The following is a 288358-nucleotide window of genomic DNA, read 5'->3' on the forward strand; positions in this document are numbered from 1 at the left end:
GCAATACTGATATGAATGACAACAAATTCACATTAAATGAAAGAATAAGCTAGATAACAGTTCATATTCCAGCTGAAAATACAGAGACCATTTTAAAGATACTTAGTTTAATTTATGTTTTATATGAACTTTAAAGGAGATTATTTTTAAATGTCTGAATTTGTAAGTCTATTTTCTTTGGAAGCCAGATTTGACTTAAAATTAAATACTATGACCCAAACATTTTGAGAGCAATATTTTATAGCACATTTAGATGAGATCCCTTTCAAACCCAAGATCTGAATAACATTTAATATATATCCATTCCATATTTCCTTATGTAATTGACATTATTTTAATTTGGGTAACCGTCATATTAACATTTATTTGTCAATGACAAGAATTAGGACTGATGCTTATGCATCATTATCAATGAAGTCAGATGTTCACCCCTTCCATGTGAGTACTAAAATGTGAACAGATTTCTTACATAAAGGTGAAGAAAAGTAACTTTTAACCCACACAAAATTTATTCTCTGGAAAATTAAATTGCCATTAAAATCGCATTGGGATAATAATTTTAACATTTTTTTACACTGTTTTCACAGAGGTCAGCAATTTCTGTGTGTAATACAATTATACAAAAGGAAAAAGGCACCGAGACAATCGGTGTATATAGATAGTAGAAAAGTTGATATGAGAATAAAATGCAACACACAGCACATTTTCAATAACATGAAAATGAATAGATATATGCTCACTATATAAAACAGACTGCTTCACACACGCATCTGTTTATATTTTTGACCGAAAATGTAAATAAATGTGACAACAATACCACACTGTTGACAACCACACAGACACTTGTTTATATTAATAAGATCCATTAATGGTTTAGAGTCACTGGCAAATATGCTGGAGACAATTCAAGACCAAGGAAAAGGTTAATCAGCAGTGTATTTCTTCAGTTGTTTGATAAGAGTTTTGCTCATGGAGCATTTAAACTTTATCACACGGTTATATCCATTATTAGAAAAATAAGTAAGAAAGCTCTGTAGAAATTATATTATTAAGGAAGCTTCTTGCCTGAAAAAATAAAAGAAGTAGGAAAGAAGGAGGGAGGCAGGGGAGGTAGAAAGGAAGAAAAGAAAGAAGGAAGAAAGAAGAGAAAGGAAATACTGAATACAAGATTCCACTAATTGAGGTTTTCCATAAAAATTTCATTATTTTGAGAAATAAAATACAATGCAAGAGTATTGATCAGTGAGGAACCTCATGAGTTTTAGAATAGATCCCAACATTTATCAAGATCCTTAAAACTCATGTAACTATTCTTCCTCAGGACTAATTTAACTGAAAACATATTTATATACTTTCTTATTTCAAAATTCTAGTAAAAATCTAGCCAAAGTTTAGCCATCTCTTCCAAACAGCTTTAAAGATTCCTCAAAATTGTTGCCGCTATATTATTTTCACCACAAAAACAAAAGCAATCTCAATAAAATTATGCAGAAACATAAAAAGTTAATTAATTCTGTAATGCAAGCTACTCCTGCAATTTTTCACTTGATAATCTTAAAGTAATATTTATAATATCAAAATGCTGTTAGAAGTCTCACCATTGATTTCTAGCTGTGTTTCAAACAACTGTTGAAATGTGCTTAAATAGTAAGAGTGTCAATTTATGTGCAACAGCTACTCTGGTCTCCCCTCACATAACAAGTGTCACATAATTACAGAATACTATAAATATTCTCAATATTTTCCCAAGAAGACTTCCCAAAACCAAAACAAGCACGATTCCTCCCTTTTCCTCCTCCCCACTCTCTGCACTAAAAAAAAAAAAAAACTCCAAACAAAAAAGTCCCCAAACCTCTTAGACTCTATAGTATTTACTTCAGTTTTCTATTTTTTGAAATTGCCTGGTTAAAGCGACTGTGAAATTTTAAAAACTAGGTCTTTGAAAGAAAGAAGGCTTCTCGCAAATTAAAAATAAAAAGAATGTGCAAGCTAGAGGGAGAAGGGATGAGACTGAAATGGGAGAATACGACATACTGATCTCAGATCCTCACTTGCACAAGTTGGAATTGCAGGGTTCTAGGATACTGATCCTCTATGGGCCTTTTCTCCTACTGGTGCTTACGGATTACTTCCATCCACATTAATGGGGTTATGAACAGGAATCACTAGGAGGATCAACCCCTGAGGTAAACGGTTTGATCATTACTGAAAATTAAACCATCAGGAGGAGGTTAGCACACCTAGAAACTGACAGATGAAGTGACGTTAAGAAGTTCAGAACCATCCACCTTCAACCAGATGTGAATGGCAAAGAGAAGCAGTAAGTCTCAGAGATAAGGAAAAGTTCCTATTTTCTCATTAAACAAAATAGTCATATTTAATATGAACTGCGAGCAATATCTGAATACACAAATTTTGAAAAATTATTTTTTCAGTATATAATAGAGTGTTATATTTTATCTATTAATTCATTTTAAACACATTGTCAGGTAAGAGATCACATGTTAATGTAATAAACAGAAAGATGCTAAGGTTTTTCTTTTTAAAATAGTCTTGAATACTTAAAAGACAAACTCAAATGTCTAACAGTACAAACTGGATTTACTGATAGTCAGAATAATAAAGAAGAGGGTGAAGAAGAATCCTAATAAGACAATTTATAATACAGACTATGACAGTGACACAGAAATAATGTCAAACATCTTGCACAATTATTGCCGCAGCAGTGACTTGGTTCTTATAATTAATTAGAAATTTTCTGTTATAAGCTGTTGAAATTTTATAACAAAATTATGCCAAACTTTTGTTAGATTAATAAGCAGTTTCCTTCCTGCTCCCAGCCCATACAACAGAATTTTAGGGTACTTCACACTATTCAAATACATGACCACCCCCAGCATCACCACCACTGAAACAGCAACAGCAAACATGCTGTGATTAGAGTATTACACTTTGCTCTTTCTGTAGTTCCCAAGAAAGCCTATCTGGTCCTGCCTACTGTCTAGTCCAGGTGGTTAAGAGAAAAAAGTCAGGGTATCACTTTTTGGTAGATATTATTCAGCTTTGGTGCACTAACTCTGGTATCTGGTTTGAGTATATAATAAGAGCAGGAAAAAAGGCAGGGAGGAGGAAAGAGGGAATATTTTTTTAAAGGCACATACTAAACAGGGAGAGAAAAGAGCAATATTTTTACATTCATTTTTTGATAATAAACTACTAATTCCAGTCTATCAAGCTGTATTTCCCTAAGATTATATTAACCAGGGCTCAAGCTATCACCTGATCACATAGTGATTCATCAGCAGTCACAAAACAGCCTAAGTCCATGACAACATTGTTTCACATATTCAAATAAACTCATTTTTCATTGGGTAACTACAGATCTCTGTGGGGGAAAAGAAAACTTCAAAATGTAAAATGTGTTCATACAAAATACGACATCAGAGAAGGAAATATGGCTACATTTGAAATGAGGGGAAATGGAAACTCAGATGTACCTTCTTCACAGCATTTAATCTGAGAGAAAGAGAAGGTCCTGAGGCTGCTGCATTAACTTGCTATTTGAAATAAAGGATCCTAAGAACAAAACGACCAAGGAACTAGTTCAGAGCAGCAGTCACAGAAACACTGCTGTTAGAGAAGAATCCGGGACACACTTCCTCTCACCAGTATGATGACAATGAAGCCATTTAGATGATGATAAAGGGAAGCAAAAAATTTTACTGTATACTACAATGCAAAAACGCCAGCACCTATGGCTGCTACTCTACATTTGCTCAAAGGTCAGTCTTATTTCATTTACGATACCGATAGGGAAATTACTAGATAAATACCTCCCCAGACACTCTGCTTTTTATCTAGCATTCTAAAGGTAACTTAGAATATTTAAACAATGGAATTTTCAGAAATCATAAAATCAACATATTTATTTATTATACCAAGAAACACTTTGAAAATGTATGTTGAATGTGAATGTACAGAAACTCATTAAATATTAATTTCTTTCATTAAATATCTTCCTTTTTACGGAAGCATGAGGAAAAGATCAGCAACATTAATCCTAGTCTTAATCTCTCTCTTACTATCACTGTTACACTTGGAAGGTCTGATCTACAGGCACTGAAACATTTCATGAATAATGCTATGTAATACACTTAATTTCTCTATCAACAGATCTCAGACAGAATTTTCTGGAGAGCTTAATAAAATGTAGAATATTGAGGTCCCTTCCAGACCAAATGAAGTAGAATCTCTGGAGGTAGAGTTTTGGAATACAAGTTAAATTTTCCTCCCTTCCTTCCCTTCTCCTTCTTTCCTTCCTCTCTCCCTCCTTCCTTCCTTCTTTTCTGCAAGGTCTTGCTCTGTCACCCAGGCTGGAGTGCAGTGGCGCTATCTTGGATCAATGCAACCTTGACTTCTCAGGCTCCAGTGATTCTCCTACCTAAGCCTCCCGAGTAGCTGGGACCACCGACACCACCACACTCAGCTTTTTACATTGTTGGTAGAGATGGGGTTATGCTATGTTGCCCAGGCTGGTCTTAAACTCCTGAGCTCAAGTAATCCACCTACCTCAGCCTCCCAAAGTGTTGGGGTTACAGGCGTAAGCTAAAATTTCAAAATAATTCTTAAGGATATTACAGTTTAGAAACCACTATTTTACATTTCGTTCTTGGAAAGAACATGTGTCCTCAAGTTTGATGGGAGTCTAATGTGTATTTGTTCTTTAAGACCTAACTCAGGGGTTATCTTTTCCAGGAAGATTTTTTTTAATCCCACGTTGCATTCTTCTATTAAATCCCACAGTACTCTATGCATGCCTCTATCTTAATGCTTCATTATACTAGGCTTAAATTATCCCATTCTGTGGCCATCTTCCTACCTTAGAATGTAGTCCCATGAGGGCAAAGACTTTGACCAATTTATTATCTCTGCATCTGTAGCACTTGGAACAACACATGGCATATATCTGGTACTCTTAAATATGTATTAACTAAAGGAATAAATAAATCCATGCATAACACAAGATTCATAAAAACTAAGACTCATTAATCATGTGACTGATTTCTTCCATAAGGAATTTAGTTCAATATTTATTGTCTGCCTACTACGAGCAAAGAGGTACAGAAAGATACTAAAAAGGCATTGAGTACTTACCTAGGGGGAAAGAGAGACATATGTAATTAAAAAAAACTAGCTATAATTCCTGACAAACCTTAATGAAATTGAGAATAAAAGAAACATAAATAAATTGCAACGAGAGGTCAGAAGACAAATCTTTTGTCTTACCACTGATAATAGTGAGATATGGGCTAGACACAAGTTATGCCCTTCATAAAGTAGTAAGGGGGTCATGTAATAATTAAAACACCTTGGATTCCCAAAAGTGGTCAAAGAGCAGAACAAACTGATTAATATACTTTCAGGATATAAGTATAGGCTAAACTGGCAGAATAAATCAATTCCAAATATTTAAAAATCAAAGTCATCTACAAAATGACATAAAAGTACCACCATTTGTGTCCTGAGAAGAAAAAAAAATTCTGATCTTCTTTTCTTCTTTGTCTTTTCTCTTTTCCCAGCTGTTTTGCCCCCCTAGTTCTGCCATTTAATCAAGGTGAGTGGGATTATTAATAAATGTAATGTCCTAAGTAGTTTTTTTTTCAAACAGGGAGGCAAATGCAACATGCATAGGTAGCATGGGTTTTAGAATAATTTAGCCCTGAGTTCCAACCCCAGTTCTACTGCTTACTTATTGAATGACCTTGGGAACGTTTGCTTAACCTCTTCACGCTGCAGTTTCTTTATCAATAAAATGTTGATAATATTACTTACCTCGTGATATTGTTTTGAGAATCAAGCAAATAATAAATTATTGTGCTAGATCTTAGTAAATTATAGCTGTTATCATCACTTTGGAGGGCAGAGATGATGTTTTAAAATTAACCTTAGAAAATGCTTTGCAGCATGCTTAAACTTGTATTCAATATTAAGTTTGGTTGGTAATAATACCAACAGCTACCTTCAATGTAGGTCACAGATGAACTGGGGACAGTGAATGGAAAAAAAAATTGGAAAAAAAAACCATCAATGTGAAATAATACAGTGAAAACTAGAACAACTATATACATAATATAGTAAATGTCAATGTGAAAAATCTCTATGAATTGTCTAGTCTATGTAGGCAAATGGTAATTTTATGCAAATGAATTTGTGTTCTTTCTATCCATATCTGGATAGAGATGTTGAAAAATATTTGTTGGTGACTGCTGTTCTTGCTCCATTAAAAATTTACACCTTCAGATGGCCTACTTTTTCTTTCATTGGAAAGACTATGATATCATTCAGTCTCTCCACTCATCTTCATATTGACAAACGCTCTCAATTCTTTCCCCTTTTTCCCCTATTGATACTATCTTACTTTGCAGTTACTGATTATGTTTCTGATTCAGTTGATAAGTGAAATAAAAATGATGAGGGTATCAAGCAAATGATTTAACATACAGCCCTGGGCCTCTTCACAAGGTTGGATGAAACTGCCTTACCAGTCCCTGCATTTAAACCTGTATATTAATCAGGTAGCTTAGATGTTTTCTCATTGGGTTTTCTTTTTTTAAATTGTGGCCCGATTCATTATTCTTGTTAGCAAATACAACATTATTGAGAATTCACTAAATGCACAGTAAGATAATATGCAAATAGATTTCAAACAAAATGTGGATTGTACTGAAGACACAAGAATACAGAAGAAAGCTTCTGAAAGATAAGACAATATTATACTAAACAAATTCTTTACAAATGTATTTGTCATATATTTTTGTTCCTGGGCAGCAATCACTATCTTTTGCAGCTCATTTGGGAGACAAAGCCCATAATTCCAGGTTCAGAGGCTCCCATAAATGCCAGTCAATTGCTATATTTAGACTATATCATTTTATTAGAAAACTTGGGGGATTTTAATGGAACAATATGAAAGTGGGTTGTCTTTTTCAAGTTTCTGAGCCAACATCAGCTCCCTACCAGTGTGTCCCTATTTACTATAATTATTGAGACAGAAGATTTTGCTGTTAAGCTTTCATGCAAATTCAAGCACACAAAAAAGCAGTAGTACTGTCTTGTACATTAGATTCAGTAGAGTGAAGTGGGTCCCCTGAGCCTTAATCCTTTTCTAAAAGAATAGACAACTTTTTGGGAGTAAATACTACAAGTTGTGTCAATCTACAAAAACAAATGTATATTTTGCTGTGTATAAAGGAGAACAGCAGCAGAAAGCACCCCAAACCAAATTTAATATCTGGTAAATACACAGAGGAGAAAATAACCATAAACTTTGAAATGTTTTTCTATTCAGTTATCTGAAAAGCCAGGGCACCTTTACCTTTACAAATGAATATACCTATACATATTTATGTTGCATGTATGTAGGTGCATGTGTGTATACAGATACACACCCATATAGATAATTTATAATCTTTGAGGACTTGGCAGCTTGGGTGGAGGTAGGGTCTCTTCTGAAATATTAAAAAATTCTTGATTAATTTTTAGGCTATGAAGGATTTGATACTTATACCAGATAATTCCCTATGGATATAGCAAATCACACACACCATTCTGGGCATAGTCTGAAAAAGGCAGATTTAACAAATAACGAGTTGGGTCTTTTTCTCACTAAGGGTGAAAGCAACAAGCTGGTCTTCCTGATGTGTTTCACTAAGCTCTGTAACAGTTACAAATAAGACTGATAACTCTTTTTATTAGGCAGATAACAGTTGTTAGCAATGGAGTCAGTTCTTTCAAAGTCAAAAAAGATCACTGTAGCTTCAAATGCCTAAGTCCAATTTCTCAGTAAAATCTTTATCTCCTCTTCAAGTCTTTCCATACTGTTGCTGGAAACACTTAAATGAGATATTCTGCCATTTGATTCAGGTTCTAACTCTTCCTTGTTTATTTAAAAAATCCTGGTAAAAGCTCGTTGATGTAACAACGAAAGATGGATTTTTCCCTTTAATGTAGCCCTGTAACATACATTCTCAAACCTCATGTCATCCAATGTATTTGCATTTTTTCTTATAATTCATGTGTATGAATGCATAGAGTTGCCATTTTTTAAACTAAAAAATATAGGAGTTCACGGTCTTTTTGGATTTCTTTTAAGGCCTTTCAGTACAGCCAAGCTGAGTAATATCTATGCATTGTTTTGTTATTATGGTAATAACAAGTTCTAGTTTACAATAATACATAGTACTTAGTTGGGACTAGGAGCAATGATATACTGCTTTTTAATAACTGGTAAATAGTATATTTGTCTATATTAACTAGAAATGAGAAGAGAAAAAAGAAACTATTTTTAATATATATAAAACATACTCTAATAAAGTATATGCATAAAATGATAGGTAAGAAGCAAATTAAAAAGAAAACAGCTTATAATATTCCTGATTAGAGTTCCTAAATATAAAAACAAATGAAGTGCCTTGCCATTAAAAATATTAGCACATTATACAAGTTTTTCATACTTCAGAGGAAATAAAGATCTTGCAACACTATTCTGAGGAATCTTTACATTTATAAAAATCGAAGGCTTAATTTTGCAAATACAACCTTCAAGCTGTATGAGCAAATTTAACTTACATGAAAGGCACAAGATGACATCACGTTGAAGAACTTTATCTGTAAATTTCATAAAGTCTAGTCACAAGCTATTAGAACTTCATAAGGAATTTCAGAACTGTTTTAACATAATGTTCCGATTCAAACTGAGAACTGGATAGTCTTTACATCACAAATACAAGTTGAAGTAAGAGTGAAGATTTAGAGAAAGAACAGTTTCTTATTTTGGATGCTATCTGCTTTACGCAGTGTTGGTTACTAAATACTCAGAGCAGAAAATTAAGACTGAATTGTTTTCCGTTTTCAACAGCTTACCTATTGTATTTTCAGTTTGTAAAAAAAGTATTTTCACATTACTGCAATTTTGAAGAGTCAATCACTGAAAGATATTTTAAAGTAAAGTCCTGCTCTATTAGCTTCCTACATTGGAATACAAGAATAGAGGAAGTGCTTTCAACAGAAAGTTACGTAGTTCTACAGTACAACCTGTCTAAAAGACTTGCAAGGGACCAGTACAGTGACTTGGTCTCTTTGGATCAGGCAAAAGCAGAGGCAAATGAAAAATGAACTTTTAAAAAAATAATGTATTAAAAAAATTCCTGTATGAAAATGAATACTTGTTTGCACTTAGATTTAGTGCTGAGAGGAACTGAGGCACAATGAAACTAAGTGCACAAAGGGAACATGTCTGAAATAAAGCAATTTTCAATGTGACTGAAACCCTTCACCATTACATATGACGTATGATAGAGTTGGAGAACTACTTTTTCATATTAAGGAACATTACAATCACCAGGGACTGGCCAGTCAAACTATGTTTTATAAATAATATGTAGAATGATATTAAAATCATATTGCAACTAAAATTCTGGTTTTTAAAATCACTTATAATTTTGATTTTTCATAAAATTACTGGCTCTTGCAAAATTAAAATTAACTTCAAATCAAAAACATCTTGTTAAATTTCTGGAGGACTGTTAGTTTAGCAATGATAATGTACATTTCTCAGTTTCCCAAACAAGCTCTACCAGATACACACATTTTCTTCATTTATGTCACTATTAGATATTCTTTCCATAGAACTTAAAGCATTTTGGTAGAAGGTTGAGTAAGATTCTTCAAAGAACAGCTCTTCTAATGGTGACTTGGTAGAAACAGTAATGTTGTAATTGGAAATATGCTGCCTTGGATGGTGACTGCTTGCTTAATTCTATTCATCACGACTCTAGCAATGCATGCCATCTACATACTTGCTGTCCCTTTGACTCTTTCATTTCAGTCCAGTGATTGAGTTCTTCTTCTCCAGAGCTGTTTAGACCTAAAGAAATCCAGCCTATCATCTCTTTTCTTTTCATGCTGCGTTTGTTATACACAGACAGTATGAGTGTCACATCAGAAAGCTGAAATAGGGCCACTTGAAAAACAAAAGTTTCCTTGTATACTGGATTTGGCTGCCCTCTGCGGATGGATGTCTTGCATTTGGACATCTCTTGACCCATGGAATTCAGTAGAGTTAACTTAACATATGTATCTAAAGAAGAAAAAAACAACATATCACAAATATCATTTGAAACAAACTCAAAACAATTTTCTCATAGGCTAAGAAAATTAAGTATTTATACTTTAAAAGGATATGGTGTATACCATGTTTAATGGAAATTCAACCAATTCCATTTTGATGTAGATGCTTATAATATGTGACAAATACGGAAAATGCTAAGTAGGCCAATAGTATTTTGAGAGTGATAATATCTTAACCTTACTATTTCTATGTAATAGTTAGAATTTAAAGGTATACCTCATAATCCTTCCTCTACCCTCCCACCCATTCCTTGACCTCCCACTACCCTCCCCTGCCCATTCCCATTCCCATTTAGCTTCACTAAGCAGAACATCATAGCATTAATAAACACTTAGCAAGCTCAATTAGCCACAACACTGTAAAGCATTCCACTGTTTTCAGAGAATAAGAATAAACAAACAAATAGAAATGAAGGCAAATGGTGAAGAGAAAAAGAGGAAGACAAGAATGCAAAGATGACATCAAAACAGCTTAGGATGAAATGTCAAAAAAAAATCTCTGCATGGATGTGGTTTTTAAATATACGTTTAAAACACTAAAGGGCAAAAATGAAGCCAAATGCATTAAGGGTTCAAAGTTTAGCAAACCAAGTAAAACTTTCTCCTGGTTTCATGCAAGAGTACATTTAATGTGCTTTCAGGATAGTTAAAATACTACAGGATTGTTTTTTGGCACAAATTTAATGTAAAATTTTAAGAATGATATCTTAACTATTTTTATGAATTACAAAAAAATTGATGTGATGTTTAGTGTACAAAGTGAAACATAAATGTTCATTGTCTGATTATTTGGAAGACAAATCCTCTCTTATAAGACTGTGTTTTCAAGTTTTTTAGACTCATGCAAATGATCTTCAGCATGTTGATCCATCATGTGTACTTCATATCAAAAGTTCAATTAATTTTAAAGAAAATTGCAATATTTATCATGAAGTATCTATTTCTATTGTATGAATCAAAGTACAAATGAATGAAAAAATAAAAATTTTTATTTAAAAAAGTTTTGCTTATTTCATATATGCTCTGAATACCATCATCCATAATCAGAGATAAATTCTAAGTTAGTTTTATTTAAAGTACCACAGATAATAAATGTGCATTGTTTTGGAAACCAACATGGTGGACAGCTTCACTGCTGGCAAGTTTTAGGGTATTTTGGTTTTGCATGAAAAGACAACATCCAATTAGCCTCTACAGGAACTCACCTCGGATTATATAAACCTGTCCACCTATCAAGTGTTTTAGACAACAGAACAGTCCATCTGACAACAGGGGGTGGAAAGCAGTAAAAGAAATAATGACCAGATGTCAATCGTTGGGTGAAAGAGGGTCAAAGGTTAGAATTAAAGAGGAAACACTGTTCACTGGAGTGGAAGAACACAAAACTTTAGCATTTTAATTCAGATAGAGGACTGAACAAAAGGAATGTTGGGTAAATTTCATGGGATGAGAATTTTTAAGGTTATTGTGTAATCTTAAACAAAAATTACACTTTTTAAAAGGGGGACATCTTTTTAATGATATTCTCTTGGTCTAAAGCACATTGAACATAGAATCATGCATATTATCAGACTATACAAGACTAAATAAGAGTATTTATAAGAACCATCAGAATTATTATGCTTATTATTGCTAAATTTAAAGCTTATCCATTTAATTTGCAAATGCTTTTATTACTCCCAATATATATAAATTAATTATGCAAAACAAAATAGGGCTAATAAAATTTTTGCTGTTGAATATTGTTCTTTCTCTGGAAAAATGGGGATTATTCAGTCTATAACATAGTTCAAAGCTTAGAACCTAGGTATTTATGAGGGGCTATAATCTTTATATTGTTTTGGACAAACTGATAAAACTTTTAAAATTGTTTTACCTTTTACTTTATGAATATTCCAATTTCATAAAATTACTTTAAATGTTGACTTCTACTTACTTGCTAGTTACCTCCCACCTAACACCAAGAATTATCCTTACACTGAAGATCTAATGGTAAAATAATGGCAATTGCTATAACCTACTCTGTAACCTGAAACATTGACTCCATGTTGTGGATGCTAATCTTTTGTCATCTGTTTATTATCCAACCCTGTACTTGGCCACACCTCCCTTCATTTTAGTTGTGATTCTTGTTGCTCTATCAGAGCAACAGTAAGGATAGAAAAGCAAACACATCACTTCATTATATTTTTTAGCATCTCCAGCTAAATATTTGCCCAAAAAAGTGTAGTAAATTATTAGCTAAAGGACAAGTGGCAAACTGATACACGTGGGGGCTCAATGTGACTCTAAACCATGTTCTATTTATGCAGCGCAGTGCTAACAATCTGAATCTGAATGCCTTATTGGCAGGGTGTGCCCTCTCATGTTTGTCTCAGGCCTCACCATCTCCCCATCTTTGAGTTTTACTCATTTCAGTTACCTCCCAGGCCTTCTAAGTTTGCATTTTAAGTCTATACTAATAAAGATCAAGTCATACTACCAAATCTGTTTACTCTAGAATTGCTTCTTTTCTCCCCTTCAATTTCTCCTTCTGAAATGAGAAGGGGGATAATAATAATAATTCCATCCCTCTTTTATGTACCTTTGTTTGATCTGAGCCTCACAATTACCCTGTGAGAGACATGACCTTAATTTTTATCTATAAAGAAACAGACTTAGGGGAGTGAGGTCATCTGTCCAAGCATAGAAATACTAATTTAAGCCTTCAGATTTTTAATTCAGAGATAGATACCTTCTATGATGTATATATTTCCAAATAATATTGGAAAACTTGTTTCTTACATCTATCATAGAAGGTATCTATATTTTAATAACTTTTTACTTCTTACATATATCATAGAACGCACCTATATTTTAATAACTTTTTACTTCTTTTTTTTTTTTTTTTTTGAGACAGAGTTTTGCTCTTGTTATCCAGGCTGGAGTGCAATGGCACGATCTCGGCTCACTGCAACCTCTGTCTCCTGAGTTCAGGCAATTCTCCTGCCTCAGCCTCCTGAGTAGCTGGGATTTCAGGCACGTGCCACCATGCCCAGCTAATTTTTTGTATTTTTAGTAGAGACGGGGTTTCACCATGTTGACCAGGATGGTCTCGATCTCTTGACCTCGTGATCCACCCGCCTCGGCCTCCCAAAGTGCTGGGATTATAGGCTTGAGCCACCGCGCCTAGCCCAACTTTTTACTTCTTACATATATCACTGAAGGTATCTATATTTTAATAACTTTTTACTTCCATTGAATAAATAATTTTCATGGCAATTAGAAATAAAGTTAATTTATTTTAAGGGTAAAAAAGTTACCCTTCCTTTATTTTTAAGTTTTAATTAATTATTATTATTATTTAAGACAGGGTCTTGCTCTGTCACCCAGGCTGGAGTGCAGTGGTGCAATCTTGGCTCACTGCAGCCTTGACCTCCTGGGCTCAAGCGATCCTTCCACTTCATCCTCCTGAGTAGCTGAGACTACAGGCTCAAGCCACCATGCCTGGCTAATTTTTAATTTTTTTGGAGAGAAAGGGTCTGTTGTCCAGGCTGGTCTCGAAATCCTGGGCTCAAGTGATCCTCTAGCCTCAGCCTCCTAAAGTATTGAAATCACAGGTGTGAGGTACTACTGTGCCTGGCCCCCTCCTATAATAATTACTTGCTGTTTGGAATAAAATACTGCATTAAGCAATCTGTAACAATTCTTTAAGAAAATTTAAGGTAGTGTTATTATTTCAGATTTATTTTCAAATTTTTAGTTTAGGGCAATAACAGCTTTAAATTTTAGATAAGTATAAAGAAGCTGCCACTTTCCCAGTTTACGTCTTACTTTACCAACATTTTAGAGGTATACTGGGTGACAATTTCACTACTCTCCCGTAACCTACCCTGGCCCTGCTGAACTGGGAGAGAGATCTGGAGAGAGAACAGTAACAGGCATAACACGCATACAGTCAGGGCAGAGGTATACCATCTAGCTTTCCCTCCTTAGCATCCCGGGTAAACGGCAAACTGTTCCTTATTCTGTTTGTCCTGGTAAAAGCAAAGCTCGTTCCATCTAAGAAAAGTCTCTGCTGGCAGTACTGTGTTATAATTTTAAGGGAGAAAAAATGTAAAGTAACAGTTTCTTCTTAAATTGTTAAGGGAACATGAGGGGAAAATACAGAAGTAAATAAAATAGTTCATAGTACTGTATGCAGACAGAAAACACATTAAACTTCAGTTAACAACAATAGCAATACAATTCCTGTCCGTATTTGTGAACATTACTCACTTTTGAAGGCCCTCTAACCTTGTCTGGCATTAAAAGATAATGGCTATGATAGAGATAATTTATTCTGCAGACACTATGAAGAATTAAAAGTTCTGTCACCTTACAATCAATACTTTGAATTTCAAATTTTTCTACTTCCCAAATGACTGGAAATAGAAAACATGAAACAGATTAGCTGATGATTACACCATTTCATTTTGATTGGTTAAGACTAAATGATGGGATTGAAGTGCCTAACACTGAGTACCAAAGTGCAGAAAACATTAGAATAAAAAATTTTTATCACTCACTGGGTGGTCTGTTTGCTGCCAAATTTTTGAAGTGGCTGCCTTTTATCACTTCTGCTGATAGTCTTCCAGTTGTGGCATTATAAAGCAGGCCAATGAGAATTTCTGGAACTGAGCCGTGTTCAAGAGACTGACATGAGGATGTGCTTTCACTACACGACATTTCTGATACGCTCATCTGGGAGTCACAGCCCTGTAATCAATGATAAAACTTTTATAGTATTTTGCAAGAGAGATATTGTTGTGCCATGATTATTTGGATTAGGTACATAAATCACAATAAAGATGAGTTGCAAACGAAACCAAACACCAGATTAGAATTATCGTCCTTAGCATATTTCAGTCCCTGGATTTTTTTTCATTATATCAAAGTCAAAGAAGTAATAGGAAATGAGAAGATTTCATAACTCCTTGCATATTTATATATAAATCAGAGAAATAAATTTCTTAAACTTATAGATGTTAATAAACTGTTTTCTGAATATGAAAAATTATTGTTTAAAGACTATCAACCTTAAAAGGCTGACAAAGATTTAGACTCAATACATCAAATGTCCTAACTGTGCCTTTAAATAAACAAAGCTACTTGCTATTTATAAGCCAACATCCAAAACACAGAGATACAGAAAAGTTGAAAAATATGGGAAAAATTAATCATATAAAAATAAACCAGTTGATGTAGTTGCATTAGCATCAGTCGGCTTTAAGGTAATAATCACTACTAGAGATGAAGAAGTATACTAAATAATGATAAAACACCGAAATCACTAAAAAGTAAAATAATCCCAAATTTGCATGCATTTAGTAACATGGACTCAAAATAGAGAAAGCAAAAATGGCCAGCACTAGAAAGAGAAAGAGACATCCATAATCACTGGAGACATAAACACACTTCCCTCAGTAACTAACCACATTCAGTAACTGGCCTAATGGATAGACAAATCAGTACTATAAGGATGTAGAAGACTGAAATATCACAATAAGCAAAATTGACCTAATGATCATTTGCAGAACGTTATACCTAATAACTACAAAATATAATTTTCCCAAGCACACAGAATTTTTTAAAAATTCAGGCAAATTATTTCAAATGATGAAAATTATTATGTTTTTTGATTGATTAGAAATTCAAATTCTGCTCTAGAGGAGAATAAAATATATCTTTTGGAACTTAAAGATATACTTTTAGTAACCCATGGGTAACTAAACAATAAAAATAAGTGATTTAAAAGGACTAATAAAATGAATAAACTTCTGGAGAGTCCAATCAAGAAAAAAAGGCACAAATAACAATTAGGAGGAATGAAAAAAAAGACATTACTACATATTTTACAGACCATGAAAAAATAAGAGGATAGGACAAACACCTTTCTTCTTATAAATTTTAAGTTTGGAAGAAATATACCAGCGCTCTCCAACCTTTTTGGTACCAGCGACCAGTCTCCTGGAAGACAATTTTTCCGTGGACAAGGTGTAGAGGGGACTGTAATGCTGTCACTGATCTGACAGGAGGCGGAGCTCAGGCGGTAAGGTTCACTAGCCCACTGCTGCTTACCTCCTGCTGTGCGGCCCCCATTTCTAACAGCACAGGGACTGGGACTGGTCTGCAGCCTGGGGGTTGGGGACCTCTGAAATAGACGTCTTTCTTGAAAGTTATTGCGAACCAAAAGAGACACTGGAGGACTGTTGAGAAACAGTCTGACCAAAGAAATTGAATTTGTAATTTAAAGCCTTTCCAAATACACATACAAAACAAAAATAAGAAACTCTGGCCCAGATGGCTTCACTAGTGAATTCTGATTAATAATGTTAGTCTTGCACAAACTCTTTCACATAGTAGAGAAAAAGAAACCACTCTTCAACTTCCTTTAAGAATTTAGCAAAACATTAAAACCAAAATTTAACAAGGGCATTATAAAAAAAAAAAATTACAAGATTTTCTCATTCATGAATCTAGATGAAAAAATCCTAAATATACTATTAACAAATAAAATCTAGCAATGTGCAAAATCATAATTAACAGCAAAAAAGTTAATGTTTCCCCTTCAAAATTGCCAACTATTACTACTTTTAGTCAGCAGTGTAGTGGCGATACCAGCTAGTGAAGATCCTAGCCTCACTAAAGACAACAGAATGAAATAAAAAGTATAATGATTTGAAAGTGGACTGGATTTAAAAAAAAGTCCTTATGTTCAGATTACATAATTATGCACACAGGAACAAATCTACAGACGAACTGCAGTTGTATACAGAGGTAAAATTTAGAAATCCGTACATTACTATATATCAGAAGCCAATAGAAAATAAAGTTTATTACAATAGCATTTATTATGGCATTTAAATAGAAAATACCTAGGAATAAATGTAATAAATAATATGCAAGGCCTTTATACAGAAAACTATGAACAGTACTGAGAGAAATCAAAAACTACTATATAAACTGTTACTGTATTAGAAAGCTCAATTTTGTAACATTCTCTCCAAACTGACCAATAGATAAAATTCAATTCTAATAAAAATATCAGCAGGTTTCTTTGAATTGTTTGACTTCATTACTAATCAGAGGAGTGGGAATGAAGACTATGGGGTAATACTACACAACAAACAGATCAGCTAAAAGAATACCAAGAATGGTGAGAACAAAGCACTGGGAACTGCCATAGTTCTCTTGCGGAAATGTGAAGGGACACAATTTTTTTTTCTTTAAATATAGATGGAGTCTTGCTCTGTCTCCCAGGCTGGAGTGCAGTGGCACGATCCAGCTCACTGCAACCTCCACCTGTTGGGTTCAAGCAATTCTCCTACCTCAGCCTCCCAAGTAGTTGGGACTATAGGTGCATGCCAGCACATATGGCTAATTTTTTGTATTTTAGTGGAGATGGGGTTTCACCATGTTGCCCAGGTTGGTATCAAACTCCTGAGTTCAGGCAATCTGCCCCCATCAGCCTCCCAAAGTGCTAAGATTACAGGCTTGAGCCACTGCACCTGGCCCCAATTTTTTTGAATGTTATAAATACACATACCCTATGATCTGGCAATTCCATTTCTACGTATATACCCACCAGAAATATGTGCGATGGGCCAGACGTGGTGGCTCACGCCTGTCATCCCAGCACTTTGGGAGGCCAAGGCGGGTGGATCATGAGGTCAAGATATTGAGACCATCCTCATCAACATGGTGAAACCCCATCTCTACTAAAAAATACAAAAATTAGCTGGGTGTGGTGGCGTAGCCCCACCTACTCAGGAGGCTGCGGCAGAAAAACTGCTTGAATCCAGGAGGTGGAAGCTGCAGTGGGCCCAGATTGTGCCACTGCACTCCAGCCTGATGACAGAGCAAGACTCCGTCTCTAAAAAAGAAGGAAATATGTGCAATGTTTATCAAGGAACATATGAAAGAACGTCCATAGCAGCATTATTCATATTGGATACAAACAATAGAATAAATTAAAAAATTGCACTGAGTTCATACAACAGCATACTATACAACAATGAAACCCAATTATAACTATATTTACAAATATGATTTTGAGTAAAACATATTGGGCCCAAAAGGATACCTAGCTGCATAATTATTCCATTTATGTAAAGTAACAAAAAAAAAATCGAACAACCCCAAAACCAAAACTTCAAACCAGACAGAACTAAACCATTATGTTCCCGATGTATTAATAGGTGGTAAAATTATTAAAAAAAGCAAAAAAAAAAAATTAACATGAAGTAAAAGTTGTGGCTAACTCTGGAGGTGGGAGAGAACAGTGATTGGGAAGGGCAGGATGGGAGTTTCTAGGGTTACTGAGACAATGTTTCATTTCGTGACAAGGATGGTAATTACATGGGTTTTTCTTTATGATAAATGGGTTGTACATTTGCATTTTTTACCCTTTTTTAGTATGTGTTGGGTTTCTCAAGAAAGATTTAAGACAAGAATTGCATGATGCAAAGACACAGTATACACAAACTAATATACAATGATGCACATAAATATCCAGAACTTTCTTTGAAGATTCCCAAAGGGATCCATTCCATGAATTAAAAAGGAAAGAAAGAAAAAAAAAAAAAAAAGACTGTAACACCATTCCCTATAACAGTGTAGTTAAAAATTTTTAAATGTTTTATAAGAATCTTGGAGTTTAAAACCTACTACTGGCTGTAGAATTAGTGAAGGAGAATTAATATATACCTGGGACCTGAACTAACTTGTTGGACTAATATTCAGAAGGCTAAAATCTCACATTTTTAACTCTAGACTACAGAATGGAAGCCAACAGGAATATACATTTTATATTCTTAAATCATGGGTACACAAAACACATAGTTTGGTATGTTTTCATGACAGTTGGAGAAGAAAACAATTTTAGTAAGTTTCAATTAGGATATATCATCACTTATGAAAATAGTGTCAAAAACATGCTTGAGCACATTTGGTGCATTTGTTACATTAGGCTCTTATACTAGCAGCATCTGTTAGAATACTGTGAAATACATTTTTCACAATATAGTATTTTTCACATTAACCTACTGTCAGATAATAAGATGTGAACCTAATAGTTGCTCATCAACACAGAAGTCACACTGCTGCTTTTGAGAAACAAATCAATACCCAAGGAAAGCAATGGAGAGGCCTTTCTCAAACCTAAGGAAAACACTCCCCACATCACTGCTGAGAAAATCATTATCTTCGAGCCCAACAAAAAAGCAAGAGCATTAAGATCCTTGTTGAGCATGCTGTTTTAGCAAGCCCTGCTGAAACATAGTGGTGTTTAAATAACACAGGAAAGTATTCCCTAGAAGAGTTCATTATGAATTTATGCCCTACAAAAAGTGCTTATCTCATGTCCCTTCCACTGACATTAGTATAACTGCCCATTCAACATGGGTAGAGTTGTGGCAATCTGAGGAGATCGCTCATACAAGAAAAGCAGGAAAAAATAGCTATGTAAACAAAATTATTGTAGTTAAAAAAAAAGAAAAATTAGTGGCACGTGCCTGTAATTTCAGCTACCTGGGAGGCTGAGAGGGAAGAATCACTTGATCCCAGGAGTTCTACACCAGCCTGGGCAACATAGCGAGATCCGTCTCAAAAACAAACAACCTCAAATTAAATACCAATACTATCTGCCCAAGTTGCATCTTTCCTCAGACTATTCCTCAGGGCATGCTGCTCCATTCAGTGTATATTCAGGAATCTTCATCTACTCCCTCTCTAGACCTCATCATTAATTTATAACTGGGGCTTGCCTAGGTAGCAGTAGCTGCAGGTGATTAAGGCAAAGTCAAACAAATTCCAATCATAACTAGGTTTACCTAAAGGAACAGTCCCACAGCCTCCCCAAAGTAAAACTTCTTCCCATCTTGCATAATATTTTACTTCTTTTTATGCTTCCCCTCCTTCCCTGAGTCTTCTGCCTAGGGTGAAGGATTACAAATAATTCTGTGCAAGTAAATGTAATTTTTAGAGGAATGAATATACTCTATATGTTTACCATAACCAGAATTAGTGGTTAAGGTAACCATTACATTTCCTTAATAATGTGAATAGGTTAAAATCAGGTGGAAGCGTGTAAATACATAGAGAAAAACCATATGATTAAAAATACAATTTAATTCTTATTAAGTAAGCATACTGGGCTTTGTATTAATATTACATTGCTTCCAGCTTACTTGTAACTACTTATACTTAATATTTTTTAAGGTGAAACCACTGAACTGTAGAACAATAATTACTATAATTGAATTATCTATTGAATAGTGTCTGTGGAACTTAATTCTCACTGTGTCTGGAAGACAGCATTCAGTTTTAAATTGTATTTATATGTGAAATGCTTCCATTATACTTTTCTGAAAATGGGGTGATCACAGAGGGTGCTGAAGTTAAAACAAGGGAAGTCACCTGCTGCAAAGTCAGAGCTGCCACTCATGGTGAGCCTCATTTCCAGCAGCAAGGCTCCCTCCTCAGGGCCTTTTCCTAGCCCCAGGGAACTTGGTAAGGAGGAGATCACCAGAGGCAATTTCAGGAGAGAGGAAGAAAGAGCTCAGTTGCTCCAAATCCCACCTCCTTTCCATCCTCCACACTGTTAAGTCTGGTGTAAAGGAGAGCCAGTACGGATTTTGGTAGGGTTTGTAAAAACACCGAGTGTATCATAGGACAGCCTACTAGAGTGAGCAGTGGCTTTGTACAGTTTGTACACAGGTAGCTTCAGGTATTCATTGAGCCAGGCCTCAACCCATGTCACTAGGAACCAGTTCTCCTTAATTCATTTCTCAGGTTTGTTTCCCAAATTTGGCTTCATTCCCTCCTGGTTGCCAGCAGCTCTTAGTGTCATGGGAAAGAGGAAACAGCATTCGACTTGCTCAAACCCAAACCCTGGAGTTTGCTGCTTTTAGAGCCCATGAGATTTAATTCTAGGTCTTTGGAATAAAGTCTGCTTCAGCAGAATACAGGGGGAGGTTAGTCTCCCAACCAAAATCTGGGTCCTGTGTGCATAAGAAAGTTACAAATGCTAGGCAGAAAAAACAGATGTCAACCACATAACCCATTCAACTGAGTCATCTGTCCCTGCTTTTTCCCCCTGGGTCTTCAGTGAGTACTGTTATCCATGTTACTGGGGAGCAAGCAGGTGATCTTGCTGCTGTTGCTCCAATTCTAAGTGCCCTGCACTCTTGTTGGGTTTGATGTGCAGTTATTAGCCTTGCAGAAGCCAAGGAAGATGAAAAGATGGTTCAATGAAACAGGATTTTACCACACTCATGGAGCACAGCTCTAACACTCAGGTTACATAAGGAGGAGCTACAGTAAAAGCAGGAAATGTTCACTTTTTTTGTCATAAGTCCTATATATTAACACTAAAAATTAACATATCTGATAAGACTTAAGATAGAGGAAAAATGAATCATAGAACATCCATATAAATAACCATAATAACAAAATATGTTATATCATCAGCATTTGACCATAGCATCATGTGGAAATGGTCATAAAAATCCCTGCTATGATCCACCGTGTGCGGTGGCTCACATCTGTCATCCCAGCACTTTGGTAGGCTAAGGCAAGTGGATCACTTGAGGTCAGGCATTCGAGACCAGCCTGGCCAACATGGTGAAACACTGTCTCTATTAAAAATACAAAAATTAGCCAGCCATGGTGGCAGGCACCTGTAATCCCAGCTACTCGGGAGGCTGAGGCAGGAGAACTGCTTGAACCTGGGAGGCGGAGGTTGCAGGGAGCTGGGATCACACCATTGTACTCCAGCCTGGGCAACAGCTCGAGACTCCATCTCAAACAAACAAAAAACAGAAAAACCTTGCTATGATCAAAATATATGTATATGTATATGTATATACACATATGCACTTTTTTGCTGTATGCAATATAAACATATTTAATATTTCTGCCTATATGCTTATAAATGAGATTGTTTATAAAGTTTACAATTTTCTTTCTCATGCTCTCCTGAAATAATATCTATTTGAAGAATATATATGTATAAATATAGGCATATATGTATTTTTTTTGCTGAATTATTTTAAAATGCTTAATTTAGGGTTTCTGCATTTATGTTTATAAATGAGATTGGTTTATAATTTTCTCATGTTATTCTTGTCTAGTTGGTGTCAAAATTATATAAGCCTTGAAAGAGAAGTTGGGTACCTTTCCTTTTCATTTTCTGAAATAGCTTATGTAACACAGAAGTTATTTGTTCACTGAAAGTGGGTAAAACTTGCTTCTGAAACTCGATCATCTTTTTTTCCTCCTCCTTTCTTTTAAGGGGACTCTTCGGCTACTGGTTGAATTTCTTTATGATAATCAGTCTTTCCATGTTTTCTACTATTCCTAAACCACTTTTTAGACATGTGTATGTTTCAAGAAAATTGCTCATTTTATTTGTTTTCAAATTTATTTTCCTAAAATCATTCTCTTATAATTTTGAGATTTCCATTGAATTGGTTGTTATGCCCTCCTTTTAATTTGACATATTTTTCTTTCTTTCTTGTTTAACATCTCCAGGAGTATTGTCTATTTTATCAGTAATTTCAAAGAACAAGATATTATGTTAGACCTCTTTATAATTTCTCTTTAACTTCTATTCTGTTTTCCTTTTCTAACTTTTTGAGTTGAAGAATGCTGACAGCTGATCAATTTGCATCATTCTTATGTTCTCAGAAATATATTTAAGGCTAGATATTTCCTTACAATACTTATAGGGCTGAAACCCACAAATTTAAGTATTTTCATTTGTGTTTGTGGCTAAATATTTCCAATTTTAATTATGCTTTATTCTCTGATGCTGAGTTAGAAAGTTTTCTGTTTGTGTGAATATTGAAAAATATAGATTTTGGGGGGTTGGAGAGGACTGCCTCTTTAACTTTACCTCCTACTACTTTACCCTCAATCATGGAGTTCTAGCTAAGGGCACCTCCTTGCTATCCCTTCAACACAACACACACACTCTGGACTCAGGATGGGTTGCTCCATCCGTTCGGGGTGTTCTTTCTCCGGATCTGTACAGGGTTAACTCCCTCACCTCTTTCACGTCTTTGCTCGTGTGTCACATTCCCAGTGAGTCTTATACTTTGACCCTTATTTAAAATTATACTTCCTTTCTCACTAGCATTCTTAATTCTGCTCACTCCATTTCTCCCCAGACCCCACAGTCCTTATCTCTTTCTTACATACCCCATACTTATAGTATGTACTACGTTTATCTCTTTCTTCTCTACCTAGAATTAAATTTCGTGCAAGCCAAAATTTATTTGTTTTTTTTTATTAATGTATACTGAATACTGAGAACAACGTCTAGCACGTAGTGTGATATACCACTGCACTGCCTTCTGGCCTTTGTTGTAGCTGCTGAGAAGTCTGCTGTTGGTCAAATTGTTGTTCCTTTATATCTTCTCTGGTTGCTTTTATCATTTTGTCTGGTATTTTATCTTTTCACTGCAATTTTTATGGGTGTGGACTCAAGTTTTAATAATCCTATGTAGGACTTCTAATTTCTCAATCTGATGATCTATGTATTTCAAATATTATCTTTCATTTTCTCTAGTCTCAAATTCTGGAATCCGTACTAAAGAATGCACTTAACATTCTTATTTCAACCTCCAAACCTTTTTCATATTTTTATTCACTCATTTTTAACGACTTTTTCATTCTAGAAATTCAATATTGTCATTATTTAAATCAACCTCTTTTCCCACATTGTCTTATTAGTTTTCTGTAATTTCTATTGCTTATTTTATCTCTTTATTCTTCTAAAGAACATTTATTTTATAATCTCTTTGACAGAGCCCTATTAGTTCTACAGCTGCCAATACATCTTCTCTTAGGTCTGCTGTCATTCATGGTGGACCATTTCTTCTTGCCTACACTTTTTAAAATGTGAGTTTATCTTCAATGGAAATTATTTTTTCTTTGGGAAATGTATGGCCTAAGTTTGGCTTCCTGAACAAAATAGGATTTAAGGAAAGAAGTAGTGGAGATAGTAGACTGGCAGAAAACCATCAGTATCCATTATACTCTAGTATCTAATACAATGTTCATATTTTAATAGTTTTTAGAAATACTCATATTCATCTCATAATCCTAATTTATTTTATTTGTAACCCAGCTTCAGGCCAGTTGCAAAAATTATAAATAGATCTCACACTGTTTTTTCTAATTTTTTTTGAGACCAAGTCTCACTCTATTGCCCAGGCTGCAGTGCAGCTCACTGCAACCTTCGCCTTGTGTGTTCAAGTGATTCTTGTGCCTCAGCCTCCAGAGTGTCTGGGACTACAGGCATCAGTCACCTCCCTGGCTAATTTTGGTATTTTTAGTAGAGATGGGGTTTCATCATGTTGTTTGGCCAGGCTGGTCTCAAACTCCTGACCTTCGGTGATCTGCCCACCTCAGCGTCCCAAAGTGCTGGAATTACAGATGTGAGCCACTATGCCCAGCCATACTGTTTTTTATCTTACTGAAGCAAACAGAATACAATAGAAATAAAATTGTTACTTAGAGACTCAGCAGTAGAGAAGTGTGTTGAATGTCTGTTCTGCACAGGCACTGGACAAGGGAATGGATGAACTGATTTCAAGGCAGACTATGATAAACTGCCTTTAGAGATTTCATGGGAGAAAATGTGTGGATGTGTTTAACTCTGGATAACAGAAACAATAATCCTGAGATATCTGAAGTTGGTACTAAAAGGATTTCAGCAGGCATAGGGAAGGGTATTTCATACAAAGAAATTATGAGCTAAGCCCCAAAAGTGGGTATCATGTTTGGTAAATGTAAACTCATCTGGAGTGGCATGTGTATATGGGGAGGAGGTGGAAAATGGAGATGGAAAGAAAGCCAAATTTTGAAGCCAAATTTTCCTAATGCAGCACTGTATGAGTATTTCTATTAGAGACTTTCTGTCCTATAACTGTTGCTTTGTCTTTCTCACTAGACTCCTTGAAGGCAGAACTTTTGTTTTATTCATCTTTGTATGTCCTCAAATTAGTCCAGTCCCTATGACTCAGCAGACAATAAATATTGCTGAATGAAAATAATGAACCATGAAAGACATGAAATTTGGTGGTAAGAAAAGTTGGATCTATTCTACAAGTAGTGGAAGCAAGAGAGGCATTCTGAACTGGGGAGTAACATGCTCAGACATATGTCTTCAAAAAATAATATAAGGCCAAATATGCTGCATGACTGAGTGCTTGGATCACAATGTACTTAGCTGTGCTAGTGAAGTGATAGATAAGTCTTTACTTGAGATAAGACTTGGAGTCTGTCTTTGAGCACATTTTACATCCAGAGCAAAAAATTGCAATTTTTTTTTTACCCTGTAGCAAAACGTAGACTTTTTATCTGTTTTATTATAATCAATCTTAGTGATCTAGACACGTTATAGTTGGAGTAATCATATAAGATTTTTCTAACCTAGCAGCTTTAGCACATATTAAGAACTATACATTTTGTTTCAAAATTAATGTAGCTGACTTCCTTGATTTCTTACTAGTCTATCACATTTCTGAAAATTTCAAAAGCCTTCTTTCTCTGAGATATCTGAGTCACTGCTGACACAAGTGGGCTGCTAAATAGTAAAGACTCTGTATCCCAGAAATGCTCTCACATTTACACCTGGGGGAAGTGTGAGCTTTCAAATTGGTCACTCAGCAGATAGAGCGCTAGAATCAGTTATTCCTATGCAAGTTGACATATCCAATTATGTTAAATGTTCCCTTTAATAAATTTGCCTTAAATGAGATGACTTGAATCTATGTTTTTAATATAAATGTTTTTATTATTGGAAAACTAAATAGAATACCAATTAAAATATTAACATAACATTCCCAAAGGATTTCTAAATGTCTTCTATGTTTTGGATTATAATTATCCATAGACTAGACAAAGTTTTCCAACTTTGGTTAGTGAAATCTATTAAATTTCATTTTTAAAATATAATTTTAGCTATTTAAAAACTAAAATAAAAACAATACGAGTACACAACTGAGTAAGAAAATAGGGGTGATACAGTGAACTTATAAGGAAAGAAAACTTTGGAGCCAGATTTATGGGGCTCTGTCAGTTACAGGACTGTGACTTTAGTAAGGCATTTAGCATCTCCATACTTCAGTTACCTAAGAGGTGGAATAACTATGTCTACTTCCTTAGTAGTTACACCACTTGTTAACAAATTAGAGAACACTGATGCACTTACTTGTATTGCAAATAAATTTAATATATTATTGTTTGTATCTTGTACTAAAGATTTACCTGTCATTTCTGTTTAATTGAGAATGTCAAGTTTACGGAGCAAGCTGTCAAAAAAAGGTTATCATTTGTAACTCCTCATCTATGTGAATCAGAATTTTCTCTAAAATGTATAATTAAAACAAAAGAAATCAGTTGCTCTGGATTTCAGAGCTGCGGCAAAGTGAAAATGTATTAGCAGCAATTGTAGGTGCCTGTGTTTTGGAGTAAGACAGTTGAGTTTATGAATAAGCTCTAACTTTTTGCCATCTCTGTGACCTTGGATGTTTTAAAAGTTCCTTGAGACTCAATGTCCTCATATGTAAAAATAATACAGTAATAGTATCCTCTAGAAAATTTTATTCTCAATTTTTTATTCATCAATACAACCCTATCATTTTCAACTTTAGATGTTACAAGTAAATATTATAAAATAAGATTTCTGTTAGTAAAATATCACTTTTCTTTGCTTATATGAGTTATAAATAATATCTGATTTGAAATAATGGGTTTGAATGCTTGAAAAGATTGAACAGCCTTGAACTACACTATTTTTATATCCTCTTTCTGAATGGTCATTCAAATGACCAAATTTTAAACATTGTTAGATTGTGCTGCCCCCTACCGACCCAGTTTCTCCAAAATACTTTGAGTCTTCAGTTAAGTCAAAACTTACAGTATTATAGTTAAGTAATTCTCTAGTAGGCTGGAGGACAGTAATAATATAGATGATAAAATATTAAATGTTGCTTTCAATAATATATGACATTTATAAAGATATTAAAGTATAAACAATCAATGGTGGGAGCAAATGAACATAATATATTTCTAACTGTGTAGAGATCCAATTCCAAGTAACTACTATAATTGCTATTGTTTACAGCGCTGCTGACACCTGGTGAAAAATTAGCAAAATATATACATTTATGGCTAAAATTAAATGTTCAGTAATTACTTCCTGGATTCTTTCACTGAATTAACGGCAACTTGATCTTTATTTCCCTACATTAGAATGGCATTTGTTTTTTGGCCAGCTGCAATGTTTGAAATTTATACTTTTCATGCATTACCTTTTCCACCTTTTGGGCATCTTCTCTTTTATAATCTCACATGACAAACGAGAAATAATGCTGGTGATTTTTCCTCCAGAGAGCATCTCAAAATAGGCTCTTCCTTACTATTAAAATTACTTTAATAGAGTGCTATTATCTAATAGTGCAAAAAGTACTTGACAAATCAAAAGAGCTAGGAGCAGTTCTACCTGTTGCTAGTCCTAAGGCTTGGAGGTAACTGACCTACTGAAAGTCTCGTTTTTCTCCATTATAAAACAGAAATTCATGTTCATGTCCACTCAAGTGATAAGATTACAAGAGCAAACACATGTTTTAAAAAAAGATCACTATAACTTTATTTCTATAATGCAATTTCATCTTAGTTATTTTTCCACATTCTGATGTTTCTTGTACACCATTATCTGTGTAGGCTGCTGTGGATGCATACAGCGGGAAATGGGGGAAGCAGGGGTGCAGAGAGTGGGCACAGGAGAGGTCTCCTATGCTCAATCAGGTCATCCTCCATGTCAGCTCAAACTGTTACTTACTTTTAAATCTTTGAACTTGTATCTCTCTTCCAATAATCTCAGTTTTCCTTAACTGGATGGCCATTTTGGATCAGCTCACCACACTGCAGTTCACCAATCTCCATGCCAGCATATGGACATCAGACACTGGTAAGCTAGATTTCCATACACCTGGCTTTGGTGGTGACACACCTCTACTCAAAAACACTTAAGGGTAGAATGGTCAAGAAAGAACCTCTGAAAGTCTGCTTTTCTATAAAAGCAACATAAACACTGGCAAACATTGTCAAAATAAACTTTTCAGAACTCTGAACTAACTCAAGGCATGCAACACTCCAAGGAGCGTTTATTCAAGAAAAATCGCTGAATACTGTGAGAATGATAAGGTTTGTAGCATTTTAAATATACCATCTTCCCATTACCCCCTCCCCAGTTTCCTAGTAGTGTTGCAAGCCAACACTTGCAACTATGAAATCTAGCAGCCTCACAGATGCTGGAGGGGGATGAATGGGTTTGGAGTGCCCAGGGGCCCCATCTTCAGAGAAATGACATTACTTGACTTGTCTCACAGTTCTGTGAAAAGTTCCATTCTCAGGCTTTGCCTTGATTTTACTTGGCTCAGAGATTAATCTGTGTGAACGAAACAGCAACAGCTGTATCCTTAGAACATTTGTTGAAACAATTAGTGGCAATTGTTTAACACTGCAGCCACTAAGAAGCAGAACCAGTTCTGGCTAATGAAAAAAATAAGAAGAAAATCTAGGGAATGAGAAGTTCTAACACCTTTCTGGAAATCTAGTGGTCCATGCACATGTGCATGGCTATGTGCATGCCATGAAGAAAACTTGAGAAGGTCCTAGTCTCTTAACTCTAGCTGATCTTGTTGCTCCATGCACGCAGAAAGTGAAAGTTAAGACACAATTGTAAACTGACTCTTGGAGCATTGAAGGCATGGCTCCAAGAACTCTTCAGCAAAGACTTAATGAAATCTCTGTCCAGTTATTAGCTGACCACTAATGTTAACTGAGCTGCACATGACAATAATACAGACTTTACAATATTAATCCAAGAAAGTCATCAAAGAGGAATGACAACAACAAGCAGCAACAACAAACTGTGGGGGCAACAATTCTAGGAGAATGTCTTTGTCAAGGCATTCAGATTGGAAATGAAGAATTAAAGCTACCTCTATTCACAGATGACATGATCTCCTATGTAGGAAACCCTAACATATACACATACACAAAATAACTAGCAGAACTAATGAATATGTTCAGCAAAGCTTTAGGATTTGTGATCAATATATGAAAATCAATTTTATTTATTTACACTAGCAATCAATGATAAGAAGACAAAATTAAGAAAACAATTCCATTCACAATAGCATCAACATGAACAGAATACTTAGGAATATATTTAATGAAAACATAAAACTTGTATTATATTGAAATTTACAAAACATTTTTGAAAGAAATCAAAGACATTCTAAATAAATGAAAAGACATCTCATGCTAATGGACTGGATCCTCTCCTTCTTTCTTACCACTGTAAGAGGAGGCATCCCTTGTATTTCAGACCAATTTCTCCATTTGCTGTCTGGATCCTATTTTCTACAGCCTTCTTGTCTCACATCCTAAATATCATTCTTCAATGAATATGTCTCTGCCATATTTAAATATGCTTAAGTCTCACTCATATTTTAAAAATTCATTTTGAATCCCAAACTACCTATGGCCAAGGAAAGAAGTGCTGGAAAGAATCAGGCAGAACAATCCCCAGAACTCACATAGGCCTGAGAACAATTCACATTCTGAACAAAGAGTAGAAAACATAATATATGGAGCACTGAGTTAAGTACTTATAAGGAAACTGCCTGAGTAGTGAGGCCAAATTAACCCTAGAATAAAGCATGTCTAGTTTTCTGTAACAAAACTTAAAAGCAAGCCTCAAAAGGATCAAACTGCTTTCAAGTAGCCTGATTGCATCCAAGAACAAAGCTCAAAAGTATGAGAAAACAAAATAATTTAGCATCCAACAATGTAAAACCCAAAATATCTGGGATCCATTAAAAATTATCGAGCACAAAGAAGGAAAATAAAACCCACATTAAGGGAAAAAGTCATCAGTAAAAACTGATCCAGAAATAAAAGAGATGATATAGACATGGACCTTAAAACAGCTATTATAAATATGTTCCATGTAGAAGAAAACATGGACTTGGTATGAAGAGACAGAGACTACATAAAATAGACCCAAATTTAACTTATGGAGACTACACTGGACTGGATTATCAACACAGACACTGCACAGAAAAAGATCAATGAATCCAAAGACATAGCAATAGAAGATCCAAAATCAAACCAGAAAGGATGAAAAAAAAAAAAGACAGGGAAACCAGGTTCGGTGGCTCATGCCTGTAATCCCAGTACTTTGGAAGGGTGAGGCCGGTGGACCACTTGAGGCCAGGAGATTGAGACCACCCTGGCCAACATGGCAAAACCCTGTCTCTACTAAAAATACAAAAAATTAGCCAGGTGTGGTGGTACATGCCTGTAATCCTAGATACTTGGGAAGCTGAGGCAGGAGAATCACTCAACCTGGGAGGCGGAGGTTGCAGTGAGCTGAGATTGTGCCACTGTACTCCAGCCTGGGTGACAGAGTGAGACTCTTATTTTGGAAAAAAGAGAAAAGGGTGTGGGGAGTGGGGGAATTAAGAACAGAGCATCAGTGAGTTTTTGGACAACTTCAAAGGGTCTTATATATATGTGTAATTAGAATTTCAGAACGGGGTTATGTGGCCAGAACTGATATTTGAAAAAGTACTGGCAAAAGTTTTCCTTCAATTCAAACTATAAATCCAAACCTCTGAGAAGCTCAGTGAACCCCAATCAGTAAGATGAGATATATATGATGAAATTAGGGCCCCTAGCTTTATCAACTATTTGTACAGTGGTACTGTAAAATGATTTAGGAAATGGAGGAAGAGGAAAAGCATGTTTAGGGGTAGGGGCAGAAAGGAATTCAATATTGTACACACTGAGTTAAGGACTAAAAGTATAAAGCTTTAAAGGTATTCTACATGTGAAAGCACTCTGTAACCAGTTGAAGAATTTTACAAATGATTTAAGTATGTGTTCAACTAAGGCAAGAAACTCAGGGATCTATTTATAATACTAATGATAATGCTAAGCTTAAAACTGTAAAACACAGATACAGATGTTCAAATAAATAGGAATAAGGCATAGTTAAGAGTATGATAATCAAAACGGTACAGGGGCTTACACCTGTAATCCCAGCACTTTGGGAGGCTGAAGCAGGTGGATTGCTTGAGCCCAGGAGCTCAAAATCAGCTCTGGCAACATAGTAAGACTCCTGTCTCTATATAAAAAAAAATTATTAAAAATTAGCTGGGTGTGGCAGCATGCACTTGTGATCTCAGCTACTTGGGAGGCTGAGGTGTGAGAATTGCTTGGGCCTTGGAGGTTGAGGCTGCAATGAGCCGCGACTGTACCACTGTCCTCCAGCCTGGGTGACAGAGTAAGACCTTGTCTCAAAACAAATAAGCAGCAGCAGCAACTACAACAACAAAAACCTAACCAATCAAATTGCTGTAACTGTGTGTCAACCTTGTTTGAATAATGTTGTAACCCAGCCAAAAGCTCCCCTGTCTCTCTCCATAGAAATGAGACCTTAACTTCCCTACTTTGGAATGCCAACTCCATTCGTATGGAGTTGGTGTTTTTGGGTGGTCCAACCTCACACTTCATACTTGAATAAGCTCTCAAAAAAAATGAAGAGTAGGCCGGGCGCGGTGGCTCACGCCTGTAATCCCAGCACTTTGGGAGGCTGAGGCGGGTGGATCACGAGGTCAAGAGATTGAGAACATCCTGGTCAACATGGTGAAACCCTGTCTCTACTAAAAATACAAAAAATTAGCCGGGCATGGTGGTGCGTGCCTGTAATCCCAGCTACTCAGGTGGCTGAGGCAGGAGAATTGCCTGAACCCAGGAGGCGGAGGTTGCGGTGAGCCAAGATCGCGCCATTGCACTCCAGCCTGGGTAACAAGAGTGAAACTCTGTCTCAAAAACAAACAAACAAAAAAACCCAAAACAAACAAACAAAAAAACAAAGAGTAAAGAAGATAATCAGATGAAAGTAAGATATCTTTTGGGCTAGGTTCTCAAAAATAAGCAACCAGACAGTTGCCAAAAAAAGTCAAAATTAACACTCAGCTCTAGGAGTCTTATAAATTTTTATTTGCCTACACCTTGCACAAGAAGCAAAAAGAATACTTCAGAAAATACAGAGGTTTTGATCTGTCAGTTCACTTGGGAATGCATAAGTGAACATATTAATAAAATATGGAAGGCAAGATAAAACACTGACTAATACTCAGATCCACCATTACTGGTACCACTATTGGCTGACTCCAGCTACTCAATCAGATTTATGCATTTATTGGCATACTCAGCTATCAAATGAAATAAAACTACTTGTTATATAATGTCTATTAACTCATTTCTTATTATACTTTCAATAAATATGAAGAGCAAGATATGAATTTGAGGACTTCTCTAGTGAAAACAGCTTCTGGTGTAAATTTGATGTTTATTGTCACAAAAGCTGCACCCATTCTAGGAATAACAAAAGCTGAAGAACCTATATTCCAATGGAACAGAGTAAAAGTAACGAATGTCTCCCAAACTGAGTCTGATTCTCCAGAGAACCTGACCTGAGGGCAACTGCTAAGATGCTTCACTAGAAATATATGTGTACTTTCAGAAAGTTCTCCTCCTAGAAAGAGGTATGACTGCAACATTAGTACTGTAACATACAAGAACTGCATGTCTATTAATTAAGAGAAGGTACCACCTTTTAAAGTTAGTTATCCTCCAGCTGGCTTACAGAAAGGTCCTCTGGCCATTGTGGAGCAAAAAGAGATCAGAATAAGATATAATAAATTCAGAGAATGGTATATAGATTTACAAAATCTCCTAGCCAAAGTATGGGAATGAAGTCACTTTTACAGGGCTTTAGAAAAAAATCTCAGAGACAAGTAAGAGTAAGAGGTATAGGTAGATCTGTAACAGTGGGGAAGATTCACAATGGTCGGATTTAAGGCAGCTACAATAGAATCCAGAAGCCAGGACTTATCAGTACCATGGATAGCTCCCACTCAGTTTTTCTGTCTTTAATACCAGAAGGCCAAAAATTTTATATAGTTGCAATACTCTGTACTTGGAGGCCATTTATAGACATCTTGAAAAGGGAAATATCTGAATTTTCTGAGACACAGACTATGGCCACATCTGATCATTATTATTAGGGGTGTATGTGTGTATTATACATATATAAAATCATCATCATCTTAGACTTAAGTGAGGGACTGTCGAGGGGTCATTAACTTACAAAAACCAATTAAGGGTGATGAAATAATCTGTACAACAAACCCCCATGACACAAGTTTACCTATATAACAAACCTGCACATGTGCCCTAAACTTAAAATAAAAGTTAAAAAAAATCAATTATGTCCAAGCAAGGTGAGGAGGGCATCCTCACAGAAGAGTGGCACACCAGCAGTGTGAAGAGGATGTCCGTGCCAGGGTGGGAAGAAAGATATGAAGTGGTGACCTGGCATGGGGAGAGAGCCCAGATGGGCAGCCTGGTGGTGGCCATCAGATCCTGAGCAGGATAAGGAGAGCATTTCCACAGAGTGGTGGCCTTGCCTGGGGTGTAGAGCCTTGGTGTGGTAAAGAAGACATTTCATTGAAGGCAACATGTAGTGACACAGAATGGGATGTCAGAGCCCTTTGTAGGGTGAGGAGGGCATCCATTCAGAGGCATGGGACAGTGCAGGTGTCAGGTCTCAAGTAGGGTAAGGAGAGTGTTTCCATAGAAGAGTAGTCTAGTGTGGGATGTCAGAGCCCAAGCATGGTAACTAAGGCTGGTGTCCTGCATCGGAGCAGCCTGGTATAAGGCTTCAAATCCTGCGCAGGGTGAAGAGAGCCTTTACCTGATGTCAGAGGCCAAACACAATGAGGACTTCATGCAGGGGAGAAAACAAACACAGGGAGTTAGAACCTGACTTTGGGAATGGGTACATTTATATGGAAGAAGGAATAGCTGCAACAGAACATTGGCTACATTCAATGAGATTGATCAAATGAATTAGTACATTAAGGATAACAGAAGCCATGATTCTCACTATGGAAGAAGGTAGCTACAAATATAAAAAGGGAGAAAATTAGTATGAATCCTGTGGTGCTGAACTGAAATTGGTAGTCTCAATGTGAACGCATGGCTTTCAATATATAGGTATAGAAATAAATATAAATGTATATATGTGTATGCATGTATATATATATATATAGGATAATGATAAAAACCAGAAGAATAATATTCCATAAGTCTTGCCTCTACGAAAAGGCGGCATAAGCCATTAAAGATATTTGGCATGGTATATACCATTCTAGTGTACAATTAAGACCTCAACAATTTATATTTTCCTTCATATTTTATAACAAGTTCTACACATACTAAGACTATCCATAAAAAGGAGAAAACTTTTGAAAATTACTCATGCAAGATGTCCACAGGGACAAAATAGATTATGAAAACAATTAACTGTCAATTCCCACTAAAAGGAAATCAAATTAAATTATCTTTCAAAAAAAGTGGGTAAAAGGTGATAGTCATAGTGGGGATGACAGAAGTAACAGTAGTGATGATGATGATGATCATATTAACACAACTAATATTTGCTGATTATTTACTAAGTCCCCGGAACTGTGCTAACTACTTCATGCGAATTAAAATCTTAAACACACTCTCACTTAGGAGTTAGGACAATGATGATTTCAGTTTAAATTTATGAATACCTTGGGTTTCAAATTTCCTGTCTTAAATTTTAAAATGGTAATAACAACTCTCTTATACCACAAAACAGACTGAATATTAGCTCTGATTCAAATTTCAAATGTTATGAATAAGTTACTGACAAATATAATAGCAAAATGTGATTCATATGTTCATTAAAATAGGAAGACAGAAGGTTATTTCTGAGAGACCGACTTCATCGTGAATTCTCTAGCTACCTGAGTTATTACATATGATGTCATTACTGTTGTTTTTGTATATATCCTCATAGAGCATTAAAAGCATTTCCCAGGAAATGAAGTGATAATAGCTATCGAAAAAGCAATGGTTTTTATTTCACTTTGTCACGATGTGTTATTTTGGAACAAATCTTTTAATGTTATCTTCATTCTTGCTGTCATTTTACACTGTGAATTTCAGTATAGTCCAGGTGGTCCAGGTGGGACTATATATCATAAGAATAGCGTTGTGGATAATTAATGGGCCACTTGGCATATTTTTCTAAATCAGTGTTCCTAAAAGACCAATGAAGCCCAGGAAATGATGAATTTGTTGGTTTCTTAAAAATCTAGTTCTAATGTCTTCAGTGCCACAATAAACTTTGTTTAAATAAACTGAATCCAAAGAAAAATATAATCTATAATATTCTAGGTTACATACAATAAACACCGGTTAAAAAAAAGAATATGTTTTTACTCGTGGTCATGACTTTAATTTCTCTCAAAATATGCTAAGCTTCCAACAAATCAAGGATAAATAATTTTAATATTTTACATTATATATGAAACGTAAAATTTTGAAAGAAGCCAAAGGCAATGAAATGGTTAACATTTAATAGTGTGTATAATTACTTCTTTCCATTCAGACCTATTTCAAACTACTTAATAAAATTCAATTCTACAAATATTTTTCATAAAATTATTCGTATTAAAGGTTTAGCTGGTTGTATGTAGTTTGAGCAGTTTTGGAAAAATCAGTTTTAAAATAGTTTTCTGAATGATGTGGTTTGTTCCATGTTACGTTTTTGGTCAGAACCAACAGATATTTCAGAACTTGACAGTGACTCACTGCAGTCCTGGGGCTATCCAGAAAGTAACAGTGAAGAAGAAGATACGAAAGTAAGATAGATTCTATAGGGCAATGGCAATTGATACTGTAGAGTCTCTTTCAGAGATTTTAAAAGATACATATACTCAGGCCCCACAAATCTAAGTTGGAGCCTGAACATCTTTACTTTCAAGATTCCCCAACTCATTCTAGTGTAATCAAGATTGAGAATCACAGTTTACAAGGCTTACTTAGCTCATAGCCAATTAAGCATAACAGAAAGGCACTGATTATGTGAAACAAAGATCTGAAGTTTTTTAAAGGCAATGTGCAGAAAATTCTACCTAATTCTGATGTAGCATCAAACTGATTAAAATAGGATTTCATCTACATTATATCCAATCACGGAAGCTTTAGTAAACATTATTATCAAGAAATTTAAATAAACATTATATTAGACATTAGCTGATTATCTCCCTAGCATCCATTCATCATTTTCTTTTAGTGGTGGTACCATGAACTAAACTCCTTTCTAACTCTCATCTAGTGTGATTTGGAAGGTGATCTACCACCCAGCTCCAGGGCATAAGCTAATCAGTGCAGCCCATCTCTGTAGCCACTGTGATTGGTTCTGGATTGGGCACATAACTTAGTGAGACACAAGGAGTTTCAAGAGGGCCACTATGAGAAACTTGACTATACAGTGGATGCATGAAAAGTCAGGGTTGGGGAAGAGAGTAGAAAGAGAAGCCAGCACCTTGGTAATATTATTTCAGTCATGCCTGAAGAAAGGCCTGCTCTCCAGATCTTTATTATTGTTTAAGCCATTTTGAGTTGGTGTGCATTCACTTGAAACTGGAAGAATCTTTACTGATGCAAATAATTATTCAATGTAATATCTGGCTCTTTATGATTAAATGATGGTAGGGGGATTTCTAAAAAGAAAACTTTTCTTCATATTTTAACTATAATTGCATTTATACTACTTTATAATTCTACTGCTGAAGCTATTTCTTGGATACCTAATGAAGACACATTGCTAAATATTTGAAAAGGAGACCAAAGGCAGTAAAAGATGGAAAGATCTGATGAAACACACACACACACACAAAAAAAAAAACAGACAAAAATATGTTCTCAGAACTTACTCCAAAATATATACTTCAACTCACTCATATTCACAATGCTCTTTGGGAAAACGATTTATATCAGTGGCTCTGATATTTTACTGTATGCTACCATCACTTGGGCAATTTGTTTAGAACAGGTTCCTAGGCTGCTTTCCAGTGATTCTGATTTAGTGGATCTAGTGTTGAGTCCCTGAAATAGATACTGTTCATATTCCACAAGATTCTGATGCAAATGGTTGGTAGAGCTTACTCAGAAATTCTGCAGGACAGAAGAGGGTAGTGGATCCATTTCAGAACAAACACTTCAGCTTTTAATTTTGCATTTTAAATACTGATTTTAAAGAGTGGCATTTCTAATGTAATATAAAAGTAAAAAATATTTTCCAAAAGTAAACAAGCCCAAGATCTCATTAAAAGAAGATAAAGGGGAGGCTGGGCCTGGTGGCTCACGCCTGTAATCCTAGCACTTTGGGAGGCCAAGATGGCAGATCACAAGGTCAAGACATCCAGACCATCCTGGCCAACAGGGTGGAACTCCAGCTCTACTAAAAATACAAAAATTAGCTGGGTGTGGTGGCGCACACCTGTAGTCCCAGCTACTCGGGAGGCTGAGGCAGCACAATCACTTGAACCCAGGAGGCAGAGGTTGCAGTGAGCTGAGATCACACTTCTGCAGGCCAGCCTGGTGACAGAGGGAGACTCCATCACAAAAAAAAAAAAAAAAAAAAAAGAGATGAAGAGAAAAAAAAATATTGTATATGAGTTGTAAACTCATTTAAAATATAATATATTACATATATATTATATTTTATGTATATTATATATATAGTGAAGAACTACCTATATAAATCTACTTTTATTTTTTGAGACAGGGTCTCACTCTGTCACCCACGCTAGAGTACGGTGGTGCAACCATGGCTCACTGCAGCCTCAATCTCCCAGCTTCAAGCAATCCTCCCACCTCAGCCTCCCTAGTAGCTAGAACCACAGGCATGATGCCCAACTAATTTTTTAAAACATTTTTTGTAGAGACTGGGTCTCCCTGTGTTGCCCGGGTTGGTCTTGAACTTCCAGCCTCAAGTGATCTTCCTGCCTCAGCCTTCTAAAGTACTGAGATTACAGCATGGGCCACCACACCTGGCCTTATAAATCTACCTTGAAAATAATTAATAGTCATACATCTGATCATCTATTTTACTTTATTTTTTTGAGATGGAGTTTCACTCTTTTTGCTCAGGCCGGAGTGCAATGGCGTGCTCTTGGTCACAATCTGTAACCTCTGCCTCCTGGGTTCAAATAATTCTCCCATCTCAGCCTCTCAAGTAGCTAGGATTACAGGCACCTGCCCCCACACCCAGCTAATTTTTGGTATTTTTAGTAGAGATAAGGTTTCACCATGTTGGCCAGGCTGGTCTCGAACTCCTGACCTCAGATGATCCACCCACCTCGGCCTCCCAAAGTGCTGGGATTACAGGAGTGAGCCACTGTGCCCTGTTCTGATCATCCAATTTTAAAAATAAAACATTATGTACTTGGAAAGAGAGGAGAAACTATTCATTTTAGGTACAGTTTTCAAAAGATAGTTTAATATAAAAGCATAAATTTGAAGACTGCTACCAAAATCCCTGGTTGTAAGCCACAGTGAACACTGTTGGTTGCCTGCTCAACAGCCACTGCCAGCCTCTTTATTTCTTGTTGTAAGGGCTCTCCTCCTACTTTAGAGACTAAAAATGCCAGCACTTGAATTTCCAGTCTTTCTGGCAGAGACCACGGGTATGTAACCAAATTCTAACCAATGGACTCTAAGAGGAAGTTTGCTGAGGGCATCTGCTGTAGCCATCACTAACAGCCATACTTAAAATGTCACCTCCCCTGCCAAAGTCCTCGATGGAGGGTCTCCTTATCACCTCCCTGAGGATCTCCACTTCTGCAGTGCTCAAGCCACTGCCCTGGGAGTGATGGTGAGAATGTGAAATATACCTACCTTATTATCCAATGAAAATAAAGTCTAAGTGGTACTTAACTTCTCCTAGACTCTTTAGTGCTTTTACAATACTTAGCCTTAGTTCAAACGTCCAAACACTGGCTACATGCTGACTTGCAAAAGAACTCTGAACTTATGAGTATGGGACCACAACACATTCATTAGGTAGGTTATGACTGGCAGTATAGCATAGCATGGACTGTCTAGATATACATTTATCTGTGAAAGCACATTTTACCATTTTTTCCATTTTAAATATCCAAGCCCCTGCCTACTCAACAGCCACAGAACCCCATCCACTAAGGAACATATCATTATCAACAGCCTCTACTTCTCTATATGTCACTCACACAATTTCGTAAACTGTTAAATTGATCAGAGCCATGAAATTTTAGGATTGTTAATGAGTTAACATATTTCATGATACATTTTAGGGTACAGAATCATAAAAGATTCAGAGGAAAATGGTGAGAAACATCCAAAAGGACCAAAATTTAAAAAGAAATGGCAAGGATCCACAAAGAGAATCCAGCACTTTTTCATAAAATTATTTTGGTCATAATATATTTTCAGCAGCATACCAGTACTGATGATGAAAAGAGCACTTTTAGTTCTCATTTCTGGACCTACTTTACATTATATTTTTGTCCTAAAAATCACAATCTTGACATTTCAGGGATTCTGAAAGATTTTTATATCTAATGAAAAACAAACTACATGGGAATAAAGACATGTTCCTACTTTAAACTTGGTTCTATCAGCAATCTCAGACAAATCTAACCCCCTTTCAGGTCAAATTTAGTGTTATAAAGATATATTCATAAAGTACAGAATAGCTAAAAGAACAGACTGTGGAAACAGATGAATTTAAATCCTCCCTCTGCCTCTTACTAAGCATGTGACTTTGGACAATTCATTTAACCTTTTTATGCCTGTTTTCTTTTTCAGCCATAAATTAAGGATAATAGTACCTATTTTGGGGGTAAATGTGTTAATATACACCATGCTTAAAACTGCACCCAGTACATGGAAGCACTATTCAAGTTGAAGAAAGTAAGTGGATGTTGCCTTTCTTTACCTCTTTCCACTAATGTAAACATTCTTAGACATTTTATGTGAAAAAAACATTTTAACTAAATCAAAACCTGGTTATGACTGGCAGTGTTTTAGTAGAGCATGGACTGCCTAGATATAAGTTTTAAAATCTGAAAACTTCTTATTCTATCATTAATACTAAACTTCTACTCTGAACTACATCAGTCAGGATTCAGTGAAGGAAACAGAAATCACTTTGGGTATTCTAAGAAAGAGATTTAATTCAGCAAATTAGGTGCTTACAAAATTGTTGGAAGAGCTAGGGTAGCAAGGTTTAGGCTAGATCTACAGAAATGACTCCTAGAACACTGAAAAGCTGATCCACTAAAGGAGCTACTATGTAGTGAGAAGGTGGGAAGATATGAGTTAAAAATATATTATCGTAGCTTGATCAAGAGATCAGGAAGTCTCTACAGCCAACGCAATTACCTCTTAGTGTACATGAAGCTGTAAACTAGCTACTATGCACCACGGAATATCATGCAGCCCTAAAATAGAATAAAATATATTATTTGCAGCAACACGGATGCAGCTGGAGGCCATTATCCTAAGTGAATTAGCGCAGAAACAGAAAATCAAACCCACATGTTCTCATTTAGAAATGGGAACTATATAATGGGTACACATAGACATAAAGATGGAAACAATAGATTCTGGGAATTTCAAAAGGCGGGAGGGTGGGATGGGGTAAGGACTGAGAAAGTACTCATTGGGTACTATGCTATTTGGGTGATGTGTTCAATAGAAGCTCAAACTCCAGCATTATGCAATACATCCTTGAAACAAACATGGACACCTATCCCTTGAATCTAAAAAAAAAAAAGAAAAAGAATGTTACTGGAGGAGGAAAAACATCTTTCCTTGAACTTGCCTGACTGAGGCAGTAAGAAAATGGCCTCTGCCCAGGAGAATTGCCTGAACCGAGGAGGCAGAGGTTGCGGTGAGCCAAGATCGCGCCATTGCACTCCAGCCTGGGTAACAAGAGCGAAACTCCGTCTCAAAAAAAAAAAAAGAAAGAAAGAAAATGGCCTCTGACTTCACTTTAACCTTGCAAATCATGCATATACATGTTTAATTTCTGGAACCTGATTAGCACCCAGAACGCTACAGAATCTCAAATATATTCCTCTTGAAGTACAGGAAGAAAAACTAGAAAAGGGCTGCAAATATTTGTATTTTGCCAAGCAGTAAAATGTAACACAGTGACTCTGGGATAATCATGAAAGTACAGTTTTGTAATCTGTAAAATGGGGATTAAATAGTGATGCCCTACCCATAATAATGTTGTGTTTAGGATTTAAAGAGATGATACATAGAAAACACTTAATATAGTGAAAATAACATTTCCTTGCCATTTTGAAGCCTTAGCTTAACTGTCTTGTAGCATGCAGCTTTGCAGCTGAAAAGTTTGATGCCCTTCTAATCTTTCTAATTTTTATGTCACCTGGGAGTCTTTTAGGATTTTCTTTTACTCCTGGTGTTCTAAAATTTCAAAATGATGTGCCTAGGTCTGGACTTTCTCATTTGCTCTTCAGGTCCCTTCGGAGACACGCTCTTCAGCGTTGGCACATTGCCTTGTATTTTTAATACAACCTCCTCCCCTCTGTTTTCTTTCTTTATGAATCACCTATTAGTTATATTTAAATCCTCCTGGATTATCTAAGTCTCTAATCCTTTTTTAAATCTTTCCATCTGTTTCTTTTCTACTCTATTTTCCTTTTTAGTTACTGGAGTGTTTTTTTTTTTTTTTTTTTTTTTTTTTTTAACTTCTGTCTTCTAATTAATGGGTTAGCAAACTTTTTCTGTAAAGGTCCAGATAGTAAGTTTTTTGGCTTCATGAGCACATGATCTCTGTCATAACTACCTACTCTGCTGTTGTAGCATGAAAGCAGCCATAGAAAATGTGTAAACAAATAGGCAGGGCAGGGTATCAGTATAATTTTCTTTACAAAAACAGGTGGAAAGCCATAGTTTGTCAATCTCATTACTGACCCTTCTACTATTTGCTTTGTTTCAGCAATCATACTTGTAATTTACAAGAGCCCCTTTTTTCTATGACTGTTCATTTTTCTCTTAAAAAAAATTTATGTCTTCTCAGATCTTTCTGAAAACACTAATTAAAATTAGTTTTTAGTTTTCTTGTCATCTTTGCATTTTGGACTCTTTCTGTTGCATAATTTTATTTTCTATTTATCCTGGATTTTCTCTTTCCTGGTGGAGGTTTTCCCTTACTGTCTCCTCAGCCATGATTGCCTGTTTATATTTAAGAATACATTCCCAAAAAACTCTACACATCTAAATGCAGTCTGTTCACTGACAGGCATAAGCGCGATTAGACGGAGATAAGGCAATTTCCCTGGGGACTCCTAAATGTCACTATGGGATGATATTTGCTTGGAATCTTGAGTTTTTCCAGAGAAGAAACTTAACAACATTTACTGCCCAAGGGCTAGACACAAGCGTGACACCATTCTTCATGCTGGATGGAGATACAACTATACATCTTACAGGATTTTAGTGATTCTCTTGCTTTTAATCCCCAGACTAATGCTACCTCGTGCTGTACCTGGTAGTATTCACGGTTCTGTGATCAGGTTAGTTCTCTCCTCCTTCTATGTGCACTTTATGCTTGGTTATCTCCATTCTTTCTAAAGAGTCTGTTACCAGCCTCTATCCACAATGTCTTCCTCAAGGTGGTGTCTCTCATCTGCTGATGCCCTCTTTCCAGCTATTTGGACCTTATGGGTATAAACATGAATGTATATCTATATATGTATTTATTTTTGTAAACTATGACACTATAATTTCAGTGGAGATTATAGGAAGAATAAATAATTATATGTGTCTAATCTACTATCTTTCACTATAAGAATAAATAAACCCTTTCTTGCATTTTCTTCTGGCAGTGCCAGTCTAGGCCAACTTGTTTAACACATACTACAATTTGTCAGATATTTAAGTTTTTTAAGTTCAGTAATATTTTTATAAATTAAGCACCTGGATTCAGAAACTGTGGTAACTGGACACAGTTGAGCATTTAGAAAAGGCTTTGTTGTGCAAATCTATTATTTAAGTAAGATGTAAAAGAGAATGTTATCTCAAGAGAGCAAATTCATGTACTATAAAAGCAAAAATTTATTTACAAACTACTGATATGGAAATCATAATGTGAATATACATATTGTATCAATCGTAGAATTCATCATCTGGAATACTGTTTACAGATATTCACGGTCCCTCACTGTTGATACTAGGCTTGGCCATAAGACTTGCTTTTAGATCAGAAGTAAGCAAACTACAGTCTGTAAACCGAAAGTGGCATGTGGTCTGTTTTTTCGTTTTTGTTTTTTGGTACAGCCAGCATGGTAAGAAAGGTTTTACATTTTTAAAAAGAATTGTAAAAAAAAAAAATATGCGACAGAGACCACATGTGAAATTAAAAAAAAAAAAGTGAACTCTCTGGCACTTTACAGGAAAAGTTTGCCAACCCCTGCTTTAATGGAAGCGGCATGTGTCAATTTTGGGCATAAGCTTTAAGAGAAAAGAATTAGCTTGCTATGCTCTCTGCCATGACAACCAACGAAGTTTCAGAAAGAACCTGCCCAATCAGTCTGGATCTTAGAGTGAAGAAAACATAGAACAGAGCCTGACTGACCCATAAGGAACATTTAGCATAACTAAGAAAAAATCCTTTGCTGTGGGCATTTAAAAGTTTCAGGATTTGTTACCTCAGAATAGCCTACTTTAAGCTGCTTGATACACGTCAATGTAATATGAGTTACTACATATGCCTGAAAATAATAAAACTGCATTTACTTACAGAATATTTGTAATTCAGTCTTTTTAATAATCACTCAAAATACATTTCTAAGAAGTTATGTCTCAAAAACATTTGAGGGTTCCACTATATTTGGCTTCTGAAAACAGTTATTACTAGCTACTTCTGTTGTTGCAAGAATAGTACTTTCACTCTCTTCTCTTCCAGCTTGGTATGTTCCTTCTGATTTTGAAACCTGAAAAAATACAGTGCAATAATTTACTTGCAGACTAGTATCTAAGAATACCACAAAATTAGAACATTAAATTTATTCATACATGGATAAGATCAAATAAAAATAGCATTTATCAAGTTCCCACTCTTTGCCAGATGCTGTTCTAAGGACATGACATGGACTGTCTCCTTTAATTCTCACAAAAATTGTACGAGGTAGCTGTTATCATTACGATCTCTTTCTACAGATGAAGAATATGAGGCACAGAGAGGCTGAATATTCACTAAAGGACATACAGTTGGGATGGAGTGGGATGCCCCAACTTTACACCAACCCTCCTAAATGCAAACATAAACTTGGTCTTGAATATCGAACAATTTTGGCATTAAGATGACAGATTCCTATCTAGTAATTCTTTAATATTTTGTGACAAATCACAAATGAGCTGGTATAAAAATTCTTCATAACTTGAACACAGCTTAAGGGACAGTGCTAATTTTCATTTCAGGGAGAAATATATTACTGAAAGTAAATTGACTAATGTGAAAAATGTACTTCTAATATGCCGTTTTCCATGAACTAAATGGAACTAAAATGTATCTTATTCTCTATATATCTATCTATATAAATTTTATTATACAAATTATAGTGATGTGTCACTTAATGACACAGATACATTCTGAGAAATGCACTGTTAGGCAATTTTGTCATTGTGAGAATATCATAGTGTTCTTACACAAACCTAGATGGTAAAGCCTATTGCTCCTAGGCTACAAACCTGTATAGCATGTTACTGTACTGAACATTGTGGGCAACTACAACACAATGGCAAGTATTCGTGTATCCAAGCATATCTAAACATATAAAAGGTATAATAGCTACTTGGGAGGCTGATGAGCCCAGGAGGTCAAGGCTGCATTGAACCTTGATTGTGCCACTGCACTCTGTGCCTAACAGAGTGACCCTATATCAAACAAAACAAAACAAAACAAACAAAAAAAAAACAAAGACCAAAAAATATATAGTAAAAAGACTATTTCATAATCTTCTGGGATCACCATCAATTATGTGATTTGTTGTTGACTGAAATGTTATGTGTGGTGTATGACTGTATATAATTTGATTATAGTATCAGGTAATTCCAAAATATAACAAAGCTATTTGTACCAAACTGAAGTTTTCAGTTTCTATTAGTTCTATCAGTTTTTTATACTAGCAAAAAAAAATGTTATTTAGTACCATTCTAACCATTAGTTACTCCAAAAGTAACTAACTATAGAAAGGACATGGTAAATAGCTAAGGTATAAAAACAATCCTAAGAGATACAGGAAAGAAAATAATATACACCTTTTGTAAGATCAGAGAATATCTTTATAAGAATGGTAGAATTACTCAAATTAAATTAATAACACCTGTTTTATCTCAGTGAAGCAACTAATATTTATAGTTAGTTCAAAGGTTTCCACATACTTTACCTCATTCAATCAGCACAACCTTGTGAAGTACCCAGGTAAGCTGGCACTACTATCTCAATTCTAACATGTGTACTATGGAGAATTAGCCTTTTTATGAGAACATCTTTGCATAATCAACACCTAAAAATGTATATTTTACTCTAACAGGAGCTCCTGGAATATGAACACATGGTACTTGCAGGAGCATGTTCATTTTCAATGACAGAAATTTAAACCTATTTGCTTAAAATAAACATCAGGAAATTTATATACTGGCTTATCATGAACAATAACTTTATGAGCAGAATTATCCTTTTTCCTGCATAAAATTAAATGTAACTTTCAAATAGATATTTTTGTGACTCATTACAAGTCTCTACCAAGTCCATTGCACAAAAATGAAACTGGAAACCTGCTAATAAACAATTTCATTCAATTTAAAATGTTTAAAATTAAGTTCCTGTGTCCCAGGGCTGCATTCAGTATTTCTTAAGTTCTCTTCCATTATAAGAACATAAATACATCACGGATAAAAACTGCCTCTTTTCTAAATTAAATGTCAAGTTTTCTAGAGAGAAAAACACTTTTGCAACCAGTTTTCTTTAAATTCTCACTATCTGCCTAAACTGGCACTACTTTGGAAAAGCAGCATTAAACCCTATCCGGTTTCTACGAGAGGAACCCAGCGGGAGGTAATTTAATCATGGGGCAGTTACCCTCATATTGTTCTCATGATAGTGAGTGAGTTCTCTCAAGATCTGATGGTTTCATAAGGGGCTTTCCCCTCTTTTGCTTGGCACTTCTCCTTGTTGCAGCCATGTGAAGAAGGGCATGTTTGCTTCCCCTTCTGCCATGATTGTACGTTTCCTGAGGCCTCACCAGCCCTGTGGAACTTTGAGTCAATTAAACCTCTTTCCTTTATAAATTACCTAGTCTTGGGAATGTCTTTATTAGCATCTTGAGAACAAACTAATACAAGGGGTAAACAACATCCAATGACTGACTGATGGGGGTATAAAGGTCTGGCCATCTCAGCCAAATGGGGACAACTCTGAAAGAAAATTTTAGTTCTAGAGTTCCCTGGGGCTTAACTAAGACTGTCATTGGGCATGCACTGCAGCTTGACTTCTCTGCCTAATCCTGCTTCCGTCTCCTCTCTTTTACAAGTATCAATCCCAAGAGCACTCCTTAACAAACATTTTGCACACTAAACTCCCTCTGAGAGTCTGCTTCCCAGGTAATCCAATCTATAACACATATGGAGCCGCAGATTCTTTCAGAAGAAGGCAACTTTGTTAGTCAATTCCCTGCTGAGTTAGGCCATTATTATGTTGCTATAAAGACATACCTGGGTACATTATAAAGAAAAGAGGTTTACTTGGCTCACAGTTCTGTAGGCTGCACAAGCATAATGCAGCAATCTGCTCAGCTTCTGGGGAGGCTACTGGGAGCTTTACTCTCAGCAGAAGGCAAAATGGAACCAGGCATGTCACATGAAGAGAGCAAGGGTGAGAGAGGGAGAGGGGGAGATGCCACACACCTTTAAACCATCAGATCACATGATAAATAATTCACTATCATGAGCACAGAAGCAAAAGGATGGTGCTAAACCATTAGTAAGAAACTTGCCCCCAGGATCCAATCACCTCCCACCAGGCCCACCTCCGACAATGGGGATTACATTTCAACATGTTGAATATGAGATCTGGAGGGCACATCTAAGCTATATCACCTGCTTCATCTGATTCTCGACCACAGGGCTTTATACAATCCTTAGTCAGAAGAGCAAACGTTTTTGGATTATACTACAGTAACAAAGAACTCCAAATTCTCAGCAGCTTAATTCAGCAATGGTTTACTTCTTGCTACAACATAATCGATTTTGGATTGGCAACAGAGGCTTCCTTTAAAGCTCAAAGAGGTTCCATTTCCACACAGGCTTCCATGATAGTGAAAGCATTATTCTTATTCTTAAAGGTTATGCACAGAAGATAAAAAGCAAGTCACCTGGCCACACTTAGGTTCAACTGTGTTAATGTATGCTGCTTCTGCAGAGAGGAGCAACAGACCTTACAAAAGCAGGCTGCGTGCCAGAGTTGACTCACAAGTCATAGTTTGCAAACTCTAGTCAAAAGCAGTGATTCACAAACTTATCATATATCAGAATCATTTACAGTGCTTGTTAAAATACAGATTTGCTGGGCCCTACCTTCAGAGTTTTTTAATTCAGAAAGTTTCAGAGAGGGACTGAGAATCTGCACCTCTATAAAGTTCCTATGTGATGTGATGTTGGTGGTCCAGGAATCATACTTTGAGAACCATTTGTCTACAAAAGAAAAACTTAACAGGTATGCCTGCAGCTCATCTGACAATGTAGAGAACCGTATTTCAAGATGAAACACACCACAGCTTTGTCAAGTATCAGTTTTCCTAAACGGCAACTCACCAAAAACCATATAAATTTTTTTAAAGTAAACCAAGGATTTAATAAAGATTGCTCTATTCTGAGAAGTGTCCAGTGTGTGGGTACCCTCACTATTATTATTGCTGGCCATTCTGAGAAGATCAGGCTAATTAAGTACTGTTTGTATAGAAAGGGTTGTGTGGATGCTGTGAGAGAAAGAATAAAGTTTCATTATCAATCAATCAATTTAATAATATTAACAAATCTAATACGCTAAAATTAGAAATAAAACCAGGATGAGGAAAAAGGGAAAGGACATTTATGCAACTGTTACAGAGAGTAACACAGTACAAAAAATGCAAGTGAAGAAAGTGATTGGGGTTATAAACTAGGAAAGAGTGCCATGTAAACAAAGCTGAGTGTATAAGAAAAGTTCAAATTACGACAGGGATATACCATGGTAGGAAGGGTAACTGACATTCTAGCTGTTGTGTTAGTATAAGACAGGACTAGAGCAAATAAACAGTAATAAACCATATGGCTATTTCACGGTTCTTATTTGAAAACACCAGAAACTAACTCTGACTCACAAAGGGAAACAGTAATTTATTAAAGGAATGGGGATGAATAAAGAATCAAGTTAATGGTTAACCTTCTCCAGAATAAAGTCTACAAGCCACACTACAGAATTGGTCAGGTGAGGAAAACCTGCTGCTGTTCTCACTGGATTCTTTTGTGCCAAGGGCTTTTCTCTATTGCAACTGTTAGTGGCCCAGCACCAATACCATCACTGCATCAGCAGAGCAATTTTTCAACAGTTACTATTGCCTCTGAACACCAGACATTTCCACCATCAACTCCATGGAAACATAATCTGAGTGCAGCGCCTGCTTCTTTGTTCAGTCTGTATTGAGGTTTCCTGAAAATGAATATGAGTGGCAGAGTCTACGTCACACAGTTCATGCCATACCTACCAGTGAGACTGGGAAAGTCAATTTTATGGCTTACCTTAGGGAGGTAGACATAGTTATTCTCAGATAGTTACTGAAAAGGTGGAAGAGTGAGAAAACATAATACATATCTGCCACAAATGTTATATCAAGCATACAAAACTCATCTAAATTTCACCAATTTCTGTTCCCACCTAACTCCTTTCCCAATATATACTAACATAATTAGAGAATATCAGAGATGGATACATCTTTCCAGATCTCATTTCACTAATGAGAAACCTGATGCCCAAAATAATCAGATGATTTACTCAGTTTACATGGCTACTTAGTAGAAAGAAATTACGCTTCTTCAACTCTTAGTATATTTTCTATCATGCAATGATCAAGAAGGCACACTTCAAACTGTATCTTAAATGTTAAACTTTACTCTTATTCCCAGGGAAACTACCTGTTTAGTCCTCAGAAAATCATTTTGGTAACACTGGTCTTTTTTTCCTTGCCAAAAGGCTAATATTCTTGCAACAACAAAAATGGCAACAATAATAAGTAATTATTCAAAAGCTATTAGAAGGCCTAGCATGGTGCCTCATTCCTGTAACCCCAGCATTTTGGGAGATTGATGTGTGAGAATTGCTTCACACCAGGAATTCAAGACCAGCCTGGACAAAATAGCAAGACCCCATCTCTTTAAAAAAAAATTAGCCAGGTCTGATGGTGTGCAACTGTAGTCCTAGCTATTGGAGAAGCTGAGATGGGATTGCTTAAGCCAAGGAGTTTCAGGCTGCAGTGAGCCATGATTGCACTACTACAACCTAGCCTGGATGACCCTGACTTTTCCCAGAGTGACACCCAGACTCTGGGAAAGAAAAGCAACTAGAACAAATGTTTCATTATGAATAATCTCTTACAGATATATTATTCCAACTTAAAAAAATTAGAGCCAAACACACCCAAGTAAACTATAATCATAAGATCTCCCCACAAAGTTAATATTAAAACTTAAGCAAAGAGAATATTAATACTATAGTATGGATAGAATATACACTTTCTATTGGCATTATATTTTAATGACCAAAGAACTGATAGCACAGAAGCCAAAAGGAAGTAATGAGATTTTGAGAAGGTGGAGAGAGAAAGAAAGCAAGAAAGAGGAACAATTAAATACAGGGTACTGAATTTGAGAAGCAAATCAACACAGAAAAACATTCTCTAAGAGCAGAAGATGGATAGTTTTATTCAAATATAAATGTTTTATCTGTAGAGGGGAAATAACAGGCACTGGCGCCTATCAGAGAGTGGTGGGTGGGAGAAGACAGAGGATCAGGAAAATTATTATGTACTGGACTTAATACCTGGGTGATAAAATAATCTGTAAAACAAACCCCCATGACACAAGTCTACTTATATAGTAAACCTGCACATGTGTAAACTTGAACTTAAAATGAAAGTTTAAAAAAAAAGTTATGTCTTAAAAGCTATTTATTTAGCATTTTTTCCTTTTTGAAAACACTCCTCAAAAATGTATTGTACTGGTTGGCAGAAAAAGATTACAGAATCAATGACTATAAGCTAACACACATAATGTAGGTCCACTAAAAACTGCTTAGTTTGAGCAGAGATAAAACAGTATTATTTTCTTTGGCTTCATTTTATTTGTGAAATGAATGTAATTAAAACAATTGGGAACAGATAAATTACATACCTCTTGATGACACAGTCTTTCTCTTCTAATTTAAATGAGTTATTTCTATATAAGGGCATATTTTCCACAGAATAACTAGTGATCATTCAGACCAAATAATGAAAAAGTTTAGAAATCATATTAGTAACTGTGGATTATTCAATTTTATGAAAAATTTGTTCTTTTCCCCCCCTGAAATACTACCTGTTCTTTTTTTCTCTCCTCTTATAAGCTGCTATTTTAAAATAATACTTATTTAAAATTATTTAAAACTTATTCTAAATTAATTACCATTTTGGCATTTCTCCAAAATGGTAATTCTGAAAATTTAGAAGGATAACAAGTTATCAATTTTCCCAATAGAGATTAAGTCTTATCCTAGAAACCCATAAGATTATACCATATTTACCATTATTTTGTACTTAAAAACACTGAAATCACCTAGTTAAACTGGTATGGTATGACTGTGTATGAAGGTCCTACAAGATAAAATGTTGCCTGGTGTAAATGCAGTAAGACCTTAAACTACTTGGACTGAAGCTTACACATTTAAAAGCTTTAAACAACCCTAAAATACTATACTTTCATTTTAAAATATAAATCTATTCTAAAATCTGTATATTTTAAAAAGGCTTTTTATTCAATATAACAGCAGAATATAGACCATAATGCACACTTCTAGCATATCACAGATTTTTTTCATAATCTAAATAACTATGTGGCATAATGTATCTCCCTGGTTTAAATAAACAGTGCAGACATTTCTCTCCTGTGGTTTGCAATGCCTTGTGGGAATTTAGTTAAAAATATAAAAAGAGAAAGAGTAATTTATATGATATTATCATCTGGAGGACAAAAAGAGAAAAGAGAGAACCAGCTCAAAGTACTAAGCTTAAGGGTTCTCCCGAAATACTTCAAAATCTTTGTTTAAAAAGGGTGAAAAGCCGGCCGGGCGCAGGGGCTCACGCCTGTAATCTCAGCACTTTGGGAGGCTTAGGTGGGTGGATCACAAGGTCAGGAGTTCAAGACCAGCCTGGCAAACATGGTAAAACCCCATCTCTACTAAAAATACAAAAAATTAGCTGGGTGTGGTGGCATGTGCCTGTAATCCCAGCTTCTTGGGAGGCTGAGGCAGTAGAATCGCTTGAACCCAGGAGGCAGAGGTTGTGTTGAGTGGAGATTGCATCACTGCACTCCAGCTTGAATGACAGAGCAAGATTCTATGCCAAAAAAAAAAAAAAAAAAAGGGTGAACAGTCTAATGAGGCCAGCTTTTTTTGAAACTTTAAAATAATTTCACAAAAGTTCTGGAAATATCTCCAGTCATGACCTAGGTAGCAGTGCATATTCTGTAAGAGCAAATCCTTTCTGCAATACAGCAAATAAAATATGGGACCGATCCTTCTTAATTTATCACCTATTTTTAACCTGGGGAAAAAAACTATAATTGGTTTGGATGACTTCATAATCAAATATTTAATAAATGTTCAACAACAACAAAAAAATGTAAAACCCTGGGCCAAAACTCTGTGAATGATAAAATAAAAGATACAAATCACAAATTATCTTCAAGGGTAACTTTTACAGGTAAGAAAAAGCTTATCTAACTGTCCAGAACTTAGAAACTTTTATAAAGGCATGATTACTAAGTAAAAAAATAGACTGACAAACTTGTTGGGCTGATTAAAGATTTTAAAAATTGTGCATACTATAAACGATGAACATAAATTCTATTCAGGCCATTTGATGAGATACTCACAGAATGATTGTAAGAAGGTTCCAATATCACAGGCAATGACATTTTCCCTTGAAGATTCAATTTTGTTAAATAAAAAATCTTTTCCCCCACAATCTTTTCCTTTTTCATGCGATGTACACCATACAGTCTAAACCGAACTGCATAATTTCCAATCATCTCAGATTCAACATGATTAAATTTAAATGTTTCTGTGAAGACAGGGCATGGTCCTCTCTGGATGCTGGTTTTTGCTCTCTGTTTCTTTATAGGTAGAAGAACAAGGTGTACTTGCCATGAGTTGCCACCTGTCCTGTTATATGTTGGGATGTCTGTGACAGCTGTCACTGTTACCAGAAGCTTCTGTTCTTGTGAGTCATAGTCAAAAGTCACATCCAGTGTGCCATATTTAGCTTCTGGCTCAGGATCAAAAGGTTTAGGAAGCTGTGAAGATGATCCCTGAGCTGACATATCCTAAGAAAAGAAAATTTAAATGTTAGAGTTTTAACTCAATTATTTAACCTAGCATGTAAATAAATACTTGGTATTTCTTTAGGAGGATGATGTGAAAGCAATTCTGCCACTAAGAAAGTAATACGATCATAATTAACAGTCAACTACAACCAAAAGCTATCCTATAGGGCCAGATTAGTATAAGCAGTAAGTTAAATTAAAAACTTATGATAATAAAGACACATTTAGAATTTAATATTCACCATCACAATTTTGAGAATTTGTATGTATGTTTTTATATATGAGAATTTAAAATATATCCTTTAGTGGGTGTAAATGCTCCTTTTGTAGAAAACAACTACATTTTACTTTCAATTTTATAAACAATGCCATTGACAGCGCAGTATCAGGCTGCAGAGAAAGGAAACATAAATAAAAGTATAATGCTATTGAAAAATCTGGTTCCATTTCCAGAGTGTATTCTAAAACACCCCCATCTATAATAAAATATAAAGATATTTAGACTTAAATCAATGGAAATGTGAAATATGAAAGTATAAATAAAAGGCCTCAAAATGTTAGCAAATATTTATTCTACATAACACAGGTTTACTTCAACTTCCAACAAAAATTAAAAACATATTATTTTCTAACATTAATGACTATTGAAAATGGCAGAATACACATTATAATTCAAGAAAGGCTGAAATGGTACATTTAATTATGAAATTAAAAGGAATTATAACCATTTTTCCCATAATTGTCTCAAATTCCTGCCAGTCTATCTATCTAGAATATAATAGGAATTTTAGCTAGTTACTGACAATGTCAAACCTAGGTCTTTGACCTTTCAACTATACCACTTTGCCTCTTTAAGTATTTTAATAAATCTTAAATAATTCTCATTTCAAAATGTGGACAATTTAATAAATTTTTAAAATTTTCTGAACTTCAAGTGGCACGGCATACTACGGAATCTGTCTTCTTCCATTTACTAAAAACAAACAAACAAAAACCTTCCTGAGTGTTAGCTAGAAACACTACCTACAAGATTTAGGAAGCCAAGGCAGGCAGATCACTTGAGGTCAGGAGTTCAAGACCAGCCTGGCCAACATGGTGAAACCCCATCTCTACTAAAAATACAAAAATTAACTGGGCATGTATAGCTGGTGCCTGTAGTCCCAGCTACTCAGGTGGATGAGGCAGGAGAATTGCTTGAGCCAGGGAGGCAGAGGTCTTAGTGAGCCAAGATCATGCCAATGCACTCTGGCCTCAATGACAGTGAGACTCTGCCTAAAAAAAAAAACACTAGCCACAAGAGACTACACTTCAGTACCTCTATTATAGTTCATATGACTACATGGCTCAGCTTCGGCCAATGGGAGGCAAACATAATTCATGTGTGAAACATCTAGATCAGATTTATGTAAGAAATTACTTGCCCTCCACTCTCTGTCTCACTCTTCCACAAGCAGATATACAAACAGGATGTGTGGGTCAGCTCAGACCATGTAGACTAGGACAGTACCCGAGGGGAAGGCAGAGCAACAGAAGAGAAGGATCTGGGTTCCTGAATAATCTCAGAGTAAAGCTCCCTGCTCACCCTGGACTGTTGTTAAACATAAGAGAAATAAGTTTCTGTGTTCTTCAGCCATTGTATTTAGTAGGCGCTGAGGGGTCTTTTTGTTGTGGCAGCTTAATATGTACTGTAACTATTGTACCTACTATGTGCCAGGGCCTATTTTAGGTCAGGAGAGTGCTACTTTCTGCAAAGAGAACCAAAAAGACATGAGTCCCTATTTTTTTTTTTTTTTTTTTCTGACACACGGTCTTGCTTTGTCAACCAGGCTGGAGTACAGTGGCACAATCATGGCACACTGCAGCCTTGACCTCCTGTTCTCAAGTGATCCTCCTGCCTCAGCTTCCCAACGTGCTGGGATTACAGGTGTGAGCCACCATGCCCAGTTAGTCCTTGGTCTTATAAATCTTACATGCTAGTTGGTATAATGTATGGGAGGAAAGAAAAACAACAGAAGAACAATACTTGCAGAGAAGGAGTAAATTCCCAAAGGAGAATTCAGTTTTTAATGTAGTATGAGAAAATCAAAACAAACATATTCTTATTCTGTTAAAAAAAATTTACAGTTTAGAGCAAAATGTTTTAATGTATACTACTTCATAATTGGTAACTGAAGATTATTAGTTATACGGCTTTGGTATTGCAATTAAATATTTTCTAAAATAGTATCATGACAGCTAAGATTTTCAGGCAATAAAAATGTTTATCGGGTCCTAGACAGCTATTTTTGAATTTTGTTTCTCTTGGTGTTTCCCTCATTGTTTTTTCTTTTTTTTTCAAACATTCCAACAATTCTTGTGAAACCCAGTGTTGAAAGGGTAGAACCTTTACAGATAAAAGATATTATTTGCATTCTGAAAATAGGCAATAAGCAGCAGTCCTCCCTTTCAAGGTATCTGGATTAGTTTTAAAAAACCTTTAGATAGCAATAGGTCATCAAGTGTTTATAAACTCCCTCCCATGGAATTCTTCTGAACCTTCTCTCCTCTCTGTTTAATCATGTATGTGGATAGGCTCTAAGATAGCTACAGCCTGGATTAAACCAAGAGAAAAGTGAGAATTCTCTATCTGACATATAATATGTATTACAAGGATGTAAAATAAACTTGAAAAAACACAAAAGTGGATTTTATATTAGCATACACTATAAGCATTCATATCTAAATATTTATGTATTGTGCATTTGCTATACCGTTTGAGTATATTCGGTGCTGTTACAGAAGACATAAAAATAAGCAGGATGGAGGAAATTCCAAAGAAGTAGTTACAGAGAGCAAGTTAGCAGCTTCTGAAATATGAGCAAAACTTACAGTATGTGTTAACTATAGATAGTGAGCAAAGAAGCAGCTTGTGAGACACAGGCAGAATTCATAAGATATTAAATATAAATAGTTAATAACTTACAACATATGCCAAAGATAGATTTAATAGAAAATATGATAAATCAAATGAGTGTTACCTATCGAAAGGGATGAAACACACAAGCCATGATCATGTAGCCTCTGTGCTGACAGCTCTGTCATCCATGTGCTCTACTTAAGAAACGCATATAAAACCTACAACTGCCTAGTAGGCTAACTGACAAGTTTCAGTGGTGGCCAGGTATGTAACTATATCTCTCCCACAAACAAGTGTGTGCTATCGGCTCTTGGTACCCTTGTTCAAATCTCAACTCTGGTCCTTGTTACATCATAAATAGGAATGCTGATGGAAAAGAGACAGTAGACAGGACGTATAAGCACTGCATAAACCAGGACCCAAATGGTGTGGTCCTGCTATCTATACACACTTGCAGCTTACCCCTACGTGTATTAACTGATTTCATCTAGCTCCTCTTACTTCTTGCTTTGTATGTAAAATGCACACACACACACATACTCTCTCACACACACACTCACATACACACTCTCACACACTCACATACACTCTCTCACACACTCTCACATACACACACTCTCTCACACACTCACATACACTCACACACTCACACACATACACACACACACATACTCTCTCACACACATACTCACATACACACTCTCACACACTCACATACACTCTCTCACACACTCTCACACACTCACATACACTCACACACTCACACACATACACACTCACATACACACTCACACACACACTCTCACACACTCACATACACACACACTCTCTCACACACACACATACACACACATAATTTGAACATCTTACTTTGGTGTTTTAGTCCTCTGAGAGAGTTTGCCCGGAGGGTACCACTGAATCATAGTAATTTCTCATACAGTGTTTTAGATCAAAAAAGGCAATATAATATAGTTGTTAAGAGCACTGTTTTGCAGTCAGACAGACCTGGGTCTGAACTATAGTTCCACTATTTAAGAGCTTCTTGTACTTGGTCTAATTGTTTAGCTCTCTGACTTTTAATGTTTTCATTTATAAAATGGAAATAATAACTTACTAAAGATGTGGTTGTTAGAATTAAATGAGCAGACTACATAAAGCTCATAGCAAAACTTCTGATAAAAGTGGTGATAGGTATTATTGTTGTTGTTAATCCCACAGTCCAGGCTTCACTGCTAACTTGTAGGCTATAGAAATAGTTTACAAAGCTACAAAATGGCTGTCTCAAATTTATTTAGGTAATGGAACATAAAGCAACACCCATCATGGAAAATCATAAAATAATGATACATTAAACTTCATCAATGTACAGTTTTCTTCTGGGTCAGATACTGTAATACTAGAAATACTAAAAAAGCAGTAATAAATACAAAGTATTTTTAGCAATTATAGAAGAAACACCTAAAATTAAGGAAATTCTATCCATAGCTTAATTGCTCCAGGTCTTAGGAAACTACATCTATTACTTAATTTTGGCAGCAGATCTGAAAATTCATGTGGTAAGAATACAGACATATTTCAGTATTACTGAATGTTGTCTGGAAAAAAAGCTGTAAGAACTTGCAAGAACTTGCAATCTAAAACTTTTAAGTAGGCTGGGTGCAGAGGCTTATGCCTATAAACCCAGCACTTTGAGAGGCTCAGGCAGGAGGGCTGCTTGAGCCCAGGAATTTGAGACCAGCCTGGGCAACATAGTGAGACTTTGTCTCTACAAAAAAAATTTGTTAAATGTGTGGGTGTGGTGGTGCACACCTGTAGTCTCAGCTACCTGGGAAGCTGAGGTGGGAGGAAGCTGCAGTGAGCTGTGACAGAGCGAGACCCTGTCTCAAAACAAAAACAAAAACTTGAAAGTAAATCAAAAAACAAATACTAATTTAAAAAAACTCTAGATTACCTTTATAGTTTTCATCATGATATAAACATTAAAACAAATTCTTTTTCGAATACGATAATACTTCAAAACTGCCACAAAATTATCTTTGTTGTCATTTCCGTATTTTTGCTCCAAAACAGTAAGTAAACTTAAAAACAACATGAAGCCATGGATTCGAATTTCATTAGTAAAGCTGATCGTCATTTATTCTTTGTATTTTCTATGATATAAAAATACAGTAAGCTTATTTTGAAAGATTTGTGAAACACCGAGTAACTTCTCAATAGCAAAAAAAATCCAAAATAAAATAAAAATAATACAAATAGTAACCTCAAGATGAAATAAGTAGGTAAATTATTCTAGAATGTTTTATATAAAGTGCTTTTTAAAAAAAAAATCTTAAGTACCCATCCTCCTTTGGTGGTGGGGCTTGGAGTTGGGGAGTGGGGGCAGTTGAAGACTAGCTGGGACATTCTCGGTAAGTTTGTTGGATAAAGATTAGATTAAAAATGGATACTGGTACCATAAGTCACAACGGAACAAGATAGTGATAAAATCAATTCTTCTTACCAAGAGGAGAAGCACAGGATTATTATCCTCCAAATAACACTTATTTTCAAACTTCTTTGTACTTTTACTTACTTCAGGGCTCAGGACTGCAGTGCTGTCACTTGGAACATCTTCTTCATATCCTTTATTATGATAACTTTCTATTTCATGACCTGTGCTTCCTTCACTTGGGCACTTGTTATATGAGCATCTTGGACTGTTGCTGCAGTGGGAAAATTCACATTTACTGTCCCCAATTTCTGAGGGTGTACATGACAGATGGGGAGAACCACTGTCATCCTGATATGGTGGTGGCTGCAATTCATCCAGCGGGGGTGTTCTTCTCATTCTCTGAATGCAGTTTCCTGATAATGAGTAAGAATCTGGTCACTGTTTCCAATTAGCCTCAACACACAGTACAGTCTACAATAATTGTAAGTAACTTCTGAAAACTGGATTAAAAAACTGATGGCAACTATTAGATTTACTAATGACTTTTCTTTTTCCCTAGTTCAGAGGCACAAATAAAGTAATCTGGTTTCCCATTCCTCTCCTCCTGCATAGTAAGATTAGGAAAAATAAAAGCCATATGTGAAGAAAGATCCTGTTATATACCATAAAAATGAAGGAGTAATAAGTATTAGTTAAATAGTTTATTTGTCTCTCTCAAAACAATCCTGATGTATACATACTTCATCTATTACCCTGTGATCTGTGGCCACCCTTGGGTCAAAGCAATACAAATATGGTTGGAAAAAACATAAAACCTGTTTCATCTTCACCTATGTTCAACAAGAACTCACAGTTACTGAGATGAACTTAAACTAGCATACAGCTAGCGGTGTCAGAATGTTTTTCTACATTGGTCCTGGATCCAGAATCCTAAAATGAGGTACACTGTGAATCAGACCCAATCCCTGTTTGCTAACATCCATCAACCAGCAAAGATTGGAGGCTGTGTTCTGTCTCATCTCCAATGTAAGGGCACTCTAATCCCATTATACATCTGTGACTGTATTCTTTGTAAAGTATGACTCCATCTTGTTTATAGTAGGCATCTTCACCTCTAGCATTTAATGTGAAACCACACTTTCTTTCACTCTTAAATTATCCTTTTAATTTTTACCTCAGTGATTGAGAATAAACATATCTGTGAAAAAGGACAGAGTTAGGGGCAGGAGGGAAATAACAAAATAGAATCCAGTACATAATTTAAGAACACCTAAGTCTTTGAAGATAAATCCTGAATGCAATACTAAACATTCAATTTAAACACTGCTTATTTTTTTTTTCTTTTAATGAACTGGGCATCTCTTTTCTCAAAAGGGACCCTGGAAACAGTAGTTTGGACTATCATTGTTATGGAGTTCAGTTCAAATATTCAATAGTTCCTCTGTTCTTCCTAAGATAAAAAGGTATATAAGAACTATAAGCCTCATTTAAAAATAACCACAATGTTTAGTTCAAATGAAAAACAATAATTTGCACAAACTTAGCACAAATTTACATATTTGCTCAGAGGCCCTACTTTTGGAAAAAAAGAAAAACAATGTCTTAGTGAGTCTAATGGCCTAACCATGGAGCCATCTCTCAGTATATGTGGGGAACTGGTCCTAACTCCACCATTCCCTCTCAAATAACACAATCCAAAAATGCTCAAGTCCCTATTATAAAACGGTATAGTATTTACATATAACCTAAGTACATCCTCTCACATACTTTAAATCATCTCCATATCACTTATAATATCTAACACAATGTGAACACTATGTAAATGTTGTTAAACTGTACTGTTTGGGGAATAATAAGAAAAAGTCTGTACATGTTGAGTACAGATGCAATCATCCATTTTTTTTTTTTTTTTCAAATATTTTCCATCTGAGGTTGGCTGAATTCACAGATGCAGAACCCACAGACATGGAGGGCCGGCTGTACTAACTTTAGTTTATAACATAAGCAAAAAGTAAAAAAGTGACTGAATTAATATAGTTGAAGTTAAATTCGAGAAGACAGATTAGACATGTTGCAAGTTGTAGCCAGAAAAACCCACAGAATTCCAGAATGGTAAAAAGACAAGTGGTTTTAAGTGGTTAATGAGCTTGATCCGTTTATGTGGGGTAGGTGAGTAATGTGGCTGGCACTGCTGGCAGACTGACTTGACTCCATCCACAACCTCTTTCTCTCCTAAGCAGCATTCCAATTAGGAGTGCCCAATGACATCTACGCAGATTTCAGAGTGGACCTTCCTGGAAAGTTTTGTTTTCCTGATAAAAGCAGTCAGACTCTACCAGCAAGTCCTTTTGTCCCTTTGCCTTTCCCCTGCCTCCTGCTTGGAGGAGTAGCAGCTACCTTGTGACCAGCCAGTGATAAGCCTAATGAAAGCTAGGAAGGCAGAAGCAGGAAAATGAAAAGCCCGGGTACCTGAAACATCACTAAGTAGCTACCTCCAAACTTGATGCCCGAGACAAATCCCTATTTGTTAAAGAAAAAAAAAAAGTTGGATTTTCTGTTTCCAAATATATTCCCAAGGGATATAGTTTGTCAGTTATTCAACTGACATCCTCTACCCCTTTAAAAGTGCACGTTTAATTAGCCATTGAATTAAAGGGTAATACCTAAATACTGTAACGTGAAGTCAAGTAAACATTTTTCAATGTAAGCGGTTTTGGGAGTCAGCACACCACCTACTCCTTTACCTTTTTTTTTGAGATGGAGTCTCACTCTGTCGCCCAAGCTGGAGTGCAGTGGTGCGATCTTGGCTCACTGCAACCTCCACCTCCGGGGTTCAAGCCATTCTCCTGCCTCAGCCTCCTGAGTAGCTGGGATTACAGGCACCCACCACCACGCCTGGCTTATTTTTTGTGTTTTTTAGTAGAGACGGAATTTCACCATGTTGGCCAGGCTGGTCATGATCTCTTGTCCTCCGGTGATCCCCTGCCTCAGCCTCCCAGAGAACTGGGATTACAGGCATGAGCCAACGTGCCCAGCCTACCTTTTTTCTTAGAAGAGAGGTGATCTTTCCTAGAAGTCTTGAGCATAGTGCTTCACAGATCTCACTACACAAAACTGGGTTACATGTCTATTCCTAAACCCATCACTGGTAGAAGAAATGGGATGACCATAATTGGCTGAAATTAACCAGAAGCCATCAAAATTTGAAGCTGGGGAAGGGCCAGCTTCACTGTTCCTATCTATATGGAAAAGAGTAGATGCCTAAACAATGTCAGATCCAGGAGGGAGGATGAAAGAGAAAGAATATTGGTTACAAAATGAACATGATCCAGTCCTTGCCTTCCCCATCCTTTAATTTGGCAATTCCATCTCAGTTTTCTTTTCTTTTCTTTTTGGAGACATGGTGTCACTCTGTTGCCCAGGTTGGAATGTAATGGTGCAATCATGGCTCATTGTAGTCTTGACCTCCCAGGCTCAAGTGATCCTCCCTCCTCAGCCTCCTAAGTAGCTGGAACTATAGGCATGTGCCACCATGCCTGGCTAATTCTAAAAACTGTTTGTAGAGACAGGGTTGCCCAGGCTTGATCCTGAACTCTTGGGTTCAAGCAATCCGCCTGCCTTGGTGCCCCAAGGTGTTGGAATTATAGGCGTAAGGCACTGTGCCAGGCCTGTTTTCTTGAGTATTTTTTTTCTCTCTGTGGTTATTTTTTTCCTCAATATAATAATCCTTTTCTGAGCTTCCTTTTGATACGCCAGCACACTGTAATTTCTGTCTGGTAATTATGTTATGCCTTATTTCCTTTGGCTTGCTTTTTTATATTAGGTCCCTGCCTAGCGGTGGGCCAACTAGTGTATTTTCACAGCTGAACACCAGGCATCTGGTGCTTGTTTAGATTCAGTGTAACTCTTGCTCCAGAGACCAAAGCACAAGTTACACAAAAATGGGCCTGTGATATTTAAAGATGTTAAGTAGGCTCAATGGTAGACTTCACTACTGTTTTCTAGATTTGAGAGAAACAACACTAAAGCTGTGAATACATATAATTTATTTTAGCCACACCATATCCTCCAAGTTTTGAAAATAGTAATGCCACACTTTATCTTTACTTTCCACTTTATTTTTGCATTTTATTTTTTAAAGTGAAGAACACACAAATGTAGGTGGAATAAAAATTTCATTAAAAAATAGTTATGAAGATCCCTCCTTTTTATTTATTTATTTTTTTTTGAGACAGAGTTTCGCCCTTGTTACCCAGGCTGGAGTGCAATGGCGCGATCTCAGCTCACCGCAATCTCCGCCTCCTGGGTTCAGGCAATTCTCTTGCCTCAGCCTCCTGAGTAGCTGGGATTACAGGCACGCGCCACCATGCCCAGCCAATTTTTTGTATTTTTAGTAGAGATGGGGTTTCACCATGTTGACCAGGATGGTCTCGATCTCTCGACCTTGTGATCCACCTGCCTCGGCCTCCCAAAGTGCTGGGATTATAGGCGTGAGCCACCGTGCCCGGCCCGATCCCTCCTTTTTAAATGTTTGCAATCTCTTTTTATTCTACATAGTGTACTAAGAGCTGGCTCAAATATAATTGATATGAAAATTTTTTTAAATAATTGTTTTATAAACTAACAAAATTTATATGATTAAATTACACTGTAAACAACCTTAAGAAGAAATTTCTAGTAGAACTATCAAATACCACATGATGATGCCCTCCCATTACTTTAGTTCTTGCTTTACTACCTAATTTCATACCTCTATTTTTATATAAATCATATATCTATAAAAGGATTTAGGCATGGATATATTTTAAGCATTTTAATTTACCATCTGCATATTGCATAGTACCTACAAAACAAGATGAAGTACTTTCTTACTGTAGAAAAAATAGCATGTGTGCACACACGGAATATGACCTGTGGTTCTTAGCACTCACAACAGTGGTGACAATCACAGCTCTAAAAAAAATGGTGTATATTCAACAACTGCAGAATTCATTTTTTTTCAAGTGCCTGTGGAAATCTACCACAACTGATTATATGCTGGGTAATAAGTTAAGGCTCAATACATTTCACAAATTGGAAGCAGGAAGAGGATGTTTTCTAAATGAGGCAGGAGAGTAAATTCTAAAGGCAGGGAAGCTAAGGCCATGCTGACTTCCTAGAAATGAATCAAAAGGAAAACCCCACCTCTCCACACCCAAGTAACAAAAGGATCAGAGGCTACTCCCTTTGCACTATATGGCAGATGAAAAATGGGAAGTACCTCTGACTGGTTCTCTCCACAATCAGACCGGTGAGGGGCCAAGCCTTCATGTGTAACTCTGTAACTTTACTTCAGCCTCTGATTGGTCACCTTCTCCAATCAATCAGACTGATTACAGGCCACTTCTTCATTTACATAGGATGTAGCCAAGTAACCAATGGAAGACCTCTAGAGGGTATTTAAACCCCAGAAAATTCTGTAGCCAGTGCTCTTGGGGTGCTCTGTGGAGTATACTTTCATTTCAATAAATCCATGTTTTTGTTGCTTAATTATTTTGTTGCTTTGTTTGTGCATTTTGCATAATTCTTTGTTCAAAACACCAAGAATCTGGAGGACTCATAGTCAAGACTATCCACTGGTAGGTAACATGACCACTACAGAATTAAACTAGAAATCTGAAACAAAAATGTAACTAGAAAATACATAGAAATCTAGACAAAAATAACTAGATAAAATATATTTCAAAATAATCAATGGATTGAAGAATAAATCACAATATAAATTAGAAATATCCTGAAGAGAATGATAATGAAAATAATTTACCCAAGTACTTGTAGAATGTGGCTAATCTGTGCTTAGAAGGAAATTTATAGGTTTGAGCATATAGTATTAGGGGGAGTAGGAGGCTGAAAAACAATGGTCTAAGAACCTACTTCAAGAAGTAAACAAAAATAGCAAATTAAATCCAAAGAAAGTAGAAGAAATGAAATAATAAAGAGCAGAAATTAAAAACCAATCATATAACAGAAAACATCAAAATAAAATTCACTGAAAACATGAATATAATTTATAAACTACTAGAAGAGATTAGTCTGGAAAAAAAGAGAGATTACATAAACTATTAATACCAGGAATAAAAAGAGAACAACATTTTAAATCCCACAGACATTAAAAAGACAGCAATTTCCCCTTTCTTCTTCTCTTTCTGAAAATTTCAGCCCTAAAGCCACTGAGTGGGGCAGAGGAAGGCAGAGGGCTGCACTGATGGTGGAAAAGGGAGCCGCAGTGGTCCAGAGCCACATGTCAGAGCCCAAATGGGAAGATATCCGGCCCAGTTTGCTGTCTTGGGGCCTGGGCCCCAGCGAGATGACAGAAGGGTGTCATGTCCACACTAGGGAGTGCAGTCAGTCAAGCATACAGTGTCAGAATCCAAGGGCAGGTGAGAAGGGTCTTCAGTTTAGAAAGTGGCCAGACTGAGATGTAAAGTAGGTTAAAGAGAGTATGCGAACATGGGGGCAGTCCTACAAAGCATGCTGAAGCCCAAACAGGTGAGAAAGGCCCATAGAGGGGAGTCAGAGCCTTGGCAGGATAAGGAAGCTCCCCATGGAAGAGCAGCCTGGGCTGGGGCAACAGAGCCCAAGCAAGATAGAGTGCTTTCACACTGAGGAAGGAGAGCAACTGCATCAGAGCCATAAATCCAGGTGACTGGGGTGAGTTGTGAAAACTCAGGAGGGTGAGGAGGGTGCCACACACAGGGGTAACTGGTGAAGGATATCAGAGATGAGCAGGTAAGGTGTGTATCAGCACAGACAGGTGGCCTATCAGGAAACTACAGCCTAAGCAGGATGGACAGGGTGTCCAGTGTGATAGTGGCCTGGAGTGTGGCAAAGTGGGTTGAAGAAGGCAACTATGTGGAGAAAGGGGGAGTCCTGGACCATGGTGCGAAAACTCAAGCAAAAGGTCAGGGCCTAGATGGGACCATGAGGGCATCCAATATGGGGTAAGTTGACCTCGGGTATCAGAGCCAATGCACGGATGATCATGACACCCACAAATAGGAAAGACAGCATGAGATATCAGAACCTAAACAGAGTGAAGGGGTCATGGGTGCAGAGAGACAGGAGGACATGTGTGCATACTGATCAAATAATAAATATATTAAGGTTAATGGCAGCCAGGTCTCTTACTGATAGAAAAGGGAATTTTACAAATATGGAAAAGGAAAACATTAAAACAAATTCTGTGATGTTGGACTGGGATAGGACAATACATGTGAACTCACAGTTTAAAAATACATAGATAGAAGTAAATATAGTACAAATGTGCATATATTTGCACAAACATCCATACATAAATATCCTAGCTTTGCTGAGGTTTGTGAACACTACCACCTCAATAGCAGTGAGTCCACCGAGTGCCTGGGTTTTGGCTTCTAAATCTATTATCCACTAAAAGGAACTAGGACTCTTTGAAGAAATGGCTAATTCCAGGGTAGGGCCAGGCAAAGAACCTGATGAGCCTAGAAAAATTTGTGTACTGAAAGTGAGGAGATGTTCAAAGACTGATGGGACTATGTCAAAAGGGCAAGGAAGTCAGCTTGACAGTCCTCCCACTGACCACTAATAGTTCGAGCTCAAAATAAGTAATTACAATAACTGATTATTGCTCATTGAAGAAATGAAAACCATGAGGTCATGAAGATACAAATAAGTATATGAATAAATGAAAAATTTTTTGAGGAATAGGATATGTACATAGTTACGCAATATCTCCCACAAAATACTTTTTTAATTATAAGGGTAACTTTACATTGGAGAAGCCTGGTAGATACCACCTTAAACTAGACATTGAAGTGAACATTATGAGGAACGGTGCAAATTAAAATTGTGCCCCACTTGATAAAATGCAATGAAGAATCTCTCTCATAAAACAGGTAACATACCTCTACAAAATAACTCCACAATCTGTCAAAATGTACCCATGAAGAAAAAGAAAATTATATAATCTTTAATCTATTACAGAAATTTAATCCATATTTTAAAACCTACCTAATAAAGAAAATTCCAGGCTCTGAGTGCTTCACTGGTGAATTTATTATTTAAAGAAGGGAATTAAAAAATACCAATTTTACACAATTTTTTTCAGATGATACAAAAAAGAGGGACTACTTCTTATTTTATGAGGCTATAATAACCTTGACATCAGGACCTGAAAAGTATCTTACAAGAAAGAAAAAGTATCAACCAATCTCTCTTGTGAAAACAGATACAAAAAAATCTATGCAAAATACTAGCAAATCTAACCCAGAGTAACACAAACAGGATACCATATCATAATTGACTTGGAATGCAGTTATTCTATACATGCAAATGGATGTAACATTTAAGAATGAATCAATCTAATTTGTTGCACTGAAAGAACAAATATAAAAATACGATAATTGTAAAAGACTTACTAAAAGTACTTGATAAAACTCATTACCCATTCATGATAAAATCTCTGAGCATACAAGGAACAGAAGGCAATTTCCCTTAGGGTATCTACGTAAGCCCTAAAGCAAACATCATGTTTAATAGTGAAATGTTGAAAGTTTTACCTCTGAGTTTGAGAATGACAAGGATCTCTGTTATTACCACTTCTATTCAACAATGTTAAAGGTTCCAGCCAGTGCAATAAAGCAAGAAAAAGAAGATGTAAAATGATAGGAATGAGAAAAATAACTGTCATTACTCTCAGAAAATGAATGTTTTGTATAAAACCCAAAATAATTTAGAGATAATCTATTAAGAGTTAGTAAAATTTAGCAAGGGCACTGGCTATGTGATCAATCTTTTTAAAAAAATGAATTTCTATGCACAATGAACAATTAGCAAAAAATTTTAAAATCTCAGATAATAGCATCAGACAACATCACCTAAGGATAATGCTAAGACATGACCTTGCTATTTTTTTTTCTAGTCCTTGGGTTTATAATTAAAATGTATATTCTTAGCAATTGATGGAATCCAAACTTTGGCATTCTAGGCAGTGCCTATACAGTATAGGAAGGGACAGCTGAAAACCAACTTCCTTTCTCCAGTAACACAGCATCTCAAAAAGAGGAGAGATTAGTCTACCATCAGAGATTAGAGAATTGCAGATTTGATAAATGCTTTCACTAGTTTGGCTACTGCGAAAATTAATAGGCTTGAAAAATGATGGCAGATTATCATAAACTTAATTAGAAAATGACTTCAGCTACAGTTGCCACTCCAGATGGAGTCCCTGTATTGAGCAAATTAAGACAGCCTTGGTATCCGATATGCAGCTTTAACCTACAAATGCTCTTTTCCTTTATATTACTCCAGATAGAACAAAAGTTAACAGGTTGTCTTACCTTGGCAAGGACAGAAATACATCTACTGTCCTGCTTTAGGGAAATAAAGAACTTTTGTTCTATGTCACGATCTGCTCTGCAGAAACCTTGGCTGCCTCAATATTCCATACTACTTTTCCTTAATCCTGCTCTGATGACAGCAAGCTATTATGATTAGGAGAGTAGAAGAGGTGACAGATGAAGTGCCTTGGTAAGATATACATGTGAGACAGAAGCAATAGGTAAATCCTCAAAAATACAGAGGCTTGCCATGTCAATAATGTTCCCCGAGGATTCAGGAATAGAATAATATTCCTCCCAAAGTCAAAGAGAATTTAATATTACTTATCTCTTTCCTACTAAGGAGACAAAAAGCTTTGTTGGCCTCTTTATACTTTGAAAGCAGCACATTCCACATTTTAATATACAGCTCTTATCCATTTATAAGGTAAACTAAAAAGCTAATAACTTTGAGTAGCATTCAGAGCAAGTCTCTCCAGATGATTGAGGATACAGTAGAGAACGCTCTATACCTGACCTTTGAGACCCAGCAAACCAAGTGGCGCTAAAATGTCTGTTGCAGGTAATGAGGCAAAAAGTATCACTGGGAAGCCCTGATGGTAAAACTGCAGTGGAGGCCTATAGATTTTTAAAAATTATCTTCTAGGCCAGGCATGGTGGCTCATGTCTGTAGTCTCTACACTTTAGGAGGCTAAGATGGGAGGACTGCTTGAGACCAGGAGTTCCAGACCAGCCTGGGCAACATAGTGAGATTCTGTCTCTATAAAAAATTAAAAATTTGGCCAGGTGCAGTGGCTCACACTGGTAATTCCAGAACTTTGGAAAGCCAAGGTGGACTGCGAGCTTGAGCCCAGGAGTTTGAGATTAGCCTGGGCAACATGGCGAAAGTTCATCTCTACAAAAAAAATACAAAAATTAGCCAGGTGTGCTGGCATGTGTCTATGGTCCCAGTTATTCAGGAGGCTGAGGTGGGAGAATCACTTGAGCCCAGGAGATCAAGGTAGCAGTGAGCCATGATCACACCATTGCATTCCAGCCTGGGCCCCAGAGTGAGACCCTGTCTCAAGAAAAAATACTTGAAAATTAGCTGAGTGTTGTTGCACACACCTGTAATTGCAGCTACTGAAGAGAGTCATTTGAGCCCAGGAGTTCGAGGCTGCAGTGACCTGTGATTGTGCCACTATACTCCAGCCTGAGCCACAGAGCATGACCCTGTTACAAAATAAATACATAAATAATCTTCTTTTGCACCTTCAGATACATTTTATTAGAAAACAAGGTTCAGATTATTTTTGTGCCATGCCTTGACAGTCTAATCTTTGAATGGTTTATTTTCCTGATGGTTTGAAACAATCCATTATTCAGTTGGGCATGGTGACTCATGCCTGTAATCCTGGCACTTTGGGAGGCCGAGGGGGGTGGATCACTTGAGGTCAGGAGTTTGAGATCAGCCTGGCCAACATGGTGAAGTCCTATCTCAACTAAAAATACAAAAAAAAAAAAGAAAGAAAGAAATTGGCTGGGCATGGTGGTGCATGCCTCCAATCCTAACTACTTGGGAAGCTAAAGTGGGAGGTTTGCTTGAACCCGGGAGGCAGAGGTTCCAGTGAGCCAAGATGATGCCACAGCACTCCAGCCTGGGTAACACAGCAAGAATCTGTCTCAAAAAAAAAAAAAAAAAAAGAAAAAAAAAAAAAGAACCCATTACTCAAACCAGACTGCATGTATAGCTACCAACTTTCTACCAGTACAGTCTTATTCAGTACATCTATTTTTCTAGTGAAAAATCAATTCACTGCCTCTCATTTCTTGACCCTTAGAGCTCTAAAACAGACTATACTCACATCAGCAAGTAAAGTGAAAAGCATTTCTGTTTTGAGAAATGGTTCTTGGTGTACTATTAGAATCAAACAGAGGCTACTGGAAGACCAGGGAATACCAGGTAGCAAAGTGGTCCAACCTGTCCAGTATGAAACAGATAACATGCGATCCTTTAGCTGTAAGTGGAGGATATCCAGCTGCAATTCATCTTTAAGGAAAGATGAATCCCTTTAAGGGACAGGCATATATTAGATGATAATTATCAGACTAAGTAGGCTCCAATGGATACGTAGGTTTTACAGTTATGCCTGTTTTCTCTTGCTTACCTATACTCATAGCCTCACAGGGAATACATTATGACTAGCTAACTGAGTAAAACAAATTATATCTAGTGACATACCAACACCAAAAGATGCACAACGTTCTGGTATTTTATTACCTTTCAGAGGTGGCCATGAAAGATAAAAGAGAAGCAAAACTTCAGTGGACAGAATTCCTAGTAGTTTATTTGGTTTTCAACTTTGTTTAGAATAAGGGTTGGTCTCAATAACTGCCTAGCTGCCAATGAATGGTTTGGCTCAATGTATGGACTTGGGAGGAGAAAGACTAGAAGACTGATGTCACCTAGAATGGCTCTATGGCTTGAAAACATTTACATTCCCGATACAACTTAAAACTCAAATATGCAACAAATATCATGATTTCTAAAATTTAACCCCATATATTCCAAGTTAAATTCTTTCTCAGATCGAAACACGTCTAAATATTCTAACAACTACCTTTACTCAACTGCTTTGCTCTGCTCCTTAAAGTGAATTCCTGCTGCTGTCAAATAGCAACTGGAAATCTTAACATTTAGCACTAACTTTTCTCTCTACAAATAGCATCAAGGAATTTCCACAATTGAGCTCAGCATGACTTTTTTTAACACATGAATCTATACTTCCTATGCTTAATCATATTCATCTTTAATCAAGACTTTCTAGATGTTTCACTATCATATGCTTGCCAGGTTTTAATTCAAACTCCCTACAAACTGTAGTGCTATTATGATCACAGGATTACTATGATACTGTTTATTCTATTTTGTGAAGTGCTCTGGAACTAGGTGTAACTAAGTATAGGTTAATATAGTTAGATAGTCAATGATGCTCATGAGGCTGAGGCCACAGGTTTCTCTCTCCAGTTGTGTTTATTCTATATCATATTAAAAACTACAGACATATCATGTTTTATTGTGCTTTACTTTATTGTGCCTTACGAGTTAAACTGAAGGTCTGTGGCAACCCTACATCGTCAAGTCTACTGGTGTCATTTTCCCAACAGTATGTGCTCATTTTGTTAGCATTTTTAGCAATAAAGTATTCATTAAGGTATGTAAATTGTTTTTGGCATAATGCTATTACACACTTAATATACTACCGTAGTGTGTAAACTAACTTTTACATACACTAGGAAACTAAAAATATCATGTGTCTTACTTTACTGCAATATTTACTTTATTGCAATAGTTTGGAACTAAACCTGCAGTATCTCTGAGGTATGCCTGTACATCCTTAACTATATCCAGAAGCAGACTTAGCCTTGCTCAGGTTCCAGGGATGAAATGTTTTGTTCTTATCATATAGCATTAGAGTTCTTCAGAGCTGGTTCTATACTCTTTAAAGGTCGACATATTACTTTCAAGACAATATCCTAAATGTTTTTTTTAGCATGCACTAAGTCTCAGATATCCAGCTTCTGCTCCAGTTTTATTTCTCAGCCGTCCCCTTCTTAGAATACTTACACCCCTCAATTAAATCACGGGAATATGCTGGCAATTTCCTCAATGCACTTTGGTCTTTTATGCTGGCTTTGGTATATGCCCTTCCCTTGGCCTGTGATATCCTTCACTTCCTCCTCCTTTTTACTTAGGTAAGTTCACATATTGTCCTGCAAGAATCAGCTTGGTTGTTACCTCTTTGAAGAATTTCAAAGATTCACTCCCTCCTATCCTTCCCAGTTGCATCTGTCACACCATCCCCAAACATAACCACCCTCTCCCCAAACACACACACCTATGCATGCATGTTGGGCTAAGTGGTCCTAAGTACTTATTTCTAAAGCACACATTGCTTCCATCATTTACAATGTATTGTGCTATGTTAACATTTAACATCAACTTTTCTATCTATCTGCTTGGATGTTACAAATGTGAGCTCCCTGAAAGACCAGGAACTGTCTCTTTTATCTTTGTACGTGCAGTGCCCAGCAACTTGCTTGAAACGCAGTTGTTAAATCACAATTATTAAACAGCTGGTTGAACAAAGGGCAAAATAATTGTTGCAGAGGTATTCAATGTGACCCAACCACGACTGGCAGGGCAGCAAAACCTCTGGTTTCCCCCCATGTCATGAACTCACACTACATTTTTTGTTGCAACTTTAGGAAATTAAAGAGTACATGATATCAAGAGATGTGACTAACTATTCAAAGTTATAAACTCTTCTAATTGAAACAAGTCACAGAAATATCAGGCTGTTAGAAAAAAAGCCAAGAAAACAATTATTTTTAAAAATTTCCTTCTATTCTGACTACATAATACTATGAATCTTCTAAAAATGACTTAATATTTCTTTTAGGGGACACTGGAGGGTGTTTTATTCACAAAATTGCTAAACAATTAAATGAAATGACATGTGTTCCTCCTAAAAGGCTGGTTTGGTTTAAAATACACAGAGTAGATATTTCAAATTCATTGCATTTGAAATATGCATGCATGTTCTAGCAGATATTTCAAATTCATTGCTTTAAATTCACTGAATTATCCTAAATAATGCAGCAATTTTTGAGGAAAAAATTAAAAAGATGGTATTCCTCAGAAAAACTCATAAGTAGATAAATCTAGAATTAAATTCATCTATATATTTACCAACTTTAAAATAACATGAGGACAACTCAGTATCAACAATGGCCAGAATTTCTTCTTTGTTCAACTACACTGAAACTTTAAGACTCCTGATAAATAATTCCCTATTCAATTTTGAAAGGAAGATTGTCCAAAATTACAATTTTAATTTCAATCAGTATTTTTGGAGACTGCCAGATTGCATTTTGGTTTTCCCTTTTTGCACTGCAGCCTCAAAATTGTCTCTAAGTAACAAGCTGGGGCCTCCATAGGTATTTCCTCATTGGTTTGCTTTCTCTCATGGATCATATCCCTGACCTGCCCACTATCCAATGACTCAAAATAGTTGATTCTTATATTTTTTTCCTAGTGTTCTAATTACTTATGTCAGGAAAGCTGGTCCTTTAGCAGTTACTCCTTCACAGGCTGAGGTAGAGATTCCAACTCTTCCAATTTTAAACAAAATAGGAATAAGCTAGATCAGGCATTCTTAACTTGGGCAATGTCACTCCCAAATGAGCGACAATTGACTCTTGGAGTGATGGCAAAAATATCTTCACTATTATAATGTTTTACGGGTTACCAAAACATAACCCTACCTGACAAAAACGTATTCCTTTGTATGTATCATTTGTCAGATAGAAAATATTTTAAGACTTAGGGGGTACATGTGCAGGTTTGTCACATGGATATATTGTGTGATGCCAGTTTGGGCTTCTGCTGAACCCATCACGCAAACAGTGAACATAGTACCCTATTATGTAGAAATCAAATTCAAATTAATATATTTATTTAAATTAAATTGAAATAATCTCTGTAGGGGAGCAATAATGAAAAAAGGTTGAGAAACACTAATCTAGATAGTTTTACAAGTCATCTACTCAGGCTTAAAAAAACAGAAATTAAAAAAAATTGTTATAATACTATAGCTTTAAAGGACTCATACATGCTGGGCACAGAAGCTCACATCTGTAATACCAGCACTTAGAGGCGAAGGTGGGCTGACTGCTCAACCTCACGAGTTCAAGACTAGCCTGGGAAACACAGCAAAACCCTGTTTCTACAAAAAGATTGAAAAAAAAATAGCCAGGCATGGTGGCACACAATCCTGTAGTCCCAGTTATTGGGGAAGCTAAGGTGGGAGAATCACTTGAGCCTGGGAAGTCGAGGCTACAGTGAGCCATGACAATGTCACTGCACTCCAGCCTAGGTGACAGAGTGAGATCCTGTCTCAAAAAAAAATTCATACATGTATCATATTATTTATAGATGGTCAATGAAAATTTTTTCTGACATGCTATCTAACTGCTTGGTGTTTCTAGAGTACACACTAGGGTAACATGTTTTCACATCTCTTTTGTCCTGCGATTTATACTTCATTGGTTCCATTTATTGGTTCTATTTATTATCATTAAAGATTCAATTAAGCCAAATATCTCAATAAAACTCTCCTACTCGTGTCTGAAATTCTAAGTGGAGAAAATGGCTCTTACTGTTGCCAAAGTCTACAGAGTAAGAGCTCAATGAATAAAGAAGTACCAAATCTGTGTTAGTTGAAGGCAACATAAAACCAGTCAGATAGAATTGTGCCATCAAACAGTTTAAAGTTATTTGCTGAAGGGATAAACCTATGGAAAAGAAAATTATATAAAACATAATACTTAAGATTTAAAAAATACATCCATCATGCAGATACTATTTAACACAAATTTCAGTCTCTTATTAATAGCAAAGATATACATTTGGTAACAGAAAATCTGTTGATATGGAAGGGACAAGGAAGTGCTAGGAAGGGAAGGGTGTGTGTCCCTGGCAAGGGCTCCATCCCCAGGCCTATGCCCACAGACCCAGGTAAGAATGGGCACCCCTGTCTTTGCGCCCAATGTCAATGTTGCATTTCCCAAAACCACCCTAGCCCTCCATGCCTCCATCCTGTGCCTATAAAAACCCTCCAGACCCTAGCAGGCAGGCACACAAGTGGCTGGATGTAGAGAATAACAAGTCAGCAGAAGACACAAATGGCTGGACAGCAAGAGGACACCGAGATGAGCATGCCAGTGGGCAGGACACCTGCAGAAGAGCACATGACAGACACCGGCAGCCAACAGGCCAACAAGGGGCAGGATAAGGTAGAGTTTGACTGGGGCAGTCGAGGAGAGTCTGGCTGCTGAGCGGTCTGACTCCAGGGGAAAACCACCTCCTTTCTGGGTACCCCATCTGCTGAGAGCTACTTCTGCTCAATAATACCTTATACTCACTCTCCAAACCCACATGTGATTCAATTCTTCCAGTATACTAAGGCAAGAACCCTGGGATACAGCAAGCCCTCTGTCCTTGCCATAAGGCAGGGGTCTAATCGAGCTGACTAACACAAGCTGCCTATGGATGGCTAAACTAAAAGAGCACCCTGTGACATATGCCTACTGGGGCTTCAGTTATAAGCACTCATCACTAGACACTGCCATAGGGTGGGAGACCCACAGCCTACCTGTCTGTATGATTCCATAGAGGTTTGATCACATACCCTGCAAGGGGGGACAGGAGAACCTTTCCCACTTCACTATTACAGAAAGTTGGGAAAACATGTATTGCTTTCTAGAGGGCATTTTCTTCTGACAGTAAAGAATTTATAGAATTGGGACCATAGTCACCTGAGAACATCCTAACAAATTTTTTAAAGAGTGAAGTATACCTCTTCCAACATTATTTATAAACAATGTAAATTTTAGGGCAGCAGTTGACTGAAAAAGAGTGCCTATGTTTGTATCAATGCCTTATGCTCATATAGTAATTTGTGATCCATACAGTATTTAACAGGAGCTAAGAATGTGGGCTTTGGTATTAGACTATCTGGTTCTAATTCTGCCTCTTCCATTCACTAGCTGTTTGACTGTGGACAACTTATTTACATCTCTGATGCCTTTATTTGCTCATCTGCAAATCAGGAATTGTAACAGCATCGACCTGATTGTAATTTTTTAAGATTAATTCAGATAATGTTTTAAGTGCTTCACACAGTGCTTCATAGTGTTGGTAAATGTAATTGTTATTATAGTTAACATATTAGCATTAATCAATACAATAACCCCCTGAGGTAGCTGAGGCTCAGAAAGGATAATTAGATCTGTATTTCTCATTTTTAATTTAGTGTTCTTGAGAAAAGGCCACAGAACTTCTACATTTGTTTTCAGATTAATTTTGGACACAGTCTACTCTGTTAAACTGTACAAAAGGCTATGTTTTACATCCAAGTTTATATTAAACTCAATCAATAATCTGAAATAATAAATTTCATCTTTATTTGTTTTCTTGGTATACCAAATTAAAACTGTGACAGTATATGCAAATAACATACTGTAATTGATATCATACCAAAGATTTGATTTTAGATTCAGCTTAAGGCCTGTTGAATGTGTATATACATAGAGAGAGGGTACATTTTTTGCCACGTAAAAATTGGTGATCAGTTTTTATATTTGTCTTATGAAATAGAACAGAACCAATCATTTTAGAAAGACCAAAAAAAAAAAAAAACCCCAAACATAACTCCATTCTGGCCTATAAAACATACATGGGTTTATATTGGGTGATGTTAACAGTATAGTTTGTTGGGGAGTATATATCATTAAAGGCAAGAATGAGAACTAATTAGCTTTTACTTATGACATAAATTGGGGATGTGATATCAATTCTTTGAAGATAAAACAATATGGAAGTTTCATTCCCATTTTGTGTTAAAAGACTTCAGGCATTCTGAAGATGTTTTATTTTTTCATTTTTATAATACCAAGTAACCAGACACTTCAAAAATAGATGGCTGAAATAGTAGCAATTTAGGATTATGAAGCAGTTAAGTGCCTCACAATGTTGATGTAATACAGCAATTATAGACCTTTGTAATTCAGCTAAAATGCTTTGTTTTCTTTTTATTCATATTGAAACCACACAATAAGAATACCTCCTAATTTTCAAAGAAAAGGGCTTAAATTTTTAAAAACCTTTGCATTAATGTTTCGACCACTGTTATGAACTTACCACTGAAATTTATTATTTTGTAACTAAAAATAAAATGAAATACCAAGGGGGAAAAGGTTGTATAATGTTAGAATTCTGATTAGCAATCACAGCTGCACCAGAATTAGTTTCTATAGCAACAGGAAGAAATAATGTGTTGAATTGCAATGCAATACAAGATTTTTTTTTTTACAGATTGCAATTCAAAAGGAAATCTTTAACGAATTGTCTTAAAAGTTATTAATATTTTATCCATCATAATTCTCTAATAGAACATACTTAATTATTCTTGTCTACTTTTCCTGAATCCTGTTTTAGCTAATTTAAATTTAATATGTCCCAAAAAGGCTGAAAATTTAATATACCTGAACAATAAGAATTTTAGCTACTGTATCATTAACATTTTAAAACAAAATGCATGGAATCACATTCTGTATGTTGTATAGATAGAAAGTAAATCTCAGGGGTAGTTTAGAACCTATAAGGAAAAGTCTTAAGAAGTGCTCTTCTGAATAAACTATGTTGTAGAACTAAGATTAAAAATGATAAGCAAATACTATTCCCTTTTGTGAATGTGTACTCCTGTACTCCCATGTCCAAACTGTGATTAAGAAACTGCACTACTATGAGTATTTGGAGTGTACATCTCCCTTACTTTAGTATAAAAAAGGATGCTAGTATGGGCTATTAAATGCTGCCCATACTATTTCTAACAGTGAAAAATATTTCACTGCATCCTCTCCAGTTCTAGCTATTTTTGGCAACTAATTAAAAGCATATGCCTGAACCTTTTACGTATTTTGCCCTTATAATGAGATCTATTACTGTGGCTCACTCTGTGCCTCTGAGTTCCAAAGTATCTTTGGAGTTACCATGGATACCAGTGACAAGTATTCTCCCATAACTGTTCTACGTGTCTCATCAAACACAAGAAAACTGACATGGCAGGAATCAAGCCATCAAGACACTATGAATCTCTAATTGTTTATATCACTGTTCACACTTTTAAAAATAGTATATATAAATCTCTTTAATTAAACAAACCAGCTAACCAGCTAATCATTTAAAAAAATCTGAATAGACATCAAAGTACTGGATAGAAAATGGGTTATTTTTAAAAAGTTATAAACATTAAAATAAGCCAATATGACAATCTATCAGTGATGCAAAATAAAACCTGATACCAAATATAAACTTGAGTTTTGAGTTCTTCCGTAATAAAAACTTCTAATTATATGAAAGACAGTATATCATAGGAACAGTCACATTACATAGCCCAAAATAAAAAATTTCAGAAGAGGTCATTTATGAGAACATGCAGACTGTTCAGGGTTAAGTGCAGACCTGTAACAAAAACATCATTGCAAGATGCAATAGAAGCTCTTTCACAGTAAAAATTATTTGGATTATGTCAAATATCATCTCATTCTACCTATACTTTCTTCTTTCCTAGTGTAGCAATCAAATGTTTCTTCACTATTTGATAACCACTTTTACTACATATGAGATCTTTTTAAAATATCAGGAAATGAATATCAAACTCAGCTTCTACAAAAAATATTTTTCAACAACTCATTTTGTGACTTATCCTTTTAAAAATAGTATAAATATGGATGAAGCAGTTAGGCAGACTTCTTGTCAGAGATATACAATATTATTTTTTAAGACAAATGTACCCATATAAATCGTAAGTTTCAGTCACTTTGCATGACATAACAATTCACAGGTATGATATTATTAAAAGTGGCTAGGCTTGTCCTTTTAGTGAATGTTCAGTTATTTTAAATTTTATGATTATGACATGTATTACAATGTAGAAATACATATTACTCCTTCTTCAAGGCCTTATGACTTAGAGATCATATAGAGTGAATAAACATAAATATTCTTATTATCTAATACATAAATATACTACTTATTAAAAGAAAGCTCTTTACAAACAGCACATATACTGTACAAATTCAGTCTGATGTAGTGAATTTCACACAGAGGTTCCAACTCAACAGTCATAATGCCTCAATTCTTCCATCTGTAGAGGGGGAAGGCATCTTTCGTAGCTTTGGAAAGATTATGAAACGTTTCTAAATAGAAACCATAAACATAGTTTAAAAAATGGGATTACTAGGCTTATGTGAGAATTAGCTAAAGGAAAAATATTATAATACATGTCTGAAATTTTTATGAAGACTCACAGGGAATGTTTAGTATCCCCTTTTCCCCATCACAAAGGAGTGCAGCAAAAGCCTAAACAACAACAACAAAAAAAACCCAAAAACCACAATTATACTCAACTAACTTTGTTGAATTGAGCTGACTAGCAGAGAAAATGTATCCATCTAAATCAGCTTCTCTCATGATTACTACTGGAGACAATATCATGTTCTGTTAAGAGTGGTTTGGAGAAAGCAGACAGACCCCATACTAAAAAGCACTCAGCTGACTTCAGTGTGCCTCTTCTGTGCCCACATCCAACAAAGTGCAAGCCACTTAAAACTCCAAGTGCACCTGTCTTTCCCAGGAAATGGTAAACAACAGGCATTTATTTTAGTACCTATTTTGTGCCAAGCATTACGCAAGTTACTAAACTCCATAGGCCTTCAGAAGTACACCCAATTTGTCAAGTTTTTATAACAGGGAAGAGGAAAATCAATAAAGAACATTGAACAGGGAGAGGAGAAACCTGAGTTTGAACCCATGGTCTGCTATTAAAAAGCAAAGCGAGTATTTAAACTCTCTGGGCTTTTGTCTATAAATTGAAGAGAACGAGCCAGATCACTAAGATCTTTGTAATTTTAACTAAAATGAATCCATAACATTTAACAGCTCCATTTTGAAAGTGGAATAGAATAAGGGATTAATTTTCTAAAAGTGAAAACTGCTATTGCTGCAATGGATTATAAAAGGGAACTAGAGAATCTCCTTTCTTGAAAGTCTAGTTATTCTAACAGAGTTTTACTTTTCATATTTGAGATCCAGGCCTTCTTGCAAGACTGCATAAGCTCTTAAGATCCTTAAGTATATGGTGACAGCACAAAGAAGGAGATGAGAGTGGGACAGAAGAAGTTGTATGTGAAGGTTAAAACATGAAAAGAATGCAACCATTTTTTCCTCCTCAGAATAAAATGTTTATGCTAAGTAATGTTTGATATTTAAGTGACCACTATATTTTGCAGACATTTTACATTAATATGCTAGGATCTCATGAGTAAACTCAACTTTAATGTAAATAATGTTTTGCTCCAATGTTTCTAAATTCCTAAAGCTGTTCATAATGTGATCCTTCCTGAGGATATTTCTAGAGACATGCCATCAAATGCAGAAATTATCAAAAAATTTTGCACACTATATCATGTTCCTAAAAGTCACATCATGACAAAGGCAAAAAAAAAAAAAAAAAGGCACAACAGAGGAAAAAGAAAAGCACAGAAAAGTGGGGGTAAATAGAATTCAAATAAGAGAATAATTATAGTAAGTACAGCAATAAATACATAGAAAGTAAATGTTTATGATATATACTTACAACTAAGAATTAAGACAGGTTGAATATTAAAGCATAAAAAAGATATACTTGACAAATACCAATTTTTAAAAGCTGTATAAATATATTATAGCGAATAAAATAGTTTTTGAGCCCTTTCTGAAAAGACATAACTGTAAATGTATAAAGAAGGTTATTACCACAGAATGATATATGGGACCATTCACCAGAAAGATGAATTTGTAAACATTTAAGTTCCTTATAATATAACGTTAAAATAATTAAAGAAAAACAGAAAGAATTCCAAGGAAAAAACTGACAAAATCTATAATCATAGTGGAAGATATTACTTATCTCTTCAACTGATTAAAAGGCAAAGCAGAAAGAATATTTAGGAAGGATACAGCAGATGAGTTGAACTCAATAAGCTCAATTGAAAGACATTCAACTAAGAATTAGATAATGTGTACTCTTTTGATGGATACAATAGACATTGATCCCCCTGACTCACACACATGAATACAGCAGCTACATAAAGCAAGTCTTAACAAATTGCAAAAGTTGGTATTACATAGATTTTGATAGCTGATCACAACACACTTAACTTAGAACTCAGAAATAAGAGCTTAAATATTTGGAATTTAAAATCCAAACCCAGCAATTGAAAAAAATCATAATAAGAATTAGAAACATTGTAAAAGCAAACAAAAATAAAGACTGTGCTTGTTACAATGTGTTGTATATAATTAAAATGGTATTTGTTAAGGACTGTATAGTGTTAAATCCATGCTAGAAACTAGAAAAGACTGAAAATCAATGAAGTAAGCATCCAGCTCAAGAAGTTAAAGTACAAATCTAAACAAACAGAAACAGAAAAAAATAAAGTAGAATAAAATTTTTAAAAAACCAATTCTATAAAGAGGATTACCAAAACTAAAACATTTCCTTGAAAGAATTGAAGAATTATTTTTTAAAAACTCTGAAGGAATTAAGTAAAGAAAAGAATGCTATTGACAACTTTACAATCATAATTCTGAAAATGTATACAATAAAAAATTTTTGGAAAAATATAATTTACCAAAACTGACTCATGAAGAAATAGAGAATTCAATGACACCTACAACATTTAAGTATTAAATCAGTAAAAATTTATCTACAAAAGAACTCATAAGATACAAGTGATTTCATAGGTTGATTCTACCAGAGAACAGATACTCTTAATCTTATATTACAGTCTAGAGAAATGAAAAAGAGGAAATAATCTAAAACTTGCTTTATAATTTTTGTAAAATCTTAATCCTAAAACTCAAAAATAGCAAGAGAAGAAAGTGTGGGTGTGTATTGTGTGTGTGTGTGTGTAGGACATATAAATGATATATATATATCACACTATTTTTTGGGAAGCTCCTTTAGGAAACCCTAAAGGGAACACGAGAGGTAATCAAAATACAGTGTGACAAATGAGGTTTTATTTCAGAAACACAAGGTTAGTGTAGCAAAGGGGTATCTTTTAATGTAATTCACAACATGAACAGATTAAAAGATAAAAGCCATGTGATTTCCAAAGATTAGAAAGAGAAAATAATAAAATAAAACATCAATTAATGATTATATATAGTTTTAGCAAACTAGGAACAAAAGGGAATTTCCTTAATTCAATAAGTGATCTCTTCCAAGTAACCAGAGAAAACATTATAAAAGGCAAACATTAGAAACATTCTCTTTAAAACAGGAACAAGAGGCACATTCACTGTTATTAAACATTGTATAAGAGTTCCTAGCCAAAGCTAGAGATGAATTATTACAATTTATTAGAAATAATGAACAAGATTGCTGAATAAGATACCTGTCCTAATAATTTGCCTGTAGAATCTCTTTCCTCTTCCAGAGAGACAACCATATCATTTCAAAGCAATGCCTGTTTTATTTCTTCCTTTTCAACCTTTACAACTCACATTTCTATATTATCAGTTTTTCCTTGGAACGCCACAAAAATGTGGGAACCACCTATCAGACTACCAAAAACGAAAAAATCTAGCAAATGTAAGCAATGATGAGAATATAAAAGATCAGTAAGAAAAGGCTGTTTATGGGTGAGTAAATTTTTAAAATATGTATAAGATTCATGCATAAATGCCAAATTCTATAATATGGTGATATATAAACAGAGGCCTTCAAATCTATGTAATGTTATTAGAATATAGTAATATGAAGTTCTAACACATGATACAATATGAATAAAGAAAAGTTATTAGAATATAGTAATATGAAGTTCTAACACGTGATACAATATGAATAACTTATTCAAACACCTAAAAACTGAAAAACTGTTGGAAAAAATTAAAGAAGACAAACAACTGGACAAACATCTCATGTTCATGAATTAGAAGACTTAATATTAAGATGGCAATATTCTCCAAACTAATCTATAGATTCAACACAATCACCGTAAGAATCTCAGAGGAATTCTTTGTAAAAATTGTCAGGTTGATTCCAAAATCCATATGGAATTGCAAGGATATCCAGAATAGCTATAACAATCAAGAAAAAGAAGACTCCAGTAGGAAGACTCACACTTTATGACTTCAAGCTTAGTAAAAACAACTGTAATCAAGAGAGTGTGGTACTGGCAAGAGGACAGACATGTCAATAACTGACATACACTTGACTGTCCAGAAATAAAACCATATGTTTATGGTCAACCGACAAGGGTGCCAAGAGCATTCAATGGGGAAAGAACAGTCTTTAACAAATGGTGCTGAGGTGAGTCGTTATTTACATGCAAAAGAATGAAGTTAGACCCTTATTTTACACTATACACAGAAATTAACTCAAAATTAAATACCTAAATATGAGAGCTTAAACTATAAAACTCTTAAAGGAAAATGGAAAATTCTTTATGACACCAGATTGGGGAATTATTTCTTGGATATGACAAAACACAGGCAACAAAAGGAACAGGAGATAAATCGAAATTCATCAAACACCTTTCATTGAGCATTGTATTAGTCCATTTTATGCTGCTAAATAAAGACATAGCTGAGACTAGGTAATTTACAAAGGAAAGAGATTTAACTAACTCACAGTTCAGCGTGGCTGGGGAGGCCTTGGGAAACTCACAATCGTGGTGGAAGGGGGAAGCAAACATGTTTTTCTTCACATGGCAGCAGCAAGAAGTGCCGAGCAAAAGGGAGAAAAGCTTCTTATAAAACCATCAGCTCTCATGCGAACTCACTATCACAAGAACAGCATGAGGGTAACCGCCCCCATGATTAAATCACCTCCCACTAAGTTCCTCCCATGACAGATGGGGATTACAGAAACTACAATTCAAGATGAGATTTGGGTGGGGACACAGCCAAACCATATCAAGCACTTTTGTGCATCAAAGTACACTACCAAGACAGTGAAAAGATAGCCCACAGAATAGAAGAAAATATCAAACAACTCAAAACAACCCAATTCAAAAATGGGCAAAGGACTTGAAGAATATACACTTCTCAGAATAAGAGAAACAAATGACTAGTAAGCACATGAAAAGACGCCTAACACCATTAGTCATTAAGGAAATAAAAATCAAAACCACGGTGAGATACTAGTTTATACTCACTAGTATGGCTACCATTTAAAACAAAACTAAGAAAAAAATAAATGTTGGCGAGTATGTGGAGGAATTGGAACCCTCATGCATTGCTGGTAGAATATAAAAGGGTTTAGCCACTGTAGAAAACAGTTTGACACTTTGGAAGAAAGTTAAATACAGAATTGGTATGTGACCCAGTGGTTCTATTCCTAGGTATATACCCAAAATAACCAGAAGCAGCAACTCAGACACTTGCACACCAATGTTTATAGCAGTATTATTCACAATAGCCAAAACGTAGAAGCAACTCAAGAATCCATCAGAGGATGTATGGATAGGCAAAATGTGGTAAATACATACAGCAGAATATTATTCAGCCACCAAAAGAAATAAAGTTCTGGTACCTAGTACAATTTGAATGAACCTTGAAGACTTTATGCTAAGCGACATAAACCAAACACAGAAGGACAAATATTGTATGATTCCATTTACATGAGTTATTTATAACATGGTAGAAGGGGGAAGCAAACAGACAATAAAATGGTGGTTACCACGGACTAAGGGGAAGAGGGAATGAGGTGTTATTTTTTAGTTTAGCTTAAGGAACCTACAGTCCTCCGCTCTACCAACTGAGCTATCGAAGGACACATGGAGTTATTTTTTAATAGAGTTTCTATTTGGGGTAATCAAAAAGATCTGGAAATAGATAATGATGATGGTTGCACAACATTGTGAAGGTACTTAGTGTCAAAGACCTACACACTTAAAAATGGTTAAGATGGTAAATTTTATTTTTACACATTTTACCACAATTAAAAGAAACATATCACAGACTTTAAAAGAATGAAATTCTGATACATGCCATAACATGAATGAACTTTGAAAACTTCATGCTAGGTGAAATAAACCAGACACAAAAAGGCATATATGATTTAAGTTATATGAGGTCCCACTTATATGGGATAAATTGTATGCTATGTATATAATTTTACCACAATAAAAAATTAAATAGAAAAATTCACTAGTGTGAGAGAATTAAAAATCAGCTTTCAAGTGATTTGGAAAAATGGATCATGAAAATATGAAAGCACTGTCAACTAGGCTTTTAAAGAGATTTATAAGGAACAGAACTAGGGTGTTATAGTCATTTAAAAGATTAGAAGGCTGTTATATCTCAAGCTGATTTTTAAAAAAATACTAAAAAAAAAAAAATTAAGATTAGAGGGAGGATACTCTTCATATAGGGAGACCCAGGAGTGTTTAAGAATAGAAGGTGAATTATGGAGCAAAAAGAAGTCCGTCACACAATAAAAAAGAATAAGTGACTCACCAATCAAATGGAGAGAAAAAAACAAAACAAAACAGGAGTTGTAACTTTCGTCTCTGACAAAATAGACTTTAATAGTAACAAAGACTAAAAGAAACAAATAAGGACATTACATAATGGTAAAAGGATCAGTGCAACAACAGGAGTCAATGATCATAAATATATATGCATCCAATATAGAAGCACCCAGATACATAAGACAAGTTCTTAATGACTTATAAAGAGACTTAGACTCCCGCACAATAATAGTGGGAGACTTTGACACCACATTGTCCATATTCGATGGATCAACGAGATAGAAAATTAACAGGGACATCTATGATTAGAACTCAGACCTGGAACAAGTAAACTCAGTGAATATTTATAGAATTCTTCACCCCAGGTCCACAGAACATACATTTTTCTCAGTATCATATTATACCTATTTTGAAAGGGACCACATAATTGGAAGTAAATCACTCCTCAGTAATTGCATAGCATTTCACAGACTTAAATGAAATATTGGTTGGCTGTTTGTTTGTTATTTTCTTCCCTTATTCCTTCCTGTCTCTGCTGCTAAGCACAATTATCGACATAAAAGAGGTTTTTAATACCTATTTTTAGATTACATTCCAGCCTGGGCAATAGAGCAAGACTCCTGTTCTCTCTCCCCCTTTCTCTTTTTCTTTCTTTCTTTCTTAAATAAATAAATAAATAAATAAGATGAAGTGAGGTCATGTGGATGGGCCATAATCCAATACAACTAGTGCTCTTACAAGAAGAAGAGACTAAGGCTGGCCACTGCAATCCCAACCCTTTGGGAAGCTGACATGGGAGAATTGCTTGAGGCCAGGAGTTTGAGATCAGTCTGTGAAACACAGGGAGAGATCCTATCTCTACACAAAATAAAAAAAATATTAGCTTAGTGTGAGGTCATGCATCGGTAGTCCCAGCTATTTGGAAGGCTGAGGTAGAATTGCTTCAGCCTGGGATATTGAGGCTGCTATTAAAAAAAAAAGAATAAGCAATTGCTGATAAACAATTCCAACTGTGGACAAATGAAGAAAGCAGTTGAGGCATAAGAGAAGTATCTGACCTCTAGAATACAACAATGAAATAATGAATAAACACAAAAGAATATTTTGAAACAGAAAGGAGGGGCAACCAAAAATTTGACAATGGTAATTAAAATCTGCATTAAAAGTAATCAAGAAACACTCAACATAAATTTAATGTGATCTCATTCAAAATAGGGCCAGAATTATTCTGAAGTTCAGCTGAAAAAAATTATTGTATAAGAATAACCATAAAAGATTTGACAGGGAATATGACGTTCCAGCATTAGACACTATAATACAGAAATTAATTGGAATATAATAAAGTTCAGAAAAAGATCCAAGTCCAAAAAGGAACGTAGGATACAATCAGTATTTTGAATCAGTGATTAAAAAACTAGGTTTTCCAGCAAATAACATAGTGATAAACAGTAGCAATTTGGAAAATAATAATGCTGGATCTCCACTTCAGTTCTTTCAACAAAAATCAAAGCTAGATCAAAGATTTATAGGTAAAAAATGAAGCCATAAAAATACTAGAAGAAAACATGATCGAAATTTTCCAAATCTCAAAACAGGAAAGGTCTTTCTGAACATGACATATAATTCAGAAGCCAGAAATGAAAAAAACAAAAAATCTAAGACAACATATAAATTTTGGGTCAGCAAAATCAACATAAATACAAAAACAAAAAACTCAAAAAAATATTACGTGCAACAAAGGCTATCATTCTTAATATCTGTGAGTTACTATGAATCAAGAAGAAAAACAACATTGACGCAAAAAAAAAGGGGGTTCAAATTTACCAACAGGCACAAATAAATATATAAATGCACACATACATCATATATAATACAAACACACAAACTATAAAAACTAAAACATTTCATATTAAACTTTAGAACTATCAATTATTTACACAATTAAAGAAAAATTACAATGTTAGAAAAATACGTGTAGTTGGAAATGTAAATTAAAATATAAGTGTCAAAGATACAGACTGTAGTTAGAATTAACTGTTTTCTACCAATCTGAAACAGGAGTAAAAGGGTTCAGAATTTCTTGAGAACAGAATGTATAATTTCATTTGTAAACTACAACATTTAGTTATACCCACTGCAATTCTAGAATTCAGAATGAACGTGTTGATGGCAAAGTGGTATAACTAGCATCAAATCTTCCTATTTATTGAAAAAATATGTTAGAAACAGCATGGCTGAGCAATCAACTAATAATCTGTGAAAGTAATCCTTATTCATTTGCACATTATTGTACTTGTTTTCAAAAAGTTCAACAAATTAGAAAAAAAAATCACTGACCTAGTACACTTATCAGACAGTATCTTATATATTTGTGGAATACAAAACAAGTTATTATATTTGCAGTCAAGCATTTACAGAGATCATCCCTGTACAGTTTTACACTGTAAGAATCAAATTTCCAAATAAGCACTTGGTTATTAGTTCTATTTTTAACCTGCCACTCATATACTGTCATGTACTTAAAATTCAGAACATGTTTACATTATCCATCCAGCAGGCTAATGCAACTGCACACCAGACAGTCATGCATAATTCAAATCAATATCCTCAGGCTTGGAACTCTAAGTCAAAGCTGCCTTTAAAAAAGCTAGGGTGTGACTTTAACATGAATAAAGTATATCTAATTTTTCTTTTTATGTGACAAATTGATACTTTCTGCAATGGAATGCCAAAAATGCAAAGCCACTGTATAATAGATCTTTACACTATTGAAAAAAGAGATAATTGAAAAAAATAAGGCAACTATAGTAGTCTTAGAAAATTAACTTTAAATACTGAGACAAAGCTGAGTAAAGTTCAAATGGCAAAGATCACAATGTAACAATAGATATTGACTTTAGCCAATAAATAACATGTACATAAAATTACAAAGTCAAACTCCAAGTTATATTGTTAATTGGGAATTATTTTAATACTTAAATTCAGATTACTATTTTTGTATCAGCAAAGTTAGTTTCATTTAAATTCCTCAAATATAAACTCCACTATTAAATTTCTATAACTAGTAATATGTCTAGAAGTGACCCACATGTGGAAAAGCTCAAGTCTATCAAACCTAAATTGAGGTTTCTTAGTTAAGCATGTCAAGATACAGCATTGCATATCCATTATACCAGACTCTAGTTTCTGTCACCTTTACTGTGGATATTTGCTTTTAAAAGAATACAGAAAAAAAAAGATAACTGAGTCTTAATCTATAAACATCTATTTTTGAGGCTACTAAAAAAATAAACATTTACCAATAACTTGAAATGTAACACATAATTGATTAGCCTCTGGATTAAGGCTCTCATAAGCAAAAATAGATGCATATATTTTGATAATTTTTCTTCCCAGAAGCTTCGAATTTGACTCATCATTTAAAGAAACCCTCCAGATATGAACATCATTGCTCATGCAACCCAACTCAATTATGAAAATTTCATATTAGTCCTATTCACTATTACAGACATACCAAACATAATATCCTCCACAATGACAGACAGTCCATTAATGTCAAGGTGTAGTAATATGAAGGATGAAATTAATGGGATAGAGAAAAAGGATTCAATGGTATCTGAGATAATGAAAAAAAGATTAAATGGCAGGCCTTTGGGAAATACGGTAAAGGCAGGGAGCTCCTTTCAGTGAAGACAGAGAATCTAGTTTAGGTACACAAAAATAGCTTTTCAGTTTTCCTGCAGAGATAAAAAACTTAAATAAATTTTCAGATGACAAAGTGGATAAATCAAAGATGTCTTAATTGATTAAGACCTGAATTTAATTAGGAGTTTATAGATAATATTGTTGACCAAATTTATTTACTAAGTATTCTGTAAGAAAATAGCAGAAAAACATGTTTTATAGCAATTAAACTACCAATTAAAGCTGGAGAAAATGATGCACAGAAATTCAAAATCATAATAGCAACAGCAAATGAAAAATTGCCCTAAAAAAGGGAGTCTGATCTCACTCAGCAATAATAGCAGCATGGCCCATGGAGTGAATACATATCTTTTCCTTTCTATAGAGGGCTGTTTCCCTTTAAATGTCTGTAGTTTTGGCCCACAAGTACGACCAATGAATATTTTAAACCTCTATAAACGTAAAAGTTATTGGCTCAGAGTTTTCTTCGTTTATCTACAAACCTACTTTGGAATATTTGTAATATAGGACCAAAGTTCAAAGCACATAGCATTCTCACATTAATCTTGACATAGAGACAAATGGTAAGTTTTAGAAAAGTAGCTATACAAAATAACTAAAAGGTTACAGAATATAAACTGCATACATACTTTATTTTTTTAAAGTAATTTTACACATTATACTGGAAAGTATAAAGGCAATAAAATGCAATTTTAGTACCTATACTTAGGAACATAGGAACTCAGAATGTGAGAAGTGGAATGAACCCTAGATCATATTGCTTAACCTTAACATACGTGCAAAAGGCAATGAGAGCCTGTGACATGCCTAAAGTGACAGTTTATAGAAAGAGTAAGATTAAAAACCATGTTTGCCATTTATAAGTCTCCTGAGTACAGACCTATACAGCCATACCCACTGGCTCTAACTACTGCTAAGTATGTTTAAGAAAAAAAAAATGATGCTGCATACAATTTCAACAGTGAAACAGATGTAGAAAGGCCCAATGGTAGACTAGAGCTGACATGCAGATACCTCTCATACAACGGAATTAGATGGCATCCATATCCTTCAACTTCCCACCTCCCAGTTCCCACCCCCACTTCCTCATTCCACACCCACTGTAGATATACTTGTATCCACTGATTTATATGGGAGGGTGAGAGGTCTTCAGAGAAAATATCTTAAATTAAGACTATATACAAACATGTCTTGCAAACTCAAGGGTAAAGTGAATGTGACAATCCAAATTTCTGAAAAGTGCAATGAGACTCTTGATACTCACAATCAGAAAAGGAAATATCTTTCACAGAAAGCTATATTAAGTTATTGAGCCTGAGGTCAGAGAAGAGTATGGACTGCTAGTGTAATGTGGTAGCTGGTAAATTATTTTATCCTGCCAATTCTGGTAATGCATTCACACCCTGGGAAGAAAACATGCAGTACATGAACTGAAAGATCAGTCTCTTTACATCCTAGGGCCCACAACTCTGACAGTAATTATTTTAGTTCCCACTATTTTGGAATTAATGTAATCCTATTCACGTCTAATTTTTCTTATTCAGGTTGAGTAAGAGTATTTATCAACTCTTAGCCACCAAATTCATTCCCAAATTTTAGTATGGGAGTTTAGCATGGGAAATTCCCATACTTATTCCCATATTAAATTCCCAAATTATTATATACTATATATATTTATTTGTAATATATATATTGTAAATATACTAAAGCTGAGTCCAATTGATTTAAATTAAGCAGTTTATTAAACAGCCTTAACTCAGCAGAGTATAACAGGAAGCAGACTAATTTTTATTCTAATCCTTATGTTTGAATTGTATGATAGTGAATTTCCCTCATCCTGCCCTTAATTTGATCTTAAGGCAGAGCTCATTCATTACCAGTCACTTTCTGTTAGTAAGGAATTCTCAAGCTAATAGAATTTAAAACTCCATTCCCAGGTCTAACTTAATTTCCTCTCTATACCTAAGTTTCTAACTTGTAAAACAGAGTTAATAATAGTTCATAGCTCACAGTGCTGTCAAAACATTAAATAGGGTAATATAAGTAAAAGGCTTAAAACAGTGCCTGTAACATAGCAAGCACTATATATGTATTTGCTTTTATTACTCCCTCCCTCTGATGCCAGCTAAGCTTCTGTTCATGGAACTTTGAGTGGGTGACAAAGTGAGGTCTGCACTTTTAATCCTCCTTACTCTAGCACCTTGAGTGACTTTGTTCTGGAACATATTTCCCTCTCTTCTACCTCTACTTACTCTGGTGTGTAGAGGTAAGAAACAGGAAGAGCAGAAATTGCTGAGATTGCCTTACTGGCTGCATGCAAGTAGTAGGAAGGTACCCTAAACCTCCCTCTAGTTCTGGTTGGCTGTGGTAGCTTTTGCTGATATGGTGGTTTCTTCATAACCTAAGCACATAATTCATTTGGTTGATATTCAGCTTCATCTCAGCCTCTCCAGTCATGGAGGAACTTCTCAGAGTATGGCAGCCAAACCTTCCCCTGTGGTCAGCAGTCCATGCTCCTAATCCTCTAGTTAGGTAGCACATTCCTGGTTTGCTGGTTGCTGATTAGCCCCAAAACTCTTAACTCCTCCTCTACTTTCCATGCTCCTTCAAAGGAAGCCTCAAAAACATCTCCATGTTCTCCAAAAATCTCAAGTGCCCCCTGAGAAAGGGGATGAGGTAGAAAAGCTGTAACCACAGTACCTCCCAACTTTCAAACTCCAACTCTCTTTCTCCCCCTACCCCAATTCCTGTTTATTTGATATGGGGTGGGAGTGGAAGCACGGCAGCTAGATTGATATTTGGGAGTAATAAAACCAGTTTGGACTACCTCATAATAAAAATATATGGAGAAGTCTCTGATCCAGAATGTCAATGGCTGTTAGCTCAAGGTAACAGATGAGAGAGTGAGGAGATGGAGTTCTATTACCTCCTCATTCCAGCTTTCAGTCCCTAGTCACCCATTTCAGAACAATAAAAGCCTCAAGAAAAGTCCCATTAAACATCCTGATACAAATACAATTAATATAGGGACAATTTTTCTTATATGTCACTATAATCTGTGGTAGGTATAGACCCAAATGCACAACCTAATTAAACGCCTAAGTAAGAACACACAGGGAGAGAACGTTTATGTATTCTATATATTCTGAGGGATGGTCCTGTTTACCCTCAAATAGTCACAAGAAATCTGCTATGGAAGGAGTATTCTGTTATCAGGCTATGGGGAAGTAGTAGCACAGCTAACTGTCAAAGACGAAGGATTTATTATTCCATTTTATGGGCAAATCAAGATGAATGCAAAATGAAAGAGATCATAAAGAATCAAATGAAAGAAGTCCAAATATATAAATCAATAACAAAATCAAAGGCTCATGGTACTAAGGGCAGGAGAGGTTTTAATTAGAAAAATCAAGTTCATAACTTTGTTTCAATTAAATTTAAAAAGTATTGATGTATTAAATTTGTACCCAGCAAGCACTACATGAGATACTGGGAACTCACACCAAAGTGAAGTGAAACAAGTTATTGTACATAACAAAAAAACACCCAAAGCAACTGACATCTATAGAAATTCTGAAAATAGATTAATCTGTGAGAGTGTAGGCAAGAAAACTTAATAGCAGTTGTTGGCTTTAACTTTGGCCTCGAAATGCTGTGCTAAACAGGCTGAAAGAGGGTACAATGTTTCAAACTGGGGTACAATAGCAACAAAGGCACAAAGTCAGGCAGGAGGCATGATGACCAAATTACCTCTGCAGGAAACTGGCCAACTAGAGAGGGTTTTAAACAATGGGAAAACAAGGAAAGGTTAATTTAGATATTTATACTACCTCATGTTTGGGTTTGTCACCAATCTTGTGATTTCAATTATCAACATCAACTGGGGTCGGGCGTGGTGGATCATGCCTGTAATCCCTACACTTTGGGAGACCGAGGAGAGCAGATCACTTGAGGTCAGGAGTTCCAGATCAGCCTGGACAACATGGCAAAACCCCATTTCTACTAAAAGTACAAAAATTAGCCAGGTGTGGTGGTAAGTGCCTGTAACCCCAGCTACTTGGGAAGCTGAGGCAGGAGAACTGCTTGAGCCTGGGAGGTGGAAGTTGCGGTGTGCCAAGATCCCAGCTACTGTACTCCAGCCTGGGTGACAGAGCGAGACTCAGCCTCAAAGTAATAATAATATCAACTGGAGGCTTTCAAAAAAACTTTTTAGTTTTAGAACCTTCGGTTCAAATAAAATCTAATCTATTTAAACCAATAAAAGAAGAAATAAAGAGCTCGAGCTCTGTCTCCTCATTCTTATTCCCTGATCTTCGTTTTTATCTTACTCCTAGAACAAACCCCTACCAAGGATCCACAGAACCCCTTGATGAAAAACAGGCTGCAAACTGTTGTGTAATTTTTTTTTGGTGGGGTGTGAGGTCTCAATTACCTTTTTGTTGGTTCAATTCTCATCTAGTTGCATGCCCTATAGGTCCTTCATCCACAGTTTCATGGAAAGCTCTTGAGAGACAACAGCTCCATAAGGATAAGTGTTGGAAATAATTTAGGTGAGTGCAGCTTTTATAATACAATGTCACTGAATGTATGTTAAAGAACATAAACTTATAAAAGTAAGTTTCATGTTAGGTGCTAATTTATATCAATTTTTAAAGTAAATTTAAAATAAACTAACTTTGCCTCTCACTGTATAATTACAGAGTTTTAAATCTAAAATGAGGATTATTCTTAGGCAAAATAGCAGTTTTTAAAATCAGCATCAAAAATCTTATTTACAAGATGTTTCTATTCTGTAAGAAGTAAAACACTTCCTTAGAAGAGATTTCTAAAGTTAAAGGTAAACGAGACGGTAACTGAGAACTGACTTTGACTTAAATTTTAGTTGATATATAACCAATAACTTTAAGAAATTAACTTTTTATATGAGAGACAATACTTTTCATTATTATTATTTTTTTTAAGAGATAGGGTTAGGTTATGAATTATGCTGCAGCAGACTTAAAAGTGACTGCCCAGCAGCTCTGCATGGAACAACAGAGCTCCCAGCACAGCACTTGAGCTCCTATAAGGGACAGACTGTCTCCTCAAGCAGCTCCCTGACCACCATATACCCAAAGAGACACCTCATAAAGGAGAGCTCAGGCTGACATTTGGCAGGTACCCTTCTGGGACAAAGATAACAGAAGAAGAAACCAACCTCACTGTTCTGCAGCCCCCACAGGTGATCCCCAGGCAAGCAGGGTCTGGAGTGGAACTCCAGGAGTCCTGCAGCAGAGGGGCCTGACTGTTGGAAGGAAAACTAAGAAACAGAAAGAAATAACTTCATCATCAACAAAAAGGACATCCACTCAGAGACCCCAACCGAAAGTCACCAACTACAAAGAATGCCGGTAGATAAAGCCACTAAGATGGGAAGAAACCAGCGCAAAAAGGATAAAACACCAAAAACCAGAATGCCTCTTCTCCAAAGGATCACAGCTCCTCACCAGCTAGGGATCAAAGACGAATGGAGAATGAATCTGATGAATTGACAGAAACAGGCTTCAGAAGGTGGGTAATAACAAACTTATCAGAGCTAAAAGAACATGTGCTAACCCAATGCAAAGAAACTAAGAACCCAGAAAAAAGGTTAGATGAGATGCTAACTAGAAGAATCAGCTTAAGAAGACTATAAACGACCTGATGGAGCTGAAAAACACAACATGAGAACTTCACGAAGCATATACAAGTTTGAATAGCCGAATTGACCAAGCAGAAAAAAGGATATCAGAGACTGAAGATCAATTCAATGAAATAAAACGAGAAGGCAAGAATAGAGAAAACAAAAGTGAAAAGAAATGAACAAAGCCTCCAAGAAATAGGGGATTATGTGAAAAGACATTATCTACATTTAATAGGTTTATCTGAATGTGACAGAGAGAATGAATCCAAGCTGGAAAATACTCTTCAGGATATTATCGAGAACTTCCCCAATCTACACCATTCAAGTCCAGGAAATACAGAGAACACCACAAAGATATTCCTCAAGAAGAGCAACCCCAAGGCACATAATAGTCAGATTCACCAGGGTTGAAATGAAGGAAAAAGTGCTAAGGGCAGCCAGAGAAAGGTAGGGTTACCCACAAAGGGATGCCCATCAGACTCACAGTGGATCTCTCAGCAGAAACTCTACAAGCCAGAAGAGAGTAAGGGCCAATATTCAACACCCTTAAAGAAAAGAACTTACAACCTAGAATTTCATATCTAGCCAAACTAAGCTTCATAAGTAAAGGAGAAAGAAAATCCTTTATGAACAAGCAGTTGCTGAGAGATTTCGTCACCAGCAGGCCTGCCTTACAAGAACTCCTGAAAAAAAGCACTAAACAAGGAAAGGAAGAACCAGTAGCAGCCGCTCCAAAAATGTACCAAATTGTAAAGACCGTTGACACAATGAAAAAATGAGTCAACTAATAGGCAAAATATCCAGCTAGCATCCAAATTGCAGGATCAAATTCATACATAACAATATTAACCTTAAATGTAAATGCACTAAATGTCCCAATCAAAAGACACAGGCTGGCAAACTGGATAAAAAGTCAAGACCCATCAGTGTGCTGTATTCAGGAAACCCATTTCACGTGCAAGGACACACATAAACTCAAAATAAAGGGATGGAGGAAGATTTATCAAGCAAATGGAGAGCAAAAAAAAAAAGCAGGTGTTGCAGTTCTAGTCCCTGATAAAATGGACTTAAAGCCAACAAAGATCAAAAGAGACAAAGATCCTTTTACATAACTGTAAAAGGACCAACCCATCAAGAAGAGCTAACGAACCTAAATATATATGCACCCAATACAGGAGCACCCAGGTACATAAAGCAAGTCCTTAACGACCTACAAAGAGACTTAGACTCCCACACAATAATAGTGGGAGACTTTAACACTCCACTGTCAATATTAGACAGATCAACAAGACAGAAAATTAACAAGGATATCCAGGACTTGAACTCAGATCTGGACCAAGTGGACCTAATAGACATCTACAGAAATCTCCACCCGAAATCCACAGAATATACATTCTTCTCAGCACCACATTGCACCTACTCTAAAACTGACCACATAATTGGAAGTAAATCACTCCTCAGCAAATGCAAAAGAATGGAAATCATAACAAACATTCTCTCAGACCACAGGGCAATCAAATTAGAACCTACAGAATTAAGAAATGCAGAATGGCACAACTACATGGAAACTGAACACCTGGCTCCTGAATGTCGACTGGATAAACAATGAAATGAAGGCAGAAATAAAGATGTTCTTTGAAACCAACAAGAATGAAGACACAACATAGCAGAACCTCTGCGACACATTTACAGCAGTATCTAGAGGGAAATTTATAGCAATAAATACGCACATGAGAAGCGAGGAAAGATCTAAAATTGACATTCTATCATCAAAATTCAAAGAGCTAGAGGAGCAAAAGCAAAAAAAACTCAAAAGCTAGCTGAAGACAAGAAATAACTAAGATCAGAGCAGAATTGAAGGAGACAGAGGCACAAAAAAACTCTTCAAAAAAATCAATAAATTCCAGGAGCTGGTTTTTTGAAAAGATCAACAAAATAGACAGATTGCTAGCCAGTTTAATAAAAAAGAAAAGGGAGAAGAATCAAATAGATGCAATAAAAAAGATAAAGGGCATATCAACACGGATTCCACAGCAATACAAACTACCATCAGAGATTACTACAAACAACCCTATGAACCTAAACCAGTAAACCTGGAAGAAATGGATAAATTCCTGGACACTTGCACCCTCCCAAGCCTAAACTAGGAAGAAGTCGAAACCCTGAATAGACCAGTAACAAGGACTGAAGTTGAGAAAGAAATTAATAGACTACCAACCAAAAAAAGTCCAGGTCCAGATGGGTTCACAGCCAAATTCTACCAGATGTACAAAGAGGAGCTGGTACCATTCCTTCTGAAACTATTCCAACAATACAAAAAGGGAATCCTTCCCAAATCATTTTATGAGACCATCATCATCCTGATACCAAAACCTGTCAGAGACTCAATGAAAAAAGAAAACTTCAGGCCAATATCCATGATGAACATAGATGCAAAAATCTTCAATAAAATACTGCAAACTGATTGCAAGAGCACATCAAAAAGTTTATCCATCACAATCAAGTAAGCTTCATTCCAGGCATGCAAGGCTGGTTCAAAATATGTAAGTCTATAAACATAATCCACCACAAAAACACTACCAAAGACAAAAACCACATGATTATCTCAACAGATGCAGAGAAGGCCTTTGACAAAATTCAACAGCCCTTCAGGCTAAAAACTCTCAATCAACTAGGTATCAAAGGAACACATCTCGAAACAATAAAAGCTATTTATGACAAACCTACAGCCAATATCATACTGAATGGGCAAAAACTGGATTCCCTTTGAAATACCGCACTAGACAAGGATGCCCTCTCTCACCACTCCTATTCAATATAGTATTGGAAGTTCTAGCCAGAGCAATTAGGCAAGAAAAAAAAAATAAAGGGTATTCAATTAGGAAAGGAGGAAGTCAAATTGTCTCTATTTGTAGATAACATGATTTTATATTTAGAAGATCCTACCATCTCAGCCCAGAATCTCCTTAAACTGAGAAGCAAATTCAGCAAAGTCTCAGGATACAAAATCAATGTGCAGAAATCACAAGCATTTCTATACACCAATAACAGACTAACAGAGAGCCAAATCATGAGCAAACTCCCATTCACAATTGCTACAAAGGGAATAAAATACCTAGGAATACAACTAACAAAGAATGTAAAGGACCTCTTCAAGGAGAACTACAAACCGCTACTCAAGGAAATAAGAGAGGACACAAAGAGATGGAGAAACATTTCATGTTCATGGTTAGGAAGAATCAGTATTGTGAAAATGGCCATACTGTCCAAAGTAATTTAGAGATTCAATGCTATCCGCCCCCATCAAGCTACCAATGATCTTCTTCACAGAACTGGAAAAAACACCTTAAAATTCATATGGAACCGAAAGAGAGCCCACATAGCCAAAACAATCCTAAGCAAAAAGAACAAAGCCGGAGGCAACATGCTACCTGATTTCACACCATACTACATGGCTACAGTAATCAAACCAGCATGGTACTGGTACCAAAACAGAGATATAGACCAATGGAACAGAACAGAGGCCTCAGAAGCAACGCCACTCATCTACAACCATCTGATCTTTGACAAACCTGACAAAAACAAGCAATGGGGAAAGGATTCCTTGTTTAATAAATGGTGTTGGGAAAACTGGCTAGCCATGTGCAGAAAGCAGAAACTGAACACCTTCCTGACACCTTACACTAAAATTAACTCCAGATGATTTAAAGACTTACAGGACCTAACACCATAAAAACCCTAGAAGAAAACCTAGACAAAACCATTCAGGACATAGGCATAGGCAAGGACTTCATGACTGAAACACCAATAGCATTGGCAACAAAAGCCAAAATAGACAAATGGGACCTAATCAAATTCCACAGCTTCTGCACAGCAAAACAGTCATTAGTGTGAACCAAGCAACCAACAGAATGGGAAATAATTTTTGCAATCTACCCATCTGACAAAGGGCTAATATCCAGAATCTACAAAGAACTAAAACAGATTTACACGAAAAAAAAAAAAAACAAATAAACCCATCCAAAAGTGGGCAAAGGATATGAAAGACACTTTTCAAAAGAAGACATATCTGAGGCCAAAAAACATATGAAAAAATGCTCATCATCACTGATTATTAGAGAAATGCAAATCAAAACCACATTGAGATACCACCTCATGCCAGTTAGAATAGTGATCAGGAGACAATAGATGCTGGAGAGGATGCAGAGAAACAGGAACACTTTTACACTGTTGGTAGGAGTGTAAACTAGTTTAACCATTGTGGAAGACAGTGTGGTGCTTCCTCAAGGACCTAGAAATCAAAATTCCATTTTACCCAGCAATCCCATTACTGGGTATATATATCCAAAGGATTATAAATCATTCAATTATAAAGACACATGCATAGGTATGTTCACTGCCACACTGTTTACAACAGCAAAGAGCTGGAACCAACCCAAATGCCCATCAAGGAAGGACTGGACAAGGAAAATGTGGCATATATACAACATGGAATACTATGCAGCCATAAAAAATGATGAGTTTGTGTCCTCTGTAGGGACACGGATGAATCTGGAAACTATCATTCTCAGCAAACTGACACAAGAACAGAAAATCAAACACCACATGTTCTCGCTCATAGGCGGGTGTTGAACAATAAGAACACATGGACACAGGGAGGGGAGCATCACACACTGGGGTCTGTTGTGGGGGCCAAGGGAGGGACAGTGGAGTGGGTTGGGGAGAGATAACATGGGGAGAAATGCCAGATGTAGGTGACGGGGGGAGGGAGGCAGCCAGCCACACTGCCGTGTGTACCTATGCAATAATCCTGCATGATCTGCACATGTACCCCAGAACCTAAAGTACAATTAAAAAAAAAAACAAAGACAGGGTTAGAGTTTAGCAGAACAATCACAGCTCACTGCAGCCTTGTGCTCCTAGGCTTAAGTGATCCTCCTGCCTTAGCCTCTTAAATAACTGAGACTACAGGTGCATGCCACCACACCCAGCTAATTTCCTGTATTATTGTTATTTTTGTTTTACAGAGATGGAGTTTCATCACATTGACCAGGCTAGTCTCGAACTCCTGGCTTAAGGAAATCCTCTTGACTTAGCCTCTTGAAGTGTTGGGAATATAGGCATGAGCCCCTGCGTCTGGCCAACAATTCTATTTTTAAGACATTCTAATAGGAAAAAACATATATTTTGCCCTCTCGACCAATAAAATATCAATTAAAAACTAGCTGTTCCCATATTTTAGACAGTTTGAAGCTCATAAACTTTTATTTTTTCAACAAATTAGCAGTGAGTATACCTATTTACATAAAAAGACTTTTCATATATACCAATGTGTTAATAGCTACTATTTATTCAGAACCATTATATCCCAAGACATGTAGTATTTCCAGTCCTCATACTAACTCTTTAGGGCAAGTAGTTTTAGACACTTTAAACTTAAGAAAAGACTCAGAAAGGTTTATTATATCACACAGATAATAATCACTGAAGACAGGATTGGAATTAAGTTTTTCCACAGTTTATTCATCTCCTGAGTCATGTGAAAATCAGAATATGATGAGAAGCCAGTTCACAGAGCTCCAGAAAGGCTCAGGAATTGAAGGGATTAGTACCTTGGAAGGTAGCGGGTGAGAAGTATGCTAAACCAGGAGCAGGCAGCTGAAAGCCTGCATAATAAGCACCCAAGAATCCAATTAAGAAACATCAGGCATAAGAGGAAGCGAGGAGAAGCATTCTGCCTCTGAAAACAGAAAATTAAGTGAAAATCTGAAGAACAGTCAAATGCTCAGCTACCTTTTATTACTTAGTTTCAAGAGTGCTGCAGCCAAGCAGTATACCACACTTCTCACCAAAAGCAGGATAATGAGGATAATGGAGAATTATTCCGAAAAATTAAGGGGCCTAAGAGACTACAGTTATAAAGACTGACATGTGAGAATCTCAAATTAAATGGTCATATTCCTTCCCAATCAACTAACAGTGAAGTTCAAGCACAGCTTCTAATCTGCTTTTCTATGTATCACTGTTAAATATGTCAATCTCTACATAGGTAAGAAAACCTTCAACATGAAAGACAAGAGATTTAAAAAAAGGAAACGTGATATAGAAACAAAAAAGACTTACTATGGAAGAAAAGAATATCCTTAGTGATGAAAAGATACTATGATCCTAAAATAACAATTACTTTAAGTAAGAAGCTATCAGAGACTAACAAACAACTCTTGTTATTTTATTGTATTTTTTTTTTTGAGACGGAGTTTCGCTCTTGTTACCCAGGCTGGAGTGCAATGGCGCGATCTCGGCTCACCGCAATCTCTGCCTCCTGGGCTCAGGCAATTCTCCTGCCTCAGCCTCCTGAGTAGCTGGGATTACAGGCATGCGCCACCATGCCCAGCTAATTTTTTGTATTTTTAGTAGAGACGGGGTTTCACCATGTTGACCAGGATGGTCTTGATCTCTTGACCTTGTGATCCACCCACCTCGGCCTCCCAAAGTGCTGGTATTACAGGCGTGAGCCACCGCGCCCGGCCAACTCTTGATAGTTTAAAATGTGATAGCTGAAAGTTACAGTATGGGAGGAAACTAGGATATTCAATATCAAACTAATAATCTTGCCAGCAACAAAGGAGAAAATGGAAGGAGCTATGAAATAAATGATTCATTTATTTTTCACATCTTAAGAAATGAATATTCAAACTGAAAAGGTCCACCAAGTGCCTGACATCAACAATGAAAGTTGTACCCAAGGCACAATGTTACAAAATTTCCCAATTCAGAGACAAGAATAGTATAATTACAACTTTCAGAGAAAATAAAATATCTAAAAATAAATGAGAACCAAATAGTATAGGTTTCTTGTAGCAAGACTGTTAGTGAGAAGACAATAGAGCAATGACTTCAAAATTCTATAGAAAAATGGTTTCCAAACTGGCATTCTATACCTAGCCAAACCATTAATCAATTACAAGCTAGAATAGAGAGATTTTCAATCAAATGTGCAGCATCTCAAAAAGCTCACGTCCTATATACTATTTCTCTGGAAGCTACTGGAAGATAGGCCTTATACCACAATGAAACAATAAACAAACAATAAAAAAAAGACTGTTGAGTTTTACTTACATACATAAATTATGTATATACTTACATGCATAAATTACTTTAATAGACAATTAAAGGTGCAATGATGATAAGACCAGAGTTAGGAAAACATTTAATGACTCTAGATTCCAATGACATTGGTAGCAGAAGTTGAACATCTAAGCACCCAAACTATAGACGATGATCACAGAATTACCTAATGAATGCTAGGAATTGTTACATTTAGCTATTTGACAAGCTTCCTATTACTGTTTAAACCAAAAAATTTTCCTGTCTCAACAGTTAACTCATCTTACCTCTCATTTCCCACATCTGCAATCCATTCTTCATAGACTTCATAGTGTTATCTTCCTAAAGCAAAAGTCGGGTCATGTAATGATTTTTTTACTTTAAATCTTCTATCATGGCCTTCACTGCCTAAAAACAGTCCTAACTGCTTGGCCCATGAATCAGTTAAGACCCTAGATGATCTATACCAATTTAACTTTTCAGTTTCATGTTTTACCACTACTATTACTTCAGCACACAAACCACCTGTTGCTTCTTAACTTGGCAGAAAGAAGTTAATTTTCTCTTAAACAGCTCTTTTTCTAGAAGTTAACTTTCCCTTAAACAGCTCTTTTTCAATCTCTGTGCATAGCATAGCAGGAATTTTTAAAAAATTACAGTGGCATAAATTAGTGATTCCTTGTAATAAAAAAAAGGAAATTCTACTACAATTCTACCTTCTATGCATGAACAGAAGTTAAAGTTAATCAAAGGTATTTATATTGATATTGTATGGATCAATACAAAATTTCCATGTTCTGGTGTAATCGTCCCTTCTTTGATCTGGGCTTTGTCCTCATGTATAAATAAAGGAAAGAAAATTCGTAGTCATGCACGATATTGTATAAAGTTGCAATACCAGTAGTAGTCATATGAAAATGCAGATATGGCAGAATGACCTTGGCATTTAATATCATATCTTAAACTTAAAGGTAACATTAAAGGTGAATTAAATTTGAATAAAAGAAAAATAAGCTTATACTAGGCATGTGGAACTATTTTTTATTTTAAAAATTTAATGAATACACCTCAATAATTTCCTGTTAGGAACTTATTAAATGGACTCCTAAGCATTTATAATGCTTTCTGCCTGTCAACTCTCTAATATTTAATAAACTGCTTTAGAATGCCATTGTTTCTGTGCTTGGAGAGCTTTTAAAAGCTAAAATTTGTTCCAAACAGTTTGCCATGGGGGAAAAAGCTCAAAGAGCCTGAATATACTAATAATTCTATGATTAGAATCCAAATAAATGGCTTTTAAAGAGTAACTTAACCGAGAGCTTGAAAAGAATTTAACAAGTTATTGTTAACAATCTGTTTGACAACAGAGTGTTCCTGATTGATTTCAGTTCAGGATATAAACCAAGAAATTTGACTATACATATGCAAAAAAGGGTCCAAAAGTTAACATAAATAGCAGACAAGAAATCCAACAATCTTTTAAAAACAACTAAGATTTGATTAGCAGTCTCAATCATATTAAATATAAAGAATGTAACATAGATATGAGGCTAATTACTCTTTGAAATAATCTGATATTAATATTCTATAAAAAGTAGTCTGAAAGGGAGGTAGTTCTCATGTACTTGGGATACTGGTAGAATACAAGCTAGGTACTTACTCAAAAGTATAAACAGCAGATGTAAAAAACAAAAAAGGAAGGAAGGAGATTTCTATGAATTCATATGGAGTGGTTTCCAAAAAGTAACAAATGAAAAATGCAAAAGAAAAAAAATACATATACACACATACACACACATATATAGTATTCTATATGAAGGGAAAATAACAAGCCACACATAATTATTTTTTTCAAAACAAAACTTAGGAAGGAGAAACCAGAAACTAACAAAAGTGGTTACCTACACAAGTGGGAATGAAGCAGAAAAAAGAAATGGGATTTATCTGAGTATATATTTAACTTTTAATTTAGACTAATGTCATATATTCAAAAATAGAATTAAATTGAAAAAGAAAACTCAACATCGAATGAAACAAAAAGTGTGAACTATATATATAGCAAAGAGATAACCACAAAAATAATTAATGCAGATAACTGTTGAACACAGTATATCATACACCCTTATTGAACATATTCTGAGAACAAACATTATACAACAAAAATTCTTGAATTTTATGTAATACATTTAACATTGGTAGTGATATTTAAGTAGCAATAACTAAACCATTTTGTATGTATTGCAGGACTGAGCAACTGAATAAATACAGAAATTTTGCTAGGAACCACAGTTCTATGGGTGAAGAGACATACAAATACAGAAAAGAAAAAGAAGAGGAAGAACTCTGGTACTCGATCAAAGGAGTGGCATCAAAATAAACTATTCACTGAAAGAGCCTAGAAGAAACAATGCCCAGCAGTAACAAGCATGCCTAGATCTTGATTTTGAAATCTCCTTTCTCACAAAAGGATCCAGGCCTCCTTTGTAAAAAAAAATGGCCAAACAGGGAAAATACAAGCTAAGAATGCAACTTTCTCTGCCAAAAAAAAAGACTGAAAGGAAGGTAGGACTCAAGACCTGATGGAGACTAATATGGTTTGTCTGTGTCCCCACCCAAATCTCACCTTGAATAGTTACTCCCACAATTCCCATGTGTCATGCAACGAACCCAGTGGGAGGTGACTAAAATATGGGGGTGGGTCTCTCCCATGCTGTTCTCATGATAGTGAATGAGTCTCACAAGATCTGATGGTTTTAAAAAGGGAAGCTTCCCTGCACAAGCTCTCTTCTCTTATCTGCCACCATGTGAGATGTGCCTTTCATCTTCTGTCATGATTGTGAGGCCTCCCCAACCACATAAAACTGTAAGTCCAATAAACCTCTTTCTTCTGTAAATTGCCCAGTCTTGCGTATGTCTTTATAAGTGGTGTAAAAATGGACCAATACAGTGAATTGCTACCAGCAGAGTGGGACGCTGCTGAAAAGATAACTGAAAATGTGGAATTGACTTTAGAACTGGTAACAGGCAGTTTGGAACAGTTTGGAGGGCTCAAAGAAGACAGGAAAATGTGGGAAAGTTTGGAACTTCCTAGAGACTTGTTGAATGGCTTTGCCCAAAATGCTAATAGTGATATGGACAAAAAGATACAGGCTGAGGTGGTCTCCAGTGGAGATGAGGAACCTGTTGGGGACTGGAGCAAAGGTGACTCGTTATGTTTTAGCAAAGAGACTGGCAGCATTTTGCCTCTGCCCTAGAGATTTGTGGAAATTTGAACTTGAGAGAGATGGTTTAGGGTAGCTGGTGGAAGAAATTTCTAAGCAGAAAAGCATTCAAGAGGCAACCTGGTGCTGTTAAAGGCATTCTGTTTTTATTTTTTTTGTTTTTCTTTGAGACAGAGTCTCGCTCTTTCGCCAGGTGTCAGGCGCCAGGATGGAATGCAGTGGTGCAATCTCGGCTCATTGCAACCTCTGCCTCCCAGCTTCAAGCAATTCTCCTTAATATTGGTAATGGTATTTAAGTAGCAATACCTAAACTATTTCATATGTATTGTAGGACTGAGCAAATGAGTGGCATCAAAATAAACTGTTCACTGAAAGACCCCAGTAGAAATGATGCCCATTTCTGAGGTGAAATTCAAACTGGCTGCAGAAATTTACCCGAGTAACAAGGAGCCAAATGTTAAACCTCAAGACATGGGGAATGGGGAAAATGTCTCCAGGGCATGTCAAAGGTCTTCACCACATCACCTACCATCACAGGTCTGAAAGACAAAAAGGAAAAAGTGATTTCGTGGGCCAGGCCCAGGGTCTCTGTGCTGTGTGCAGTCTAGGGACTCATGCACTGTGTTCCAGCCACTCCAGCCATGGTTGAAAGCGGAAAACACAGGCTCAGGCCGTGGCTTCAGTGGGTGCAAGCCCCAAGCCTTGACAGTGTCCATGTGATGTTGAGCCTGTAAATGCACAAAAGTCAAGAATTGGTGTTTGGGCAGGAACAGAAAACCAAACGCCACATGTTCTCCCTCATAAGTGGGAGTAGATAAATGAGGACACACCGAGGCCTGTCAGTAGGTGGTGGGCAATGGGAGGGATAGCATTAGGAGAAATATCTAATGTAGATGATGAGCTGATGGGTGAAGCAAACCACCATGGCACATGTATACCTATGTAACAAACCTACACTTTTTGTACATGCATCTCAGAACTTAAAGTATAATTAAAAAAAAAAAAGAGAGAAAAAAAATCAGAATCCACCTAAAAGATTAAAAAAAAGAAAAAGAATTGGTATTTGGTAACCTCCACCCAGATTTCCGAAGATGTATGGAAGTGCCTGGATGTCCAGGCAGAAGTCTGCCACAGGGTGGGGCTCTCATGGAGAACCTCTGCTAGGACAGTGCAGAAGGAAAATATGGGTTGAAGCCCACACATAGTCCCTACTGGGGTACCACCTAGTGGAGCTGTGAGAAAAGGGCTACTGTCCCCCACACCCCATAATGGTAGATCCACCAACAGCTTGCACAGTGTGCCTGGAGAAGCCACAGACACTCAACACCAGTCTGTGAAAGAAGCTGGGAAGGAGGCTGCAGAGCCACAGGGGTGGAGCTGCCCAAGACCATGGGAACCCACCACTTACATCAGCATGATCCAGATGTGAGACATAGAGTCAAAGGAGATCATTTTGGAGCTTTAAGATTTGACTGCCTTGCTGGATTACAAACTTGCATGGGGCCTGTAGCCCCTTTGTTTTGGCCAATTTCTTCCATTTGGAAAAGCTGTATTTATCCAATGCCTGTACCCTCACTGTATCTAGGAAGTAACTAACTTGCTTGATTTTACAGGCTCACAGGCAGAAGGAACTTGCCTTGTGTCAGATGAGATGCTTAAATGGACTTTTGAGTTAATGGTGAAATGAGTTAAGACTTTGGGGGACTGTTGGGAAGGCATGATTGGTTTTGAAATGTGAGGACATGAGATTTGGGAGGGGCCAGGGGAGAGATGATATGGTTTGGCTGTGTCCTCACCCAAATCTCATCTTGAATTGTAACTCCCACAATTTCCATATGTTGTGGGAGGAACTTGGTGGGAGGTGATTCAATTATAGGGGTGCATCTTTCCTGCACCATTCTCATGATAGTGAATGAATCTCACTGATGAGATCTGATGGCTTTTAAAAGGGGACTTTCTCTGCACCAGCTCTCTTCTGTTGTCTGCCACCACATAAGATGTGCCTTTTACCTTCTGCCATGATTGTGAGGCCTCCCCAGCCATGTGCAGCTGTAAGTCCAATAAACCTCTTTCTTTTGTAAATTGCGAAGTCTTGGGTATATATTTATCAGAGGTGTGAAAATGGACTAATACAGAAATACATGCAGATCAAAAAGATGTAGGAGTCAATTTGAATAAACAACCGATAGCCCAATTTGAGACAATTTGGGGATCCAAATAAAAAATGACAGGAGTAGGTAACACTGAATAGAAAAAGAATCTATGAGTACTAATACTAAAGAAATTATCAATGAATGTTAAAATCACTAGATACTGGGGAACAGGATATTCACACAGTCTCAAAGTACCAATCCATTAATTATTTACTCCTAAAAAAGTAGAAAAAGGTCTTCCAAAATGGACACCACAACACTTAAATCAAACAAGCAAAGTTAGTAACACCAATAATATCTGAGATTATATGGTCCCTAATGTAACTCTGTGAAGACATTTCACTGATACAGTATGTTCCTGCTAAAAAGCAACCTGATAAAAGTTGACATCTTTTTTCATTCATATTTTGCATAATATGCAACTTGGATTCCCAATTCTTGAACTATAGTCAACCTATGTTTGCCAATTACAGTATCTTAAAACATCTGTAGTAGTCAGTAGCCTCAGGATATTTGATCAGAAATGCATTGAAAATATTATCTACATTAAATTCTTCAAATTAGTAAAGTTACACAGGAAAAGGATAAATAATGAAGAAAAAACTATACCTAAACAACAGAAAAATCCGAATTTTAAAAAATTTTTTTGGCTACATTAATTCAATAAACATTTATTGGCTACCTTTCTATGTGTCATACTATTTGACAGGTGCTAGACAAATAAGGATGAGTAAGGCAAAGTACCTGCCATTTTTATCCTTTTCATTAAAAACTTCTAATCATAAATCTAATGATAAAATAACATTTACCTAAATTCTGGTTTAAAAGGACTATACAGTGGTGTACCTAACTTAATTAGAATAATTATTTAACTATACCAATCAATATGGTAAAGACACAGTAATATAAAATAAATTAATTAATAGAATTAAAAACAGGAAATCTGGAATCAGATTCCTGGGTCCATCACTTAGTAGTCATATGATGTTAATGAATTTTACAGTTTCCTCTTTTGTAGAGTGAGGATGATACTACTACTTAACTCTGGAGATATTGTGAAGACTAAAGGTGTTAATGTACACAAAGATTTTAGAATACTTACAAGCAACCACACAAAGACTTATAAGTGAATGTTCATAGCAGTATTATTCCTAATAGTAAAACACTGGAAGTGCCCTAAATGTTCATCAGTGGATAAATGGGTAGACAATATGTAGTATATTTATAAAATGAAGCACTATTCAGTATTAAGAAGTCCATGCTAGTCAACAGTTGAACTAGAAAAATAGCCTGCTAAGTGAAAGAAGCCAGACACAAGAAACTTCCTATTGAATGATCCCAATTATATAAAATGTCCAGAATAGGAGAATTTATAGAAAGTAGATGAGGGGTTGCCTGATACTGAGGGTGAGAGTAGGGATTAACTGTAAATAGGCATGAGAGATCTGAATGGCTAATGAAAATGTTCTAAAAATAACTTATGGTAATAGTTACACCATTCAGTAAAGTTACTAAAAAATCACTGACTTGTAAACTTGAAATGAGTAATATTTGCTTGCCTGTTTTCTATTTGAGACTGAGACTTACTTTCTCACTCAGGCTGGAGTGCAGTGATGCGATCTTGGCTCACTGCAAGTTCTGCATCCTGGGTTCAACCGATTCTCCTGCCTCAGCCTCCCGAGTAGCTGGGGTTACAGGCGCCCGCCACCACATCCAGTTAATTTTTGTACTTTACTTAGTAGAGACAGGGTCTCACCTAAATGTTGGCCAGGGTGGTCTTGAACTCCTGACCTCAAAAGATCCTCCCGCCTCACCCTCCCAAAGTGCTGGGATTATAGGTGTGAGCAACCGTGTCCAGCTATAAGTAAATTTTAAAGAAAAAAAATGCAATTTTAAAAATACTTAGTGAAAAATGTGTTCAGTGTGTTAGCAATGATTAAGACAAAGTAATTTTCTTTGTACCATGTGATTTATATTATCAAATATAATCAAGATACAAAAATAACATATTTTCCAAGGTCAAACAGAACATACAATAAAATTGTTAAATTTCTGAGAATTAATAAAAATATATGATAACTTCCTGAAGATTTAGAAGTTCTAAAGTGACATAAAATATTATACCTAGAACAGAAATATAAATTTTCCCTAAATATTTAAAAATACTAACATTTTACTCATTTGTTACTAATATGTCATTTGATTTTATACAGTCTACTATTTATTACTGATAAATATCCTCCAAAATGCTACCTCCAAATGTTATTCTAAACGAATGTATAGGAAGATAAGAAGCTGCATTTTCATTTGGTTAAAGTCCTTTTTATTTATTAATGTAACTATACTATGAATTCAGAGATAAGAAATGGCTAGAGGAGGCTTTTTTCAATGCCTTCATCTTATAGGAAAGAGTATTCCTTCAAAACTTCTGGTAGCATTATTCTGTATTTAAAGTTCATTTTATCTGAATGCAAAAACAATAACAAAAAAGAAGATGTCTTCCCTTAAAGTGTACTAAACTTATAATTTTTTTAGTATGTTCATTTGAAACGTAAGCGTCTGAAATAAATGAACTACAAATTAACTACATTCAAAGCATCTCATATATTTTTACAGAAATCTAATTAATTTGGGGAAAGCATTTACTTTGTATTTGGCACTATTTTGAATAAACAGATCTTGGTTTGACAAGGTTTTGAGATGCATTAAGAAAATATTTTGTTGACTAATTTACGCTGATGAATTAACGTCTACATTTTTCTCTAAAACAGAAACTTTCAACCAAACGTGTATAGCACTGAATGAGTCTATTAAGTCTCAATACATGAAAAATTTATAAATATTCTGAAAGCAGATGTATTATTATTATTAAAGAGACTCATGACATGATATGGATGTTTGTCCCCCTCAAATCTCATACTGAAAAGTGATTCCCAGTGTTGGAGGTGGGGCCTGGTGCAAGGTGACTGGATCATGGGGGCAGATCCTTCACGAATGGTTTAGCACCATCCCCCTGATAATAAAAGTCTAGGACGTCCCTGCCAACTCACTATTGCTCCCATTCTCACCATGTGATATGCCTGCCCCCACTTCACGTTCCACCATAAGTAAAAGCTCCCTAAAGCCTCAGCAGAAGCCGAGCAGATGTTGGTGCCATGCTTGCAGCTGTGAGTCATCTGAACTAATTTCTTTAAAAATTACCTCGTCTCAGGCAGTCCTTTATAAGAATATAAAAAGAGTCTAATAGAAATCATTTTCTGGAGAAATCTTTAGAGATACTGTTATCCTTGGAAGAAAAATGTGTAAGGAGCAAGATATCTTTAATATCAAGACTATAAGATCCAGAAAGAACATATCTATCACATTTTCTGGCAGAAGCACCCTTTCGACACTGAAATAAGATTCCTATGGCTTTGATTCATTAAAAGACTGTTTTGAATAAGCTTTCCACAAAAGGAAAGCTGCCAGCAGTGGCTTAAAATGGAGTAAAAAATTGAAGTGAAATTTCTAGAGATCTCAAAACATTATCTAAACTTATTCTCTGGGTAGTAAAATGCAAGGGTCTCCACACTGATTTTTGTATTAGTAAAACTTAATAAAGCAAAACCAACTTGAACTGGAATTTTAAGCCAAAGAAAATAAAAATATGAGAAAAATGGAAGGTATATCACGCAATCCAGGAAATGATTTAAAAACTAGGTCTCAAAAAGGGCTAAAGTGCTTGAACTAAGACTTCTCCAGGGATCCAAAAGCAGATATTTATTATGTACCTTCTATTTACAACACTGGCACCAATCAGCCAACTACAGCTGTGGAGATAAGGTCATGAAATACAGACATAACTGCTGGGGCCCACTGCTAGAATTTAGAAATAGTTCCTAAAGAATGGGGAACTGCTTTAAGTTGAAAAACCATTACAAAAGTATATTTTAAATGATTTTTGAAAAAATACATTTCATGCCCATATTACAGATATTCACTTTCTCAATATTATCCTAATAAAAAATCAGGAATAGTCTGTGAAACAGATTCAACTGCAGTGTAGCATATAATAAAAATAGAGTACCTGGGTTTTTTGTTTTTAGTTTTTTGGTTTTTTTTGAGATGGAGTTTTGCTCTTGTTACCCAGGCTGGAGTGCAATGGTGCAATCTCAGCTCACCGCAACCTCCGTCTCCTGGGTTCAAGCAATTCTCCTAACTCAGCCTCCTGAGTAGCTGGGACTACAGGTGTGCACAACCATGCCCAGCTAATTTTTTTATTTTTAGTAGAGACAGGGTTTTATTAGAGACAGGGGAGTACCTGGTTTTAAATATCATATATGCAGTGATAATTCTCAAACTTGTATCTCCAGACCAGACCTTTCCTCTGAGTAACTAAGCTCACAGTGAACTGGCAACTTCATATCCAACTTCATTTGTGAGAATCTCAAAATCCTAACATGCCCAGAAAATCTTTATTCCTACCCTAGAGTTTCTCATACTACATTTGTTGTTCAAACAAAAACCCAGGAATCTATCCTGGATTTCTCAATTTCTGTCCACCCCCATATTGCATCCAAGTTTGTTAATTCTGGTTCCAAAATATATTTCAAATTCTTACTTCTATCTCCACACTGTTACCACAGCAGTAGAGACAACTATATGTCATTCAGATTACTATAACAACATCTTCCAATTAACCTGACTTCTACTTATTTTTTACAGCCATAAACATGTATTTTACTTTTTAAAATAAAATGAATATTCAAAACATTTTTAGAAAGTTAGAACTAGAGAGTTGGAGTAGAGATATGTCTATCTGGTAGGCTTTCATTAGGAGACTAAGATTTTCTATTAGAAATTGGAATGGACACTAGGCTGTTTATATGGTTACCTACTGAAGCCTTTTTCCTTTAACGGAAAGATATCATTTCTGTACACACCACATGTACCTTCATGCTTTGTATTGGGTTAAATCCTTTGATAGCAAAATAAAAGAAACGAATTGAAAAAGATTCTACAATCTGCCCCTGCAGAGAGCAAAATCATGAGTGAACTCCCATTCACAATTGCTACAAAGAGAATAAAACACCTAGGAATACAACTTACAAGGGATCCGAAGGACCTCTTCAAGGAGAACTATAAACCACTGCTCAAGGAAACAAGAGAGGACACAAACAAATGGAAAAACATTCCACACTCATGGATAGGAAGAATCAATATCATGAAAATGGCTACACTGCCCCAAGTAATTTATAGATTCAATGCTATCCTTATCAAGCTACCACTGGTTTCCTTCTCAGAATTAGAAAAAAATAACTACTTTAGATTTCATATGGAACCAAAAAAGAGTCCATATAGCCAAGACAATCCTAAGAAAAAGAACAAAGCCGGAGGCATCATGCTACCTGACTTCACACTATACTACAAAGTTACAGTAACTAAAACAGCATGGTACTGGTCCCAAAACAGATACGTATACCAATGGAACAGCACAGAAACCTCAGAAATCACACGACACATCTACAACCATCTAATCTTTGACAAAAACAAGCAATGGGGAAAGAACTCTCTATTTAATAAATGGTGCCAAGAAACTGGCTAGCCATATGCATAAAACTGAAACTGGACCACTTCCTTACACCTTATGGAAAAATTATAAAGACACATGCAAACGTATGTTCACTGCTGCACTGTTTAGAATAGCAAAGACCTGAAATCAACCCAAATGCCCATCGATGATAGAATAGATGAGGAAAATGTGGCACATATATACCATGGAATACTATGCAGTCATTAAAAATGATGAGTTTGTGGATTTCCATTCCCTTGCTATATGCAGAAGAATGAAACTGCGCCCCCCTATCTCTCACCATACACAAAAATTATCTCAAGATGGATTACAGACTTACATACAAGTCTGGACACTTTAAAAATCCTATAAGAGAGGAGGAACTCAAGATGGCGCTGTTAGAACAACCCAGGATTGAAGCTCTCGGTTAATCCGCAGAGAGGTGAGTCAGAGCTGCATTTTCAGACTGATCTTTGTTGCCCACAGAACGGGGAAATTCCCAAGTATAAAGGAGACGCGGGACACCAGCCAGAGGCTCTGCCTGGAGAAGCCGGCAGCCGGGGTGGCGGTGGCCGGCCCTACCCAGCGATTCCCACAGGGCGCGCTTGTCCGGGTGCCCTGTTGAAACGGCAACCTGAGACTTGAGAGGACTGAACTTGAGACTGAAAGGGACTTGGGCAGTGGGCCAGCCCAGGGGATTGCAGGGACACAGCGTTTGGGATAGCGCAGTGGGACAGACAAAACGGCGATTCCAAACGCTCGCCGTGGAGACGGTCACTGAGACACAGTGTGGGGGAGGGGCGTCCACGATTACCGAGGCAACCCATCCCGACTGAGACACACGCCCACTGCTGACACAGCCTGCTGTTGCCGAGGCAACCCACTACAACAGAGAGACTACGCTGCAGGGCGTAGCCCGTGGCGGAGACCGCAGCAGAACAGCAAGAGCCTGCAGCAACAGGGCGAACCTCACAAGAGCAGCGCGGAGCCTCGGCAGTCAAATAGTGATTAGACTGCCTCCTAGCTGGGCAGGACACCTCAACAGACATCCAAAAACAAACCCCCAACCCCCCAAGACAGAGCATTTGAGAAAAGAAGGGGTTTTTTAATGAGCTCTGTTGCAGCAGAATCAAACATAGCAGCCTAACAGCCCTGAAGGAACAACAGAGCTCACAGCTCAGCAATTGAGCTCCTATAAAGTACAGACTGTCTCCTCAAGCAGCTCCCTGACCCCTCTATATCCAAAAGACTGACATTTGGCAGGCATCATCCTGAAACAAAGATAGCAGAAAAAGAAACTGGTAGCATTCCTCACTGTTCCGCAGCTGCTATAGGTGCACCCCAGACAAGCAGGGCCTGGAGTGGACCTCAGCAGTCGTACAGCAAAGGGGCTAGACAGGTAGAAGGAAAACCAAGTACCAGAAATACTTCATCACCAACAATCTGGGTGTCCACTAAGAGACCCAATAGAAAAGTCAGCAACTACGCAAACGACAAGTGGATAAATCCACAAAGATGGGAAGAAACCACCACAAAAAGGAGAAAAACACCCGAAACCAGAACACCTCGCCTCCTAGAAAGAACCAAAACTCCTCATCAGCAAGGGAACAAAGCTGGACGGAGAATGACTGTGATGAAATGACGGAATTAGACTTCAGAAGGTGGATAATGAGAAACTTTTGTGAGCTAAAAGAACATGTATTAAATCAATGCAAAGAAACTAAGAACCTTGAAAAAAGATATGAAAAAAGATTTGAGGAAATGATGACAAGAATGGATAACTTAGAGACGAATATGAATGAATTAAAGGAGCTGAAAAACACAATACGAGAACTTCGCGAAGCAAACACAAGTTTCAATAGCCGAATTGACCAAGCAGAAGAAAGAATATCTGAAGTCGAAGACCAACTCAATGAAATAAAACGAGAAACCAAGATTAGAGAAAAAAGCGCAAAAAAGAATGAACAAAGTCTCCAAGAAATGTGGGACTATGTGAAAAGACCTAACCTACGTTTGATAGGTGTACCAGAAGGGGACGAAGAGAATGAATCCAAGCTGGAAAATACTCTTCAGGACATCATCCAGGAAAATTTCCCCCACCTAGCAAGACAGGCCAACACTCAAATACAGGAAATACAGAGAACACCACAAAGATATTCCACAAGAAGAGCAACCCCAAGGCACATAATCGTCAGATTCAACAAGGTTGAAAGGAAGGAGAAAATACTAAGGGCAGCCAGAGAGAAAGGTCGGGTCACCCACAAAGGGAAGCTCATCAGACTAACAGCAGATCTCTCGGCAGAAACACTACAAGCCATAAGAGAGTGGGGGCCAATATTCAACATTCTTAAAGAAAACAACTTTCAACCCAGAATTTCATATCCAGCCAAACTGAGCTTCAGAAGTGAAGGAACAATAAAATCCTTTGCGAACAAGCAAGTACTCAGAGATTTTGTCACCACCAGGCCTGCTTTACAAGAGCTCCTGAAAAAGGCACTACACATAGAAAGGAACACCCAGTACCAGCCATTCCAAAATCATACTGAATGCTAAAGAGCATCAACATAATGAAGAATCTACAACAACTAACGGGCAAAACGGCCACTTAGCATCAAAATGGCAGTATCAAATTCACACATAACAATATTAACCCTAAATGTAAATGGGCTAAATGCACCAATCAAAAGACACACACTGGCAAATTGGATAAAAATCCAAAACCCATCAGTGTGCTGTATTCAGGAAACCCATCTCACATGCAAGGATACACAAAGGCTCAAAATAAAGGGATGGAGGAAGATTTACCAAGCAAATAGAGAGCACAAAAAAGCAGGAGATGCAATTCTCATCTCTGATAAAACAGACTTTAAAGCAACAAAGATCAAAAGAGACAAAGAAGGCCATTACATAATGGTAAAAGGATCAATACAACAAGAAGAGCTAACGATCCTAAACATATATGGACCCAATACAGGAGCACCCAGATACATAAGGCAAGTTCTTAATGACTTACAAAGAGACTTAGACTCCCACACAATAATAGTGGGAGACTTTAACACTCCACTGTCAATATTAGACAGATCAACCAGACAGAAAATCAACAAGGATATCCAGGGCTTGAACTCAGACCTGGAGCAAGCAAACCTGATAGACATTTACAGAACTCTCCACCCCAAATCCAAAGAATATACATTCGTCTCAACACCACATCACACCTACTCTAAAATTGACCACATAATTGGAAGAAAAGCACTGCTCAGCAAATGTAAAACAACTGAAATCATAACAAACAGCCTCTCAGACCATAGTGCAATCAAGTTAGAACTCAGAATTCAGAAACCGACCCAGAACCGCACAGCTTCATGGAAACTGAACAACTGGCTCTTGAATGTTGACTGGATAAACCATGAAATGAAGGCAGAAATAAAGAAGTTCTTCGAAACCAATGAGAACGAAGACACAACATGCCAGAATCTCTGGGACACATTTAAAGCAGTCTCTAGAGGAAAGTATATAGCAATAAGTGCCCATATGAGGAGAATGGAGAGATCCAAAATTGACACACTATCGTCAAAATTGAAAGAGCTAGAGGAGCAAGATCAAAAAAACTCAAAACCCAGCAGAAGACAAGAAATAACTAAGATCAGAGCTGAACTGAAGGAGATTGAGACACGAAAAACCCTTCAAAAAATCAATAAATCCAAGAGCTGGTTTTTGAAAAGATCAACAAAATAGACAGACCACTAGCCAGATTGATTAAAAAGAAAACAGAGCACATCCAAATAGATGCAATAAAAAATGATAAAGGGGAAATCACCACAGACTCCACAGAAATTCAAACCATCATCAGAGAATATTACAAATAACTCTATGCACATAAACTAGTAAACCTGGAAGAAATGGATAAATTCCTGGACTCCTGTGTCCTCCCAAGCCTAACCCAGGAGGAAGCTGAAACTATGAATAGACCAATAACAAGGGCAGAAGTCGAGGCAGCAATTAAGAGCCTCCCACACAAAAAAAGCCCAGGTCCAGACGGGTTCACAGCTGAATTCTACCAGACACACAAAGAGGAGCTGGTACCATTCCTTCTAAAACTATTCCAAATAATCCAAAAAGAAGGAATCCTTCCCAAATCATTTTATGAGACAAACATCATCCTGATACCAAAACCCGGCAGAGACCCAACGAGAAAAGAAAACTTCAGGCCAATATCCATGATGAACATAGATGCAAAAATCTTCAATAAAATATTGGCAAGCCGATTGCAACAGCAAATCAAAAAACTTATTCATCATGATCAAGTAGGATTCATCCTGGGATGCAAGGCTGGTTCAACATATGCAAGTCTATCAACGTAATTCACCACATAAACAGAACCAAAAACAAAAACCACATGATTATCTCAATTGACGCAGAGAAGGCATTTGACAAAATTCAACAGCCCTTTATGCTAAAAACCCTCAATAAACTCGGTATCGATGGAACGTATCTCAAAGTAATAAAAGCTATTTATGACAAACCAACAGCCAATATCATACTGAATGGGCAAAAACTGGAAGCATTCCCTTTCAAATCCGACACAAGACAAGGACACCCTCTTTCACCACTCCTATTCAATATAGTACTGGAAGTTCTAGCCAGAGCAATCAGGCAAGAAAAAGAAATAAAGGGTATTCAAATAGGAAAGGTGGGAGCCAAATTGCCTCTATTTGCAGATGACATGATACTATACCTAGAAGACCCCATCGCCTCAGCCCAAAAACTCCTCAAACTGATAAGCAACTTCAGCAAAGTCTCAGGATATAAAATCAATGTGCAAAAATCACAAGCATTCGTCTACACCAATAACAGACTTAAAGAGAGCCAAATCAAGAACGAACTGCCATTCACAATTGCTACAAAAAGAATAAAATACCTTGGAATACAACTCACAAGGAACGTAAGAGACCTCTTCAAGGAGAACTACAAACCACTGCTCAATGAAATCAGAGAGGACACAAACAGATGGAGAAACATTCCATGTTCATGGTTAGGAAGAATTAATATCGTGAAAATGGCTATACTGCCCAAAGTAATTTACAGAATCAACGCTATCCCCATCAAGCTACCATGGACTTTCTTCACAGAACTGGAAAAAACCACCATGAACTTCATATGGAACCAAAAGAGAGCCCGCATAGCCAAGTCAATTCTAAGCAAAAAGAACACAGCGGGGGGCATCACACTACCGGATTTCAAACTATACTACAAGGCTACAGTAATCAAAACAGCATGGTACTGGTACCAAAACAGAGATATAGACCAATGGAACAAAACAGAGGCACCGGAGGCAACACAACATATCTACAACTATACGATCTTTGATAAACCTGACAAAAACCAGCGATGGGGAAAGGATTCCCTATTTAACAAATGCTGTTGGGAAAACTGGCTAGCCATGTGCAGAAAGCAGAAACTGGACCCCTTCCTGACACCTTACACTAAAATTAACTCCAGATGGATTAAAGACTTAAACATAAGACCTGGCACCATAAAAACCCTAGAAGGAAATCTAGGCAAAACTATCCAGGACATAGGAGTAGGCAAGGACTTCATGAACAAAACACCAAAAGCATTGGCAACAAAAGCCAAAATAGACAAATGGGACCTAATCAAACTCCACAGCTTCTGCATGGCAAAAGAAACAGTCATTAGAGTGTATCGGCAACCAACAGAATGGGAAAAAATTTTTGCAGTTTACCCATCTGACAAAGGGCTGATATCCAGAATTTACAAAGATCTCAAACAGATTTACAGGAAAAAAACAAACAAGCCCATTCAAAAGTGGGCAAAGGATATGAACAGACACTTTACGAAAGAAGACGTATATGAGGCCAACAATCATATGAAAAAATGCTCATCATCACTGGTCATCAGAGAGATGCAAATCAAAACCACATTGAGATACCATCTCACGCCAGTTAGAATGGCGATCATTAAAAAATCTGGAGACAACAGATGCTGGAGAGGATGTGGAGAAAAAGGAACACTTTTACACTGTTGGTGATAGTGTAAATTAGTCCAACCATTGTGGAAGACAGTGTGGCGATTCCTCAAGGCCTTAGAAATAGAAATTCCATTTGACCCAGCAATCCCATTACTGGTATATACCCAAAGGACTATAAATCGTTCTACTATAAGGACACATGCACATGAATGTTTATTGCAGCACTGTTTACAATAGCAAAGACCTGGAATCAACCCAAATGCCCATTGATGATAGACTGGATTGGGAAAATGTGGCACATATACACCATGGAATATTATGCAGCAATCAGAAATGATGAGTTCGTGTCGTTTGTAAGGACATGGATGAATCTGGAGAACATCATCTTCAGCAAACTGACACAAGAACAGAAAATGAAACACCGCATATTCTCACTCATAGGTGGGTGATGAAAAATGAGAACACATGGACACAGAAAGGGGAGTACTAAACACTGGGGTCTATTGGGGGGAAAAGGGGAGGGCCAGTGGGAGGGGACCGTGGGGAGGGATAGCCTGGGGAGAAATGCTAAATGTGGGTGAAGGGGAGAAAGCAAACAAAACACACTGCCATGTGTGTACCTATGCAACTGTATTGCATGCTCTGCACATGTACCCCAAAACCTAAAATGCAATAAAAAAATAAATAAAATAAAAATCCTATAAGAAAATCTAGGAAAAACTCCTCTGGACATTGGGCTAGACAAAGAGTTTGTGACCAAGACATCAAAAGCAAATACAACAGAAACAAAAATAGACAAATGGAACTATATAACCTAAAAGGCATCTGCACAGCAAAAAGAGTCAACACAGTCAACAAACAACTTGAAGAAAGGGAGAAAATATTTGCTAACTGTCCATCTGATAGAGGAATAATAATACCCAGAATCTACGAGGAATGCAAGCAGAACTCCTTAAATAGCCCTATTAAAAAGTGGGCAAAGGAAACGAACAGACATTTTGCAAAAGAAGGCATACATTTGCAAATGGCCAACAAGCATATGACACCAGTCAGAATGGCTATTATTAATAAATCAAAAAATAGCATTTTGCTGAGGATGTGGAGAAAAGGGAATGCTTATATACTGTTGGTGAGGATGTACATTAGCCTCTAAGGAAAACAGTATGAAGATTTCTGAAAGAACTAAAAGTAGGTCTACCATTCAATCCAGCAATCTCAGTACCAGGTATATACCTAAATGAAAAGAAATCATTATATCAAAGAAGATACCTGCATTTATATGTTTATCACAACATTATTCACAGTAGCAAAATATGGAATCAATCTAAGTGTTCATCAACGGAGGACTGAATGAAGAAAATGTGGTTTACAGATACCATAAAAATGAAATCATGTCTTTTTCAACAACATGGATGGAACTGGAGGCCATTAAGTGAAATAACTCAGAAACATAAAGTCTATACCGCATGCTTCCACTTATAAGTGGGAGCTAGGTAATATTTACATGCAGACAGAGAGAGTGGAATATTAGAAACTGAAGATTCAGAAAAGTGGGAGGGAAGATGGGGGGAGTGAGGGATGAGGATTACCTAATGAGTACAATGTACCCTATTCGGGTAATGATTACACTAAAAGCCCAGGCTTCACCACTATGCAATATATCTATGCAACAACACTGTACTTGTGCCCCTTACATGTATCCCTTACATCTATTAAAAAATATATATGTATGTATATATATATATTTATATAAATTTTAACTTCTGATTTTTCTATAAGGAACATCTGTTACTTACACAATAAAAATAAACAGCATTAAAGATTTACTTGGGTGTAACAGTTGTACAAAGATATTTTTCTTACATTATGTTATCTAAGTTATTTCAGTGGAGGAGTTTGGTGCATTAGCATTGAGGGCAGATATTGTGTATTTAAATTTTGGTCCTGCCATACACTTACTATTAACCTTAGACCTAAGTTTCTTAACCTCATTGTGTTTCAGTTTCCTCATCTTCAAAATATGGACCCTAACAGAACTTGTCTCTTACAGTTTTGAAGATTAAATGAGTTCATTTATGTAAAATGTTTACAACAGTGTTTACCATATAACCATTCATAAATTATAGCTATTGTTATTTGCAGAACTATACTTTTTATTAATGTACTAAAAATACAGATTTTTCAGACTTCCAAATATTGTAATCCATCACCTTTAAAAAGCTGTTCACTATGAAATTATAAAAAATATTAGGGGTATATTCTTTGAGAAACAAGTAAAAAAGTTTAAGGGTGTAAATATTTTCCTTATAAAGTTTTATGCTCTATTAAATTTATACTTAATTAAAGAAGCATTTTCAAAGTTACCAATGACCAAAATCCCATGATGTTTTTCAATTACCTACTAAATTCAAAGCACAATGACTAAAAGATTGGTTAAATGATAAAAAGCCAAAACTTTTTTAATACTATCTGGATAGTAAATAACTGTCTTACTAAGACTCAAAATCCATTAAATGATCTTACTTTGGTGGATGGCATTTCAACAACTCAGACTTAAATATAATCTGATTTTCTAGGAAAATCTTTACCCTTATGAGTACATATCAAGCAAAATGAAAGAGATATTCTAAGGCATCAAAACACCTCTTATATTCTCAAGATAAATTGTGACACACATCAGAGATTTCAATGTAATTTATTTTCTCAAATGTAAGAAATCTCAAAAAGAGAGCTCTACATTAAGATTGCTTAGATGAAAGATTTTTCAGAAGTGTACATTAAAATAAATAGAACCTCAATTCCATTTACCCCAAACTAATGATATTCAGTTAATATTTACCTCTTTAAAATGGCTCCATAATTATTTAACATGAATGAAGCCAGAGAAACATACTGCCATAACGTATAATTTATATACTTCTATATTTAACTCTAACAGTCTATCCCCCTTCTCCAATAAAAGTTTGCATTCAGTCAGGTCTCTTTTCTTTTTGCTTCTCAAAACTTAAACCATGATTAATTAATATCTGCCCCAAGAGGGCACAGACAGGACATGTTCTTCTGACATTATCATCTGAACATTTCAATGTATGTTTTCACTATTATAACTGACTTCTACTTTTTTTGTCTCCCTTAATTCTCATTCTAGTTTGTACTACAGCAGTAACTGGAAAGAAAGGATATTTGAACGATCCCATTCCATATTATAACTCAGTTTTAAGGCAAATAAAATTTGAAAATGCAGTAATTTTGGGAGTACTATGAAGAAATTTAAAGAATACATAAATAAATAGTGCAAATGCACAGGCAAGCTTCTATCACAAACAATTAGTAGGATAGAAATCATAAAAGAGCAAACTAGGAGAACTATATATCTGAATTAATCGGTTTCTAATTATTGTCTTCATATTAAGTGTTTAAATAAAAAACCAACAGCACTGATATATTCTTCTGTTCAAGTATTTATTTGTATCTATTAATATTTACACTCTACTTCTTAATGATGGTTTTTTTTTAACTGGGTACTAGAGTCAGAGTCACTTTTATGAAAAACTAAAGTGTGTCTGAGGAGTTAATATCATGAACAAATAAGTATGATTTCTTAAGGTTTCATACTCTAACTCAAGCTAGATTTTCCTCTACTCCCCCTTTTTTACTTCCATTTTTAGAAAGGAAATAAATAACTTAGAAACTTCTAGTGGTAAAGAATCCTTCTACTGGTAAAAGAGGAAAACATAATATTTGAGAATAAGAGACATTTGGTATGGGATAAACCTGATAAAGCACTTAGGGCAATCTAAAGGTAAAAGATGGTGATGAAAAGGTAATACAAGAGATAAAAGTAGTAAGAGCTGGTAGAAAACACTGCTTACTTAACTGTTTCTCCTAAGGCCATGGAAGCAGCTGGTATGCTACTGAAATTCAACTGCATTGATGCCATTCTGTTATGTCGGTACTATACAAAAATATCTGAGTTAGAGGTAAATGATGGCAATGTACTTAAGCTTTCTTAATCTAGCATCTTCAGTTGATTCCAATGACATTCTTCTCTGGGAAAAGGAATGACCACATGAGAAGAGAAAAAAGGAAGATACTTAACTCTGCCATGGTATTTAAATGCTCCACCAGGTATTGCTTTCCTGTTCTACTTCTGGGCATCGTCATTCTCTGCTAGTTGTCCCCTAAATCCTGAAGGTGCTAAAGTGTACAGTAGTCGATAACAAAGGAGAAAGAATAAATTTATCTCCTTTTTGTTACTTTCTTTTAGAAAGAATCCCTGAACAAAAATAGGTGGGCATTACAGGATTGATTAAAACAGCTTTTTCAGGTCTTACAATTACCCCTTGCTCTCCACAGAACTCAGGCATGAATCAGGTAAAAGTTGTAACAGGAAAACAATCTGAGAAACAGATACCAATCTCTGTCAACACTGACCACATTGATATTAAAGGATCCCAAAGGAATATTATGAACAATTCTATGCCCACAAATTTGATAAGCTAGGTGAAATAAACCAATTCCTTAAAACACACAATCTTCTAAAACTCACACAAGAAAAAACAGACAATCTGAATAGGTATATATATCTATTTAAAAATTAAATCAATTATTAATAACTTTCCAAAACAGAAATTTTGGATTCAGTGGTAAATTTTACCAAGTATTTATGGGAGAAATTACACCAGTTCTGTACACTCTCTTTCAGAAGACAGAAGCAGAGTGAATATTTCCTAACTCATCCTATGAGGCCAGCATCACCCTAATACCAAAGACATTACAAGAAAAGAAAACTACAGACCAGTATCTCCCATGAAGAAAGATTCAAAAATCCCAAACAAATGATTAGCAAATCAAGTCCAATAATGAATAAAAACCACAACCAAGTTTCCAGGTATGCCAGGTTAGTTTAACATTTGAAAATTAATGAATGTAATCCAACACATATGAATGAAGAAGAAAAATAATATGATACTATCAACAGATGCAGATAGCAAGCTATATTTAAAACTGCCCCATCCTGGGCAACATGGAAAAACCCCCATCTCTACCAAAAAAAAAAAAAAAAAAAGATAGACAGCATTGTGGTGTATGCCTGTAGTCCTAGTTACTCAGGAGACGGAGGTGGAAGGATCACTTGAGCCTACAAGGTCAAGGCTGCAGTGAGCCATCACTGTGCCACTGCACTCCAGCCTAGGCAAGAGAGTAAGAATCTGTCTTAACAAAGCAAAACAAAACAACACTAAAAACTGCCTTCCCACACTAATTAGAGTTCTATTACTGAGCCAAGTTCACCATGTCTGGTTCCTAAATCTCTCTCAAGAAACTGTTCTTGTGAGTGATCTTCTCTCAGACTCTCCTCCCTGTCCAAAAGTCATGCACAGACATGCCTGAATCCCAACAACAGAGAAAGTTGATGAACTTCCCTAAAACACTCCTCAGCTCATCATACTCAATGATAAAAGACTGAAACCTTACCCTCTAAGATCAAGAAAAAGCCACGCATGCCTACTTTCACCACTTCTACTCAACATAGTACTGAAAGTCTTAGCCAAAGTAATAAGGCAAGAAAACAAAATAAAAGGCATCCAAAGTGAAAAGGAAAAAGTAAAATTATCTCTGCTCACAGGTTTTATAATCTTCTATGTAGAAAATCCTAAAGATTCCACCATAGAAAAAAAACTAAACAAATTAGCTAGAACTAATAAACAAATCATACCAGGTACAGTGGCTCACATCTGTAATCCTAGCACTTTGGGAGGCTGAGGCAGGTGGATCACTTGAGGTCAGGAATTCAAGACCAGACTGGCTAACTAGTAAAAATACAAAGATTAGCTGGATGGACATGGGCATGGTGGCAGGAAACTGTAATCCCAGTTATTGGGAGGCTGAGGCAGGAAAATCACTTGAACCCAGGACGCGGAGGTTGCAGTGAGCTGAGATCACACCACTGCACTCCAGCCTGGTCAACAGAGTGAGACTCCATCAAAAAACAAACAAACCCTAATAACGTAATAAATCCAGCAAAGTAGCAGGATATAAAGTCAACACTAAAAATATCAGCTACATCTCTATACACTAACAATGAACAATCTGAAAAGGAAATTTCTAAGAAACAATCCCATTTGCAATTGCATCAAAAAGAATAAATACTTAGGAATAAACTAAGGAGGTGAAAGACTTGTACAGTGAAAACTGTAAAACATTTCCAAAAGAAATTAAAGATATGAATGAAAAGACACACTATGTTCATGGTTTAGAAAACTTGATATTGTTAAGATGCCAATAATACCCAAAGTGATCTCAGATTAAATGCCATCTCCACAAAATTACAATGACGTTTCTTGCAGAAACAGAAAAACATCCTAAAATTCACATGGAATCTCAAAGAGATCCCAATTCTGAAAAACAGAAACATAGCTGGAGGACTCAAACTTCTTGATTTCAAAATGTACTATAAAGCTACAATAATCAAAACACTGTTGTACTGGCAAAAGACAAACATATTGACCAATAGAATGAAACAGAGAGTCCTGAAATAAACCCTGGCATATATGGTCAAATGATTTTTGACAGGGGGCCAAGACCATGCAATGTAGAAGAACCTTTTCAACAAATGCTCTGAGAAAACGATATCAAAATATAAAAGAATGAAACTGATATCATAAATAAAAATTACTCAAAATGGATCACATCATAACTGTAGGAGTTAAAACTACAGAACTCTTAGAAGAAAACATAGGGAAAGAACTTCACAACATTAGATTTGGCAGATTTCTTGGATATGACACCAAAGGCACAGACAACAACAAAAAACAGACAAGGCGGACTTCATGAAAATTAAAAATTTTGTCTATCAAAAGATAATATCAACAAGTAAAAAATGCCAGCCCAGAATGGGAAAAAATATTTCCAAACTGTATATCTGATAAGAGATTAATATAAGGAATATATAGAGGATTCTTAAAACTCAAAACCAACCAACAAACAACTTGATTCCCAAATTGGCAAAGGAGTTGGACATTTCTCCAAAAAAGATACACAAATAGTCAATAAGTACATGAAAAGATGTTCAGTGTCACTACTAATTAAGGAAATGCAAATCAAAACTACAGTAAGATACCACCTCATACCTATTAGAATGGCTATTATTTTGAAAAAACAGACAATAATAAGTGTTAGTTAGGAGATTAAGAAATTGGAACCTTTGTATGCTACTGGAGGAAATGTAAAATAGTATAGACACTGTGGAAAACAGTACGGCCATTCCTCAAAAAATGAAAAATAGAATTACCATATATCTACCAATTTCATTTCTGGGTCCATTCTCAAAAGACCTGAAAGAAGAGTTTCAAAGAGGTATTTGTACACCCATGTGCATAGCAGCATTATTCACAACAGCTAAAACAGAAGCAACACAAGTGTCTACCAGTGGATGAATGGTTGAGCAAAATATGGCACATGCACAAAACAGTTATTATTCATCTTTAAAAGGATGAATATTCTGATACATGCTGTAACATGGATGAAACTGAGGACATTATGCTAATTGTAATAGGGTATGATTACAAAAGACAAATAGGGTATGGTCACAAAAAGACAAATAGGGTATGATTCCATTTATATGAGGTACTTAGAGTAGTTAAAAATCACAGAGACAAAAAGTAAAATGGTAGCTGCCAGGGTCGGGGGAAGGGGGAATGGAAAGTTGCTTAAATGGGTATGGAGTTCAGCTCTGCAAGAGAAAAAGAGTTCTAGAGATGGATAGTGGTGATGGTGCACAACAATGGGACTGCAAACTATTGAGCTGTACACTTAAAAATGGTTAAGATGAAACATTTTATGTTATGTGTATTTTACCACAATTTTAAAATTGAAGGGAAAGAAGTAAAAAATTCTGATAAATGCTACAACATGGATGAATCTTGATGACATCATACTGACTGAAATAAGTGAGACAAAAAAGGACAAATACTATATGATTCCACTTATATGAGCTACCTAGAGTAGTCAAATCCACAGAGACAGAAAGTAGAGTATTGGTTATCAGAGGCTGGGATGAGAGAATGAAGAGTTATTTTTTAATGGGAATAGAGTTTTCAGTTAGGATGACGAAAAAAATCCTAGAGATGGAACAGTGGTTACGGTTGTACAACAATGTAAACATACTTAATGACACTGAACTGTACATTTAAGCATTGTTAAAATAAGTTTTGTGCCACATATATTGTATCACAATAAGGGAGAAAAAGAGATGTAGATGGAAAAAATAAAATTCTACACTATCAGGAGGAATTAATCCCATCACATAAAAAGATCTCCAAAACACCAAAGATGTAGTAAAATGAGTCAAGATTATTTCCCCTTCAAATTGGCCGTATTTAAAAGTATACATACCATAAAGAATTCCTTAGAGGAGAGATGTTCATAAATAAAAATCTGCAATTAAGAAAAAAGTTAACCAAAAATCTAAATAAACCATGTATGGTTGACCTTTGAACAGGAGTTTGAATTGTTAGAATCTAGTAATAAACAGATTTTCATCTATCTCTGGCACCTGAGACTGCAAGATTAACCCCTCTTCTTCCTCCTTAGCCTACTCAACAGGAAGTCAAGAATGAAGACCTTTTTGATGATCCACGTCCACTTAATGAACAATAAATATATTTTCTTTTCCTTACAGTTTTTTCTTTCTTTTTTTTATTTTAGGAACAGGGTTTCACTCTGTTGCCTAGGCTGGAGTGTAATGACATGATCATAGTTCACTGTAACCTCAAACTACTGGGCTTAAGTGGCCTCCTGACATGGCCTCCCAGGTAATTAAGATTACAGGCATGGGCCATCATGCTCGGCTAGTTTTTAAAAATTTTTTGTAGAGATATTAAAGGCATGAGCTACTGAGTGCAGTCCCCTTATAATTTTCTTAATAACATTTTCTTTTTTCTAGCTTACTTTACTGTAATAATACAGCATACAACACAAATAACAATAAAAACACGCATTATTTAACTATATTAAGGCCGGGCGCGGTGGCTCAAGCCTGTAATCCCAGCACTTTGGGAGGCCGAAGCGGGTGGATCACGAGGTCAAGAGATCGAGAGCATCCTGGTCTACATGGCGAAACCCTGTCTCTACTAAAAATACAAAAAATTAGCTGGGCATGCTGGCATGTGCCTGTAATCCCAGCTACTCAGGAGGTTGAGGCAGGAGAAATGCCTGAACCCAGGAGGTGGAGGTTGCAGTGAGCTGAGATTGCACCACTGCACTCCAGCCTGGGTAACAAGAGCGAAACTCTGTCTCAAAAACAAAAACAAACAAACAAAAAAAATTAACTATATTATCAGTAAGGCTTCCAGTCAACAGCTGGTTATCAGCAGTTTTTTTAAAAACTAAAGTTTTTTTAGTTAAAATGGACTTAAAGTAAATATAAACAAATAATCAATTACTCTTAAATATTAAATTATAAAAGTAAAATATGGGGAGGAGTTTTCCAAGATGGCATGGTAGGAACAACTCGGGATTGCAGCTCTCAGAGAATGCGCAGAGGGGGAGTCCTAGCCGCATTTCCAGATGGATCTTTGTTGCCCACAGAATGGGGAAATTCCCAGGTGCAGGAGAGACAGGGGAAGCCAGCGCTAGCATAGGCCGTTTCAGCCGGCGCCGCAGCGCAGTAGCACCCCACACAAAACGCGCTGATCTGAGTGCCCTGTTAAACCGGCAATCTGAGACTTGGGAGGGCAGATTAGCATATCCATCTGATTAAACGGGACTTGGACAGTGAGCCAGACAAGGAGATTCCCAGGAAGCAACATTTGAGCCGGTGCAGTGGGCCCCTACACGGGAAATCACACAGATCCCGGTGCCCTACCAGCAGGTGACTAAAACACCTGGGAGAGAGTCAACTGTTCAACTTAAAAAAAAAAAAATAAGAGGGAGAAAGGGCTCTGAGGCAGGGAGCCAGGTGATCAGGCTTGGCAGGACCGACCCCCACAGGGACAAACAAAACAGCCATTGGAAAAGCTCGGGGTTGAGAGTTTCACTGCGGGCACAGCAGAATCCAGGACTGTGCAGCTCTGTGGGGGAGGGGCATCCGCCAATACTGAGGCATTCCACCCCTACTGAAGTACACGCCCATTGCTGACGCAGCCTGCCATTGCCAAGGCAACCCACCATAACAGAGAGACTCCGCCAACAGGGCGGAGCCCACAGCAGCAGGGACTGGAGTGGACCTCAGCAGTCGTACAGCAGAGGGGCTAGACTGGTAGAAGGAAAACTAAGTAACAGAAGTACTTCAGCATCAACAATCTGGGCATACACTCAGAGACCCAATCGAAAAGCCAGCAACCACCCAGACGACAGGTGGATAAATCCACAAAGATGGGCAGAAACCAGCACAAAATGGAGGAAAACACCCAAAACCAAAACACCTTGCCTCCTACAAAGGACCAAAACTCCTCACCAGCAAGTGAACAAAGCTGTACGGAGAATGAGTGTGATGAAATGACAGAATCAGACTTCAGAAGGTGGATAATGAGAAACTTCTGTGAGCTAAAAGAACATGTTCTAAATCAATGCAAAGAAACTAAGAACCTTGAAAAAAGATTTGAAAAAAGATTCGAGGAAATGATAACAAGAATGGACAACTTAGAGAGAAATATGAATGAATTGAAGGAGCTGAAAAACACAACACGAGAACTTCGCGAAGCATGCACAAGTTTCAAGAACCGAATTGACCAAGCAGAAGAAAGAATTTCAGAAGTCGAAGATCAACTCAATGAAATCAAACGAGAAACCAAGATTAGAGAAAAAGGTGCAAAAAGGAATGAGCTAAGTCTCCAAGAAATGTGGGGCTATGTGAAGAGACCTAACCTACGTTTGATAGGTGTACCAGAATGTGACGAAGGGAATGAATCCAAGCTGGAAAATACTCTTCAGGTTATTATCCAGGAAAATTCCCCAACCTAGCAAGGCAGGCCAATATTAAAGTCCAGGAAATACAGAGAACACCACAAAGATATTCCGCAAGAAGAGCAACCCCAAGGCACATAATCGTCAGATTCACCAGGGTTGAAATGAAGGAGAAAATACAAAGGGCAGCCAGAGAGAAAGGTCGGGTCACCCACAAAGAGAAGCCCATCAGACTCACAGCAGATCTCTCGGCAGAAACTCTACAAGCCAGAAGAGAGTGAAGGCCAATATTCAACATCCTTAAAGAAAAGAACTTTCAACACAGAATTTCATATCCAGCCAAACTAAGCTTCATAAGTGAAGGAAAAATAAAATCCTTTGCAAACAAGCAAGTACTCGGAGATTTTGTCAACACCAGGCCTGCTTTACAAGAGCTCCTGAAAGAGGCACTATACATAGAAAGGAACACCCAGTACCAGCCATTCTAAAAACATACCAAATGCTAAAGAGCATTAACAAAAAGAAGAATCTGCATCAACTAACGGGCAAAACAGCCAGCTAGCATCAAAATGGCAGTATCAAATTCACACATAACAATATTAACCCTAAATGTAAATGGGCTAAATGCACCAATCAAAAGACACACACTGGCAAAATGGATAAAAATCCAAAACCTATCGGTGTGCTGTATCCAGGAAACCCATCTCACATGCAAGGATACACAAAGGCTCAAAATAAAGGGATGGAGGAAGATTTACCAAGCAAATGGAGAGCCAAAAAAAAGCAGGAGTTGCAATTCTCGTCTCTGATAAAATAGACTTTAAAGCAACAAGGATCAAAAGAGACAAAGAAGGTCATTACATAATGGTAAAAGGATCGATACAACAAGAAGAGCTAATGATCCTAAATATATATGGACCCAATACAGGAGCACCCAGATATATAAGGCAAGTTCTTAACGACTTACAAAGAGACCTAGACTCCCACACAATAATAGTGGGAGACTTTAACACTCCACTGTCAATATTAGACAGATCAACCAGACAGAAAATTAACAAGGATATCCAGAGCTTGAACTCAGACCTGGAACAAGCAAACCTGATAGACATTTACAGAATGCTCCACCCCAAATCCACAGAATATACATTCTTCTCAGCACCACATCACACCTACTCTAAAATTGACCACATAATTGGAAGTAAAGCACTCCTCAGCAAATGCAAAAGAACGGAAATCATAACAAACAGTCTCTCAGACCACAGTGCAATCAAGTTAGAACTCAGAATTCAGAAACTAACTCAGAACCGCACAGCTTCATGGAAACTGAACAACTGGCTCTTGAATGTTGACTGGATAAACCATGAAATGAAGGCAGAAATAAAGAAGTTCTTTGAAACCAACGAGAACGATGACACAACATACCAGAATCTCTGGGACACATTTAAAGCAGTCTCCAGAGGAAAATATATAGCAATAAGTGCCCACGTGAGAAGAGTGGAGAGATCCAAAATTGACACCCTATCGTCAAAATTGAAAGAGCTAGAGGAGCAAGATCAAAAAAAACTCAAAACCTAGCAGAAGACAAGAAATAACTAAGATCAGAGCAGAACTGAAGGAGATAGAGACATGAAAAACCCTTCAAAAAATCAATAAATCCAAGAGCTGGTTTTTTGAAAAGATCAACAAAATAGACAGACCACTAGCCAAACTGATAAAAAAGAAAAGAGAGAACAACCAAATAGATGCAATAAAAAACGATAAATGGGAAATCACCACAGATTCCACAGAAATTCAAACCATCATCAGAGAATACTACAAACAACTCTACGCACATAAACTAGTAAACCTGGAAGAAATGAATAAATTCCTGGACATCTGTGTCCTCCCAAGTCTAAACCAGGAGGAAGCCGAAACTATGAATAGACCAGTAACAAGGTCTGAAGTTGAGGCAGCAATTAAGAGCCTACCACACAAAAAAAGCCCAGGTCCAGATGGGTTCACAGCTGAATTCTACGAGACACACAAAGAGGAGCTGATACCATTCCTTTTGAAACTATTCCAAATAATCCAAAAAGAGGGAATCCTTCCCAGATCATTTTATGAGACCAACATCATCCTGATACCAAAACCCGGCAGAGACTCAACAAAAAAAGAAAACTCCAGGCCAATATCCATGATGAACATAGATGAAAAAATCTTCAATAAAATATTGGCAAACCAATTGCAACAGCACATCAAAAAACTTATCCATCATGATCAAGTAGGATTCATCCCGGGGATGCAAGGCTGGTTCAACATACGCAAGTCTATAAACGTAATTCACCACATAAACAGAACCAAAAACAAAAACCACATGATAATCTCAATTGACGCAGAGAAGGCATTTGACAAAATTCAACAGCCCTTTATGATAAAAACCCTCAATAAACTCGGTATTGATGGAATGTATCTCAAAGTAATAAAAGCTATTTACGACAAACCAACAGCCAATATCATACTGAATGGACAAAAACTGGAAGCATTCCCTTTGAAATCCGGCACTATACAAGGATGCCCTCTGTCACCACTCCTATTCAATATAGTACTGGAAGTTCTAGCCAGAGCAATCAGGCAAGATAAAGAAATAAAGGGTATTCAAATAGGAAAGGAGGAAGCCAAATTGTCTCTATTTGCAGACGACATGATAGTATATCTAGAAGACCCCATCGTCTCAGCCCAAAAACTCCTCAAACTGATAAGCAACTTCAGCAAAGTCTCAGGATATAAAATCAATGTGCAAAAATCACAAGCATTCCTATACACCAATAACAGACTCAAAGAGAGCCAAATCAAGAACGAATTGCCATTCACAATTGCTACAAAAACAATAAAATTCCTAGGAATACAACTTACAAAGAACGTAAGGGACCTCTTCAAGGAAAACAACAAACCACTGCTCAATGAAATAAGAGAGGACACAAACAGATGGAGAAACATTCCATGTTCATGCTTAGGAAGAATCAATATCGTGAAAATGGCTATACTGCCCAAAGTAATTTACAGAATCAACGCTATCCCCATCAAGCTACCATGGACTTTCTTCACAGAACTGGAAAAATCCACCAGGAACTTCATATGGAACCAAAAGAGAGACCGCATAGCCAAATCAATTCCAAGCAAAAAGAACACAGCAGGAGGCATCACACTACTGGACTTCAAACTATTACTACAAGACTACAGTAATCAAAACAGCATGGTACTGGTACCAAAACAGAGATATAGACCAATGGAACAGAACAGAGGCAGCAGAGGCAACACAACATACCTACAACCATACAATCTTTGATAAACCTGACAAAAACAAGCAATGGGGAAAGGATTCCCTGTTTAATAAATGGTGTTGGAAAACTGGCTAGCCATGTGCAGAAAGCAGAAACTGGACCCCTTCCTGACACCTTACACTAAAATTAACTCCAGATGGATTAAAGACTTAAACATAAGACCTGGCACCATAAAAACCCTAGAAGAAAATCTAGGCAAAACCATCCAGGACATAGGAGTAGGCAAGGACATCATGAACAAAACACCAAAAGCATTGGCAACAAAAGCCAAAATAGACAAATGGGACCTAATCAAACTCCACAGCTTCTGCACATCAAAAGAAACAGTCATTAGAGTGAATCGGCGTCCAACAGAATGGGAAAAAATTTTTGCAGTTTACCCATCTGACAAAGGGCTGATATCCAGAATTTACAAAGAACTCAAATAGATTTACAGGAAAAAAACAAACAAGCCCATTCAAAAATGGGCAAAGGATATGAACAGAAACTTTACAAAAGAAGACATACATGAGGCCAACAAACATATAAAAAAATGCTCATCATCACTGGTCATTAGAGAGATGCAAATCAAAGCCACACTGAGATACCATCTCACACCAGTTAGAATGGCAATCATTAAAAAATCTGGAGACAACAGATGCTGGAGAGGATGTGAAGAAATAGGAACATTTTTACACTGGTGGTAGGAGTGTAAATTAGTTCAACCATTGTGGAAGACAGTGTGGCGATTCCTCAAGGCCTTAGAAATAGAAATTCCATTTGACCCAGCAATCCCATTGCTGGGTATATATCCAAAGGACTATAAATCGTTCTACTATAAGGACACATGCACACGAATGTTCATTGCAGCACTGTTTACAATAGCAAAGACCTGGAACCAACCCAAATGCCCATCGATGATAGACTGGACTAGGAAAATGTGGCACATATACACCATGGAATACTATGCAGCAATCAAAAACGATGAGCTCATGTCCTTTGTAGGGACATTGTTGAATCTGGAGAACGTCATCCTCAGCAAACTGACACAAGAACAGAAAATGAAATACCACATATTCTCACTCATAGGTGGGTGAGAAAAAATGAGAACACATGGACACAGGGAAGGGAGTACTACACTTTGGGGTCTATTGGGGGGAATGGGGAGGGACAGCCGGGGGGGTGCTGGGGAGGGATAGCCTGGAGAGAAATGCCAAATGTGGGTGAAGGGCAGGAAGGCAGCAGAACACACTGCCATGTGTGTACCTATGCAACTATTTTGCACGTTCTGCACATATACCCCAAAAACTAAAATGCAATAAAAAAGAAAAAAAAAGTAAAATATGAATAAAAGGAATAAATAAATATATTTTGGTAGTCCTAATTTTAAGATAACATCTAAGTTAATATGGTATAGCTATAACAGAAAGAAAATGACAGGTGTGTGTGTGTGTGTGTGTGTGTGTATAAGTGATAAGACAAAATTGATGCTGAAAATTATTTTTCAGTGGTGTTTTACATTAACTTGCCACCAAAATAAATAATGTAAATTTAATAACACAGCTTTCCATAATATATAAATATAGCTATGTAATCTCTATGGTAAACTAATAATAAAAAGCTAATAAATAACAAAAGATATTCTAGCAATTTTATACTGAACTTGATCTTCATATAGAATCATCTTTAATAAGCTTCTCCTATCTAATATAAAAATAGAAAGTACTAATTAGTGTGAATGAAATTTCAGAGGTTGGTCTAGCTCATCAATTAAACGAGATATCCACGAACCATATTTGATACTGACCTTTTTAAAATAAAAGAGGTTTATCAGAAGATGGCCTTAAGTTTAAGCGCAACACAGTAAAAATAAATTAAAATTGTGAACAAAAGGATTTGATAAATTAATGTTTCTTTTTCTACAAAAATTTCTTACAGCTATTATCCCTTTTGTAGTTAAAAAAAAAATAGATTAATATGGCCACCTAGAGGAGAAAACATGATCAACAAACATACCATCACATTTTCTTACTTTTTCTAGAATATGTGTATTTCAAATTTATAACATATAACCTGCTCTAAAGGACCAATTGAAGGGGTTCATTTTGTATAAAAGAGACTTAGGGAGAATACTAAAGCAGCAATGATGACCTAATGCGAGCCAAAAAACATTAATTTTGCTGTAAACCTGACAAGCATAGTTTTTGTCTTGTTGTGTGATTTTGGGTTAAAAAAATCAACTTAAAGTCACTTCAATTCTGTAGAATCTTACCTACCACAATACATGGCAATGAAGATTAAACATGACAGCATAACAGAAGCAGAGTGAGGCACACAGCAGAAACTAAATAAATGGCAGTCCTCACTACCTGGTAAAAGTTCTCTTGCACTGTTCTCTCCTAATCCCTCTTCAGGTCCTGTCTTATCTTCTCTACTCCTGCAGATTTGTTTTCAAAATTGGCTATTCCAAAGCTTTTCGACTAGAATTACTTAGGGTGTTGAGAAATGGACTAAAGGTTCCTTATTAGCATTAATGAAATAAAATACTATGCCATGTAAAAAATGTGTTTTTTTTCCTTCTATCTTGTGATGCCCTTTAGTTAACTCATATTAGTCAAGTCTAACCTTTATAAACTTGTGTGATGGTCAAATGCGGACTAAAGGGTCAGAGCAGTAGGAAGTGTTAATTATTCTATTCATCTCTTCGTTTGTGTGTCATTTATTTTCTACTCACACAGGAAAATGAATGAAGTCTTACCAAGAGAACTGTACCCAGCAGTTCTCTTATGTGGGTGATCAGTCACCAAGTAGCAGTTTCTGCAGAGGCAGCTATGCCAAGGTGCAACCACCAGGTGGAGACACAAATCCTCGTCCTTCCCAAATATATACAAGAGGAGAGTATCAGTGGGCGGGAGGGAGAAGGTGAACAGCTGGGTTACAAACAAAACCCCTCAACTACCTTTCTGACTTTGAAAGTTGATAAGGACAGAGTAAGCGGTAAGAAAGTGTAGGCAGCAAACATACACTTCCTTACCACTTACCCTCTCCTTAACAACATTCAATCTGACTTCCTTATCACTCCCCTAAAACTTCAATTGAAAATGAGTGATCAACTTCTACTGGACAAAGGGGTTTAATCTGAATTACCACCCTCCCCAACCACTCTGCCTTCCTTCGTCTTCTAAAACTTTTCTTCCATGGCTGATAAAATATAACATTCTCCTAATTCTCCTCTTTATCTCTTTTACTGTTTCTTCTATTCTTTACATGACACCCTTAATTCCCCTGTCAAAGGAAATGATTTTCTGACGTTTTTTTCTCTACTCCTTCTCCTTCATCAGTTTAATTCATCTTCATAGTTTCTACTCTCTAAGCATATATGATCTGAAAACTTCTCCCTCAAATGCATTCATGATTACAAGCTTGATAGCCATTTCCAACTGCTTAAATATCCTGCCTCATCACATATGTAAAATCACTTACCCTATCTCTTACCCAGAGCTCACTTCCAACCAAACACAGGTCCCTCTCTGGATTTCATATTAAAGACTTCATCATTCTCCTCATCACACATGATGGAAATCAGTCATCTCTGATGCTTCCTTTCTTTTTCCAAATGCTCCAGACACATTCAGTTTCTAAATCCAGTAAGTTCTGCCTCAATAATATCTCTCCTATCCGCCTATGTTTCTATTGCTACTACTGTAATTCAGACTTTTATCATTTTCCACATATACTACCCCAAAGATCTCCTTAACTACTAGTATCTGTTCTGATAACCTGCTTGCTGCTAAATTAATCTTTCTAAAGCACAATGCTGATTATGGTTCCTTACTTAAAAAAAAAAATCTCTTCAGCAAATTCTCACTGGCAAACAAATAAAACCCTATCTTTCTAGTCAGGAGGCACTTCAGGCCTTAGACTTCATCTCTCTTTTCAATTTTATGTCCTATTGCCTCAGATGTATGCATATAGATGCACCTATGTTGGAGTCAAGCGGATTTCTCTCTGTTCCTGAAATATTCTCTAAATTTTATCACACTCTTCTGCTTAAAAACCTTCAAATGGGCTCTACATTTCCTCCAAGACAATATTCAAACTCCTGAGCAAGGCATTCGGTCCTATTACTTGCCCTGTTTTCAAACAAAATTCGAAAGTTAGAGGCACTGAAATACACTTTCTTTTGGATTCATGATTGCATGAAAGCCCTATTCCATGCTTGTTGAAATAATTCTCACTCACATCCAGTTCACCTAGATCCCATTAGACTTCTTCAGATTCCTACCTCCCCAAATCAAAATTGCCTCCTACTCTGTATTTCTTTCTTTTAAGTTTTGTCTTCTTTTTTTCCTTTTCGATATTTCTACTGCACTTTGCTCATGTGACTAACAGACCTCACCATATTATATTACAAACATACTCACTAATTTTCCTCCTCCAGTTTACAGGCTTTTTGAGAGAAACAAGTTTATGATCTTCATATCCACAGTATCTAGCAGTGTGTGACACATAAAAAGTGTTTACAAAAGGTTTTCATGCTTATGAAATAAATAAATCTAATCTCAGAAGGCCTAAAATTAGTCTACTCTTGAGTGTTTCATCAAATAATTTAGGGTGAAAATGTGTAAAAAGTACAGGATAGGTCCTAAACATAAGAGTAAAGTACAATGAGAAGGTGATTCTGGGACACTGGACCACTTGCAGAGGTTAGGGTAAGAATAGTACAAGCACCTAGGCTGTACCTCTCTCCTCACTGCTCTCTCCATAGGCTATAAAGTCATGCTAGACTAACAGAACTGCAGAGAAGTAATCAAGACAGGAGAGGGGTGTTGGGTGAGAAGAAAGAGGAATGAATAGAAAATAAATCCTAAATGTACCCTCAAAAAGAAAATGCACACTCAGGGCTTGCTAATGACTGTTTTCACTACTATTATAATCAACTACATTTACTGATCACTTACCTATTAGTGATCAGACACTATGCTAAAAACTGTACCACATTTATCATTTAATTTTCATGGCAACCCTACCAGTTCAGTATTATTCATATTTTACAAACAATGAAAGAAATCTAAAAACAATGAACTATATTGCCAAAGGTTTCACAGTTAATACATTAAGAGACATGGCCAGAATGTTAACAAGGACCAGATCTTAAAACCCATTCTCTTCCTGCTCTACTATTCATGTACCAAAGGTGTACATAACTTGGGGACTGGTTTTACTGCTTTGCATTATTTAATTAACTTAGTAAGCACATGTCTTGTTTTCCTTAGCATTAAAATGTATTTTTGAGGGTAAAATACATGTGGACTATTTATTTATTCCCTTGCATCTCATAGTCACCATATAGTAGTCACCCAGTATTTGATTGTTATTATATCTGTGTACCAGCAGACATGAGGTGCATTAATCTTTAGTTGGCATGAAGCCAAATACAGTAACAGATGATTTAGCCCCCTTGACAACTGTACATGCTGGTATAAGACTTTTAAGTCAATAGTAATAGGCCCTAAAAAATTAGTCAGAGCTATGAAATCAAGAATAGCTTTTGTTTATGTATAATGATAAAAATGATATATAGGATGTATTATTCTTTCCCTCATATCTGGGTATAAACATAGTAATCATGATGGGTAGCCATACATTCTGTTAAGCAAGTGAATAACTTATTTAAATGTAGAAATAAATATGCTTTAATTAATGGCAAAACACGTCTCATTTATGTCACAGAAAGATATAAAAACATGTAAGTGGACTGACATCTTCTACACAGGTTGAGTTCAAAGGTCAATTTCCACACATACAACAAAATCAATTAGAGACCAATAATCTTTGAAATTACCAAAATCCCTGAAAATCCCTTACACTGCCTTTAAAGCATAATATAATATAGTACCAGCTTTCAATAAATTCATCTCAGACAGTTTTCCCTTCTGCACAAAACAGATTACCATTTCTTCCGCTGTGTGCCATGTGCAACATTTGGCTAGTGTTTAGGGGCCATATTGAATGAAACAGCATACATTTACACACTGGAATCATATTCAACACCGTGAGAGACTTAAACTCTATCAGCTCCTATAACAGGTATAGAGAAACTGATTCCATCTGAGAGAACGGCAGATTCACATCTTCCATATCATGCTTGTTAAGCATATGTTCACTGTGAAATGAGAGCTCCAATTACCACATTACGTAAATTATTTGGTGTTTTGCTTTGGGGTGTTTTGGTATTGGTTTGATTTTTGGCCTGAGCCCAACGATATGAATTTGAATAAATCACATTCCCAGAAATATGACTCTACTGTGTGTGCTCTCTTGTTTATGCTGCAGCCACAGATTCTTAGAATTTCAGGCACAAGTAATCAAATACTACAGTGTGTTATGTAAAAAAATAAAACAACCCATCTTACCTTCATCTATTGATGCTTCACTACTGTATCCATCATACTCTGCAGATAGAGGACTGTATTTCTGCCTTGTTTCCCAAGCATAGTTCTTTTGTCTAGAATCTGCCATTGGTAGTCTTGAATTGTGTGTTCTGGATAAGGCCTCATGATATTTACCCAGTGCTTCATCTTCACTTTCAGAGGACGAACCATGCTCATCTTTGTCCATGTAAGAATTATCTATTTGGAATGACATGAAGAAGAAATAGTTATTTAAAAAGATTTCCCTCCCGTCACCTGGCCCTGCTGGGCCCATCAAATGATAATGTTAACACAATAAAGTATGGAAAATTTGCTGAAGTTATATATATAAACACACATGTATATATATATATATGCAAATACATACAGACACACACACACACACACACACATATATACAACCTGAATTTTCAGATTTAGAGAAATAAAATTTTTTCACATAAGCAGCTCAAGCTTTAGATTTTTATGTTTTAACAGAAAAAGATCAGTCTGTACCTTCTATTATATAAATAATGTTAGTCAAAGGGATTTTTCAACCATGTTACATATAAAGGAAATTATAATACTTACCATTTTACATTTTTTTTAAAGGATAAGCAACACACAAATGAAGTTCTAAGTATTGCCAGTACGTATGGATCTGGGTCAAATAATTCATGTGAAAAGACACATTTCTGGTTCTCGTTTTGGCCAAAATTATCAAAACTGACAATGCTCAGTGCTAGCAGTAAAATACAGCAATGGACAGGTATACACTATTGATGAAATTATAACTGATATTCCTTTCCTAGAGAGCAATTTGGCAAAACATATTAAACTTTTAAATCTGCATAATCTGATCCTTTTTCAGGAATTTACCTATTTCAAAAAATTCAGCCTAATAAATTAACAGATGAATAAAGATATATTTTTGAGAAAATTCACTGTACTGTATTTAATGGCAAAAGAGATAATTTAAATGTCCATCAGTGGGCTTTGTTTAAATAAATTATGATATATCTATTCAATGATATACTATGCAGTCATTTAAATTGAGAATGTGAACGTAAAAGAACTCTCAGGGAAAGAATAACTACTATATCATATTATGAGAAAAAAGGAGGTTAAAAAGTAGAAGTTATAATTATATTCCCATTTGAAAAATATACATACACACACATGTGGCATGTACACACACGCAATGCAGTGTAGGTATGCAGACAAAAATATCTAGAAGGATATACACCAAACTGTTAACACTTACTGCTTGTGAAATGTAGAATTCTAGGAAAACTTTACTTAAATATATTTAACTTTCAAACAAAACTTTCAGGAGTATAAATTTTATATTATTCTAAAAAGTACTAGTTATTACCAGTTTTAAAAAAAGGTAAACATTTTGAAACTGCACCATGGTGTAATTTCCCTAGAATTAGTAAACAATTCTAGAAAGGTGAAGAGACTGCAGCAGTTAAAATTCATTAGTTCAAGCTGGTTATTTTTCTCTTTATAGTCAGTTAAGATCATCTGTAGTAAAAAACCAAGGTCAAAATTTGAGTGGGAGTTACAGAATAAGTAATTTTATAAATACAGGACAGAAACTAATTGTTTAGAGTCAGAAGGAGCTTAGATGTCATCTAGTCTAGTCACAGTTTTTAAATTAGTAAAATAAATCCACAAACCGGTAACACTATCACATATTGTGTCAGTCACATATTGTGACAGTGTTTGCCCAATATGTAGTCAATAGTCACATGTGGCTATTTAAACTAATTAAAATTAAACAGAAATCAGAGCCCAGTTCCCCATGCTATTAGCCACATTTGAAGTGCTCAACAGCCACATGTGTCTAGTGGTTACTGTATGGAACAATGCAGGTATGTAAAACTTTTCTGTTGTTGCAGAAAATACTGTTAGAAAACACTGAGATGACAGAGCTATAAGGCCTCTGACTCCAGTGCAGAGCTGTTACCACTTTGTGGGCTACCATGGTAGGAATCTTAAAGCAAGAGAGGGTTCTGAGTCTCTTGAGGAGGGTAACTAGTCTGTGGTCAAACTTCACCTATTGAAAAACATTACCTAAAGTAACCTGCAATTAGAAATAGAGAAGAAAACCCTCCCTCCTTTTTCTATAACTTATAAAGCCTATGTCAGAACCTAGAATACCAGGTACAAGTAATATTACAGTTCAGCTAAATGAAGGGTTAATCTATGGGTCAAACAACTTTTGAAATGATTTTTGGGAACACTGCATGTGTAAGTTTAGTACTGACTATATTGTGGAATATGTGAGAAATATTTGGTTTCTTTAGGTATTAGCATGCTTCTTAATGAAAACAAATTTAAAAAATTAAAAACCCTATATGCTACTTGTAATGTATTAATCACTAGTGTCTATTCTACCATTATATTCTGAATACAATAATATGTAAACCATTTTACATTATTTTCAAATTTTTGCTACTTTAAGCAGTAAGGCTACCAGAGCTAAACTAGGCCTACCAAAGATCACTAAATCTGACAATAAAAAGACTGCTAGAAAAACAGATTCCCCTGGTCGACATGGTGAAACCCCGTCTCTACTAAAAATACAAAAAATTAGCTGGGCGTGGTGGCGCGTGCCTGTAATCCCAGCTACTCAGGAGGCTGAGGCAGGAGAATTGCCTGAACCCAGGAGGCGGAGGTTGCGGAGAGCCGAGATCGCGCCATTACATTCCAGCCTGGGTAACGAGTGAAACTCCGTCTCAAAAAAAAAAGAAAAACAGATTCCAAAATGGATACATTTTCAAAAACTGACATTTAAGTTAGTGCATCTATCTTGGATTAGCCTCTCCTCTATCATTGTAAAACCATTCATATAGTTGATAAATAGCAGATCCTTATTACGTATGTAGTCATAGCAGAACTGAAAAATCTTCCTTGTTACTGCTACGTGGCTTTTTGTTATTTTATGAGAGTATGACTTTATAGAAAATTCCAGATGTGTATTTTATAAACAAAAGCCAGTGTACTTTTGGCCTTGTGATGAAATCAGCAATAAATGGATGTGACTAAGAGATTACCAGAAGTAATTATTAGCACTATGAGCGAGCGGCTAGTAACGTTTTGAAAAATTATCTCAAGTACTATGATTGAAAACTATAAATGCTTAATTAGAACCTAATTCTATAAAGAGAACTCATGAATAATTAATAGATGATTCATGTATACTTACTGTAAATAGGGCAGTAATATAAAAATTTTAATGTATGGGCAAAATGAATAAAAATGTATCCTGAACGATGTTATTGAATAAAATAACATCTATTGCTCTCCAGGAAAAAATTAAACTTTGATATAAATTCTTATTAGGATAGATACAAAGAGCAATATTGTATAAGGGGCTTCAGAGTTAGTTATATAAAAATTTCAAAGCAACTACAGCACATCAAATAAACTCCAAATAAAGCATGTAAGAAAACCATGAAGTTTCTGGTTGTAAACTAAATGGACATTAAGAAAAACTAGGGCTGCTGAAAAATTGGCCAAATAATGCAGGGACCAGGGGCAATACTTAGTGGTACAAATATCATGAATGCTCTTGAAATGATTTTAGAAAAAATATTGAATGACTTTAAAAATGTCTCCCAGTAAAAGGATTCAAGAACATCTTCAATTTAGACACATGAATAGGAAAGCTGAGAAATTTGGATGATGTTTAAATAATTTTAAAAATCAAGAGAAAATTTAATCACTCACACCAACATTAAGAGACCTCACCTTTTTCTGGCATTATATTAGAATATTTTTCATTTTTAGTCTTTGCTGCTCCTTTCTTGGCAGAAATGGCCCCAGTTTTCTTTGGGTTCATGTCTTCTTTCACTTTGCAGTATTTCTTTGAATTTATTTGTTCTTCAATTTTCCCAGATAACTTATCTTTAGAATTAGTTGATGATGCTAGAGGTATGTCTTCTTTAACAATGGATTTCTGTGTCATATGCCTATTGCTTGTCAAAATATCTTTTAAAGAACATCCATTTCCTGAACACTCATTCCCTTTGGATGCTTTACTTTTAATACATTTTTTAGCTTTCTTTAAATGCTCTGAATGCCCTAAATCAGGAAGATGCTTGTATTTATTGAAATGCCCCATATTCTCTTGATCTCTTCCCAAAAATACATGTCGAGATTTAGTATATTCTTCCTTTTTACGATTATCTGTACTAACGTATTTCTTTTGCTCATACAATTTGTTTATTCCATTGGCATTCTTCTGATTTCCTTTCATTTCTTGATATCCTAACTCTTTTAAATCATTCTTACCATTATTGGAAATTCCTAGTCCAATTGTTTTACATCTGTCAGTACTTTCAAGTTGTTGACAAGGAGATCCAGCCGTTGTATTCTGTTTGATAACTGATATCCCACCATTATTCATGCAGCCTTTCGAAGAAGAATCACCAATATTACCAGTGTCTTGATACTCTGGTAGAGTCTGCTGCCTATCATTAACATGTTTAAATACTTTTTCTTCACGTATTCCCTGATCTTGCTTTTGTGAAACTGAAGTATTACAAGTATTTATTTGCTTTGCTCTGTGCTCTAAACTGAATTGTGTTTTCTGACAATTAGTGTTTTGAGAGACTTCTGTTAACCCGGCATTTTTTGGTTTAGAAGTATCTACAGTTTCTTCTGCTGCAGAGTTTTCTTCTTCTGGGCGAAAGCCACTTATCATACTTGTTACCTGCTCTGCAACTGAGTCAGTTAAAGCATAGCTGACCTCCCCAACAGTAGTGGTCAAATCATCTACAGCACTACTGATTGTGTCTACCAGAGAGGACACTGAAGGCAGATTCTGTTGGAAATTTCTGAAAAATGCCATTTTCTAATTCCTCGTTCCTAAAAGGTGCAATAATGGAATTTTCTCTTCTCAAAATATCAACCACTTTGGAACTTGAATTTAACATTTACTTAAATGTTGCTATTCATCAGCTCAATATTAGCAATTCACATTACAGCTTTTAATCTTTCTGTAAATACATTATGCACTGAAAGAAATATGTTGAAGACTCTTCCGAAAGAAGAAAAAAATCAAACCATTTGGTTTAAACATAATGACATTTTTTCCCACTCCACAGCTATTATAACAGCAGCAAGACAATATTTTTCCCTCAAACACTATTGAATTTTTATTCTACACCTGAAAAAAGAAGCATAAAAAGGATTTTTATTATGTACTTTTAGTTGCTTATTAATAATCTATGTAAGGAAACTACCCTATCTTATTAATAAACTACCAATATCATTTCAAATTAAGAAAAATATTAAAGAAAAATATCTAAACAATTTTGCATAGTGGTAAGAATAGGAGAGAGGAAGTATGGACATCTGCTGAGTGGCTACTATATGTAAGGCACTGTAATTGACACATTTTATCCTACTTGATCTTATAGTGATTCTAGGAGATAAATATTATTGTTCCTATTTAATAAGTGACAGAAAAACAAGATTCAGTATAAAAAAGGTCCCTGAGACATTTTCAAGGGATCTTCAAGGTCAAGACTAGTTTTACAATAACAGCAAGGGGGTATTTAACTTTTTCATTCTCATTGGCTAACAAGTGAATACAGTAGTTATCCAGAGGCTACATGATAGATTGATGCAGAAGCAGAAATGAGAATCCAGCTGTCTTCCATTATGCCAGTCATTAAAAAGATTTTCAAAAAGAGTAAAACAAAATCACTCTTCTCACCATTTTTTCCCTATTTTCTTTTTGTTTTGAAAAAGTCTTTTAAAATTTAAATGTTATTTATATTAACATGTAATAGTCTTACTGGTTTTTTAAAAAATAAATTGATAAATAACTTTTAAATTTTCACAGTTTTAACTTTAATGTGGTACATATCAATAGATGTAATCAACATAAACAAAAAGCTCTTTGGGAATACTCAATAAAATTTAAAAATATAAAGGTATCATTAACAAAAGAAAAACCAGAAATGCTGAACCAGAGAATTACCAATGGCTGTTAAAAACATACTTTTAGCCAATTCTTTAACTGACCAAAAACTAGGACTGGAGTGGATTATGAGAAACATTAAACTTGACCAAATTAAAACTGTATAAAATACTATTTAGTCTCTTAATGTAAAAGCCACAGAATATAATTCTATAACTAACAGATTCTTATGAGTAATGGAGCTTTTTAAGTTAACAGATGTAAGAGTAAAGCATATCTCCAACACAGGTACACAAATAAGAAAAGCAAGATTTCTCAGCTATTGTTCGTCACATTCTTCTAAATTAACACTTTGCTTTTATAATTTCCAATTTGTTCCTACTATCATTTTTATAAACCAGTCTTTGGAAACAGAAAATTGTAAAAACTCTTGTAGTAATTAAAAAAAAAAGAAAGAAACTCCAAGGAAAACATTTCCATAAGAGAACGGTATTCATCTTTCGTAATATCTAGTAACACTATAAATATGGTGCTAAGAGAGGGAGTGGAACATTATTTTTTATAGTCAGAACTGATATATAAATTAAGTTACTAAGTAAAACCACTTCCTCCAAACAATAAAATTACCCATTAGCTGAAAATTAAACAGCAGATAAAGAAAAAAGGTGAATACTTTCAAAAGTGTTCTAGGGATGTGAGGGGAAAAGCTCTCTAAAGAGCCACTTGGACAATGGAAGTATGCTACATAAAGTAACAAGATACTTCCTCCTTCTTCAAGCAAATCTGCTCATGTTATAGGTTCAAAAGCATATTTTAAATACAAAAAATTAAAATGTCATTTTGTGGTAGCAGACAATTCACCTGCATGTAACAGCAATTCGTGAACAACAGAAGGATATTGAAACATAATTTAATTAACAGTAGATATTTTACAGAATAATAGCTCAAATATTAGTTTATTATATGTCATAACCAACCTTTTTATTGTATATATTAAAATAAGTAAATAATAGTACAGATTAAAAAAAAAAAACAGAAGCAGCAATATAATACTTACAAATTTTATCTTGTGAATTCTTCCTTGTACTGTATTCTGAACCAATATCTGGAAACCCGCCAACATTTTCAAAACAGAACTTCTTATTAATATAGAGAAAAAGGAGCAGCATCAAGATAATAAACACCCCAACAGCTGACAAAAATCCAACTGCCTCTGGAGATACTAGAGAAAAAAAAGTCACAGCTGTAAGCATTTATTTTTCTTTAAGCTACAAATAAGAAGGAAACCCCCAAACATAAGTTAGCTTACTACCTTATTTGAATTTTGTCATAGTTTAAATAGTTTCGTTTATAAGAAAAACAAACTGCAGCAGCACTCATTCAAATTTTCTAAGTTTCCTTATAAATTTGTAGGAACAATCTTGAAAGAAAGGCAGGGGTCGGCCGGGCTCAGTGGCTCATATTTGTAATCCCAGCACTGTGGGAGGCCAAGGGGGAAGGATCTCTTGAACCCAGGAGTTCGAGACCAGCCTGGCCAACAGAGTGAAACCCCATCTCTACTAAAAATACAAAAATTAGCCTGGCATGGTGACACATGCCTGTAATTCCAGCTACTTGGGTGGCTGAGGCATGAGAATCACTTGAACCAGGGAGACAGAGGCTGCAGTGAGCCGAGTTTGTGCCACTACATTCCAGCCTGGGCACCAGAACGAAACTCTGTCTTAAAAAAAAAAAAAAAAAAAAAAGACAGGAGTCATCAAGACCAGCCTGGCCAACATGGAGAAACTCTGTCTCTACTGAAAATACAAAAATTAGCCAGGTGTGGCGGTAGGCACCGATAATCCCTTCTACTGGGGAGGCTGAGGCAGGAGAACTGCTTAAACCCAAGAGGCAGAGGTTGTAGTGAGCTAAGATCACACTACTGCACTCCAGCCTGGGTGACAGAGGGAGACTCTGTCTCAACAACAAAAAGGGCCAGGTATGGTGGCTGACACCTGTAATCCCAGCACTCTGGGAGACAGGGTGGGTGGATCACCTGAGGTCAGGGGATGGAGACCAGCCTCACCAACATGGTGAAACCCCAGCTCTACTAAAAATAAAAAAATTAGCCAGGTGTGGTGGTGGCACCTGTAATCCCCGCTACTCGGGAGGCTGAGGCAGGAGAATCACTTGAACCTGGGAAAGGGAGTTTGTGATGAGCTGAGATCGAACCATTGTACTCCAGCCTTGGCAACAAGAGCAAAACTCCATGCAGAATTAGAAAAAAGTTATATCCCATGCACGGATATATTACTTAACAAAATTTATAAGAATATATATCATTATTTTTATCTCTAAAAGTTTCAGTGGTTTTCTTAGTAAATAAATTTTGTACTCCCTGATGTGGCAGTTAAAGCTCCAGCCTGTCTTTTCAATATTATACTTCAGTCAAATGCTGTACCTACTCTCAGAATCCACAATATTCAATACCATACTTCTTGTTGCTCCTCTTCCCCTTGCCTGGAATGACCAACTCCCCTCTGCTTTATCCTACCCATTCACTCAACCAACTTATATATTTTAGCACCAACACATACCAGGCATTGTTAAACGGTTTCTGTGTTACTTGAACAATCTGGTGAAGACAGTTACACCAAAGTAGTGCAATAAAGGCTATAATCGAGAAAGAACAGGGACTATGAGAACCACAGAAAGATTTATCCCAGTGTTGAAAGATCAAGAAACCTTTTCTGGAGGTTATAGACTCTATGGTTATATTTCAAGAATTAGTAAGAAATAACATCTGCAAAGGCCCAGAGACAGAAGATCAAGCTATATTCCAGAAACTGAATGAAATCATGTTATGATAAGCTACTAGGTTTTCAAGAGAATTTGGTCTCGAGAATATATGAAATCACCTACAGAGGTTTCATACAGTGGGAAAAGACAAAAGACAGCTTCTCCAGTCCTTGGCAATCTTTCTTGCCTTTCAACTTTTTTATTACTTGTCACTCTACCAGTCATTTGGAGTTAAACAGGAACTAAGTTTTTGTATCCTCAATGCCTTACAGATAATATTGAAGTATTAGCTGAGAATAAATTCTAAGCTTCAAATAACCCTGAGAAGATCCCTGTACAATCTACTCTTCTTCCTCCATCACTCAAGCAGCAATTCAAATATTATTTTCTCCAAGATTCTTTCTTTAATCAAAGAGAAACTGCAATTAGTATCCTAACTCATTTATTAAAAATTAAGTCACCAACTGGTCAATGATAAGTGCTTTGATTTCCTTTTACATTATTTATAAAAGCTAGGCATACCAGGTATAGAATTGAGTAAGACATTACATCTTTTCAAAGCTGGGTCAATGATATTGCAGAAGAAGATGAAGCAGAGAGTAACACTGTAAGGCAGGGGCAATGGGAGTGAGAGGATGAGGCAGTAGGAATGGTAGAAATGCTAGCTGGATATCAGGCTTGTGCTGAGGAACAGACATTGTTAATAGAACCAACAAATTATAGCCAGATATGTTAGCCTTGCCTGTCTTGTCCTCAGACTGAATCACAGCCAGGGAAGAAAACTATTTTAATAAAAGCTAAGGTTTATGACATAAAAACAGTGTTATGCATCAAGCCTGAGATACGGAGTAAAAATGAAAACAGTAGTTATCATCAGCATTTCAGATAGCTAGGAAAATCAGAAGCAGGACAGAATCTGGTATGAAGAGGCAAAAAAGAGGAGTACTTCAATATTACACTGTAATAATAAATATATATAAAAGTTCCCCTTTTAGTCCAGGCTCAAAACACTCAGACATTCAATGCCTTAAGTGGCTACATAGGATTAGGATATCAGGCAGACTGGTTTTCCATTTGTTGGAAAACTAAATGACAAGAGAAAATGTAGCTCATGTCACTTAAGAATGCTAGTTACTGCTAACAAAAATAGCAACAAAACCATATAGCACATACTATATACCAATCACTGTTTTAAGCACTTTACATATATTAACTCATTTAATCTTCACAATGATCCTATTATCATCCCCATTGTAAACTGAGACAAAGAAATACTAAATTTTGTGTCCAGATAGTAAGTGGAAGAATCAGGATTAAAACCCTGTCTGGATGCATGGATGAATGAATGAATACATGTGTGTTCAGGAAAGATCAAGAATATACCAGAGGAGCTGTGACTGGAGATGAAAGCAAGGTCCAAATTGTCAAAGAACCTTGAATATCATCCTCAAAATTGTCTATTTGGGGAGTAACATGATTACAAGTTTGCCTTGTAGAACTATATTGGTTAAAACAGCTAGAAAACTGAAATACAGTAGCAGATCAATAGTGGCAAAGAATCTTCAGTTCTTAAACTAAGTAGTACCAGTAATAACAGAGAAGGGTGAAGTCTAGTCTTTGTTCAAAGAAAATTGATAATGATCCAGTTACGTAAATGTAGAGGATAAGAAAGAAGAAAAGTTGAGGTTAGTTCTAAAGTTTCTAGTTTGAGTGGCTGGGTAAATGATAATGCACTAACCAAAACGAAAAATATGAGAAGGTGTTTGGATTAGAGCATGGGAGGAAAGAGAGAAATAGAAGAAGGATGACAGATAATTTAAAAATTTAATGGTCAAGACAATTTTATGATAAGTACTATAATATTATCTTGGTCTTTAGATTAGTAAACTGAAGCCCAGAGAATAATTATGTTGTCCAAGATCACAAATCTGTGAAGTGGTAGAACCTGGACTTGAATCCAGACACTCTGACTCCAGAATCCATGATCTTAAACACCAAGGAATACTGCTCCTTGTATGCCAAACTGCATATAAAAGATAAGAAAAAGCTATGTGACCAAAGTAACATCGTTTACTATATATATTAGGAGAAAATATTTTATTTATAGCTTTCATATATGTTAAAAAATAGCAAGTGATTTCAAATTCCTCAAAATAAACACAAATTTTCAAACTGGAATCTAATTTTTTCTGTTCAAGATACTATTCAAAATATTTAAAAATTAATTTTAGAATTAAGTTTAAAAAACAAAATATATGGTACATCCTTATATGCCACATTTGAAAAGCTAATCATTAAAAAAATAATAAAATTATAGTCTTATTAAAGTCAAAGCCAGAGCAAATCCATTTCGACTTTGAAAGTATTGCAGAATTCACTTAAATTCTACATTATATTTTGTTATGAAAGAACATTTTCTAGAAAAATACTAAATATACATAAAATAATTAAGTTTAAAGGGATATTTATCTACTAAACCAACACATATTCAATTTTTATTTACCTGTACAACAATAATACTCTAAATATTTTTATCAAAACAAATTATAATTTCTAAAATAAATTTTACAAGACTATTCATTATATTTTAAATGCAAAATTGAACAAAAAGTACCTATGCTTCATCTAATTATTTTTTTAAAAGGATAAAAAGCAGCAACTTACAATTTGCATTATAAGGGATGTATTGCTGATTTGTCCTGCTGGGCATGAAACACTAATCCTCTAACCCCATGTCATGGAATCTTTAATAATTCATTTAATAGATGCAATTCTATCTCTTGACCAAAATGTGAACTGTCAAAGTCAACTTTCATTGAAAAAGAGAAACCTGTTTTGTACTTCATTATCTCTAAATAATTTCCCTGTATTTTAATGAGAAAAATGCTATAATTTATTTTGCTCTGGGTTTAAACATAAAATAGAGAAATATTCATAATTCTAAGAGATAATAGGAAAATAGAAGATTAATATGTTTGTTTCCTTTTGTAACACTTCAGTTAGTTCACAAATAAAATTTCCCTCAAATTTTTATATTACATTATAAATGATGCAAAACTGGAAAGAATATATGTAAATCAAAAAAATAGTGTAACAATGCTAGCTGTTAACTCTGGATTTTATAAAAACCAGTCATTACAAAAAGCATTTACTGATAAAAGTAATACAATTAACTGGTGAGTAACTTAAAGGGACAATAGAAGAAGGTGCAGATGGTAATGATGCAAAACAGTGTGTAAGATCTTAGGGAAAAAAATGCCCTCTGAGAGAAAGTTACCTGGCTAGGTTGATAAAGGAGATGCCACCCAACCTGTTTCACATTTCAAGCCATGAATAGATTGAACCTGTATTTCCTCTAGGTACAATGCAATAAATTGAAATTTCATTTGAATATCATAACAAAAAACCCTAAATGAATCCTGAAGAAATTAGAAAAAAAAAGAAAACCCACACACTTATCAAGTATGGAAAATCAAATACATAATATATTTAAACCATATACTTCTTACTCAGACTTAATAATACTTAATGTACTTTATATATTTAAACCAAATTACTAATATAAAAACTCTGTCAATCTCTTGCAGAGATTTTTCTTCAAGGACAATCTTGATTGAGGCTTTAGAATTATGATTCCAATAAATTTTAGACTAAGAAAAACTATTTTCCTGGCAAATCTCCCTATAGCAAAGCACAGTCATTCTTTTGAACAAATTAGGGTTGACTGCCTCAAATTTTTTCATTGCCTATTCAATGTGCATGGATTCCTTCAAAATTATCTAAATGAGAAATGGCATGGGCAGTATCTAAGGTCACTGCTTACTTTCCTTTACATTTTCAATGATTCTTTGTTCTTTCTTTTCAATAAGATCTTCATTGCCAAGCTACTATGAGTAAAGATTTTGAATTCAACACCAACTGCGGGAGAATATTCTGGTAAAAGCCAATCTATGATCCCAACCACAGTTTTAAATATGCTTACTTCAGGATTTAGTTGAAACCCATCAAAATTCTGATAAATACAAAGCAGTTTCATTCAAATCTCTCAGACACCACCTTCCTCTTAAATGTTAATATGAGGCCACCTGGTTCTCTTCTTGAAGTGATCAAAACATTATTTGCTCACTCTAAAATCATCTTTCCCCTACTAAGCCAGATCCATTCTGAAGAGAAGTAGCTTTTGCTAAAAACATTGAACGGTTCAAGGCATACAGATTTACTGTGTATGAACACACATACACAGGAAACCAAAGGCTCATCTAACCTCACCAGCCTATCATGTTTTCTTATCCACTAAATAAATGAGTCCAGCATACTTCAGTTAGTGATGACAAGAGCCCAACATCATACTGTGCTCCCACCTGAATCTAGCAATTGGAATGTTCTACTCACTTGGATTCCCAATGCATATAGAGTAAAAAATGTGTAGCTCCATTTGCAAAGTGATATCATTCTACCTTTTTTTGTTGACATATCTGTATCAGATACAGTAAAAGCAAAAATACTTGAAATTTTAAAGAAAACCTACTCTAAAAGTTTTGCAAAGAAGATGCAATCCTTTAAGTTCAGCTGCTGATAGAGTTGCCGAGTAACCTCTAAACAAGCATCGCAGTGTTGGAGCAGAATCATGTGAGAAACAGTTTAAGCCTTTGTCCTTAGAGGTTGAAATACAAATTTTAAATAATTAAAGTAGGAGCTACTTGCAATAAGTAAGGTGTTAATGATATAAACCAAACAGACTCCATCTTAGATGTAAGCCTGACGGACTCTATCTTAGCCTCTCCCTCCCTGCCATTCTCTCCATTAGGTGCACAGCTGGGTCAAGCTATACCCAGAACTTTGTAACTGTTGTAACCACATCCTGCTTGGCAAGTCCCCTAGCTATTGTGAATACCCCCGCTTGGTAACCAGCAACTATGGGAACCTTCTGCCTCCTGGTTACCAGCTTCCTCTTCTAACTTGCTTGATCTGCTTCTGTAAAATTCCACTTTGGCTAGACTCCCCCTCCCCACTCTCCTAGAATAGTTATAAAAGGAAATCATATCCCCTAGTCAGGGCCAAGAGATTTTTGAGTGTGAGCTGCCTCTCGGTCACCGGCAATAAAAGGTTCTCAACTGAAACTCAAGAATGTGGCGCTTTCCTTCTAACTCACTTGGGTATAACAGTTATAAAGTAAGAAGTAGTGCTACAATGGTCACCAGCAACCAAATCAACATTAATTGAAGAAAAAAATCTGTCAGTCAAAAGGAGAAAAGATAGACAATGAAATGATGAAATTAAGAGATACAAAATTTGGTGGTATACCATGACACATCTTTCAGTGGTGTCCATTTTAGTTAGATATTTTGGGAGATAGATAAACCCGTGTTATTTAATACCTTTACCAATGACCTGAATGAAAGAATTGAGAATATGTTCATTAATTTTGTAGAAGGTCCTAGGCATACTAAGTAGAGCATGATTGCTAATTCTCTGAATGAAAGAAAAATATACTAGGGACCTTAATATATTAAAGAAATAACACATCAAAACAAAATAAAGTTCAATATGGACAATTTCAAGGTTACTACTCCATTAAGAGCCAAACACTAATAAATGTTAATAAAAATGTTGGCTCAGTAAAATGTCAGGAAAAAAATTACAATAATATAATACAAGTCAAGTAGAAATCAGCAGTGTAATGTTTCTATGTGGTGAAAACTAATCATTCTATTATGCTGTCTGATTCTGATGAAAGCAATTATGGTCTCCAATTTCAAAGTAAAATTGAGAACACCTAGTAAAGAATACATTTGGAGACTTTCACAATAAGGAAAAAAATCAAAAAGCAGAAGAAAACACAATTTGTAAAAAATAAAATAAAAAGCATCTGTGAATAAAATTAAATTTATATGAGAAAAAAGTATTAAAGAAAACCAGTGCTGTAAGGATTTGGCAATATTTAATGAATTTTAGAAGGGAAACTGGCTTCCTAATCCTGCTAAGGAGTATAATGCAATGGCTTAAAGAGAGCAAGTTAGGAAGCATTGCCAGCAAGTGACTGGTCAGCAAGCTGCTTTCCAGAACAGTATTATCTTTGATGAGCTGATCACTGTCTACTGCCTAATCCTCACTTTTAGAAGACCAAAAACTTGTCTTTTTTCAGGGCCTAGAGGGCCTATGGGAGGATAAAAATGAACAGAGGTAAAGAATCTAGCTTTTAGATCCTGTTACACAGTAGCCAAATAAATTCAAATGGGAGCAGATATATGAACAACTTAAAATTTTCATTGAAGAAAACTCCATTAGATTAACAGAAATGTTAACAGAATGTCAAATCAGGACACACATGTCTTCCTGGTATTAGAGTACCTGAAAAGCTGAAACAGTAATTAAAAGGTTTCTTGGCAGGCACAGAATGAAAACTAAAGGGAAGGAACTCTACCAGATACCAAGAATTATTTTAAAAGTAAAATAATTAAAACCAGATGATATTGGCACAGGAAAGATAATAGACCAAAAGGCCAGACACAGACACTTGCACACATGAATACTGATGTATGCCAACCTGGCTGCAGAGCAGTGGGTGAGTGGGGGGTCATGTTTTCAATACATTGTGCTTGGAAAATTGAGACTATAAGGGGAAAATGAATTTATATACAAACCTATTCTGGATAGATTATAGATCTAAATGTGACTTGCTTTAGCCAATCAATCTTGCAGGAAAAAAATACAAATACTTTTCTTCATGATCCCAAGGTAAAGGATTTCTTACCAAACAAGACACAAAATGCATGAATCACAAAAGAGAATATTGATAAATTTTATTACATTAAAATTTAAAATTTCTGATCATCAAAAGATATATAATGATTAGGCCAATCAAATAATATATTTTATGGAGTAATATATTTGCAACATGTATCAAGAAGAAAAGACTCATATCTAAACACATAACAAATGTGTAGAAAACTTTTTTTTTTTTTTTTTTGAGACAGAGTCCCACCACAACACCCAGGCTGGAGTGCAATGGTGCAATCTTGGCTCACTGCAACCTCTGACTCCCAGGTTTAAGCGATTCTCCTGCCTCAACCTCCCGAGTAGCTGGGATTACAGGGGCCACCACCATACTTGGCTAATTTTTTTTTTTTTTGTAGAGACGGGGTTTCACCATGTTGGTCAGGCTGGTTTCAAACTCCTGACTGCAGGTGATCCACCCACCTCGGCCTCCCAAAGTGCAGGGATTACAGGCGTGAGCCACTGCACATGGCCAAAAACACTTTTTTAAGACAGCACAATAAAAAAAAAAGGGTAAAGTCCTGATCAGGATTATCACAAAGGATAAAATAAAAATGGCCAACAAATATATGAAAAAGGAATCAGAAAACTTCAAATTACATCACAATGCAATTATCACTATTCCAGAATGCCCGAAATTTAGATCTTGTAATATGAAGTGTTTGTGAGGAAGTGGAGCAACTGGAAATCTTTCAGATGATAAAAATCTGAGGCTCAACAGTGGGGAAAAAAATCAGTGGTATAGTCATACACTAGAAAATTACGTAGCCATAAAAATGAATGAATAATAGTTACATGCAAAAAAAACTGAACCTTGGAAATATGAGGTTAAAAGAAGCAAGACAGAAGGGGCAAGATTCCAACACGAAGTTCAAAACAGGCAAAACTAATATTTCAAGGATGTGTACTTAGGTGGTAACCTTCAAGGAAAAAAAACCTTAATGTCCATAAAAGCAGGCAGAAAAGAGATAGTACTCAGAAGAGTGCATGGGGGCTTTCAAAGAAATGGCAGCATTCTACTTCGCTACCTGGGTTCTAGTTACACAGGTGCCTGCTTTTAAATATCCTTCTTCTTCTTCTTCTTTTTTTTTTTTTTTTGAGACAGAGTTTCACTCGTTACCCAGGCTGGAGTGCAAAGGCACGATCTCGGCTCACTGCAACCTCCTCCTCCTGGGTTCAGGCAAGTCTCCTGCCTCCTCAGCCTCCTGAGTAGCTGGGATTACAGGCACGCGCTACCATGCCCAGCTAATTTTTTGTATTTTTAGTAGAGATGGGGTTTCACCATGTTGACCAGGATGGTCTTGATCTCTTGAACTCATGATCCACCAGCCTCCACCTCCCAAAGTGCTGGGATTACAGGCTTGAGCCACCGCGCCCGGCCTATTCTTCATTTTGTTTCAAAATTTTAAAAGAACTAAGAAAATGGTCAGTTCTTATTGGCAATTTATCTTGGTTATGGTGATACCTGGTGAATCATTCCAGTCTGCAAAAGCTGCTATCTGAATGAGCCACTTATAATCTTGTCCCTCTCAGTCTAATCTTATCATAGTATCCAGAATAAGTCCTTCAAAATGTAAATCAGAACTGACTGTCCTCTGGTCAAAACCTTCCGATGGCTCTTCATTTCCTGCATGATCTGGCTCTCTATGGCTACTGTGACCTCATTTCCTACCACTTCTCTCCTAGTTCATTCCACAGTCTGCCTTGATGTTTCTCAAATATTAGCCAGGTTCCTTCTCCCTGGATGCTCCCCCTCTGCTTTGATGGCATTTCCCATCACATAGCTGATTCTTTCACCTCCTTCTAGTCTTTGCTTAAATATTACCTTCTTAATAAGAACAACTCTGTCAACCCTATTTTAAAATGCAACTCATTAACAGCCATACCTCACCTTTTCCCTGGTTTATTTTTTGTATTGCTTATCTTTTAAAACACCAAATCATGTATTACTTTTTAAATCATTTGTTATATGTCTTCCTGTACTAGCATGTATGCTTCAAAAAGGCAGGAAGCCAGCTGACCCTCAAATCTATGAAAATAAATGCTTATTTTTATTTAACATTGATACTGGGACAGATTGCTAGGCAATAATTATGAATACAAATGTAATTTAAAATTATGAATATAAATGTAAAATATAAATACTAAAACCCAAATCCAGAAATACATGGAGAAATACCACAAGACAGAATTCGATTTATCCCCACTATGCAAAAATAATGTAACATTAGAAAATAAATTCATAGAATTCATCACACTAACAAATTAAAGGAGTCAAAACACCTTTTCAACAGAGGCAAAAAAAAAGTTATTAAGAAATCTCTACAGCAACCTATAATTTAATAAAAAAGAAAAAAACAATAAATTTGAGCTGGAAGGTAACTTTATTAGCTTGATAAAGGAAATCAACCAAAATAATATAGCAAACAAACTTCGTGAGAATATATTACAGTTCGAAAGCATTCACTTTAAAAATAGGAACACAGCAAAGCTGCTTGCTTTATTTTAAGCACTGAAGTAGAGGTTGTAGGTTGTCCTGGATTCAAAACAACATTCAATTTCCAGACTCTATGAGCCTCAGTAAAAACAAGAGTACTTTATTATTCTAACAATAAAACTTCATTCTTTAGAGGCTAATGAAAAACATAATTCAATCTTAAAATAATGTGTTTTTAATCACAAAAGGATAAAAACCATGAGGCATGCACCAAACAAGTCTTAAAAAGGAGGCATAAAATAGTTCTAAAGAAATTTATGATAAACCCACAGCCAATATCATACTGAATAGGCAAAAACTGGAAGCATTCCCTTTGAAATCTGGCACTAGACAAGGATGCCCTCTCTCACCGCTCCTATTCAACATAGCACTGGAAGTTCTAGCCAGAGCAATAAGGCAAGAAAAATAAAATGTATTCAATTAGGAAAGCAAGAAGTCAAATTGTCTCTATTTGCAGATGACATGATTGTATATTTAGAAGACCCCACTGTCTCAGCCCAAAATCTCCTGGAACTGATAAGCAACTTCAGCAAAGTCTCAGGATACAAAATCAATGTGCAAAAATCACAAGCATTCCCATACACCAATAACAGAATTAAAGAGAGCCAAATCAAAAATGAACTGCCATTCACAATTGCTACGAAGAGAATAAGATACCTAGAAATACAACTAACAAGGAATGTAAAGGACCTCTTCAAGGAGAACAACAAACCACCGCTCAAGGAAATAAGAGAGGACACAAACAGTTTGAAAAACACTCCATGCTCATGGTTAGGAAGAATCAATACTGTGAAATTGGCCATACTGCCCAAAGTAATTTATAGATCCAACGCTATCCCCATCAAGCTACCAATGACCTTCTTTACAGAACTGGAAGAAACCACCTTGAACTTCATACAGAACCAAAAGAGAGCCCGCATAGCCAAGTCAATTCTAAGCAAAAAGAACAAAGTGGGAGGTATAACGCTACCTGACTTCAAACTATTACTACAAGGATACAGTAATCAAAACAGCGTGGTACTGGTACCAAAACAGAGATATAGACCAATGGAACAGAACAGAGGCCTCAGAGACAACCCCACACATCTACAACCATCTGATCTTTGACAAACCTGACAAAAACAAACAATGGGGAAAGGATTCCCTGTTTAATAAATGGTGTTGGGAAAACTGGCTAGCAGTATGCAGAAAGCAAAAACTGGACCCCTTCCTGACACCTTACACTAAAATTAACTCCAGATGGATTAAAGACTTAAACATAAGACCTAACACCGTCAAAACCCTAGAAGAAAATCTAGGCAAAACCATTCAGGACATAGGCATAGGCAGGACTTCATGACTAAAACATCAAAAGCATTGGCAACAAAAGCCAAAACAGACAAATGGGACCTAATTAATCTCTATAGCTTCTGCCCAGCAAAAGAAACAATCATTAGAGTGAACCAGCAACCAACAGAATGGGAAAAAATTTTTGCAATCTACCCATCTGACAAAGGGCTAATATCCAGAATCTACAACGAACTAAAACAGATTTATAAGAAAAAAACAAGCAAGCCCATCCAAAAGTGGATGAAAATATAAATAGACACTTTTCAAAAGAAAACATATATGAGGCCAAAAAACATATGAAAAAATGCTCACCATCACTGGTCACTAAAGAAATGCAAATCAAAACTACACTGAGATACCATCTCACACCAGTTAGAATGGTGATCATTAAAAAATCCGGAGACAACAGATGCTGGAGAGGATGTGGAGAAATAGGAACACTTTGACACTGTTGGTGGGAGTGTAAATTAGTTCAGCCATTGTGGAAGACAGTATGGCGATTCCTCAAGGACCTGGAAATAGAAATTCCATTTGACCCAGCAATCCCATTACTGGGTATATATCCAAAGGATTACACATCGTTCTATTATAAGGACACATGCATAGGAATATTCACTGCAGCACTGTTTACAATAGCAAAGACTTGGAACCAACCCAAATGCCCATCGATGATAGACTGGACAGGGAAAATGTGGCACATATACACCATGGAATACTATGCAGCCATAAGAAACAATGAGTTCACGTCCTTTGTAGGGTCATGGATGAACCTGGAAACCATCATTCTCAGCAAACTGACACAAGAACAGAAAATCAAACACTGTATGTTCTCACTCATAGGCGGGTGTTGAACAATGAGAACACATGGACACAGGTAGGGGAGCATCACACACTGAGGTCTGTGGGGGGAACTAGGGGAGAGACAGCAGGGGGTGGTAAGTTGGGGAGGAATGAGGTGGGGAGAAATGCCAGATATAGGTGATGAGGAGGAAGGCAGCAAACCACATTGCCAGGTATGTACCTATGCAACAATCCTGTATGTTCTTCATATGTACCCCAAAACCTAAAATGCGATTAAAAAAAAAAGGAAGAAAGAAGGGGGACATAATAAAAAGAAAAGCATCAGTAAATCAAACTGGATAAAAGCAACAGAAATATCTAAGAACATTTTCTCTCTCTCTCTCACTCTCTCTCTGTACGTGTGTGTGCGCGCGTGCACACGTGCATGTTTGAGGACGAAGGACTAAAATAAGAACATACTTTAGCAAGTCTAATAAAAATTACAACAAAACAAACATTAATTAAAGGCCTATTCTGCATTACGCACTATCCCACGTATTTTATATATATAAGTTCATTCAAGTTTCACTACAAGTCTGTTACCCTTGCAGAAAAGGAAACCGAAACATGTGATGAAATAATTTGTCCAAATTCACAAAGCTGTAAGTGGCAGAGTCAGGATTCAACTGCCTGGACTAATGTGATACTTAAAAATATAGAATACTGTACATGAAAAAACAGAGATAAGCATAAATACAGACATATACAATTTTACAGCAAATACTTTATATACCACAGCAAAAATGTGTTTGTATACATTTGCAAGTATCTATAAAATAAGAATAATAGCAGCTATTCTGACTGGTATAAGAAGGTATCTCCCTGTGGTTTTAATTTGCATTTCTCTTATGATTAGTCATGTTGAGCATTTTTTCATATGCTTCTTAGCCATTTGTATATCTTCCTTTGCAAAATGTTCATTTCCTTTGCTCACTTTTTAATGGGGTTTTTTGAGGGGTTTTGGTTTGCGTTCCTTGTAGATTCTCAACATTGGACTTTATCAGATGCATAGTTGGCTAACATTTTCTCTCCATTCTGCAGGCTGTCTGTTCACTGTGTTCAGTATTTCTTTTGCTGTGCAGAAGCTTTTTGGTTTATATAGGCCCATTTTGTCTACTTTTGTTTTTGTTGCATTTGCTTTTGAAGGTCTTAGTCATGAATTCCTGGTCTAGGCCAATGTCTAGAGAAGTTATTCCTTGATTTTCTTCTACAATTTTTGTAGTTTCAGGTCCTACATTTAAGTCTTTAATCCATCTTGAGTTATTTTTTGTACAGGGTGAGAGTTACTAGTGTAGTTTCATTCTGCTTATGGCAATCCAATTTCCCTAGCACAACTTCCTGAATAGAGTGTCCTTTCCCCAGTGTATGATTTTGTTGACTTTGTCAAAGATCAGTTTGCTGTAAGTATGTGCCTTTATTTCTGAGCTCTCTATTCTATTCCACTAATCTGTGACTATTTTCACACTATGCTGTTTTGGTTGCTAATACTTTGCAGTATAATTTGAAGTCAGGTAAAGTGATACCTCCAACTTTGTTCTAAATAATACCAATTTGACAAAGATTTTTTAGCCAGGAAATGACAAGAATGTAAGAGAAACAATTATTACTCTGCATCTACTAATTTTTTAAAATTTTTATGAGTATATAGTAAGTATACATATTTATGGGATACATTAGCTATTTTGATACGGGCATACAATGTGTAATAATCACATCAGGGTAAATAGCGTACTGCGAAATTTTTGATAAATAACAAGGATTATTACATGACAAGAAAAAGCAACAAAATTTATTTCATTAAAACAAGAAACGTATACATAAGAAATATTCCTTTATCCTTAAACATGAAATTTAGGACAACTGCCAAACTGACATCTGAGAAACATTAGATCAACAGAATATTTTTTTTAAAAGGAAGGTGGGAAGTTCCATGATGACATGTATTTAGGAAATATTGCGCTAAATAAAGTTGAAAAGTTTTTCAGTGCAGAACTTCTAGAGCCATCATTATGCTAATTTTCTAAACTCAGCCATCTCCACCACAACCTGTGAGTGGCTCTAGAGAAGCCCTAACAATCTAGAAGAGCACTTAAAAATTACCAATCTAATACAATATTCTAACATTTTTTATATGTTTTGTAAAACATACAAAAAGAGATGGAAGGTAGAGGGAAAATGAATTCTGTTTACAATACAGCTGAGGTACTATAAGGCATAATTTATAATTACATATTGGGTCAAGTTTGAGGGAACCAGAAGTAAAAGATAGCAAACCAGAGGTTTGTAACTTTGACTTGTTTATTAAAATTGATTTATATGCTAATTTTATATTGAATATACTTTAAACTGTGCTAACTGCAAGTATGGCTTTACATGTGATGAAAAGTCTAACCAATAAATAGTTGAATTTTAAAAACCATAAATTAAAATGAAAATACACATGGAGTTTAAATTAAAATTGCACCTTAGACATTTAAAGTGACAATAATTTCACTGTAAAATTCCATATATACACATTAGGTAAAGCATTAAAGTATTTACTAACTATATTTTCATATTAGCCATTAGATGGCACCACATATCTACTAGTTAACGTCACTATACTAAACTAATTGCCCCTACATGCTCAAAACTACAAAATATATTTAACTTTTATGTAAATATAATACACATTATCTTTTATCATTGTTAACTTTAAATTTTAAAGTGAAGAAAGGTGATACAAGCAACTACATTTATATAACCTCTTCTGGAATGTTAAAACTTAATCTCATTCAGAAATCAAATGGAGCGTTCTAAGACAATGATTCAAAGGTTAAAGAGCAGACAGCTAGAGAATGCCTTTCCTTAAGCTAAACAGAAAACTAATTCTCCACCTTAATACATTGTTTTTACTTCATTTTATTCATAAACCTACATTGTCCGATTCCCAATTCTTCTAAATAATCAAATTTCTGTCTCCTCTTCATTAAACTTCATCATATCTTGTTTTCTAAATGCAGGACTGTCAGTTCCTGTGTAGTTTCCCCACCTCTCCTGAAATTGCTGCTGCAGATTTTTATATAGTCTATTTAAATGCCAAAAACGACCCCATTCTAATAATCATATTTTCTACTTCCAGTTAAGGTAGAATAACAATGATCAGATTTATCTCACCACCTGAAAATACTAAAACAACAGACAGTATATATGAAACAATGGCACTCAAAACACTAAAGATGAGCATAAGTGATCATTCAGAGGAAGAAAAAAATGAGATCATCTGCATGATTATGATTTTCCAAGCTTACTACACCTTGATAAAGAGGACAGTAAGATCACTGCACAGTCAGGTGTTGCTGAGTTGAGGAGATAAACCTGAGAGTATGAAGAAGCCAAGAGTGCTAAAGTGCATGTGGATGAGTCCAAGATAATAAAAAGCTGTGTAGACAAAGAACCTGCACTGAATCACTTGTAACATACAGTTCAGTACTTCTTAGCACATACATATAAGGAAACATCAGAGGCTGGGAAAAAAACTGCCTAAGAGGATTAGAGGGAAGAGAAGCCAAATCTTACACAGAGCACAAATTAGGGACTATTCTCAAGACCCAGAATAATCTCAAACCTTATGAGCCACTGATTAGACTGATATATGAAGGATTTTGCTTCAAAAAATTAATCTTATACTAAATGCAGGTTTTGCCCCTCCTAACAAAGGTGAAAAGCAAGACTGAAAGGAATTAAACTGTTCTCAGGTTATTTAACCTATCTCAGAATAAAGCTCAAGAACTAATCACGATTAGATCCAACACTCAACAAGGGAAACTTCACAATGTTTGGCATCCAATAAAGAAATTATCAGGAATGCAAAGAAGCAAAAAGAAAAAATCCAGGAGAAAAAGTAATCAATCAAGACTGACTCCAAAAACTGGTAAAATTAGAAGACAGGGAGACTAACATTATTATATATTCCATGGGTTTGAAGAACCAGAGGAAAGATTGAATCTGGTAAGAAGAGACAGGGAATGTTTTTTAAAAGCCTAAATCAAACTTCCAAAGATGAAAACTAAAATGTCTTAGATAAAAATACACTGAAAGAGAATGACAGCAGATTAGATATTACAAAAGAAACTGTTCATGAATCTGAAGACATATCAACAGAAAGCATAAACACAAGAACAAAAAGACAGAAAAAATAAGCAAATAATCAGTAAATTGTGGGACATCTTCAAGCAGACAAATACACCTGTAATTAAAGTCCACAAAAAGAGATGAGAAAAGGAGAAATCAAGAAAACATTTGAAGAAGTAATGGTCAAAACTATTCCAAACTTAATAGAAACTATAACCAAAAGCAGCTCACTAAACTCAAAGTACAAGAAAAATGAAGAAAACTACACAGAGGAACATTATATTCAAATGGATTAAAGTTATAAAGATAAAAACAGAAGCAGTCATAAAAATTACACATTATGTACAAAAGAAAAGAGGTAAGGCTGACAAGAGATTCATCAGAAATAATAAAATCTAGAACAAGTGGCATACTATCTTGAAAGTACTAAAAGAATAAAAGCTGTGAATCTAGAAGTCCTTGTCAATTAAATGATCTTTGAAAAACGAAAGGTGAAATTTTGTAAAACAAAACACAACACAACTTTGAGTCATACAAAAGGATACAGTTTGGATATTTGTCTCTACCCAAATCTCATACAGAAATGTAATTACCAGTGCTGGAGGTGGATCCTAGTGGGAGGTGTCTGGATGCAGGTTGGGGGGCGGGGGGAATCCCTCAAGGCTTGGTGATGTCCTTGCAATAGTGAGTACTCACTCCCCATCACTCTGTCTTGCTCCTGTTTTCACCAGGTGAAGTGCCTGCTCCCATTTCATCTCCCCCATCAGTAAAAGCTCCCTGAGGCCTCTCTAGAATCTAAACAGATGTCAGCACCATGCTTGTACAGGCTGCAAAACTATGAGCCAATTAAACCTCTTTATAAATTATCCAGTCTCAATTATTTCTTCATAGCAACGCAAGAATGGCCTAATACAGAAAACTGGTATCAAGCAGTGGGACTCTGCTATAAAGATACCTGAAAACATGAACACAACTTTGGAAGTGGGTAACAGGCAGAGGTTAGAATAGTCTGGAGGGCTCAGAAGAAGACAGGAAGATAAGGGAAAGTTTGGAACTTCTTAGAGATGAGTTAAATGGTTGTGACCAAAATGCTGACAGTGATATGGACAATGAAATCCAGGCTGCTGAGGTCTCAGATGGAAATGACGAACATACTGGGAGCAAAAGTAACTCATATTGTGCCTTAACAAAGAGCTTGGCTGCACTGTGTTCATTTCCTAGGGATCTGTGTAAGTTTAAAAATGAAAGAGATAATTTAGGGTATCTGGCAGAAGAAATTTTTAAGTGGCAAAGCATTCAAGATGTGGCCTGGCTGCTTCTAACAGCCAATGCTCAGATGCGGGAACAAAGAAATGACTAAAGTTGAAACTTATGTTTAAACAGAAAGCAGAGCATTAAAATTTGGAAAATTTGCAGACTGGCCATGTGGTAGAAAAGAAAAAGCCCAATTTCAGGGGAAGAATTCAGGCAGGCTACAGAGTAACCACTTCCGAGACAAACGTGCAAAATTAAAAAGGAGCCAAGTACTAATACCCAATACTATGGGACAAAGGTCTCAGAGACATTTCAGAGACCTTCATGGAAGCCCTTCCAATCACAGATCCGGAAGCCTAGGAGAATTGAATGGTCTTGTGCCTCAGCCTCCCAAGGTGTTGGGATTATAGGCATGAAAATATTTTTTTTTAATTTCCTTTTCTTTATTTTTGTGTGACTGGATTAGTTCAAAATACTGGTCTTGAAGTTTCAAAATTCTTTTTTGTGTAATAGCTTATTTATTTTTAACACTGAGTAATATTCCATTGTCTGGATGTTATAGTTTCATTTATCCATTCACCTACAGAGAGACATCTTGGTTGCTTTCAGGTTTTGGTAGTTATGAATAAAGCTGCTGTAAGCACCAATGTACACATTCTTATGTGGTCGTAAGCTTTCAACTTTTTTCAGTAAATACAAGGAATGTAATTGCTGGGTCATATGGTAAGAGTGTATTTAGCTTTGTGAGAAGCAGTCTGTCTGTCTTCTGGAGTTGCTGTGCCACTTTGCATTTACAGCAGCTGTTAATGAGGGTTCCTGTTGCTCCACATCCTCATCAGCATTTGGAGTTGTCAGCGTTCTGGATTTTGGCCATACTAATAGGTGTGTAATGGTTTCTCTGTTGTCTTAATTTGCATTTTCCTGATGACAGATGATGTGGAGTGTCTCTGTATATGCTAATTTGCTGTATGCTTATAGCTTTTGGTGAGGTGTCTTTTAAGGCCTTTGGCCCGTTTTTTCATCAGGCTGTTTTTTTTTTAATTGTTGAGTTTTAAGAGTTCTTTATATATTTTCGAAACAGTCCTTTATCAAATGTGTCTTTTACAAATATTTTTCTCTATTCTGTAGCTTGTCTTCTTATTTTCTTGATGTTGTATTTTGCAGAGCAGAAGTTTTAAATTTTAATGAGATCCAGCTTATCAACTATTTTTTTGTCATGGGTTGTGCCTTTGGAGTTGCATTTACAAGTCATTTTTGGCCGTTACTTCTGATATTGTTCTGCCTTTTTCCTCTCCTCCTTTTGGTACTCCTATGGTATATATGGTATGTTTGATGGTATCCAATAGGCTCTCACATTCTGTTCATTATTCTGCATTCTTTTTTTTCCCCTGCTCCTCAAACTGGATCATTCCAGTGGTTTTATCTTCATGTTTACTGAGTCTCTGATTTGCCTAGCCAAATCTGCCATTGAACCTCTTTAGTAAACTTTTCATTTAATCTAGTGTACTTTTCACCATAGGAATTTCTATTTGGTTTCTTTTTATAATTTCTGTACCTTTATTGACACTCCCTGTTCATACATTATTCTCCCAATTTTCTTTTTTTGTCCCTGGTTTATTTTAGCTTATTAATCATATTTAGGACAGTTCATTTAACATCCTTAACGAGTAATTCTAATTTGGGGTTTTCCTCAGAGATGGTTTCTGTGAAATTCTTTTATCTTGAGAATGCGCCATCCTTTCTTGTTTCTTTGAAGGCTTTGTAAAAAGTTGGGAAAAAAAAAAGACCCATTCGTCTGCTCTCCTCAAGAGACCCATCTCACACATGTACAATAGCCACAGGCTCAAAGGAAAGGGTGGGAGAAAGATCTATCACACAAAAGAGCTGGGGTTGCTATTCTTATATCAGATAAAACATACTTTAAATCAACAACAATTAAAAAATGACAGATAAATGCATTACATAATGATAAAGCATCCAATTAAACAAGATTTAACTCTCCTGTGGCTCATACCTGTAATCCCAGCACTTTGGGAGGCCGAGGTGGGCAGATCGTGAGGTCAAGAGATCAAGACCTTCCTGGCTACAGTAAAACCCAGTCTCTACTAAAATACAAAAAATTAGCCAGTTGTGGTGGTGCATGCCTGTAGTCCTAGCTACTCAGGAGGCTGAGGCAGAAGAATCTCTTGAACCCAGGAGGTGGAGGTTGCAGTGAGACCAGATTGCACCACTGCACTCTAGTCTGGTGACAGAGGAAGACTACGTCTCAAAAAAGAAAAGACTTAGCTATCCTAAATATATACACACCCAACATAGAAGCACCCAGATTTGTAAAACAAATACTTCTAGACCTATGAAAAAACTTAGACAACCACACAATTAATAGTAAGGGACTTCGATACCCCATTGACAGCATGGGATAGATCATTGAGGCAGAAAACTAACAAAGAATTTCTGGACTTAAGTTTGACACCTGACCAATGGAACCTAATAACCATCTACAGATAACTGTACCCATCAACCACAGAATATACATTCTTGTCGTTTGCATACAGGACACATGCTCTAAGACAGGCCACATGCTCAGCCATAAGGCAAGTCTCAATAAATTTAAAAAAAAACTGAAATCATTCCAATCATACTTTCAGATCACAGTGAAATAAAAACAGAAATCAATACCAAGACAATCTCTCAAAACCACACAATTTCATGGAAATTAAACAATTTGCTACTGAATGACTTTGGGATAAACAATGAAACTAAGGCAGAAATAAAAAGAAATCATTAAACTAAATGAAAACAGAGACACAACATACAAAAATCCATGGGATGCAGCAAAAGCAGTATTAAGAGGAAAGTTCATAGTGCTATATACCTACCTAAAATAGTCAGAAAAATCTTCATGATCTAACATCACACCTAGAAGAACTAGAAAAACAAGAACAAACTAACCTAAAAGCCAGCAGAAAAAAAGAAATAACTAAAAATCAGAGCGGAACAGAAGGAAACTGAGACCCCAAATCCATACCAAGAATCAATGAAACCAAAAGTTGGTTCTTTGAAACAATAAACAACATGGATAGACCACTAGTTAGATTAGCAAAGAAAAAAGTGAGAAGATCCAGATATTACAACCAATTCCACATAAACACAAAAGATCCTCAGAGAGTACTAAGAATATCTCTGTGCACATAAAACTAGGAAATCTAAAGGAAATGGATAAATTCCTGGAAACATACAACCTCCCATGATTGTCTCAAGAAGAAATTGAAACCCTAAGCAGACCAGTATCCGATCCAAAACTGAATTGATAATAAAAACCCTACCAAACAACAACAACAAAAAAAACCCTGGACCCGAGGGATTCACTGCCAAATTCTAACAGATGTATAAAGAAGAACTGGTGCCAATTCTACTAAAACTATTCCAGAAAAACGAGGAGGAGGAACTCCTCCCTAACTCTTTCTACAAAACCAGCATCACCCTGATACCAAAACCTGGCAAAAATACAACAAAAAAAGAAAACTTCAGTCTAATATCCCTGATGAACATAGACACAAAAATCGTCAGCAAAATACTAGCAAATCAAATTCAGTAATATATCAAAAAGTTAATTGCCATGATCAAGTAGACTTCATTCCTGGGATGCGAGACTGGTCCAACATACATAAATCAATAAATGTGATTCATCACATAAACTGAGTCAAGAGCAAAAATCATATAATCATTTCAATCAAGACAGAAAAAGGTTTTGATAAAATCCAATATCCCTTTGTGATTTAAACAAAAAAACCCTCAAGAAACTAAGCAGCAAAAGAAACACACCTCAAAATAATAAGAGCCATCTATGACAAACCCATAGTCAACATTATACTGAATGGACAAATGCCAGAACAATTCCCCTTAAAAACTGGAGCAAGACAAGTATGTCTACTTTCACCACTCTTACTCAACATAGTAATAGAAGTCCTACCCAGAGCAATCATGAAAGAGAAAGAAATGAAAGGTATCTATATAGGACAGAAGGAAGTCAAACTACCTCTTTTTAATGAGGATATGATGCTATACCTAGAAAACCCTAAAGACTCCACAAAAAGACTCCCAGAACTGATAAGTTACTTAAGTAAGGTTTCAAGACACAAAATCAAAGTACAAAAATCAGTAGCACTTCTATACACTAATAATGTGTAAGCTGAGAGCCAAACCAAGAACAATCTGATTCAAAACAGCCGCACAGAAAAAGAAATATCTAGGACTATATCTAATCAAGGAGGTGAAAGATCTCCTCAAGGAGAACTACCAAACACTGCTGAAAGAAATCGTAAGTGATACAAATGAAAAACATCCCATGCTCATGAATTGGAGAGTATCATTAAAATGGCCATACTGCCCAAAGCAATCTACAGAGTCAATGCTATTCCTACCAAACTACCAATGTCATTATTCACAAAATTAGGGAAAAAAACTATTCTAAAGTCCATATGGAACCAAAACAGGGCCCAAACAGTGAAAGCTATTCTAAGCAAAAAGAATAAAGCAGGATGCATCAAATTACCTGACTTTAAACAATAGTACAAGGCTATAGTAACCAAAACAGCATGATACTGATACAAAAACAGACACATAGACCACCAGAACAGAATAGACAACTCAGAAATAAAGCCACATACCTTCAACCAAGTTAACAAAAACATACACTGGCGAAAGGATACCCTATTCAATAATGGTGCTGGAAAAACTATATTGCTATATGCAGAATGAAACTGGACCCCATCTCTCACCATATATAAAAATTAACTCAAGATGGACTTAAATGTAAACTCTAAAACTATAAAAATTCTAAAAGAAAATCTAGGAAAAAATCCTCTACACATTGATCTTAGGCAAAGAATTCATGACTAAGACCTCCAAAGCAAATGCAACAAAAACAAAAATAGACAAATGGGAATATATAAACTAAAAAGCTTTGACACAGTAAAAGAAGTAATCAATACAATGAACAGCCAGTCTGCAGAATGGGAGAAAACATTTGCAAACTATGTATCTGACAGAGGTCTAATATCCAGTATCTATAAGGAATAAAAAATTCGACAAACAAAAAAACCCCATTAAAAAGTGAGTAAAGACACGAACAGACACTTCTCAAAAAAAGACATACAAGCAGCCAACAAACAAAAAATGCTAAATATCACTAATCATCAGAGAAATGAAAATCAAAACCACAATACCATCTCACACCAGTCAGAATGGCTATTATCATAAAGTAAAAAATTAGCAGATGCTGTTGAGGTTGCAGAGAAAGGAGAAAACTTATACACTGTTGATGATAATGTAAATTAGCCCCTGTGGAAAGCATCTTTGAGATTTCTCAAGTAACTTGAAACAGAGCTACCATTCGATGCAGCAATCCCATTACTAGGTTTATATCCAGAAGAAAATAAATCATTCTACCAAAAAAGGCATATGCACACATATGTCCACCACAGCATTATTCACAATAGCAAAGACATGGAATCAACCTAAGTGCCCATCAACAGTGGATTGAATAAATAAAATGTGTCCATAAAGGCCATGGAATACTACACAGTCATAAAAAGAATGAAATCATGTCCTCTACAGCAACATGGATGCAGCTAGAGGCCATTTTCCTAAGTGAACTAACACAGAAACAGAAAACCAAATACCATATGTTTTCACTTCTAAACACTGGGTACACATGGACATAAAGATGGGAACAAAAGACACTGGGGACTACAAGAGTAGGGAGGAAGAAAGGGGGGCAATGATTGAAAAACTACCTTTGGGGTACTATGCTCACAACCTGGGTGGTAGCATCAATGATACCCTAAACCTCACCATCACACATAATATCCATTTAACAAACCTACACATCTACCCCCTGAATCTACAATAAATGTTTAAATTATTTTTTAAAAAAAGGAAATGAGGTATTAAACCATGAAAGAGGATGTGAATAAACCTTAAATCCATATTATTAAGTGAAGGAACTCAATCTAAAAGGCCCACATACTGTATGTTTCCAACTATATGACATTCTGGAAAAAAAAAAATCTGTAGAGACAGTATAAAAATCAGTGGCTGCCAGGGGTTGGGTGCAGGTGGGAAATGGATGAATATGCAGAGCACAGAGGATTTTTAGGATGACGAAACTACTCCATATGATACTATAATGGTGGATACATGTAATTATACATTTGTTAAAACCCTTATACCGTAGAACACCAAAAGTGAACCCTAATGTAAAACCATCAACTCTGGTCAATGGTGATATGTCAGTGTAGGGCTGTATATAGTATTCAATGCCTATCTTAGAAAACAAAGTCTCAGTTAATGACCTAAGCTCTGGCTACATTTTGTCACAGTCCCAGGGAACTGGTGCATAGATGTAAGCATCTGATCGTGTTACTGTTTCTTGCCATAGTAGTTTCACCTGGTTGTTTACATTCTGAAATAGCTATCATTACATTATACATTCCTTTCCTTTTATTCCTCAGTTAGAGTAAGCTCAACATACTGATTTTTTTAAATTTAGTATAAGAGCAAGTAATATTATCTATGAATTTAATTTCAGAATTCTAGAGTGGACATTACAGGGTATGTGCTACTTGATAGAGTTGAAAAACATCTTAAACAGAAAAAGAAGAGCTAATAAAATCCTAAATTAGCAGAAGAGGGGAAATAATAAAGATCAGAACAGTAATCAATTAACTAGAAAGCAGACATAGGATAGGCAAAATCAATAAAACAAAAACCTGACTCTTTAACACCAAGAAAACCAAGAAACCTTTAGCTATAATGAACAGTGAAAAAATAGGCATTTGATAATTACAGAAATTATCAGTAGCAGACTAGAAAAATAGATATTGATAATTACAGAAATAGAAAATAGAAATAGAAAAATATATATTGATAATTACAGAAATGAAAGAGATTATCTTATTAGAGTCTACAGATATTAAGAGGATAAAAGGGAATATTATTAACAACTTCACACAAATAAATCCAACAACTTAGATGAACAAATTCCTTGAAAGTCAGAAATTAAAAAGCTCACTAAAGAATAAATAGATCACCTAAAGAGGCCTATATATATATTTAAAAAGTAAGTCTGCAGTTAAAAACCTTCCCATACAGAAGACTCAAGGCTTAGGTGGCTTCTCTGGTGAACTGTACCAAATGTGTAAGAAAGAAATAATACCAACTACATATAAACTCTCTCAAAAAATTCAAGAGGAGGGAATACTTCCTAATTCATTCTCTCAGGCCAGTATCATACTGATACTAAGACTAAAAAGAGGCACGAAAAGAAAATAAAACAAACCAGCATCCCTAATGAATACACACATGAAAAGTCTTAACAAATTTTTAGCAAATTCAATCCAGCAATACAGTAAAAGGATAATCCATCATGAACAAGTGGAGTTTACCACACAAATGTGAGGTTGGTTTAACATGTGATTCATCATGTAAACAAACTTCAAAAAGTTTAAAATCATATGATCATGTCTGTAGATAGAGAAAAAGCATTTTCTTGGAAAAATTCCAGTAATTATTACTGCTAAACTTTCTCAGCAAACTAGGAATAAAAAAGAAGTTCCTCACCCCAGACAAAAACATCTAACATCATACTAACTGGCAAAAGACTGAATGCTCTTCCCTCTCAAGATCACCCTAAATGCTTTCCCTTGAGATCACTAACAAGGCAAAGATATTCATTCTCATTACTTCTATTCCATATTATACTAGAAGTTCTAGTACATGAAATAAGGCAAGAAAAAGAAATAAAAGCCATCCATTTTGGAAAGGAACAAGTAAAACTGTCTTTATTCATAGACATGGTCATCTACATAAACATGTCTTTAGAATCTACAAAATAAGCTACTAGAACTAAAGAGTGCATTTAGCAAGGTTGCAGCATATAAGATAATGTACAAAACATAACTGTATTCCTATATAATATCAATGAGCCACTAAAAAGTTAAATTTAAAAATTCTAATAATAACATTAAAAATTATGAAATGCTTAGGGATATATCTGATAAAATGTGTAAGACTTGTACACTGAAAACTACAAAATATATCTGAGGAAAATTAAAGAAGACCTAAATAGAAATATACTGTAGGTTCATGGATTAGTAAACTCAATAATATTAAAATGTCAACTTTCTCCAGTTTATCTACAGGTGTCTTTTTCTAACACAGTCCTATGCAAAATTCTACAAGGCTGTTTTGCATAAATTGATAAACCGAAGCTAAAATTCACATAGGCAAAGGATCTAGAAGAGAGAATGAATCTGAAAAGGAATAAAATTTACAGACTTGCACTTCAAAAATGGTTACAAAGAAACAGTAATCAAGACAGTTTGGTATTGGCAACAAGGCCAAATAGATCAACAGAACAGGATAAAGTTCAAAAATAAAACCATAAATATATAATTTATTGTTTTTATACAAAAGGACAAAGGCATTTAACAGAAAGGATAGTTTGTTTGTTTGTTTTTTTCCAAAAAATGAGGCTGAAACAATTAGATATCCCTTGTAAGTAAACTTTGACATATATCTCACATCATATATAAAAATTAACTCAGGCCGGGCGCGGTGGCTCACACCTGTAATCCCAGCACTTTGGGAGGCCGAGGCAGGTGGATCACGAAGTCAAGAGATAGAGACCATCCTGGTCAACATGGTGAAACCCCGTCTCTACTAAAAATACAAAAAAGTAGCTGGGCATGGTGGCGTGTGCCTGTAATCCCAGCTACTCAGGAGACTGAGGCAGAAGAATTGCCTGAACCCAGGAGGCAGAGGTTGTGGTGAGACGAGATCGCGCCATTGCACTCCAGCCTGGGTAACAAGGGCGAAACTCCATCTCAAAAAAAAAAAAAATTAACTCAAAATGCCTTCCTTACGGAATGCTTATGCACTGTTGATGGGGCTGTAATTAGTTCAGTCTCTGTGGAAAGCAGTCTGGAGATTTCTCAAAGAACTAAAAATAGAACTACCATTCAACCCAGCAATCTCCTTTACTGGGATATATGCACAAAGGAAAACAAACTGTTCTACCATAAAGATACATTCACCTACATGTTTATCCCAGTGCTATTCACAATCGCAAAGACATGAAATCAACTAGGTGCCCATCAAGGATTGACAGGATAAAGAAAATGTGGGACATATATGTCATGGAATACTGTGCAGCCACAAAAGAGATGAAATCATGTCCTTTGCAGCAATATGGATGTAGTTGGAGGCCATACTCCTAAGTGAATTAACAAAGAAACAGAAAATCAAATATCATGTGTTCTCACTGAGTACACACAGACATAAAGATGGAAACTATAGATGTGGGGACTCTAGAAGATAAGAGAAAGGGAGGGAGACAAGGGTTGAATAACTATTGAGTACTTTGTTTACTCTTTGTGTGATGGGTCCAACAGAAGCCCAAATTTCAGTATCACACAGTATATTAATATATCCATGTAACAAACATAAACATATACCTCTTGAATCTAAAATTTTATTTTAAAATAGCTTTCATCAAAACATGCCCTTCTTTGGCATTGACCTTCTGTATAGAAAAAAAGTTAACATAGCAGACCTGAGACTGCTATCCTTAGAAAAGCCTGCTCATGAGGTTGGCCCTTGGCTGGCATCTAGGAACTTGACCCTCAGAGTGGTCCCAGTCAACATTAATTAATAAAAGTATTTTATTGTGCCTACACTGTTTGAATAAATACTATGGTTTATGCTAAATTCTTATATTGCTTTCAGAAATCTGCAATTTTTTTGCAAGCTAGGTAGAGGGTGATTACATGGCAAGCCCTCAATGAAAACCTTGGGCTCAGCAATCCCATTACTGGGTATATATCCAAAGGATTATAAATCGTTCTACTATAAGGACACATTCACACGAATGTTCATTGCAGCACAGTTTACAATAGCAAAGACCTGGAACCGACCCAAATGCCCATCGATGATAGACTCGACAGGGAAAATGTGGCACATATACACCATGGAATATTATGCAGCCATCAAAAACGATGAGTTCGTGTCCTTGTAGGGACATGGATGAACCTGGAAACCATCATTCTTAGCAAACTGACACAAGAACAGAAAATCAAACACCACATGTTCTCACTCATAGGTGAGAGTTGAACAATAAGAACACATGGACACAGGGAGGGGAGCATCACATACTGGGGTCTGTTGGGGAGAAACAAGGGAGAGACAGGAGGGGGTGGGGAGTTGGGGAGAGATAGCATGGGGAGAAATGCCAGATATAGGTGAAGGGGAGGCAGCAAATCACACTGCCACATGTGTACCTATGCAACAATCTTGCATGTCCTTCACATGTACCCCAAAACCTAAAATGCAAATTAAAAAATAAAGAAAAGAAAACCTTGGGCTCTGAGTCTTTAATGGACTTTCCTGGACATGAAGATGGTATACATGTTGCTGCATTTTCATTGCTGAGAGAAGTATGCTCTGTGTGACCCCTCATGACAGAGAGCACAAGGAAGTCTGCACATTTTCCCCCAGATCCCACACATCTTTTCCCCTTAAGATCTACCTGAGAATCTTAACTTTACTGTAATGTATCTTAGCCGTAAGTACAACTATATGCTAAATTTCATGAGTCCTTACAGCAAATCTTTAATCACAGAATTGCATTTTGGGACTCTCAATATAACTTATAAATAAAAAATATTAAATCTACACTAGAAGATGCTGTTTGAGTCCCCTAATTTAACCATATATGCATTCAAAGTTATGGTCAGTTATGGAGCAAATAAATCAATAACTTTTTTTTATAAAACTCCACTGGGAAAATAAGACAAAGCGAAAAGAGACCTACCATGTTTCCGAATGGAAAGACAAACCCATTTAGAAACTTAACTGAAATTGCCTTAGGATTCTTTTGGGGAAAGGAAACTCGATCGCATTAGGATTCTTTCCGGGAAAGAAAGGATTCTTTTGGGACATAAATTGTAGAAGAGGATAGTTTATTCCAAAGTTCATCTAGAAAAATAAACATAAGAGAATAACCAGAAAATACTTAAAATGAACATTAATGCAAGAAACCATTTTCTACTAGGTAACAAAAGTCCCAATAATAAAAGCAGTGTAATAGTGGTTCCAGAAAACACATATAGATGAATAGGAAGAAAAAAATCTTTACAGAAATTGACTGTATTAGTCCATTTTCACATTGCTATAAAGAACCGGGTAATTTATAGAAAGAAGTTTAGTTAACTCACAGTTCCACATGGCAGGGGAGGCCATAGGAAACTTACAATCATGGCAGAAGGGGAAGCAGGCACATCTTACATGGCAGCAGGTAAAAGAGAAGAGGAACTGCTGAACTCTTAAAAAAAAACATGAGATCGGGCCACGCACGGTAGCTCACGCCTATAATCCCAGCACTTTGGGAGGTCAAGGTGGGTGGATCATGAGGTCAAGAGATCGACACCATCCTGGTCCACAAGGTGAAACCCTGTCTCTACTAAAAATACAAAAATTAGCTGGGCATGGTGGCGCGTGCCTGTAATCCCAGCTACTCAGGAGGCTGAGGCAGGAGAATTGCCTGAACCCAGGAGGCGGAGGTTGCAGTGAGCCGAGATCGTGCCATTGCACTCCAGCCTGGGTAACAAGAGCTAAACTCCGTTTCAAAAAAAAAAAAAAAAAAAAACCGTCAGATCTCATGAGAACTCACTCATTACCATGATAACAGCATGGGAGAAACCGTCCCCATGATCCAATCACCTTCTACCTGGTCCTACCCTTGACATGTGGGGATAATGAGGATTACAATTAAAGACAAGATTCAGGTAGGGACACAGAGCCTAACCATATCACTGACCCAAGCATGTATAATAACTGTATTGGATTATTATTATCCAATAACCAGTATTGTATTAACTGGCTGATCAGTTTGAGATCAATGTAAAGCTGGATCCTTCCCTCACACAACTGACTGAAATAAATTACAAGTGGATATAAACACTTACGTGTTTAAAGAAGCAGAAGCCATTTTACAGTAATTAGGGTCACTGATGTTAACAACCAATTCTTTGAGGAAATCATCATCAAATATAAGTCATTTCATCAGATGCACCACTCTCATTTTGCAGATATATTACTTAAAGGTTTGTCTGTGTTTAACTAACATCTGGGGTTGAAATGTAGAAAAGATGAGTCATATTTCAGACTGATGTATGAAAACTGTCCTCTAGATATTTTTCATTGTCATGAAAATGACAGGCCAGAATAACCAGAAAATTAAATTTATTGATCAAAATATCCCAGCCATACATATTTTTACATATATAATTCATTTAAGTAAAATAAGCATATAAGCCAGAATTACTTAGTATATATTCCATTCCTCTGCCTAAGTCTTCGGATGAAATAGGTCAACAAAAACAAGAAAATTTCCCTCTTCCCTACTCTCCTTCCAATGGAAAAGGCCTTAGGAGAGAGAAACCTAAAGAAAATTGGCGGCCGGGCACAGTGGCTCACGCCTGTAATCCTAGCACTTTGGGAGGCCGAGGTGGGTGGATCACGAGGTCAAGAGATCGAGACCATCCTGGTCAACAAGGTGAAACCCCGTCTCTACTAAAAATACAAAAAAAAAAAAAAAAATAGCTGGGCATGGTGGCGTGTGCCTGTAATCCCAGCTACTCAAGAGGCTGAGGCAGGAGAATTGCCTGTACCCAGGAGGCAGAGGTGGCGGTGAGCTGAGATTGCGCCATTGCACTCCAGCCTGGGTAACAAGAGTGAAACTCTGTCTCAAAAAAAAAAGAAAAGAAAATTGGCAATGGGACATTTTGTATAATACCTGGACCCTTATCACAGAAAGTACAGTGGATGGTCTATGTGACACCAATTCTGTCAGGACCATCTCAGCAATCCATCTCTATTCCTCTTCTCTCAAGAATTAAAAATATATATATATATTTTCTTTTTTACACACACTCTGGACATCTCAACTACAATGTCCATTCTGACCACTTCCCTTGAATCAAGGGCTGGGCAGATAAACAACATTCTAGTCTTTATGTTCTGGTAGCAATAACTGAACTTCCGTTCCATTTCAATGTGATTTATTATAGAATCCATAACTCAGGTGAATAACACAGATGTATTAGGAAAAACTGAAACAGGCTTTAAATTTCTGAAGTTCGTCCACAAACATCATTCTGTAAATACCTTAAATTACACTCATAAAACTCCAACTAATACAACCATTAGAGAAAGAAATAAGGGAAGAAGAAAATGACACTTTTAGGTGGGTATTTCAGAGAAAGGCAGAACTTAGCGACGTACAAGACAGGCTCTCATAGTCTTCATCACCCATTTGGTCTCCACTATTATTTGGATTACTCTAGATTCTTGTACTCCTATTACCTCCATAATATATGAACTTCATTCCCCTTCAAAGACTGGGGGTCTGCTTTACTCTTAGTGTATCTGTTAACTTACAGCAGCCTGAATTTGGAATATAAAACTAAATATAACAAGCATGAGTCAATGCAGTAGGCTCCTTCCCTCTGGGTGCACATAAACCTCTCATTAAGAAGTTCAAAGAAGCCGAGAATGAATCGAATAAAATATAGCTCCATGATCTCCACCTTCCATTAAATTGAAAATGAAACTGTCATTTTAATTATAGTAGCTAAAGCTCTATTCTCTGCTACTACTAAGTCTCTATAAATTCCCAACCTAGTTGAAATTTCCTGAGCCAGGTTAAAAAAAAAAAAAGCTTAAAATGTACCCCAAGAGGGCAGTTACAAAAATCTATTGGTCTACTCAAGAATATCTCCTAACAATAGTGTCTAGAAGCCACTGAGCTATATCAAAAGAAATCTACCCTAAGAACAAGAAAAATTAAAAATAGCATAAATAAATTATATTACAACTCTAGATATGTTTTTAAATAATTGAAATTACACACTGAAAAAAGAGCACTTTATTCATTACATACTGTTTAGTCACAAGAAAGAAATTAAGACAATTATAATTTTTACATAATTTTTAGAATTTCACATTTGCATGTTGATCTAACGATAGGAGAAAAATGTTTTCATTGGATTTGCATAGAACTTGAAGATGGAGGTCTGCTTATACACCAACACCCAAGATCTGTGGTCAGAATTTTTCATACTAGGAGCCACTTCCTTGTTCAGAGATCAGCAACCTGTTTCCTACAGCTATATGCCATTATTTAACTGAATTATTGAAACATTTTAGAAGGTTAACATTAGTGACTCAGTAGGTAGGTCTCATACATTCAAAATTCTGAATGTCAAACCACTGAAAGAATAAATAACAGAAACTATCGGATCATGACTTCCAGAATTCATACAAATAAAAAAAAATACATCTGATTCATCTCTAATAAGAGTCTACAAATTCCAAGACTGTCCCTACCTTCTTGAGCAAGACAATAATAATCTGCACATACCAATTTATTGACTACAAAGCGTTTCATACACTTTATTTAACTTGATCCTGATAGAAGTCTTGTAAGATTAGTACAGACAGCCTTAATAATGTCACCATTTTACAGAGGGGGAAACTGAGACTCAAAGAATTTAATTACTTTAGTTACTCTGCCTGGATGAAACAAATTGGGAAATTTAATCCTTATCCCCTTATTCCAAATCATGTACTCTTTGTACTAAATACTAGCTCTAATAAATAACAGAAAAAAAGAAGTGACTTTGTTATTCTTCTACTCTGGATAATTAGAACTTTATAGGCTCAAAAGTCAAGTTTGGTCACTAGGCAAAAAATCTGTACCTATCCTAGCCCCCAAAAAGTCAGAATATGGTTCTACACCTTTACAAATTCTACGTGAAAAATTGTCAAATCACCTACATTTCAGATAATTTTCTACTATGTTCCCAAAAGAAATAAGCAAAATACCACCAAAGAGAGAAGAGCAACGATGCACTTGAGGGGGAAGAGAAAGAAAGAACAAATCTGTCTACCCGGCAAAACAGGGGAATCGAGGGTGTAGACAGTAAAATATAAAAACCTAACTGGATTTCCATTTGTGCACAAAGCAACATCAGCCAACTCAAAGGAAAAGGATAACACATGCAGAAACACTCCTTTAATTGCCATCAGTTTAGAAAAGCAGCCCCCAAGTTCAGCCTCTCCCCTAGCTCTAGTAACTATAATCTACCTGTTGTCTCCAAATTCTCATCTCTCACACCATGTACTCTAAGTATATTATTGTAACACAGTTGTGTATTAGGATAAGAAACTACCAGAATTGAACAGATATAGGGTATCTACGGTAGCCCCGTAATTTGTAAACCTAGCACTACCATGCACATCCTATGTCAACAATCATCAAGGCTTTGCTCTCAGATGAGTTACAACTACTCACTTGAAGAGGTTAATTGATGAGTTTAAGTTATTTTTAGGATCATATTTGAAAGAAATTGTAAAGGTCACCTAGACTAGTGATGAGTAGCATTCAAAAAACCACAGCTGGCCAACCTAGCTTCAAGACGGTCTTTGATTCAAATGGGAGAAAAGACTGGAAAGCTGGTTTTTTTGCTACGATTTCTCAAGAATGCTCAGATGTTTATCTTTTAATGGTTTAAATAAGTTACTTCCTTTAGTCAAGGAAAAACACTGAAGGTAATAAATTTAAACATTCTATAAGTTTTCCCAATGGATTCAGTAAAGTCATTTTTATTTTCAATGTTTAAAAAGAGGCATATATTTATTTTTCCCAAATTGAAACAACAAAGTTAACCACTGATAATCTCCTATTCTCCAACCACTAAGATACTTTTTTCTGCAATTTCCAAAAACAGATTGTCATTCATACTGGGATATTACATGATGATTTGTGAATACTCAATAAATGCCATAAAGATGGATTTAGTACATAAAAATACTAACAGGCCAGGACAACACATAGTCCTGTGCCATAAAACTACAAATCACCTTCCGGGTTAATACAACTTGGACATATTAATATATTAAATATATACATTTGCCTGTCTCAGACATACCATTATTTTAATTTAGGTTCACAAAGACATAAAAGATCTAAAGTAATAAATATAAAAGGAATAGAATTTTAGGTAATGGAAAGTTTTGCATAAAAAGAGGAGCTGGTTAAGAATAAAATACACTATGTAAGCAGATGCTTTTTTTATTGAGATAAAACACATATGCCACAAAATTTACCAAAGTGCATAATTCAGTGTTCTGTAATATATTCTTGGAGTTGTGCAACCACTATCTAATTTCAGAATATTTTCATCACTCCCCAGAAAAACTCATATTTATTAGTAGTAACTCCCTATTTTTCCCTCCCCCTAGCCCTGGCAACTACTAATCTATGTTCTGTCTCTACGGATTTGTCTATTCTGGACATTTCATATGAATGAAATCCTATTTATATGATATGTGGCTTTTTGTATATAGTTTCTTTCACTTAGTATAATGTTTGCAAGGTTCATCAATGTTGTAGCTTGTATCAATAACTCATTCCTTCCAATGGATGAATAATATTCCATTCTGTGAACATGCCACATTTTATTTAATCCATTCATCAGTTGATGGATATTTAGGTTGTTTCCACTTTTGGCTATTAAGAATAATGTTAGGCTGCTTGCAGTGACTCATGCCTGTAAACCTACCACGTTGGGAAGCTGAGGCAGGGAGACTGCCTGAGCTCAGGAGTTCCAGACCAGCCTGGCCAACAAGGCGAAACCCCATCTCTACTAAAAATAAAAAAAATTAGCTGGGCATGGTGATGCACACCTGTAGTCCCAGCTACTCGGGAGGCTGAGGCATGAGAATCACTTGAACCTGGGAGGTGGAGGTTGCAGTGAGCTGAGATCATGCCATTGGACTCCAGCCTGGGCAACAGAGTGAGAGAGAGTCACAGAAAAAAAAAAAAAAAAAAAGAGAGAGAGAGAGAAAGAAAGACAATTAAAAAAAAAAAAAACAGAATAACCTTTCTATGAATATTCATCTACGAACTTTTATATAAACATATGCTTTCAATTTTATTGGATATAAACCTAGGAGTATAATTGCTAGGTTATGTGGTAATTCTATGTTTATTTTTTTTAGGAACTTTGAAACTGTTTTCTAAAATTGCTGCACCATTTTACATTCCCAGCAATAGATGGGAGTTCCAGTTCCTCCACATCCTCACCAACACTTGTTACTGTCCATTTTTAAGATCATGCTTAGTTAAGCAGTTAGAAGAGGATTACAGAGTATCCTTTTAGTCCTATTTTGTTTATTTCCCCCAAAAAGTTGCCAAAGAAATAAAAAGTATAAACAGAAAAGATTTAAAAATGATTATTATTTGCAGATGACATAACTGTCTACAGAGAAAACCCAAAATATCTATGGATATATTTAAATAGCTTAGCAATATGGCTACTAATTTATAAAAGTTAACTGCATTTCTATTAACAGATTTCATTTACTATAGCAGCAAAAAATCATGAGATATCTAAACATAAATCTAAAAAAAACAAGATTATAATTTTCAAAACCTTATTGAAAGGCATTAAACAAATTCAAAGATACACCATGTTCAAGAATAAGAAATCTCAGTACTTTAAAGATACCATCACCACACTGATCTAGAGATTCAATGTAATTCTTATTAAAATTCCAAAAAGGCTTTTTAAGGAACTTGACAGGCTGATTCTAAACTTTATATGGAAAATCAAAGGTGCAGAAGTAGTTATTACATTACTGAAGAAGAAAAATAAGAAGGATTTGTCCTAAAAGACAACAAGAATCACAACACTCTAATAATTAAAATAGTAATGTACTGTTAGGGAATAGATTGATTAATGGAACAGAAATAGACTAACTTGATAAAAACTCCACAGAGGTGGCAGAGGTGGCACTGGAGATCAGTGGGAAATGTTTGGAATATTTAATAAATTGTGCTGGAACTACTACCTAACCATTAAAAATGAAATTAGGTTCTTAATCATATAAAAATCAATTTCAGATGGATAAATAACATAAATATGAAAAGCAAGTCTAAATCTCTCAAAATAACGGAATTGCTATGATCTTAGGGGTGAGGAAGGATTTCCCCAAAACATCTCAAAAAGCACTAGAAAGAGAAAGAAGGGAGAAGGGGGAGAAAGAGAAAAGAATGAAAAGAAAAAAATATTAAGAAGTTAGACTAGGCCAGGCGCAGTGGCTCACGCCTGTAATCCCAGCACTTTGGGAGGCCAAGGCACGTGGATCACGAGGTCAAGAGTTAGAGACCATTCTGGCCAACATGGTAAAACCCCGTCTCTACTAAAAATACACACAAAAAAAATTAGCTCGGTGTGGTGGCGCGAGACTGCAGTCCCAGCTACTCGGGAGGCTGAGGCAGGAGAATTGCTTGAACCTGGGAGGCAGAGGTTGCAGTGAGCCAAGGTCGCACCACTGCACTCCAGCCTGGTGCCTAGTGACAGAGTGAGACTGTTTCAAAAAAAAAAAAGAAGTTAGACTAAATTAATATTAAAAGCATACCATAGACACTTCTAGGTATCTATCAAAAAAAAAGGAATCTGCCTAACTCTATGCCTCCAGTTTTATTTCTCCAAAACAAGAAGGAAAAAGTAAATCTATAGGCAGGGCATGGTGGCTCACACCTATAATCCCAGCACTTTGGGAGGCCAAGGTGGGCAGATCACCTGAGGTCAGGGGTTTAAGATGAGACTGGCAAACATATCTATTAAAAATACAAAAATTAGCTGGGCATGGTGGTGCATGCCTGTAATCTCATCTACTTGGGAGGCTGAGGCAGGAGAATTGCCTGACCTCAGGAGGTGGAGGTTGTAGTGAGCCATGATCATGCCACTGTACTCCAGCCTGGGTGACAAGAGCAAGATTCCATCTCAAAAAAAAAAAAAAAAATGTAAATCTAATAGAAACTATATCCTCAGAATAATTTGAATACAGAGAATGCTAATACCTCAAAATAAATATGAGTAAAAACAGAAAACTTACCAAATCATAGGGTACAATCTCTCATGCTCCCACCCAACCCAAACATCATGGAAAGTCTTTGTTGTAAACAAAGGAAAAGAAAAACTACCAGAAAGACAGAAGAGAGAAGACAGGAATGGGGGGCTAAAGTCAGTGTGTAACTATTCCCAGAAAGTAAAGTCCATGTTAAATCTGAAAATACTAACCACAACAATAACAAAACTGAGTAGATGAGAGCGCAGCCTACAGGGAAGGAATTCTGAAAGTACATGTGAGCTAATGGGGCAAGCATAACTTAAAGGGGTAGTTGGGCAGTCTTTGTACATAGCTTCTGTAGGAGGAAAAAAAGGCAAAAGGGAAAAGGCCCTTCAGCTATTGGATAGTGAAGGGGAAGTGAAACAAAAGGGGATAGGGTCCTAAAAGACAAAAGACAATCACAAAATCAGAGGATTCACAACCCCTTTCCCTCCAAAACAAAAATACAAAAAAAAAACCAAAAACACCTTATTACATCTTTCCATATCAATCTCCCATTCTACACAGCCTTAAATTTTCTCACTGAAGTCACACCTTTAAGTTATATACCTACCTCTAGAAGAAATGTATCTAGATGATCACCATTAACATACATAAAGCATGTAAGACTACGGCAAGGTGAGCACTTTATAAGGGTAGATTGATAAATGGAACAACATAGGTCACTGTACTTCTTGGGCTCACTGAGTCACTAACATTTCTCAGCCTGTTTTGAAGTTATTCTAGAAGTAGCCCTGTGACTGAATTATTGACGTGGGAATCTTAAGAAACGTACTTTGCTTCCAGGCCTATCCCATAAAAATTTCCTACATACAATCTTCCTTTCCTTTTTTTCCCCCACACTTCCTGCTTAATGAAGAGAACATACTAACCTCCAAAGCTATGCGCTAAACAGGCCAGAGCCACAAGCTAGAAGCCTGGATCCCTGAATCACTGCTGAAAGAGTGCTCTGTGGCAACTAGAAATACCTGATTCAAACTTCACAAAAGAAAGAAATAAACCTCTATCCTGTTTGAGTCATCATTTGTTTGGGGTTTGTTTGGTACAACAGCTAACAGTACCTTGAGTAATACGATGTGTTGACTAATTATTTCCTAGGGAAGCAGAAAAATCTCTTCTAGGGAATACAGAAGATGTATACTTCAACATAGGGGGAAGGGTGGTAGCAGAAGAAATAAGAATGACAGAGAAATGGTTCTGAACCACGGTTAATGAGGAGGTGAGATGGGTGCTTACAATTTGAAAGAAGGGAAATTTTAAGGTGAAAACTGTATAAAAGAAGAAATAAATTATGACATAATATGGCTTTACTGCAAACAATACTGATCATAAAAACGTACACTCTGAAAACTCAATCAAAAGTGAAAACTATACTAGGGAAATGAGATTTGAAGAAATGCATGGGAGGGTAACTTGCTTTCTAGTTTCACAGGTCCACAGAGAGAAAGAAATTTTGAACCAGGATGGTTTACACCCAGAGTCTCACCCACACACAATATAAATGATTTAGATAATGAGACTTTTGAACTGATGATATTCAGATGATATTTTAGACTCTGAGTTGATGCTATAATGTCTTTGTAGATCAGGGTAAGATACTTTTTTATTTTAGGTATAATGAGAATCCACAGAAAAATTTCAACCAGCAAAGTAGTTGGCTTGATTTACATTTTTGAAAATCACTAATACTGAAAGGAAATAAAAATGCAAGTAGGGAAACCAGTTAGGAAACTATGACAGTGATCTAAGCAAAAGAAGATAGAGAGCCAGACTACAGTAACAGCAGCAGGATGAAAAAAGAAGATAAATAAAAAAATACACTTTGCAGGTAGAACTGATGGAACTAACCAATAAATTACACATGGACAATAAGAGAATGAGAGAAATACAGGATGATTCTTAAGTTAGAAGTTGAGTAACTGGGTAGATAGTGCTATTTATTAGTTGAGATGGAGAAAACTGAGAAAGGTATAGGCTCAGGTAAGAAAATCAAGACTTGCATTTTAGACATGTCAAGTTGTTATTCTAACAGACATCCAGATAGAAATATCAAGTAAGTCATTTGATAAAAGAGCAGGGAGCTCAGACAGCCAAGAGCTGGATTCATAAATTTGTGTGGCATTTAAAACAACAGAACTAGATAAAATTGAACAGAGGAAAAAGATGTAAAAATGAGTGAGCCCAGGACAAAACTCTTGGTACATGACATATTCAAAGGTCTGGCAGAGGACAGAATTTAGCAAAAGAGACAGAAACAGCCAAAGAGGTAAAAAGAAGTTGTGGCGGAGTGCGGTGGCTCACGCCTGTAATCCCAGCACTTTGGAAGGCCAAAGCAGGCAGATCACCTGAGGTCAGGAGTTCAGGAGTTCAAGATCAACTTGGCCAACATGGTGAAACTCTGTCTCTACTAAAGATAAAAAATTAGCCAGGTGTAGTGGCACACGCCTGTAGTCCCAGCTACTTGGGAGGCTGAGGCAGGAGAATCGCTTGAACCCAAGAGCTGGAGGTTGCAGTGAGCCGAGATAGCATCACTGTGCTCCAGCCTGGGCAACTGATTGAGACTCTGTCTCAAAAAAAAAAAAAAGTCATGACATCTGGCTGAGCACAGTGGCTCTAACCAGTAGTCCCACCATTTTGGGAGGCTGAGGTGGGCAGATCACCTGAGGCCACAAGTTCGAGACCAGGCTGGCCAACATGGTGAAACCCCATCTCTACTAAAAATAGAAAAATTAGCCAGGCATGGTGGCATGCACCTGTAATCCCAGCTACTTGTGAGGCTGAAGCATGAGAATAGCTTAAACCCAGGAGGTGAAGATTGCAGTGAGCCAAGATCTCGGCACTGCATTCTAGCTTAGGCAACAGAGAATTTGTCTTTGGAAAAAAGAAAAAAGAGAGAGAGAGAAAAAAGGAAGTTTTGATGTCAGAGATGTCATTTCATTAGAATCACTGATGTTGCTATAATTATTCTACTTTACTTTTTTTTTTTGAGACGGAGTCTCACTCTGCCACCCATGCTGGAGTGTAGTGGCACAATCTCAGCTCACTGCAATCCCTGCCTCCTGGGTTCAAGTGATTCTCCTGCCCTATGATCTACTCTACAGAAGTCTAGCATAAAATGCAAAAGCTTTAGCCCATAACATTAATTCCAAAAATATTCAAAAACTTATGAAATATCCACTGTACTGAATGTCAAGAGGATACATAAACAGAGATTCAGACACTTCCATGACATGGCTATGGTATGAAGAACTATTTTAAATGCAGAATTAAAATTCTATAGATAAATGGAAAAGAGTGAATAGGCTGGACTAATAGAAATCTAGGCAAAACATACTTTGAGAACTACCTGGATAGGAATAGAGACAGCAATAAAGAACAGCAAAAAAAAAAAAAAAAAGCCATGATAAAAAAAAGATATATTCAGACCATCCTCTATCCTTATCTAATTTTCTCCATCGTAGTTTTCTCATTTTTGTTTTCTTACTTCTAGCTGTCTCTGTTCTTGTCTTGATTCTCTTTTCACCTGACCACAGCTTTAACAGCTTTTGATTCCAGCTGGTCCGTACTGTGTCTTTTGCTATCCTAACAAATTAAAAGTTTTAAGAAGTTTTAGAGGGACTGGGTAATAACCATAAAATTATTTTAAACATTTTTAGTAGTTCTGGACTTACATATATTGCAGAAGGCCACAAATGTTTATGTAGAGAAATAAAACGATGCATAAATTTGGCTATCCCCTACCTCCATTTTAGGTAAGAAGCACAAATCAACAATGGTTATAGCATGAGAATCAATCATAAATTTGAGATTTCATGAAACTGACTTCAATTTCCTCCCTTGTGGTATCAGAGGAAAGGTATATGGAAAAACTATACTTTAATAAAGGAAGAAGATTTTAAAAACAGCTATTGCATGCAATGACTCACAGATAAACTAGTATGACCACGTCAATAATAGTCACATAAATTCACCTAAAAAGGATTAAAAATTATTTCAAGTCTGAAGAAGGTGAGGCTTTTCAGAGCTATCAAAGACTTACTGAAAATATGCTAACATTTTCCTGCCATGCTTTTCATACCTGGGTATCACAAATAATGACACTGCCCCAAACTTCCTTAGAGTGAAGTCTCTATATTAGGGATGAGAGGAGTGCTGTCAGTTGGCTAGACTCAGGAGGGCCAAGTGAGTTTTGAAGAGAGATGCAAGAAAAACAAGTGCCCCAAGTTTAAAAAGAGACAAGGGTAGTCCATTTTTGAGGACTTCTTCCCCTGACCTCCCCAGGAATATCTTTTCTTCATACCATTTCATAGATTTGTGATTATTTACAAGGAGTTGTGGGGACTCCCAAGGTTCTCCTGATTCTTCCAAATCTAGAGAATACCTGATTCTTTGCCTCCCACCTAGTAACTGAATTACCTTTCCTGGGGCCACTTTGTTGAACCACCCAGTTGTCAGGTGGCTCCTTCTAAGGAAGCATAGACAGTTGTTGGTGTCAAAAGATGTTGTGGTCTTTGGATATGTTCCCGATTTGAATTTCAACCAACTCCTCACATCTCTCTGATGGGGTACAGTAATAGAACAGAAGTCAATGGGAGATCAGCATGCACTCAGATTCCAGATTCTGAAAGGGAACAAAAATCAAACCCACCATTCTTTGCCTCTTCACCATGTCTAACAACCAATATGCTAGAAACCAGGCTTTATCAGCCCATCAAAACTAAATATAAAGCAACAACTCTCAATAATCACATAAGTAATATGCACTTTATAAATGCTTAAGTCATTAATACAAATATTAATATTTACTAAAATTTATACTTTATAAATACAAATTATCTGCCATCCTAAAATGTATTACACCCTTTGAAAGTATTCATTTAGTATTTAAATATCCAAGCAGAGCAACAATTTACCTTTTCTAATACAGATAAGTTCATGTACTCCACAGGTTCTCTCTCCACCTGTTAAAAAAAAGTTTATTAGAAGTTAAAAACATAGAAAGTAGCATGAATTTGACTGTTACAAAGAATCATTTTAAATTAGGACCTAAAAGTGAGCTCAGAAAGTTTCCCCAATCCTTCTCTTCAGACTTAACTAAATGATATGATAGCGTGATATCAGAATTTTCTGGAACAATCCAGAAATTAGGTCTTAGGAAGCCTCAGAATGAAGACACTTCATTCAAATACGTGATTTGGAATGGCAAGCTTCTGAACAGCAGAAATCATATCACCATTTCCCAAGGATCTCGTCACACCGTCTAGAAGGAAACACCGCAAGAGAGGACCCACTTTCATATCTGAGCCTTAACATATACAAATAAGTTATTGAAAGGTCAATGCTGTAAAGTTACTATTTTATCATATATACTCATATTATATATTCTCCAGCAAGCCACCATTATAAATTTGTTAAACAAATGTAATAGTATGATAAACACAAATTTAACTTTAAAAATTACTTTGATTATTCTTTTTTGGAAAGTCTTTTGTAATATTTCTTTTTAAAAAATCTCTACCTATTGGGCCAAAAAAACCCAAAAATACAGAAAGTGTAGAAATATATAAAACTTCCATGTAAACATCACAAAGTAAGCACCTGAGCTACTACAAACCAAGGCAAGGACCAGAGCTTCGCTGGTATCCCAGGAGTCCCTTTACTCATCTTCCCAGGCACTACTCTGAGTCCCAGAAGTGCCTAATCTCCTGAGTGCTATCATTACAGCCTGGTTTTGCTGCGTATAAAATTTATACAAGTGGAATTGTTAAGTGGGCATTTTTGAGTCCTATTTCTCTCAATATTAGGTTTGAAAGATCAATCTATTTTGTTATTTATAGTTGTGACTCATTCCTTTTCATTTCTGTACAGAATTCCATTCTGTATAGAATATGTACATATATTCATGCATACATATGCATAAATTTCAGTTCTACTGTTCATAAACATTTGGATTGATTTGGGTTTGCTGTGACTAATTCTGCTATGAACCTTTTTATGTAATACATGTCTCTTTGTTTCCCACATGTGTGCCTTGCCTGCCTTTCTTCTAAATGTATTCCTATGAGAAGAACAGCTGGGTTTATGGGTCAAGTGTATGTTTAAAAGATAATGGCAAATGGAATGGATAAAGAAAATATGGTAAATATATGCAGTGGAATACTATGTAGTCCAAAAAAAAAAAGAAGAAAATTCTGTCATGTGCAACAACAGGGATGAACCTGGAGGACATTATACTAAATGAAATAAGGCAGACACGGAAAGAGAAATACTGCGTGATCTCACTTGTATGTGGAATATACAAAGTCGAATTCACAGATGGAGAATAGAATCATGGTTACCAGAGGTGGGAGGGCAAAAAAGAATCGAGAGAGACAAGACAGGAAAAGTGGGGATACTGCAAAGGGTACAAAGTTTCAGACAGACAAGAAGTTTTAGAGATCTACCGCATAGCATGGTGACTACAGTTATTAATAATGTGTTGTATATTTCAAAATTGCTAAGAGTAGAGCTTAAATGTTCTCACCACAAAAAAGGTAAAATGACTGATATGTTAACTGGCTTGATTTAATCATTCCACAATGTATACATATATCAAAACATCACATTGTACCCCATAAATACATACTTTGAATATTTTAAGAGTAATTTTATTTATTAATTACTACTATATAGATGTATTTCCTTCACTCAGAAGCATGTCACTACTTCAATGTAAGCTGAAAAATATTCTGTAGTGTTCTGTATGTGTATGACCTTATAATTATGTTGTGAATTACTTTTAAACTTTGCCCTAACAAAAATATTAAATAATTTAATCACTTTGGTTTATCATAGAAGCTTATTATAAACAGCTCAGTTATAAGAAACAAAAATGTCCTACAGCAATAACATAAGAAGTAAAAACTATGATATCTGCTAAAAAAAAAAGTAGGTCATCTGAGAAGCAAGCTAAAAAACCTAGAAAATAGTATTTCTATCACCAAAGTAGGTTAGATCTTCACTCTGACTTTGTTGTAACAATGGCATTGCTTCTTTATTATTAAAAATACAGAATAATCACTGATCATCAGGAAGATAGGCTTTGCAGGAAGAAACAACTAACTTAAAGCTACGGTTATAAAAGAATTATTCAGCAAAGCCCCAGTGTAAAAAAACAGAGTGTTAATTGGAATATTACCAGTGACCACAGATCACTTGGTGAAAGGTTAGAATGAAATATACCTACAGACTACAGTTCTTTCAAATTGAGGAGATTCTAGTCCAATGAATGGATAGTTACCTAATTATAACAAAAAACTATTTTTCAGACATCAGAAAGGTCATGTAATAACAATAACATAATCATAATGTATTAACATATTAAGGCATATGATGTTTTGATAGGTTACTTAGAAATATTTGTTCTCTGTACACATTAATGCATATTCTCTAGAAGTTACACGTGCAACTTAGTTTGAGTTGCATCATTATTTCACATTAAAAGGCTGTACTGTTTAAAGCCTGTAATGAGAACTAAACTCTTCCCCATATTTAATATAAATTGATTAGGTTTTACCACACACACCAATGCTGTAACAGCATTGCTTTTACAAGGCTTAGCATTTACACTAACAAGAAAATCTTCTATATTCTAAGCTATTTCTCAAGACTGCAGAATGACAATGAAAGCTAATTCCCACTTACAAAAGCATTCAATTTATCTATATCATATAAAAGAACCTCAGAAATTTTTAAGTTACCCAAATAATCACATTTCTAATTTACAGTCAATTAACTTCCACCTTTGTCAAAGTACTCCCAAAAGTCACACAAGCAAAAAGACTATGCACAATATTTTTTTGATATTTTCCCCTAAATTCTAACCAACAAATAAGACTTCACTGATGTACATGTGGGACTCAAAAGCAATCACTATTCTTATTGAAATGAACAGGAATACTAAGGATACATAAATTCCAGACCATAAAATAAAATTCAAGAAAACCCTGCTTTTAAAAATACAAAAGAAGAGGCCGGGAGCAGTGGCTCACACCTGTAATCCCAGCACTTTGGAAGGCTGAGGTGGGTGGATCATGAGGTCAAGAGATCGAGACCATCCTGGTCAACATGGTGAAACCCCGTCTCTACTAAAAATACAAAAAATTAGCTGGGCATGGTGGTGCGTGCCTGTAATCCCAGCTACTCAGGAGGCTGAGGGAGGAGAATTGCCTGAGCCCAGGAGGAGGAGATTGTGGTGAGCCGAGATTGCGCCATTGCACTCCAGCCTGGGTAACAAGAGCGAAACTCTGTCTCAAAAAAAAAAAAAAAAAGAAATACAAAAAAAGTCAAATGAATTTATCACATTATTGGAAACTGAAATTCAGTGTTCCTTTTATCCCTAATCCTTCCTAAGACTGGGAGGAGTGTAAGGAAAAAATATACATTCTCTATGTAAAATGTAAATTTTTTAATGTATATATCTGTTTGAGAGTCAAAGGCTTAAATACTTTTTCAGTCTGAAATATGTCGTACTTTGTACAAATTTTATGTCTTATTTTGTCTTGAAAAGTAAATCTGAAAAGTTTCCAAAAGAAATGTTAAATTTGTAAGCAGGAGGCAAGAAAGACACTGCAGGCATGCCTTGACGTAGGTGTGGGGGTAATCCAAAAAGAGGGGTACTGCTTTTAACAGTGTAATGCACAAGAGGGAATGATTATTTAAAGTAGTCAGCCAGCATCTTTGGAAAGAGATTAATTAATCTTCCACTAAAATAAATAATCACCCCCAAAATGAATTCCTATATAAATACAATTTTCCACACATCAAATTTAATTCAAGAAAATGAACACTAGGCCACCATATTAGAATGACAGAATAAGACACTAGAGCTCAGAAATACATTTGTCTAGCTCATTATTGCATAGATTAATGGAGGCCCCAAAAGTTAAATTTGCTCAAGGTCACTAGTCAATTGTCAGAAAAAAAAAATAGAACATTATGTTTAATGTATTTTGGAAAGTAAATATTGATTTTTCTTCATTTTTATGAAAAAAACGAAAGTTATGAAATTGTTTTCCAATCCTTTAAGGTAATTTAAATAGAACTGCATAAAAACTATACTTGGAGATAATACTAGCACTGCATTTGAAATAGTCATCTAAGCAACATGGAAAGGAGAAGCAGACAGAAAATGACAAGCTTAGTCAAAGTTACCATCTTTTCCCTCAGGCAAACCCATGTAGCAGCATAACGTAAACTGGCATAATCCTCTACAACTGGCATAAGGGGTGTAAGAGAAAATAGATGTGTGTGGGCACACACGTATGCATGATTATGTACATGTGTGTTTGTATATGAATGTACACATAAGTGTGAGTATGACTGGAAACTGGAGTTTTTAAAATAAACAAGAGGATCATTACAACATATGTACTTGCCCAAGTTTACAGAAGTGAAATGTGTATTACGAGGCAGCCCCATTAAAATACATCCAGGTACAGGCATACCTCAGAGATATTAATGGGTTTGGCTCCCAACAATTGCAATAAAGTGAATATCGCAATGAAGCAAGTCACACAAACTTTTTGGTTGCCCAGTGCATACAAAAGTTATGTTTACACTAGACTGTAGTCTATTAAGTGTGCAATATCATTGCATCTTAAAAAATGTTATGTATCTTAACCTAAAAATAGTTTGCTACTAAAAAAAAATTAATGATTGTCTGAGCCTTCAGCAAGTCCTATCTTTTTGCTGGTGAAGGGTCTCACCTTGATGGCTGTGGACCCATCAGGGTGGTGGTTGGTGAAGGCTGGGGTGACTATGGCAATTTCTTAAAATAAGACAATGAAGATTTACCACATCAATGGACTCTTCCTTTCATGGAAGATTTCCCTGTAGCATGCAATGATGCTTCACAGCATTTTACCCACAGTAGAACTTTAAAAACTGGAGTCAATCCTCTCAAACCCTATTGCTTATTTATCGACTAAGTGTATATAATGTTCTAAACCCTTTGTCATTTCAACAATGTTCAGAGCATCTTCACCAGTAGATTTCATCTCAAGAAACCACTTTGCTCATCCATAAAAAGCAACACCTCATCCGTTCAAGTTTTATCATGATATTGCAGCAATTCAGTCACATATTCAGGCTCCACTTCTAATTCTAGTTCTCTTACTAGCTCCACCTCATCTTTAGTGGTTTCCTCCACTTAAGTCTTGAGCCTCTCAAAGTCATCCATGATAGTTGGAATCAACTTCTTCCAAACTCCTATTAATGTTAATATTAATGGTATCTAGAATGATTAATCCTTTCCAGAAAGTTTTCAGTTTCCTTTGCCAGGTTCATCAAAGGAATCACTATCTATGGTAGCTAGAGCCTTACACAACATATTTCCTAAATAATAAAACTTGAAAGTCTTAATTAATCCTTGATCCATCAGCTGCAGAATGGATGTTGTGCTAGCAGGCAGGAAAACAACATTCATCTGCTTGTATGTCTCCATCAATGCTCTTGGGTTAGCAGATGCATTGTCAATGACCAGTAACATTTTTAAAGGAATCGTTTTTTCTGAGCAGTAGGACCCAAGAGTGGACTCAAAATATTCAATAAGTCATGCTGTAAACAGATGTTCTATCATCCAGTCTTTGTTATTCCGTTGATGAAGCATACACAGAGTACATTTAGCATCTTTCTTAAGACCTCTAAGATTTTCAGAATGCTCAATGGGCACTGGCTTCCACTTAAAGTCACCAGGTGCATCAGCCCCTAACAAGAGTCAGCCTGTCCTTTGAAGCATTGAAGCCAGGCATTGACTTCTCCTCTCTAGCTATGAAACTCTTAGATGGCATCTCGTCTAATAGAAGGCTGTTTCACCTACAATGAAAATCTGTTGTTTAGTATAGCCACCTTCATCAATGATCTCAGCTAGATCTTATGGACAACCTGCTGCAGCTTCTCCATCAGCACTTGCTGTCTCACCTCACACTTTTATGTTATGAAGATAGCTTCTTTCTAAACCTTATGAACCAACCCCTGCAGGCTTCCAACTTTTCTTCTGCAGCTTCTTCACTTCTCTCAGCCTTCACAGAATTGAAGAGAGTGAGGGCCTTGCTCTGGATTAGGCTTTGGCTTTAGGGAATGTTGTGGCTGGTTAGATCTCCTATCCAGACCATTCAAACTTCTCCCTATCAGGAATAAGGCTGTTATGCCTTCCTGTCACTCATGTGTTCACTAGAGCAGGTAGCACTAGTAATTGCCTTCAATAACTTTTCCTTTGCATTCACAACTTCACCTACCAGCATGAAAGGCCTAATTTTTAGCCAGTCTCAGCTTCTGATATGCCTTCCTCACTAGGACTAATCATTTCTAGCTTTTGATTTAAAGTGACAGACATGTGACTCTTCCTTTCACTGATCATTTATAGGGCTATTAATTATTGTGCCTAAGAGAATAGGGAAGCCTGAGGAAAGGAAAAGAGACTGAGGGAATGACTGGTTGGTGGAACAATCAGAACACACACAACAGTTATCAACTAAGTTTGCCATCTTATACTGGCATGGCTCATAGAGCCCAAAACAATTACAAGAGTAACATCAAAGATCGCTGATCATGAATCACCATAACAAATATAATAACAACGAAAAAGTTTCAAATATTACAAAAATTACCAACATGTGACACAGAGACACAAGGTGAGCACATGCTGTTAAAAAACTGTGCCAACAGATTCATTCAACACAGAGTTGCCACAAACCTTCAAACTGTAAAAAATGCAAATTTGTAAATTTACAGTAAAATGAAGCACAATTAGGTTTGCCTGTACACAAAAATGAAATTAAACCCAAAAATTTAGTTCCTTTTAAAAGGATCTAAGAGTTCTTTTCAAATTCAGCTGTATTTTGTCTACCATGTTTATTCTGACCATTAGCCTAAATCACAATTTACAGGTTCTACTTATTTCTTCTTGGTCAAACACTGAAAGGCTACTTTAGAAATGTCTTAAATTCCATCTCATCTAAAGATTATTCTCCAGCATATGTATTAGTCAGAGCCTTTAAATGATCACCTAACTTACATTTGTAAACTCTTTTATAGCTAATTCTTATGCAGACACCTATACTGTACATCATAAGCACAAAACTATTAATGCTACCAACTCCCCCAACCAACATAATCCACTTAGACCACAGTCACTAACCTCTAAACATCTTTTAGTTTTGTCCATAATTAGATCATTCAAGGAACAATACCAGTTTTGGTCACCAGTTTCAAACACAGTGTTGCATAAAGATCACTGCTTCTGAATTGAGTCAGACCTCAATTTTAAAGTCGGCAACAGCTAGTGCTGTCTTTGTAAACCTTGTGCTTGTCACTTAATCTTTGGAGTAAGTAAAAATAATAGCTAAAGTAATTTGTAAAATGGTAATAATAACCTCAGGACAGAAAATAGCTTTCATCTTGTATACTAGTTCTGATGGACTGGTAGTATCTGCTGGAGTGAGGGTGGAGGGTAGTGTTGCCAAGGATTCTGAAACCAAGTCCACAACTGGCAGGAAAAAAGATGTCTTAATAAAACAGATGTCTACTGCAGACAAGAGAAGGAGGAGCGGTGCTACTCATGACAAAAACTGAATATATGTTGCCTGGCCCATGGCAAGCACCCAAAAAATGTTCATTCCCTTTGCATTCTTCACCAGTAGAATATAAAATTCAAAGAAAACTTACAGTTCAGGCTCTGGAGGATGTTTTCTTCGCTTTTACAGTTATCACTGAATTTCAAACATTCTGCCACGTAAATACTCCAAAATAAATGTTAACTTTCTCATACTTCTTAACCTGTCCTCTTTTTTGAATTTTTTCTTAAAAAAAAAAGAGAAAAAAAAAACCTTTATGCCTCCAACCCTCTGGGAGTTATCCTCCCAAATTGAATTCCTTTACTTTTTGCTATTGTTATGCAATTACTGTAGAGTTAAAATAGTCTGAATAAGTCAAATCCTTTCTACACTTTTATAAACTCACTTTATCTATGATATTTCTATTAAATAGCAGCCTACACTTTGAAACACATACCACCCCACCAGCATCACATAATATAAACTAAGTCTCGAATAAACAATATCTTAGAGCACTTTATAATTTTCAAAGCATGCTATGGTATTTCATTTGATCCATATAAGTTCCTATGAATTTATTCAATAGTCTTTTCTAAGAGGTATGAATTTTATCTTACAAAATTAAATTTACTGTTCACAAATTAATCCATTTTTCCAACTTTACACTACTTTTTAATTCAATTCATTTAGTCAATTATGGTTTTGACTGCTAGATGCTCATTAACGAAACACCATAAAACCTTATGTGCTCACAAAAAAAGGTGTTCTACTTAAGTGAATTTTCTAGTTAACGGAGAATAAAACAAAACCTTTCTGACTTTTGCACCAGATCGTGTTTTAAAGCTACTAATATGCATTACTGCATTAAGTTCAGAATATCAAAGATAATTTAATATTCATTAAAACTTCTCTTAATGGCTCAAAATATTACCTTGAATACCAATTCTAATACGCTCCTAAAATATGAAAATAAGAAATTGTTCTGAACACATATGTGGCTCTTAAAAATTTGTTCGTAAAATCCTAATAACAGTTTCCTGAGTTGTCACTATTTTCTCCTAAAAAAGGGTAAATCAAGGGTTCAAATTTAATATAATCATTTTACTCAAAAGCTTGAAATGTTTTATTTGTAGTGGTTTGTTCAGTCTTACATTATTCATATATAGGCACTTTCATATTAGGTGGTAATCGACTAGGATTCAGGGGGAAAAAAATAAAAGAATAAAGTCAGCTAACCAGAAATAAAATTCATGAAAAAAATCTATTATGTTACCATACATATACTCTGTACAAACATAATGTTTTCAAAGAAACTGATAATGCAAATATTGTTATTCAACAAATATCAAATTGTATAAATTAAGGCAGTATGTGGTTCTCTCTGCTTTCCCCGTTAGTATGCTCTGCGACAATCTCTCTTTTTTCTTTTGAGACAGCATCTTGCTGTCACCCAGGCTGGAGTGCAGTGGTGCAATCTTGGCTCACCGCAACCTTCGCCTCCCAGGTTCAGGTGATTCTCCTGCCTCAGTCTCCCCAGTAGCTGGGACTACAGGGATGCGTCACCATACCCAGCTAATTTCTGTATTTTTAGTAGACACAAGGTTTCACCATGTTGGCCAGGCTGGTCTCAAACTCCTGACCTCAAGTGATCCAACCACCTCAGCCTCCCAAAGTGCACTGCTGCATTCTAATACAAACTTAAAACAACAAAAAATGAAATACAATTATATCTCTAATGTTCCCTGTGTGTTTCTAATTTTGTTTAGCGAGTTAGAAAAGGAACCTTGAATAAACTGTAAATTACTCAAAAGTAAATCTACTGGATTTTTAAACTAAATATTTCAAATGGCTTTTGAAAGTCTAAATTTGCCTTAGAAATCTTAGAGCCAAAAGAAACCTTAAAGAACATCTCAGAATTCTTCTCATTATTTTAAAAATAGAATATATGTATGTAGCAAATTATAAGGTACATTAAAAAAAGTAAATGCACCATATATACACACATATACATACATACACAGATTCCAGCTAGTTTAACTTTACATTTGTTAAAAATGTTACTCAGAGAAGTTAAGTAATCAAAGTTAATATAGTAATGTAACAAGTGTTTATTTTTTACTGTGACGAAGTTTGCAGTCTTCTAATATTCTAATGGAAGATACAGAAAAATGTGGACTGAATGAAGGAAGGGCAAGAGTTAGATCATCAAGGACTCACTTCATCTCAAGGTTTTAAAAAATTCAGATTTGCATTTTATAATACAAAGACAATTAGCACTACTTTGGAAAATGAATTGGAAGGAAACTTAACACTGGAAAATAAGAGTACTTAGGAAACTAATCCAAGTCTCTTAATGAGTGATAAGGGCATAAACTAATGTGAAGACACCAAGCAGCACAAATTGATTTGAGTTGTAGACTTGGCAAGACTTAGTGTTCAAACAGGACGTGGGAGGTGAACTGTGAGACAAGGTAGGTGTCCAGGTTTTTAACTCAGATACCTGGTTACTTAAAAATACCACTCAGATAGTAAATCTGCACAGAGCAGGGGGTAAATTTGCATGGAGGCTGGATTTGGTGACTGTGATGACAACTTTGGGACATTGTGAATATTTTTAGCTAAACATTTTTGATTGCTGAGAACACCCATGTGAAGGTATCTGGCCACTATTTGGAAATACAAGTCAGAAAAATTCTGTGTTAGAAATATGCTTCTTGGCAGTGGCATAATCTACAATAATGTACAGCATTCCACAAAACAATCCAAGAAACTTGGCTTGAGTTCATACAAAATACAGCTGCCTCGCCATATCTGCAGGTTCAGCATCTATGGATTTAACTAACTGTGCATGGAAAATGTAGTTAGGCCTACAGTGTTTGTATGTGTACTGAATATACACAGACTTTTTCTCTTGTCATTATTCCCTAAAGAACTATTTACAGAGCATTTACATTGTACTAGGTATTACAAGTAGACTGGAGATGATTTAAAGTATATGGGAGGGTATGCACAAGTTATATGCAAATATTATGCCATATGATATAAAGAACTTGAGCATCCTCAAATTTTGGTATCTGCAGGGGACCTGGAACCAATCTCCCCCATGGTTACCAAGGGACAACTGTATTCAGGTACTATATAAAATCTAAGAGGACAAAAGTGAATAAGACATTAACCTCTAGAAATTTACAGACAGGAAAAACAAATTTGTAAATAAGTGATTACAAAATTGTTCGATGTATGCAATTACAGCAGTGTGTATAAAGCAGACAATGGCAACAGGGTTAAGAATGGAAGCCACTCGAACTTAGGTCAAGTACATGAAGACTGAGAGGAGGAAATTTCAAATACAACAAAAAGAGTCAATACTATCAGATTGACAGAAGTCAACACTAGAAGAATTAATATGCTGGATAACAGTAACATCACATCAAGTTCTTTATAGGCTAGGGTACAACAATGATTCCAAACCTGGGATTGCCAGACCACTAGGCCCACAGTAAGGATGTGCAACTACTTTCATCAATATTTCAAAATGCCTTCTAAAAATTACACCTTTATGCGTAACTTCTTTACCTCTGACTGGAATTATGTTAGCTCAATATGGTAACTCTATCATCTTATATTTGTCTTTTTTTTTTTTAGTAGTAGTTACTCATCTGATAAAAGGAGGAAATGAATAATTACTTTGTAGAAAAAAATCTTGTTTGTAAAATAGGAGGTTTACACAGAGAAGGAAATAAAAACAATCCCTAGTACTTAAAGTCTAGACTCAAAGGCTAAAACATTGAGCCATAGCTAATGAGAGTATGCTTAGCAGATAAACAAAAGACCTGTTCAGTTCAAAACGTTGGTTAGCTAAGCAAGGGATTGCAGGAACATGCCTTGAGAGTAGTCCAGCTAAAAGAGACTGTGGTTTTAGTAGATTATAACCTTGCTCTGAGCTAACATGAAGCTCCAAAAAAGCTATTCTAATACTAAGTTATATTAATAGGATTATACACAAGTGAAGGAGTGGTATAACAATTTTAATGTATGCTATTCAACAGTATAACTGGAATGAAATGATGCACTACTATACTCCAAATTTTAAAACAAACAACTACAGATCCTCCAGAGGAGGGAAGTGGGTATTTTACCCAGAAAACACTCCAGAGCTGTCTTCGAATGGCAGAAGGGATATCATATATGGAGAGAATAGTGGGATTTTAATTTATTGCTACAGAAAGCAAAACTAGGATGGGTAGACAGATGTTAGTGAATGGCAGATATTCGGCCAAATACAAATATGTTATGAATATGAGAATTACTGCCTAAAAAGCAGTGTTAGACTCATCATCATTTAATGTTTTTATACAAAGGAAAGATGATCCATCTCTTAGCATTCACACTACGTTGTAATTGCATGTTTAAAATTATCTGTCTTTCCCAATAAAACATGAACTCTTTGAGGGAAGGATTACAGTCTTATTCATCTTTTTGGCACCATGGAATCTAGCAATGAACACTGTATATAGGTACCATACCAAAAAAAAAGCGGGGGGCATCTATCGAATTAATAGGTGAATGAAGAAACTGGTTGTTTTAAGAAACACTTCACTGAAAAGATAGCTGTCCTTTTGGGCCCCTAAATTTCTAAGATGTCCTTAGTACAGAGTTTCATGCAGAACTCATTTTACTCCATAACACAGACTGGAGAGGGTATGCATAATGAATCTACTTTACTATGTGATAAGGAGCACAGTTAGACTAATTCGAACTGCCATGTTTATCTGAAGTGCTAATATTAATTATAGTTTCTTTGCCAAACTAGAAAAGATATACTTCCTGATCTTTGTATTATGAAACCTCAGGCAAATGCTTCAGTATGAAAATAGGAGAGTACCTCAAACACAGAAGAATCTCCAGAATGTCAGGATTTAAAAAAATCTTACTCTTTAAACATGTAAGTAGTAGGCAGAGCAAAATGCCATCAGGTGACATGGAAAAGGAATCAGTAACATTTAACTGCCAGAAGAAAGAAAGGAAGGACTAAGAAAAAAAATCTGAAAAGATTTTAAGAAATTACAAGTTAGAGCATCATATCTGAATGGTATCTAGCTGAAGGATTTTCCTCATGTTCTGCCTAAACCTTTCTACCTTCGCGGCTTCACAAGAAACTCTACCCACAAACTAGCTGGAAAAATAAAGTACACAATGTAAATCAGTGGATTTGGTTTCTTGATTTTCAACCTTTGGTAAAAGGACGGTGAGGAAAATAAACATTGAAAGTACTGCTCCAGATAACAGGAATACCACAGATTATTCCCCACCATTTTAACTAAAGTAGACAACTGAAACTGTATGAATGTGTGTCTTGCATATAACAGGTACTCACTCTCTTAAATAAAAAAGATAAACACACAGCTAACTCTGTTTTGGAGTCCACAGGATCTGACAAAAAGAAGTCCCCAGAGATGCATGCTACCAGTGATTGGTCACCTAGAAGGGAAACGCTTTAAAAAGTTTTATTTAGGAACACACATTCAATTTAGACAAATAATGATAACAGGTACTCTGCATAGCTGTACAGATGAATATGGATACACAGGAAAAATTTACAAATTACTTTCACTGTTTGAGTAAATCTAAAAGACAGGGCCTATGTAATCTTTCACATAAACAACCTAGACATGTGAAGTTAATTTTCACAATATCTTTCTTAAAGACAAGGCAAAATATACATACTTGGTCCCAGTTACATGTTTCTGGAACAAGAGAAAAATACATTTTAGTGTCAACGACCTTACCTAGGAACTTAATTTTTATTAAGCTGCTTTTTGAAATATGAACATTGTTGGCACTATAACATTTCACAGAATGATATTTGCAGGATTCTAAGAATGTGTGCTTGTTGTAAAGACGTATTTACTTCTTTTCATGGAAAAAAACAGTTTTGAGTTGGGGGGGAACAAAACCACTTGAGGAGGCCATTAACCTAACCCCAATTTCCTGGACCCCTACAACAGCAAACAGAAGGGGAACAGAGTGCAACCCAGTCCAAGTGATTAGGAAGGATTAGGAAGGGGACAAAAAACTGGACTCTCAGTTTCGCAGGAAGGCAGGTATTGCGGAAGGACGTTTTGCCGCGGCGGGGGGCAAGGAGGGTGCAGAAGGAGCTCTCCGTGGCCCTTCGCTCTTCCCAGCCCGTCCCACGGGGTCTGCAGGGCCGCAACCCGAGCCCCACTCCGCGCAGCCGGCAGGAGGCGGCGGCCCGGGTGCTGTACCTGCCCGCCAGCCCGCTCTGCTCCGCGTGCGACCGCCGGGAGGCCGGTGAAACCGCGAAGGCCGGGACGAGCGAGCCAGTCGAGCCCCGCGTCCCCGCGGAGCCGCTCCGCCCACCCGCCTCCCGAGACGCGGCCGGGACCCCCGCACGTCCTCAGCCGGCTCCAACCCTCAGGAGGCGGCTCAGTAAGTGCCTCGGCCTGCCGGCGCGCCTCCGAACCCCCCGCCAGCTGGGCGGTCCCCGTCCTCGCTCCCAGCCGTCAGCCTCCACTTACCTTCAATCGCCATGATGTGCTTGCCATGGACCGCACCAAGTGGATGGTGGGGGAAGCGGGGCGCGAGGGCGGGCGGAGGACGCACGGAGGCCGCCAGCGAGAGGGGCGGGGCCCGGCCCGGAGTCGCCCGGCTGCGCGGCCGCGAGGGGCGCCGCGGGCGGGGCGAGGGAGGGGCGCCGAGCGCCGCGAGTGCCGACCGCGGAAGAAATGGAACCTTCCCGGGGCCGCCGCCGCCGCCTGTGGCGGCACGTGACGCCGCCCCGCCCCCACCCTACCCCTCCCCGCCTCCCCCACCGCGCCTCGCGCCGGGATTCTAAACAGGTGCCCGACCCGGACAGCCATAGGCCGGCGCCCGAGACCCGTCCGAGGCGCGCCGAGCTCGTAGTGGGGGCCCGGGCCCAAGCTTCCTGACTCCGGGCGCCCAATGGTCCGGTACTTGCAGTAAACGGAGTCGAGGAGGAGGCGAGTGGCAAATGATGTGGTCAGGACCATGGACAGGTCTCCTTGGTTGAAAAGTATTCCCACCCACTGACTCTCTCAGATTTGGTAATAGGAAGGTCTGTTTAGGTTTGGTTTTGTTTTATTTTGTTTTGTTTTGCCCGAATCAGCCACATGCCGTCTCACATCTCCGCTGTGAAGTGGAGAGACAGCAAGTTGGCAAAAAGCAAAGAGGAGAGAGGAATCCTGAGCACAGCAGTGTCTCTTTCTCACACACAAACACACACACAAACACAAAAACACACCTGCACGCGCTCACGTCACCCCATAGCCTGGCTCTTGATAGACCTTGCTGCCACCCAGAGCTTGGTTTACCTCTTGGAAGTAAGAGTTGGTATTTGTCTACAATTGCAAACGCACATTTGTAGGGGTAAGACAGACATTTTGACAAAGGACCTGGAAAGCATGTCACATGCAGGTTTTTTAAATTTGTAAACCTGTGAGCACTGTGAACAGTCCGAGGTCAACCGCGATCACAACAATTAGCCGCTTAGTTTTTACTTAAGGCACTTGAACTGCTCCACCATTTACCCAACTCTCAACTTCACTTCGTAATTTGAGGACCTGGACAATCAACAGCGTAAACAACATTGAGAAACAGGGAGTTTAGTGATTTTCCCTAGTGGAGGAAATGCTAATTCCTGGAGCAAAATAGCTATATTAGGGACTGACACAAAGAAGAAAATATTTTACGCTTACGTAAGTGAGGTTGGACTGTAAATCTAGAGCAGAAACTGTCTTCCATTGCTTTTCTATAACTTCTCCCTCAGTCGCAGTTTATGCTCAATAGACAGTCATCCTTTACCATTTTCATTAGTTCAATGACTATCTGTGGAGCCGGCACTGTGCTGAAAACTGGCTACAAGCAAGAATTGTTATTGAAGGATCAAATAAATACTGTTCTACTCAGAAAAAATTAAAATGTCAATACTTTAGGAAAGCTCCATGAGAGTTTATGATAGACATCCATAGGATTCAGGTAAAATGTTTAGTTAATGACATTTTCCCCAGGCAGCTTCTCTTAAAACAGTCTTGAACTCCAAGACATTGATCTGAACTTGAGGCCACAGTTCTGAGTTTGTGCTTTCTGGCTAGCTCTGAGTAATCCAATGATTCAAACTTCTAAAGAATTTCATATTGAAAGCCCAAAAATTTTAATAATCCTTTCCTCACCAATTACACAGCTAATAAGTAAATGACCAGATTGTGTGAGTTTCCATAACCCAGATTAATGTCACTATCATTTGCTCAGGAGACTTATTTGTGTGTGTATGTGTGATGAACTTGAGTTTCAAACTTGCTGAGTACAGGAGTTTAGGCTAAGACCACTGGGTACTCATGGCATTTCCCTCTGGATTAGAATGCAGAATTCTCCTACCAAGATTGCCTTTAAAAAAAAACAAAAACCAAAAAAAAACTATGTTTCCAAATGCTAGCTGGAAAATTTCTGAGACTGATGTTGGAAAATATCATATGGCTTTCCTCACCCAACATTTCATATAGATTCTGGGTTTGCATAGAACCCACCTGGAGTCAGATTTTAATTTTGTGTCTTACATATTCTTATTTCTAAAGTATGTTATGGGTTTGATACTTTTAATTTTAGGGAGTGTCAATTATTTATAATTTAAATGTTTTACATTTTATTAATTACACATCCTGCCCAATGAGAAAAATTGTTTCTAATCTTGATCTTACACCTCCAAAACTATCTTCAGTCTGTATACCTTTATGTACTAGGGAATGCTCAAGAGATTCTTCATTTTCATTTTTCATTCTTCTTTATAACAAATTATTTGCAAAACAGTTTCCAAACATATAATTCAAGCAATTACCATCATGTATTGTGGAGACAGGAGATCAGATAGGAAAAGTAGAATAAAAGAAGTCAAGCTGGGCATGGTGGCTCATGCCTATAATCCCAGCACTCTGGGAGGCTGAGACAGGCTTGAGCACAGGAGTTCAAGACCAGCCTGGGCAACATGATGAAACCCCGTCTCTATTAAAAATACAAAAAATTACCGGGTATGGTGGCACATGCCTATAGTCCCAGCTACTCAGGAGACTGAGGTGGCAGAATCACCTGAGTGGGAAGTCAAGGCTGCAGTAAACAGTGATCGCACTAGTGCACTACAGCTTGGGCGACAGGAGTTAGTCAAACTAATTTCCTGTCTTATGATTATGAAATGGAAATGTTTTTGGTATTTTGAATTTCAAATTAGTTTTTCATAGAGGTGTTATTTTGAATGATAGTTTTATTTCCAGAACCACAAAGCTGATTACCTAGTGATGTGGCTGAAATATCAGTGGAAAATTGAGCGTAGAAGGTGAATCATGTGGGAAGAACAACTCAAAAAGGAAGGGAAGAGTAATTTCACCTAGTTAAGTAGTTGTCATGTGCCACACAAAATAACTAACCACTATTGATAGCAATATCATCTTGATGGGAAAGTATGTTCCTAGTTACAAAATTCCCAGTATACTTTTAAGAAACAACTCATGTTTAAAGTTGGAACTTTCCTTTATTTAATTTAAGCTGTTCAATTGAAAAAGACTAAACCACTAAAAGAATGGAAAAAAAAATACTACCTAGCAATTATGTAGTTGCATAAGAGGAGATTTAACAAGTATCTACACAAATATATATATTTAAAATTTAGTCAATATTATGTTATTCAGAGGTTTTGAGCATTTGAGTAAGGGTGACTTTTTTTTCAGACAGGGTCTCTCTCATCATCTAGCCTGGAGTGCAGTGGTGTGAACATGATTCACTGCAGCCTCAACCTCCTAAGCTCAAGCAATCCTTCTGCCTCAGCCTCCTGTGGAGCCGGGACCAGAGGTATGCACCACCACACCTGGATAACTTTTTTTATTTTTATTTTTTGTAGAGGTAGGGTCTCACTTTGTTACCCAGGTTGGTCTCAAATTTCTGGGCTCAAGCGATCCTCCTGCCTCGGCTTCCCTCATGCTGGGATTACAGGCATGAGCCACTGCACCCAAATTGAGACAGTGCACCCAGCCAACACTTTTAAACTTTAAGCTTTATTACCAATTGTAATTATCTGAAAAAAGATGGCTGGATTATACAAACCTGGTGAAAAACCAAGTTAAAGCCATTAATATTTCATTTTTTAATGAATCATAGTGCCATGAAAAATTATACTATTAGTTATTGTGATACTCTGTCTTTTTTTCTAGCACTCATGAGGTTAAACAAAGTAAGGCAAATTATCTTTATAAAATAATATTGTCTTTTTGTAATTATAAATTAGTTTCTGTTTAAAATAAATATCAGAGCTTCATTGATATATGTAATTGACTTATTTTGTTTATAGTTGTTACATTACAAATTTGAATTATACTTGCCTCTCTAAATCCATACATTCCAACAAGCTGCTCTGTCTTCAATTAATTGTACATTAGTTAATACTTTTTTGGGTTGCAAATGAGAGCAACTCAATTTGAATTAGCTTAAGGAAAATGGAAAGTTAATTATAAAGATATAAGTACAGAAATGAACCCTCGCCTCAGGATCAGCTAGACTTGGAAACCCCAATGCTATCACCATACTTTCTACTTCTTATCTCTACTTCTGTGCATGTTAGCTTGATTTTGCTTGCTCACCACAAGCTTTGCCCCTATGCCAGGAAACACGACCCTTGAGAGCTATCGAGCTTTATAGCTCACAGTTTCTGCCAACTTTCTGGGCCCCAGGTTCATAAAGTCCCCACAAGGTGGAGTATCATTGGCTCAACTTAAATGAAATACTCTATTTCATACCAATCAGGAGGCCAAGTACAAAAATTAACCCTAGCCTGAGTCAAGTGCATGCCCCTGAACAAAACTTCTGTGGCCAGAATGGTAGGGTCATGGAAGAATACAGCAGACCCTATGAGACTCATATGGATGAACTGGGGAAGAAGGAAGATAGTTCCCAGAAGGGGGTTGTTGGACAGAAGGAACTTAATTTATGTCTAGTGTTCCATTATTGGAACACTAAGCATGTGGAAGTTATTTACATCCTACTGCTCAAGGTCATCACCAAGGTCTGATGGCAAAAATTCAAAAAATTGCAACCTCAGACGTAAATGGGTTAAGTAGCATCTACAAAAGATACTGTGCTTTCTAGACATCCATCTCATGTCTACCTTCTAACTCTTTTGCAAGCTCTTACCTCTCACCATACTTCCCTGCAGTTCCCTTACAGCAGAGCTATCCAAAAGAATTGTCTGCAACAATTAAAACACTCTGTATTTGTGCTGTCCAATACAGTGGCCCATAGCTACCTGTGACTATGGAGCACTTGAAACGTAGGAAATGCAACCGAAGAATTGAATTTTTAGTTTTATTGAATGTTACTCAATTTAAAGTTTAAAAAGCCACATGTGGCTATTGTCTGCCATATCAAACAGCTTAGCCTCAGAGTGACAGAAATGGCATGGTAGTGTTCAGGCAGGAACTAAGAAACAAGATTATTTAATGAGCACTTGGTGAGATAAGCTGTAATGTCTCTAGTGGAAAACAACTGCAGCAATTTCCCATGTTTGGCAATTCTACCTAATGATATGATACTGTAAGAAATATCTCCATCATGCTGTGTGGAGGTAAAGATAGAGATGGAAAAAGTAACAGAAATCAGAATCATTGTGTTTTCTCTTTCATTTCCTCCAGCAAATATTTTCCTCAAGAATTGTCATTTACTCTATTATAGATAGCACAGTTATAACAGGAAAAAACTAACATGAAATATTCTAGAATTATTTTTGTTCAGTTATATCAAATGGTAGTTTTTTTTCCTGCCACCTGAAGCTTTAAAAGTAACACAAGCTCTAACAAAGAAAGAAAGAAGAGAGCAAATAGCGCGGACACTAATTTATTATTCTGTGCTTTCCTTCCATTGTATCTTCTAAGCCTTTCATGCAAGACAGAAGGGCCAACTACACTTTACTTCCTTTTCCTCTGTAAATATGATATTGTTCCTGTATAATCTGCTATATATATATTATATATAGCTAAATATATATAATATCTGCTAAATATATATATATTATATATATATTTTTTTGAGACAGAGTCTCACTCTGTCGCCAGGCTGGAGTGCAGTGGCACAATCTTGGCTCACTGCAACCTCCACCTCCTGGGTTCAAGCAGTTCTCCTGCCTCAGCCTACCAAGTAGCTGGGACTCCTGGTGCCTGCCACCTTGACTGGCTAGATTTTAGTAAAGATGAGGTTTCACCATATTGGCCATGATGGTCTCAATCTCCTGACCTCGTGATTCACTCGCCTCGACCACCCCAAGTGCTGGGATTACAGGCGTGAGCCACCGCTCCTGGCCTATAATTTTCTTATTGCTCAATGAAGTTATTGCTATTGGCCAGCTGTATAGAGCAGTACACAGTGGTTTTTCAAAAGAATAATAACACAGCATGGTACTAGCCTGTCAGCTCGTAGGAGTGAACAGAACTTTTAAACATATAGACCAATTTAACAGAAAATGGTCAACAAGTACATGCTTAGTAGGATACAGGCTACTGTAACTAAGTGTTCTTATTCACAACAAAGAAGGATATCATTTTGTTCTAGGTAGGAGTACTTGACTATATTTAAAAACTTTTTTCACAGCTGAGTGTTTCCATGATAATGACAAGTGACACTTATATAATGACTTTCACTCAGAGGTCAAAAAGTGTGCCACAAACCTTTCACATGACATAAATATGTTACCCACCAATAAAGGCAGCCACCTATCATGTAGAAAGCAGAACTTTTAGAAGCCCTAAAGAATGTACATATACAGGAATGAAGTTGAGTTTTACACCTAAAATAAATTGATAGTCTGAGTTAGATGAGAAAATGGTCTTTTGCTGCAAAAACGTTATCCAAATCTTCTTGGTTTATATAACTGCAAATTTGGACAGGGTAATGATGTGTGGAATAGAGAAAAGAGAGTCAAAGCAGAAATATAATTTAGGATAATCTGGAAAAGAGATGATTAGGGCGTCAGTTAGGAAAAGGAGGTAAAATAACAGACTTGATCAAAGCAGAGAGTCTATGATAAAGTCACTAAGAGCTTTTACTGCCTACATTCTTCAGATACAAAGCTATCAAACATTATTCTTTGTATAAAAGTTGTGCTCAATAAATTTTTGTTAAATGAATAAATTGTAACAGACTCAGTGTCATGTATTCTTTATAACTGTAGTTCTTAAACTCTGATGCAGACATCTACGCAAAAATCAGATAAAATAGCCATTGATGATTGTGATGAAGAGAAGCTAAAAATGTATATTAAAAACTCTTTATGGAAAATAGTATTTCTCATTATCATCCTCCAAATCATTGTTCCTAATACAGAATTTTTGCTTTGCTTAAGTATCTACTTACTGTTAGGAAGGAAAGGGAAAATATTTATAGGGTTTAATGTGGTATAACATGCCATAATCTGACATTTAGAAAGTTTATCAGTGTTTTCTATTTTAAGATGGAGCAATTTACTAAAGGGACATTTTTTAAGGATTCAGAAAGATAGACTACAAAATCAATTATGTAATGACTTGTATAAGTACAATTTTGAACTGTAAATTATATGTTAAGGTTTGGAAGCAAATTGTGAGGCTCCAAGCACAATTCATGTTTCAATTGCTATGGTAAAGTTTTCATTTCATGAAGACACTAAACTTTTAAAATACTAAAAAACTGATTAAATAAACACCTGCTAATAAATACCTAAGTAATCCAGTTTTTGTCCCAAAACTCCATGCATACATATTTATCTTAGTTTTGTTTGTTTGCTTGTTTGAGACAGAGTCTTACTCTGTTGCCCAGGTTGGAGTGCAGGGGCACTGTCTCAGCTCGCTGCAAACTCCACCTCCTGGGTTCAAACAATTCTCTTGCCTCAGCCTCCCAAGTAGCTCAGCCTCCAAGTAGCACACACCCTGAGAATTTTGTATTTTTAGTAGAGGTGGAGTTTCACCATGTTGGCCAGGCTGATCTCAAACTCCTAACCTCAAGTGATCCACTTGCCTCAGCCTCCCAAAGTGCTGGGATTACAGGCGTGAGCCACTGTACTCAACCTTCTTTAGCTTTCAGTAGAAAAGATAATATAGAAAATATTGGTCGGCATCGTGGCTCATACCTGTAATTCCAACACTTTGGGAGTCTGAGGCAGGCAGATCACCTGAGGTTGGGAGTTCAAGACCAGCCTGACCAATATGGTGAAACCCCATCTCTACTTAAAAAAAAAAAAAAATTCACTGGGTGTGGTGGCACAAGCCTATAGTTCCAGCTACTTGAAAGGCTGAGGCAGGAGAATCACTTGAACCTGGGAGGTGGAGGTTGCAGTGAGCCGTGCCACTGCACTCCAGCCTGGCAACAGAGTGAGAATCTGTCTCAAAAAAAAAAAAAAGAAAGAAAGAAAAATTAGATAAAGCAATTAGGGTATCTGCTACTTCTACTAGTTTCTGTTCACTGCATCTGATTGTTACAAATTTAGAGTGGAAATGTAGTCCTTTGCTAGATGGTAAACCATGTCTTTTTTCTTCTCCACTCACACCTCACCCAACCAAAATATACTTGATTGAGTTTATGTCTACATTACTAATTTTTTTTTTTTTTTTTTTTTGAGAGAGTCTTACTCTGTCACCAGGCTGGAGTGCAGTGGCACAATCTCGGCTCACTGCAACCTCCACCTCCCAGGTTCAAGCGATTTTCCTGCCTCAGCCTCCCGAGTAGCTGCTTTACAGGTGAATGCCACCATGCCCACCTAACTTTTGTATTTTTAGTAGAGACAGCGTTTTACCGTGTTGGTTGAAAAAAAGAAAAACAAAAAACTAGAAGGGACAAAAGGCAGGTAAATGGAAAATAGGAGAAAAAATTAAAAGTCATCAAAGATCAATTCTGAGAGTCTAGAGTTTAGCTGATCAGAGTTCCAGAGGGAAAGAAGAGAGAATGTGGAGCACAAATAGTTAAAGAAACAATGCAAAACTATTTCTCAGATCTAAAGAAAGCCCCTCAACTTCAGATGGAAGAAACCCTGCAAGAGCCAAGCAAGGTAAATGAATGAGAATCCACATTGAGACACATCCCATGGAATTTCAGAACATCAAAAATAATGAAGATTCTTAGAAAAGAGATTTTTTAAAAGAAAAGGAAAGAAGAAAAATTAAAATAAGTTAACTCTGAAAAAAATGAGGTTCAAATTGAGATCAGAGATTTCAGTGACAAAGTGCGTATTAGAAAAAAAGGGAGGGGCCAGGTGCAGTGGCTCATGCCTGTAGTCCCAGCACTTTGGGAGGCCGAGGCAGGTGGATCACTTAAGGTCAGGAGTTCAAGACCAGCCTGCCCAATATGGTGAAACGCTGTCTCTACTAAAAATACAAAAATTAGCCAGGGATGGCACATGCCTGTAGTCCCAGCTACTTGGGAGGCTGAGGCAGGGGGTTGGCTTGAACCCAGGAAGTGGAGATTCCAATAAGCCGAGATCATGCCATCATGCCATTGCACTTCAGCCTGAACATCCCAGCAAGACTCCGTCTCAAAAAAAAGAATGGAGCAATGACTGTGGAGTCTTGAAGAAAGAGTGATTATGAACTTTAAATTATATGCCAAGCCTGACTCAATCAGGAATGAGGACAGAGTAAGGCATTTCAGGCATTCATAAATTTTTTAAAAATCTACTGTTGTGCACATTTATTTTTTTTTAATTTTTAACTCAATGATATAGCCCAACAAAATAAATCCATGGAAGAAGTTATAGATCTAAGAAACTGTGAAACTAACTTTTGAGTATGATGAAAAGAAATCATAGGATGACAACCTGGAAATCAGCAAATTTAAATTATAAAGGGATGTCTGAATAAAATGTTCAGAAAGAAAATTGTCATTCAACAACTAATATACAACAATGCTGGAAGATCTTACTGTTATGAAAAAGGTATACATTTTTTTCTCCCAGTAGAAAAAGAAGGGCAATTAGATGCTTTAAGGTGGAAAAGCCATATGGCCCACATATGAAGCAAATTAAATATGGCTTGAGTTTGAGTCATTGTTAAAGTTGTTAGAGACAATCTAGTTGACCTTGGCACTTGGAATGTTCTCTTTGGAATAGCACTGATTTAGCAACATAGCACTACATTTTCCAATTTAAGACCATAATCATACAATTTGAAACACAGTAAATAATATTACTTCAATTATAACATGTAGATACCGTTTATTAATTCAAAGATATCATGAAAGGCACAGAATACTTCACAGAACAGAATATAAATGTTATCAATATTGACAATATTGAAATAAGAATATAGACATCAGAGGCTGAGAAGTAAAGCAGAGGAATGAGGGATGGAGAACAAGGATGGTAATGTCTCCCAACTTATCTAATGGAAAATTAAGTTACTTTTTAAAATTTATGGAAACTAAGTGTAAATTTTACTATATTTTGAAATTGATATAAATGAACAATAGAACATACATATATACATACATATATATGAATAATACATATATTGGTTTTTTTTTTTTGAGACAGAGTCTCTGTTGCCCAGGCTGGAGTGCAGTGGTGCGATCTCAGCTCACTGTAACCTCTGCCTCAGCCTCCTGAGTAGCTGGGATTACAGGTGTATGCCACCACACCTGACTAATTTTTGTATTTTTAGTAGAGACGGGGTTTCACCATATTGCCCAGGCTGGTCTCAAAATCCTGACCTCAAGTGATCTGCCTGCCTTGGCCTCCCAAAGTGCTGGGATTACAGGCATCAACCACCATGCCCGGCCTATGTATTCTTCCACTGTATCTTCTATATATACATTCAGAAGAAGAGGAAGGGAGGAGATGGGAAATAGGATATAGTCATCCCTCAATATCCTCAGAAAATTGGTTCCAGGACACTCCTCCCCATTACAAAGTCAATGAATGCTCAAGTTCTTTATATAAAATGGTGGATAATTTGCATATAACCTAAGCATACCCTCCTGTATATTTTAAGTTGTCTCTAGATTACTTATAATATCTGGAACAAAGTAAATGCTATGCAAATAGTTCTTATACTGTATTTTTAAAAATTTGTATTATTTCTCATTGTTGTATTGGGGTTTTTTCCCTCAAATTTTTAAATTCACAGTTGTTGAATCTGTGGCTGCAGAACCCGGAGTTACAGAGGACTGGTGATATGAGCCAAATTCTTCTTCTTTCATAACCTGAAGTCAATAGATGTCTAAAAGATAGATTTATATCTTCTTCTTTTTTTTTGACAGCGTCTCACTCTGTTCCTCAGGCTGGAGTACAGTGGCATGATCTTGGCTCACTGCAACCTCTGCTTCCTGGGTTCCAACGATTCTCCTGCCTCGGCCTCCTGGGTAGCTGGGATAACAGGCACATACCACCACACCCAGCTACTTTTTGTATTTTTAGTAGAGATCGGGTTTCACCATGTTGGTCAGGCTGGTCTCAAACTCCTGACCTCAGGTAACCTGCCTGCTTCGGCCTCCCACAGTACTAGGATTACAGGAGTGAACCAACTCGTCCAGCTAATAGAATTATATTCTTTAGTATATATGGCTATCATCACAACAACTAAACACAGAAACTTACAAAATTTCATCTCCTGGGAATATGCTGGGTATGGGGGAGTCTCAACTGGAAAATATTAATTTTTGTTTTGACATTAAAAATATAGAAATATATTCTGAAAATAAAGAGTCCAATGGCTTCTCTCCTCTGTGATGCCTCCAAAACCTACCTTCCATCAGAGGTAAGAACTCACATGACATTTGCATTTATGTATATTATATTTAGAGTGTCTCTTCATATTTTAATGGGCCCTAAACTGAGCCCTAAATTAGTAACTGTTTCATTCATCTTCCTGGATCCCTTTCACTGAGGAGGCTTAAATGAGGAGTTCCTCAAATAGAATTGGTTTGAGCTAGACAGGGCAAGCCGGTCTGAGGGAGGAAGTGTATATTCAACCCACCTTGGCCTGTGCTCTCGTTCCCTTTGTTTTCCTGGAAAGGGTTTTACTATTCTCTCTTAGGGACCATTCCCTTTCAATTTAGCCTCCTTTTATGTCTGAGGCTTAGTTATATAATTACAGATGAATTTCTTTATTTTCTCCAAATTTTCTACCTAGGGCTTTTCTATTGGCGCTGGTCAATGGGAAGTCATTTAATGTGCAGAGCTATATCTCTGCAGATGGAAGAGTCTGGAGCCTGGTGACACTTTTAAAGAAAAATCTGAACAATGACGTCAAGGATCCACAAAGTATAGGAGGACCCTGAGCATAAACACCTTACAAACTGTGGACAAATGTTGGATTTCTATGTATACTTCTCCTATCCCTTTTTACAGTACTGTCAGGGGAGGCTCTAGGAAAAACCCCAGTCTTATATTCTGAATTCCCTCACCTTGACACAACACATAGCAACTATGATTTTTCTCATTGTATATTAAGGGTATATGCTTGTGTGGTCCTTTCTGCAGAGTATGAATGTATTCTCTAATGAATATAAATGCAGAATATAAAGTCTAAAACTTTGATTTGTAGTTAAAACATTGAAAACCTGCAACCCACTTGATCTGTGCTCTCAGCTTATCCACAACAAGAAACCAGAGAGGGGATTTGATAAGAACTCTGTCCAGAATAGTGCATCTTTGTGCTGTGCTTGCACCAACCCGAAAGTGAGTGCCTCCTTAAGTGCTGCACCCTAGGTTCCTGGCTTACCTCAGCCTTCGTCCTGACCCAGGATTCCTGCCACCTCTAGCTCCCCTGGGTCACAGCAATGGGAGAGGATCCCAGCAGTGGTAAATTTTCCCCCACTCCCACTGCCAAACCCACAGAGATCCCTCATTAGTAATAATGTATTTAATTAATAAGAAATCATTGGCTGGACATGGTGGCTCACAGCTATAATCCCAGCACTTTGGGAGGCCGAGGCAGGTGGATCATGAGGTCAAGAGTTTGAGAGCAGCCTGGCCAAGATGGTGAAACCCCATCTCTACTAAAAATCCAAAAATTAGCCCGGTGCAGTGGCGGGAACCTGTAATCCCAGCTACTCGGGAGGCTAAGGCTGGAGAATCACTTGAACCAGGAGGTGGAGGTTGCAGTGAGCTGAGATCATGCCACGGCACTCTAGCCCAGGTAACAGAGCAAGACTCTGTCTCAAAAAAGAAAGAAATAATCAATAAAGCCCTTCAATAAATGAATGAAAATAGAATAAGGAAAACCTAGACCAGGATCAGCACCAATGGAATGGACCTGGAGTTTTGATTGAGAGTAAGTTCAATTTGTATATATAGGGTGTCTACTAAAATTATTAATTTATGGTTTTAGACTATAATTTTAGATATCTATTATCTATCACAAAGAAAGCAGCAATCCCACTCTTCTCTGCCCTGGTAAGAAAATACCTGGAGTGAATTCAGTGGCAAGATTATTTCTAATTATATTCTATGTGAAAAAGGCTAAAAAGCTGATAATGTTTAGTCCAAAAAAGAAATGGCTCAGGGACTCCATGATAATTGTTTTCAAATATTTGAGTGCCTGCCAGATGAAAAGAGATCAGGCTTATTCAGTATGGTCACGACAGTTAGAGCCAAAACCAGTGGGTGGCAGCTGTACAGGAAGAGATCTGTGCTTGTTATAAGCCCTGGTGCCGAGATTATCACTGTCATGAATAGTCTCTCTTGGTTTAGAGTGCATAATAATTGGATTTCTTTTACCACATTAAACCAGATTATAATCACAGCCTAAATGCAAGCTCTATTGGAAGAGAATTATGCTAACACATGACTCAACAGAAGCATTAGGTGGATGGCTGACCTGGGAAGCTGTCAGCCTTTTCCCCTCCTCCTTACTTGGCATTTTTTTTATGTTTGTTTGTTGGTTGGTTGGGGTTTTTCCACGCTGTGTTGGTGGAAGCACTTGAGATAGTTGAAGACAATGTTTTCCCAGGTAAGCTTCCTTCTTGCCAAAGACCCATCCTAGGACCTCTACCAGTCTCTCCCTTCCTCTCCCTCCCACAGACCAACTTTCCAGCAGGTTTCATTTTATCCCAGTCTCCTGCTCTCAAAATCCTAAGGACCACATCCTAGTTTTGTCACAGGGCCCATACCTTAGGTTTCTCTCTCTCACCTCACTCCTCCTCATTTATACTTTAGCTTTAATTTTCAAAGATTCACCTCTAATCTCCCAAAGGTCCAAGAAGCTAAAATGAAGAGAAATTAATGCTCATATAGAGATTTTCCACCTGAGAGCTAATGATTCTAAGACAAGCTTGAGTTGGAAATGAGCAGGATGTGCTGGAAAGATGAGATTTTCAAGAATAAAGAAGTAGAATGAGTAATTGTAAGAGTCATATATTACTGTGGCTGAATGGCAGACTGAGGACCCCAAAAATCTTGTAAAGATTTTAGCAAGAAAGTGATATGTTCAAAGTGACATTCCCGGCAGTAAATTATAAGATGGAGTATAGGATTAGTTGAAGAAAGTAGAGAATAAAGGCAGGAACTGATTAGGAAATGCCATGGTAGTCCAAGAACAAGATGGTGAAAGCATGGACAATGGGAGCAGCTATAAGCATGGAAAGGGAGAGTTAGGTGGAGAGGCATGTTAAAAGAATTATGACAATACTTAGTATACTCGATATCATCTTATCTGACCAGAAAAATATATCCCTTCTTTTCCAAAAGTTGCCCCTCTCCCACTCCAGCCATATGATTATGGAGGTGCAGCCATGAGAATGCCCATGGTAGGACTCCTACCACAAAGAGCACACTTGAGTGATGGCCTCAGCTGCTGCACTTGGAAATCCATCTCCATGTTTGCACTGAGGCCACATCTCATAGAGGTTGCTGTCACCAGTGACTGAGTGTGATAGGGACACCAAGGGAGTTACATTCCAGGAAGACAAGAGACTCCCTTTCAGCAACTTTGCCTCAAGAACTACCTGATAATCTTGCATAACCTTCTATAGACTGCCTAGCAATCCAGACCTAAGCTGTTCTCTATTTTACCTTCACTTGGGGTCAGATTACATGACGGTCTGATGGCTTCCCAGCCATTTCCACTAACCTCCCTATATATATATCCTTTCACAGATATATAGGTTGTATATTTCTAAACATGTCTAATAAAATCCTTATACATTTAATCTTCGGCATCTGCCTGTTAGAGGACATGAATGAATGCAACTGCCAATCCTATTCTTTCGCTCTGTCTGTCTCACTCTCTCTCTTTTACACATACATATGCCCCAGGGGTAGCACACGATCCAGGCTGAGCCAATTACCTAGTACAGCATCCATCTACCCATAGCGATTGTTCAAAGGAATAGGCACATGACCCAAGTTGGACCACTAAGAACACCCTGTGAGACTGGCTGAATTTAAACTAGAGGCCGAACTGAGTTTTCTAATGCAGATGCCACTGAATGAGTGTGACTTAAGTCTGCTACTAGAATCCCAGCCTTATGGAAAATACCCAGAAAGTATAGCTATTATCCAGGTGGACATAGAAAGAGTGCATTTTGGTGGCACCACTCTGCTGGTTCCAGTTCCTGAGGTTCCTGGTTCCTAGGGCTGCTCTAGTTTCCTGCAGCACTCCCGTTCTCATTCTCTCTCTCTCTCTCTCTCTCTCTCTCTCTCTGCCTGTCTATATCTTTAATTGTATGAGGTACCCAGGATCCTTCCAATAAATCTCTTTTTTCTTAAGGTAGCTGGAGTTTCAAAGTTGGTTACTTGAAGCCAAAAGAGTCATAATTAATATACACAGTGAAAAAACAGACATAGGATTAAGTAAAGGATAAGAAGCAGTTAGTTCTAATGTTATAGGCATATTAGACAAAAATAATGGTGTTATTCACAAAAATATGGGAATTAGAAATTCCTTATGAGAGATGATTGAGTCACAACAGGATATCCAAATAAAAATGTAATTAGGTTATTGAGGATAATAAAAATTGAAGCCTTAGTGAGAGGTTTCAGGATGAGATACAGACACATAAGAGACTTGCTACTTGAAACTAGAATGTAAAATCAGTTTACCAAGATAGTATACTGGGCTCTTGCCATATAATGAGATAATCATTTCTGGTTGTTTTTTTTTTTTTTTGAGACAGAGTCTCACTCTGCCACGCAGGCTGGAGTGCAGTAATGCAATCTTGGCTCACTGCAGACTCCACTTCCCAGGTTTCAGTGATTCTCCTGCCTCAGCCTCCCGAGTAAGCTGGGATTACAGGCACGTGCCACTGCTCCTGGTTAATTTTTGTATTTTTAATAGAGACGGGGTTACTCCAAGTTGGCCAGGCTGGTCTTGACCTCTTGACCTCAGGTGATCCAACCACCTCGGCCTCCCAAAGTGCTGGGTTTACAGGCATGAGCCACCAAGCCCAGCCTTCTGGTATTTTTATTTTGTATTCCTGTACATAAGTTAAATGCAATTGCTACCAACATACATATCCTTCATTAATATAATTTGCTAATTAGTTCAAATTAACTACATTTTTATCTGTTATAATAAAGGCTAAACAACATTAAAGTCAATACAATGGTTAAACCACTCAAATAATGGTATGGTACTTTAAGTATTTCCTTTAAAAAAAAAAGCCAAATCTAAGTTACAATTACTTTAAAGAATAATTATATATATAAATAACATATATATATATTATAATCTGAATGCAGAACAAGAAGAAAATATTCTACAGATCTGTCTTTACAATTTTTTTAAACTAGGAAAAGAAAGAAATCGAATGTTAAATCATTCTGAAACGAAGTCAACAACGGATTAAGCTTTCAAATTTTTTCCTCCATGAATCCATTCGAGTCATGTGATAATATGTCTTGCATTTGCCTAAAAAATTGAGGCCAATGTCATAGTTATAACAGTGATCCATTTGGAATACAGAGAATTTTAAAATATGACCCATTTTTGAGAGATAAGAAACTTCTTTCCCAGAAAACTGATTAGCCCAGTAGGTGACAAGGTGGCTATAATAATTTGTGATTATTGTGCCATGTCCTTCATTGATCTGAATGCTGAATTTGAACTTTTCACTAAGAAGTTTTGGCAGCAACTATGTATATAACCATTGCCAAGAAGAGTTTGCTCTGGTGGTCATCCAACCTAGTGAGTTAAGCAAAATATACCCCAACAGGTTATTAAATACCTAAGTCTTTCTTTTAAATATCTGTCTTAATGCGTTCATCTGTATGCTTGGCTTCTGAAATAAAACTAGATTTTAAAAAAATTATTCTTTTATAACATGGCACTAAAAAGACTTTCTCTATAGCTGTTTCTCAAAGTGTGATCCTTACTGTGACATTAATACTACCTGAATTTTTTAAAACACAAATTTCCAGATTCCATCCCACATCAAATGAATACAAATCACTGGAAGTAGGGTCTGAGAAATCACATTTTTAAAAAAGCATTTATTTGGATATTGGCGATGAAGGAGGCTATGCATGCATGGGGACAGAGGATCATCTACTCAGTATTGCTGTGCACCTAAATCCTCTGTACAAAATAATGTTTATTTTTATTGGAGAAAAACGTATTTTGCACTAAAAAAAAAAAAAAAAAAGCATCCCCTCCAAGTGATTCTTGTGTAAACCAAAGCTTAAGAACGACTCCATAAAGACTGATTTTTTTTTTTTTTGAGATGGAGTTTCACTCTTGTTACCCAGGCTGGAGTGCAATGGCGCGATCTTGGCTCACCACAACCTCCGCCTCCTGGGTTCAGGCAATTCTTCTGCCTCAGCCTCCTGAGTAGCTGGGATTACAGGCACGCGCCACCATGCCCAGCTAATTTTTGTATTTTTAGTAGAGACGGGGTTTCACCTTGTGGACCAGGATGGTCTCGATCTCTTGACGTCGTGATCCACCCGCCTTGTCCTCCCAAAGTGCTGGGATTACAGGCTTGAGCCACCGTGCCTGGCCAAAGACTGATTTTAAATGCAGAATATTTTTCACCTGTACACAATTTTAAGTTCTGGAATCTAACACATACTGAAAATTTTCAAGTGTAAGAAGTATTAAAGACGTTTCAGGAAGAAACACTAGAAAAATATGCTTTACTTTTTGGGATATCTTTCTATTCCATGACAAGTATGCTCTTCTCTGAGAATTACTCTCTCAGATATCAATGGAAAATATCTGAAACTCATATTTGTGTAATATGCCTGGGCTGTTGGCCATAATGGATTGGGACAAGGGTAGTAAACACCTAACCCAGAGGGACTAATCACTCCCAGTCAACCTGTTTCTCTCATTTGAACTAAGACACCAAAAGAACATGATGGTTTGGAGGTTTAAGGTTTAAAATAAGATTCACAAACTGTTAACACCAATCTCCCCAGAGCTGCCTTTTCTCTGAACTTATGCCTGAGACAAAAGAAGATATTTCAACAGTGAAACAAGAACAAGATAAAAAAGGAACATTTATAGAACAACAAAAAACAACGATTTCAAAATTTAAAAAAACATAAATTAAAATGTGAGTAGAAGGGTCGAAAGACACAAGTGAAGACATTTATCAGAAAGTTGAGCAATGATGAAGATGAAAATATGAAAAATAGGGGTAAAAATGAGGAGACACAGAAGGTCCAATAAACAAAAGGAGTTTCAGAAAGAAAAAAAAAGAAATCATCAAAGGAAATAAAAATAAATTAGAGAGGAAATCATCAACAACAACAAAAAAAATATAAGAAAACTTCCTATAGCTGAAAAACATGATTTTACAGATTGAAAGGGCACTCTGAATGCATAGTACAATTAGTAAAAGGAGGCCTACGTATCATGACCTTTTAGAATACTAGGGACAGCAAGAAGGTTGAAATCAGACGTATTAGATAAATATGGAACAATATGATGCATAATAGTTGATCAGTAAATTGAATTATATTGGCTGTAGATTTCTAAGCAGCAATAATACAAGCTACAAAGCAATAAACCCATGCTTTTAAAATTCTGCAAGAGACATATTTCCAACCTAAAAGTCTATATTCTACAAAATTATAAACAAAGCGGAAGGATAGCATAAGAACATATTCAGATATATATGGTTTCAAAACATGTTACCTTCTATGCACCCTTTCTTAAATATTTATTTGCAAATGTTTTCACGTAATGAGGGAATAAGCCCCCGCCCCAAAAAAAGACACAAATTATAGGAAACAGGAGCTCTGACATGTACTCTTGACAGAAACATAATCTAACAGAAATTCTTGAAATCCTAGAATGATGGTGAGGAGAACCAGAGAAACACCTGGACACCAAAAATGAAAGTCAGTGAGTTCTATCAGGGACAAGTCAGGAGGCTCCATGAAAGATACTTCTTCATGAAGATGAAATTAATAGAATATTTGATATGCCTGAAACTCTTGAGAGGATATGTATGTACTGAGGCTTGAATTAGTACATTAAAAAAAAAAAACTAAGAAGATACACACATACACACACACACAAACACACACACACCCCCAACAATGATTAATTTCAGTTTTCATGAAAGGAAATGTAGTCATAGCTTACTACCTGGCTTAGCTATGAATAGCAATCAGTTAGTTATCACAATACAAATATTGGATGTTGACCTAATAAAAGTATGATTAAATACTCTGGGGAGTATAAGAATTATGGCAAGTGTGCATGTGTGTGGTAAGAGTAAGGAAAAGAAAGACAGCTAAATCCTCTCGTATAGTGGAATAAATAATACCTAAAACTGAAAAATTAAGTGGCAACAATACAACCATGTTATCTGGAGATAGGAAGATAAAAGCCAAATTAATTGGTTAAATAAGGGGAAAGGATTGGCTGTTATGAGAAAGAAAATGGTGAGAGAGAGCCAGGAGGATGCTGTTTTTTTAAATATTTACTTTTTAAGCTTTGTTCACATATAACTGATTGTTTTTAAAAAAGGAAAAAAAATAAAAACAAATCTACTTGCTCAATTCATGAAAATGCATAAACTGGGAAGGTGTTATAGTTGGCATGTTAGTCTGAGCTGCCTTGGAAGCAAATGTCAAAACAGAGTTAGAAGTGCAAGAGATTTACTGAAGCTAATGCCTGTGAAAGAACAGGAAAAAAGGAATGGAAGTAAGTATAGAACCTTACCAGGCTGCAATGCCGGTCTGTCCTCTGTAAAGCGAGAAGAGGAAGAAAGGGGGTGAAAGAGCTTCAGACTATGTTGCAACTCTGAGAAACTTTCAGCCAGTCTGATAGTAAGCTCCAGGGCAAAGATTTCCTGTTACAGGCCGGGCGTGGTGGCTCAAGCCTGTAATCCCAGCACTTTGGGAGGCTGAGGTGGGTGGAACACGAGGTCAAGAGATCGAGACCATGCTGGTCAACATGGTGAAACCCCGTCTCTACTAAAGATACAAAAAATTAGCTGGGCACGGTGGCACGTGCCTGTAATCCCATCTACTCAGGAGGCTGAGGCAGGAGAATTGCCTGAACCCAGGAGGCGGAGGTTGCGGTGAGCCGAGATCGCGCCATTGCACTCCAGCCTGGGTAACAAAAGCGAAACTCCGTCTCAAAAAAAAAAAAAAAAGAAAAGATTTCCTGTTACAGGAATTTCTCCTTTGCTGGGAGAGATGACGCACGTCTGTAATCCCAGCACTTTGGGGCCCCAAGGCGGTGGATCAGGAGGTCAAGAAATAGAGACCAGCCTGGCCAACATGGTGAAAAGCCCCTCTTTACTAAAAAAAAAAAAAAAAAAAAAAAAAACATTAGCTGGGCGTGGTGGCATGCGCCTGTAGTCCCCGCTGCTCAGGAGGCTGAGGCAGGAGAATCTCTCGAACCTAGGGGGAGGAGGTTGCAGTGAGCCGAAATTGCACCACTGCACTCCAGCCTGGCGACAGAGTGAAACTCTATCAAAAAAAGAAAAAAAAAAAAGAATTTTTCCTTGTGTTTAAATGGCCAAACCCCACTTCCCCCTGTTACGTTCAGTCTTTTACTCAGCCTCTGCAAGAAGAGAGCATTTCTTGCCTTGACCACTTTAGTATATCATTAGACGTCTCCCTGGCTTATAGCAGCCTCTTTTCTGGGAAACTTAGAAGAAGGATATTAGTGGGATTAACTGCAGTACCCATCTCTACAGTTGTTCATAGGGTTGCAATGGTACTCATCATCTTCCTCTTCTACTAACCATTCTAATTTTACTCGCACTGAGCTATCACTTCTGTTGGTCTTATGGGCTTATCTGGTGGCGTCAAACCCTCATTTCTGTGAAGTCTGAGCTCCTGACTCCTTGATCAAGTCAGAGTTGCTGCACTGATTTCTATGCCTCATCACAAGTGGTCAAGAGACTACCAGGAGGCACAGAAAGAGAATCGCTATGGAATATAGCGATTACTTCCTCCCCTTATTGTGTAACAGCAGCCTTACCTCCACTTGGTCAATTATGGCTGGCAAGATGGTGACTCTTCTCTCAGCTGATCTCTGGACATAGACATACAAAGTGTCCAGGGCTTTCGCTTGTAGGTCAGTGGGACCCTGGCACAATTGCTCTTTTGCGGGGGACTAGGACCTCAAATGCTGCAGAGCCCAGAACTGTGGGCACACAAAGCAAAAAGTGCCTCATTGGGTCATTGAAAATGATGGTAAATGGGGCTTTCATGCCTCCACCTCTTGGTCCTAAGCTATACATAGAAACTTGATTCAATGTACATGTATATACTGCATCTTATAGGATGTCATCCCACGCTTGCGAAGTATTTTTCCAAGCTGAAAGTGTAATTCTGCCTTGAACGAGTCATTCCAATGGTCTGTCAGACCAGCTGCATCTGGAAGGTGTGTACAATCAGTAGCTTCCATGGTTATTGGTGTCTTTGTGCAGTTCCTTCACTGTGAAGTGAGTCTCCTGGCCAGATGCTACACCTGAGGGATTTCATGCCTATGACTCACCTGTCCCATAAGCTCCCTATTAATGGTGCTGACTGAGACTCTGCAGGTGAAAAAGGCAAATCCATACCTGAAATAAGTTTCTTTTCCTGTGCAAATGGGTCACAAGCCCTTCCAGGATGGAAAAGACCCAGTATAGAAAACTTAAAACCAAGTAGCAGTTAGAAAGACCTCTTAAGTGAGACTCCATGCTATTGAGTTCATGCATAGACTCCATCTCTGACACCACAATCACTCTGTTCATGTGCCCATTATACTAGTTTGGGGTCCCTGATGATCAAGGCTGGGTAGTGCCTACTCGGTTCTTCAGTGCTTCTTCCAGGTTGGATGTGTTCCTATAGGTCTGCATATACCATCATGGAAACAGGACGGCTATGATACGACCCTTTAGGTTTCTAGATCAACTTAGTTCCCATGGCCAACAGTCCTCAAAATGCCTTGAAATTCTTCTTGCTCCAGTGGATAGTCACCTGAGTAAATAGCTGTAGGTCCCTTTGGGAAAGATCTAGAGAAATCTTTATATTTTTCCTGGGGACCTATTCACCTTTTCCGTCAATAGGTTTGGAGTCTGAAAATTGGCTTAGATCCAGTTGTCTTAGGAATTGAGCAAGGAATCACAACTTTTTGTTGTGTCAGTCTTCCATTCACCCAGTTTTGCTTTCTTTTGATTCTATGAGGCAGCACTCTTGTCGGTTTCCCATTTATTTTGCTCTTAGGGATGCCACGTTCACCTCATCTCCACAGCTTCCTTGTAGATTAGGTCCCCTTGGCTGTCTCTACATATTTATCGATCAATATCATAATTGTTTTGCTCTGCTTTCCGGCAGTGAAGGGTTAACGACTGGCCTTTCTGTTTCAGAGCCTTGCTATCCCCCTTACTAGTGATGAGCCCAGCTCTGTGACTGCATCTCCTGTAGTCAGCCCTGGCCTACCAAGAAAAGCCAATCCTGATCTTCTTAGCAATGCTGGCGCTTGTCTTATCAGCAGGTTCCTGACACTTTGGTAAATGTGATTTCTAGGCCCTGCTGTGGAAAATAATCTTCTGATGAGTCTTCTGGCCTCACATAATATATATATTCCAACATGCTCATCTCCCTGACCATTTAAATCCCTTCGGCCACCATCTGCCATGATCACTCAGGCACTTCAACTTCACTTAGTATGAACCATCACTTTCTGCAGGTTTCTAAGAACCACCCCTTCTTCCACTGAGAAGTGTCCCTGAGTCAATGAACTCTTGCTTATTGCATCTTATTTTCTAGCTTCTTTAATCAAGCACCCTGGTTCCTGCCAGTACATGTTAGCTAATTCTTGCCGCTCCTTTGGGGATATAATCTCTTTCCTCCCTTTTCAGATGTAGTATGTCCCAGCTGGACATGCTAGGCTTTAAGCCTAGTGATTTACCTAGCAGCCAGGAGAGGAAGAGGGAGTAGCTCTTCAGGGAGGCACCTGTTGCCTTGTTTGAGAAAGAACTCTGCCCTATCTTCACACAGAGGGGACATGCTAGCTTCCAAAAGCTGATATCAGCTGCTCTAGCAGCCCAGGCCACTTTTCAGTTCTCTTTATGAGGTTGTTCTTTTCCCTCATAATTTTCTCTAAAATAGCGATATTGTGAAAAGTTCTGCCCATGAACTTGTTTAATTACAACCTGTATATTTTATAAAAGAAATGATTTAAAACACCATGACAATAAGAAAGAAAGAAATATTTGGGGGTTATGTAATTGTAATTGCAAAATACATCATAAAGGTATGTCTTCTGTTGATTAAAGATTTTTCTAATTAACTGAATGCTCTGCCACCTGCTGTTATCATATCCACAGCTGACACATTAAGATACTATTCTTGAATTAGCAACTTTATCTTTTTGCCTAAGCAATTTATATCATGATTCCAAGAAAAGCAAAGAGTGTGGCAGTGCCAAGTATTCCCTTGTCTCCTCATTTTGCTAACTTTTTCAACCCTCCAGCAAATAAATATGCGTGTAAATAGAAGACCTTCAAATAAGATGGTTTGCATGGAAATAATGAATCCAAAACTACCCTACTGTGTAGACATAAGGGATTTTGACAATCTGGTTTTTAAATGTGTGCCGCAGTATTCTAAGGCAAGGATAAAATATTAGAGAAGCTTCACATCATATTCATTAGTTCTACATCCATGGTCCGTAAATTCCACTTTGCTTTTTGGTGCAATAGCCCTGCTAATGACACCCAGAATAACCATAGGTCATTATCTCTGTTGGCCATCATCCTTCCACTGGCATACTCCCTAACCTTCTGTAGGTATGCTCTGAATTTTTATTTCTGAGCTGGCCATAATACCTATTTTTATTGAACACCTGGCACATGTTACATCACTTAACTCCAACGCCATATAGATATCATTATACCCACTAATACTGAAGAGGAAATGGAAGCTTAGAAAAACAAAGTAATGCTTGCTCAAAGTCACTCACCAGGGTTGAAATGAAGGAAAAAATGCTAAGGGCAGCCAGAGAGAAAGGTCAGCTTACCCACAAAGGGAAGCCCATCAGACTCTCAGCAGATCTCTTAGTAGAAACCCTACAAGCCAGAAGAGAGTGGGGGCCAATATTCAACATCCTTAAAGAAAAGAACTTTCAAACTAGAATTTCATATCCAGCCAAACTAAGCTTCATAAACGGGGGAGAAATAAAATCCTTTATGAACAAGCAATTGCTGAGCGATTTTGTCACCACCAGGCCTGCCTTACAAGAGCTCCTGAAGGAAGCACTAAACATAAAAAGAACAATCAGTACCAGCCACTCCAAAAACATACCAAATGGTAAAGAACATTGACACAATGAAGAAACCACATCAACGAAAGGGCAAACAACAAGCTAGCATCAAAATGGCAGGATCAAATTCACACATAATAATATTAACTTTGAATGTAAACAGGCTAAATGCCCCAATCAAAAGACACAGACTGGCAAATTGGATAAAAAGTCACAACCTATCTGTGTGTTGTATCCAGAAAACCCATCTCATGTGCAAGGACACACATAGGCTCAAAATAAAGAGATAGAGGAAGATTTACCAAGCAAACGAAGAGGAAATAAATAAATAAATAAAGCAGGAGTTGCGATCCTAGTCTCTGATAAAATGGACTTTAAACCAACAAAGATCAAAAGAGACAAAGAAGGACATTACATAATGGTAAAAGGATCAATGCAACAAGAAGAGCTAATGATCCTAAACATATATGCATCCAATACAGGGGCACCCAGATACATAAAGCAAGTCCTTAATGACCTACAAAGAGACTTAGACTCCCACACAATAATAGTGGGAGACTTTAACAATCCACTGTCAATATTAGACAGATCAAAACGAGACAGAAAATTAACAAGGATATCCAGGACTTGAACTCAGGTCTGGCCCAAGCAGACCTAATAGACAGCTACAGAACTCTCCACCCCAAATCCACAGAACATACATTCTTCTCAGCTCCACATCACACCTACTCTAAAATTGACCACATAATTGGAAGTAAATCATATCTCAGCATATGCAAAAGAATGGAAATAATAACAAACAGTCTCTCAGACTACTGTGCAATCAAATTAAAACTCAGGATTAAGAACGTGAATTCTTTTTTTTTTTTTGAGACGGAGTTTCACTTTTGTTACCCAGGCTGGAGTGCAATGGCGCGATCTCGGCTCACCGCACCCTCTGCCTCCTGGGTTCAGGCAATTCTCCTGCCTCAGGCTCCTGAGTAGCTGGGATTACAGGCATGCGCCACCATGCCCAGCTAATTTTTTGTATTTTTAGTAGAGACAGGGTTTCACCATCTTGACCAGGATGGTCTCGATCTCTTGATCTCGTGATTCACCCGCCTCGGCCTCCCAAAGTGCTGGGATTACAGGCTTGAGCCACCATGCCCAGCCAAGAATGTGAATTCTTAATCTTGAACTGCAGAACCTCACTCAGAACCACACAACTTCATGGGAACTGAACAACTGGCCCTTGAATGTTGATTGGGTAAAAAAATTAAATAAAGGCAGAAATAAAGATGTTCTTTGAAACCAATGAGAACAAAGATACAATGTACCAGAATCTCTGGGACACAGCAATCAGGCAAGAAAAAGAAAAGGTATTCAATTAGGAAAGGAGGAAGTCAAATTGTCTCTATTTGCAGACTACATGATTGTATATTTAGAAGACCCCATATCTTAGCCCAAAATCTCCTGAAACTGATAAGCAACTTCAGCAAAGTCTCAGGATACAAAATCAATGTGCAGAAATCACAAGCATTCCTATACACCAATAAGAGACTTAGAGAGCCAAATCAAGAGTGAACTGCCTGCCATTCAAAATTGCTACAAAGAGAATAAAATACCTAGGAATACAATTGATAAAGGATGTAAAGGACCTCTTCAAAGAGAACTACAAACCACTGCTCAACGAAATAAGAGAGGATACAGATGGAAAAACATTCCATGCTCATGGTTAGGAAGAATCAATGTTGCGAAAATGACCATACTGCCCAAAGTAATTTATAGATTCAATGCTATCCCCATCAAGCTACCAATAACCTTCTTCACAGAACTGGAAAAAGCCACCTTCAACTTCATATGGAACCAAAAGAGAGCCCACATAGTTAAGAAATCATAAGCAAAAAGAACAAAGCTAGAGGCATCATGCTACCTGACTTCAAACTATGCCACAAGGCTACAGTAGTCAAAACAACATGGTACTGGTACCAAAACAGAGATATAGACCAATGGAACAGAACAGAGGCCTCAGAGGCAACACCACACATCTACAACCATCTGATCTTTGACAAACCTGATGAAAACAAGCAATGGGGAAATGATTCCTGGTTTAATAAATGGTATTGGGAAAATTGGCTAGCCATGTGCAGAAAGCAGAGACTGGATCCCTTCCTGACACCTTACACTAAAACTCCAGATGGATTAAAGACTTAAACATAAGACCTAACACCATCAAAATCCTAGAAGAAAATCTAGGCAAAACCATTCAGGACATAGGCATAGGCAAGGACTTCATGAATAAAACACCAAAAGCATTGGCAACAAAAGCCAAAATAGACAAATGGGACCTACTTAAACCCCAGAGGTTCTGTATAGCAAAAGAAACAATCATTCAAGTGAACCAGCAACCAATGGAATGGGAAAAAAATTTTTGCAATCTACCCATCTGACAAAGGGCTAATATCCAGAATCTACAAAGAACTAAAACAGCTTTAAAAGAAAAAAACAAACAAACCCATCAAAAAGTGGGAAAAAAATATGAACAGACACTTTTCAAAAGAAGACATATATGAGGCCAACAAATGTATGAAAAAATGCTCATCACTGGTCATTAGAGAAATGCAAATCAAAACCACATTGAGATACCATCTCACAGCAGTTAGAATGGTGATCATTAAAAAATCTGGAGACAACAGATGCTGGAGAGGATGTGGAGAAATAGGAACAGTTTTACACTGTTGGTGGGAGTGTAAATTAGTTCAACCATTGTGGAAGACAGTGTGGTGATTCCTTAATGACCTAGAATTAGAAATTCCATTTGACTCAGCAATCCCATTACTGGGTATATATCCAAAAGATTATAAATCATTCTATTATAAAGACACATTCACACACACACACACACATATATATGTATGTTCATTGTGGCACTGTTTTTAACAGCAAAGACTTGGAACCAACCCAAATGCCCATCAATGATAGAATGGACAAGGAAAATGTGGTGCATTTACACCATGGAATACTATGTAGCCGTAAAAAAACAATGAGTCTGTGTCCTTTGTAGAGACATGGATGAATCTGGAAACTATCATTCTCAGAAAACTGACACAAGAATAGAAAATCAAACACCACATGTTCTCACTCATAGGGGGGTGTTGAACAATGAGAACACATGGACACTGGGAGGGGAGTATCACACACTGGGGTCTGTTGTGGGGGGACTAAGGGAGGGACAGCGGGAAGTAGGGAAGTTGGGGAGGGATATCATGGGGAGAAATGCCATATATAGGTGACATGTGGTGGAGGCAGCAAACCACATTTCCAAATATGTACCTATGCAATAATCCTGCATGCTCTGCACATGTACCCCAGAACCTAAAGTGCAGTAAAAAATATATATATATATAATATAATAAAAATATACAAATAAGATTGTCACAGCACTATCTTAAGGCCTTAAGAAAGACTTCAGCAATATCATATCAGGCCAAATAAAGCATGAAGATTCACCTCTACACCTATGATTTAATTGAGACTTCTTCCTAGTTATTAATTTTAAGTGACATATCAAATATTCCTCATCTCGAAGTTTGTTCAGATAATCAAACTTCTGGTAGGCAGACACTTGGTTGTTATAAATGTTTATCTACCTAAAACAAAATATAGTTATAGCTTATAATGATATTAAAAACAAACCAAAAATAGTCAATTTTCTTGAAATATTTCAGGGAGGCTTTATTCATTGCCTGAGGTATAAACCATACTACTAATTGAAGAATATTTTATCTTCTTTATGTATTTTTTTCTTTCATTAAAAACTAATTGAATATTGTTTCAAAACTGCAGGATATAATTTTAATGGCATTTATAAACACGAATTTGTTTGCAGACTTAGAAAATTAGTTCATGAGTAAGCCTTTGAAAAACTTAAGTAGCAACTTCTTAGAATACATAATGTTATGAGAGATGACTATTTTGTGCATTAGCATTTTTAGGGTTTTAATAATTTAAATCAATTCCTTCTCTCCAAAAGTTAATGTTTTATATAATGTGAATTGCAGACAAGTTGAAATTTCACACATCATTTTCCCTTTTATTTATAGAATTACAGGCAGTGGAAAACAAAAATAAGATATGCAGATTTCAAGTACCAAAGCAGCATATGTATTCTGAACTGGCCTCAGGGTAGCAAGGCAATTTGATTTGTTAAAGCTAAAAAGTAGTTGAAAACATAGAACAACAAAAATATCCTGAAAATGCTACTGGGATGTGACTACCACACCCTTTCTGCATTAGGCTATTTTTCAGGAATGACAGTCCAATATTGTTTTTACTTTGCTTTGGATTTATGGAGATGACACTTATTAACTGTCCCTGTAGCAATAGTTTTCTTCTTTGTATTTTCTCTCCACCATTCCAAGCTCAATTGTGGTGCCCATCGAAATCTCTGCAGACCTCACTAATTTGTGATGCTGGATATCACTAATTAAGGTAAGCATACCAGAAATACTTGGGAAAAGACTGAGATAGATAGTTACCTGCAGAAGGTTTATTGGGAATAATTTAGGAGAAACACGTGGAAGTAAATGAGGAAAGCCAGGAGATTGGGCAGAGGGAGAAAGTGACTCACAATGAGGTAGCTCCTGATGCTTCTGTTGATCCCACAGGAAGCCTGGAGCCCAAATTAAGGCAAAGGGGTTGGCCTTTATATCCACTAATTCAGCAGGTCATGGGCCATGAGCCCCTGCTGACAGGGGATATAGTCTTGGGTGGGGCAGTTCCATGAAATCCAGAGGATGCAGCTGTGGATACCCCCAGAAACTAGAAGATGGGTGCTTTGGCCTGAAAGAGGGGACCTGGGGGAACAAACAACACAGTATCCTGTATGTTTCACTCCTTGCATCGCTCAGGTTCACTTGCTTTCTGGAGTAAGTTCCTTCTGGCAACAGCCTCCCCAGTATTGTTAATAAGGTATAAATTTGTTAACTAAGTACTTAAAGGTTAAAAAAAAAAAGAGAACTCTAAGATATTATGAAGTTAGTATCAAAACGCTACCACCCTTAGCGCTGAGGTAACAAAAGGAAGAGGTTAGAATGACTAAATCCTAGAAGCTGAAGGGAGAGGCTCCTATGAGTCAAAGCTCAGACTTGAAGAGGAGATACTGTTTGGGAGGAGAGCCTAGTGCGGCTGGGACCCACACCTCGGAAAAGGGGGACCTGCTGGCTAATGCTGGCATCTCTGAGGGAGATGTAATAAAACTCATTCTGTAAGTGTCGGAAAATTGGGAAACTGAATTTAGCTGTAGGACAGAACTGCGGCTGCTGGGATGCAGTTCTGCAGAAGTGATGCTTGCAGGAAGCCCACGGGAACCAGGTAGCCGGGCTGCTTTAAGGACTTAGTTCGCCCTCCTCCAGCCTTGAGCTCTTCCTCTAGCGCCCCCTATTGGCAGAGCCCAACACGGAGCTAACTGACAAAGCACCATGTGTTTTGCAGAGTCCCAGCTGAGCCTCACAAAGCGAGTATCACAGGAGGGGCTTGAAGCTAAGAAGCAATGACTTAATAACAAGTACATGAATGTTTAGAATGGGTTAGAGGAAAGATTAGAGAAATGTTTCATTGAGAACACAGGTTTGGGACTCAGTCAGACTCAGGTTAAAATATCTGCTCTTTATACTGGTTGCATAAATTCAGTCATCTTAATGTTAATGTCTTTCAGTTTCCTCATCCGTGAAGTGGATTTAACATCTGCCTCATGAGGTTGTTGTGGTAGATAACGTCTATGAAAGACCCAGCAGTCGGCTTGGCTCATAGTAGGTGCTCAGTAAATGAGTTGTGATTATTGAAGACTGAAGGCAGAAAGACCTGTAAAGACATTTTCAGTAGCACAGACTTACGCTTTCTGCACTGTGAACGATGCTGATGGTGGTAGGAATAAAAACAGCAGGATAGATAGATGTAAGAGGCCTTTGAAAGAGAGAGTCAAAAGAACTCACTGACTGTATATGTATGTATGTATACATACACACATATATATGTTTATTCCTATGAGGGATTAAGGAAAGGGAGAAATGATCAAATCAGCAATGATGCTTGATCCAAATGGAACTTCTAGTGGCTTTGTGCCAGCCTGAAAAGATAACTCTAGTAATCAAAGTACAAGTGCTTAATAATTGCTTGCTGAATATTTGTTGAATGCACGTAAAACCATTGTTAAGGTACTGTTTTAAATATACTAAAGCATAAATTGTTAACTCAGTAACTTACTTTTGCTAAAAGTATTCAGGTCATGCTGAATCTAGTATACATATACCCTGTTGGTGGTATAGTAAATTAATATAGCTCTTTTGATAAACAATATAGGATAGTTATTAAAAGTTGTGTAAACGCTTACTGCTTTTGACTCGGTAACTTAAAAACTGAAATTTATAGGAAGAAGTTGAGAATATGGTACCTCTATGACCTTAGATGATCAACATAGAGGCAGCTGCTACTGATCTCATGAAGTGTCCTTCGGAAACAAAATTGGCTTGATCCAAAATGATAAGTTTGATGTACTATTGTTTTTATTTTTTGCCAGGTCCTGCAAATGAACCAATAGGCATTTTGAAATACAGAATTACATAGCCAGTCTCTAGAAGGCACCCTTCCTCTAGCTTAGCTACTTAGTTATTCACCGCCTTGTAATTTACAAGTATATGGGTTCTGTCTGCCAAGTTACATGCTCTTCCAGAAACATTATGAGGACCCACTTTTTAAAAAATCCCTGAATGACCCAGGTTTCAGCCCTCACAGCTCTTTAGCTTTAGGCTTGCTCTGGTCTCTTTCCTCTTTTTGCCCTGCTATGCTTCCTTCTATTTCTCTCTCACAGCCTTAGCAAAGTGCTTCTGCTCATAAGCATAGCATAGAAGCTTCAGCACAGCATAGAAGCCTCTTATTCAGAACTCCATCCTGATACATTGTGACCATTCTTTTTTTTTTTTTTTTTTTTTTTTTGAGAAGGAGTTTCACTCTTGTTACCCAGGCTGGAGTGCAATGGCGTGGTCTCGGCTCACCACAACCTCTGCCTCCTGGGTTCAGGCAATTCTCCTGCCTCAGCCTCCTGAGTAGCTGGGATTACAAGCACACGCCACCGTGCCCAGCTAATTTTTTGTATTTTTAGTAGAGACGGGGTTTCACCATGTTGACCAGGATGGTATCGATCTCTTGACCTCGTGATTCACCCGCCTCAGCCTACCAAAGTGCTGGGATTACAGGCGTGAGCCACCGCGCCCACTCTTTTAATGGTTGTTTGCAAACCTCTGTTGACGCTTAACGGAAAAAGTAGGTCAAAGGAGTAAAAATGCATGCAGCAGTCATTTGGTATGGCCCAAATAATGCCACCAAAAAATCTGTACTGTCATGATGTTTCAAAATATTTCTCAAATTATACTGATGGCATGGGGGTGAAGTCTGGAAATTTTACTTCTCTTTCTATCCTTGCCTCAGATTCACATCGTCCATGTCTTGTCACCTTCTCCGGAAAGACTTCCCTCTTTTTTTTGAGACACAGTCTCACTTTGTCACCCAGTCTGGAGTGCAATGACACGATCTTGGCTCACTACAACCTCCGCCTCCCGGGTTCAAGTGATTCTCCTGCCTCAGCCTCCTGAGTAGCTGGGATTACAGGTGCCCGCCACCACACCAGGCTAATTTTTTTTTTTTTTTGTATTTTTAGGAGAGACGGGTTTCGCCACGTTGGCCAGGCTGGTCTTGAATTCCTGACCTCGTGATCCACCTGCCTTGGCCTCCCAAAGTGCTGGGATTACAGGCGTGAGCCACTATACCCCGCCCCTGTCCTCTTTAGAGTGTTAGAGAAGCATTGTCTCTATGGTCCCTCAGTATGTGTAATATTGCACATACCTTTATTATAGCAGTTCTTCTTTTGAAGTAATGATGCTTACACGGTTCTGTCCCCTTCTACAATGTATACATTAGGTACTTAATAAGTGTTTGCTGAATGTTTGTTGAACAAATTTATCTCCTTGTGTAATGCTAACCCTCTTCAGCTTCCAATTATTCATGCTAATGGAAGGGAAGAGATGTAAAATAATTGACAGTTCTAAAATCTAAGATACGTAATTCAAAAGGCTTGGGTACTCAATAACGCAGTCACACGTGCACGCGCGCACACACACACACACACACACACACACACACACAGAGCTAGGTAGCTAGGAAGGTTTCAGAGGAAGAAGTCAGCTGATTCAACTCCTCTCCAGGATGGATTCGCAAGTCATGGGAAACAATGAAACTGCTGTGGTGGGTGTGCTCTGCCAGAATGCCTTTGCACCAGATTCCCTGTGGTCAAATGTCTTTTCCTGTCACAGCTGCATGCCAACAGCCCCACTGCATTAAAGTTGTAGGCAGCTGGTTCTATCCTAAATGCTTTGACATCAGTTTAATGCTAGGGCCCGTAGAAATAAGGCTGAAGAGGTACGCTGGTCTTGCCCTTGGGGAGGGCCTTGAGTACCATGCTCAGTAATGTGAGTTCGAAGAGCCAGTGACGGTCTCCACGTAAGAGAGCAATATTCATAGAAGCGGTCTATTGAAGATTCTTGGGTGGCAATGTGAAATGTGGATCTGAGGCAGGAGGAAGATCAGTTGGGAATGGGTTCAGAGAACAAGGAAAGAAGAAAATCCTGCAATGGAAGTGAGACAGAGCAGGGACCCCTTTTAGTGTCCTTCCTTTCCACCCCCAACCCAAGCATGGGAATAAAGGAAAATCTCAAGTTTCTTCAAGGGAAATTCCAGGCGCCTAGCTAGCCTTGAGAAGTAAATTAGTGATTGAATAGCTTAAAACAATAGCCAAGAAAGTTAGAGTCACAGATGTTTAGTTCTCTATAGAAACTAAAGATAACATCTTAACATATGTCCCTGAGTTGTTTTTCAGAAACCCAGACCCTTCCCCCACACCCCACCAAATGGAAAATAGTGTCTGCTGGCATGTAGACCTCAGACAGGGGAGAACTGAGGACTTAGCCCTGTCGTTCTTTGTTCTAAATATCTTCCTGAGGGGCCTGGAGAAAGTCATGGCCACAGGCTAGAGATTAACACTCTTTTCTGCCAACCCCAAATGTTTAAACAAAGCTTTGCTTCCTTCACGAATTGCAAACCAGAGAGTCTTTGAATCCACCTGTGACCTGTAAGCCCCTGCTTCAAGATAGCCCACCTGTTTAGGCCAAACCAATTTATAACCTCTATGTATTGAATCACCATTTTGCTAGTGACTTCTGCTTTACTGAAATTTATCCCTGCCTTTAAAAATACCTTGCTTGAGACTGGGCGCGATGGCTCATACCTGTAATCCCAGCACTTCAGGAGGCCGAGGTGGAAGGGCCTCTTGAGCCCAAGAGTTCGAGACCGGCCTGACCAACACAGTGAAACCTGTTTCTTTCTCCACTAAAAATACAAAATTAGCTGGGTGGTAGTGGCACACGCCTGTAATCCCAGCTACTCTGGAGGCTGAGGCAGCAGAATGACTTGAGTCTGGGAAGCGGGGGTTGCAGTGAGCAAATATCGTGCTGCTGCACTCCAGCCTCGGAGACAAAGTAAGACTCCGTCTCAAAAAAAAAAAAACCTTGTTTGTAAGCCATCAAGGAGGTCCAATCTTAAGTATAAGCTGCCAGATTCTACTTGCGTGGGGCCCTGCAAATAAACACCCTCCTTTCTCTCGCTGCAAAACCTCTGAGTGGATGTTTAGCTTAACTGCACAGCATGAGCAGGTCTGTTTGGTTCTGTAACAGAAGTGGGGAGCATCTTCCTTTAAGGCAGAAAGGGAAAAGTGAAGGATTACTGATAAAGCACAGTGAGTCCAGGGAAGCTGAGAGACTTCATCTGACTCTCAGTTAGCAGGGAAATGCTAGGGAAGGAACATAAGGTTTCATCTTTCGGAAAGCGCTTTGTTTTAAAACTGGCATTGTGGGGAATTATAATGGTAAGGTGAAGTCAGTACCATTTGTGATTTTTATCCAGCAAGATCTGTAACCTTAACAATTCCATCTAGAGGCATCTGCTTTGAATAAAAAGTGGAAGAAGGCAAAGGGCATTGCTGTGGGACCAGAGGTGATTGCTGGTGGCTTCTCTGCTTATCTCATGAAAATGCCTCTTTGTTTCTCTTGATCTCTTTTCGCCTTTAAACCACTCTGCGAGAACTGAGATCTGTATTCAACACTCATTAATTCGATTCATAATTACAGAGAACCTAATATATACATTATTCAAGGTGCTGGGGTTAAAGCAATGAGCAAATCACATTAGGGAACAAATTCTACTCTCGTGGAACGTATATTCTATTTGGGGAAGCAAACAATAGAGAATTAAATAATAGTAACACTAGACATTGATTAGTACTATAGAGAAAGTAGGCCAGGTGTGGGGGCTCACGCCTATAGTCCCAGCAGTTTGGAAGGTCAAGGTAGGTGGATTGCTTGAGCTCAGGAGTTCAAGACCAGCCTGGCCAACATAGCAAAACTCCATCTCTACTAAAAACAGAAAAATTAGCCAGGCATGGTGGCACTCACCTTTAGTTCCAGCTACTCAGGAGGCTGAGGAATGAGAATCACTTGAACCCAGGAAGCCAGGAAAGGGAGGTTGCAGTGAGCGGAGATTGTGCCACTACACTCCACCCTGGGTGACAGAGTGGGACCCTGTCTCAAAAAAAAAGGGAAAGTAAATCAGGGCAATGGGACAGATGTAGATGAGGCACCATAGCCTGTGGTCAGGGAAGACTTTTCTGAGAAGACAACAGCTGAGCTGAGATCAGACAAGAAGCCCCAGTGTGTGAAAACCCAAGGCAAGGCCCTTTTGGGAAGAGGGAACAAGTGTAATGGTTCTGAAGTGGGAACAAACTTAGAGTGTTTGAGGAGCAGCAAGACCCAGCGTGGTTGAGTTGCAGTAAGCCACGGGGGAGGGGCAGGAGGTGAGTTTGGAGATGCAGGAAGCAGGAAGATGTGGTAGCCAGAGTGCTGGCTGAGGCAGAAGATTGTATTCTCTTGTAAAGATTTCTCGTGCCCCCAAGGATACTCGTCCTGGGTCTCAGCTTCTTGTTACAAACTGAGAGGCCTGGGCAAGATGATAGGAACTCTAGCCTGCCACAAGAAAGAGAAGTACTTCATGCTGTTTGTTTAAAAGATGAATCTTTAAGGTTTTTGCAGCCTATGTTCTATGCTTCTCAGGGCTCTCTGCAACCTGGCTCCAGGTTCCCTAACAGCATGTTTCTCTACCCTTGGGATTCTTTAGTTGGCCTATTTTTTTCCCTGCTCCCAAAACACAACAGACCCACAGAAGGGTTGATATTGCAGTTTTGAGTCTGAGAGAAATATAAAGGCAGAATTTCTTCTCCCTCAGAGGACCTCAGTCTTTTCTCTCTCTTTTTTTTTTAATTTATTTTTTGAGACAGAGTCTTGCTCTGTCACCCAGGCTGGAGTGCAGTAGTGCAATCTTGGCTCACTGCAACCTCCACCTCCTGGGCTAAAGTGATTCTCCTGCCTCACCCTCCTGAGTAACTGGGACTACAGAGAAGTGCCACCACACCCAGCTTTTTTTTTTTTTTTTTTTTTTTTAGAGACAGGGTTTCACCATGTTGGCCAGGCTGGTCTTGAACTCCTTATCTCAAGTAATCCACCCACTTGGAGTCTTTTAAAATCTTCAACAGATTGGATAAGGCCCACCCACATTATGGAGGGCAATCTGCTTAACTCAAACTTTACTGATCTAAATGTTAATCATATCTAAAAAAAAAATACCTTCACAGCAACATATATACCTAGTGTTTGTCCAAACAACTGGGTACCACAGCCTAGCTGGGTTGACACATAAAATCAGCCATCACATGAATCTTCCTTTACTGTACTCAGCATAAGTCCATTGTGTGCACTTGATAAAGAGTTAACTAATGGGCTCTAATTAGTGATGTACATCTATTTATTCAGCAAACACTATTATTTAATGAGCAACTACTTTGAGCTAGGCTCTGTTCCAAGAGCTAGGCAAATGTCCTTGAACAAGATTGATAATGGTTAAGTCTGACTATTTTTTATTCATGTGCCTTGGCTTCTTATAGATCCAGTGTGAACAATTTTTGGTGGTGTTTGTTTTTATTATTTTGTTTTCTTGGCTTGTGTATAAAAGATATCATAAGCATAATCACTTCATAGGTCTACTCATCAAAACTGTCAGAATAGGATTCTAAAAAAAAAAGGTTAGATAATTTGCTTAATTGCATTAAAGTACAATTGGCCCTCCATATCTTTGAGGTCTGTATCCATGGATTCAATCAACCACAGCTAGAAAATAATTTGGAAAAAGATATTGCATCTGTACTGAACACGTACAGACCATTTTCTTTGTGGTTATTCCCTAAAAACAACTATTTACATAGCATTTACGTTGTATTAAGTATTATAAGTAGAGTTGATTTAAAGTACACAGGAGAACGTGCATAAATTATAAGCAAATAGACCATTTTTTATCAGGGACTTGAGCATCTGTGGATTTTGCTCTCTGTGGAGGTCCTGAAACCAATCCCCCAGGAACACCAAGGGACAGCTGTATATGACTGATAATTAAAGTGGCCTGTCAAGATGCTTGTCCCTGGTTATTCAGTCAAACACTAGTCTATTTAATACTGAGAAAGTATTTGCAGACATAACTAAAGTCTCAAATCAGTCGACTCTGAGTTGCAGAGATGATCCAGGTGGGCCTAACCAAGTAGATGAACCTTTTAAGAGCAGAGAGTTTTCTTTGGCGCAGCAGCGGAGGAGTCAGAGATTTCAAAGCACAAAGGGGATTCTATGCACCATTGCTGGCTCAAAGAAGAAAGGGGTCATTTGCTAAGAAATATGAGTGACCTTAGGGACCTAAGAGCAGCCCCTCACCAATAGCCAGCAAGGAAATAGGACTTCAGTCCTACAACCACAGGAATAGAATTGTCAATAACCCGAAAGACCTTGAAAGCAGATTCTTCCCAAATTCCCCAGGGAAGAGCCAGTAGGCAAACATCTTGATTTTTGCCCTGTTTGATCCTATGTAGAGAATTCAGCAGAGCCCACACTCTGACCTACAGAACTGTGAGCTAGGAAATGGACGTTGTTTTAAGTTTGTGATAACGTATTATGCAGCCACGGAAAACTAACAGAGTATACAGCTCAATAATGATATGGCATGTTTTAAAATCTTTTTTTAAAGTAGCTAATGAAGTAAAATTCTTTCTCGTTTAAATAATCTTTGACACATATTTGCATAAAAGAAGAATGGTTTCTTAATGTGGTTAGTGGTATTTACTTATGAAAATACTGTAAATCTTGGCCGGGCGCGGTGGCTCAAGCCTGTAATCCCAGCGCTTTGGGAGGCCGAGGCGGGTGGATCACAAGGTCAAGAGATCGAGACCATCCTGGTCAACAAGGTGAAACCCCGTCTCTACTAAAAATACAAAAATTAGCTGGGCATGGTGGCGCGTGCCTGTAATCCCAGCCTCTCAAGAGGCTGAGGCAGGAGAATTGCCTGAACCCAGGAGGCAGAGGTTGCACTCCAGCCTAGGTAACAAGATCGAAACTCCATCTCAAAATAAAAAGAAAGAAAGAAAGAAAATACTGTAAACCTGAGACACACCAGTCCTGTTTTGGGTTAAAAGAAGTCGACTGCAAAGTATTAAGCCATTAGGCTAAAAGCAAAATAAATTAATGAGGATTCATAAGTCATATCCACTGTCATATGTTTACAATATTTAGTATCATCTTTATCATGTGATATGAGGATGAGTCATAATATGGTCAAACTCCTGGTGTTAAAAACCCCAAGGACTAAAGACCTTATGAAGGAAATGAATAATTTGTTAATGCTTCAGAAATGAAGGCTTCAGGCAAGCAGAGTTGTGCTTCCTGTTCTTAATAAACATAGATGGATGTGTTTTACGATAATTTAATATGCCTGGAATAAACTCCCACTTTGCATCTGGTAAGTTTCTCCCTTTATTTTCATTAAATTTTCCTCCAGATCACTCCTCTCCCCAAACCCCTCAGAGCCACCAAAATACACCCTGAAGGCAATGTAGGCTCAAATGCTAACTTCTATGTATTAAAATGACGTGGAAGCAGGAGGGTTGTCAGCGATGGTCTGGATCAAAACACCCATTGTTCTAGATGAGAAAATGGAGGCCCAGGAATAGGCCTTGTCCAAGTCAGAACAAGTGGAGTGGGGCTGGAGCTTAAACTTTATATTTAAGATGGTGAGTAGGAATATAAGAAAGCCTGCCTAGACTGACTTTTGTCAGAATTAACTTGCTAACATGTGTGAGCTATTTGTGACAAAATTCAACTACATAGTTTTTAGTTTTGAATCCTAGGACCCTAAACAAATATTACTGACGGTGTCTCCAACCTGCTACTTTGATAACTGGAAAATGAATAAATTGATAGCGGCAGGTCACCTTTGAGGGTTGTTAGATCGTATTTGTGTATATGACTTTAAAAATCACTGAAAAGTCCGGCAAGTTAGCTGATCCATGAAACTAAGGTTAGCTTTGATATTGAGCAGACTACGATAGAGAAAGCTCCTAACCCAGCAACAGAGCCAGCAGTTCTGAATGTAAAACAACCTTTTCCTCTCTGGATTCTGACTGTTAGATAACACATATAAACATTGCTAACCACAAAAAAAAAAAAAGAGGGAGAGAGAAATATTAGCCTCATCACCAGTTTGGCAAGTGCCCAATAATTTCTACAATATGGGGATCTGTGGTACAATGTGGGATAGAGAAAACCCAAGTTGAAACTGGTGCCAAACTGGGGGCCTCTCACCTCTGCATTGGAATCTGAGCATTGGGAAAGGCACGAGCCTCCAGGGTGGGGAATGTGGAGAGTGCAGAGACTCTGGGTTTGCAGTGAATCCACTAAGGCAAACTGCCATAAGATTTGTCACACACACTGTCACAAGCAAGATAGACCCAGTTCCCTTTATTGCATGGGCAAGGAAGATGCAATGAGCTCTCTTCACCTAGAAGGAAGATAGATGTGGAAGCTTAGAACAGACAACCTGCTAGTACTGGTTCCTGTTTTCGAAGCCAATAGCCCAGCTCACTATAAAAAGAAACGAATTGGTGGGGTGTGGTGGCTCATGCCTGTAACCCCAGCATTTTGGGAGGCCGAGATGGGTGGGTCAGCTGAGATCAGGAGTTTGAGACCATCCTGGCCAACATGGTGAAACCCCAACTCTATTAAAAATACAAAAATTAACCGGGCATGGTGGTGCATGCTTGTAATCCCAGCTACTTGAGAGGCTGAGGCAGGAGAATTGCTTGAACTTGGGGGTACAGAGGCTGCAGTGAGCTGAGATTGTGCCACTGCACTCCAGCCTGGGAGACAGAGCAAAAACTCTGTCTCAAAAATAATAATAATAATGATAATTTTTTTTCTATTTGCGGAGGAACCAGTAGAGAGTGGAGATTTAAACAGTGAAGTTACCGCCTCTATAGGAGTAAGTGGGAATGCAAGAAGAGTAATATGATGTGTCCTTCCAAGTAAAAATGTTGTTATCTCTTTAGACAGGATTAGAAGCCAAGTTTGTTTCAGTATTTCCAAGAACTCTGAACCTAGGAGCATTATTGATGGAAACTTCTGGAAAGCTGATAGGGCAAATAATCGTTCCTCGCCTTGGCCTGGCATTTAGGGTGCCCCTCCTGCAGAACTGCAGACAGTTTGGGATTTAGAAGAGAATTCCATCATTTACAGGTGGAAAAGACTAGGAAATACTAGCCTCTTTGAGTCTGTTTTTTCACCTATAAAATGGAGACCAGCTAATCTACCTTAAAGAGCTGTTGAAAGGTTCATAACACAAAATAGACACTAGATAAATGGTATTCTTGACGTCGGATTTTTTTCCATGGGTATGGATGCTAAGAATGAAGTGGGGAGAGCATATTCAAGCTAACTGGAGAAGAAAAAATTTTGGCTAAAGAAGACTGTATTTCCCTTTGTCCACATTTTAAAATAAAAACCCCTACTTGGCACCTCTAGCTCTCTCTATTTATGTGTACATGTATGTGTAACAGAGTGGCCACTCTCATATTACTCAAATTGCTCTAATGCTAAATGCTAAACACTAAACATTACAAGTATTCAGTATATACCAGGTCCTTTGGTAAATATACTATGTACATTATTTTGTTTCTACCAGGTACCAGGCACATAGTGAAAACTCAGTAAATTCTTGTTGAGGTAAATAAACGATTCTCATAATAACATTATAAAGTATGGATTTTTGTCTCTATTTTGCAAATGAGGAAATGAAGTTAGGTGTGCAGACTAATTGGTCCAAGATCCACATAGCTGTCAAGTGTTACAGCTAGGATTAGAAACCTGTTCTATATGGTTTCAGAACACTGCATCGCTGTGTTACACTACAACACACACACACATGCACATACACATCAGGCTGTTCTCATGACACAGGTCAGTAGGGACTCTCTTCATGGTACTATCATATGATAGTTTTCCTTCTCTTATTATAATTTTTAATTGACATGATAATTATACATCTATATGGGCACAGTGTGCTATTTCAGTACATGTGAACAATGTAAATGATCAAATCAGGGTGAGGAGCACACCCATCACCTTAAGCATGTGTCATTTCTTTGTGTTGGGAATCAAAACCCACTCTTAGATTTGAAAATATACAATAAACTGTCGTTAATTATAGTCACCCTACAGTATTATAGAACAGTAGGACTTATTCCGCCTCTCTAGGTGGGCCCATTCCTTTGTTTATTGAGTCTCTGCCCTGCATCACTTTTATATCCATTAACCAACCTTTGGCTATCTCCACCTCCTCCCCGTTTCTTTTTTTAACCATTATAAAGTTTAGTTAGATAGATAGAAATTAGTAGATAGAAAAAGTATGACAGCTAATGTTATTTATATGGCTTATACATACTAGGTAAATATTTATTGTGCTAGGCCCCACAGAAGATATGAAAATCGATCTGTACATATTGGGTCTTCAAGGAGCCCCCAGTTGAGTGGGAGATAAGAGATAAATACATAGATCTCTATGACACAGGATGGAAAGACATAAATGCCATATAACAGACACAGATAAAGTGCTATGAGAGTTCAGAGATGACAGAGACTGAATATAGTCAGCCCTCCATGTCCATGGATTCTGCATATGTGTATTCAATCAACCAAAGATCAAAATTATTTGAAAAAGAAACCAATAAAAAATGAGACAAATTTAAAATATAGAGTATAAAAACTATTTACATAGCATTTACATTGTATTAGGTATTTTAAGTCATCTAGAGATACTTTAAAGCATTTGGGAGGATGCGCATAGATTATATGCAAATACTACATTATTTTGTATAAAGTTTTTGCGTGTCCATGGATTTTGATATCTGTAGGATCCTGGAACCAATCCTCTGATGATAACAAGGGACAACTGTACATGTCCAAGAAGAGGAGGTTAGGCTTCATGAAGGAAGTTAACAAGTGAATAGGCCTTGAGGGATGGGGATAGACTGTGTAGATTTAGGAAAGGAATCCCAGGAAGATGAATAGCACCAGGAAAGGGCACTGTAAAAAACATAGGTGTGTTTAAGAAACTGCCTTTTCAGTTTGATAAGAGATGGGAAGCACAGGCCGGGTGCAGAGGCTCACGCCTGTAATCCCAGCACCTTGGGAGGCAGAGCTTGAGACCAGCCTGGCCAACATGGTGAAACCTCGTTTCTACCAAAAATACAAAATTAGTTGGTGTGGTCGTGCATACCTGTAATCTCAGCTACCTGGGAGGCTGAGGCAGGAGAATAACTCGAACCCAAGAAGCAGAGGTTGCAGTGAGCCGAGATCAGGCTATTGCACTCCAGCCTGGGCAAAAAGAGGGAAATTCCATCTAAAAGATAAAGAGATGGGTGGCACAGTGGGGAATTAAGGTTAGGAAGATAGATTGGAGCCAGACAGTGGGAAGTAGGGGGAGGGGATGGCATTTAACGGTAGGTGAAGAAGTTTAGGTTTTATGTTGGGGAGCCAGTGAACAGTTCGTTTTTAAAATTAGAGTGACTTGATCCCAGTGCTGTTTCAGGACATTCATCTGGATTGGCGTGCGGAGAGCTTGGAGCCGGAAGTCTAACTAGGAAGCTCCCACAGGACATTAGATGTGCAGTGTTGAGGCCTAGCCGTGAATTGGGGCAGTGGCAAGAGGAATGGAATGGTGGCTTCAAATGGGCAGAAGCACTGGGTGCCAGTGAGAAACAGGGCCTCTGTCTAGAAGGCAGTGCTGTGAAGGAGGAAGAGTGCCAGAGTCTAGCCCTGAACTGACTGGCATGAGACAAGGGGGGAGGGAAAAGGATGGGTAAGAGCACACTGTGATAGGTCAGCTCCATGCCAGCTCACAACAATCCATTAAGGCATTTGGTGTTATCCTCATTTTACAATCAAGGAAACTAGACTCAGAAGAATCTGTCCAAGGTGACATCTTAGACCTCCATGGACTTCAGCTTTCTTCCTTGTCTATAATCTGCTGAGTTCAGTTTCGAACATGTTGAGTGGGGGGTGCGGGAGGACTTGCAGGTCTAGATGCATTCAGGGGCGATCACACAAACACACAGCTATCTACTGAGTGCCTGCCCCACTTCATCTCTTTGCACTCTGCATTCTTTCTCTCCCTCCTCCCTCCCCTGTTCCCTTCTCTCTTTTCTTCTTCTGATCTATCTCATCATTTTCCTCTTTTTCGTTTTCCCAACTGAGTTGAAACGTGCAGAAGCCTTTTTACACTAAAAAGCTATAAAAATATAAGAGACTATTATTAATATTCTGTTTTCTCTATATCAGTGGTTCTCAACTGGGGGCAATTTTGCCTCCCAGGGGACATTTGGGAATGACTGAAGACATTTTTGGTTGTCACAGCTGGAAGGGGATAATACTGGCATCTAGTGGGTAGAGACCAGGAATGCTGCTATCATACAGGGTGCACAGTAATCACCCCTTCCCCAAGACAAAGAATTATCCAGCCCCAAACGTTGCTCTATACCTGAGGTCTGGCAGTGACCACGGCAGCACTGCTGAGTTTTACCAGGGGCTCTAGTTTAAGGCAAGGAGGATAGGCTTGTTTAATCAGAATTCAACCCACTATAGATGGAAGCATTTAATGAACCTGAAATTTTTGCAGTGGGTGGTTTTTCATATGAAAATTCAATAACACTTAAAAAGCACTTATGTGCCAGGTATTGAAAAAAAAATACTTTACATGTACAACACAGTTAATCCTCCCAACCATCCTTTTAGGTTGGAACTAACAAGTAGGTGACCAAGCAGGAAAACTAACCCAGGAAGTCTAGCCCTTAAGCCACGGTCTTAAACACTTCACCCTATTCTCAATACAGCAACAATGACACTCCCAAAATGTCACCAGCATGGCCTATGCCTTTCCTAGTTTTTCCACAGAAGCCTGGATAATAAAACTCCATTCATACTTTCTCATTAAGGCTTGCTTTTCCTGTGCTACTCTTAATTTTTCAGTGACTGGTTGGGGTACTCTTCTACGACCATGGAATAGATATTTTTCTCTTTGCAAAACTAATTGACTGCTAAAGGATCTAATTTGGCCTCAGTAGCAAGATAACTGTTTTGTGCCTCGGTTTCCTCCTCTGTAGAATGGAGATATTGACTACATCATGGACTTTTAGGAGAGTTAAATGAGTTAATACAGTGCTCTTCAACACGGAGTTCATAGACTTGCGCCAGTCGGTGAAGGTTTGTTACTAGTCCACAGGGAGTTAAGTAGAGCAACTAAGAATAAGCATTTAGAAACTTTTATAGCATTTTGCCAATTTGATGTCTCTTACATCTAATAGTTTAAAAAGCAAAAAATTGAGCTTTGATTTTGCATGTTTAAAAATTTTTTCACTTTTGTAGTAATTTATTTTTATTGAATTCCACAAAAGCATTTGTCCATGACACATTGGGAATTTAAAAAACAAATACTGGTGTATTATCACAGATAGCACAAGAGGCATTAAGTTAACATATGTAAAGCACTTGAAGCGGCTCCTGCCACTTAGGGCTTAATAAATGTTAGCTAATAACAATAATAGCACTATATTCTAACAAAATGAGCTATCTGTCCCAAAGATGCATGTTCCTGAGATTTATCTTCTATGTCATTCTAAGTTCATCTTCAATTCTATTAAATCTCTTTCCTACAGTGTGAGCCATTAAAAGAAGTGCTACTCTACTCCTTACCCATTAATCATACATTATCAGACACTAAATATTTTAACAGCCAGTGTCTGCCATTGGTCTCAAGGGGAGTATAACCAGCATAACACATAGCTATTGTGGTTGCTCTTCTGCTGCAAAAGGTGACCTAGTCTTACACAGTGCTCCAGCTGCTAAGGAATCAGTCTTCCTGACTCACCCTCACGTGGGGAGCCTGCTTACTCACCCTAGCCTCACTGCCCTTCTAAGGCTGCTTCCAGGAGGAGGTCCAGAGTCCCTTTCTAAAGGAATTACACTATTTAACTGTCCAGGAATTCTTGGATCACCCAGTTAGTCCTCAGTTTCCTTTACTCAGGCATTGGAGGCTCATCTTGCAAATAAAGCAAATTCCTAGGTAACAGAAATGTTAGTATCAAAATGGCTATATTTCTCCTGATATTACTGACTGCCTACACGTGTTCATTTAGTGGATCAATGAAAGGGGTTGGAGAAGCAAAAAGAAAAACCCAATTCATGCAAAACAGTCTAGTACATTTCAGTGGACTTCTCACTCACTTTCTTGGACTCCTCCCTTCCTCTCACCCACTACATGCAACCAATTTTCTATCCTCCTTTGAACTAAGAGCATGAGACTCATATCACTTTCTCTTCTGAAACCCCAGTGGTTCTACCAGATCCTGGGCAGGCAGATGATGACTCTGGCTAGCTTCATTGTTTCTCCAGATTGATGTTGTCACTATACCCTCTGACTTAAGAATCTCTTGAGAATGTCCCAATGTCCTTTAGGATAACCAAAAGCACAAAGGATTGAAATCACAACACAAAGGTCTAACCCAGCTTTTCTGAAGACTGCTCATCAGGCCACTTCCTACATAAAACTTCCTCTGGAACGGTATTATCTGGGTCTTTTCTCCAAGACATTTTCATCTTGACTGGGAGTTAGAGCTCCTTGGAGAGGCAGAATGCGGGGCTCACACATTTCCTCTTTATTGGAACTCCAAGGGAGGGCCTCTTACCTGCTTAACCATTCACATCATAATAAAATCGCTTTGCCCCAGAGGAACACGAGTGGATTTCTTTTGTTAAAATCTCATTAAAGACTGCTTCAGCCTGTAATAATTTGTTAATAGATGGCAGTGCTATTTGGCTGTGATTAGGTTTTCTTTCATTTCTTCTCAGGCAGGTCTCATAATTGTTGTCTTATCTGCAAGGCATTTTGGTTGTCACTGAAGTATGACAGATGCTGCAGCCACTGCGAACCACTGGGTGAGCATCCCACGTTATCTGTGAGGCAAGAGATGCCTCATTAGTTTCCTTCCTTTCATTTTTTTTTCCTTTTTAAGCTGCTTCCAACTCAGCTAAAAAAGCTGCTCTTTTTCTTAAACCAGGCTGGATTCCCAGATATTTTCCTGCTCAGTGGTTTGAGTTAAACCTATCTGCCAAGAGCCTCTCTCTCTGGCTGCCTTCTACACAAAACCACTAAAGCAAGCAGTTTAGTTTTTTTTTTTTTTTTTTTTTTTTTAAGTATCTTCTGAGTGTCCATCCACATGGCAACAACTGAAGCATTTTCAGAGGCATGTGACAGAGCCTGTCTGAGGATGGAGAGGTCTGAAACCTCACGCATGGGTCCCTGTGGGAATCACATGAAATCACGGAGGTAGAAGAGCTTTATCAATTGTAGCCTACAGAGATGAAGGGTCACAGAGTGGTTTGGAGTACCCTGGGTTCTGGCTGAATTGTGGAAGACTCCAGTGTCCTTAAGCTTCAATAGAGACAGGAAGTACTTTTACTCAACCCCATATCTACTAAGCTGTGAATTCCCTTTATAAAATATAAAGCAGTGTTGGGGAGGGACAAATGGGTTGTATGGCTTTGGTTTCCTGCTGCACCTATCAATCTGCTTCTGCCATCAATCAGAATGCAAGCCTGACTGCTGAATCACACGGTCCTCTCTCCAACAGTTTTGGGGGTAAAATCTCCTGATAATTTGATAGAAAAAGTGGAATTCTATAAATACTATTATTAATAATAACAGCATCAATAGCTAACATTTACTAAGCACATACTGTTTGCCAGGCACCATATTAGTATTTTTATTTCTCACAGCCTTATGAGACAAGTATTATTATTTCCACTTTTAAAAATTGTTGCCAGCAATTTCTGGTGAATACTAATGTTTCTATTTGAAAATGAGGAAACGAAGCATTAAGTGATGAGCTAGCATTTGAACCTAAGAATTCTAACTCCAGAGCCTGCTTCTTTATCTATTGAAATACTTTAAATGAGCTATGCCAAGCTGTATTCTATTTATATTAGAAACAGAAACTCAGCCCACCTTCATTATGCCAAATCACCATAATGGTCCTTAGATTGGGAAGGCAGTTGAATCGTCCTGAGCTTTTGGCCATCCATTTCAGTTACTGTTCTACCCCAAATCTAACTTCAGACCTACTTGCCAAGGAGAATGACCCTCTTGAAAAAAGTGACTTAATGACAAGTGACATTGGGGTCCTTGGGTAGCATGGAGGTAGGGAGTGTGGTTGACCTGGAACATGGCAAGGGGGCAGTGGAGTGAGGCAGGTGGGCAGATTTACCAGAGATAAGGTCAGAGTGTTAAGCAGAGACACTTCGTGGGCTACCTCATAGGACATTCTAAGAATCTCAGATTATATGCCAAGGGCAAAGAGGGGTCCACTGTCATGTTTTAATCAGAAGGAGAACAATCGCATCTACCTTGTGGGAGCCATTTTTTGGTAGGATTGCAAAAGAATTATTAGGAACAGGCAAGTCCAAAGGGCAAGCTTACTACTGGAGCAGAGCAAAAGACAAGGAGGGCTTAAATTGGATTAAGGAGAGAGGACCGTGTTGAGAAGAAGGAAGGGGTCAGGAATAGAGGTGTTAAAAAGATGTGAGATTTTGTAAATAGGTGTGGATGTCTGGAGATGAAGTTGTTTGGGAAGGTTTCCAGGTTTAGGGTTTGAGTGATTAGGTGGATGCTTAAAGCCAATTTAAATAATTCAGGTGGAAGAGCAGACTATAGGGGAAGTTGCAATGAACTCTGTGTGGACATGCTGAGTTGGTCCTGGCTGGAGCACACTAAAGTGAGACTGTTGACCCTACAGCTGGATATGGAGGTTTCCTGCTCAAAGAAAGGGTCGAGACCAGAGACAGACTTGCAGGAGTTCTGCCTAAAGATGACAAAGTCATGATATTGTCATGTGATTGTCCACATGCAGCTTGAGAAGAAAAGAGGGCCAAGGACTGTGCAATAGTCCTTGGATAAGCTGGCATCTGCTGTGAGGAACAGTGGCTAGAAGAAAATGAGTAAAATGCTGGAACCTCTATGTTCACCTTAGGATTGTAACTTCTTTGGAACATGGCTGTTTCTTCCTGGTGGCAGGTGGTTAAAAAAAGAAAAGGGTGCACCTGTGTTTGTCTTCTAAGATAGCAAAGAGGAGTGCAGCTGATGAGCCAGAAATCTGTTCAGAAGTTGGTCTTGAGGAAAAAAAAGATCTGAGAAGTCGAGTCAGTGTGAGGGATGCCTGTGAAGGGCAGGGAATGCAATCTGATCTTTGAAGAGGCATCTGAGCCAGGGCCACAAGGGCTGGGCTGGGAGTTGGGCTCACTTGGCAGGAACCCCCAGCGTTCTCTGACCTGATGGTTTGAGCTAAAGGAATTGCCTTACTGACTACCAGAGAACATGGACACTTTCACCAGATCACAAAACACTGATGGCTACAATTGCCAAGTTGGTGCCAAGGAGGCACCTTCTGTGGGAGACACTCTTGCCAGACCCATGGAGGAGCACAGCATCATCCAGCACCTCTGCTGCTAAGACTGCCTGGGGCCGTCTGTGTGGGAAAACAGGAGGGGGTTTGCCTCACGTCTGAATATTCATGTCTGCCTTTTCACCTGGACGAAAGTGTATCACCAAGACATTTCGACCTGGCCCTTTGGCTTCATGGAAAGCAGTTGTCTAGGCTGTATGGGATGTACCTTAGAAGGCATTCTACATTTCTAAACTCCCAAGTGACAAAGATTGGGACTGCTACTTTTTAAGTTTTCCTTTGCAAGACTGTGAAATAGGCAAAATTTAGGTCTCTGTTTCCGGTCTTGACTCATTTTCTTCTCTCTCCCTTTCTTCCTTTCTGTTCTTTTCTTTCTTTTTTTTTTTTTTTTTAAGAGAGCGTCTCACTATGCTGCCCAGCTGGCCACGAACCCCTGGGCTCAAGCAACTCTCTTGCCTCAGCCTCCTGAGTAGCTGACTATAGGCATGCCAAATCTACTTTCCCTACCTTTTTGGGACTGCTAGTCATCCCCTCTCTACCTTGTCTATATTCTCTTTCCCCCCACCAGATCCCAGAGCCCTCCAATTTTCACCTTCCCTCCCGTCAAAACTCATTCACAAGAAAGAGTTTCAAATGACCAAGTCTGTGGGGGCTGGCACTGTACACTTCTAAGAGGCTTCATGTGTGGCACTTCCTAGTGAAATCTTTCACTGGGCAAAGGCAAATCTCAAGCCAGGGGATGAATCTGAAATGGTGGGAATTTTGTCCTGGTTGAACTGATGAGAGGTTTCTGAGGAGGACTAAGGGAATCTGCCCCCAGTCCCTGAAATCAAGTAGACAGCTGCTCCTCTCAATGACTTAGAAGCCTGTTCTTGTTCCCAGCTTAACCCCCTAGGCAATTAAAGTCAATCTCATGTTGCCATTAAAAAAAAGCCAATTGACGTTATGTTGAAAGACAGCATGTGTCAGCCATTTCCCCTGGGTTGCCCTCTCTGTGGACCTACAGCTTTTCTCCTCCACTAAGGTTAACCTTCCCATAGGGATTTGACATAAGGCAGAGTAATTTGCGCTCATTAAGCTTGTAGGATTTTTCTATGTCTCAAGTAAATACGTTTGGTGAAATAGGTCCACCTCTTTGGAATACAAACCCTTAGCTCGAGGTTACTTGAGTGGAAATTTTTAACAAGCAGTTCCCTCAGCTACAGAGCTGTGTGAAATGTGATTTTTCTTAATGTATGTGTGTGTTCCCACAGAAGCTAATAAATGGACATTACTCTGGTATGGACACATCCTATTACTCAGCTTGATCCCAATATCACTGGCGAAAAACCTATTTGCTGCACTAGCAAACAGTTGAATTCATTATGTCCAGCTACATGAATAATACCCAGGCGGATTCTTGTTGACACAGACAAAACGCCAGTCTCTGAGGCGCGACAGGGCTGCCAGGCAGAGCAGCCGGCGCCGCCACGCTCCCTCCCTCTGCTCCCATGGTGTTCCACTAATCAGAAGTCACCACTCGCTGCCGATAGGGTGATGTATGGCAGACTCCTAACACCTCGTTATTTCTGAGACAAAAGGAAAAAAAGGGACACCAGGAAGGAATAATCTGTCGGTGTAAGTGGGGGAAGGAGAAGGTGCACAGCATGGGAGGAAGGCTCTCAGGTTCACCGCACCTCCTGTCGCTCAGGGAGCTGGAAAATAGGTCCCATTATGCAGCCAGTCTACACGGTAATTATGGATTCTCAGGCTGAAGGCACTCACTGAAGGACATTTGCTCTCCTCCCTGCCTTGGGGCAGAATCATCCCCACACCCACGCCACTGTGAGTTGGAAAGACTTCCCTGCAGAGACTGCGTCATCACCTGTCACTCACTCCAGATAGGCACAACCCTGTAGAACACATTTGGAGAGGGTTCCTGGGTTTAAGGAGTGACAGCTCTTGAGAAACAGAGCACCTGGAGCCTTCAGTGAGAGGCTCTGCCCTGTGGAGCATGCAGTGATTCTGCAGGAACACCAGGCAGTTCCCTGGGCAATCCCTTCTTACCCTGAAGCTTTCTCCACTTTCCTGACAATTCCCAGATTACTCAGAAGGGAAGTAAAATCATCCCACCAAACATATCCTGTCCAATCAGCATATGCACACACTCTGATTTTCCATTCCACTGTGCTCAAGAAATAGTTCATTGTTAGAGTGTTCATTTTTTGGAAGTGCTATCGCTCTAATTCGGTAATGTTCCCTACTGTTCCCTACTGGTTCCCAGCAGTTACTTTCTTCCTCTGTTGTCCTTGAGGTCCAGACAAACAGTCCACTAGCTCTGCATGGAAAGCCCTTCGTCATGAAGCTCTTTCTAAACCAGGGTGTGGAAAGCATTTGTCAGTGTGATGCAATTCCCCTCTCCTTTGCACTCCTACAGCAGTTTGTATCCAACTGCCACTTTGTTCAGCCATTCATTTATGTATCAAGTATCTCTTAAGAACCTACTACATGTACACCAGATATAGTTCTAGGCAGTGAGGATGCAATTATGAACGAGACAGATAATAGCCTAACTGAATGGAGCTTACAGTCTAGTGGAGAAGATAGTAAAAAAGTTCCACCTCTTGCTGCTGAGAGTGGAGTCAAAGATTTTTACAGCTGGAGAAATTAAAATCATAATCCCTCCAAATTCTCTAACTCAGCCTTGGTTCAAATTATAGGTCACAGAGGTGTTTGACAAGCCATGGGTAAAAAGAGTATCTGTCTTTAAAAATTACGTTTTATTGATTTCATTTTATTTTTTTATTTACTTGTTTATTTATTTATTTGAGATGGAGTCTCGCTTTTTCACCCAAGCTGGAGTGCAATGGTATGATCTCAACTCATTGCAACCTCTGCCTCCTGGGTTCAAGCAATTCTCCCTCCTCAGCTTCCCTAGTAGCTGGGATTATAGGCACCTGCCATCATGCCGGGCTAATTTTTGTAATTTTGTAGAGATGGGGTTTTACCATGTTGGCCAGGCTGATGTTGAACTCCTGACCCCAGGTGATCACCCACCTTGGCCTCCCAAAGTGCTGGGATTACAGGCATGAGCCACTGCATCCAGCCTGATGTGGTTTTAAAACAAAAATCTCTATCTTAATGAACAGTGTTCTTGTCCTCTTCCAAGGGCTTCCCTGAGGCTGCCAATCTCCAAAAATTGTTTTATAGTTTCCAAATTTCCTACTTCCTCTTCCCCAGTCAGAATCTTTATTTTTATAGGGCAAGCTGTTTAAGTGGTATGAAAGGGAAAACAATCTTACTAAATTAATTTATACTCATGTGTGAATGACTAACTAAGCAAGACTCCTCCACTTTGACTTTTTGTAAGAGAATATTTACTAGCCCTAAATAGTGTCTAGATTTTTCAACCTTCACTATAAGCTGAGGGGAAAAGGCAATATAGGAAAGATTTCTACTAAGTTATAAGCGAAAGTTTCTAGAGGACAGAGACCATCTCATTTGGGGGTTACTCAGTTACCTAGTCCAATCAACTGAGTGCCTAATCAATAGTTATTGAATTTAAAAGAATGTGGAAACACAGAGTGGATAGGAGAAAGGAGAAGGTAGGAAAGCAAGGGAAGTGAGGGGAAAGAAAAGACAGGAAGGAAAAAGAGAGAAAAGGAAGGAGGGGGGAAAGAGAGAGCAAGGAAATCCCAGAGAGGGAAAGCCTCACTTCTGCAGTGAGCGCCCTCAGAGAAACTGTAGCAAAAAAAAAAATTATTTGCAATAGAAAAAAATTTACTAACTGCTGCTGTTTCAGAGTGCCAACAAGAGAACGGAGCCAAGAGACGCTGAGCCCTAAGGAAAGATATTGATCAAAGCCATACATTTCTATTTTCTAGCACGATAGCAATGACTCATGACAGATAACTGGCCACCGTCAATGAGCCTCCCTGAGGGGCCCTTGTACCCAGCAGAATGGGTCTATGATCATGTAACAGTCACAGGAACTCAGGAACTAACCCTGTTAGGGTTATGAAAATGGATCTCTGTAGATTCAATATAATTAGAGAGTGCATTCATCCATAGAAGCCCACAGTGGAATTTTCCACAGAAGCCAAACTAAAGTGGAGACTTGAGAAAGAAGTGGAGGTCAGAAAGCAAGAGCCAGGACCACCAGTTTTCTTTTGGATCTCAGGAAATAAGGGAAAAAGTCTTTTTTTAGCTGCTAAAGAAGAAAAGTGAAGCAGCAGACTGGCTACAGGGAACCCAGGAGACCAAATGTTCTCTAGAAGCTAGAGAGAGATGGGCACAGGGGCTCTGAGCAACAGAATCCTCAAACAAGATCAGCCCAAGAACCAAAGGGATTGGCATCATTTTTGCCAAGTTATACATCAGGGAATTTAATCTGCACACTGTGTCAAGGGCCTGCTCTAGACAGAAATATCAGAAATGGTCCTGCTCAGTTCACAGCCAATAAGAGCATATGCATTTAAGTGCTTGCCTCCATCTGTACCAATAGGGAAACCACAGTACCTGGATTTACAGCCTGACCCTGCCACTCGGGGCTTTATGACCTTGGTTAAGCTACTTAATCACTGTCATCCTCCATTTCCTCATCTGTAAGGTGGAGGGAAAACTTTCTCTACCATTTAGTAAGCGTTTCCTATTGCCAGACATCATGCACTCTACGAATATTACCTTCTTTACTCTTTACCGCCATCCCAAGAGGTAGGTATTAAGACTGTCTTGACAGATGAGGAAAATGAAGCTTAGAGAGATTATCATCATGTCCAAGGTGTCACAGCTGGTAAGTATTAGGAATGGAACCGACACTGAGTCTAACATCAGGGTCCACAGCCTCAGACTGTGCAGCACTGCCTATCCAGCTGCCCTAAAATCACAGAGTCGAATGCAGATGGGAATTTTCCATGCTTCAGTTCAAATACAGCTGAGGAAGCAGCCTCTTCCTCTATCACAGCAGGATCTACAAAAGGAAGTCCTTCCCTGTTTGTTTTTCAGTGAACAAAAGACACAGGGCCTTTCTCTGGGTGTTTGTTTTATTTGTTGGCATCCTAAACCTACAAACTGGAAAACATCATTCTCAGTGCCCCTGGGCCTCCAGCGAGCAGAACTATTATAAGGAACTGCCATTTGTCAGCTTTCCTCCATACCCTCGACAGGGCAAGGGCTTTGCCAAAATATGGTCCCTATTTCTGTGGACTGTCTGCGGCTGCAACCTTGGAATTCAACCTCTCCAGCTTATTAACACAACAAATTACTCTCCACGAGAACTGCGGAGTGCATTCGCTTGGAAAAATGGTCTCTTTTTTTATGAAGTGATTTAATTAGGAGCAATTTTCCCATCAGCTCGGTTGTCAGAGCATGGCTGAGGCAGCCATTGAGATGAGCATGGGGCCTGTGCCTTCCTGCTCCCTCCTTTCTGATGCCACCTTTTGGAGAAGGAGGAAAGTGAAACCATTTTAGGAAAACACCATTCAAGCTGGGAAAGGAGACAAGGCCTGAAGGCTGTTTTGTAAGGTCTTCAGAGTCCACCGTTTCAGGATGTGATTTGCCCATTTGTAGCATGATTCTCCCTATGGGGAGTTTTTAAAGACTTGCACATCTTGTGTGTCTCCCTTCTGCTCTTTGCCCTTAGCCATGATCTCCTGCAGGCCTGGTGGCTGAGCAAACAAAATGAATTTCAAAGATTCCTTGCTGGAAGTGTGTAACTCTGAAGATGTTTGGGTGGGAGGGCTGGTGCATGGTTGAATTCAGTTGAGTCTATGGTATCCACGGGCTGCAAGGTTTCTAAAATTGCATTAGAATTCTGATTTTCTTTTTAAATGAGGCAAGGTCTTGCTTTGTCATCCAGGCTGGAGTGCAGTGGCCTGATCACAGCTCACTGCAGCCTTGACTCCCCAGGCTCAAGCAATCCTCTCGCAGTAGCGCCCCTACCCCCGCCCAAGTAGTTGGGACTACAGGTACATGCCACCATGCCCAACTAATTTTTGTGTTTTGGGTGGAGACGGGGTATTGCCATGTTGCCCAGGGTGGTTTGAATTCCTGAGCTCAAGCAATCTGCCCGCCTCCCAAAGTGCTGGGATTATTGGTAGGAGCCACTGTGCCCACAGTGATTTTTTTTTTAAAGCTTAATTTCCATCCTCAACCACTTGATTTTGACTTTTCATTGCATTCCCATCATATTTTCAGCTCTCAGATATACAGTATTTGACATGTCTGGATGCCTGTCATTCTGATCATACATGTGAGCTTTCTACCACACCTCCCAGATTTGGGTAATAAGCAGGTAAGAGTCCCCGATGCCAATGGAATTGGCAATTTTTCTAGAAAAAGGGGGATAAAGTTGAAGTTTAGGATCAGTGACTAAATGTTTTGCAAAAAGGTATCAGTATTGAGAAGATCAGAGAGCTCAATGAGTCTAGAGCGGAAAGAGTTCATGGAGACAGTGAGTCTTTGAACGCGGTCTGAAAATGCATGACAGATCTGTGGCTCCCTTTATGCACATTTAATCTTTTTTTCCCTAAGAAAACCAAATAGTCACAAATTCTTTCTACTCACAAAAAGTGACAGCAGAAATGTAATCTTTCCAAGGAAAATAGTTTTTCAGTGTTGTATGAAAACCTCATTTGGTGTATGGTTAGGATGGCATACGAGCAGTTCTGTGATCCACAGCAGTGTTTGCAAATGCTAGCTAAGACCTCGTAGTGAGTTTGTGGGGCATGACTAGCACTTTTTAAAAGGAAATAACCAAACAGAAAAGAATAGAATAAAAACCACCAGTTTGATAATTATAGGTGCAATCTTCCACGCACACCATGTACCAGCATAAAAGGTCGTTCTTACCAGTGGTTCATGGGGCTCAAAATGTGGCATCAGAAGATCTAGGTCCTAGTTTTGTTTCTTCCATTAACTAACAATGTGACTTGGGCAAGTACTTAATTTCTCTTCTTTAAGCCTCTCTTTTATCATCTGCACAATGAAGGCTGAGGTAACTATTTAAGCTTCTATTATGCTATGAAATATAAGAAATATAAATACATCCCTGCAAAGCTGTACTTCATCCCAAAGTTAACTCAAATGAGTTGAAGGTGTTTTGAATTACCGTCGTTGCTTCTCCAATGATATCTGCGTGGCTACTCAATACTCAATAGAGATAAGCCCTTTGATCCATGTAGCCAGCTCAAAGGACTTTAAGTTTATTGCAGTCTTTATGGAAAGGATTTTTCAAGTCCTAATGAATTTCAGAAGCAAGTACGTCAAAGACAAAATCATGGAACATTACGTGCTGTGTGGTCTATGCATCTCTACAACCGGCCCCTCATCTCCCTGAAAAAAGGAAATGCAACAAGAAATACAAAGCTTTGTGCAGCTGGGGATCGTACCTTGTGAGAGTGAAAGCACGGCTCTCTCTGATGTTTCTCATTCAAATGGAATGCCACTTGCCGCCTTCCAGAACAAAAAGCTTCCTTCGCATGTTTTGTATCATAACTACACCTTCTTTGCAATTGAACAAAGGTCTGACTTTTATCACAGATGGCCACTCTTTAGGCATCAAATGTAATCTGTCACAGACTTGCTCTGTGGACCAGTCCTAGTCTGAGTCAAGTCTTCCCTGCAAAGTCACAACCCTCAATTTTCACAGGAATGCATTTCAGAGGGCCCACCACTTTTCTCCATATCCTACACATATTATGTTGAAATGTCCTTGAATTTGGTCTCCTCTAGCATCTGAAATTTGGATGTAATAGAACTTAAGTCTTAATAATGGATAATAGCATGATTATAGCAATTACTGTAATGCTTTGTAATTATGCATTTATGTATATGTCTCTTTCATTACATTGTGAACACTTTGAGGTCTAGGATTTAGTCATGTATATCGTTAAATTCCTCAGCAAGAGCATCTCCTGACTATTCTAGCCTCTAAATAAATTATGTTGAGGTTCAATTTATCACTGAAGGAGAGAAGAAAAGACGTTTAAAACAATAAAAAAAACAGTTGGAGTTATATGGAGGATCTTACATTTAAATGAATTGTATGTGTAGTATCGAAAAAGATCCAATTCTCACCTAAACAGAATATTGTTATTTAAAAGAATGCTGAAGATTATCTACACCCAGGGTTGGCAAACTATGGCCTGTGGGGCAAACCCAGCCCACTGCCTGCTTGCCTGTTTTTGTAAATAAAGTTTTATTGGAACACAGTCACACATTGCCTATAGCTGCTGTTGTATGACAACTGCAGGATTGAGTAGTTGTGACAGAAACGGTATTGCCCATAGAGCCTGTTTACTAGCTGGCCTTTTACTCAGAAAGTTTGCCGACCCCCAGTCTAGAGTACCACTATCATTTGACATAAAAGGAAATTGAGGCCAGGGAGAGGAAACGATTTTCTCAGGCTCATTAACAGCACAGCTGCGATAATACTCTAGGTTTCACCTTTCACTTTCTCTTTTTGGATATTCCTGTTTCTTCTCTGGAATAGCAAACTCTCACATTGAAGATGTGATTCAGGCGGAGCTAGGAAACTGTCCTCATGTTTTTCTGCTTAGCTAAGAAAATATATGGGAACTTCCTCTCAGAGCTGGTGGGTGATGTTCTTTTATTCAATCTATGTCCATTTTAAAGAGTGACAGTGTCTCAGCTTGAACCTCAACTTTATTTACCTTGGATTCAGACATCCCTAAGCATGTTTGAAGAATCGTGGCTTGGGTTCCCCTAAGAGACCTTTCTCGTGAGTCTCCCAGGGGAGTTCACCTGAAGGAGCAAAGGGCAGAGTTGCACAAATCTGGGTCCATGTAGGAGGAGCAGAGAAACTCAGATGGTGCTAAGGGCACCTGCCTGAGTCCTAGGCAGAAAGAGCTGCCATAAGCAGAGAACTGAGTTGTTCCATAGAGCCTGGCAGGGGCATGGAGGGCATCAGACAGCACAGGGCACTTGTGACCCTGGTACCAGTGGCTTTGACATCATAAGTGGTATGTGCACAGGAGCATGTGATCTCTGTAATGGAACTCTGCACAGCAATTCAGGGCAGAACTAGAGACAAATGATGGTATCAGTGATATGTACCAGAGGACTGTGCTATGTGCCCGTGTGGAGTGCTCCTTGGGGTGCCCTAGAACCAGCAGTAACAAAAAGGCCGGGCTGGAGGGTTCATAGCAGCAAATGGGGCTGAACCAGATAAATGCTCTCTTTTTTTTTTTTGAGACAGAGTTTTGTTCTGTCGCCAGGCACCAGGCTGTAGTACAGTGGCGCAATCTTGGCTTACTGCAATCTCTGCCTCCTGGGTTCAAGCAATTCTCCTGTCTCAGCCTCCCTAGTAGCTGGGACTACAGGTGCAGGCCACCACACCCAGTTAATTTTTGTATTTTTTAGTAGAGATGGGGTTTCACCATGTGGGCCAGGATGGTCTCGATCTCTTGACCTCGTGATCAGCCCACCTCGGCCTCCCAAAGTGCTGGGATTACAGGTGTGAGCCACTGCACCTGGCCAATGCTCTCTCTCTCTTTTTTTTTTTTTTTTTAAATCCTGGGTTAGTATATCAGGTGACAGTAACTGTTATAAGTGTTAATCCTCTCATTTGCCTCTGCCAGTTTTAGAGTGTCATAGAGGTGAATTTGAGTTCTTCCCAAGCCGTATCCCATGAGGTGGACAGTAAAGCCTCCAAAACTCCACTGCTGAGTTTATTAATCCTGGTTCAATAGGGCAGGGAGATCCTCCAAGTCATTCAGCAAGCAATTCCTTCACTGTCAGATACCGCTTGTCTATAAATACAGCCCATGGAGTTGATGCTATTGGCACAGCCAACCTAAACTTGAGTGAGATCCAGAGAAATGGCTTCTGGCCTGTGAAGGAAAAAGCAAAAGAAAACAAACACTTGTTTAACAACGATTTAATTCCCTTCCTCATAGGAAAGACTGGCTTAAAAATCTAGGACTTAAACTGGTAGACAAGGAGAGGGAAGTCTGTTCACCCCAGGTAGGTGGTTATTTCTACTTTCCACCTAAAGAATGTGGATGGAAATCTCAGGGGAGGAAAAGGAGGCAGGGTTTGCCGGTTGGATTAGCTCACTCTAAAAACCATTTTCTGGGTTTATGGGTGATCATGCACTGTGGCTTTATTTATCGGCAAGTGGTATCTTACCAAGAGTGATGACTGCTAGATGCACCGTGTCCCCGGACCGCTAGGCACACTGCGTCCCTGGACCGCTAGGCGCACCGCGTACCCTGCCTACTTTTCTTTCCCTGACATTTCCATCCAAACTCGCAGAAGCCAGCGACAGGATTAATACTTGTAACTGCTACTGTCACCTGCTTTTCCAGCCCAGGATTTTTTGAGAGAGAGAGTGAGAGAGCACATTTCTCTGGTTCCAATTACTCATGATTAGGGGCCAGACTCTGTAAAACCAGATGTTAACTTGAGAAGATTGCTACATTGTAAATGACTCTTGTTCAGTAGAAAGGCAAATGAATTCTGTCAAATAGAAAACATAACCCCCCTCTATGGGCAGGATTTGACAGTGTGCTGTCTCACAGAAAGTTCTCCACTCCCAGACGTAGGTCTTCCTGCCTCAGAAGTGTAGCAGCAGCCATCGTGGGAAGGTGAAGAGCCTGCTTAGAATGACCCTTCCAAGCCGGTCCACCTCGCAGCCTTCCTGGGATACAAGGCTGGCATGACCCACATTGTACGGGAAGTCCACAGGCCAGGATCCAAGGTGAACAAAAAGGAGGTGGTAGAGGCTGTGACCACTGTGGAGATGCCACCCATGGTGGTTGTGGGTATTGTGGGCTACATGGAAACCCTTCAAGGCCTCTGGACTTTCAAGACTGTCTTTGCTGAGCACATGAGAGACGAGTGCAAGAGGCGTTTCTATAAGAACTGACATAAATCTAAGAAGAAGGCCTTCATCAAGCACTGCAAGAAATGGCAGGATGAGGATGGCAAGAAGCAGCTGGAGAAGGACTTCAACAGCATGAAGAAGTAAGGCCCAGTCATCTGCGTCATTGCCCACACCCAGATGCATCTGCTTCCTCTGTGCCAGAAGAAGGCCCACCTGATGGAGATCCAGGTGAATGGAGGCACTGTGTCTGAGAAGCTGGACTGGGCCCTCAAGAGGCTGGAGCAGCAGGTATCTGTGAACCAAGTGTTTGGGCAGGATGAGATGATAGACGTCATTGGGGTGACCAAGGGCAAAGGCTACAAAGGGGTCACTGGTCATTGGCATATCAAAAAGCTGCTCTGCAAGACCCACCAAGGCCTGCACTAGGTGGCCTGTGTTGGGGCATGGCATCCCACCCGTGTGGCCTTCTGTGTGGCACATGCTGGGCAGAAAGGCTACCATCACCACACTGAGATCAACAAGAAGATCTATAAGATCAGCCAGGACTACATTATCAAGGACTCAAACTGATCAAGAACAGTGCCCCACTGACTATGACCTGTCTGACAAGAGCATCAACCCTCTGGGTGGCTTTGTTCCCTATGGTGAAGTGACCAATGACTTTGTCATGTTGAAAGGCTGTGTGATGGGAACCAAGAAGCAAGTCCTCAGCCTCTGCAAGTCCTTGCTGGTGCAGACCAAACAGTGGGCTCTGGAGAATATTGATCTTAAGTTCATTGACGCCACCTCCAAGTTTGGCCATGGCCAGTTCCAGACCATGGAGGAGAAGAAAGCATTCACAGGACCACTCAAGAAAGACCGAATCACAAAGGAAGCAGGAGCTTAATGCCAGGAACAGATTTTGCAGGTGGGGTCTCCACAAAAGTTATTCTCCACTGAAAAATAGAAAAGAAAAGAAAACATAACCTCAAAGGGTCTGATCTTATTGCTGTGTGGGACATTAAGTAGTTTTGCCCAGCTTTGCAAACCCACTTCTTCATCCTTACTTTCAATGATCATAGAAAACAGCCTCCTGTCCTTCGACTTGGGTTTGTCTTCCTGCTGGTTCCGTCGCTAACCAGTTAGATCAATCTTCAACTAGATCTGTATGCGCATCACGCTTTTAACATTGAATAGCAACCCCCTTCTCCAAACTTCTCCGTGGGCTTCTCTGTTTATAATTATCCATCTTATTCTCTATGCATCACAATGAATTGGACTCATCTGGCTGTCATTTCTTAGCTGGCAGATTAAACAAAGTCTCTTTGTTTTATTATTTTTTAAAAAAGAAAGTTCCTTTCATGTCTACTTTAAGCCTATTCACTTCAACAGTTGCTTAGTGACCTTTTGGGCCAAGCATTGTGCTGGTTACGCCATAAATCATAGAAGAAAGGTCACAGCTCCTGTCCCTAAGTATCTAACAGACCAAGTGGAGAGATGCATCATGTGCATTTTTAATAATAGTCATCTGTTTTGAGACATTGCCATGGCATGTGCAGACCTGTTAGCTACCTCGAGCTCTAAGGCTAATCTGATTTTATTCCGGGAAATAGAAAAAAAAGTAGCAAGAAGGATGACTGTAGCTGTAACGAGTTTCAGCCTCTGTTGGCTCCCACCCAAACTAATCGGCCTGGGAGATTGATTTCCCCTCCAGCCAGCATCTTGTTCAGCATTTCTGCTCATCATGCTTCTGGCATGGCTTCCTCAGAGGACTGTCCATCATTCCTAAACGATCTCTGGTTCTCTTGATAAATCAGCAGACAGATGCTGCTGATGCAGAATGGAAATTCGAAAATATACCTGATTTGCAGACTCACTCCCTCCTTCTTGTTACCCTAGCTTTTCTCACCAGAGACACCATCAGGCAGTCTGGCAGTGAATTGGGAGGAGTGTGTGTGTGTGTGTGTGTGTGTGTGTGTGGTGTGATGTGTTGAGGGTAGGAGTAGGAGTAAAATGGAGAAGATTCCTGGGATGAGTTTGAGGGGAGAAAGCTTTGAAGTAGGGATTCTCTAACCTCTCTGAATTCTTATAGGCCCCCCCCCTTTTTTTTTTTTTGAGACTGAGTCTTGCTCTGTCACCCAGGCTGGATTGCAGTGGCACCATCTGGGCTCACTGCAACCTCCACCTCCCGGGTTCTTGCAATTATCTTGCCTCAGCCTCCGGAGTACCTGGGACTACAGGTGCATGCCACCACACCCGGCTAAGTTTTTGTATTTTAGTAGAGACAGGGTTTCACCATGTTGGCCAGGCTGGTCTCGAACTCCTGAGCTCAGGCAATCTGCCTGCCTCGACCTCCCAAAGTGCTGGGATTATAGGCAAGAGCCACTATACCTGGCCATAGGCCCATCTTTGAGGGATGTTTTGGAGAATGATGTTGATTTTACTGTCTTTTCAAGGTCAGAAACAAAGGCCAGTGTGTTTAATGTTAAAACAAAGATAGAAGGAGGAAAAAGCAGGCTTTGGTGCCCACATTTCATTTGGATAAAAGGCTGAGAACTTGGGGGTGAGATGGGGAGGGAATGGCCACTTTTACTAAAGTACTTTATAAATGAAACCCAGCTGAGGGTCTCTCAGGCCCTTCAGATCCAGATAAAAGTTTGTTTGAACTGTGTGGACTGTGGAAAATCTACAGCCCTCTTCCATATTTCTGTGAATTATTAAGGGATCTATATGATCTTATTAGCTCTGGCTCCAACTTTCTGCTCCAGCTGAGTTCTTGGTCTCCACCCTATTGCTTGTGGCTGTTCCTTTATTTGCACTCTGGCTTTAACCCAAACATGAAAGAACTTGGCCCTCTTTCCTTGCTTTCCACAAGATAACCATTCACACATGGAAATGAGGGAGATTTCCATGCAGCCACATAAGCTATTTTAAATGGCACAGCGGATATTCCTCTTCTTAAAAGTCCTTTGGCCACCCTGCCTTCTTGCTCTGCCATCCCCCAGATCTTCTTGTTCTTTTGTGCAAAGGCAGTGTGTTCTAACAGGAGCACGAGGGTTGCCTGCTCGAGTTCCTATCCTAGTCTCACTCTCCCTCACTGTATACCGAAGGTAAGTCACTTCGCCTCTCCATGCCTCATTCTTCTCGTCTGTAAAATGGATTTAGTAGTTCGCCTATCTCATAAAGTAGTTGTGAGAATAAAAGGAGATATATATTGCCAATAAGCTCATTAAAAGATGCTTGCCACCATTTGTTATCAGGGAAATAGAAGTCAGAATCACGCTGAGATACCACCACCGCTAGCATGGCCAGAAAAAAATTTAGATAATAGCAAGTGTTGGTGAGGATGCGAAGAAATCAGAACCCTCATACATGGCTAATAGAAATGTAAGATGGTGCGGCGGCTTTGAAAAACAGTTTGGCAAGTTCTCAAATAGTTAAACATAGTTACTATAGAACTCAGTGATTCCTGTCAGGCGTGGTGGCTCACGCCTGTAGTCCCAGCACTTTGGGAAGCCGAGGTGGGCAGATCACGAGGTCAGGAGATTGAGACCATCCTGGCCAACATGGTGAAATCCCATCTCTACTAAAAAACTACAAAAAAATTAGCCGGGCGTGGTGGAACGCATTTGTAGTCCCAGTTACTCGGGAGGCTGAGGGAGGAGAATCGCTTGAACTCGGAAGGCAGAGGTTGCAGTGAGCCGAGATCTCGCCAGTGCACTCCAGCCTGGGCGACAGAGCAACACTCTGTCTCAAAAAAAAAAAGAACTCAGTGATTCCACTCTTATATTCCCAAAAGTAATGAAAACAATGTCCACACAACAACTTGTGCCTGGATGTCTACAGCGGCATTATTCATTATAGCCAAGTGGAAGCAATCTAATGTCCGTCAACTGACAAAGGAGAAACAAAATGTGTGAAATGCATACAGTGGAGTATTAGTCACCTACAAAAAAGACCAAAGTGCTCACACAAGCGGTCATCACATGGAAGAACCTGAAAACATGACGCTATGTAAAAGAAGCCAGTCAAACAGACCACATGCTGCGTCATTCTATTCATGTGAAAAAGAAAGAGGGAAATCTACAGAAAGTAGATGAGCGATTGCTCAGCACTGAGGGGTGGGGTGTGAGGAAGAGGAGGGTCGTAGCTAAGGGATATGGGGTTTCTTTTTGAGGTGATGAAAATGTTCTAAAAATTAACTGTGGTATTGTTTGTACATATCTGTGAATACTCCGGAAGCTATTCATGATACCCTTTATATGGGTAAATTGTATGGTATGTGAATTATATCTCAACAACCTTTTTTCAAAAAAAGAGGAAATGTGTATTTATATTTATAACAGTGCCTAGCACATAGAAAAGCTGAGGGACCTGAGAGGAAACAGATGGCACATTGACATGAGTTATTAAAGAGAGATTAATGAAGTGTCTATTCACAAAGGTGTGGGCAGGATCAGGAGAAATGTACAAGAGATGCTGGAGTGTCCCAGGGCAAAGGGAGGAATCCAGAGAGTGGGTTGTAGTAGAGAGAGTGGCACAGCAGGAGCTGTGGTTTTCATAGAGAGAGCAGCCGCCAACCAGGGAGACCCGGGAGAACCAAGGCCTCCACATGATCACATGTCATTTGCTGGGGCTCCTCTTGGCTGGACCCATCCAAGAGCTCAAGGAGCCATCAAGGAGCCTAAAGTTGCCTCCTGGGGCAGAAGCTGTTATGATTATGTGTACCAGCTTAGTTTTCCTTTATTTTGTCACATCTTAACAGACCCACCTTAGGGCCAGTCTTCTAGGGCCATGCTTTTCCCACCAAATGGTCCAATAAGGTAGGTCCTTAACTTAGAGGTTTGGGTAGTTGTCTGTAGCAAAATATTTGCAGCCTCCTGTAAAGATGCCCTACAGACTCTCTCCTAGAGTGACTGAAGAAAGAAAAGTAAAGCATCAGAATGCTTTCCCCAGGCTATCCACAGAGGGTGGGAGTGGGTGGAAGGGAACAAACATGGCTGAAGTGTGGGGTACCATCCTTTTGCAGCCCACGTGTAGGAAGTACCAAGTGGGCAGGCAGATAAACAGATTTTCAGCTTCCCCTTCCTTCCCGCATCTCCACAGACTTGTGTTTATTCCTCCCCAATGTAATTTCCTCCTGGAAGTGTGGCCTCCTTTCTCAGTGGCCTTTTCCCCATAGATTGGTGAATCTATATTTGGATTAAAGTCTGGGCAGAAAAGGGGCATTACTACATGTTATAAGCTAAATGAGTGCTTCCCCCAAATCCATATCTTGAGTTCCTAACCCCCTGTAGTTCAGAACGTGACTGTATTTGGAGATAGGGTCTTTAAAAAGTTAATTAAGGTGGGCTGGGCTCGGTGGCTCACGCCTGTCATCCCAGCACTTTGGGAGGCCAAGACGGGGTTCACTTGAGGTCAGAATCAAGACCAGCCTGAGCAACATAGTGAAATCCCCATCTCTACTGAAAATACAACAATGAGCTGGATGTGATGGTGGGTGCCAGCTACTTGGGAGGCTGAGGCAGGAGAATCCCTTAAACCTGGGAGAAGAAGGTTGCAGTGAGCTGAGATCACACCATTGCACTCCAGCCTGGGCAACAGTGTGAGATTCAGTCTCCAAGAAAAAAAAAAGGTGATTAAGGTAAAATGAGATTATTAGAGTGGGTCTGATTTGCATCCTTATAAGAAGAGAAGGACACAGACGGACAGACAGAGGAAAGATGATGGGAAGGCACAGGGAGGCCTCAGAAGAAACCACCCTGTCTAACACCTTAATCTTGGACTTTTAGCTTCCAGAATTAAAAACAGGTTTTGGTTATTCACTTATTGTTTTTTGAGACAGGGTCTCACTCTCTCACCCAGGCTGGAGTACAGCCTCCATCTCCCAGGCTCACTGCAGCCTCGATCTCCCAGACTCAAGCAATCCTCCTGCCTCAGCCTCTCACATACCTGGGACTACAGGCACATATCATCATGCCCAACTAATTTTATAAAATTATTTTTTGGAGAGACAGGATCTCACTATGTTGTCCAGGCTGGTCTTAAACTCCTAGACTCAAATGATCCTTCTGCCTCGGCCTCCCAAAGTGCTGGGATTATAGGCATGAGCCACTGTGCCCATCCACATTTTGGATTTTGAAGCCACTCAGTCTGTTGTACCTTGCTATGGCAACCCTAGCAAACTAACACATTGCTCCTTGCAGGATGGCAGTTGCCCACCTTTCTCTCACAACTCGTGGCTTTACAAGGTGGAGAGCAAGGTCCCTTGAATCCCACTCGGGGTTTTGCTTCCCAGCTCTGCCCTATCGTTTACCCATAAGAAGAGCGTCTGGGATGCCATGCTAATGTTTTGATCCAAGTACATATTCTGCTTCCTAAAGCTTAGGAGTGTAAGCAGTATCATCTTTCATTTATTTCTTTAAAACAGATATAATCTGCTCTAAGTCTCATTCCTTAACTGACCGGAAACTCAATTTCATTCATACCTCCAGCTCCTGCTTCCAGATTTGTGCAAAAGTCCTGGACTTCTTATAAAGGCTACAACATTTAGGGAAGGCCTTCTGACCCGGCCTTCAGTTGCTCTGGTCTCTTTTGTTACAGTAGGTAGCTAATCAGACATGAGCAGGGCAGGATAGGCACCCCTGCACCTTCCCGCTGCCACCCACCCACACCCCTACACCCCCACACCCCCACACCCCAGGAATGTTAGGCAACTATCAGGTGATGGTCAGATGACTGTTAAACTGTCTCATTAAAATAATAATTGGTTTCAGCCAGTGCCAGGGAAAGGCAGTCTTCCAGCAAACAGAAACACCTGAAACTGGTGATCAGCAGCTTCCTGATCCAAGGAGTTGGGTGAGTGGGCTCAAGCATGCACATTACGAGGCAACATGGTGAAGCTTAACTGGTATATGACCTTTAGAGACATGTAACTGGCAAGGGAAGAACGTCTCAAGAGAACACGGGCACAATTCCAGTAAACACACTGTGTGTGCTCTGCTCCCAAACGCTAGCAGGCCACTGTGCATCCCACCCCGAGGGAAGAATCAGAGGATAAGGGATGCAAATATGCCAGCATGCCCACGTCTAAAACCCCAGGTCAAAAGGTCAAGACTGCACACCTGATCTCTCAAGTTGCCCTCTTGGGCCTCTTCCAAGTGTACTTTCTCCCTTTCACGCCTGCGATAAAGCTTTTTAATAAACTTTTGTGCTATAGCTGGAACCTGAACAACGCCATTTTATAAAAGACAAAAACTGTTTTCCAAAAATAAGTTACCTCATTCTCCTCACAATGACTGCTAACCTTGGCTTCTGTAAATAAAACTGCTAGTTTACTGTGCAGAATGCAAAGAGGTAAAGCTGCTTACCTTCTCTTATCAGTAACTGCCAGAGTTGCTGGCCTTTGCTTACCGGTAATAATCAGAATAAGCAGCCCAAGTTAATTTCACCCTGGCTCCTGCGACTCGTAATAAGTAACTAAAGATCTGTGGCTTCTAATACTGCCCAGACAATGTATGAACTAATGTTTATCTTGACTTCTGTGAACCACTTAGGTAACAATCGGAATGACACAAGTCCCCTAGCCCTTGGAATGTCCGGAGCCCCCCACCCCACCACCCTCGTCTTGGCCCAGGAGGTGATTTACAGAATCCACTAGCCCTCAAAATGTCTGAAGCCTTTCATCCACATCCCCGCTCCTCACCCCCACTCCCAAGGTGAGTTTATGGGTATAAAAGAGTCTTGTCACCCTCCATTCAGGGCCGCGGGTTGGAGAGACGTGAGTCCTCCATGGTCGCCGGCAATAAACCCTGCAATTTGGCATACTTTTGTCTTGGTGTTGACTTTCTATGCTCAGTCGAGTATAACACTTTCACGCCTGCTCTAAAACTTGCCTTGGTCTCTCCCTCTGCCTTATGCCCCTCCGTGGAATTTTCTTCTGAGAAGGGCAAGAATTGATGCAAACCATTATAAATTTGCTGCCATTAACATGTTTACTTGTTTATTTTCCAAACTTCTATGAGTGCTTAAAGGAGCAGAGTCATTGCTTTTGTTCCATGCTTGGACAGTAAGGTCTTTGCAATACCCTTCTCTCCTGTTCTAGACGAACCCTCAAAATTCTTTTCCTTTGGCTGCTTCTGTCTCCCCCTCCTCCACCCTAGCTTCAATGTCCTCTACTTACATGACAAGCCAACAAAGTTCCCCCGGCCTGGAAAGTGCTGTTTACCTTCTCCCACAGCTCCGCAAGATGAGGACTACAAGGTCTGGTTAACTTCTTGGTTGCAATTTGCAGGAACATTTACAGCAATAAAAATAGGGCCAAAATTAGTACCTTCACAAGCCACCCTGCTTTGTTTTGATGGAGTATAGGGAAGCTACTACACTCTCCAAGCCAGATTTCTGTGGCAGAACAGCTGGAATTGTCACAGATGGGGCAAGAAGAGCTCAGCTGGCATTTCCTCTGAGTTCAGGTTCCTGTGGGGAACAAAGGCAGCTCTACAGATGACGGCTGCTGGCTCTGATTCCTTTCCGTGCCCAAGACTCTTGAGCAGCTTTTCTCGACCCGGGAGTTAAGTCAGTGCAGCCAGATTTAGCTTTCTCTGCAGGTTTCATAACAGAGAGAGCAAAACCGGGGTATCTCCCTGCCCACCCACAGGGGCTGGGAAGAACTCTGTGACAGGTGTTACACAGCCATTCTCCTCCCATCGACACCTCCTCACCCAGCTGTGGCTGGGGCTGGAAAGGGAAACAAATCAGAAACTTGAATTCCAGGGTGCAGGGCAGTCACTTTCTGAGAAATGATTAGGACCCCAGGGAGGAGCTGTGCTCAGACTCTGAGCATCTCATTAAAAAGGATGAATCTACTACTGTGGTGCTGGAGCTGGGGTGATGCTGGTGGCCAGAGGCTCACTACGGGCACTGAGGATCAGGTGACCTCACTCAGTCTCCGCATGTCCTTCATGTGCAAAATGCCTTCATTTAAGTGGCTTCAAGAAATCCAGCCTTTTGCATGAAGGCTTCTTAAGCCTTTTCGGAAAAAACAAACAAGCCAAAGAACTAGTACCCCTCCTGCTAGAAAATTTAGATTTTCCCCTCCTATCAGCCTTCATCCCTGCCTCTGAGACAGATGGGGACATGCACAGTCATGAGCACATGGGCGTGTGCACACACAAACACACATCCCAGGTGAATGTTTCATTTTGTTTGGAAGTTTGTTCCTTTGTCCCCGTCTAGAGGTGCCAGGATACCCGTCCCCTTTCTCCCCACTCTCGGCGGCCCCCACTGAGGATTTGCCACTCGCAAACCAACATATCTGGTAGTTGTTTGGGGATATAGTGTCCGTTTTCCTCTTCAGTATTTTTGAGGAGCTTTGCTTGAGGGTGGATCAAAGGTGTGCAGAATGGAACAGTAAGATACGAGTGAATGTCCTCAGCCTCGTAGGTGGATTTAGACAACCAGTGGGAAGGAGAGTCTAGAGGAGGACATGATTAAAGTTAATAGCGAGCTGTGATGATTTCACAGAGAATATCATTTGAAGGGGGCTTTGAGAGAGGAATACTTTCAGCTGGGGAGAAGTAGTGAGTGGGCGTTCTGGGCAAAGGAAACAGGATAGTCAAAGATCACTATTATCTGCCCCTGTTTTATTCTCTTCCAACATCCAGCACCATCTGAAAGTGTACTTTTATCTAGCTTCTAAGTGTTTCTTTTCTGTCTATGAGTGCAAGGAACATGAGTGCCTCATTCATTGCTGTGTCCTAAGTGCCTAAAATAATTCTGGGCACATCACGGGTGCTCAGCACATATTCACAGACTGGATAAATCAATGGTCAGTCCAAGGAAAAGGGAGAAGGACACTCTTCTTCTTTTTTAACATATGTGGTTTCATCTCATCCTTAGAATACCATTCAAGAAAAACATAATCATCTCTACCTTACAAATAAGGAAACAGAGGTAAGCAAAGGTAAGTAACTTACCAAAGGTCACACTCCCAGTAAAAGGTAAAGCTGGGACTAGTAGACTAGGTTATCAGTTTGTAAACTGTAGATTTTGCCAGGAAGAGACTAATGAAGGCCTGTACTAAGTGAAGCTGTGGGGAGGAAGTTAGAGAGGTGAGCTCATGTTTGAGGCAGTGGGTTGATAAAACTGACAAGATTCAAGCACAGATGGAAAGAGAGAAATCCCTTCGCAGACTCTTCTCCGAGTGGCTGGTGGTGACCTCCCTCTCACTGGATTCAATCACATGGGGATTCAGAAAAAACATGTGGCATTGGCCACTAGGCAGTTGTTTAACTTTGGGACATCTGCCCAAAGTACTTTGAGCATGTTCTTCCCCTGCTATATGGTGATAAGCAATCAGCTGGCTTTTTTTTTAGATGGAGTTTTGCTCAGGCTAGAGTACAATGGTACAATCTCAGCTTACCGCAACCTCTGCCTCCTGGGTTCAAGCGATTCTCCTGCCTCAGCCTCCTGAGTCGCTGGGATTACGAGTGCATGCCACCACAGCCAGCTAATTTTGTATTTTTAGTAGAGAAGGGGTTTATTCATGATGGTCAGGCTGATCTCAAACTCCCAACCTCAGGTGATCCGCCTACCTTGGCCTCCTGAAGTGCTGGGATTACAGGCATGAGCCACTGTGCCCAGCCAACCAGCTGGCTTTTGAGGATTGTTGTGAGATGCTGTACATAAAGCACCCAGGACAGGGCCTGGCCCACAGTGGGTGTTCCATAAACAATAATTCCCTTATCTTCCCCCACATTTTCCTGATGTCTTTTGGCTTGGGAAATACTGTTCCCAAGAAGAGGACCAAAGGGCAAGTGTGAGGACATCCATCCTGGCCTAGGTACAGGAGTGGATAGTCTCAAGAAGAAAGTGGCAACCTAGGATTGGGAGCAGTGGATGGAAAAGAAGGTAGGAGAGTACCCAGTAGAGAAAATCTTCCTCTTTGTGAGAAAACTCTAACCCTTCTGTAAAAAGGTTAGACAGGAAACCACAATTCTAAAGGGATTATGGCCAATCTCTTCTCCGCAGAAAGGTGCAGCCAGAGCGTGGTGATGGGAAGCCAGGGGGCTGTTGGACTTGGGCCTCATATATGTAAATTTCAATGAGAATTGGGTTATGAATAACCAAATGAGGCTACTCATAGTTATTATAATTTAGGGGTTGTTAGTTTTTAAGAAATTATTTGTGAGTTTAAATACGCCATAGCCCCTGTTGGAGATTTTCCATTTCTTAAAATGTAATGTTCACTACCCCATAAAATTATTTCCTGAAATACACTATTATGAAATAATTTTAATAAGGTGTCAACTTATAAACAAATTCTATCACAGTTTTTTGAAACTGTCTTTGAAGTTCTTAATTTCCTATGTGTGGAAGTTGTTTAAAAAAAAAAAAAAAAGGCCTGGGTCCTTGTGTCTTCTCCAGCTCTGAGAGCCGCCAGGCACTATTAGTGCAGCCCAAGGCCGGCACTCGAGGGGAGGTGCAGATCTCCTTACTGTACTTGTTTACAGCGCCACCTGGTGTTCATAATGCACAAGCGTTCCTCACTCTTAAGAGTTGGAATTTGCTAAGTAAAAAAGATCCCTACAGCTGTTTTTCTGAAGCATTCTCTCTCAAAATCTCTTTTCTTTCACTTGAAGAGTATGAGGCATATAAGCAAGAATAATCCAAAATAAGAGTTAATTATCTAAGACTTTACTAAGCTTTGTAACGTGGAAGAGAAGGTCTGTAATGAAGATTTACAGAGCATTTACTTCTGTGCCAGGTCCTGTTCTAAGTGCCCCGCATGCATTAAGTAACTTAGTTATCACAACCCTGAAGACAGGTATTATGATGACCATCCCCATTTTACAGACAGCAACTGAGGCACAGCGAGTTTAAGGAATTTGCCAAAAGTTACACAGCTAGAAAATATTAAAGCAAAAATTTGCACCTAAGGCAGCCTGGCTTCAGTGCCCACACATTCTTAATGCTGCTCCTCTGTGTATGCATGTGTTTCAAGGAAAACATACTGACTTTTATTTGGACTGTCATTAAGAATTTAATTTCTCTAGGTAAAGCTCAATGGATCAAGGATAAACAGGGCAGCAAAGGAGTGAAAAATATGCCTTAAGTAATCCTGATACATGAGACATTATGCTTTTCAGGTGCTTGAATTCTTCAGAATGTCATTTGGTGGCATCCAGAAGGGTTGCACACAGAACAACTCAATGATTATTAACAACCCTCCACAAGAAAATATTATCATCTCCTTTAGTCCTCCTTCTTTTTTTTTTTTTTTTTTTTTGAGACACAGTCTGTTGCTCAGGCTGGAGTGCAGTGGCACAGTCTTGGCTCACTGCAACCCCTGCCTCCAGGGTTCAAGTGATTCTTGTGCCTCAACCACCCGAGAAGCTGGGATAACATGCAGGTGCCACCATGCCCAGCTAATTTCAGTATTTTTAGTAGAGATGGGATTTTGCCACGCTGGCCAGGCTGGCCTCGAACTTGTGACCTCTATGAATCCACTCACCTTGGCCTCCCAAAGTCCTGGGATTGTAGGTGTGAGCTATCCCTTAGTCCTTCTTTTAAAAGTTCAACAATTAAGAAGATTGCTCCCTTAAAAAGGGTAATAATAGCTAGTATTTATTGAGTGCTTTTTTGTTTTTGTTTTTAAACAATGAGAACAATGGTGCAGGTTTTTGGGGTCGTGCTACCTGTGTTCAAATGTTGGCAGTCCTGCTGACTCAGAAAGTGACTTCTTATCTCTAAGGGTCAGATTTTTTCTCTATAGAATGGGGAAAAATAAAGATGCCTAACTCAAATGGGTGAGAGATGTGAGTTGCTGGCACTTAACAAGTACTCTAAAAAATGCTACCATCAAAACCACCTTGTAATGCAAAAGTAAATATATATACATACCCTTACATTGCTGGCTATTATTGTTATTCATGTAGAAGAGACTCTGGGAAGAAACATAAGACATTAATAATTATCACCCAATAGATGTAGTTTTGATTTTTGTTTTTCACTACTTGTCTTTGCTGAATGGGCACGGGTTGCTTTTTTAATAAGTAAGAACAAAAGAATAACCTCTCAGGGGGAAAAAGGAAGAGTTGAAGGAACTAAGGATGACTGGCCTGGAGAAATATCATAGAAGACATGATAGATGTCTTCAAATAGTTGAGGCTTACCAAGTGGGAAAGAAAAGAGATTTGTACTGTACAGCTTCATAAACAGAACTAGGACTGATGGATAAAAGTTTCAGTGTCTGTAACAATCAGAGATGATTAGAAAAGCCATAATGAGCACCCCATCTTTGAAGGAATTCAAGCAGAGGTGGGAGGCCACCTCTCAGAGAGGAGCTACAGGTAATTCACGGATCAAGCAGCAGATTGGATCACAAGACCTCTAAGTTTCTACTGAATTGGGGATTCTGATTCATTTCCTATTTGACCTAATTTAGCTTTGAAATAAATACACCGGAAGAGATAGAAAAAACAGGTGGTCATTAGCTTTCAGAGAGTTGCCGTTCTCTTGCCAATTATTTTTTCTGCAACTATCACTGTTTCCATAAATCCTATGAGAAGACAGTTGTGTTCTCTCATTCTATGGATCCAGTGTGGAATGGACATGTCAGAATGAGAGCAGAGACTCCTGAGGGCTCACTCCTCACTGCCACCAAACGGCCAGGATCAACCCTGAAGTACAATCCCAATGCTGGTCCCTGCCGAGAACAGATGAAAGAATAGGCAGTGTCTTTGGAGTTCAGGAGTCTGTGATGCCATGTTTGTATTCTGTATCAGTCAGGAAGGGCTAACAGAGCCCTGGCCTCGGTGGCTGCAACAAATGAGGCGCTTATGTGTTCACATAAGAGCAGTGTACAGGAATACCATGCAGGACTGGTAAGGCAGCTCTACAATGTCCTTAGAGAACCAGGCTCCTTCTGTCTTTCTCCACCACTATCCCATGCACGGAGCTTACAGCCTCAGGAGTTTCAGTCATCACTTCTGTGCTCCAGGCAGAAAAAAGGTAAAAGTGGCACCCCTCTGAGTTCTCAGGAACTCCCCTAGAAGTCCTACTCAGGAGTCAGTGCTTCTGTCTCACAGGCCACATCTTATGGCAAGGGGTGGGGGACGGGGGGTGGAAAATCATGTAGTGTTTTCACCAGGTACTTTGTAATTTTATTAAAATCCAATGTTCTGGAACTAGGGAAGTAGGTGGATATAGCACAAACAATAGCAGTCTCTTCCCTCCTCTCACAGTCCCTCTATAAGGTTAGTCCCTTTATATGGATTACTCCCTACTTTATAAAGACGAGAAAACCGCCGGCTGTGATGGCTGACGCCCATAATCTCAGCACTATGGGAGGCCGAGTAGGGCGGATCACCTGAGGTCAGGAGTTCGAAACTAGCTTGGCCAACATAGCAAAACCCTGTCTCTAGTAAAAATACAAAAATTAGCTGAGCATGATGGTAGGCGCCTATAATCCCAGCTACTCAGGAGGCTGAGGGAGAATTGTTTTAACCCGGGAGGTGGAGGTTGTGGTGAGCCGAGATTGCACCACTGCACTCCAGCCTGGGTGACAGAGTGAGACTCCATCTCAAAAGAATAAAAAAGGATGAGAAAACTGAGCAGTGGTTATGAGGACTTGCTTAGAGCCAGAGAATGTCAGTGATGATGTTGGTCCCAAACCCAGCTTTGAAAAGTGAGAGAACGCAAAGACAGAAACCAAAGAACATCTGTGGACAAACACCAGCTGTGAGCCCAGGGCCACCTCTCCCTGCAGAATCAAAGTGGCAGATGAGAGGGGCTGCAGAGGTCAGTAAGGATGAGGGTTGCAGGGCACTGGGGCAGAAGTCTCAGTGACGATGCTCCGTGCTCTGTCATTCCCTACATTGGCAAAAGGTAGGGTACATAGATAATATTTATATTTTTTTGTAACCATGTAAATTTAGAATTACGGTATTTTACATGAGAGAGAATATTGAGATGGTGTATATAATCCAAAAGAGAGTAGAAAGAGGCATTGTATATTTTTTGCAACAGATTATCTTCAGAGCAATTTTGCTTTTAACATTGGGGTACATAGATAATATTTATATTTTTTGTAAACCGGGTAAAGTTAGAATTTCGGTATTTTACATGAGAGAGAATATTGAGATGGTGTATATACTCCAAAAGAGAGTAGAAAGTAGCATTGTATATTTTTTCTAACAGATTATCTTTAGAGCAATTTTGCTTTTAACATTGGGGTACATAGATAATATTTATACTTTTTTGTAACCGTGTAAATTTAGAATTATGGTATTTTACATGAGAAAGAATATTGAGATGGTGTATATAATCCAAAAGACAGTAGAAAAGGGCATTGTATATTTTTTCTACCAGATTACCTTCAGAGCAATGTTGCTTTTAACATTAAGGTACATAGATAATATTTATATTTTTTTGTAACCACGTAAAGTTAGAATTTCGGTATTTTACATGAGAGAGAATATTGAGATGGTGTATATACTCCAAAAGAAAGTACAAAAAAGTATTGTATATTTTTTCTAACAGACTATATTCAGAACAATTTTGCTTTTATTTTATTTTATTTTTTTTTTAGATTGCAAGTGATTTTTATTCTTTTTTTTTTTTTTCTTATTTTTTTATTGCATTTTGGGTTTTGGGGTACATGTGCAGAGCATGCAATACAGTTCCATAGGTACACACATAGCAGTGTGTTCTGTTTGCTTTCACCCCTTCACCCACATTTGGCGTTTCTCCCCAGGCTATCCCTCCCCACCTCCCCCTCCCACTGGCCCTCCCCTTTTTCCCCCAATAGACCCCAGTGTTTAGTACTCCCTCTCTGTGTCCATGTGTTCTCATTTTTCATCACCCGCCTATGAGTGAGAATATGCGGTGTTTCATTTTCTGTTCTTGTGTCAGTTTGCTGAGAATGATGTTCTGCAGATTCATCCATGTCCCTACAAACGACACGAACTCATCATTTCTGATTGCTGCATAATATTCCATGGTGTATATGTGCCACATTTTCCCAATCCAGTCTATCATCAATGGGCATTTGGGTTGATTCCAGGTCTTTGCTATTGTAAACAGTGCTGCAATAAACATTCGTGTGCATGTGTCCTTATAGTAGAATAATTTATAGTCCTTTGGGTATATACCCAGTAATGGGATTGCTGGGTCAAATGGAATTTCTATTTCTAAGGCCTTGAGGAATTGCCACATTGTCTTCCACAATGGTTGGACTAATTCACACTCCCACAAACAGTGTAGAAGTGTTCCTTTTTCTCCACATCCTCTCCAGCATCTGTTGTCTCCAGATTCTTTAATGATCGCCATTCTAACTGGCGTGAGATGGTATCTTAATGTGGTTTTGATTTGCATCTCTCTGATGACCAGTGACGTTGAGCATTTTTTCATATGATTGTTGGCCTCATATATGTCTTCTTTTGTAAAGTGTCAGTTCACTTCCTTTGCCCACTTTTGAATGGGCTTGTTTGTTTTTTTCCTGTAAATCTGTTTGAGTTCTTTGTAAATTCTGGATATCAGCCCTTTGTCAGATGGGTAAACTGCAAAAATTTTTTCCCATTCTGTTGGTTGCCGATCCACTCTAGTGACTGTTTCTTTTGCCGTGCTGAAGCTGTGGAGTTTCATTAGGTCCCATTTGTCTATTTTGGCTTTTGTTGCCAATGCTTTTGGTGCTTTGTTCATGAAGTCCTTGCCTACACCTATGTCCTGGATAGTATTGCCTAGATTTCCTTCTAGGGTTTTTATGGTGCCAGGTCTTATGTTTAAGTCTTTAAACCATCTGGAGTTAATTTTAGTGTAAGGTGTCAGGAAGGGGTCCAGTTTCTGCTTTCTGCACATGGCTAGCCAGTTTTCCCAACACCATTTGTTAAATAGGGAATCCTTTCCCCATTGCTTGTTTTTGTCAGGTTTATCAAAGATTTTATAGTTGTAGATATGTTGTGTTGCCTCCGGTGCCTCTGTTTTGTTCCATTGGTCTATATCTCTGTTTTGGTACCAGTACCATGCTGTTTTGATTACTGTAGCCTTGTAGTATAGTTTGAAATCTGGTAGTGTGATGCCCCCCGCTGTGTTCTTTTTGCTTAGAATTGATTTGGCTATGCGGGCTCTCTTTTGGTTCCATATGAAGTTCATGGTGGCTTTTTCCAGTTCTGTGAAGAAAGTCAATGGTAGCTTGATGGGGATAGCATTGATTCTGTAAATTACTTTGGGCAGTATAGCCATTTTCACAATATTAATTCTTCCTGACCATGATCATGGAATGTTTCTCCATATGTTTGTGTCCTCTCTTATTTCGTTGAGCAGTGGCTTGTAGTTCTCCTTGAAGAGGTCTCTTACGTTCCTTGTGAGTTGTATTCCAAGGTATTTTATTCATTTTGTAGCAATTGTGAATGGCAGTTCGTTCTTGATTTGGCTTTCTTTAAGTCTGTTATTGGTGTAGACGAATGCTTGTGAATTTTGCACATTGATTTTATATCCTGAGACTTTGCTGAAGTTGCTTATCAGTTTCAGGAGTTTTTGGGTTGAGGCGATGGGGTCTTCTAGGTATACTATCATGTCGTCTGCAAATAGAGACAATTTGGCTTCCACCTTTCCTATTTGAATACCCTTTATTTCTTTTTTTTTTTTGCCTTATTGCTCTGGCTAGAACTTCCAGTACTATAATGAATAGGAGTGGTGACAGAGGGCATCCTTGTCTAGTGCCGGATTTCAAAGGGAATGCTTCCAGTTTTCGCCCATTCAGTATGATATTGGCTGTTGGTTTGTCATAAATAGCTTTTATTACTTTGAGACACATTCCATCAATACCGAGTTTATTGAGGGTTTTTAGCATAAAGGGCTGTTGTATTTTGTCAAATGCCTTCTCTGCGTCAATTGAGATAATCATGTGGTTTTTGTTTTTGGTTCTGTTTATGTGGTGAATTACGTTGATAGACTTGCGTATGTTGAACCAGCCTTGCATCCCCGGGATGAATCCTACTTGATCGTGATGAATAAGTTTTTTGATTTGCTGTTGCAATCGGCTTGCCAATATTTTATTGAAGATTTTTGCATCTATGTTCATCATGGATATTGGCTTGAAGTTTTCTTTTCTTGTTGGGTCTCTGCCCGGTTTTGGTATCCGGATGATGTTGGTCTCATAAAATGATTTGGGAAGGATTCCCTCTTTTTGAATTGTTTGGAATAGTTTTAGAAGGAATGGTACAAGCTCCTCTTTATGTGTCTGGTAGAATTCGGCTGTGAACCCGTCTGGACCTGGGCTTTTTTTGTGCAGTAGGCTCTTAATTGCTGCCTCAACTTCTGAGCTTTTTATTGGTCTGTTCATAGTTTCAGCTTCCTCCTTGGGAGGACACAGGAGTCCAGGAATTTATCCATTTCTTCCAGGTTTACTAGTTTATGTGCATAGAGTTGTTTGTAATATTCTCTGATGATGGTTTGAATTTCTGTGGAATCTGTGGTGATTTCCCCTTTATCATTTTTTATTGCATCTATTTGGATGTGCTCTCTTTTCTTTTTAATCAATGTGGCTAGTGGTCTGTCTATTTTGTTGATCTTTTCAAAAATCCAGCTCTTGGATTTATTGATTTTTTGAAGGGTTTTTCGTGTCTCAATCTCCTTCAGTTCAGCTCTGATCTTAGTTATTTCTTGTCTTCTGCTGGGTTTTGAGTTTTTTTGATCTTGCTCCTCTAGCTCTTTCAATTTTGACGATAGGGTGTCAATTTTGGATCTCTCCATTCTCCTCATATGGGCACTTATTGCTATATACTTTCCTCTAGAGACTGCTTTAAATGTGTCCCAGAGATTCTGGCATGTTGTGTCTTCATTCTCATTAGTTTAGAAGAATGACTTTATTTCTGCCTTCATTTCATTGTTTACCCAGTCAACATTCAAGAGCCAGTTGTTCAGTTTCCATGAAGCTGTGCGGTTCTGGGTGGGTTTCTGTATTCTGAGTTCTAACTTGATTGCACTATGATCTGAGAGGCTGTTTATTATGATTTCAGTTGTTTTGCATTTGCTGAGCAGTGCTTTACTTCCAATTATGTGGTCAATTTTAGAGTAGGTGTGATGTGGTGCTGAGAAGAATGTATATTTTGTGAATTTGGGGTGGAGAGTTCTGTAAATGTCTATCAGGTTTGCTTATTCCAGGTCTGAGTTCAAGCCCTGGATGTCCTTATTGATTTTCTGTCTGGTTGATCTGTCTAATATTGACAGTGGAGTGTTAAAGTCTCCCACTATTATTGTGTGGGAGTCTAAGTCTCTTTGTAAGTCATTAAGAACTTGCCTTATGTATCTGGGTGCTCCTGCATTGGGTCCATATATGTTTAGGATCGTTAGCTCTTCTTGTTGTATCGATCCTTTTACCATTATGTAATGGCCTTCTTTGTCTTTTTTGATCTTCGTTGCTTTAAAGTCTATTTTATCAGAGATGAGAATTGCAACTCCTGCTTTTTTTTGCTCTCCATTTGCTTGGTAAATCTTTGTCCATCCCTTTATTTTGAGTCTTTGTGTATCCTTGCATGTGAGATGGGTTTCCTGAATACAGCACACTGATGGGTTTTGGATTTTTATCCAATTTGCCAGTCTGTGTCTTTTGATTGGTGCATTTAGTCCATTTACATTTAGGGTTAATATTGTTATGTGTGAATTTGATACTGCAATTTTGATGCTAAGTGGCCATTTTGCCCGTTAGTTGTTGTAGATTCTTCATTATGTTGATGCTCTTTAGCATTCAGTGTGATTTTGGAATGGCTGGTACTGGTTGTTCCTTTCTATGTGTAGTGCCTCTTTCAGGAGCTCTTGTAAAGTAGGCCTGGTGGTGACAAAATCTCTGAGTACTTGCTTGTTCGCAAAGGATTTTATTTTTCCTTCACTTCTGAAGCTCAGTTTGGCTGGATATGAAATTCTGGGTTGAAAGTTCTTTTCTTTAAGAATGTTGAATATTGGCCCCCACTCTCTTCTGGCTTGTAGTGTTTCTGCCGAGAGATCTTCTGTGAGTCTGATGGGCTTCCCTTTGTGGGTGACCCGACCTCTCTCTCTGGCTGCCCTTAGTATTTTCTCCTTCATTTCAACCCTGTTGAATCTGACGATTATGTGCCTTGGGGTTGCTCTTCTTGTGGAATATCTTTGTGGTGTTCTCTGTCTTTCCTGCATTTGAGTGTTGACCTGTCTTACTAGGTGGGGGAAATTTTCCTGGATGATGTCCTGAAGAGTATTTTCCAGCTTGGATTCATTCTCTTCGTCCCCTTCTGGTACACCTATCAAACGTAGGTTAAGTCTTTTCACATAGTCCCACATTTCTTGGAGACTTTGTTCATTTCTTTTTGAACTTTTTTCTCCGATCTTGGTTTCTCGTTTTATTTCATTGAGTTGATCTTCGACTTCAGCTATTCTTTCTTCTGCTTGGTCAATTCGGCTATTGAAACTTGTGCATGCTTCGCGATGTTCTCGTATTGTGTTTTTCAGCTACTTTAGTTCATTCATATTTCTCTCTAAGTTATCCATTCTTGTCATCATTTCCTGAAATCTTTTTTCAAGGTTCTTAGTTTCTTTGCATTGATTTAGAACATGTTCTTTTAGCTCATGGAAGTTTCTCATTATCCATCTTCTGAAGTCTAATTCCGTCATTTCATCACAGTCATTCTCCATCCAGCTTTGTTCCCTTGCTGGTGAGGAGTTTTGGTCCTTTCTAGGAGGTGAGGTGTTCTGGTTTGGGTGTTTTCCTCCTTTTTGCGCTGGTTTCTTCCCATCTTTGTGGATTTATCCACTTGTCATCTGCGTAGTTGCTGACTTTTCGATTGGGTCTCTTAGTGGACACCCAGATTGTTGGTGATGAAGTATTTCTGTTACTTGGTTTTCCTTCTACCAGTCTAGCCCCTTCGCTGTACGACTGCTGAGGTCCACTCCAGGCCCTGCTTGTCTGGGGTACACCCAGCTGCGGAACAGTGAGGGATGCTACCAGTTTCTTTTTCTGCTATCTTTGTCCCAGGATGATGCCTGCCAGATGTCAGTCTTTTGGATATAGAGGGGTCAGGGAGCTGCTTGAGGAGACAGTCTGTACTTTATAGAAGCTCAATTGCTGAGCTGTGAGCTCTGTTGTTCATTCAGGGCTGTTAGGCTGCTATGTTTGATTCTGCTGCAACAGAGCTCATTAAAAAACCCCTTTTTGTCTCAAATGCTCTGTCTTGGGGGATTGGGTCTTTGTTTTTGAATGTCTGTTGAGGTTTCCTACCCAGCTAGGAGCCAGTCTAATCACTATTTGACTGCCGAGGCTCCACCCTGCTGTTGTGAGGGTCGTCCTGTTGCTGCAGGCTCTTGCTGTTTTGCTGCGTTCTCCACCACGAGCTACGCCCTGCAGTGGAGTCTTTCTGTTGTAGTGGGTTGCCTCGGCAATGGCAGGCTGTGTCAGCAGTGGGCGTGTATCTCAGTAGGAGCGGGTTGCCTTGGCAACTGCAGGCTGCGTCAGCAGTGGGCGTGTGTCTCAGTCGGGCCGGGTTGCCTCAGTAATGGTGGACGCCCCTCCCCCACAGAGCACCTCAGGGATGGTCTCCATGGTGAGCGTTTGGTATCGCCGTTTTGTCTGTACACTGCGCTATACCACATGCTGTGTCCCTGCAATCCCCTGGGCTGGCCCACTGCCCAAGTCCCTTTCAGTCTTGAGTTCAGCCCTCTCAAGTCTCAGGATGCCATTTCAACAGGGCACCCAGACAAGCGCGCCCTGTGGGGATCGCTGGGTAGGGCCGGCCGCCGCCACCCCGGCTGCCAGCTTCTCCAGGCAGAGCCTCTGCCTGGTGTCTCACGTCTCCTGTATACTTGGGAATTTCCCCGTTCTGTGGGCAACAAAGATCAGTCTGAAAATGCAGCTTTGACTCACCTCTCTGCGGATTAACCGAGAGCTTCCAATTTTGCTTTTAACATTGGGGTACATAGATAATATTTATATTATTTTGTAACCACATAACGTTAGAATTACGGTATTTTACATGAGCAAGAATATTGAGATGGTGTATATACTTCAAAAGAAAGTAGAAAAGGGCATTGTATATATTTGGTAACAGATTACATTCAGAGCAATTTTGCTTAAAACATTGAAGGGCATAGATAATATTTATATTTTTTTGTAACCGTGTAAAGTTAGAGTTTTTGTATTTTACATGACAGAGAATATTGAGATGGTGTATATACCCCAAAAGAGAGTAGAAAAGAGCATTGTATATTTTTTTAACAGATTATATTCAGAGCAATTTTGCTTCTAACATTGGGGTACATAGATAATATTTATATTTTTTTGTAACCACGTAAAATTATTATTTTGGTATTTTACATAAGAGAGAATATTGAGATGGTGTGTATACTCAAAAAGAGAATAGAAAAAGGCATTGTATATTTTTTCTAACAGATGATCCTCATAGCAATTTTACTTTTAACATTGGGGTACATAGACAATATTTATATATTTTCGTAATTGCGTAAATTTAGAATTTTGGTATTTGACAAGAGAGAGAATCATGAGATGGTGTATAAACTCCAAAAAAGAGAAAAAAAGGGCATTGTATATTTTTTCTAACAGATTACCTTCAGAGCAATTTTGCTTTTAACATTGGGGTCATAGATAATATTTATTTTTTTTGTAAACGTGTAAAGTTAGAATTTCTGTATTTTATATGAGAGAGAATATTGAGATGTTGTATATACTCCAAAATAGAGTAGAAGAAAGCATTGCATATTTTTTCTAACAGATTATCTTCAGAGCAATTTTTCTTTTAACATTGGGGTACATAGATAATATTTATATTTTTTGTAACCACGTAAAGTTATAATTTCGGTATTTTACATGAGAGAGAATATTGAGATTATGTATATACTTCAAAAGAGAGAAGAAAAGAACATTGTATATTTTTTCTAACAGACTACCTTCAGAGCAATTTTGCTTTTAACATTGGAGTACATAGATAATATTTATCTTTTTTTCTAATCGCGTAAAGTTAGAATTTCGGTATTTTACATGAGAGAGAATATTGAGATGGTATATATACTCCAAAAAAGAATAGAAAAGGCATTGCATATTTTTTCTAACAGATTATCTTCAGAGCAATTTTGCTTTTGACATTGGGGTACATAGACAATATTTATATTTTTTTGTAACCGCATAAAGTTAGAATTTCGGTATTTTGCATGAGAGAGAATATTGAGATGGTATATATACTCCAAAAAAGAGTAGAAAAAAGCATTGTATATTTTTTCTAACAGATTATCTTCAGAGCAATTTTGCTTTTAACATTGGGATACATAGATAATATTTATATTTTTTGTAACCGCGTAAATTTAGAATTTCGGTATTTTACATGAAAGAGAATATTGAGATGGTGTATATACTCAAAAAGAGAGTAGAAAAGAGCATTGTATATATATGTTTAACAGATTATCTTCAGAGCAATTTACTTCTAACATCGGGGTACATAGATAATATTTATATTTTTTTGTAACTCATAAAATCATTATTTCGGTATTTTACATGAGAGAGAATATTGAGATGGTGTATATACTCAAAAAGAGAGTAGAAAGGGGCATTGTATATTTTTTATAACAGATTATCTTCAGATAAATTTTACTTTTAACATTGGGGTACATAGACAATATTTATATATTTTCGTAATTGTGAAAATTTAGAATTTTGGTATTTTACATGAGAGAGAATATTGACATAACGTATATACTCCAAAAGAGAGTAGAAAAGGACATTGTATATTTTTTCTAACAGATTAAATTCAGAGCAATTTTGCTTTTAACATTGGGGTACATAGACAATATTTATATATTTTTGTAACCAGGTAAAGTTAGAATTTCGGTATTTTACATGAGAGAAAATATTGAGATGCTGTATATACTCCAAAACAAAGTAGAAAGAGGCATTGTATATTTTTTGTAACAGATTATCTTTAGAGCAATTTTGCTTTTAATATTGGGGTACATAGATAATATTTATATCTTTTTGTAATCGCGTAAAGTTAGAATTTCGGTGTTTTACATGAGAGAAAATATTGAGATGCTGTATATACTCCAAAACAAAGTAGAAAGAGGCATTGTATATTTTTTGCAACTGAGTATCTTTAGAGCAATTTTGCTTTTAACATTAAGGTACATAGATAATATTTATATTTTTTTGTAACCACGTAAAATTAGAATTTTGGTATTTTACATGAGAGAGAATATTGAGACGGTGTATATACTCCAAAAGAGAGTATAAAATAGCATTGTATATTTTTTCTAACAGATTATTTTCAGAGCAATTTTGCTTTTAATATTGGGGTACATAGATAATATTTACATTTTTTTGTAACCACGTAAATTTAAAATTTTGGTATTTTACATGAGAGAGAATATTGAAATGGTGTATGTACTTTAAAAGAGAGTGGAAAAGGGCATTGCATATTTTTTCTCACAGACTATCTTCAGAGCTACTTTGCTTGTAACATTGGGGTACATAGATAACATTTATATTTTTTTGTAACTGCGTAAGGTTAGAATTTCGGTATTTTAAATGAGAGAGAATATTGAGATGGTGTATATACTCCAAAAGAAAGTAGAAAATAGCATTGTATTTTTTTCTAACAGATTATCTTAGGAGCAATTTTTCTTTTTAACATTGGAGTACATAGATAATATTTATACTTTTTTGTAACCGCGTAAATTTAGAATTATGGTATTTTACATGAGAGAGAATATTGAGATGGTGTATATAATCCAAAAGACAGTAGAAAAGGGCATTGTATATTTTTTCTAACAGATTATCCTCAGAGCAATGTTGCTTTTAACATTGAAATGCATAGATAATATTTATTTTTTTTGTAACCGCGTAAAGTTAGAATTTCCGTATTTTACATGACAGAGAATATTGAGATGGTGTATATACTCCAAAATAGAGTAAAAAAAAGCATTGTATATTTTTCCTAACAGACTATCTTCAGAGCAATTTTGCTTTTAACATTGGGGTACATAGATAATATTTATATATTTTTGTAATTCGTAAAATTATTTTGGTATTTTAAATGGGAGAGAATATTGAGATGCTGTATATACTCCAAAAGAGAGTAAAAAGAGGCATTGTATATTTTTTGCAACAGATTATCTTCAGAGCAATTTTGCTTTTAACATTGGGGTACATAGATAATATTTATATTTTTTTGTAACCGCGTAAGGTTAGAATTTTGGTATTTTAAATGGGGGAAAATATTGAGATGGTGTATATACTCCAAAAGAAAGTAGAAAATAGCATTGTATATTTTTTCTAACAGATTATCTTTTTTTTTTTTGGAGGGGGACGAAGGCAGGAAGGGAGGGAAGAAGGACGGTAGGGAGGAAGGAGGGGATGAAGGAAGGAAGAAAGGAAAAAAGGGAGGAAGCGGGGAGGGAGGGAGGGAGGGAAGGGAAGGAAGGAAATCAAGCAATGAGAGAGACATTGCCGACCTGGATCTAGAGGTTTACAAGTTGATTTCTTTTTTTTTTTGAGAGAAGGAAAGAAAAAAAATAAGTAAAGGAGAGAAAGAAAGAGGAAGAAAAAGACGGAGAGTAAATGGAAATATTGCTTTATTTTGAAAAAAATTGGGTATTAATAATGGGCAATCAATGTTTCATTTAAACTTATGGGTAGGTGTGATGTGGTATTGACAAGAATGTATATTTTGTGTATTTGAAGTGGAGAGTTCTATAAATATTTATTAAGTTTACTTGTTTCGGATCTGAGTTCAAGTCCTTGATATCCTTATTAATTTTCTGTCTCATTGACTCTAAGTCTCGTATCTGGGTGTTAGGATCGTTAGCTCTTATTTTTGCATTGATCCTTTTATCACTATATCTTTGTTGCTTTAAAATCTATTTTATCCGATACGAGAATTGCAACTCCTGCTTTTTATTTATTTGTTATTTATTTTTGCTCTCCATTTGGTTTGTAAATCTTTCTCCATCCCTTTGTTTTGAGTCTTTGTGTATCCTTGCATGTGAAACAGGTCTGGATGTAACATGCCATTGAGTTTTGGCTGTGTCTTTTGATTGGGGGATTTAGTCAATTTAAATTTAGGGTTACTGCCATTTGATGTTGACTGGCTGTTTTATCCATGTGTTGGTGTAAATTCTTCTTTATGTTGGTGCTCTTTACTTTTTGGTATATTTTTAGAAAGGCTAATACTGGTTGTTTCTTTCTGTGTGTAATGCTTCTTTGAGAAGCTCTTGTAAAGCAGGCCTGGTGGTAATAAAATCTCTGAGTTCTTGCTTGTTCATAAAAGATTTTATTTTTCCTTCAGTTGTGAAGCTTAGTTTGGCTGGATATGAAATTCTGGGCTGAAGGTTCTGTTCTTTGAGGATGTTGAATATTGGCCCCCAGTCTCTTCTGGCTTGTAGAGTTTCTGCTGAGAGATCTGCTGTAAGTATGATAGGCTTGCCTTTGTAGGTAACCTGACCTTTCTCTCTGGCTGCCCTTAGTATTTTCTCCTTCATTTCAACCCTGGTGAATTTAATGATTATGTGCCTTGGTGTTGCTCTTCTTGAGGAATATCTTTGTGGTGTTCTCTGTATTACCTGGGGTTGAATGTTGACCTGCTTTGCTAGTTTAGGACAATCTTCCTGAATAATATCCTGAAGGGTATTTTCCAGCTTGGATTCATTCTCTCCGTCGCATTCAGGTACACCTATCAAACGTAAATTTGGTCTTTTCACATAGTCCTACATTTCTTGGAGACTTTGCTCATTCCTTTTTATCCTTTTATCTCTAATCTTTTCTTCACGTTTTATTTCATTAAGTTGGACTTTGACCTCTGATATCCCTTCTTCTGCTTGAACAATTCGAGTGTTTAAACCTGTGCATACTTCTCGGAGTTCCTGGATTGTATTCTTCAGTTCCATTAATTCACTCATACTCCTCTCTAAGTTGTCTATTCTCAATAGGATTTCATCGAACCTTTTTTCAAAGTTCCTAGTTTCTTTACGTTGGGCTG

At 37.6% G+C, this 288358-nt stretch overlaps 1 protein-coding gene and 1 pseudogene across 14 annotated transcripts; one reads left to right on the forward strand and one right to left on the reverse strand.

Moving 5' to 3' along the window:
* Positions 1 to 490: 490 nt before the first annotated feature.
* On the reverse strand, positions 491 to 202621 carry SYT14 (synaptotagmin 14). 14 transcript variants are annotated; one of them, XM_078356413.1, is made up of 11 exons: positions 202381 to 202621; positions 188155 to 188209; positions 187360 to 187375; positions 185694 to 185791; positions 145677 to 145841; positions 138685 to 138900; positions 58335 to 58606; positions 52417 to 52866; positions 14736 to 14925; positions 11394 to 11450; positions 491 to 10138 (listed from the first exon to the last, which is right to left on the reverse strand). In XM_078356413.1, the coding sequence occupies exons 1-11, from the start codon at positions 202405 to 202407 to the stop codon at positions 9825 to 9827; spliced, it is 1860 nt and encodes a 619-aa protein (XP_078212539.1). In that variant the 5' UTR covers positions 202408 to 202621; the 3' UTR covers positions 491 to 9824. The 14 variants fall into 14 exon arrangements, 13 of the variants coding, with proteins under 13 accessions (XP_078212539.1, XP_008983529.1, XP_078212540.1 ...); XM_008985281.5 differs by lacking the exons at positions 185694 to 185791; positions 187360 to 187375 and adding an exon at positions 187665 to 187805 and having other exon boundaries at positions 188162 to 188209; XM_078356414.1 differs by lacking the exon at positions 11394 to 11450.
* Positions 202622 to 261191: 58570 nt separating this feature from the next.
* On the forward strand, positions 261192 to 262260 carry LOC100393746 (large ribosomal subunit protein uL3 pseudogene; annotated as a pseudogene).
* Positions 262261 to 288358: the final 26098 nt, after the last annotated feature.

Source organism: Callithrix jacchus, chromosome 19, assembly GCF_049354715.1.
Source record: "Callithrix jacchus isolate 240 chromosome 19, calJac240_pri, whole genome shotgun sequence".
NCBI lineage: Eukaryota > Metazoa > Chordata > Mammalia > Primates > Cebidae > Callithrix > Callithrix jacchus.

Bases quoted from the DNA above. Each gene is read 5' to 3' on its own strand.
- SYT14 (XM_035281200.3), bottom strand. From the start codon at position 143,542: ATGGCATTTTTCAGAAATTTCCAACAGAATCTGCCTTCAGTGTCCTCT. The intron at 138,901-142,440 runs GTGAGGTCTCTT...CATTCCAAATAG, and splicing joins TAATATAATGCCAGAAAAAG to ATAATTCTTACATGGACAAA. The intron at 14,926-52,416 runs GTGAGTATCTCA...CATTGATTACAG, and splicing joins AACCTTCTTACAATCATTCT to GGCTGTGACTCCCAGATGAG.